Here is a 288,358-nt window from a genome sequence, read left to right as displayed (position 1 = left end):
ATTAATTCCCCTCATCCCGAATGCTTGGCAAGAGCACACAGGATCCAAACAAGTATCCTCAAAACGGAAAAGATATCCTCCACCTGCCGCTGCCATACACTGCTCAGCCGACTCAGCTTCTACATCCCCTACTTCCAGCTGTGACCACCTACACAACTGTTCCCTCACGTCAAGCAGCATCGAGAGAATCATCTTAGTTTGTCCCTGAGGTTTAAATTCGTTTGACTCTTATGCTTTTAGAGAGATGAGTTCTGTATTAGAAATTCTACCAGGAAGGAGGTGGGGTGACAGGAAAATCAAAGAGTGAGCTGTGTCTCTCCTGAAAATGAGTCACTCGCCTTTGAAACTGGAAACTGAGCTATTACTCTGAATGGGAGAAGAATCACTGTGATGTTGACTCCAGATTTAACCTACAAGAACACATGCATGCATTGGATACGTGGCCATTCAGTATCTGCTACATGTCTTCTCCTGGGTAGGAGGTGTTGCCAGGAACAGGACAACAGCATCTTCCCCAGGCTGAGCTGAGTTAGAATAGTGACTCCACTAGGCAAAGATGCAGAGAGACAGTGGCCCAAGCAAAGGGAACTGCAACGGCGAAGGCACTGTGGTAAGAGGGGGCTTGGCAGAGAAGGAGGTCAGTGTGGGAGGGGACCCAGAACAAAGGGAAGATAGATCTGCATGGAATGAGGCCAAGAGGCAGGTGGGAACCAAGATAGAGTTGAGATTCAAGATAGAGTCGAACGATAAGGCCCTGAAGGGTTGAAGCAGGAGGAAAATGATCAGATGTGTCAGTACAGCTATCATGTGGAAAGAGGGTTGTCTTCAGTCAAATGAAACAGTAAGAAAGCCAGGAGCTAGCGGGTGGCTCTGCTTGGGAAGAGCTTACCACAGGCATGAGCACCTGAATTAGGATTCCTAGCACTCATGTAAAAGGGTAGGCATGGCAGCGTGTGTCTGTAATTCCAAAACTAGGGAGGCAGACAGGAGGATTGTGGGACTTACTGGATGAATCAATCAGCTCCAGGTTCACTGAGAGATCCTGTCTAGAAAAGCTAAGGTGCAAAGCAATTGAAAACAGCTCTTGGCAACTTTGGCCTCTACATACATACACAGATATGTGCGTGCATACACACACACACACACACACACACACACATACACACACACAGGTTAATGACACAGTCCAAGGAAAGACACTACTGCTTGTAACATGGCGATGGCATCAGAGATGAAGAGAAGTGAACAGTACAAGGGTGTGTTGCAGAGGAAGTGCTACTAGGGCTGGGTGAATGGGAGGATAGTGAAGAAAAAGGACAGGTCGGTCACAGCTAGCCGAGCAATTGGTGGGAGACTTTCCCAAGAGATGACCTGGACTGTGCATTTTTTGTCAGCCCTAAGAGCCGTGACTAGACCACTCTGAAGGTCTGAAGAGCCATGTTGATAAACATTCAAAAGGCACCCTGCATGTAAAGTCTTCTTCATCCCCTCCCATGATTCTCCAGACCTGATAATAATCAGGTCTTGGAAATATCCCCGTCTTCCAACCATGGCCCCATCTTCCTAGAACATTTGCGGGCAGCACCAGCTCAGGGTGGCTCCTGACCCTCTCTGCCTGCTCTTGTTTATTGGCTGTGCTGCTTGTGAGATCCTGCTGGCTGTGCAGGGAGTGCTCTGAGGAGCTTCCTTTAGCTTTGCGAGCCTTTTTGGAAGATTGCCTGTTTTTGTTAATTACGGCTTAGAAATTACTTTGTCGATTATTTTGGAGCCCAGGAGTCTAAAAACTTACAGGGTGTTATTAAATATTTAAGAGATGCTTAATTTCTCCACGTGATAAGAGATTTTAGTTGAAATCTGATCCTTGGGCTGTTGACCGTCATTTAGACTCACAGACCCAATTTTGCTCATTAAAACAGAAAGTGTGTATAGAGATGCTGTTGTTGGAGAGTAGCAATCTAAGCCAAGAACAGAAGCAGTCAGGGGCTGGGGGTGTAGCTCAATTGGCAGAGTTCTTGCCTGACATGCATGATGCCCCTGGTTTGATCCCCAGCACCATGTAAACCAGGTGTGGTTTACCAACCTGGTTATATTGCCATGCCTGTATACCAACCATTGGGAAACAGAAGCCAGAGGGTCAAATTTCCAGGTTATCATTAAGAACACCATGAACTCAAATCCAGTCTTAACTTTATACTCTGTCACATACACACATGCTCGCACGCATGCACACGTGGAAATAGAAACAATTATCTCAGCCTATGAAAATCTTGTGAAACTCAAACTCCTAAATCAGTGGGGAGATGGTCTTATTGAGCCAGGACAGATATTAGCCAGAAAGGACCATGTCTTGAAACATGGCAACAAGTAGCAAGACTTCTAGGAACCAGTTGAAGATAAAGCTGCGGGACCCAGAGTTCTCGGCCATATTCCAGTGAAAATTGGGAGAAAGAAAGTATAAATCATTTCGCTGAACCAACAAGAGCTATAGATAAGGGGGGAGTGGGGACAAAGTAAAGCAGGAGAAATTGGGAAATGAGGTAGATCATCAGGAGAAGTGACTGATGTCTGGAGTCATTGGGGTAATGAGGACGATGCTGTGGTACCTACACACACCCAGGAATCTAAAAGAGTCTTCATTTGGCCCAGAAGGCTGGGCAATTCCCGCCCTTATGTTTCCTCTCCCATGTTTAGCTCTTTAATTAAATGTAGGACATTAATCTTGATTGTCAACTTGATTGTCTCTAGGATCACCCAGCAGACAAACCTCTGTGCATTGAGAGAATCTAAAAGGGGTTTAGATTAGGTTGAGGTTGGGAGACTCAACCTTACTGTGGGCGGCTCTGTTCTATGGGCTGGAGTCCCATACTGAATAAAAAGGAGCAAGTTAGCTGAGTCCTAGTGTTCTTTGTTCTCTGCTTCCTGAATACAGATGGGAAGTGACCAGATGTTTCATGCCTCTGCCATGATGTCTTCTAGGCTACAGAAGCCCTTCCTTTCTGAAGTTACTTTTCAGGGTTGTTTGGTTAAGGAATATAGATGCCTCTGACATTTTCTCCCAGCAAAAACAATGGGAAATGTTACTTTTAAAATATTTTTTCTCATTAAAAAAAGAGCTAATTTTGGGGAAAAAAATGGAAGGTCAAGAGGAAAAATTAACCATAACTCAATTTCAATGAAATCATGAAATGTTAAGATTTGCATAAAATCTTGGAGGGATATGGACTTTTAGAAAGATTTGTTTCAAAGGTAATTTTTTATAGCAAAATTGAATAATAGTTCTAGTACCCAATGTGAAGGTTTCCCAAAGCGGTCAATTCTCCTGCTCACTAGACACCACCAGGACGGTTCTAGTTCAGCCTTACGCGGCCCATCCCAACACTGTCTCTGCTGCTAAACAGAGCTCCCAGACTAAAGTCTTGGTCCTATCAGACACCAGCCACAAGCCCTGGCCCCTTGGACTGCTGACCAGCGTAACACAAAGTGCAGTTTCTTTATTTACCCTCCTCAGATCTAGCAGTTTGCTAACTGCTCAGCAATTGGCTGCTGCAACACTGTGTTTACTGTTGCCTTTCGTAGCTGACAAAGATGTCAGGCCAGATAAAAATGAACAGTGGTGCAGTCCAGAATCCTAGAACTGTAGTTTCTGTTCCAGGAGTCTGGGACATGTCATTCCCCCTGAAAGAGAGTGTCACATCAACCCAGACGCCCCTCCTTCAACAGCACTGCTTAGAAGTTTTATGGACATTTCATTGGGTAAGCATGACTGAGTAAATCTTGGCCACTGGTGATTGAACTCAAATTCCAGCCCGATTCCTGTCTCTGGAGGTCATAGGGTGTGGCCAGTAGCTCCAACCCTCTAATCACATAGTTGGTTCCTGGGGCATCTGTCCTGAAGCTGGCTATGGGCATCGGCCACCAGTGGTCTCAGGAGAAGCAGCTCAGAAACTATCGAAAGGTGCCAATTTTGAGAAACAGAAGATGATCCTCTCATTCTAGTCCCTGCAAGTTCTAAAACATTTGGACGCTCTGTGCCAGAAACTTAGAAGGAAGACCAAACATAGAATTATGTCACAGCGTCACTTGGCCATGGTTCTCAGTTGACATAAGAAGAAACCAAATCACCGAGTAGCACAGTTCAGACCTAGGTCTCCTCACTGATCACTTTGAGCCTTTCCTGATTTGTTTGTGAACCTTCATAGGTTCTTCAGCTTCCATGGAGGTAGAGGAGTCCTCTTCATCCTTTTCTTGGGCAAAGATGATGTAACAGGCCATGTCACTAAGTAGACATGTAGCCTCATCTATTCCTTCATAACTGGGAGACTGCAAAGTTACAAATGAGGATGGCATTGACTTGCCTTGATTCCAGTGAGTCTGGAATGATGTATAGCAGTCCCTGAAAATTAAGATCCCTGGCACCTCATTAGACATTTGCAGCATCAGAGCCTGTGGGGATGGGACTGACATTCTTCCTTCTTAACAGCTTCACATCTGTGGAAAAATGTACTTTTCCATTAAAATTAGGCTTCTTATATTGAATCATTCAAGTTGTCTAATCTACCAATGGACAGAGAGAAAGAGATATGGGATGGATATGCAGATGTTTATAAAGGGAAAATCATTTCTAGCAATGAAAACTGGATGGAGCTGAAAAGTATTTTATTGAGTGAGGTGGCCCAGGAAAGATAAATACATCATGTTTTCTCTTATACATGGATCTTAGTTTCTGACTTTTACATATGTATATTTATGTGGAAGCAAGCGTAGGTAGAGATCATGCAACTTGACAAGGAGGCCATAAGAGGGGATAGAGGCTCTGAGGAAGGGGAATGGAGAGGCCAATAGGACATGCGACATGAAAATGGTAGAGCAGGACAGAAGAGATGGCTCAGTGGCTAAGAGCACTTGCAGAGGACCTGGGTTCTGTTCCCAGCACCCACAGGATGGCTGCGACCACCTGTCACTTCAGCTTCAGGGCTTCTGATGCCCTCTTCCAGTTTTCTTGGGCATGCATTAGTGTGGTTCGTGTACATACATGCATACACATAAAGTTAAGATAAATAATTCTGTAATAAATAAAGGGAAAAAGAAAAAAGGAAAAAAGGGAGGAGGAGGGAAGGTAGGAAGGATAATTCTAGAAACAGAATGGTACCAGTGGAAAGGGGACAAGGGCATGGGAAATAGCACTGGGAGTGGGGACAATCAACCAAAACATGAAAATGCTATGAGGAGCTCTAGTGCTTTGTATACTAATTAAAATCTCTTTTAATTCTTTTTTTAAGTTTCAAACAAAGAAACTATTAGCTATCTCCCAGGAGTAGACCTAAGTTAGAGTCTAGCTGAACAGTCAGTAGCTAGGCAGCAGAGGGTTAGATGAGGCTGGCAGGCAAAGAGAATAAGCAGGAGAGGAATCTAGACTGTGGAAGAATGAGAGAGAGAAAAAGGGAGACACCAGGGGCCTGCCAGTCAGGCAGCAGACAGACAGACAGACACAGAGGAAGCAGGAAAGTAGGATATACAGAATGAAGGAAAGATAAAAAAAGTCCCAAGTAAAAAATGTAAATGAAGAGAAACAGGTTAAAATATGTTATAAAAACTAATGTAATAAGCTTAAACTAAGGTCGAACACTCATAGCTAACTTTAAATCTCCAAGTAATGATTTAAGGGGTGGCGGCCCAAAAGAACTTGGTACAGAAGATTATATACTCACTTGTCTAACAACCATCTATTGATCAGCCCCCTACTGTGTGCTTCTGTAAGGGCTGCAGACAGTGGAAAGAATAGGACATTCTGGTCCTCAGTCCTGTAGAGTTCTGTCATCACTGTGGGCAAATAGGAATGGTCTGGGGAGATGCTCAGTCACTAAAGTGCTTGCCACAAGCCTGAGGACCCACATAAAAAAACCGGGCATGGTTGGCTGTGCTTGTTATCCCAGCACTTTTAGGATATAGGGGGCAGGGGCAGAAACAAGTGGCTTCCTTGACCAGCCAGACTAGAAGCTTTCAGGTAAAAGTGAGAGACTCTGTTTCCAAAAAACAAAAGAACAACAAAACAAAATAGATGCCACCCTAAAGCAGGACAACTGGAGTTTACCTCTGGCTTCTGCACTCATGTAACTACACACACACTAGCATACATATGTTTACATACAAAAGTTAAAGAAGTGGGGGCTGGAGAGATGGCTCAGTGGTTAAGAGCACTTGACTGCTCTTCCAGAAGTCCTGAGTTCAATTCCCAGCAACCACATGGTGTTTCACAATCATCTGTAATTGATCAGATTCCTTCTGGTTTGCCCAAAAACAGAGTACTCATATACTAAAATACATGAATAAATAAATAAGTTCTTAAGAAGATAATTTTAAAGGGGAAAAAAATAGATGAGGTACACAATTATGGGTGGTTGGGTGGCTCTTGTCTGGTGGTTAGGAATGATTTCTCTGAGAGCAGACATCTGAGCTGAGGGGCACACACCAAGAACCAGAATAGAACTCATTTCTGGAAGAGGAAGCTACCAGGTCTGGAGTTCCAGGGTGAAATTAGCCAGGGATGGTTAGTGTTCCTAAAGAAAACTGGGGTGGTTGGAGCTTCATGAATAACACATGATATGAGATAAAGCACAAGGCTTGGGCAGGGCTAAGCCAGATCATCCTCTCACCTCTACACACATGTCTCACAGACACATAGCACAGGGGAGGGGGGAGATGAACACATGCAAAATTACCAAAACCGCACAGACTATACTGGAAGTCAAAGGGGGGGGGGGGGAATAGACAATAGCAAAAGGAAATGGTGTTACTACAACTGATTCGCCACAGGAAAAACACTGTTGGATTCCTAATTCACACATCATGCAAAACCAAATTATGAGGTGGATCAAGAAGCTGCACATAAGGAAGAAAAAGGTGAGAAAATCGAGGTTATCTTCATGATGTGAGAGTAGGTTTTATAAATTAGGAATGTGTCAACTTAAGATTATATAGATTTCAGTATAATCAAAACATGTAACTTCCACATGATGTGTTAACATAAATTAAAAGCAAATGACAAACTGGTGGAAAACATTGGCACCCCCAAATCTCTAGCATAGCCCTCACCATCAAAGGGGAATTCAAACCACCCAGGGGAATGGATGCTTTACTAGTTGATGTCTTCCTAGCGGGGCACATGAACCACAGACATATGAACCAATTTCCTACATCACTAATACAATCAAATCCCCACAAGCCTAAAGCACAGTGAGACAGCATTTTCTAGCCACCAGAGTAGCAGAAGGCTGAAGGCTGACGGTGGCATTTGGCAAGAAGTAAAGGCAAACAGGCACTTCAGCTGTGGCACTTGGCACTGGAGAGCAAGCTGTCAGCCCCTAATTAGACTCACAGATGCACACCCTCTGCGACACAAAGATCCTACTTCAAATTAGACGCTGTTTGAAGAGGAGCCTCTTGGTGCTTCGTGGGGGACAAGCCTGATTGTTCCAGATACTCCGTGTACTGTACAGAGTTTAGCGTCCCTGTGGTCCCATTCCAGGTCACAAAAACATTAACCCGAATTTCCAAATACTCAGAGGAGCTGGGGACCCTGAGGAGAAATTCCTGCTCATGTCCTCACAGTGTGGCCTTGTGCTCGGACAGTGTGAACTCTACACAACACCCACCGTTGCACAGAGAACAGTCCAAAATGTGCTGTGTCCTCGTCTGCTTTCTGTTGTTGTGATAAACACTACGGCCAAAAGGAACTTGGCTTTACAGACAGTTGTGCTAGTTATGTTTCTATTATTGTGACAAAACACAATGACCAAGGCAACTTATAAAATAAGCATTTAATTGGGCTTACAGTTTCAGAGGGTTAGAACCACTGATGGGCAGAACAAAGGTGTGGAACTCTCACGTGGCTGAGAGTTCACATCTTGATCTGAAAACAGGAAACAGAGAAACCACACTGAGTATGGTCTTTGAAACCTCAGAGCCCTCCCCCACTGACACACCTCCTGCATCAAAACCATGCCTCCTAACCCCTGCCCCAAAAGTTCCACCATCCGGGGACCAAGCAGCAAACACAGGAGTCTATGGGGCCACTTCCCTTCAAACCACCACAGTAATATTCTGTCGTCTGAGCAAGTCAAGGGAGAAACCTGAAGGCTGCTTACTGGCTTGTTTCCTCTGCCTTGCTCAGCTACCTTTCTTTTATAGTCCACACCCACTTTCCTAGGGATGGTGCTGCCCTCCTCGATCTATCAGCAACTAAGAAAAGTTGCTTCAAAGTGCTTTTTTAATTCCTGGAGTCGGGAAACAGAGACAGGTGGATCTCTGAGTTTGAGGGCAGCCTGGCCTACGGAGGGACTTCCAGGACAGCCAGGGCTACACAGAAAAACCCTGACTTGAAATCCACCCCCAAAAAAAGAGAGAGAGAGAGAGAGGAGGGAGGGAGAGATAGAGAGGGAAGGAGGAAGGAAGAAAGGAAGGGTGTTACAGACATGCTGGCAGGCCAGTCTGATGAAGGGGTTTCCTCAGCTGAGGGCTTTCTTATCCCAGATGTGTCAACTTCTCAACTAAAGTTAACTATGACATAGGCGAAGGTTTGAATCTACAATATAATCCACAGGCTCGGGTTGTAAGAGCTAAGTCTCCAGCTCAGGGCATTGTTGGGCTGTTGTGGAGCCTTCAGGGAACGAGGTGTGAGTGGCGGAAGTGGGTAACCGGGGACAGACCTTTGAAGGTTAGGCTTTCCCCTGGCTCCATCCCATAGTGTCTGCTTCCTGTCTGTGCCAGGGGGAGAAGCTTGTGCCGTACACCCCTGCTACCACACGGTGCTGCTCTGTCATGTCTGCTTTGCTGTGATGGCCTGAGACCCTCTGAAACCGTGAGTCATCATACATCCTCCATCCCAGCAGCTACTTTGTTCTAGTATGCTGTCACAGGGACAGAAAAATCACTAATACAGTGTGCACTGTGGTGTCCGTTATTCTGACAAAAATTCTACATGGACAAAGCATGGGCTATACAACAGTGAGGGATCTAGCTTTCTATGGAGCAAAATGAAAATAGCTAAATAAAAATAAGACATTTTACATGAGTAAAATGTATAATATAACATGAAGCACTATTTTAAAAGTTTAAAACCCACAAACCCATAGTAAATACATGCACACATAGATATTTATTTAATTCATGATAGTGAATTATCATATACCTGTGATAGCTAAGGAGAGATTGGAATGGAGAAGTCAATACAAGATGGTTAAATTCTTTGTAGCTCTGTTTTTTTTTTTGTTTGTTTGTTTTTTTGTTTTTTTTTAAGTAAAGACAGGATGCGAAATCAGTGTAAAAGGAACATTTAATTGTTTTCAGTGTGGCTCATGCATGGAGTTTGTTGTTTTACCTTGTCTGTGTTACTGTATTTTACAACCCCCCCTCCCCTGTGGACTGCTACAGAGACAGCAAGTAGGGCCGAGTCAATGAGAGAGGCTGGGCTGGAAATATGGCCCTCAAGTGATGCCTCCCTCTGTGGCTTTAAACTCCCAAGAGCAGGCGATAGCCTTTGTGCCCTGTCTTGCCTGGTTGTGCGTGTCAACTTGACACAAGCTAGAGCCATGACAGACAAAGAAGCCTCAGTTGAGGAAATGCCTCCATGAGATCCAACTATAAGGCATTTTCTCAATTTGTGATCAACAGGGGAGGGCCCAACCCATGGTAGGTGGTGCCATCCCTGGGCTGGCCCTCCTGGGTTCTAAAACAAAAGCTGCTGAGCTAGCCATGGGAAGCAAGTCAAGAAGCCACACCCCTCCATGGCCTCTGCATCAGCTTCAGCCTTCAGATTCCTGCCCTGTTTGACTTCCTGTTCTGGCTTCCTTTGGTAATAAAGCAATGCTGAAGTGTAAGCCCAATAAACCCTTTCCTCCCCAACTTGCTTTTTGGTCATGGTGTTTTTGTTACAGCAATAGAGACCCTAACTAGGACATATTCCGTGTCTTCTTGACCCGGAAGTCCTTCATAGAATAACACTCTCCCTCGGACTCTCCCTACTTTCTGGGCTGTGAAGTTGTCATTTAAACAAACCAGGCATTTGTCAACTGTTAAGTTCTTTAGCAAAATGGCACGTTTTGTTGATTCAAAGGAATGGGTCGTCATCCTCCCATCTACTTTCAATCCTGTGATTTTTTTTTTTTCTGAGCCATTGATCTTCTGGCAGTAAAATATATAAAGCCCTAAAGTTCCTGTTTCAAAATGTACAATAGCATAAGTACCTTTGCACGGTTGTGAGCCTCAACTAGCAGCCGTGTTCAGACCTTCCCATCATCTCAAACTGAACCCCTTCTCTCCTTTAGTGATCACGCCCACCCCTCAGTTCCTCACTTCCTGACTTCCTGGTATCTGCTATTGTTTTGTCTCAGACTCAGCACTGTCTGTCATCTGTGTTTTGATTCCTTTAATTTAGTGCACTATTTTTAAGGTTCATGCCCATTTTACCATGTGTCTACATTTTATTCTTCTCAGGGTTGAATAACCCTCCACTGAACAGTGTGCCTCATTTTGTTTACCCCTCTGTCAATGGAGCTCTGAACTGCCTCTTGCTTTAGCTATTGTGGAAAGTGCAGCTGTGAACATCAGGGCACTAAGATTTGCTCACACCCCTACCCTGAGGCACAGGCCTAGAGGGGTCACTAAAGAACCATGAGGGATGTCTGTGACTCATCTTTTGAGGGGCTGCAAACTCTTTAACGTCCCACAGCATTCCACATTCCCATCAGCAGTTCCTGTTTTCCCACACTGTTGTCAATTCTGGTTGTTTCCTATTTTTGACAGCCACTCAGATGGGTGTGAGGTCATTCTTGACTGTAGTTTACTCAGTTTCCTTAGTAATCTGTGCAAAGCATTGTACATGTTTTTAGACCAATTGATAGCATCTTAACACTTAGCCTGGGTTCAGCATCCTCCCAGATGTTATGCACAGAACATAGGTCTTATTCACGGGTTCACTGGTGGTGGGCAGCTGGGGAGGGAGACTCCCTAGCTACAAAAGCTGCTAAGCACTACTGAAGCCAACGTCAGTGGCTTCTTATCATATGCATGCTTAGTGTCTGCAAATTCAAGAGGTGGGTGTGAGATGGCAACCTTGATTTCCTGTGCTTTGGTCTCTCTGGGAGACCAAAAGCATTTTTTTTGTGTGGAGTGATTCTGTTCATTAATGCCGTGCATCTTTTTATGTCGATGGTTTACCTGTGAAGCTAACTGTTTCAAGCGCTCAAAGAAAACTTATCCCTCGCAACTTTGAAGGCAAAGCTACCTGTGCTTGGGCTGGTGTGGTGTGCTGGGCTCTGCCACCGGACTCTGCTCAAGGGATTTTTTTCAGTGTTACATTTTATTGTATACAGTTTTACTTTACACTTACATAAAAACTATTGTCAATGTAAGGAAAATTTAAAATTTTACCTATGGGGATAACAAGATATTTCAATGGGCAGAGGTGCTTGCTCCCAAGCCTGAAGACTCGAGTTCAATCACTGGAACACACACACACACACACACACACACACACACACACGTGCACAAGCATGCATACACGTTCACATACACACACAGACTTGCATACACACATACAAATGAATCGATAAACAAAATGTAATTTTATTTTAGAGCTAGAGAGATGGTTTAGCAGTTAAGAGCAAGTTTAATTCTCAGAGTTCTGGCGGATATGGTGTCCTCGACTATCTGGCCTCTATAGGCATCTTAGTTTAGATGTTCTAGAAAACACTATAACCAAAAGCAACTTGGGAGAGTGAAAAATTTTTTTCATCCTTCAACTTTCAAGTCATACTTCATCACCAACAGAAGTCATTTCAGACACTAAAGGAAGTAACCTGGAGTCAAGCCACGAAGGAATGCTGCTTAATTGCTTGCTCCTTGTGACTTACTTGCTTAACCTGCCTTCTTATAGATCTAGGACCACTTGCCCAGGGGTGGAACCACCCTCAATGAGTGGGGCCCTCCCACTAATCAAGACAATACCCGACAGACTTGCCTGTTGCCTGATACATGGGAACATTTCCTCAATTAATAATCCAACCAGATGACCCTGGCTTGTGTCAAGTTGACATAAAAATAAGACAGTACAATTAGTCTGTTAAAAAAAAAGTTCTAATATAATTTGATTGATGTGCTTGTAAAAAGAGGAAGAGCAAACACAGAAAGAAGCACCAGGGCCACACACACAGAGGAAAGATCATAGGAAGAAAGTGCAGGGCAGCCATCTGCAAGCCAAGAAAAGAGACCATGTGCAAGTCACCCTGCCATTGCCTTGATCTTGAACTTCCAGCCTTCAGAATCACGAGGAGATAGCTTTTGCTCAATTCAGTGTGCGGCCTGTCTCATATTGTTATGGCAGCCCTAGAAAAATAATGCTGTCGTTGACCCAAAGTCATTCATCCTAACGCATTGAGAGTTTGCATTTCTTGTCTTGTCTCATCCTCAAGGACTTAATATCACAAATATCTTCTGCTGACTTCTAAGAATTAAGTTGTATGTTGTACCACATTTATGTGGTCAGTGTGTCCCCTGATTTTTGACATGCTCCCCTTAAAGAATCATTATAAAATAGATTCCTCTAGTGTTTGTATTGGTTACTTTCATGTCACTGTGACCAGAGTACCCAAAAGAACAATTTAAAGGAAGGGACAGACCCACTGTTGCTTCCTAGTTCTGGAGGGTTCAATCCAAGGTTACTTGGCTCCATCCACTTGGGATAGAATACCATAATGGGAGAGCATGTGGCAGGGGAGGTTCTCACCACATGATGGACAAGAAGCAGAGAAAGGGGAGCACTGGAGGCCTAGAATAACATTCCAAGTTAGACCACTAGTGATCAACTCCCTTCAGCTAGATCCCATCTTCAAAATTTATAGTTTCCCACAAGTGTGCCACCATCTGGGGACCAAGCGCTCAAAGCAGGAGGAGCCTTTATAAACCACAATGATGTTCTACATCCATTTCTTCTCTGTTCTATTTAGCTCATTCTAAATGCTTTCCACGCAGCTTCTATTCCTGGGCTCTGGGGTTTCCAAGAAGATGCCTATTTCCGTGGCTTATTGAGCAGCTCGTCACAGACAGGAAGTTGGTGTGTATACGGGGAGTCATAGTATCTGAGAATTTACTAACTGTGTGCAACCTCAGACAGGGTGTCTCATTTTCCTGGCTTGGTTTCCTTATTTTCAGGCTACATTAATGTATGTGTTATTTTCAGATTTCCTGGAAGCATTAGTGCCATCATAAGTGATGGGTATGGCATGCTGGTTGTCTTATGGTTGGTCTTCAATCAATGTTAGCTATTCTAGGTAACTGGGAAGTCTCTGTTTATTTTCCCTTGTCAAAGTTTATATAAGCTCTGTGATGTTTGCTTACTTAAGATATTTAACAAGTTTCTTATGCTTGATGTATGCAATATAGCTTGGTATATCAGCACTAAATGGCTAGACTGCTTATGGAATTTCTGTCACCTGGTGGATACATCAAAGACATAGCACAAGATGTAACAGAGTAGGAAGTATGTAAGTCTTTGAAGGTGACTGTGTTAGCTCTTACGTGCCTCCTCTTGTTGACCCTCATTTATCTTATCTACAAAGCAGGGGGATTGTTGTTGCGGTTTCTACCCTGCCTGGTTTCCACAGTCCTTAAGTCCCAAAGAAATCACACAGAGGTCTACAATAGTTGTAAACTGATAGGCCTAGTAGCTCAGACTTCTTATTAACTCTTATAACTTATATTAGCCCATTATTTTTGTCTGTGTTAGCCACGTGGCTCAGTACCTTATTCAGTGAGGCAGTCACATCTTGCTTCTTCTGTGGCTGGGGCAGGACTGTGGACTAGGACTGCTTCTTCCCAGAATTCTCCTGTTGTCATTGACCCAGCTCTACTTTCTGTCTGGTTGTTCTGCCTATACTTTCTGCCTGGCTACTGGCCCATCAGCGTTTGTTTAAAATATAAATGACAGAATACAGACCATTGTCCCACACCAGGGGGCTTAGTCTAGAATACATCTCTATGTAATTTTTCTGAAACCAATGGTTTACCCCCCAAATCATGAGAGCCACGGGAAAGAACAGAGTTCTTTCATTCTCATCTTCATATCACCCAATTCCTCCTACCAATAACTACCCTGTCTAAAAATCAGTTCTCACTATTTAAATCAAATTTTATCGACTTTGCTTCTTTGTGGAAGACAAGGTTTCACATGAAAGTCAAACAAGCTTAGAACTTGCAACATAGCCTAGGCTGGCCTTGACCTCCTGACAGTCCTCCTGCCTCAGCTTCCTGAGTATTGGGTTTGCAGGGAGCCACCACGGCCAACTTCTGACATTTTGATGTTTAGTTAAAACAGCTAACACAAAAGCAGCCTTTATCATCTTTGGGATATTAAAGTCAACGAACTTGTGTCTGAAACAACTTGGAGTGTCCTTCTAGAAGGACACTGGAAAATGTTGCATGGAAGTCCCCACCTGCACTATGTTTTATTTGAAACTGATCTAAAATATCAAGTTTCTACCATGGTTTAGACATGAGGGTCTTCCAAATGACTCCTGTGTTAACGCTCTCAGTGGATGGGCCCTGGCTTCATCAGTGGATTTGTACATTAATGAATGATTAAATGTGTTGCTGCTTTAGCAAGGCTGTAGTAGGAAGCCACTTGTTCATTTCCCGGCCATCCAGACTCATGAAATAATTACACAGAAACTGTATTAATTAAATCACTGCTTGGCCCATTAGCTCTAGCTTCTTATTGGCTACCTCTTACATCTTAATTCAACTCATTTCTATTAATCTGTGTATTGCCACATGGCATTGGCTTACTGGGTAAAGTTCTGTCCAGCACCTGTCTCTGGCAGGGGCTACATGGTGCATCTTACTAATCTCCACCTTCCTTTTCCCAGCATTCAGTTTAGTTTTCTCCACCTAGCTCTGTTCTGTCCTGCTATAGGTCCAAAACAGTTTCTTTATTAACCAATGGTATTTCCAGCATACAGAGGGGAATCCCACATCACTTCCCCTTTTCTGTTTAACTAAAAAGGAAGGCTTTAACTTTAACATAGTAAAATTACATATAACAAAACAAGTATCAAATAAGAATTATAGTTACATCTATTTTATTTTTTATCATAATTAAAGAAAACTATAACTATATATTCTTCAACTCTATCAAAGACTCCAGAAGGATATAATATTACCTAAGTAAACAGGAAGTGCATTGTAAACAACTTCCAAAACTCTAGAATTGACAGAGACATCTCGCTGCCTGGACAGTCACCCAAAGTTTATTTGTACCATTCAGGCATCCATATTCAGCCTACTGGACCATAGTAGTTGACAGACTTTTCCATGAGGCAGGACATTTCAAAGGCAGTTCCACCAATATTGGCAGTTTGTAAGTCACTTTCTTCTGTGTCCTGCAGAACATTCAACAGATTCTTTCATGAGGCAGGAACTCTGAATGACCATCTCACCATTAGGCAAGTTCAGCAGTCATTTCTCTGTGGGTCCTGCATGTCCAGTTCATACAGCATAGCATCAAGCAGTTAAGGCAAGAACAGTTTCTTGCCCAGATGGCTAACCAACTCCATAAAGAGCCTCTTCGATGCCTGTCATCCTCTTGAAGTAGATTGGTGCTGCCAGGAACAGACATATCTCATTGTCATGAAAAGTCCTAACTTCCTAAAACATTTTAAATGCCATATTCTGCAGGTCTCTGGAAGATTTGAAGAATACCTAAACAACTGAAATATATCTCTATATATCCATAAAATCTAACTAACATGATTACAAGTTTGGCTATTAGAGATGACTCTCTATTAAGCTATATTCTTAATTATACACTACATTTTTAAATGAGCTGCACCTAAAATACCTTAATCAAGAGGAGAAATATACATATAACAAAAATGTCCTTAAATTTGTATCAATATCAATGCAAATTATTCATATCTATATCATATCCCCCTTTAAATGTAAACAAACATTTATAAACAATCATTTAGGGAACTTGGGCATAGTTCTGCTCCAAACTGCTTCCTGATTTTTGTTGGGTGAAGTAATTTTGGGGGGTATATATGGTGACCTTAGGGGTCTTGGTCCATCAAACCACATTAGTCTGAAAGGATTCCACAGGTTCTCATTCTTTGTGGAAACAAAAGCAGAACCCCTTTTCCAAATCTACATATCCTTAGACCCAAATTTTGAAATAAAGATACCTTCATGTTAGTTTAACTTAGCAGCACATACAATGAAATATCTGTCTGTACTTAACTCCTTCACGGTCAAAAAAAATTCAAAGACAATGCAATAATATACATAATCCAGACTCTCTATGTCTATTTTATCTTTATGTGTCTTATTTTTTTAATGCTAAGTGGGTGTGGTTAGGGACAAGGCTGCCTCTGAGAGCCAAGCACATTGCCCTGTTTTTAGGCCCCATGTTGCTCATCAATTTGTAGTAGGAGGCCGCTTGTTCATTTCCTGGCTGCCCAGATTCCCGAAATAATCACACAGAAACTGTATTAATTAAATCACTGCTTGGCCCATTAGCTCTAGCTTCTTATTGGCTAGCTCTTACATATTATTTTAACCCATTTCTATTCATCTGTGTATCACCACATGGCAGTGGCTTACTGGGTAAAGTTCTGTCTGGCCTCTGTCTCTGGCGGGGCTACATGGCGTGTCTCACTAATCTCCACTTTCCTTTTCCCAGCATTCAGTTTAGTTTTCTCCACCTAGCTCTGTTCTGCCCTGCTATAGGTCCAAAACAGTTTCTCTATTAACCAATGGTATTTTAGGCATTCAGAGGAAAATCCACATCAGAAGGCAGGGAAAATATTTGAAAGTGGGGCCAAGTTGGAGTCATTAGGATGGGTCCCTGATGGTCTCAATCCTCTCTTTCCCCCTTCTCTCCCTCTGCTCTTCCTGTGGTGACAGCCTTCTCTTCATCCATATGCTCCTAACACTATGATGGTCTCTCTACCTCATAGCAATGGGGGAAGCCAAGGTGGAGCCAATCCTCTGAAACCATGAACAAAGATTTCTTCCTTTGAACTCGTTTAAGTTCTTTGTCACAGCAATGAGAAATTGACTGGCACGGTTTCTGCATGGGAAGATGGACTTGTTCTCTGGCATCTATGAGCAAAGTGAGGCAAAGGTGCTTGTAGGAAATCATGTTGAGTTCCTTCTGCCTCCTGCACCACCTTGACCCTCATGCTTGTGTCCAGAGGGGATATAGAAGTTGCCAAGGGGATAGGGAGACAGGCATCTCATTCACCCACACAATGGAACAACAGAAGCCCCATCTGCTGTGTCTGCCCCCCTGGTCCAGTGTTTTTGTGCTGCTGTGTGAAGCAGTTTGACCACACAATTGACAAGGGGGTGGTATGTTTACTGACTGAAGCAGAGTCTCCAGGGGAAAGCCATGTCGTTTATATCGAGTGTGACAGATACATCTAAATGGTCTCAAGGCACAATACCCACACTAACGGTTTATTTGGCAGCAGCTCCAGCCAGCTTCATCTTTATCACAGCCGTTGTCTGTTCCAAACTGGAGTCGAAGCTGCCATGCTGGTTTCAGTAGTCCTGAGACATGAGTCTAAGGTGCTATTATCCTGAGTTCTTGCCCCTGACAGCCCTGATTATACGGTAGGTAGTTTGCTGCATTTCAGAATCTCCTCCTGCAGAGACCAGGCAAGCCTGACACCGGATGCCCACTGACATGTGTCGACATGAAGGTCAAATTGCTGTCACATCTTCAGTTGTTAAGGAGAATGGCCCAGTTTCATGTGTGTCTTGAGAGAGTTTTGTTCTAAAATGTCTAATGATGTGATTTTTTAAAACTGTGTTTAAACAGTAGCCCGGCAAGGGCAGTTAGAAAGAAATGGGAACTGTCATTGACTTGAGACTGATGGTCCTTTCACATGCTGCACAAATGACTGAGTCTCTTTGCTCTGTGTTCCAGGCTTTGAGGAAAAACCCAGAAGAAAAGGATGTGGGGAAGGAAAAGATGACATTGGCACAGGGCCGACAGAACCCGAGGATCCTTCCAGTGAGAACAGTCTGAGGACGCGAGAGAAGCCGCTGGTCAAAGGTGTGTGCTCTCTTCTGTGAATACCAAAGCCTTGGATGTGTCAGTTAGCACACTCTGAGGCATCCAGTGGGGATGGAGTAAAGCTCACACTACCATAACCATGCAAACACCTGTGTTAACATTGATGAGGATGGAAGAATACATATACCCTTCCATGTTGAAATAAAAGCAGATGTCCCAAAGTTGAATGATAGACTTCCATTTTATAGAGGTTCTCTTCTCAAAGGGAAAAACAAATAGAAACTAAAAGAAAAAGGGAAAGATTTAAAGTAGCAACTGTATTGCACTTTAGACAAATTGCCTGTGATATTTTGCTAAAATTCTGTGCAACCATTCTGTTTGTCATTTTTTCCTTTAAAGTGTGTGTGTGTGTGTGTGTGTGTGTGTGTGTGTGTGAAGGGCCTTGTGCCTTCATGTATGTCTATAAATCAAATACATGCCTGCTGCCCACAGAGGCCAGAAGAGAGCATCAGAGTCCCTGGGACTAGAGTCCCCTGAAAGAGTTGTAAGCCGCCATGTGGATGCTGGCAATCAATCCAAGGACTCTGGAATAGCAGTTGGTACTCTGTAGCTCCAAATTATTTCCTTTGCATTCACAGTTAAACACTTAACCAGTTCAGTTCAGGTTTACTGGACAGATGAACAAAGCTAATGATTGATATTTAATAACAATCTCTTCCATGTGTACAACATACACAAGTGGATTTGGTCATAGCAAATACCATTCATTCCTTTTTTCTCTTTATCTGATCCTCACAACACAGCCCCTTCAGCACTAATGTCCTCTTGTTCTTTTTAAATAACTCACTGAACCCAACTAGTGCTGTTTCCCATGTGTGCACAGGCATGGAGTCATCCCCTAGAGCATGGGCACCCTTCCAGGGGCCACACCCCTAAAGACAATTGTCTCTTCCTTCCTCAGTAGCCACCAGCTGCCAATAGTGCTTTAGGTGGGGCTGGGCCTCTGGGTTCTCTCCCCTAGTCATGCTGGGAATTTTGACTGGTTTGTAACTCTGACTCATATTCCTCCTTCCCACCTTTCCATGATTCTGTCCTCTTTCCCTATGTTTAGGGCTAAACATTCAAGAGTCACTTATTCTCAGTTCACTGACCTATTACAGATAGTATATTGGAAAGTTGAAATGGCCATTGAGTCCTAGGTTTTGTATCCAAATACTTCCCACAGAACTGGCTAGAAAGGCATTAAGAACTATGTCCTGCTCAACGTCAGGGGCCACCAGGGAAATGGAAACTGTACTGTGGGCTGCTGAGATAGTTCAGGGGTGAGAGCACTCACTGTACAAACTTGAGGCCTGAGTTCAAATGACCCATACCCATGTAAGAAAGTCAGGCATGGTTCTGTGTGTGTGCTTTTAATCCCAGCACTGTGGAGGCAGAAAAAGGAGACTCCCTGAGATGTGCCAGCTGTTAGCCTAACAGTTTTAGTGAAAGGCCCAGTCTCTAAGGGAATAAGAGGGAGACGACAGAGCAGGGCATCCATAGATGCATAGGTTTGAATGCTGGGTCACCAGGGAGTGGCGCTATTTGTAAGGATTAGCAGGTATGGCCTTGTTGAAGGAAGGGTGTCACTGTGGTGGCTGTGAGGTTTCAAAAATCTTAGCCAGCCCCAGTGTCCCTCTCTTTCTATTGCCAGCTGATCCAGATGTAGAAGTCACAGACACTTCTCTAGTGCCATGTCTGCCTACATGTCATAGACTAAACCTCTGAAAGTGTAAATTGGCCCCAATCAAATGCTTTCTTTTATAAGAGTTACTCTGGTCCTGGTGTCTTCACAGCATAGAATAGTGACTAAGACAGCACCTCGCGTCTTTCTCTGTTTCAGCTTCAGCATGTGCACAAGTGGGGGCACAGGTATGCACACATCTGTACATATACACACGTATACACACACACACATCTGTATACGGACACACACATGCATTTAAAAGACAACAGCACTGAGCAGTTGCTCCACCTCCAATAGAACGGCTGTTTGCAAACAGGGCAGTAGAGAAGTAGTTCATTGTGCTGGTAAGGACTGGGGAAATCAGAATCCTTGCACACCATGGCAAGGATGTGAAATGACGTAGACACTGGGAAACAGTGGAAATAGTACAGCTGCCTCTCGGAATACCTAACAGAATCGCTATATCCATCAGAACCTCACCTCTGACTATCTACTTCAAAACACTTGACAGCAGGGACCGAGACATTCTAGCCCTGCTTATAACATTTCTTCCATTATGTTGTTTTGACACCGTCTAGCTAGGTAGCACACGCTAGCCTTGACCTCACGACTCTCAGTGCTGGGATTACGCTTGTGTGCTTCCACACCTGGCTCTTCAGCAGTCCAGTTACCAATGACCAAAGGTGAAAATCCCCCAAAGGCTCAGCTGTAGCTGAGTAGATACACGAAATCTAGGCACACGGTCCATAGAATACCATTCGGCCTTTGGAAGACATGAAATACTGGCCCATGTTGCGAGGAAGGCAACAAGGCTAAGAGAAAAGCACAGTTAGGAGAACACGGTGAGTCCACCCCCCTGGGTGTCTTATTCAGTCTCAGGCAGGGACAGAGCAGGGGAGGGTTTCCAGGCGCTGTGGAGGAAAGTGGAGAGTGACTGTTGAGGGCCTATAAACTTCAGAGTGCCCATCCTGGAAGGGGAGATTCTAGAGACGGAGTAGCGCTGGCTGCACAGTGCACATGTGCTCAGTATACTGAGCTGCACACTTAAAATTGCCTTCGTGGGCCAGTGAGAGGGGTCAGAGGGCAAAGTCACCTGGCACCAAGTCTAAGGGGCCTGAGTTAAAGCCCCAGGATCCAATTGTTGAGGCCTTGGTTGGAATTTTTACTGCTGGAATGAAATACCATGATCACAAAGCAAGTTGGGGAGGAAAGGGTTTATTTGGCTCCCACTTCTAGATCATAGCCCATCACTGAAGGAAGCCAGGACAGGGACTCAAACAGAGCAGGACCCTGGAAGCAGGAGCTGAGGCAGAGGCCATGGAGGGGAGTCGCTTACTGGTTTGCTCCCTATGACTTGCTCAGCCTTTCTTATAGAACCCAGGACCACCACTCTAAGGGTGGCTTCACTCACAGTGGACTGGGCCCTCCCCGACCGATTATTGATTAAGAAAATGCCTTACAGGCTTGCCTACAGCCGGATCTCATGAAGGCGGTTTCTTAGTTGAGGCTTCCTCCTCCCACTGACCCGAGCTTGTGTCAAGTTGACATAAAACTAGTCAGCACACTTGGAGAGAGGAAACCAACTCCTGAAAGTTGTCCTCTGACCCACGTACATGTTGAAAATAAAATAAAATAGATAGATGTAGGTAAATGCAAGTAAAAAATAAGGGGTTCCAGTGATAATATTTTATTTCTATTGACTATGATTTTTTTAGATGCTGACAAAAAATTCTTTTTCAAAGGAAATACGTCAATAGTTTAAAATGTCACCTTAATACATTTTGTTCATTGCCAAGTTTGCTTAGTAATTTTGTGACCCCAAAATAAAAAATACAATATTTTGGTGTACTTTTTGTGGCAGGGGAGGAGAAAGAGGGTCACGGTCACACATGCATGTGCTGGTACATGTCAAAGCCAGAAGATAGTCTCTGGCGTCATCCATGAGTTTTTTGTTTGTTTGTTTTAGTGTGGAAAGTGGACTTGGCCAAGTATTCTATGCTGGGGAGTCCAAGCACGTACCACTACGTCTGGCTTTTTAAAAAGTGGGTTGAGCTAGCTCATGGGTTGAGTGATGTTTTGCTCTTGCAGAGGACTGAAGTTAGACTTCTAGCAGGCACATCAGGCAGCTCCCAACTGCCTGTCACCCCAGCTCTGGCTTCTTCAGCCACCAGCACTCATGTGCACAAGCCTACGTAGACAACACTCATACACATAGTTTAAAAACAGAAGACAGGCTCAGTGGCTAAGAGCTCTTACAGAAGAACTAGGTTCAGTTCCCAGGACCCCTGTGTCAGCTCAACCAACTATAACTCCAGTTCCAGGGACTTCGATGCCAGCTTGCAACTTCCATGCACACCAGGCACACACATGGTGCCCAGAGATACATGTGAGCATAACACATGTACCCGTAAAATTTAATAATGAAAACAAAGATTCTGGGCTCAGGGGATCACACTGAGATCCTTGTGTCTGTAAAGCAAACACTTTGCCAGTTGAGCTATTTCCTCAAACCCCAGACCTTTTCCTCTGAAGTGATGTTTCATACTCCCAAATTAGAAAAAGTGAAGAAAAGACAAAAAATTGTTCGCTAACTTCCAGTCACTGCACTAATTACTTTACAAATGTTTGCTCATTGAAGCCTTTATAAAACAGAGAGACATTGTCATTTCCATTTCATGGATGACAGCATTGAGAACAGAGAGGTCAGGTAGCACACCCAAAGTCACACAGAGTTTGGGGGCAGAGGCTCCAGAACTGCTGACCTCCGAGTCACTGTGTCTTACCGACTCCCACTCTGAAAGCTCCGGAAGCAGGAAAGCCCTGTAGGCTGTTGTGTGCATTTCCAGCCTTCCTTCTTGGAGACTTTATCTGAAGAGCTAGAAGGCCTTGAAGGCATACGCTTGTCTGCAGTACAGCCTCTCACCTGAGGTCTGCAAATGCTTCGTTTACAGCTAGAAGAAGGCGCTTTAACTTTTAGACTTTTATTAACTCCTGTCAGGATGGAGAACAGAGGAAGGCTCCTTACCAAAACTGCAGTTTTTCTGAGCCCTTGGCAGGGAGATTTGGTAGACGAAATGTCTATGAACTTTCCATACTGAAGGAAAGAACCAGAGCGCACATTGCTCCCTTCCTCTGAAGGTCCACCACTCACAGGAGACAGTTTAAGAAAAACAACCAAGGCTGTGGTCAAACAAACTGAGGTGTTTCAGGGAATTTAAGTTACTTTACTACAAGAATTCTCAGACATTTAGAAAACACGGTGAATCGCCTAGGAAAAGATGGAATTTATAAAGATTATATAATGTAAAGTTTTTCTTAGCTATTTTATCCCGAAGGCCTCTCATGAGGGGGGATGCCACATTTTCTGACAGGCTTTTTTTTTTTTTGGTGGAAATTTTCCAGACCCACCGCTAGGGGTCAGTCGTGACCCACCCAGCGCCACCCCTGCTCGCCTCCCCTACCCTCACTGATCAAGCCACCAAATGCCACTCACACACCTGAGGCAGGCTGGCATGTTAAGACTTTGCTAACGCTCAAGGGAGGTATGGGAGAGGCAAGAAAACGAGGAGTCCTCTAAACAGCCGCACTGTCGGAGACTCTGCCTCGCATCTCTGCTCCCTGGGGCATGCCAGGCTCCATTTCTCCTGGGGACACGGGGCCATTCTGTCATCACAGGAGCCCCTATGGGCCTCAGGTGGTCTCTGAGGAGAAATCCCTCAGATTCTGTGAGAACCGCACCTTCTCATCAGGTTCAAGTTTCTGTTTACTGTCAGGCAGGCATGGCAGCTCTGAGGAAGCAGCTGGGAACCATGGTGGGGCTTGATCAGCACCCCAGGTCTTACTAGGGCTGATACGCCCTAGTGGGAGCTGCACTTCCTTCCCATGTCAGGACAGACATCACCAGTCCCCCACAGCACCCCTTGTTCCCAGAATTCAAACCCCTCTCAGGATCCCTTCCTGACTCTGGCAGGTATTTTTAATCAAAGGCTACAAGTTAACAGGACTAGAAAACTCTCCTTAGAGAAAGCTAGGATGTAGGTTCCTTCCATGTGTGGAGCCTTCTCTGGTGATTTTTATTGACTTTCTCTAAAGTTCTACTGGACCTACACACACACACACACACACACACACACACACAGAGAGAGAGAGAGAGAGAGAGAGAGAGAGAGAGAGAGAGAGAGATTGGCCAAATACGGTGGTACATCTATAGTGGGTGTAATCCCACTCTTGGGGAGGCTGAGGCAGGAAGATCGTAAATTCAAGGTCCTGTTTCAAGAAAATGATATTTTGTTTTGATTTTTCTGTTTCTGGCCTGTGGTAAAGTGTATGTCTATACAGACTCCAGACCCAGATAATCTTTACTGTAGCTTCCCCGCGATGGCCCACTCATGTGCCACCCCTGATGGAGACAGGGATGCTGCATCATCTCAGCATCTGCCACAGGCCCAGACCTGGGCCAACACCTGTGACTTACCTTCTGATTCCAGGTAATGTCACCTGACACATGCCTGTTTTAATTAGTAAGTCCATGGGATTATCGAGTTCTGTGAATGACGTGCTGAGAAAACCGGTGTGTGTGTGTGTGTGTGTGTGTGTGTGTGTGTGTATGTATGTGTGTATGTGTGTGTGTATGTGTGTGTGTATGTGTGTGTATGTGTGTGTGTATGTGTGTGTGTGTCTGTATGTGTGTGTGTGTGTATGTGTGTGTGTGTATGCACGCGAGCACGTGCATGCACGTGCATGGTGTAATTTCAGCAGAACCTGTGTCAGGTACGAGAAGCAGGATCTGTGATGGTGGACTTCAACCTAGTTTAGCATCCGTCAGGCCGGCTCGTTTCTGCTGAGTGCTGAGCACATATTTAGCCTTATGGAATAAGAGGCAGAAGGGCATAGCCACGAAGCATGGCTTCTGCGGTGAGGTGGTGTTCTCTCCTTGGCTTAGTCAGAGCACTGGAGTCTCCGGTGACTTACACTCAACACCTCCATCATGTGGCTCATTTGTGTAGCCAGTGCTGTACATTCACGTGGCCACTGTGAGGATTGAAGGGAGATGGGAATTTGATAGTATAATTAGTAGACGTTTAAAGTACCTGTGGGACCCCACAAAGCCACATTGAAATATGAAGACCAATCAACCCATGTGTGAGCTTGAATTCCAATTCAGTCAGCTGTGAGATCCCACAGCTAGACCCCTAGTCCGTATTTGATTCACAAATGGTGACACTAGGCGTGAACTTTCCCCTTGTGGCCAGTAGGGGGTGCTGCCGGTACATTACACTTCCAGAACTGGCTTCAGGACAGTGTCTCGGCTCACTTAGGCCAGGGAGAAAATAATGAGCAGCCACGTTCAACTTCGCTGTTCATTCTCTAGGAGATTTCCTGGGAAATTTCACACCATCCACATTCTTATGACAGATGAATAGATTGACATTTGCTGAAGAGCTCCCAAGAAGCGCTTGGGGAATTTATAGTGTATGGGGAGGAGAGGGGCATGGGCACATTGCATTTTGGGAAGAAAGCATCATGGAAATACTACAATGAGAGATTAACCACCAATGAGACAGCTTTGTGAGAAACTGTGACAAACAGTGGCTGTCTTTCAGGAGGAATGGTGTGCCTCCCTCCATTTCCCAGCCTGCCTGAGTCTCCATCTGGCCATGTCGCAGATGGTAGGTAGGAGATGCTGGGCACCAAGGTACGAAGAAGGCTGCTACGTTCCAAGTTCTGATTATTTTTTTTTTATTTTTATTTTTTTTTTTTTTGGATTTTCTCTGTAGCTTTTTGGTTCCTGTCCTGGAACTAGCTCTTGTAGACCAGGCTGGCCTCGAACTCACAGAGATCCGCCTGCCTCTGCCTCCCAAGTGCTGGGATTAAAGGCGTGCGCCACCACCGCCCGGCTCCAAGTTCTGATTATTGACAGATAAAGGCAACATCAACTTCATCTATTTTCCTTGGCCTCTGTACAGTTTGAGGTTCAGATTCTTATACTCATTCTTTTAGCTCTGCTTCATGTTAGTAGTTTCGAAAAGTAACTTGTGTTCCTCAGCAAATCTTAAATCTATTTCTTTCCTTTGCAAGAAGTTACTTTGGTTTCATTGTGCGTATCCATATTGGGATTGAAGGTGATTGACAATTGTCTTATCTGTCTTTTTTAAGTTTATGTGTCTTCCAGAAGTCATTTGGTCTATGACAAGAGAAAAAAAAATGTACCTCTGTTGTAAGGAGGCCACTTGGTTGTTCTGGCCGCTCGGCAGCTCAGATCCGAAATAACCACACAGAAACTGTATTAATTAAATCACTGCTTGACCTATTAGTCTAGCTTCTTATTGGCTAGCTCTTACATATCAGGTTAATCCATCTCCATTAATCTGTGTATCACCACGTGGCTTACCGGGTAAAGTTCCAGCACCTGTCTCCCATAAGGCTTCATGGCTTCTCCCTCTCTCTGCATCCTTTATCCTAGCCTTCAGTTTAGTTTTCCCTTTTTACCCATATTCCCTGTGCAGGCCCAAGGCAGTTTCTTTATTAACCATTGGTATTCACAGCATACAGAGGGGAATCCCTCATCAGCCCTCATTTGTTCAGTGTTCATTTTTTTAATAGCAGTGAAATCAAGGGGTTTATCCTCACGTATATTTTCCTCTTATATAGCTCATGAAGGTCACCTGCTGATGAGCCTAGTATAACTAAGCTAAGAAAGAAGTTAATTTGGAAGTGACAGACTGAGGGGCACCAAAAGTGTCTTCATAATCCCATCCAGGTAGTTAAGGACAGGATGAGTGGCTCTTATCTGAACTGCATGAGGACAGTGTGGTTTGGATTATATATATATATATATATATATATATATATATATATATATATATATATATATATACACATACACTTTGGGAAAGCTTCACTAACATAATGAAATCTTTTCAATAAAACCAGTCTTTCTTTAAAACCATAGACTTTATGTTTCTCATGCAGTTATGTGTAGTATGCATACGACCTGGGGGTACAGCTTGGGGGTGATTCCATATGTTAGAGAGTTTTATGCTGTGGAATTTTCCACGGCTGTTGCTTAAGCAGTCTCATATTTTGGAGTATTTTGCGTTTTATGGTTTTGGGAATGTCAGCCTGCAATACCGAATAACCGGATAACATGAACTCTCAGCTTCTGCTTGCTATACTTAGTGGGTTCTGTGACTGATAAACCCTTCTCCAAAGTCTCACTCCCTTGTGGAAGCAAAGGATGGTTTCCTCTTTCAGCCAGCATGGCCATTTTACTGAAGCCTGCAAGAGAGGCTTGTTTTCTGTTGGTGCAGATTCACAACTAGGCGGCAGGTGGCGCTGCTGAGCAACACTGGTGTCTTCAGTAGTGTTTCTCTTGGAGCACAGCTCAGCTTCATAGGTTTAAGATAAAGATCTATAGTTCGTTCCCCCGCCAGTGTGGGCAGCAAGGGCACTCAGCAGACATGCTGCCTTGATAGTTGTGGAAGTGACTCTCCACAATTGCATATTTTCTTTATTTTCTGTCATAATGGACTAAGTTACCAAAAACTCACTTTACCTGTCCATCATTTCTCTCAGGGAACGCTCTGGAAAGCAGACCCCTTTCAGCAAGCTGGCAAAGCTTATGTACCCCTTCTCAGGAAAAAAAAAAAAAAACAGCATGCACTATTTAAATGTAAATTATATTGAAATGTAGTTCTTAAATGTTAAACACGTCTTGATGTAAACACTCTGCTTAGTTTCTACAATGAATATTTCCATCTAACTGATATTTAGTGCCATAAAGAGGGTCTCTGGCGGTGCTTATTCTATTAAGACAAAATACGGGTTCCATGGATGGATGTGCTGGCTGCTGTGATGTCAGGGCTGTGGGGAGGATAGACAATATTTCGCATCTAGGCACCTGCAGTGTGGTATAAGCAGGTCTGTGATTTCTGGGGGTGATGCAGCCAAGAGAACTGTGGCCACCATGCAGTTTGCTACCCACATCAGCAACTGCAGGGGTGCCAGACTTAAGCTGGAGATAGCGATGATAACCGACGTAATTTCCTCTAACTCATGCTCAGTTCCTGAATCTTCTTTAAGGGTCCTTTGTCTGGCTAAAGTCCCACGGTCTCTGAGCTGGGGCAGGGACAGGGTTGATTGCAGAGCAACATGGGACGTCTCTGAGGTGATGAGACTGTTCAGTTTTAACCATGGTGATAGTTATTTTAGTACATATATCTATCAAAAACTTACAATCTATACATTTAAAAGGGTGAATTCTGCTATATGTAAATTAAACATTAATGAAAGAAGGAACAAAAGAAAATGAGAATGAAAGAAAAGGTAATGAGTGGGGTCCTACCACAGCTGGAAGCAACCGCGCTTACAATCCCTCCTACATTAAGGCCCCTATGCGGGGTCATGTAGCAAGGGAGATTAAGTGGGGAGACTCTGAAACAAGTGCTGCTGTTTCTGACTCCAATGCTTGTCTCCTGTGGGACCCAGAACAAACTCACAGACATCTCTGTGCCATACTTTACTAGAAAATGCACATGGCCATGCCTGTATTTACCTCAAACACTCGTTTGAGGGTTAAGTGAATTTAGATGTCTAAAGTGCTTACAACAATGAAACAAGTCTGGCACATTGTAAGAATTATAAAGGTGTGGAATACTTAGAAGTTCTTGGGAAGAAGCTGAGGCCGTGATAGAGAGCGCCAAAGCAGAGATTGCTTCTCTATTGTGCCTGGCCAAGAGGAGTTAATTATTAACCAGAAGAAGAAGAAGAAGAAGAAGAAGAAGAAGAAGAAGAGGAAGAGGAAGAGGAAGAGGAAGAGGAAGAGGAGGAAGAGGAGGAAGAAGAGGAGGAAGAAGAGGAGGAAGAAGAAGAGGAAGAGGAGGAAGAGGAGGAAGAGGAAGAGGAGGAGGAGGAGGAAGAGGAGGAGGAGGAAAAGGAAGAGAAAAAGAAGAAGAAGAGGAGGAGGAGGAGGAAGAGGAGGAGGAGGAGGAAAAGGAAGAGAAAAAGAAGAAGAGGAGGAGGAGGAGGAGAAGGAGGAGGAGGAGGAGGAGGAAGAAGAAGAAAAGAAAGGGATGAGTGTGAGCATCCCAAAGACACTAACTTACTGTGAATACTTTGTTAAATGAACTTGCAACTTTTTTTTGGTTCTGGCTGAGCCCCAGTTCTCAGCTGCGGCTCCTCCTAGCATCCTTTTCCTTTTCCAAATAACTTCCCCTGGACCACCCCACAGGACGAATTCCCAGAGGATATCACCCGTACATTATGCAGTGTTTGCAAATTAAAATCATACTCAGTAGTTACGAAAAGGTCTCCTATCAAACCCTGGGTGGTCTATGAGATGAATATTTACATTTCATTGATGCTCAGTGCCTGCCATTCAGATGCCGCCCCCCGCACCCCCACCCCCCTCTGTGTTAACCATTTGAAGCAAGACGAAATGTTAATCAGCTCAGTTTCCACTGGGATCCTATGTGGATAACAGTGTGTGGATTCAAAAATAAATTAGCTTTAAGTGAAGTTTTGTTTGTTTTTCTGTGCTATATTCTCTGTTTGGCAGCCTCTTTATGTGGGAGATCAGAACCATAGAATGACAGAGACATACCCTCATGAAATCATGCAAAATTTAAAGTAATTTTAACCTTTCTCATTAAACCTGAAGTGCAATTTAAAAGCTAGAGGGCGGAACACACAGTATGTCCAGTGAGTCTTTTTTTTTTTATGTCATTAAAGTCTAATTATTTGAGACAGTTTGCTTTGGTTTGGTTGGGTTTGGGGTTGGAGACAAGTTCTCCCCTTGTAGCCTAGACTGACCTTTACCAGCATAGCCATCTTCCTGCCCTTGAGCATGGCTTTTTTGTTTTGTTTTCTCCTCTTTTCTCCCAAGGACACCATGGCCCTTCTACTCAGAAACTGTTTTAAAACAAAACCATAACTCAGAGGGCTTGTAATCCAAAGAAATTTACATCTTGCAGTCTGAAGGCTGGAAGGTCAAGGTCAAGGCACCAGCTGCCTGGATGTCTGGCAAGGTCCCAGGTGTATATGGCATCTCTAGTGCTGCCCTCTACTGGTGTTCAAGTGACAAGACAGCTCTTACGTTCAGGAGGGGTCTGTGATCAGGACCTAATTGGTAATTAGGCTTCAACAAGAGTCTTTTAAGGGGTGAGGGGCACAAACAGCATAGCTAACTCTGTGCATCAACACTCCGGGAGCCCATATTAAACACCAGCAAAATCACCAATAAAAGAACAGAAGCGTAAACCATGCTTGGACTAGAGGCAGTGCCCAGCCAAGTGTATAAATCATGCGTGGACTAGAGGCAGTGCCCAGCCAAGTGTATAAATCATGCGTGGACTAGAGGCAGTGCCCAGCCTTTTGACATCAAGATGTGATGTTGTTGTCTAGAAATACATTGGATGGATTACTATCTTCTAGGGCCCTTGGACATGCCTACAGACCATGAGCAGGACACAAGCACCATTTAGGCTAGAAGGCGGTGAACTCCTTCTTACACCTCAGCTGGAAACATGCAAGCCAGGAGACTCGCGTTTTTCTCCGATCTCCCTAAGTCACAGAAGGATTCGACGGGAGCCCCAAATGTTGATTTTAGAGTTATAACTGGATTTCAGATAATAGGCCAACCTCTATATTCATAGTCTATGGATAATGAGGACCCCCAATGTTGATGAGTGTCCTCCCAGAAGGGTCTGTGGTGGCCCTTCCCTCCCTCTCTGATCAGTGTTGGCTGAGTGTGGAACTTCATGGATATCGAATTAATGTGCCCCAATTCCCCTCCCCATCTGCAGCCCACCTGTCTCCATCAGAAAGCTTCCAGAGCAAAGTCAGTGACCAGCAGGCCGCTGCCGGTCTGCCCAACCCAGCATCCAGCTGTCTGTTTGGGATTATGTTAGAATGAGACAGGCTCTTTCATTTTTAAACAGGGGCAGGGTGGGGAATTAGGTAGCTATTCCTTTGCCCTATGAAGATCATACAAAATTCACATTTTAGTCCATGACTAAAGTACAGTCCTGCCCATGTTTTTATATTGTCAATGGCTTCCTTTGAGCAGTAAGATGAGTAGTTACCACAGGAAACCTTTGAACCCTAGAAGTTGGATATGTTCGCTATTTAGTGTGAGAATGCCGTGGCTCAGCCATCAAACTCCAGTCACTACTTTCCTGAAGTTTGTTTCATTTTGTCTTGATTTTGACTGTTATCCTGGAGACGATTTAGTCCCTGGTGGGGGAGGGGGGCATTGAGGAGTTGCGATGTGCCAGTGGAACTGAACGTTTAGTGTTCGTCCATTTTTAATTAAATAGAATTAGCCACATGTGATCCTGGCTACCTGTATGGATTCAGATTGCAGACTGGCTGAAGGTGGGACTTGTTTCTAACATTTAAAGATAAGATTATGTAAACATCAGAATTCTGCATTCTTGTGGAAAATAGAACATGTAGAGGCAGCATGTTCTGAGAGAGCAAGCCATGTTTTCCACTCCTGTGCCCAGCTATTGTATATGTGTATAGCCTACTTCCTCACTGTCTTCATCACCATCACCATCATCTAGTTCAACCCTATACTAAAGTGAAGATAACTTTGAACTCCTGATTCGCCTGTCTCCTCCTCCTGAGTGCTGGGATCGTGGGTATGTCTAGTCTGTACCATGCTGGGCACTGAACCCAGAGCTTCCTGCATGCTAGGCAAGCGCTCTGCCAACTAAACTATACCCATAGCCTGACATTCTGGAATTAGCTAGCACATCTTAGGCTGGCACCAGAATCCGGGTCCTTGAAAGCGTGCCTTCTCCTTAGATCCCAGTCTGAAATCTCTGTGGTGGAGTGGGAGTGGCAGGGTACCACATATACCACTTAGTGTCTGAGCGTGTAGAGATGTGTGAGTATGTGGGGCTGGGGGGTGGGTACCTATTTGTGTCTTACCCGGGCTCATGTGTCTGCATCCTCTCCTCCTTCCCCATCCTGGGTAGGGTAGAGGAGTGTGTGGGAGGATGAAGTGTTTTCTTCCTCTCCACGCTGACTCAGTGGGGGCACAATGGGAGTGAGGCCGTGGGAGAGGGAGCGTCCTAAGCCTGTTTCCTTCTCACACTTCCTCTCTCATTGTCTGCTTCTGGCACTGTCATGGCTGTCAATGTCGGGGCTTCTGATGGCCCTCTGCAGACAGATCCTCCCCCACAGCTGTGCTCCCTGCCACGCCTGTGCTCACAGATATTCACTTTCTTTTTCCCAGTGGCCTTTGGGCTTTCTTCTACAGGCCTAGTCAGTGAATTGCTGGGCCCAAATGAAAGTAAGCCACTTATTAAATCCCCATGGGAAGCTAGCTTTGAAGTGGGCGTTCATAGAAGGGAACTACGTTTGATTAGGAGTCACCCTGCCCCCATGTTCTAACCTGGAGGGAACTACGTTTGATTAGGTGTCACCCTGCCACTATGGTCTAACCTGGTGGGGGTTAACTCAGAAAGAGACCATCTAACACCATACTTCGGAAACCCACACACCTCAGTTTGAGTCCTGCTTTGCCAGTTGCTACGTCAGTGGCCTGAAGAAAATCTGAGCCTGAATGTCTTCCAATGTGAGTGTGCCTGCTTCGGAGAGCTGTTGACCAAATGAGTGTGGTAGCGAAGGCAAACGCCACGCCACGTACAGGAGCCTGTGGTTAACACTTACTTCTTGGCTTTCTGACGTGCTCAGTCTTGTCCCTCTTTTACCTGAGCGTGAACATGGCGCCAGATTCACGGGTTTCTAACATCTTTTGTGTAGGGCAATAGGTGACCGTGACCTTTGCCTACTGAGCATCCTTTTGGTCTCAGGTGAGGCTGCCCCCTCCGGCCATGCGGTCAAAGTTGGGCCTGCGAGTCAGGTGTGAGGGGAGGGGGCCAGAGCCAGCGATCTCCTTCCTCGGAGGTTGTTTAACAAGGCAGCTGTCAGCCTTGAGTGAGCATTAGCGACTGCCAGAAGGTTTGCCTAGCATTGCAGTGACGTCAGCAGTGACGAAGGGAGTGAAAGAGGGGAGAGGCATCAGGCTGCTGCACAAAGTGCTGAACTTTTTAGCCGCTAGGCTTTCCTTGTTTCTCGCTGGATTCATTCATGGCTGCTTGGCCTGCCGGAGTTAGGCTTTTATCCTTGCAATTGAAAGGCTTTGCGAAACATCTCTCTTTTCCATTTCTCAATTTCCCTCAAATCTGCCTCTCCTGGCCTATTTTGCAGTTAACAATCTATTTCCTGACTCTAAGCCATCTTACTTTCACAGCCGACATTTTCTTCCCAAAATACTTTGCTGCCAGGGCATTTGTTGTGCTTGACTTTGCGCTTGGGTTGTCTGCCGTCTGCCCATATCTGTTCTCTACCTCAGATCTACAATATAAACCCCCATGCAAAACAAGTGCATCAATTTCCTATTGCTGCATAACCAATGACCACAGATTTAACAGCTTACTCAGGCCACATGGGTGGCTGAGGGTCAGGACTCTCACATAGTTTAGTTGGGCCCTTTGCCCAGGATTTTATCAAGCTGAAACTAAGGCACAGGCTCAGGCTATGATCTTTCAGAGGCCCAGGCTCCTCCTTCACGCTCACTGGATGCTGGGAGAATATGGTTCACTGCAGTCGTGAGACGCAAGCCCTCAGCCACTGATAGCTCTCTCATATACAACTGATCCCACAACAGAGCTGTGTTTTTCTTTAAAAACCAGCAGGACAGCTGAACGGTTGTGGCGTACGCCTTTAATTCCAGCGCTCAGGAGGTAGAGGCAGGTGGATCTCTGTGAGTTTAAGGCCAGCCTGGTCTACAAGAGCTAGTTCCAGGGCAGACTCCAAAGCTACAGAGAAACCCTGTCTCCAAAAAACAAAAAACAAACAAACAAAAACCCAGTAGGGCATCTTTCTCCCCCATCTACCATGATGCTATGATCCTCGAGGTGATACTGCGGTGCCTTTGGCAGATAGCATAAGCTGATCAAGGTCATGGTAGCCCATCCTTGTCATCTTCTTTTGGCTTGAAGAGCTTTGCAGCCCCAGGTGCACACAAAGGCACGGACTACCCAGGAAGTGCACACCTTGGGCCTGGGTTGGAATTCTGCCACCACCTCTCACTGACCTGTCACCTATGGGCTAAGCCCACTTCAGCAGTGATCCTTTTAGTAAAGTTGCCCTGTATAAACAGAAGCGAGAGCAAGGTATGTGAATATATTTGGGGGTTGTAAAGATGACTGTAGGAGGTGCTGAATACTGAATGACCCCAGAGGTGTGGAGTCCCAATGTCTGCAATCTGTAAATGTTGCCATATATAACGTAGACTTGCCTGGGGGTGGGATTAAATGAAGGTTCTTGAAGTGGGGGCGTTTCTCCAAATGATCTGGACGGACACTACATATCATCACACATATTTCTATGGGAGACAGAAGACTGCAGTCATACATACAGGTAGATAGTAAAGGTGATACGAAGGCAGAGACAGAGAGTTGAGGGATGTGGTAGTCAACGACAGCCACCAGAAGCATGGAGATGCAAGGACCAGAGCCTCAGTCCTCCTGGGCTATGACTTCAGCCCAGTGACAGTGATTTGGATCTTCTGATTCCCAGAACCGTGCAATCTGCATTGCTGCTGTCTCAAGCCTCCCATTCTGTGGTGGTTTGTTGTAGAACCCCTAACAAAAGCCCCAAGAACCTTAGACTCCAGCTCAAATGTGAGGTGTTTGAGCTCAAAGACAATTTGATTGGCCAGTTATCAGTCTAATTTAAAACAATGTTTCTCCCAACTATGTCTTTGTAGCATGTGCTCTGCTGCCTAGTAGGTGCTGGCTTAGAAATGACCGACTCAGAGATCCCTGTGGGTCACATCAGTCACTGACAGCAAACCCCAAATGAGGCCCAACGTGGTTTCATGTTAGTAGAAGGATGGGCACTTTACTCAGCCAAGGGGCCTTGTTTTCCTTGTATATAAGCAGCTAATCTATCAGGGGGAACAAGATGAATGTTACCCTGCCCTAATTTTGTCTGTCTCCCGGAGCATCTCAGCCTTTGACCTGCCGACAGCCTTGCTCCCCGCTAGGCAAATGCATGGACTATAGCCCCGTTTTGTTTGCTTGCTTTATTCTGGGACAGGCTCTCACTGTACAGCACAGTCTAGTCTCAAACTTTTGATCTTCCTGACTCATTCTCCCGAGCACGGGAATTGCAGATGTAGGTCACGACTCCTGGCTCATATCACTGCTTTTGTTCAGCTCTCACTGTGTCAAGCAGACACTTTTGAGTATGTTTTCCTTTCGTAAATGTGCACCAATGCCCATCGATGTCCGTGTGAAGTAGAAACACAGAGAGACTAATAGACAGTATTTCCTGCTCTCAGAAGTCTCTACAGATCCAGGGGAAAGACAGAAATCAAATAGACTTATGAATAAACATGAGATTGCAGACCGAGTTAAGTCTGGTGACAAGAAAAAAAAGTCATTCTAGAAAGTTATTTAACACAAGAACTCGATTGAGGCTGAATCATGAACAATTTTCTCCCAGATGTGCCTTTTCAGCTGAGAGCTGATGGTTAGGTCATTCCCAACCGGGAGAGGGAGAGGCCAGGGGTCTTCCACAGAGGTAACAGCACACAGGAAAACCATGCCTTGCTGGTGACTGCATTGGAGGACTGGAAGGATGCCAGGAAGTTGGGACCATAGGGACCAAAGAGTTAGACAGAGCCTGACCATGGACACTGAGAGCCTTGAAGCCAGGAGCACCTGGTTGAGTTGTTAATACCTTATTGAGTTTGGTGGTGGTGCTGGTGGTGGTGGTGATTGTGGTGGGTTTTTGGCTTTTAACAGAGTCACTCTCTGAATCTGCAGCTCATTGTTTTGGCCAGATTGACTAGCTGATGAGCCCCCAGGGTCTGTCTGTCTCTATCCTCCAGTACTGTGGTTACAGATGTGTCTAACCATATACAGCTTTTATTTAGATACTGGGAATCCAAACTCAGGTACTCATGCTTGAGCAGAAAGCATTTTACCCATTGGGCCATCTTTCCAGTCCCTTCAATATTCCCTTCTTCCCATAAGGCAGTACCTTAGAAGACTTGTTTGTTGTGTATCCCATTATAAATAGAAGTGACTATTCAGCCACCAACAGAAGGCTGCTAAACCCAATTCTGCATATGTACTGTCCCTCCAGCAGCACCTGTGATGGCATTGAAGTACCACCCTTTGAAATGTGCCGCGGGCAGGTCCAGCTTCGGCACTCCCTACCGTAGCGATAAGCAGGCCCTATCGATCCAAACCTGCCAGCATTCACTGTCACTACTGACTTTCCCTCCGGGCTTTCATTGAAGAAATACCTTCTAATGACAAGGAAGAAGCATCATTTCCCTGCTGATAGGAAGAGCTAGCTGTGTTCTAAGACTGATGGTTCTTTATCCGCATGGTATCAAAGTGTTAAAGTGTGTGTGTGGGGGGGGGGAGAACCTAGTTTTAGTGTAGACTGGTTTTTATACCTTCACCCCCTAAATATGGCTCAGATGGGCAGTCTTGTTCTTTGGGACTCAGTTAAGGGAGGCATGCGCTGTTCCCATTTGGCGTATTCAGAACAGATATCAAGTGTTTTGCACATATCTAAAGCAAGACATCTCTTCCCTGTGTCCCCCTCGCCCCTGTGAAAGCGATGCATAAGTGAAATGTAACTGTGATGTTTACTCGTCTTGCTCTGGACACGGAAACACACATCTTGAGGTGCACAGTTAAAACCATTCCATATGTATACCTCTGCCCCAGGCCAGTACCACCCTTCTGAGAAGAAACCAAACTTCATAATAAATTCCCCAGCACAGCCCATAACCGACAAATTCCAGAAAGCTTCCAACTGCCCATGAGAGTTTAGCAGCATTCACGTAACCAGAAGTTATTAGGAAACCAGAAAGTTCCCTCCACTTCTTTTCTGGGCAGATCATACATTTTTTTTTTTTTTTGGTTGTTGCTTTCTTATGCAGTTCGCAGCATCTGAGACACAGGCTTAATGTCATCATCCTGCAGCTTCAGGGAAGTCACACATCATCTGGATGCACGGTGGATCCGTCGCATTGTCTTGAGATAAATGAGGCAATCAAGTCCAATTCCACAGCGAGCGAGGAGGAGATGGGACGATGGGAACCCTAGCTATTTCAAGCCCCTTTGCATATTTATTCTGCCTTAGAATATGAAGACATCTGGGGAAGCCTGGTTATGAAGGGGGATGTCAGTGGCACGTGATTGACTATACCAGTGTGGTTCTGGAGAGGGAGGAACGGTGGCAGAGGGTTTGAGCACTAGGCAGAAAGAATGCATCCTTAATTGCCTTCAGTCAGGGGATTTGATGTGAGGCTGGGAGAGGTGACTGGAAAGTCAAATTGCCTTGAGTCAAATCTGGCCTAAGTGACCTTGAGTTGGTTTAACATTCCTGGGCCTCTGTTTCCTTAACTGTGACTTTGAGATGACCATGACAATGTCTACACTATAGAATCAGAGGGAGGGGAGTTGAGATTGTCCTACAAGTAAGTACTTAGTCTATTAGTACTCAGTAAATCATCATTATTCTTATCAACATTACCGATGAGCTTAGTATTGATTAGTCGGGTGTCTTTAATCCATCCTTCAACAAGTGACTATTGCATCTCATGTATGCCAATCACTGTACACGGTATTAAGAGTATAGTAGTTGCCATGGGAACCACTGTGACAGAGATATGAGTAGCAGTGAGGCCAAAGAGGAGACCATGTTGACACTGACCCGCCATTGATGTTGATAACCTGTGAAACTTCCCACTGAAACTGGGGGATCTGGGAAGGATGTGGAACTTGTCACTGGCACCTTCTCAGCCTCTCCCCTGTCACTTTATCCACCCCTTCCAGCATTCAACCACGTTTTAACTCTTTCCTACAATAAACCTTAAGTGGTTGGCAAGACTAATTTCTAGTTCTGCATCTTAGAAAACCAGAGAAAATCAACGCATAGAAAGGTCTGCATCTATACCCCATTCAGCCCACTCTAGTCATTTGTGCTTCCAGAGAAACTCAGCCAAATAGATTCTTTTTAACCCTTAGAAGGAGGGGAGGCCATGGAACCAGGGACTGTCCACTCCAGGCAGTCCACATTCCCCCACCCTTATCTTGTCTCTCTCTGCTTCTGCTTATTCTCACTAACTTTGCGGCTAGCAAGGGAGCAGGGATCCTGAAAGTAGACACCATGTCCTGCGGTGAAATGTCAGCAACAACTTCTCCAAATTCCAGGTGTCCCTTTTTCGTGTTGTCTGGTATCCTCAGTGTGTCTTTCTTTTGTTCTGAGTTGAAAAGGTTGTTTAAATTTGTGTTTCCATCTAGTGAGCCATTTAGCATGGATTATGACCAGAAAGCTTGGACCTAGGGAAATCTTGCCTGGTTCATATTGCTGTCCTCCTTCTCTTCTTCCTCCTCCTCCTCTTCTTTCTCCTCCTTCTCCTCTTCTTCTTCCTCCTCGTCTTCCTTCTCCTCTTCCTCTCCCTCTCTTTGTCTCCTCCCTCTCCCTTCCCACTGTCTACCCATCTAAACAGTGAGGATAATAACAGTGTGTACCTCTCAGGAATGATGAACACATCAGAGACTTAATGGATGAAAAGCAATGAGCATAGTACTTGATACATAGTCAACCTCACTGAACGTCCATTGTCACCATCACCTCATCTAGAGAAAGGCCACCTGATCAACTAGGTCATCAGGCGAATTATCTATCTATCTATCTATCTATCTATCTATCTATCTATCTATCTATGAATACTCTATTACTTATTTATTAAGCTCTGGCTTAAAAAATGAGGAATTTAAAATCCTTGGGTCAGAAGTTTGTTCTGATTTGATTTAGAGAATTGCTGAAAAGCCTGGGGTGGGGAATCTCGCCCTTTAAAACCCGAGTGATGAGACTCGATTGAAAGGCAGCCTGTCCTAAGTAGGAGTCCCAGTGTGGATTTCATTATAGCTGTGTTCCCCGATGGTGAACGGGAATGCTTCAGTGTCTCACCTCTTTACATCCGGACTACTGGAAGTCACCCGGGAAGGTGAGCAGAAGCAGTTTTGGAAGTAGAGACTTTCTGTGCAGCTGCATAGTTTGGGAGAAGTCACAAACCAAAAAATGTCAGATTCCCCTGACAAAGGAGGATCCTGACTGAAGGATCAAGCCTGGGGTGATTCACATCCTGTGGGATGAGAACTCGGCTTCGGAAGTGATGCTGTCTCCTCCTCTTGGCCCCAGGTATCACTGGTATTGCTTAGACATGTTTATAATTACTCAGATGCACCGTGCTGCAGGCGGAGGTCATGTGTGCCTTTCCTGAGTTGAGCCCTCTTTGTCGGGGTGCTGGGCCAGTGAGAAGTTAAACGATCATGAGTTAAACTGTCTCCAAACAAAAGCAGCAAACAGAGAATCCACAACACAGTTGTTCATGGACGATGAGTAGCACAAAGAGACTAAGAATTAGAAGCTGTCAGAGAGGAAACCAGGAAATCTGAATAACTTGTCCGGTGGCTTTGGGTTTAAACTGGCCTTCTGATGGCCCTGAGTTTTCACTGCAGTGTGGCATCACCAAGAAATGAATGACAATGTTCCCTTGTCAATCAAGAGTGCTATCTCCAGCTGTGACTACAGGTTGGTCTGCGGGATTTGTGACTTTAACCTAGGTGATTCCGGGGGACCCTGGCTCCTATTCCAGAAGGCAGGCTACAGGTTTTCAAACATTAGTGTTTTCCATTACTATTTAAAGACAAACAATAACAACCAGTTGCTCTCTGCCCTGCCCCCTTCCGGAACCTTTGAAGCATCACTCAGTCAAAGAGGATGCCTCTGGGGTGGACCCCTGTGCTAGACCTCTTACCCAGCACATGTGATGCCCTGAACACTTCCTTTCTCTCTAGGGCGTGTTTGGCAGCACCCTTAGGGGGAGCACTTCCGGGAAGCTGCTGTCCCACAGGGTGTGTATACTATTCACACTTGGGCTCTCTCTGACCCACATTCCCACTGGCTCCAGTGCTGCACGCCGCGCTCACTTGCATTCACACATGTTCATATTCTCCTAGATGTCACACACACTCACACCACTCTTTGACATAGGAATGACACGGGGGCTGCCTGGCTTCCAGAGCTAGTATCCAAGCTGCTTTGAGTTCAATCTAGTAGACAGTAAGTTGTTGTCAGAGTGGTATCGTGGACAGAGAGGAATGGGCAGCAGTAAATGCTGGGCTCGGAGAGGAAGGTGGGAAGCTGCCAAAACTGGACTTTCACCCTCCTGCTAAAGGGCCCAAGGGCAGCAAGCCAGGCTCTGTGCTGTGTCCTGGGAAATCACATTTGTTTTCAGGAAACACAATCTTTTTTTAAAAAAAAGGTGATGTTTTGCCGGCACTGGGCAGGGGGTTCTCCTGGGGAATCTTGAAAGTGGAAGGACCTACAATTTAAACTGCTTCAATAGTAAGAGATATTTATGAAACCAAGTTGCCTAGTGGGTCCTACTTCAGTCAAGATCTGATCAGGAAGCCTACAATGTCCCCATTTGCTTTGCTCCGCATCGCTTGCAGGTGAGCTGAGGCATCAGCTCTATTCCTTTAGAACTGCAAGAATGCTGTAGCAAAAGGGAGGGTAGATATAGCCTTCTCCCAGAATTCCAAGCAATAGGCCTCACCATCTTTCTGAAAGGCTGGTTTGTATCCCAGGCCCACTCCCATGTTAACTGATTTTTGCTAAACAAGATTCTTTCTGAGGAGAAGGAGTGGAGGGGGTGAGGAGAGTGGAGGCTGGGGGGAGGGACTGGGAAGAGAAGAGGGAGAGAGGGGGCACTGAGATCAGGCTGAAAATAAGTAATTGATTAATTAATTTAAAAGAGGATTCTGTCTGAAGTGGAGTTGAGGAGAGTAGAGATGGAAAATACAACACCGGGGTTTTCACACCAAAAGGGGAGATGGATGCCGCTGGCGACGAAGCTGCCCGGTGAGACCTTTCACCATCTAAAAGGAGAACTCATTGTTCTTCTCATGTTGTGTTATCAAAGGCTGATGACACCGTATAAACGCTCACTCAAGTCCCCATGATGCGCACACACACGCACCTGGGACTGGTCTCATCATCTCCCTGCTTGCGGTGGTTTCCATTTTTGCAGATTTTTGTTGGAAATTTCTGTACAGTAAATTGCCTCTCCAGAATGAGATAAGAAGTTCAGACATATATCTCCAGGGTAAGGATCAAGCCAGAATTCACAATAACCTACTCCATCCTCCTTTTGTGACTTCTGCCTCGAGAAGTACTAAGCTAGCTAGTGGGGTGGAGTGGTAGTGGAGCACGCCTTTAATCCCAGCACTCGGGAGGCAGGGGCCAGCTTGGTCTACAGAGTGGGTTCTAGAACAGCCAGGACTATTACACAGAGAAACCCTGTCTCTTAAAAAGAAAGAAAGGAAGGAAGGAAAGGAGGGAGGGAAGGAAAGAAGAAAGAAGAAAGAAAGAAAGAAAGAAAGAGAAAAAAAGAAAGAAAGAGTGCTGAGCCAAAGCCAGGTCCTTGCAGAGGCAGCTAGAGTGGTGGACTAGTGGTCATCTGGTCCCTTTGCTGGCAGTCCGTCATATCCCAGGGATGTCCCTTTAGACATCACACATTTTCTTCATGAGCAGTCTTAGGGAGGAAGAGTTTTTCTCTCCGTTTTACAGATAGCAAGTCAGAGCCTTAATGGGGTGAAATAACTCCCATGAGGTAATGAGGCAGATAAAGACAGAAGTGGGATTTTCGCCTAGGTTTGCCAGAATCATATATAGAACCTGAGCTTCCCGCGATGCAGTAAGAGGCAGCCTTCCCCTCTCCAGCCTGTCCTTCTCAGAGTCCTCCTCATCTGCGGACCATTTTATTGCCAGAACCCTGCATAGCCACTGATCTTCCTCTCAGGACAGCTACCTCTGTTTATCTACCTTCTCAGACCTGCCTGTCCAGTGCAATAAACCCTGATTCTTTCAGAATTTCATCCCCCCATTTGAAATCATTTTCTTTTTCATCTAAAACATATGCTTCATTCCGTCACAGCCCTGCTCTGCCTAAACTGTTCAAGTCCCCAAGTGCTGTTGATTGTATTGAATGTATTCACAGAGAGGGTTTGCTTTCTAACAAGGGCCTGGTGGTCTTGCTCAATATGGGACCGTACTCACACCACACAAACAAGACAATGCCACCTGGAGCACTTGGCTCTTGAACCACTCTGGGAGGTGTCCAACAGGACCTTAGCTGAAAGAAACATTCTAGGTCCCGATACTGCCTGGTTCTCTGTTACATCGAAAGGAATATTCCAGAGACTTTCCAGAACCCCTGTCTGGGCCGGAACTTTCTCCTCCTTTCGCCTTCTTATTTCTCCCATGTTTTTACCTCCTGCCCATGTTTCTTACAATCATGTTCAGCGTCGGTGTCTACGACAATTGAGTGTTATTGGCACATGGTCACGTCCATCATAGATGCATTCTCTCCAGCTGCCCCCCCCTCCCCCTGCAGCAATAGCCTGGTTACAGCTGAGACCACTTTTTTTCTGCAAAGTCCAAAATATTCTGGCCCTTTAATGAAAAGAAGGGTGACCCCGATCTAGGTTGGTAGCTCCATAGATACTCCCCACATCCTCCTGTGGCCCAGAGTAAATCCTGATATTTGGAAAGGAAAAAAAAACAAAACATTACCTCATCTATGTTCACTTGCAAGGAAAAAAGGTAGGTGGCCATCCTGCCCCCACTTGAGACCTAGGGTAGGCACTGCTTGCCTGCCACACGCTCCAGCCTTTCTTTAGAGCCATGCCCTGGCACCCGCTGTCCAGAAGTTGACTCTAGTACTGGGGTAGAAAAGTGTTCTTCCCTAGACCAGGAGACACTATCAGGTCAGAAAAGTCATGCAAGACAACAATTGCATTTAATGTGATGCATGCATGTCCTCTGGGTTATCCTGCCTCAGACGGCATCCCTTGTGAAGTCAAGTAGATGAAATTTCATTTACTCTCTGCTTCTTGGGTTAAACACCACATACAGGATGAGTCGTGTCATTGGAGACAATGTTTTAAGAAAAATTCCTCCCTTAAAAGGTAGGCTCATTACCAGGCAATACCCACAACAACATGAGAAACACCCGGGAAATAAGCCCCACTGAGAATGTTCTAGAAACTCAGCTAATACTGACTTTATTACATGGCTTCATTGTTAGAGCCCCTGACTGTGTTTATGTTCTTTCTCTCATCCTACCTCTTACAGTTCTTTATAAGCAATGCTCTAATATTGTTGATTTATATAGGGTAAAGGCATATGTGCGCTTTTTCTAGGGCTGGTCATCTTCATGACTCCCATCTGCCACAGACCAGGGTATACTCTGGTATCCTCTTTTACTTCAGAAATACCCCCAAACGACACACTCAGTACAAGTGCAGGTACTCACTCTGTAACCTGCCCTTCTTGGAGATGGATAGGAGCATGTTTGCACGGCCATGACCTGGCTGCTGTGAGGACCTGCCCCAGGCGGCACTTGTTGCCAGTAGCAGCTGAGCAAGCTTCCTCTGAGGAGGCGGTGATAGGAAAGTTGTGAATGAGGAGGCGGCTTCACTTCACAGTTTCTGGTTTCTCTTTTTCTTCTGAAGTAAGTATTTTACCAAGGAGAAGTGGCAAGGCTATTTAAAGGACCGGGAGATTCTCCCCACCCCTCCACCCCCCCCCGCCCACCTGTCCCCCAGCATTCTATGGAGGACAGGGAGGAGCCAGCAGCTCTGGGAAGGTTGGAGCCTTGTGCAGTTTGGCATCCTGACAACCAAGTTGTAAACTGGGCGTATGGGCTACAATCCAGTGTGGGGCTTTCCAAGAACCACTGTTTATCGAACCTGGAGCGGCAGAAGCCAAGACAGAGAGACTGCGTGTGCTGTTGGCCATTTAAAAACAGTAAGCCAGCCTTGGCAAAAGATTTTGACTCTTGGCACCTTTGACTCTTGGCTCCTTATGCCTTTTTCTGTTAAATTTATGGAAAATATGGTGAAAGTGCTCTCCTAGGTGATGGGGCTAAGGGCCTTATAAATAGTGTTTTAAACTTTTGGATTCATGAGATCCAAGTAAGATTAAGAAGGTGATATTATTGACATTCCTTAGGGTCAATAAAGGGAGAGAGGAGAAGAGGGAGGAGAGAGAAAGAGAGAGAGAGAGAGAGAGAGAGAGAGAGAGAGAAAGGAGGAGGAGGAAGAAGAAGAGGAGGAGGAGGAGGGAGGGAGAATCAATACCACTGCTTTGGATCAGACTGAAGACCTTAATAAGTATAATACTCAAGGCACCACAAACAAAGTTATTGAAAATGCCAAAAAAAATATTATTTGAAGTCACATTAATTAAAAGACTGTTCCTATTAATATACTGCGTATGAGACAGCACAATTTCACTAAGAGGGACCAAGTTAAAATTAAATCACTTAAGTACTAGGATGCCTTTCACCCAAGCAAGAGAGCAAGTCACTGTGCGAACGAAGAACAGGGAAACATGGTCCTAGAAGGAACAAACAGCTGGGCTGTATCTCAGAGCAAGGATGCCATGGCTTTGAGAGCTTCCTGACCTAGCTGGGGTATTCATTTGCTTCCGAAGCAATGGCCCTAAAAAAGACATTGGCTGTTCCTGCCACTCAGCACCTCTTTACCTTCTTCTGGAAACAGGAAGTCTTTACTGGAACGAGAATTCCTTCCAGACTACTATCAAGTTGTACCGCAAGAAACTAGCAATCATGGCACCCACACTCCTGGGCTCTGTAACAGCTCTTGTATCTGGATTGGCCAATGACTGCGCACACACGCACATAAGAGCTCTGTTGGAGACACTTCAGCCTCTGTGTCTGGCACCCCACATTCCTCCTGTGTGTGAGTTGCTAGGCCAAGTCCTAGTCCCTCTCTGCCCCACCTGCTTCTGCAAACCTAAAGCTGAGCGTTGCTTCTATGCCAGCATATGATAGGCCCAGGACACAAGAGTCAAGAGCGTGATTGTAGCTCCAGTCCTGTTAGTACCCTGGATATAAAAGGACCTCTTGCACCCTCTTTCCAGCTCTGTGGGATTTGGAGTTTGGCCCAAGGCCCTCCACTCTGTTAGTGTCCTCACTGAAAACTGCACACATGAACTTGGCTCTTTGATTGTTCTTGACCTACCTATTTGTGCCCAGCTCCACCTTGTCCCAGCACTGAGCTTACCTCTCTGCCCAGATTAGTTGCCTTAGTTACTTCTACTGCTGTGATAAGACACAGTGGCCAAGGCAACTTACAGACAAAAGAGTTTATTTGAGGCTTACTGATTCAGAAGGTGAGGCCATGACCCTCTGAGTGGACCCTGTGGTGGGGAGGAGGTCAGCAAGCAGGCATGGCATTGGGGCAGTAACTGAGAACTTGGGTCTTGTTCCATAAGCATGGGGGCAGAAAGAGGTAACTGAGATGGCACAGACTTTTGGAACAGCAAAGTTGGCAAGCAGTGACACATTTCCTCTCACAAGGCCACACCTCCCAAACAGTTCCATTAGTCGGGGACCAGGTACTCAAATATATGAGCTTATGAGAGCCATTCTCATTTAAACCACAGCAGTAGCCTTTTCTTTTCCTCCCAGTAGTTCAAGCTAAGCCATCACTCTCTAAGGTTTTCACTAAGCCTTGGGTTTACATTTGGAAAACAGAGGTAATAATAATAATAATAGTGATAATAATAGTACTAGTAGTAATAATGGTGCCTGTTTTATAGTTCACGGTGATTGATTATTGGCAACATCATAAAAGTAAATCAATATATAGTAGATAAGGATATTTATGATCCATCTATTTTTTTATTTTTATTTTATTTATTTGTTTATTTATTTTTGTTTTTTTGAGACAGGAGCTTTGGAGCCTGTCCTGGAACTAGCTCTTGTAGACCAGGCTGGCCTGAAACTCACAAAGATCCATGTGCCTCTGCCTTCCTGAGTGCTGGGATTAAAGGCGTGCGCCACCACCACCCAGCGATCCTTCTATTTCTAATAGTGAGTCCTCCAAGAGCAGGATTCCTAGCATTTTGTCCTTAATATGAAAGAAAATAAAACTATACAAAGAACCTTCTAGATTAGAAAAACCTCTACTTTCTTGTTTTCATCTTTCTGAATTCTATTACTGGGCAGAAGTATTAAAGAAAAACATTTTTTGGATGCTGGGAAGGTGGCTAAGGCAGTAAAGTGCCTGTGCTCCAAGAATGAGCTCAGGTCCCGGCACCGGTAAAAAGCCAGGCATGGTGACACTCACCTGTCAATACATGCTCTGGCTTTCTTATTTAGACTCTTCAGGAAAGCTCACAGTAGGCTTTCGGGCTCTTTCCTCAGATAGCTAGGAGATTTCTGCTCTTGGAGGCACTCTTTTCTTTCTTAGCATGCTGCCTGCTTCTATTCTTTGCTAACTTCGAAGGCAAGACTTTCCCCTCTCCTCCTGGTAGTTTGGGGGCTTTCACTTAACCGGTACCATGTTTCTTCTTAAACACTTAACAAAATTGTTCTCAAGCTTAGGCCGAGAGGAAGGACGTGAATTATGAAAGCAATCAGAAAGCTGATTGTTTTCCAGTCCTAATTCTGCCATGGATTCTTTGGTTTTGGTGGCGGAGAAATGAATGAACTATTCTCAATGCTAAAAGTGTAACATTGAGTGTGAAACTTCACCTCTTCCATTCCAAATACTAATTCAAGCTGTAATTCCACTGAGTTGGATAGACTTTGAGTCTGGTTAATTCTTGGTGTGTAAAGTTTTTATTTACTTGAACTTTAATTTAATGAAGGTTAAAATTTAAAAAAATACATGAAAGAAAAATATTCTGACTGAAAGACTTGCTTCTGACTCTGGTTAAAGTGAAATTTTCATGGAGAGACACCCAGTCACACAGCAGGAAGAGCGGATGGGCCACGCTCCTTCTCAGGCAGTGCATTTGAACCTGTAGGTCCTTGTGTCTTTTTTTTTTTTTTTTAATAAAAAAGGAGACTTTCTTGGGCACACATTTCTGAAGGTTTCTGCACGAGCAACCCTGCCCTGCCTGCTTCTTGTCTCTGCCAGGATCCAGGGACTGCTTGGCAGTCCAGCCGTGGCAGGAAGGGAGCCTGCTCCTCCACTTACCTGATGGAGAAGGGTTTTCTCTTGCTTATTGAGGTTTCCCTCTCATGAACCCTTTCACTTTGCAAGCAAGGCTCTCTGTTAGAGTCTGTGCTACAAGGACTCCCTTGTGTTTACTGTCCATCGACTTCCTTGGCTAATGAAGTAACTGCCCACTTAAATCAGTTTTTAAATGAAGATGATAATACTTCTGAGTTGTTGAAGGCAGCATGGCGGATTAATGAACGCAGAACTCCTATGCCAATACCTTATAACAAACTAACCTATTTTCCTTTCTGCTTTTTTTTTTCTTTCTTCAAAACAAGTACTCAATACATAGTCAAGGTTCTCCCTGCTTCAGCCTCTGGAGTGCTGGGATTACAGAAGGGTTCACCATACCAGCCTACATATGTTATTTTAATAAGGCGTAATCAAGAAAAGGGACTAAATCTCCATTTGAGAGGAAGCCGATGAGTTTATACTGAATTCCCAAGCACCTCCGGAATCTGAAGTGTTTGTAGAATGAACCAAGGGGTGAGGAACTTGCATAGCCTTTGTGTTTTCTCGGTGTGAGTGTGCACTGCATCACTAGGACGCTCTACACACTCAGTCGGTGTGCTCTTTGGGTGTTCCACTAGCAAGGAGCATGCTCCTCTCCGCCCTGCATTCTGTGTTTGCATGGTCACTGCAATCCAGGACCTCAGTGCTGTGCTTTCTTCACAATCATCCTGGGACCCTTCTCTCCCACCACATGTGTGTGGGTGTGTAGGTGCTTATCTGTATGCAGGGACATGTGGCATGGGCACATGAGCACATGTATCTGCATGCATGTGGAGACCCCAAGACAATATCAGAAATATCAGAAGGCTCTGCCTTCCTTCACGAAATATTTTTATTTTGTGTTTGAGTGTTTTGTCTGCATGTATGTATGTATGTGAACAACTTGCATGCCCAAAGAGATCAGAAGATGGCTTGGATCCCCTGGAGCTGAAATTAGAGGCAGTTGTTAACCACTATGTTGTTGCTGGGAATGGAACACAGGTCCTCTGGATGAGCAGCAAGTACTCTTAACCACTGAGCCATTTCCAGCCCCTCCCCCATTTCACTGTTCATAAGGAGATATTATCTCAGGACGTCCTTAGCTAGAGGAGCTCATGTGCTGTTCTTAAAGCCCCCATGCTGCTTTCTTGGAGACTGTCATGTTTAAGCAATCCCTCTGTATCAGCTCCATTCTCAAACTGGCAGTAAGATATCGCCACCCTGTTCAAGAAAACTTTCCAGAAGCCCTCTTAGTTGATTATTTTCCCCTTGAATTTTAAGATCCCAAATGGGAATCACACTCTTTTCCTAAACCATCCTATGGCAAGGAGGACAGGATTGCTATAACTGTCCTAGGCTCCTGATTGGGGTAGAAGGATAGATCTTGGGTAATCACCAATGGCCACATCAGGGGACAGAGATAAAGAATAGAAAATTCACTGTAGTATGTTTGTGGTATGATAAAACAGAAGATCTTACAAAATCCCAGAAAGCATGGCTATGCACAGGCAGCCATATTGAATCATTTATTTTGAAAGGCACGGTTTTTTGAACTAAGAGTCAAAGCTTTCTGGAACCTGCACAGGCTATGCTGATTGGCTCTCCTGCTGTGGTGGCATTCCCCACCACATCTGTACTTTCCTCCCAAGAGTCCTGAGAGGTGCCACGAAGATTCTGTAAACTAGAAATCAGCACACATCTTCCTAGAACACTAATGCTAGTTATGCATTCAAAGAAAGAAAATCAACGATCTATTACAAAGAAATATTCAAAATGTCATTGGAATCTTTAGAATGAACAACAAGACAAATTTCAAATGTTGATGAAATTGCCTTTAGCTCTCTACCTGGCCCATCACCTTTGCATGTAATTCACTTGGTGGAACAGTTGAAAAGCTGAGATTACTCCGTGCACCCTCTTCACCACATGACCATACTTTAATGACCATGGATTGTGAAAATGCTTCCTCAGCTAACTGGAATCTGATGTCTGCGTGGCTGTGCCTTTTCCTGTACAACAGTGTTTCTATATGGCTGTACTCTGAGTCTTGAAGTCTTTATTTTAATTCTGTTTCCTCTCTAAAACTACAGACTAGTGTGCTTGGGAAATGGCATTCAAAATGGAAGTGAGTGCTGTCAGTAACCCTTGGTGCACTCTGTGCTTTTGGAGCGAATGAGGATCTGGGCTTAGAAGTTCTGTTTTAGAGACATGAGCTGCATCATCATACCCTGCCCCTGGCATAACCTCTCCTAAAACAGAAGTAGCATCTGCATGTACCAGTGCACTCCAGAAAGGCGCTTTGGAGAGCTAAGCCACTTAAAAGGGATAAATATACCTCAGATAATCCTTGTTGCTCCTGTCAAGACCATTCTGAATCAGGTCAAATTAAGGTTACCATGGTTTAGATCTACAATTTGGTTCACCATCTTCTTTCTTTCCTCCGAGTATCCCCATCTTACTAGAACAATCCCACACTGAACTGTGTCTGATCTTTGGGTCTCCACCAATTTGTCCCAGTTAATTTTCTTGTTTTCAGCAGGTAGTTGGGTCCAGTCAGATACAGCCTCAAGTTTTCTCATCCTTGGAAAACGCTTCCAGACTGCAAACTTTGTCACAAGCATTATGAGGGTGCTGAAGGCTTTGTGTGTATTGTAGACATTTGTGCAGTTTCATGTGGGTATATGTGGAGAGGTGTTCATGTATGTGGAGGTCAGAGGGCAAACATAGATGTCTTTCCTCAGGTACTGTCCACCTTCCTTTTGAGACAGGGTCCCTTACTGGCTGCAGGTGAGCCTGGGGGAATCTGCTTAGAATGCCCCCACACTGCTTTTAGGAAAATGTGCATGGGTATTTTGCCTGCATGTAAATCAGTGCACTAAATGCACTACAGAGGCCAGAAGAAGGTGTTGTTATATCCCCTGGAACTAGAGTTACAGGCAGTTGTGAGCCACCATGTGTGTACCGGGAATGGAGGCTGGATCTTTTGGAAGAGCATCCAGTGTGCCTAACTATTGAGCCATCTCTCCAGCCCTCAGATGCTTTTTGATTTTTTAACGTGATTCCCAAGGATGGAACGCAGGTCCTTGAGCTTGGAGAGCAAGCACTTCACTGACTGAGGCGCCACTCCAGTCTAGTCTGTTTTCGTTTTCAATCAATTCTAGGTGCTCTCTTAAATTGCAACCAACTTTACAAGATGAAGACAGTCTCTTTTTGTAGGACCACAGAGAGCTTTTACATTTGCATCCACCGTTCACAGGCTTATTGCAAACTTCCAAGGAGCCGGGTACTGTGCCAGGCACCAGGGTAGTGACAACTACACAGGGCCCCTGTGCTCCTGGAGTTCATACTAGAATCAAGTAATGTCAAACCTGGTAAGTGTTGGAGCACAGAAGATCAAGCTGCTGAGATGGATCAACATGGAATCTGAGGCTTGAGAACAGGTGAGAGTTGTCTGGATGAAAGTTTGGGGTAGAGGAGGTGGTCCAGGTATGAAGTCAGAGCATTAGAACCCCAGGTGCCAACAGTGTCCTCTCTAGTGAGACAGAGCGTGGAATAGAAGCATGGTGGTTTGGATGAGAATGGCCGTCACGGGCTCATATGTTTGAATGTGGCCTTGTTAAAAGGTGTGTCACTTTGGATTTCCAAAAACCCACACCATTCCCAGTTAGTTCTCTCTGACTCTTGCTTATGGGTCATGATGTGAGCTCTCAGCTCTTCCTGCTGTCCTGCCTTTGCTCTGCAATCATGGACTCTAAGCCTCTGAAGTCCTTAGCCCAATTAATCGCTCTCTTATATGAGACTTGTCCATGGTGTCTTGTCACAGTGATAGGAAAGTGATGAGCACTGGAGCAGCTTCAGACATTACTAAGGGGCAGAGCCTTTCTGAAATCCAATGTTACTGCCTGGATTTTCAGACTTAATTCATCATTACCCTCAAAGAAGTGGGAACTTCAGCACAGATTGAATGGATTTAGAGATGTTAGGGTTGGAACCAGTTGAGTGCTCTGGGGTTACCTGTTGGAGGGATTCTTGCTTTGAAGGACACTAGGGTGAAGGAAATAAAAGTGTGAGACTTTACAAGTTATGGCGATGCTCATTCACAGGGATGCTCATTCTCAGAGATGCTCATTCACAGAGATCCTCATTCTCAGGGATGCTCATTCTCAGAAATGCTCATTCTCAGAGATCCCCATTCTCAGGGATGCTTATTCTCAGGGATGCTCGTTCTCAGGGATGCTCGTTCTCAGGGATGCTCGTTCTCAGGGATGCTCATTCTCAGAAATGCTCATTCTCAGAGATCCTCATTCTCAGGGATGCTCGTTCTCAGAGATCCTCATTCTCAGGGATGCTCATTCTCAGAAATGCTCATTCTCAGAGATCCCCATTCTCAGGGATGCTTATTCTCAGGGATGCTCGTTCTCAGGGATGCTCGTTCTCAGGGATGCTCATTCTCAGGGGTGCTCATTCTCAGAAATGCTCATTCTCAGAGATCCCCATTCTCAGGGATGCTCATTTTCAGGGATGCTCGTTCTCAGAGATGCTCATTCACAGAGATCCTCATTCTCAGGGATGCTCATTCTCAGGGATGCTCATTCTCAGGGATGCTCATTCTCAGAGATGCTCATGCTCAGAGATGCTCATTCTCAGGGATGCTCATTCTGAGGGATGCTCATTCTGAGGGATGCTCATTCGCAGGGATGCTCATTCTCTGGGCTCTCAGAAGGTTGAAGTCCTATAATTCCCACAGTGAAAGTTGGATCACCTTTGATTTGACAAACTCAGTATGTGATGTTCACCCATTTGGCAATGGAGAGCATCAGTTTCATTTTCTGTCCAGACAATCTATGTGACTTTTGACACCTTGTGGGGTGGAAACAATTGTAACAGTTTTCCCTTGGGACTTATTTCTTCCGATTCTTTTCTTCCTTTAAATCCAGTTTTACCAGATTGCCTCCAATGGCTTCTTACAACATGTGAGTCTTGAATGTATGGAGTTGTCCTTTTTTCCCATTGCACCACCCTTTATCTACTCTTGTAAAGTAACTCTCCACACCTGTGTCGTGAGGAGTGTGTCTATGTAGCACTGGCTGTATGGAGAGGGTGAGCCAATAAACTAGGAATCGCATACCTTTGGGAGAAAAGAGACACTATCTAAATACTTGGCTATATAATGTTTTTGTGTGTCTGTATGGTCTTTGTTGTTGTTGTTTGCGTTTTAAGACAGGGTTTCACATAGCTCAATGTGACTTCATTATGTAGCTGAGGCTGGTCTTGAACTGCTGATACCTCTGCCTCTATAACTCGAATGCTGAGATTATAAGCAAACACCACCAGACCTAGCTGGAATCTTTTGTCAGAGTTGTGAGTTCTGGCTCATCCACTGGAGCTCCAGATGCAGGACAGCCTTCACATCAGCAGGGCTACTGAGCAGCAAACAGTCTGAGCCATCTCATCCAGCATCCCGTGAAAGGGGGAGCCAGGAACCAAGGATGTGACCGAAGTTTCTTCTGCACTCACTGACTAGCATTCTCTTTGATGGTTTGTGCACTTCAAAATTAGAAAATTTAAAGTATCATGGGCTGTTATAGACAACCAGGGGAGGAAGCCCCTCCACCAAGTACAGGTCATCCAGGAGGCTCAACTCAGAACACACTATTGTTAATAATTCACACTAGGTAGAGTAATGCAGCCTTGACTCAAGTGCTGTGAATACAGAGGATCAGGAATTCAAAGTCATCCTTCGCTACATTATGAGTTCAAAGCCAGCCTGGACTACCAGGCTAACCTGGACTACAAGAGAGTCTACAAGAGAAAAAGCAATAATAACCCGCACAATGGTTCCTTCATCTTTTGAAGTTTCACAGTTATGTTCATGTACAACATTTCTTTCTGGTTTTACTTTTACTTTTTCTTATAAAGTATGTTCCTTATCCACAACTATAGAGAGATGAGCCGCCTGTTTTTCAGTTGCAGGCAGTGCATTCACATACTTCTTGTAGAACACTTGTACATACAGATTAAATTGTGTCCTGTGTTTCTGCCTTTTCTCTATGGCTCACACGTCTACAGCCTAGGATTCTGCAGCTTCCTATGCAGCGTTAGTTCTGCAGACATAACCCAACATCAAGACACTTCGTTGTTCTGAGAAGAAACCCTGTGCCCACACACAGTCAGTTCCTAGTTCCACTTCCTCCCTTCAGCCCTAAGCAAGCACTAATCTACTTTCCATCTATATAGTTGGAGGCCTTCTATAGAAATGGGGCTGTGTGCTGTGACTTTGCAGTCAGCTTCTCTCACTCGGCGGAATGTGTTTGAGATTCATCCATGGCATGGCCTATATTTTGTCCGTTTCTTAAAGTTCCCTGTTTCTGTGGTCCTGGGAATTGAACATAGGACTTTGCAAATGTCCACTCGCCACTCAGGTCTTAACCCTTGGTGTTTGTGTGTTTCTTTGTTTTGTTTTTGAGACAGGGTCTCTCTACATCACCCTGGATGTCTTGGAACTCACTATGTAGTCTGGGCTGGTCTTAAACTCTCTGAAATTGGCCTGCCTTTGCCTCCTGAATGCTGCGGTTAAAGGCATGTGCCACCACACCTGGTAGCCTTTATTTTTTTGAGACAGTACCTTGCTCTATTATTTAGGCCGTCTTTGAACTTGTGATCTTCCCCTCTCCCCTGAGTGCACTCTAATGGCCAGCACCAACTACTTATTTATTATTAATTGTTCAATGTTTAGTCACATGCCAAATAACTCATACTCTGAAGGCTGCACTATATTTTAGTATATCCAGTGTTATGCTGTGATCGCCACTGTGCAATTCCAGGCCAGTTTCATCACCCCCTGAGGAAATCCCTTATCCATTAGGGGTCACTTTTTATCAAGCCTACCTATGTCCACTAACATATTCTCCATTTCTAAGGTATGGGTTAGTTTTTTCTATTTCCTTTTACCTAACAGGATGCTTTCTGTATTAGAAAACAGTAACGTCTGTTGGTACTTTGATTCCTATTTATGGATGAATAACACAGATATACCATATTCTGTATATGTACTCATCAGGTGCTAGACATTTGAGGTCCCTCTTTGGGGCTACTATAAACAACATCACTGTAAAAATGCGTGTCCCAGTTTTCATTGAGCATGTGTTTCCCTTCTCTTATGTATATGTCTTGTTCCTTTTCATGGTTGAAAGGATTCTGTTGAATGGGAGTGTACCATATATTTCTCTGTGTGTGGTGCTGGGGATTGAAACCAAGGCCTTGTGAATACTGAAGCCAGGGGTCTCCTGCTGAGCTTCATCCTCAGCCCTGTATTTTAAAATCTGTTCATTATGTAGTACTTGAGAATTTTTCCCTACCCTTCAACTGATCTAAATACTGTTACTATGAACTCTTCTTGGATATAAGGGGTTTTTTTTATGCCTGCTTTATTTCTTGTGGAGTTCCTGGGTCATATGGACTCTTGAAAAATTCATTTCTTCCACAACAGTGCTATTCCCACCAGCAGTATAGAAAGGATTGCAGTTTCTCCACATCTTTGCTAACATGTGTGTCTTAGAGTTTCTATTGTTGTGATGAAACACTGTGACCAAAAGCAACTTGGAGAGGAAAGGGTTGATTTTGCTTGCACTTCCATATCATAGTTAATCATCAAAGACAGTTGGGGCAGGTACTTAAACAGAGAAAAAACCTGGAGGCAGAAACTCATACAGAGGCTGTGGAGGGGTGCTGCTTACTGGCTTGCTACTTATGGCTTGCTCAGCCTGCTTTTTTTTTTTCTAAAACTCTGGACTGCCAGCCCAGGAATGGACTGCCTACAAAAGGCTGTACCCTCCCACATCACTAGTTAAGTAAATGCCCTACGGACTTGCCTGAAGCCTGATCTAGGGAGGCATTTTCTCCATTGACGTTTCCTCCTCTCAGATGACTCTGGCTTGTGTCACGTTGACATAAATACTTTAGCCAGCATAATTTCTTACTATTCATATTTTGTTATTTATTCTCATGGATTTGAAGCCATATATTATTGTGGTTTTGATTTGCACTTCCCTGTTGACTAGGGATGTTTTATCTCTTTCCGTGTGCTGATAAATTTTTCTTGTGTTCCATCTCTTAAAGAGGGGCATATTTTTTTATTTGATGTCTACTTTATTTTATTTTTTTGAAACAGGATTTCATGTAAACCCAGACCTCAAAGTTGCTATGTAGCCAAGGATGACCTGGAACTTCTGACCTTTTTTCCCCCCTTAAGTGCTGAGATTAAAACACAAATGGACACCTATATACCCAGTTCATACAGTGTCTGGAATGAAGCTCTGAGGTCCATGAAGAGTAGGTAAATGCTCTACTAGCCCAGCTACTTTCCCAGCTGAAGGACATATTTTTAGAAGGCTCCACTTTGCGCCTTATTCTGGGAATCGTATTCTAAATCGACCAGAGTCCATCCTGGCGGGCAGCCCACAGAGTCCACGTCTCTGAAAAAGGGAGAGGCAATGACTAGGCAGCCAATGCCACCAGCCCAGACATACAAGCCACCAAAGGCATGACCCAAGATTACCTGTAACCTTACGAGACTTGAGACAATAACAGCTCATTCCTAGGTGTTTGCGTCTACTTTCAGTGTGTTTGGTCTGCGCCTCCAAAAAGTGAAATCTAACCTTGTTTTTCCTTGTTGACTTGAAGCAGATCATGCCTCCCCTCTGCTTTGCTCTCCACACTGCCCACAGCTCTCTGCTTACTGTTTCTCAGCTGTGCGGAAGACCCCTAGCCTGGAGGCCTGCGCCGTGCTGGCTTTTGGTTCTTCTCACGGAGAATCCATTTCATAGTGAAGTACAGCATGTTGCTACCTTCCATTGTAAAGTTAATTTTAGAACTGCAAGATACGAGAGATACTTTTTTGTGTCTCTTTGGGGGTTTGTTTGTTTTGTTTTTTGTTTTTGATACTCAATTTGGCTTTTCTTTTGCTTGTATTGCCAAGGGCCAGATATTTGAAATTCCTAGCAATAATCATACCAGATTTTCTGTCCTTATGCTGGTGATGGGAAAATGTCTATTTTCAAGACTGATCACTCACGTTTGTTAGAAGACTGAGATAGACTGGCCTTAATTTCTCTGTTTTAGTTTTATGGATTTCCTAGGCTTGACTGGCACTGGCCGATTTCTCCCTTTTCACTTTCCTGTCTGTACCCAGGAGGGTCGGTTACTAGGTCTTTTAAGAACAAGAATTTGCACGACTGTGTTTATTTCCCTTCTACTGTTTGTTGTACAGAAGTGATGGGCCTCTGTGTCTCAACTCACTTGTCCTTCATACTCTTTTCTGTCACTTGTCGTCTTAGGTCTATTTTTTTTTAAATTGTCACCTTTTTCTTATGTAATCCTGGTAAACCCAAGAGATGTGCTTCCTGTCATACTCAGTCCCCAGATTAATAAAGTGCATTCTGTTGGAGCCTCTTGGTATGAGCCTCTTGTCACAGCAGCCCAAGCTAAGACAGTGCCTTAAAATTTCAGTATGAGGCCAAAGAAAAGTATAACTGATAAATACAAAAAGAAACCTTTGTCTCCCAGAGCAAGACTGAAAGTTTAGCAGCTACACTATATAAGAATGACTTTATCCTTTTCCCCACTGATCTTTGGCAGGAATTCTGACCTCTCTATGTATCGGATTCATATCTATCAAGTGGGACGAACATGACCTTTTCCACTTCTTAATCTTGGAAAATACCGTGAAAATCAACGGATGGAGAAGGTGAAGGCCTCTGTCTTTATTTAGGAGAAAAGGATGCTATAGGATTTATTACAGTTTATTTTTGTCATTGTCGATGTGGATGTAAATGAGGTATAAACACAAGGTGACAGATTATGGGGTGGGCAGTCAGTCACAAGCCTGTCACCTTTGCTTCTGTAAATGGGGTCAGGCTTTTCTGTCTGGTCCACACCATCATCCATAGAGCCTGCGTCCCCTTCAAACACTTTCACAGTCAGATCAGTGAGGTCTCAAACTGGACCCAGGAAGACTTTCCAGCATCTGCTCAGTGGGCTAATGAGAAAAGTGGGAACAACCAGAAGCCTAGAACTGTGTTCTAATTTATACAAGAAAGGCAGTGCCCCTCCTCTTGCATTTGAGGAGGGAGAATACAACTTGATACAATGAAGGATGAAAGTTTCGGGAGAATGAGGAATTTTTCCCTACCCTCCTTTTGTGGTGTTGAGTACCTAGTCTAGAGCTGTGCATGTTGTACAAGTACTCTACCAACCTCTATCCATAACCTTCGTTTTACTGTTTATTTTGAGGCCTGGCCTTAGTGTGCTTCCAAGGCTGGCCTTCAACACACTGTGTGGCCAAAGCAGACCTTGAATTCAGGATCCTTGTACCCTAACACCCCCAGAAGCTAGAATGAAAAGCCAGTACTACAAGGCCCAGCTCCTCTTCCTTCATTGTGCAAGTTAAAAGTGTTTTCTGGAACCTACTTCAAACTCTTCCTTTGCACCCTGCGACTCTGAGGGTGTACCCCTACTTGGCTGCCCTGGTCCCCTTTCCTTTTGCCTTTCTCTCTCTTCCCTTCTTTTCCTTCCCTCCCCTCCCTTCCCCTCTCCTCCCCTTCCCTCTCCTCTCCTCCCTTTCCCTCCCCTCCTCTCCCCTTCCCTTCCTTCCCCTTCCTATCCCTTTTCTTCCTGACCTTCTAGGGGTGGAATGATTTTGCCAAAGCAGAAGCTGAATCACTGCCTTCATGTGGGATGTTATTTAATGTGTCATGCTGCCAGCCTTTGGGGATGCCATTGATAGGCACAGAAGTCAGCATCCTTCATCTTTGGCTGCAGGAATAATGGTAGGTTTCCTGTACCCGAGGCCCTACCTGTTCTACTGCTTGTTTCCTTTCTCTCCTGCTCCTTGAGGACGAGGCTGATGAACTAGATACCCCTCGGTGAAAGGAGACAGAGTACAGGAAAGGGTGAAACCCAGAGCCTTTTGCTCTAGTGGGACTGCAAAAGAACATATCCCTGCTGGCCAGGTCCTCCAGCCTTTGGGAGTAAGAGGCAGAGCAGGGAGGTGCACAGGCCTCTACACAGGAAACAGCTACTGCTGTGCAGGATGGGTTCTCAGAGGCCTGGAGCTGACTGCATAGAGGACAACTTCTCCTACCAACCTCTTCCTCCATTCTGTATCAGTTATTTACTTTACTTTTGTGGTGTTGAGTACCTGATCTAGAGCCGTGCATGTTGTACAAGTACTCTACCAACCTCTATCCACAACCTTCATTTCACTGTTTATTTCGAGACCTGGCTTTAGTGTGCCTCCAAGGCTGGCCTTCAACTCACTGTGTGGCCCAAGCAGACCTTGAACTTCGGATCCTCATACCCTAATACCCCCAGTAGCTAGAATGAAAAGCCAGTAACACCAGGCCCAGCTCCTCTTCCTCCACTGTGCAAGTTAGGAGTGTTTTCTGAAACCTACTTCAAACTCTTCCTCTGCACTCCGCTACTTTGTGGGTGCACCCCTACTCGATTGCCCTAGTCCCTTATCCCGAGTGTCTCCTGGATGCTTGTTGTCCTTCTCCCTAAAACTCACAATTACATAAGGTTTCTGACCTCGGGACCTTAGTTATCACAGGTGTCTGAACCTCCAATTTCTAGCCTGTCACCTCCTTGACTGTCACCAGCTCTCCTGTCCCTAGCAGTCAGATCTCATCCTCAATGTTCTTTGCTCCGGGAGACATTCCTGACTCCACCCTGCGTGACACACCTCTTGAAGGTCCCCCTGTGGCACTGCCTGCTCCTTTACCATCCACACTCATGCATCTGACGTTCTCATTCCCCTCAAAGGCCCTCACAGACAGAGATGGTCTCAGTCCTGTCGCTGTGTCCTGAGTGCTTCGCTTGGGTCCCCGGCTGTTACGTGGTACTAATGATTGCTGTTGGCAAAGGCACGTGTGTGTTTGGAGACTGGCTGGACTGCCTTCTGTATTCGCTGCTGAGACAGACATGTGTTGTTCAGTTCGGTTGACAGAGACTGCCTGCACTGTGCCAGCCAGGATCATGGATGGCTGGGAAAGACCCTTCCCCAGTGTCCAAGCAAAGACGCTGCACTTAGGAAACAGAGAATGGCCATGCTCACTTTCTCCTTTTGATTCAGTCTGGGGCCCTCACACATGGAATGATGCAGCCCACATACAGGCTGGATCTTCTCAGTGTAGAAAGTCTCTCAGAGGCCTGCTCAGAGGCTTGTTTCATGGTAATTCTAAATCTCATTTAATTGACGACCAAGATCCATTATCATAGTCATAAACACCTTCCAGAAGCTACGATGATCCTTCCATGGGGAACTATGCCAGGATGCCCTGCTTCTGGGTGGGTGGTGCTGAAGGCTTCCTCACAGAGCAGGGAAAGCAAACTGCAGGTGACCTTCTTCTGCCTTGTCTGCAGTGAGACGCCTTTACAACAGTACACGTCCCTGGAGAAGGATTAATACTCCACGTTGGGGTCAGCCTAGGAGGAAAAAATGTTTTAAATGCCAAAGAACTAGGCCTGGGAACACATGCCTGTAATCCCAGCACTCAGGAGGCTGAGGAAGAAGGATCCCCAGCACGAAGCCAGACTGTGTTACTTGGTATCTTAGTTAATTTCCTATTGCTGTGAATAGATACCACGACCAAGGCAGCTTGTAAAAGAAAGCATTTAACTGGCGGCTTGCTTACAGTTTCAGAGAGTGAGTCTATGACCATCGTGGTCAGGAGTGTGGCATCAGGCAGGCAGGTATGATGGTGAGGAGTAGCTGAGGGCTTGCATTTTATCTGCAAGAAGGAGACAGAGAGAGAGAGAGAGAGAGAGAGAGAGAGAGAGAGAGAGAACCTGCCAGGGGCTTTTGAAACCTCAAAGCCCATCCCAAGTGACACACCTCCTCCAACAAAGCCACACCTTCCAAAAGCCACACCCAATCCTTCCCAAAACAGTTGCACCAACTTGGGACCAACCATTCAAACACATGAGCCCATGGGAACCATTCTCACCCAGACCACACACACAGTGAGCTTCAAGCTAGATGAACTGCACCATGAGATAGTGTCTCAAGAAACAAACAAAACGCCAAAGAAAAGCTGAACATAAATAAAACAATTAAGCCAAAAGTAAAGCAAGAAAATATCAATAGCTTGTGATGAAAATTATGCCTTCTTTTTATGATAAATACTTTTAAATGAGAAAATGAAACAGTGGGAAGCAGAATTCCAGTTCTTTCTTTGAAGGCTCCGAGTTCCTTGTACTTTGTGGGGTGTGGAAGCTGAGATAAAGTGATTGTTGCTTCATCCTTCTCCTGCTGGTCCTTTAGGGAGGATGTTTCTGCATGGTGGACGTCATAGGAGGGAAGAAGTGGGGTGTGGAATCGGTTTCACTAGACCTGGGGTCCTTCAATCCCGGATCTCTGATGTTGGGGTACTGTCGTGCACACTGCAGCATGCTGAGCAGTATCCCAGATCTCTATAACTAGCCACAAAATGTGCAGATTTCAAAGTGGGGTGCAAAATTATTCTTACTCAGAAACCATTGAGCTGGACCTTGCATGCGTCCGCCTTAAGCCTTGGGCCAGATAGCCATAGTTTTTCAGAGCTTGACTTCAGGAAGTAGGAGCACAGCTGAACCCTGTGCTAGGAGGACTCTTGCTTCTTTTCTCATCTTGCTCTTTAGAGATGTGTATCCCAGGTGGGACTGGAACTTATTATGGAGCCTAGGCTGCTCCTAAATTTGAGCTCTGTCTGCCTCAGCCTCTCCAGGGCTAGGATTACATCATCATACCCCACTCAGATGGACTCTTTAATATGCAGCGGGGACAGCTGGAAGCCATGTTAGAGCTGGCTGCCTCTCTGTTTCTAGGGGTGTCGGTTCGTACCATCTTTCTGGAACTCTCTGCTGCTCTCCTTCCTGCTGAGGTTTAAAGAAGCCTCAGGGAAGAGGACAAGTATCTTTGACGTCCACAGCATCACTCCCAGGTGTGTGGGTAATGCTGTCAGCCAAAGCATCCCATCCCTAACCCTCCGGAGAGAGCTCCAGGAAATTACAGTGTATTGCAGGGAGCTCTGATGCTGGGGAGAGGGGAAGTCTGCTTCTTGAGTTAAAAAGGGGAAACAAGACGGTTTTCAAACTAGTGTAATTTAGCTCTCTTCCCATGGAAAATTACAGAGCAGCTTCAAGGTGTGTATCTGGGATCTGGTCCTTCCCTGCCGCTGATCATCCAGGCTGCTCTTTTTCTCTGCTGCTACCCGCCTCTGTTCAACTGCACTCGGGTCAGTTCCTGGAATGGAAGAGGAAGCATCTATACCTGTGTTTGGTGGGAACGGTGGCTTCTGTCTTACAGCCAATTTTGAGTGTACACTGTCTTCCCAAGTCTACAGAAAAGGCAGGCTCTGGTGGGGAAGACTGAGCCTCTAAAAGCATTTTAGGGAATTGGAAGCAGAGCCTCAGAACTGCTCCTAAAAACAAGTCACCTCTGATTCTTACCCTCAGCAAAGAAAACCGATCTACAGAGTCACTTGAAAATTGTTTTCAAAAAGGCATATTTGTGAATGTATGTTTGCATATTGGTGTGGCTCCGTGTGTAGGGTGCAGGCATGCCTACACATATATGTGCATGTGGAGTCTAGAACTCTCTCTTGGTTTTTGTTGTTGTTGTTAGCTCATTTGTTTGCTTGTTATTTTTGCTTTGATTTGTTTTGAGATAGGGTCTGTCACTGACTAGAGCTTCATGATTGGATTAGGCCAGCAAATCCCAAGGTTCTACCCATCCCTGTCTTTGAGATTACAAGCATTGAGATCACAAGCATAGACCAATTTAAAAAAATGCATATTTGGGCACTGGAGAGATGGCTTGGCAGTTAAGAGTACTGGGTACTCTTCAAGAGGACCTGGAATCCAGTCCCAGCACCCACGCGGCAGCTCACCACTGTCTGCAACTCTAGTTTCAGAGGATCTGACGCCCTCTCCTGGCCTCCACAGGCACTGCATGCACATGGTACACAGACATACACGCAGGCAAAGTACTCAGACACATCAAATAAAAACTTTAATGCTTATTTTACTTATTGTTTTATTTAAATCTGAAAAGTTCAGACAATTCCTGCTTTTGGTAGTGAGCGTGGCTAGTTGTCCCGGGTGCTTGCCTTTTGTTGGCCACCATTCAAAACACTTCCTGAAGAGTCTTTTGACTTGAGCTTCCCCAGACCCTGCATAGTGGGTTCTGATAATATCTCCCTGTCATACCTGAGGACATTCAGACTTTGCTTGTTTAAAGGGTGTATTCAAGAAACTCAGGGTTTGAAAGTGGGTTTAGATCCCATTCACCACCCTCTCCTCCACAGGGGGGCATTTTTAATGTGAAGTGGAAGTCACTAACTTCCATACCCATGGCTTCTGGTCCACGAGTAACCTGAAAACTCACAGCCTCAACAAGCCCCCAAGTGCTGCTGACTGGCTGGTCTGGCGAACTCTGTCTCCTTGTCTCCCTTCCTGAAAAGGTGCTCAGGCCTTGGTATGCAGTAGGCATGAGGGTGGTACCTCGGTGGGCCAAGTGCTTATTATGCAAACCTGCATTCAGAGCCTCAGCACCCAAGCAACAACTGCCAGATAGCGTGAGTGCCTGTAACCCCAGAACTGGGAGGCGGACACAGGCAGATCCTGGGGCCACATTAGCCAGCCAGTCTAGCCAAGCGGTGAGCTCCAGGCTCAATGAGAGACCCTGTCTGGAAGAATAAGGTAGAGGGGCTGAGGATATAACTCAGCCAGAAGGATGCCTACCTGTCAAGCATGTACAGGTTCTGAATTTAATCTCCAGTACTACATAAACTGGGTGAAGTATTAGAACCTTCTTGTAATCTCGGCACTTGGGAGGTAGAGACAGGGGATCAGGAGTTTATGACTATCATGGCGACATAGCAAGTTTGAGGGCAGCCTGACTCCATGGGCTCCTTTTGGAAAGAATACTAGTAATGTGGCCAAGTGACTGAAGAAGACACGAACATTGACTTTAGCCTCCATGTGAGCACGCATGGGCACCACAAGCATGTCTACGTGGGCAAGCATGGGCGCACACAAACATGTATGTCCACGTGAGCAAGCATGGGTGCACGCAAGCCTGTCCACATGAGCAGGCATGGACGCACGCAAGCCTGTCCCCGTGAGCAGGCATGGACGCACACAAGCCTGTCCACGTGAGCAAGCATGGGCGCACACAAGCCTGTCCACGTGAGCAAGCATGGGTGCACGCAAGCCTGTCCGCGTGAGCAAGCATGGGCGCACACAAGCATGTCCGCGTGAGAAAGTAAAGGAAGAAGGAGTGCTCTCTTGAGCACTGACTTTGAATTTTGAGTGACAATGTCTCAGGCTGCAGTTGACTGCTGACATGAAACCGGATCGGTACCTACCAATGTGTCTCGAGAGCATCTTTTCTCAGAGGACAGTGTCACGAGACACAGGTAATTGACCTGCTGGGGGTGTTATTGTGGTATTCCCTAGGCAGCCTGGCATTTCCGAGAACTGAGTCAGCCTCATCATTAAAAGAAGATGTGCATACCCAAGGTTTAGTTTACAGGCCGGTTTGTGAAGTTCAGTAATTTCCCATCAGCGAGGTGGCATTTGTTTTCCACAGTACGCATGGTTCATTTTATCCCAATTCAGTAGAACCTCCTGTATCAGATGGTATGTAAACACCATGACTGCTGTCCTGGTGCACTCCAGCAGGAATGTTGATACGAACGGGCAGACAGGTTTATTGCCGAGAAAGATCAGCAGCTCTCAGAGCAGCTGTGTCTATGCGTCCTACGGACCACCAAGCAATTAAAAAAAAAAAAAAGTTTTCCAATCACAGCCACTTTGAAGCCAGCAGGGTTTTTTTGAGGCCAGATTTTGGTGTTGTTTTGAATGCTTGTGTTTCACCTGAATTAAGATGCTAAGGGCACATTTGAAACCTGAAATGAAGCTGACTGACTCACGGATAATCTGTCCTGAGGCCTCCGGAGCTTGTTTGGAAGAAAAGCTTTGGCATCTTACCTCCCTGCCACTCAATAGCAAAGATAATAGCACAGGTGTGAATCCACCAATGAAATGCTCACCATTGTGAATTCAGAGGAAAATACCTGAGAACATCTCCATCCTGGAATCTGGTACAGCGGGGTTTTTTTTTATTTGTTATTGTTATTAGCACATATTAATTCTATATAATAATGGGCTTCACGTGATACTTTCATGCACGTGAATGATGGAATTTGATCATAATCATCCCCATTGCCTCTCCTGATTCCCTCCCCTTTCTGTTGGTCTCCTCTCTCTCCCCAGGTATCCCCACTTATACTCTCTTGTCTTTGTGTGTGTATATGTGATCCAATAGGTTTAATTGGGTTGCTCCCAAGGTGCAGTGATCTCGCTCTGAGAAATGGGATAGGATTCTGGGAGACTGCAATGTATAAACATTCCAAAGGAAAATCCGGACTGAGGATATGTGGGACTCCTTGGATTCCCTTTTCAAATGCCTTAAACGATATTAGTCCCTATGGGAGACTTTTAAAAAGCACGAATAGTCCCATGGCTTCTTGAGCTGAGGAACAGGTTTTATCTTTCTATCTATTTATTTATTTCGTATTTGTTTCTGAATGGCAAGCTCCCCATTCTGGTTCGTGGTGCCAGCTGCAGCTAGGAATATTATACGAATTAACCAGGGATCCTCTTTCGAAGCTTCTGGTTCCCAGCGAGTCACTACTGGATGCTGTTTGCAGAGAACCAAAGACGCCTTGTTTTCCTTCTGAGCCCACAGCTGCCCTGGAACTGGACTCACGGGGTTACCAGGGGACTTGCTTTGCTTGTGGCCACAGCAGGCTGGCATTTACTTGAAAGACCCTCAAGTTAGGAGCAAAGACAGTCTGGAGGCGCCTACACCCTGTTGCAGTTGAGGTTTTTCACTTCTGGCTTCGGTAGAGCCAAGAAAACATGCACAATTCCCCCAGGGGTGAGATCTAAAGGGAGATGTTACTGAATTTTTTTCCTTCCCCTTCCTTCTGCCTCTGTGACTTTCCCAAAGGTGTTTATCAGTGAGGTGCGGACAGAGCAAGATGCGAGGCAGAGAGCTTATAGAATAGAATAAAGGGGTCCCGGGGCTCTGCGTGTGTGTGTGTGTGTGTGTGTGTGTGTGTGTGTGTGTGTGTGTGTGTGGTGTATGCAAGCGCACTGAAATGCAGCTCCCCACTAGGCCTGCAAAGAGTTATTGGGCTCCACCAGTGGCCTGGTGCCCTGGAGCAGCGCCGCGGGGAGTCCTCACCGGCCAGGGCTTCCCGCGCCCAGGGAGCGCCTGGGGCTGGCCTGGCGGAGCTTAGGAAGCTGGCGCTGCGGGCGGGCGGGGTGACACAGCCTCCGTGCCAGCCGCAGCCGTTGGCTGGCTGGCGCCCAATCCCGGGGCATGCCGCCCTAACCTGGCCGGGACATACAGTGAAAAGCGAGTTTGGTGGCAGATCTGACCCCCGGAGGTTGCCAGCTGCAACAGCGTGGCGAGCCCAGTATCGGGGACCCGAGGCTTGGAGGGAAAGCAGCGGCAATGGCTTCGGTGTTCATGTGCGGAGTAGAGGACCTGCTGTTCAGCGGCAGCCGCTTCGTGTGGAACTTGACGGTGTCCACGCTGCGGAGATGGTACACCGAGAGGCTGCGGGCTTGCCACCAGGTGCTGCGGACATGGTGCGGGCTGCGGGACGTGTACCAGGTAAGCCCCGTGAGCCCGCGCCTGGGGCCATTGCGGGATGCGGGCGCTCCGCCGGGAGCCGGTCCACCTGTATGATTTCATAACCTCAGGCTTCCGATACCTTTGTTTTCAACTTCTAACGGGTAGCTTGGTGCTTGGGTCAGATCCTCAGCAGCTCTGTTAACGGTGACCTGACATTTTTTTTCCTCAGTTGGACATGTGGGCACTTGGGAGTTACTCCCCCACACACACCGGCAGCCATGTGTTATAAAGTGGTTGAGGTCCCTACCTGCTGGCACTAGTAAAGGGGACTGTGGCTTTGTGACAGAGCGTTTATGGAAAGCGACTTTGAGGTTGAGAGGATTATTTCTATTCCATTTCATTGGTGGTGGCCATTTCGAAAGCTATGATTTCCCATCATTGCTTGCTGTCAGCATGTCTTAGTGAATTTGCCTTCTTTCTTCTGATTTTACTGCGCTTTTCCACCAGGCAGCCTCGGCTTGCAGAGAGCAGCCAGGAAAAGCTGATTCTGTGCTCTGTCGGCTGGCTTTGGGGAGGAAGGACAGCAAAATCTGAGCACTTTGTGAGAGGCTGACTGGCTAGGGAAGGGAAGGGTGGCTTGGCCAAGCATCAGAATGCTTATGTTTGGATTTAATCTGTCACACAACACAGCCTCTTTATTCCTTTGCTGGCTCCTTCTTGCAGGCAAATTCTGTAGCAACTTTGCCCAATGAGGAGACCATTCATCCTCTCTAGGACTGCAACTTACCTGAATTTTTATGAACAGTAGTATATGGATTTAAAAGTTCTCTATTTTGGTTATTAATATCTTTAAGATAGAGTATAAAAACTACAGAGTTAAATTATGAAGGTTTTACCTGGACTTATTTCCTGAGTATGGGGTAACTTTATAACAGTCTTTGAAACCGCTGACATGTAACTCGACCCTATCCCGAATAGGGCTGAAATGTTTCTGTCATAGTGTCCCCCTCATGTGACCAAGCTTTGATTTTGAAAAGTCATAGTCTTCCATCAACCGGATAGAATAAAGGCCAGCTAAGGACAGACTCTGAGATTTCTGAGGAATGAATGTTCGCTTTCCATCCTTGTTAAAATATAAAGAACATTTTAACCTGTGATTCCATGGCTCCTGGCTTGCCTAACATGTCTGTGATATTATGCATTTTGATATGGAGCCAGCAGGGCACATTGAGAGCCCTGGAAGGCCGCTGGGGCTTGAGAGCATTAGGGAACTGTAGAAAGAGCCCATCTGGCCACAGGAGACTACACCCCTGGCTTTTGGGAACCAGGCAGACCTTTTCTTAGTTGGGAAGTTCCTGTTCAGTTTTGTTTATAGAGTAAGTGCCCACCCCTGTGTCATGCTGCCTTTCCTTTTTAATATCTGAGGAACTTTCAAAAGGCAAGCACAAACATCGTAGCCAACCAGACAGGCTCCGTGCCCCACTGGCCATGGATTCAGAGGATTTGTGGCTTAACGCTAATGCTGTTACTGAGCAATTTAGAAAGAAAGCTTCCGAACACCCGAGAGTCTTTGGCTTCTCTGCAAGATGGATCAGTTGTTACTCTTTTCGATTCTGAAAGTGTTTTGGGGGGGGCTCATGAGTATGTGGGTGCACACATGTAGGCAGGCATGTGGTACATGTGCATGTGTGTGTGGTCAGAAGTATCACTCCTCAGCAATATCATTCACCTTGGTTTTGAGACAGGGTCTTTCATTCACCTGGGGCTTACTATCCAATATCCCAGACTGAGTCGCAGACCTAATGCTTGGTCATTTTTAAAGATGTTTGTTTGTTTGTTTAGTTCTGGGTGTGAAACCAGGACCTTGGTCTTTCTAGGTGAATACTCTACCTCTGAGCTCCAGGCGGGCTTAGAAAGATCATTTTTCCAAAAAAAAACAAACAAACAGACTAAAAAACAAACAAATAAAAACGCTGAGCAATAAAATAGTGGTGCAGATTATAGAGACTGAGAAGTAGTAAAGAAAACGGTTTCTACTCTCAGCCCCCTAGACAGACAAGGGACGAATCCAAGCTCTCCCGGTGTGGGGCCCTGGGGAAATGAACTTTCCTGTGCCTCACTTTCATCCTCTGTAAAGTGGGGGTAGAACAATGCTAATTAAAGAGGCTAATAAGAGTTAATTGACGTGTAGAATATTTAGCACACTGCCTAGAGCTTGGAAAGCATCCAGTAAATATTATCTGTTCTATCTAGGATTTTTTTTTTTTGATGGCGGTAAGAGCTAGGGAGTAAAAAGAAGTAAGAGCAACGCAGCTGACGCTCTACTCAGAGAGCAAATGTGCATGCGGTTTGACGAGGGCGCTGTGCTCGTTTCCCTAGCCTGCTGTGTGCAATTATCGGCCCATCCTCCTCAGACCCCTTTCCTCCTGGCGTCTGATAAATGTGGCCATCCGTCAGGCTTACGTATCAACATAGCCGGAGAACGAGTGGATTGCTCATATCCATCTATCACAAAAATCCCTATGTATCCTCTGGGCTGCTATGTAGGGTCTGCCCACCCAGATGTTATGCACCGCCACAATGCCATGCACTAATTGGCCCAGGGAACAGGATGACTCTCCACACATCCTCAGTGGCATGCTACGGCCCAAAAGGAACAAAAATGGTTTCTGGAGGAGATGCAAAAGGAAAAAGCTTCCTCCTCACTCTGGCATGTAGCTCACTGGTAGAGCCCTTGCCTAGCATATGTGAGGCACTGGGTTCAATTCTCAGGGTGTCAATAATAACAATGATGATAATAATAAATAAGCAAAGATTCGATGTGTGGCACTCAAAGTGAAAAGGGGAGCCCGTGAGCTGGCTCGGCAGGTAATGGCGCTTGCCTCCAAGTCTCATGACCTGATTTCAGTGCCCAGAACCCACAGGGTGGAATGAAAGCAGACTCCTACAAGTTGTCCTCCGACCTCCACTCGTACGCATGGCACCCACCCAACCACATGCAAACCCAAATAAATAATTTTTTTTTTTGTTTTTGTTTTTGTTTTTCGAGACAGGGTTTCTCTGTGGCTTTGGAGCCTGTCCTGGAACTAGCTCTGTAGACCGGGCTGGTCTTGAACTCACAGAGATCCACCTGCCTCTGCCTCCCGAGTGCTGGGATTAAAGGCGTGCGCCACCATCGCCCGGCCTGAAACTGGGAATGAGCTAGGGCCCACTGACCACATGTTTGCCTGGGTTAGTCAGTGTCCGATGCTCTAACAAATACCTGAGAGAAACACTTAGTGGGGAGGATTTATTTTGACTCAAGGTTTCAGTCTGGAATGACTGATTGATTCCACTCTTTTAGGGCTGTTGCAAGGCAAAACCATCATAGTGGAAGACCATGGCTAGAGAAAGATGACTGCCTCATGTTAGTCAGAATACAGAAATAGAGAAGATGGAGCTGTGGAAAAGTTGTGTCCTTCAAAGACATGCTCCCGGTCACCCATTTCCTTTCATCAAGGCCTCCACCTTTCTCAGGCTCCATTCAGGTGTGACTTTATCCATGGCTTAATCCATGGTTTAGATCAGGATCCTCCCCAAGGCTCTACCAATCAAAGGAAGGGAAACTGAGGAAGGGTACAATATTTGATTAAAAGTCAGCCAGGGACTGGGATGATGGCTCAGAGGGTGAGAAAAAAATGTGGTACAAGCACGAGAAGCTGCGTTCAAATACTCAGAACATATGTAAGAGACTGGGCATGGCCATGTGTGCTTTCGGTAACTGAAGCAGGAGGATTGCTGGGACTTGCTGGCCCCAGTCCTACTTCCAGGCTCAATGAGAAACCCTGGGAAGGATGGCAGAAAGTGCTAGGGCAGCACACCCGAAGTCCTCCTCTGGCCTTCAGGCATGCACGTGGGCACACACATCACACGCACAATTTAAATGCAACCATTGGCATCTCTCACATAATGAGAATCTCAAACTCTTTCAATAAAAAGGCTTATTTTTCGAGATACGTTCAAAGATGAAGACACAAATACCTTTTAAAGTATTTTTACTGCAGTTGTTTGAATTGAGTGCGGGGGCTCGGGATGAGAATACCTAGAAGTCTGAGTTCTAAAATGTGCAGAAGACTATGCTGCCATTCTGCCCAGTGTGCTGCCGTATGAACCAGATGCACACCAGAGTACTGTGTGTTACTCAACCTATTTTTTTAACATCTTGTTGATTTTTCTAAGGTGTCAATTTTCTTGCTCCTAGTCTCAATAGTCTTGTTTGTGAAGAAAGGCATTGCTGGATCACTCTAGAGAGCGGGCGAGCAGGGTGGGGCAGGAGATATCCATTACCTGAAATATCTGGCAGGCCTCTAGGGTGTTTTGTTTATTCATATACTACACTTGAAAGATGATCCTTCACCTATTCATAAAGCCTTTGGCAGTGATGTTCTTTGCCAGGCTGGCAAAGCTGGGAAGGCATAATGTCTTTGGAATTGAACACTTCCTCCACTTCTAGATGCTGGAGCAACAAGTGATTTAATTTGCCAACCAACTATGAATAATGACGGTATTTACTATAAGGCATTTTTTGTAGTAATGGGGCTAAGTACACAGCAGAAAGAGCAGTCCCCTGAGACTGTTTGACAAAGGCCCACTGTATAAGCGAAGACTTAAGTTGATTCCGTCAGGTACAAAACTTGATCATTTAGGCAAAATCCTCAAAGCTCATTCTTCAGCTGCTTGCCTGTCCTGCTCATACTCCTCCTGGATGGGATGTATTGTGGTAATTAATTATCTCACTCGTGTGAGTTAGAACATGATGGGGGAATACTGTTGACAAAAGATCCACTCTTGTTGCTTTTTTGTGAAGTGTGGCATGCTCTAACAAAGCTCTCCGTTCGTTACTTGGGGTTAGATTTTCTCCTCGCCAGAGTCGCCAAGGTAGAATTTCCTATAAACTGTGAATGGAGCCATTGCCTCCAAAAAGCCGCAACTTGAACTGAATCTGGGGTATTTATGACTAGAAGTGGCTGGGTCAGCTCCTCTGGGCCAGGCAGCTGGCACAGAAGAGAAGGCACAGCGCTCAGGACTTGAAGAGTCTGCAGGCTTCACTTGACCAAGCCTGACCTTGTACAAATTACTTCCCCTCTCTGAACCTCATTTCCTCTTGGGTAACAAGGAAGCACTATCACTGCTGTGTGGGATCAGGGGGAAATTCAGGAGATATATTCATAAAGCACTTGACACTTCGCAGGCATAAGAAAATACTTCATAAAGGCAGGTTCTTGTTTTTATAAAACCTTAGCACCGAGCTCAGAGTGTCTGGGATAAAAGGTCACTGACAGTATTTGCTATTGGTTTTATACCCGAGACAAGCTATATGGAAATTAAGTTCCCATCCTCAGTGGGTAAATGTTTATTAAGAAAGAAGGCAAGAATTCCTTTGTGTATGGGTTAGATGTAGGGTATCTGAAGTGTTTTCATCGGCAATCCCATGTTCTTTTAACCTCATACATGAATATAGGAAGCCATAGGCATCTTGTAATCAGATTTCTGAGCTCATTTCTCTATGATGATCCAGAGTGCTAACACTTGAGTTTTGTGTCTCCCTGGCTTGATGGAAACAAAAAAAAAAAGCCATGTGTCCCCCGAGACAAATCTGTATCAAGCATTTGGTGGTCTCTGTTATTTTAAAACACATGCACCCTGCTTGCTCTGACCCTTTGTTTTATACTCTGGAAACTTGTCTCCTGTGTTTATGAATAAAGTTTTATTGTCACACAGCTATGCAGTTACCCAATTGTGGCTGCTCTGATACTACTGGAGTAGAATAGCTATCTGTGACCCTGCTGCTTAGAGTTAAATGACTGGTATCAATCTTAAAAAATTTTACCATTTTCCCCTTTAGAGTAAGAAACTACATTTTAAAAAGCAGTGTGGGGTAAAGAATGTTAAGGGGGAAAAAATCCCACAATTCTATCACAGAAAAACAGAATTTGAAATATTTTCTCATCAAAAAACTAAGAGGCTGGGTAGAGCACTTGCTATGCAGGCGTAAGGACCTGGGTTCAAATCACAGCGCTCACTCGAAGAGCTGAGCATAGCAGCACGTGTTTGTAACCCCAGCATCAGAAGTCACAGCTCACTGGTCAGCCAGCCCAGCCAACGTGGTAAGTTTCAGTTCAGTGAGAGACCCTGCCTCCAGGAAGTAAGGAAAAGAAATTGAAGAAGACACCTAATGTCCTGCTCTGGCCATCTTCCTCCTCCCCAGGCACCCCACCGCCAAATGCAAACTCAGTGCAAACATTTAAGATTCTAATTTTAAAAGGCTCAAGTAAGTGATCAGTTTACGTTTGCTTGGTTCTTCATTTATATTTATATTATATATATGTGTGTGTATATATATATACACATATATATATAATGTGATGACTGATATGACCAGTGATTGATCAATATGCTTCTTCATTCGCACCTAAAATAATGAACATTGGCTCACTCTGTTATCAGTTTCAGCCCCAAAGGTTAGCAGCAGGCATCTCCCCGGCCCTCTGTAAACAAGAGGTTAAGGAGGGGGAGAACGCTAAGAAACTAACACTCTAGGAAAGCGACTGACTTTCAGGTGACACTCAGAGAACACACACCAGACAAGAGTAATAGGAAAGGCAGACTGTGGGAGACTTCCGGGAGGAGCTGATCCCTGTGCTGGTTTGTGAAGGACAAGTAGAGTCCTGTAGGTGCAGGGAAACAGAAGGGCATTCAGGCGATAAGGATTTCTTCAAAGCCTGCTGAGCAGAAAGTGTCAGAGACATTTGGACTGAGAACGACACCTGCCCTCAGATGGTCTGGTACTTCTGACATTTTCTTTAGACTCTTAGGAGAGGGAGCTATTGACTTAGAACTATTGCTGGCAGCAGTAAGGGTGGCAGGGTAGTGGGGGTCAGAAGGGAAGGGGATCAGAAGGTGGTGATGGCAATGTTGGTGTATCACTCAGAATAGAGGAGTTTACGGCCCAGCATCCATATGATGTCTCCTAACTGTCAATAACTTCAGTTCCAGGGGATCCGATGTCCTCTTCTGACCTCTGTGGGCCCTGCACACATGTGGCAATGACAACAAACTGCCCAGAGTCATACAAAAGTCAAGATTTGGATTTCCCCATACTATCGAGCCTGTCACATGGTGGCAAGCACCGTTCATTACTATCTTTCAGACTCATAGAATGTTCACAGTAAAGTGCATTGTAGGGTCTGGAAATTAGGGGTGTGGCCTCCAATGGGGCTTATGTTACTTCTCACAGATCATGGGTGAGAACAGGTCCATAACAAACCCAACTCACCTTACACTGGAGCCTGGAACAGCATGCATGCTGGTGCAGATTGTGTTGCTTAGCAATCAGACTAAGGTCAATAAGCAGGAAGGTTATCAGCAAGACCTGTGAGGATTGTTCCCTCTATAGGAAACCAGGAAGAGGGCAGAGTTAAGTGAGCCCAGAGAGGTTTAGTTACAATTCATGACCAGGGATGCCACAACCGACCTCACAGGTAGCTCTGGAGCCAAGAGTTATCCCTAGCTGAAACAAGAGCATTGCCTTCCCCCTCTAGTCCCATTAGCTCCCCTTGAAAGATGGCCCTTGAAAGCTGGGCTACCCTTGGAGGAGGCAGCTCTTTTTAAAGGAGAGCAAATTTCCAGAGGTAGCTGAGAACTGGCAGTTCACAGAGCTCCCAATAGCTGATGTGGATCATGCTGGCAATACATCGTAGCATCTTCTACAAAGCCTCCTAGCAGGTGCTGGCCCCAGACCGGAACTACGTCAGAGCCAGCAGGAAGCAAGTGGAGGGTGAAGGTCACATGAACAGGGAGACACAGAATTCAGCTATTAAAAATTGCACAACCTTCAGAGTGGCCACTTGACAGCCACCTACCCTCTGCTGAAGAGAGTGGGTAGCCATGGGATCAAGTACTAGTTACTACTAACTACCACCACCAACTAACTACCAACTAGCAGCAGGAAACTAAGATCCTCACTCAACCTCACCTTGAAAAGCAAAGTGACCTTTACTTTTTTATCCCATTACATAACATAAATATGTTTTTCAGAGTCATCATTTAAGGTTTAGTCTCCCAGTCTTTAAAATACATTTGTGAACTTTTCGGCACACAGCTCGGCAAACACGAGGTTAAGAATGGACTCTCCTGCCATTTCAAACGAATGTTTGTTTTTCTCTTTCCGTCTTGCAGTATAAAAAAAAGTCCTTGTTCACCCCCTGCTTAGGTTTATTCTGAACGTTATATTTTGGTGTTCTGACTGGTTGTTGTGGAAGAGCTTGCATGTCTCAAATAAAGAATAAGATCAGTGGTTCTAAATCTTATAAGAAAGATCATATGACTTACGGCATGGGAAGAAGGCAAAAGTTAAACCTTTGTTGAAGAAAAAAATTACTGAAGGTTCATGCGCAATTCCATCACCATCGTGTATGCAATTGTGCATGTAGACATCCAGAAATAAAGCCTGCTGTGAAAGAAGCTGGGAAATATTGGCAGGCCTCCGGTCTCGTTCTCTCATAATGTCCCGACTGCTTTTAGTCAGTTGAATTTTGTGTTTGGGTAGGGTTTTTGCCAAATAACTGTTTTCCATTTAATGGGTGCTGTTTTAAATCTTGCTGTCTTGAGTTTATACTAGTAGACATTAAGCTCTGTGTGATATACTTGGCTATCACACAAACAATATTGGCATTCAGGAAACAACAAAAAAAAGAAACAATTTTACGGAGTCAGGTCATTGCACACACCTGGAGGCTGAGGCAGGAGAATCATGGGGTAAATTTTTTTAAAGCAACCTGGGCTACATAATGACTTCCTGTCCAAAAAGAAAAATTGTATAGAAATGCAAAAAACGTAATGATAAATGCTTGCAATTCTCAGTTTTAAGGCAGCTTATTGATATTTTCCCAGGTCTGCCTCAAGCATTTTGTGGTGTGATAAAATCACACAGGGGCAAGTGAAACCTCTTCTGTGCCTCCTCACTTTTCCTAGAAATAGTCCCATCTGGGGCACATCAGTCGCAGAGCATCTACTCAGCATTTCCAGGGTCCTGGGTTCAAGTCCCAGGGAAGAGAAAGCTTGGGTCTATAATCCTAGCACTTAGGAAGCTAAGGCAGGAGGATCACAATGACTTGAAGGTCAGTGGGTTACACACTGACAGTCTATCTCCACAGACAGAGTCTTACCCCGACACTGACAGACAAATTTGAAGAATAATAATTTGTTTTGTCTGCTCTCATCTATAAATGATTTGTACTGTTGATGCCGTGCCATATCTTTATCTGACTTACGTTTGCATATGTATTGTTCTCCTGCCGTTGTCTCCCAGCCTGTGCTTGGAATGCTCTTCTAAGTTCTGCCCACCCTGTACTCTGCTGAGGAACGTTCCCGTCTCTCATGAAGGGACATCACATCCATCCCAGTTTGTCAGTGTCCTAAAGCACTAAAGTAAAGTCAGTGTGCTTGTTTCTTCCTGACACAAGCAGGAGCTTCTCCGTGGTCTGTGTGGAACACAAGTATCATTGTTGGAATGTCCTACATGCTGTGCCTTGTCTTTGGCTCATCAAATGTCCATGTCACTGGCTTTGTGACTGTATTAGTCAGTAGGTGACAGTGCTCTAGACAGCTGAGGACAAGCCCTCTCACCAACTCATAACTTCAGATATTGAAAGGTAAAGAATCTATTATGGTCTAATTGATCTAATCAGACCCGTGAGTCTCTTATGCATCTAAATGAACTGGGAAGAAAAACTTGAAAATGATTATCTAGAGATTTGAAGTTCACGAGTTCAAATTCTGGGCCTGGGGTGATGACTCAGTCAATAAAGTGCAACCTTGAAAGCTCAAAGAACTGGGTTCAATGCCAGAACCCACATATTTGTGAAAACTGTGGGTGCCGTGTCATGTGCTTGTAATCTCAGCGCTGGAAGGCAGAGACAAGTGGTCCCTGGGGTTCCCTGGCAGCCACCCCAGCCACTTGGTGAGATAGAGGCCAGTGAGAAACGTCGCTCAAAGAAACAAGGTGAACACCAGGCAGTGGTGGCACCTGCCTTTCATCCCAGCACTCGGGAGGCAGAGGCAGGCAGAGCTCTGTGAGTTCGAGGCCAGCCTGGTCTACAAGAGCTAGTTCCAGGACAGCTAGGACTGTTACACAGAGAAACCTTGTCTTGAAAAAACAAAGCAAAACAAACAGGCCCAAGGTGAACAACACCTGAGGAAGGACAACTGCTGAGGTTGTCCTCTGGTGTTTACACAGGTGTAGATACACGCGTGCACAGTTGTGATTAGCCATGTTGAATTCTCGGAAGCTCAGTTTTCCTCTGCTGTAAATGTGGGCAACAATAGTCTCTTTTCCCTGGAAGATCTGTGTTTCTGAGATTATTGTAAGAACTGAATGTACTGCCGGTTAGAAATGTTACTTTTATGTGGATGGATAATAGGCAGTAGATGGAGGATAGCTAGAAGGATGGATGAATGGGAATTTGATGGGGGCTGACTCACTGAACAATGGATAGATAGTGGGTGGATGGATAGATGGATGGAAAACAGATGGATGCACGTTGAATAATTGTCTTCCTATACTCATGGCTCTCGATGTATAGTATAAACTTAACAGCTTCTGAAATATACAGAGCCTTGTCCCCTTTCTCCCATCACCTCAAATGAAGCATTACAGTATTTATGAGCATTGTAAAGGGACAGCGGTGTCTTCGGGAGCAGTGTGAACTCCAGAGGCACTTGTGGGATGTGCACATGGGTGTGCTTGCTGTACACATTGGTGGTTCTGGGGAGGAGCTGGTAGGAGGCCATTTGTGATTACCGGTACCAACACACGGTAGGGTGCAGCATTCCTGCAGCTCTGTCCAGGAGACCTGTTTGTATTTTGGAAATCTTTGGAAGTCTCACCCTAGAAGAAGGCCTAGCAGACTGATCTGTGCATGTGTGTTTAGCTTCCTCACTGCTGTCAACAAAGAGCCAATACGAGGTGGAAGAGAGCATATTTGTGTGACTTCTCGGATGATCACTTCTTCATGAGGGATCTATGTTAGGGGCAAAGTAGACAGTGAAGCAGGCAAACTAAGGACCGCTTTGAAACTCACCCACGACCAGAACCCTCTGTGTCTGCCCCAGGGCGGGAGGCTGGCAGCCCTGTAGCCCTCATCAGTTCTGAATGCAAGTGATTGCCATTTCCTGCCAGGGCCTGTGGCTGGGATCTGGAAGGTGTCCTGTTTTTCCTGACGGATGCTGATGTCGTCCCAAACCATTAACTTTCTTTTCTTGGTGTCTTTCACTGGTTGCCAGGCATTGCTTAGCCATTGGCCTCTCTCTCGTTCTCACCCACTAAAGTTAAGTGTAGTAGGGCCTGTTTTTATTTTATTTACTTATTTTTATTTTCATTTCATCTAATTTGCTTGGGTTCTTAGAAGTAAAAAGCAAAAGTGAATCTCTCTTTCTCTGCCTCTGTCTGTCTTTCACTGTCTGTCTGTCTCTCTCTCTGTCTCTCTCTGTCTCTTTCTCTCGGGTTCTTAGGAGTAAAAAGCAAAAATGAGTCTCTCTGTCTCTTGGTCTCATTAGTGTTTGATTAAAAACTTGCTTTGCTTAACTCTTGGCTTCGTGCAGGTGTTTTCCAATTCTGCAAGCACAGGCAGTATAAAGAGACTGGGATCCTGTTTAATCATCAACCTCAAATAATGACAGAATCATAATCTCAGGAAAAAATGAAATGTTAGTTATTTTACAAATATTTATTAAAGAGAGGAATATTTTATTTTTAATAAGTAAGCTAATACCAGTGCTATACTACCGACTCTTAACCATGAGTTCCTGTGATATTCATGGGTACTTTCTTCTGTAGGGTTTGTATATATTAAACTTTCAAGGCATTGATGCCAAACATAGCTCCAGCCAAGCTCATAAGATTTGGCTGTTAAATTTTTTTGAAATATATATATTAGTGAATGCATTTTCCTTTAATAAATTCAGAAGCCAATTTTTGAGAAACAATTTCTTGACTCCAGACAATGTCCTTTGTCCCGTACCCAGTGCTTACAGTGAAACCTTTTCAAGATCAGATGCCACAGTTAGTTGTAAATAATGGCAAAAGTTTGCCATACTATCACCCGAATATTGTGTATTTTTAATAAATCATACTTGTGTGTTGTCTTCCTTTCCCCGTTTTAATATATTTATTGTTTTACTCTCAGCTGATGGGAGATATTTAAATGAATAAATAAGTAAATTATGCATGTCTATCATATGCATATATGTAAAATAAGTATTGATACATGTGTGCATATGCGTGTGTGCCATCTTAGTTTGGTAGTCACTGCAACCCAACGCCCTACATAAACAACTTAAAAAAAGAAAGCTTTGTTTTGACTGATTGTTTCAAGTCTATTACAGTGGACAGAACAGCATGGTTCATGGCAACCAGGAAAGAGAGAGCATGCCTGCAATACCTGGATTTCTCCCTTTTCCTTTTGATTTACCCTGAATCTTGCCTCCAGGATGGTGCCTCCTTTATTCAGGGTTGCTCTTCACGTGTGTGCGCGCGCATGCGCACACACACATACTCAGGATATGCCACACCAATCTCCTCAACTTCTCTCCATGCAGTCAAGCTGTCAATCAAGATCAGCCACCACATACATGTTCATATGTGACTGTCTTGAGTTTTCTCAGGGAGTAAAACCGTGAGCTGATGCCTTCACTAAGCATAGCTGTTGCCTTCTTATCTTTGGTCAACAACACTTCCAAGCCGCCGGCCTGACTGAAACAGTCTGCCACCAATGTGGATGGACTCCATTGGAGGTACATTCTTTAGGAAATGCCTATAAAGTTTACAGAAGTCCAGCAAATGAAAATGCAGTGAGTGCAACCACTCTGGAAAGCAGTGTGGCGGTTTCTCAGGAAATTTGGGATCAACCTACCCCTGGACCCAGCAATACCACTCTTGGGAATATACCCAAGAGAGGCCCTATCATACAACAAAAGTATATGCTCAACTATGTTCATAGCAGCATTGTTTGTAATAGCCAGAACCTGGAAACAACCTAGATGCCCTTCAATGGAAGAATGGATGAAGAAAGTATGGAATATAGACATATTAGAGTACTACTCAGCAGTAAAAAACAAGGACTTTTTGAATTTTGCATACAAATGGATGGAAATAGAAAACACTATCCTGAGTGAGGTAAGCCAGACCCAAAAAGAGGAACATGGGATGTACTCACTCATATTTGATTTCTAGCCATAAATAAAGGACATTGAGCCTATAATTTGCGATCCTAGAGAAGCTAAATAAGAAGGTGAATCCAAAGACAAACATATAGGCATCCTCCTGAATATTAACCTTCATCAGGCAATGAAAGGAGACAGAGACAGAGACCCGCATTGGAGCACCGGACTGAAATCTCAAGGTCCAAATCAGGAGCAGAAGGAGAGACAGCACGAGCAAGGAACTCAGGACCACGAGGGGTGCACCCACACACTGAGACAATGGGGATGTTCTATCGGGAATTCACCAAGGCCAGCTGGCCTGGGTCTGAAAAAGCATGGAATAAAACCGGACTTGCTGAACGTAGCGGATAATGAGGACTACTGAGAACTCAAGAACAATGGCAATGGGTTTTTGATCCTACTGCACGTACTGGCTTTGGGCCTAGGCAGTTTGGATGCTCACCTTACTAGACCTGGATGGAGGTGGGTGGTCCTTGGACTTCCCACAGGTCAGGGAACCCTGATTGCTCTTCGAGCTGATGAGGGAGGGGAACTTGATCGGGGGAGGGGGAGGGAAATGGGAGGCGGTGGCGGGGAGGAGGCAGAAATCTTTAATAAATAAATAAATTTAAAAAAAAAAAAGAAAATGCAGTGAGTGATACCCATGCCCCCTGATAAAGAAGAGCAGAGAGCTTATAGGTGCCGAACCTCTTGCTGGTTCTGCTGATCCACTTCTTTGTGAACATGGACCATAGTGGTGACTGGATATTAGGTACAAAGGCAAAGCACCAGCTATTAAAAACCAAGTATGGCTGTTGCCCTTTGGCCCACGCCTGCCTGAGGTCAAGGTAGGGAGTTGCAGGCCTGGGGGACCTGCAAAGAAAAAGAGGAAGCAGCATGGGGTCCCCAGGTGCCTTCCTGGACCACAACAGCAGGGATTGAATGACATCAGTCTGTTTGAATGACGAAATTTTCTATGAGATGGGTGCTATGTGATTCCTATGAGCAGTGTTCACACATCTTGTGGGAACCAAGGCTGATTGACAGTATGCTTCCAGCCCTGTGCCTCCTTCCTTGCTTCCTGTGGTGCCCAGAGTGCATGTGTAATTCCTTGGGGACTTGTGTGCTCTTCTAATAAGCTGCTATGTGGTATCTGAAAATACTGTTGTCAGATGAGGTGTAGGGTGATAAGACTGTAACCCAGCCAGCAGTTGAGAAGCTTTAATGGGAGGAACATGAGTTTTAGATCAGCCCGGACTACATGGTAAATTCCAGGCCAGCATGCAATACATAGTGAAATAGTACTTCAAATGAAACAAGGGCTGGGGGTTATATCAATAATGCAGTTACTTGCCTAGCCTACACAAGCACCTAGGTTTGACCCCCAGCACTTCCAGACAAACACCATTGTCAAATTTAAATGCAAAGATATATATGGCATGGGCTGGAGAGATGGCTCAGAGGTTAAGAGCATGGCTACTCTTCCAGAGGTCCTGAGTTCAATTCCCAGCAACCACATGGTTGAGAAACATTGAAACATGGCTCACAACCATCTGTAATGAGATCTCTTGCCATCTTCCGGCCTGTAGGTAGAACGCTCTATACATAATAAAAAAATAAAAAATAAGTAAATAGAATTGTTAAAAAAAAGAGATCTATATGGCTGTTTAGAGTACATGGAATAATGACCCAAAAAGAACCCAAAATCTATCTTACTAAAAAAACAAACAAAAGTAAGGGCTTTCTAAAAATGAGATTCTTTCTTCTTCTCTTATATAGGTTAAATTACCTAAAATGATAATTGAAATATTTTGAAGCAGATAAAAATATAGTTACTCTGGTAAATTCTTCCAATCTTTTTAAAGGAAAATTTTGTTGTATGCAATCAAAATGTATAATGTCCCCCTTGACATATTTTAGGGAGGGGGATTTTATTGCTTCATTATTAGCAAACCAGTAAGTTAAGTGACAGTCCTTTTGTGTGACAATTAGTTTAAATGTCAACTTGACACAATGTAGACGTACTTATGTCTTAGTAAGGGGTTGGCTAGATCAGCTCTCTTAATGGACACGCCTATGCAGGGCTATCTTGATTACAGTTATTGAGGTGGAAAGACCTGCCCACTCTGGCCAGCACCACTCCCTAGGCCGGGGATCCTGAGCTGTAGAAGAGTAGAGAAAGTGAGCTGAGCACAAGGAAGCATGTATGAGTTCATTGTAGCTGTTTCAAATCCCTGCCACCTTGTTTTCCATGCTGGGTTGGCCTCTAACCTGTAATCATAGGTTGTAATAAATCCTTTCTTTTCTATGTTATGTGAGTCAGGGTAGTTTATCCCAACAGGAATGAAACTAAGACACTCTGTGACATAAGCTTCCCAGGCCTAGAAAATTATCTGTGCTATCTTTCCAGGTAAAATCAAAGTATAAAACAATATATGGTGTGTGTGTGTGTGTGTGTGTGTGTGTGTGTGTGTTTATATGCATATGGATGTGTATAAATAATTTATGTTTGTGTAGATATAGATAAATGAAAATCGTCTGTATTCATGTATGTGAGTGGCTAGAGTTTGGAATACACAATTCAAATCCAGCAATATTTCATCCCCCAAGTAGAATAAGTGAATGAAGGGAGGAATTTCCATTTTTTTTACTTTCGGAATTCTGAATTTCAGTTTATATTATAAGAGTACGTACACTTTTTGTAAAACTTTTTTTTCAGAATGCTTGATCAAAGCCAGGTGTGAGGGTACACACACCTCTAATTCCTGAACTCAGATGGTACAGGAACAGAGGATTGTGAGTTGAAGGTCAGCCTGAACATTATCAGAGAGTCTGTCTCAACAACATGGAAAAGCAGCCTACTTTCTCTAGACTCGTGTGTAGACCATTTCTGGAACAGCACTGACTTTACCTGGCTCCACTCACACGGAGCCAGATTGCAATAATGCCTCCAGTATTTTCATAGTGTGTCCTCTTAATGATGGGTAGTTATTATTGATTCCATTGCTATAGAGCAGAAGGGAACATTTGTGCTCTTTTGGGAACTATAGAATTATCATTAAAATAACATATATTCACCAATTTGATTGTTACAGGTAGGCATGACTTAGAGGGTCAAAGTTCTTCAATGTTTCTCAATGATATTTTCCAAATATACTACGACTCACATATTACATTATCACAACACGAACTTTTAATTGGTGAGACCATCCTATGCATACTACCCTGACGTCTACCAGCTTGCTTACCGATGGATCTTACAGGTAGTGGTATCTCACTATTCCTCAGACTATCGCGTAATGAGTGTGCCACGTTTTCATCAGTTGTGTGTGCTGTTTTTAGTTTCTGTCAAGGCAGTGCCACGATAAATATTTATATACATGAGATGTTTGTTGTCAGATTTCTATAAAGTTAACAACTTGAAGCAGGTGCTACTTAGTGGTTTCTGGTTTTCCAGAACGACTGGACCAGTTTATACTGACATAGAGTGAACCGAAATCCTAGCCAGCAACTCTGGGTTTACACCATTCTGCTAGCCAAAATATGTATTTCTTGTCTGTCTTCATTTTACCTCATTTATTAATAGAGCTTTTCAACTGCCGTGACTTCCTTAAGGGCCTGTTCCTTGGAACAGTGGCACTGTTCTTGTCCAATAACACCGGGGAAGTGTATTCTGCATTTTACCATGCTGTGTGTTGGTTTACATGTTTTCAGCGCTAACCTGAGAGTGAGTTTTCGTCTCTTAGAAAATGTTTGATTAATGTGGAATCTTGTTGTGTCATAAGTTGATATGGAGTGCTGGTTCTCGTCCGTGTGCACAGTATATAACTGCTCCTCCACCTTGCACATAAATCTTAAGCTTTACAAGGAGCCAAGTATAATTATTTCTTTGAGCCATTGTATTATATGGCTTCATACTCTGGATCCCCCTGCCCACTTATTGTTTAGTACATTTTAGCAACTGGGGTCTATCGCAGCTATAAATGTGCTAAATTTCATTTAGATAAACCTGATGGAAATCACAAAAGCCTTTACTCATTTGTTAGTGTAAAAAGGAGAGAGGTCATGGGCAGGAAAAGAAAATAGCACTGCGTCTTTTCTCTTTTACATATTTATGCTGAGGCCTTTGCTTATCAACTTTTTTAAATCTGTGATTATTAAATTAAATGTGATCACCTGAGCTGTCTTGGTGAGTCTTCTTAGCCACCAGCAACCATGAAACTGCCCCGTATCTCCGAGAGAGACAGCAGAATTGATCACTTGAGGGCTGGCTGAAGCTCCCTGTTTCCCTCCATCAAGTGATTCCATAGGTGACCTCTGAGGTGGGGTGGGGTGTATTTTATGTAGTTTTGATCAGGACTAGACTTACTCAGAAGTCAGCTAGAGTTGCTGCAGGAAACCCATGCCCAAAGGGCTTTGACACTCTTTGCAGCTACTCTCCTGGTAGTGCCCACCAGGTGAGTGGCAGAAAGGCTAGTCTCTGTGTGTATGTCCTATGTGTGCTGCCAAGGGGCCAGGATGGCTCTCTGCCTCCTGAACCTAGTTACCCTGATGCCTATCTGCTTCTAAACCCCCAATTTGAAATAAATGGCTTCAATCTGAGCTGTTCCCCCACCCCCAGCATCCTTCTGTTTTTGAGCATTTGGTCTCCCATTGGTTGTATTGAATTGGGAAGTTATGGAACCTTTGAGTTTCAGGGCCTAGATAACAGATGTTAGCTAATAGGATCAGGCCTTAAGGGTTATATCCATCTTCCAGTCTGCCCACCATGTAAAGAATACCACATGCTCCTGCCACTGCCACCTTGGGTCCCTCTGTCGTGCCTTCCCCTGTGAAACTGTGACCCAGAATAAACCTTTCCTCCCAGGAGCTGCCTCCTTGGGGCATATTGCCACAGTGGTGAGAAAATTACTAACACAGAAAGTTTGTGAGTCAGAACCAGAGGTGTGGGAGGTGAGGCTGGTCAAGGCATGACAGTTGTGTGGCCTACCAGAGTGTCATCGTGGGCTGTTTAGTTCCCTAGCTCTCTCCTTCCTTGCTCATTTTCCAAACCTGATTTTTAGAGCCACTTCTACATCACCTGATGGGTCTGGTTTGGTTCAGAATCTGTGGCCCCTCCCGGGCTTTCTGGGGAAATCCTGATTGGCCTCTGAGCTAGGGTTTCTCTACCACTTCAGGTCTTAGAAATCACAGAAGACGGTAGCCTTTTTACAACCACTGGTACGTGGGTGGGACTACTCAGAGATGGAGTGACCGTTGTAGGTATTGCGGCTACACTCAAGGCTCAGAAGATCCATAGCTCAGGAAGCACAGAGCAGGTGATGCTGTGCTTGAAGCTGATCACGGTGCCCTTACTCCTCCGCCAGTGATGGGATCAGAGTAAACCTATGGCCTAAGGCAGGCAAGGAAAAGCTCTCTGTTCTTCAAAATGGTTAGTGTGGAGATCTTCATGCCTGGAAGGGTGGCAGCCATATTGCAATTATGACTATCAACCTTCAGGAAATATGCTGAAATGGAAAAAATAGGAGGAACTTGGGGCCTTCAGTATATTGGTGATGGTAGAACTCACCAACTTCGAAACTGTCTTAATCCTGTATACTAAGATCAAAGGCCTCTAGTAATCAAGCATTGTATTAGTTACCATTCTCCTGACTGTGACCAAATCCTGGCAAGGAGAAGCAGGGAACATAGTCCATCGTGGTGGGAAGTCACAGAGTCAGGAGTGTGATGGGGCTGGTCACATAGCAATGAATGATTGCTATTGTTCAGCTCACACGCTCCTTTTCCTGCAGTCTAGGACCCACCCATGTTTAGGGTAAATCTTCCCACCTCAATTATTCTACTCTAGCTAACCCTCACAGGAATATCAGAAGTGTGTCTTCTTGGGGTCAAATTCATAACCAATATAAACTATCACAGAGATTTTCCACTTGGTTTCATTCTTGCTTCTGCAGAAAAACTTTATGATAGAATAAAACTTTATGATAGAATAGCCACTCAAGGCTAAGACTTAGCAGAGAGGCATGCAACCACAGCAAGAATACAAGAGGCTCAAAATAGGAACCTCCCGAGAAAAGACATCAAGAACTGGGGATGTGCCGATCAAAGGGAAAGGCTTAAGCTCAAAGGTAGATGGGCTGAAGCAGGAGGGAAATGCTGACCACTTGAAGGCCCTTCATATGAAAGAGTCCAGGGCACTCTGCATGCTTTGTCCATTGCTGCTTCTTGGTTAATGTGAGAGGGAGAGTGGAGATGCTTTGGGACAGTTCTGAGGGGCAGAAGAGCATGGTCCCTGGGAACCCAGAGCCCTGTGGAGGCTCAGATGCTGCAGCCCTTTCCTAGCTGTGTGTGGCTTTTGTAAACAAAAACATCAGCCAGGTAGAGCGGTGCCTCTAATTCTAGCACTTGGGAGGCAGAAGCAGGCAGATCCCTGAGTTTGAGGCCAGCCTGGTCTACAGAGTTCCAAGACAGCCAGGGCTACGCAGAGAAACCCTGTCTCGAGACACTAAAACAAGCAAACAAAAAGCATCTCTTTGCCTCAGTTTTCTCATTTGTAAAATGGAGACAGTAATAAGAATCCCTGTTGAAATAAGAGCGGCAGGGCTGCATCCCCGGCACCCGGCCGCCCACATGGCTAGCTCTAGCTTATGCCCCAAATAATTACACGGAAACTGTATTCTTTTAAACACCACTTGTCCCATTATATCTAGCCTTTTCTCGGCTAACTCTCGCTCCTGGACTAGCCCATTTCTTACAATCTGTGTAGCCCACGAGCTGGCTTACCAGGAAAGATCTTAACCTGTGTCTGCCTGGAGTGGGAGAATCATGGCGACTCCTTGACTCAGCTTCTTTCTCCCAGCATTCTGTTCTTTTTACTCCGCCTACCTAAGGGTTGGCCTATCAAATGGGTCTAGGCAGTTTCTTTATTAATAAGAAATCACTCCCACATCAAATCCCGACCTCAAAGATGTTACACGGTTTATGCTAGGTAATCCCTTGAGGTGGAGACTAGACGGGGCCTGGTGTGCATTAAAGGACTATGTAAGTGTTTGTTTTTCCTAATCTTTAGTTGTCATTTAAACCCATATTCTGAAAACAGTCACTTGGTAGTGTAGTCTCTGCTACTACACAGCCTGACATGACCATATTAAGAAAACCTAGGGCTGATGAGATGATGATAGAAGGAGAGAACTGACCCCTGAAGGTTGTCCTCTGAACTCTACACACACAGAGAGAGAGAGAGAGAGAGAGAGAAGGAGGGAGAGAGAGAGAGACATCTAGCCGAGAGTGGAGTGGAGGCATGTAATCTCAGCACTGAGAGAAAGACTGAGACAGGAGGATAACAAGTTTGAGAGCAGCCTGGGCTATGTAGTGAGTTCCAGGACACCAAGACACTGTGAGTTACAGAGTAAGACTCTTTTCAGAAAACTGCCAAAAAAAGGAGGAAGAAAAAGAGGAGAAAGAGGAGACCCATAATACCATGCACTAGTGAAAACAAAGGATAGCTAGACCTCACCGATTGCTGGTAGGCATGTAAAATGATAGATAAGACAGTTGGAGGGGGGGACTATTGTGCAGTTTCATAAAAAATTAAAGGCATGTCCACCGTTTGCTCTGTTTTCTCATCTCTTGCTTATTTATTAAAGAAAAGTAAATGTATGTGTGTATATATATATATGTATATATATATATGAGTGCACAGCATACATACATACACACACACTTGGTTCAGTGTATGAAGCTCTGCTTAGAAGAATACGTCTCTGTAATTCAATTTATATAAAATTCTAGAATAGAAGAAAATTATCTATATTGCTATAAATCTGAAGAGTGTCTATAAAATTGTCAGTGGTACTTTCTAGAAGTGTTCTCTATCTTGGTGGCTTCTTATACCCTAAATAAATAGGGTATGTATGTCTTGGGTGTAAATTATAATTCAATTTTTTTTTATTTTAGTGTGTGTGTGTGTGTGTGTTGTCTGTGTATCGTGGGCTGCCTGCACATGTATGTACAGATGCACGCATATGTTCAGATCCAGAGGAGGATGTTGGGTGTCCTACTGCATCCATATCTGCCTTATTTTCTTGAAACAGGGTCTCTTACCAGACTCAGAGCCAGGCTGGCATTCAGAAAGTCCCAGCAATCCTCCTGTCCCCAGCTGCAGAGCACTGAAAGTGGTGGTGCGTGTCTGTGCTCACAGCAGTCAACACCAGCTGGCTGCTGCACAGTGAGCTCCTGGGCGAGAAACAAATGGGGGGGATGGTAGAACTCAGTATCTTAAGAACTGGAAAGGAAGGGAAAGCACAAAGCTTTTCTTTCCTGGGCGGGTGACGCTCCTGGGTGACCAGTCATTCAGCGGTACTGAGCAGAGTGGCACCCACTGGCAGATGGAGAAGAAGATCTGGCCTCAGTGAGATACTCCAGGGAGCAGGACCGGCGGGATTAGAAAGTTGAAACAAATGATTTGGGTCTTGAGTTTTCTACCATAACAGGTAGACTGTTTTTCCAGTGCAAGAACACAGGCTGCAGGACCTAGGGGAGAGTCCTCATCCAAAGATCATCCAGAAGGGGAAAGCTTTGGGAAGCACAGTAGATAGATGTGTCTGGAATGATACCTTGAAAGCCCAGTCGGCAAGCCTGGGCCGTAAGAGGCGGATGGGTAAACAGCTCCACCTTCTTCATCAAATAAATAACAAAGAGTGAGAGGTATCTCTAGATCAGCCAAGACCTAAGAGGGATGTGAACCACTGTCAAAATGTGGCACCTGGCTTTGGATCTTGTTTCTGGCAAAGTTGGGGAGAAAATGAGGCCAGGCAAAGTAGTATATATCTTTAATCCCAGCACATTCTATAGGCAAAGGCAGATGGACAGATCTCTGTGAGTTCAAAGGCAGAATATTCTATATAGACAGTTCCAGAACAGCCAGGGATGACATAGTGAGACCCTTACTTGGGATTGGGGGAGAAGAGGAAAAGGAAGGGGGACGGGAAAGAACTGAATGCGGTCTTACATGTGTATAATCCCAGAACTCTGGAGGCTGAGGCAGGAGGATTGTGAGTTTGAGGCCAAGCGTACCACATAATGAGATCTTGACTCAAAAATAAACAAATAAGAAAATTACTAATCATTTAGAAACCTGAACTCTAACACATTTGAGGATATTGAGAATTTTTTCCTTTTCACTCTCTGGGGTTATGTTCCAAAAGACTGTCGTGGTCTTTCATGTCGAAATATTTACAGATTTCTGAAGCTTAGATTTGATTCAGAATGACCCAGAGGACAGAGAGGAGGTGAGGTGATAGATGAAGCAAAAGTGGCCGATTAAAAGGTGTGTGCTGAAACAGGGAGGGCACAGCATGATGCCAGCCTGCTGCTGTGTGTGCCCCTGAAATCTTCCCCCATTAAAGATTTTATTTTATTCAGGAGTAACTCTAACTGAAGGCCAGCCTGGGCTACATAGAGAAGACCTCTGTGTCAGAAGAAATGGAGGTGGAGGAGGATGAAGGAGAGGAAGGGAAAGAGGGGAATGAAGGAGAGGAGGGGGAAGAGGAGGAAATAGTTTTGTTTTCTTTTCAAAGGGCTGCAAATGGGCAGAGAAAGGGGAAAACGAAACAGAACAAAAAATCAAAGTCCACAGAAAGCCAGGAAGGAAGTGAGATGGAAGGCTGTGGTCAGCCCACTTTCTTTGCATGTTGTCTGCAGCGGCCTCTCGGAAAAGTGTGGCTTGGGACTCTGGGCTCTGGGTGTAGATTCTGTTTTCTTACCCCTGATGGGGAGAGGCTCCTTGCACTGACTCCTCTGAGTCTCAATTTCCTGTGTGTAAAATGGACTTCAAACATGTTCTTCAAAGGCATTTTTGTCTTTATTTTTCCAAACAAAAGGAAGTTACTAGGTTTTTACAGAGTTTGTGTCCATAGTCTGGAAAGCTGCAGACACCTCTGGCCTCTCTGTGAGACAGATGTGAGGACCCCTCAATGCCTGCCTCTCTCTCTCTCTCTCTGTGAGACAGATCTGAGGACCCCTCAATGTCTGCCTCTCTCTCTGTGAGACAGACCTCAATGCCTGCCTCTTTCTCTGTGAGACAGACCTGAGAACCCCTCAATGCCTGCCTCTCTGTGAGACAGACCTGAGAACCCCTCAATGCCTGCCTCTCTCTCTCTGTGAGACAGACCTGAGGACCCCTCAATGCCTGTCTCTCTCTCTCTCTGTGAGACAGACCTGAGAACCCTCAGTGCCTGCCTCTCTGTGAGACAGACCTGAGAACCCCTCAATGCCTGCCTCTCTCTCTCTCTGTGAGATAGACCTGAGGACCCCTCAATGCCTGCCTCTCTCTCTCTCTCTGTGAGACAGACCTGAGGACCCCTCAATGCCTGCCTCTCTCTCTCTCTGTGAGACAGACCTGAGGACCCCTCAATGCCTGCCTCTTTCTCTGTGAGACAGACCTGAGAACCCCTCAATGCCTGCCTCTCTGTGAGACAGACCTGAGAACCCCTCAATGCCTGCCTCTCTCTCTCTGTGAGACAGACCTGAGGACCCCTCAATGCCTGTCTCTCTCTCTCTCTCTCTCTCTCTCTCTCTGTGAGACAGACCTGAGAACCCTCAGTGCCTGCCTCTCTGTGAGACAGACCTGAGAACCCCTCAATGCCGGCCTCTCTCTCTCTGTGAGACAGACCTGAGGACCCCTCAATGCCGGCCTCTCTGCCTCAAGCTTTTCACCTCTGCTTTTTCATTTGTGGTTAAGAAAGCAAGAGAATCCGCCCCACACAAGAGACTTCCCTCTTTTTCTGCCTGGAGGAGAACATGAGTAACAGATTTTTCCATCGGGTCTGTTTTTCCTGGACACAGCATGTGATCTCAAGGAGACCTTAAATACACTTTCAGTGTTGCTTATCAGCCCCGGTTTTAGTAACTTTTGAATTCACTTTCTGTAGTTGGTGAGTTTCCTTTTTAAACAGAAGATCTTTTTCATTCGGTAGCTTCTGAGAGCTTTCCAGGTGCCTCCTCATTTAGCCCTGAACATAACAAACAAGCCCTGTCCTGAGCCCAATCCCCGTAGCTGTTGTCTCCCCTGGCCTGCCCATTTTCTCTGGTCAGGGTCATAGGCCCTCTCTACTGTGACTTTTGCCTGTATTCTGTCGATTTTTACCTTCATCTGAAATTATTTTGTGTATTTCTTGTCTTTCTATTCCTTTCCTGTCCTGGACTTCTCCCCCGCTCACTTACTGGTCTCTACAACCCAGCACAATGCCAGGCAGAGGGACGTGGCCCTGTGCAGAAGGAAAATGCTCAACTTCTTATTCGACAAGAGCCAGGCATGGCAGGGCCTGTAATGCCTACCCTTGGGAGGCAGGGGGAGGGCCGCGAGTTCATGACAAGCCTTTTGATACTCTGTCTCAAAAACAAAAACACAAACACAAGGGGCTGGAGATGTAGTTCACGGGGAGAACATTTGTCCAGCATACACTCAGCTCTTAGTTTGACCTCAAGCGATACAAAGTAATGGAAAAGTAGCATTAGACACTTTAATAAAGAAGCCAAGCATTAAATCAAGCGTGAGGTCCTTCTGAGCCTGGAATCCTGTGGGACCTCAATGCCACCCTGAGCACCCATGATACCAGCTCTGGTGCCTACCACCTTATGAACTCCCAAAGTAATAGTCCTTGTAATGAGCGCAAACTTAAGAAGTACCATGAGGCACCCAAGTGCCTTGGTTACAGGCTGATGACAATGAAAAGCAAAAGATAGGGTGTGTGGAAGAGATGCTGGGCCCAGACAGTGAAGTAGCATAGCCAGCGGCCACTGCTCTCCTCCAGGGCCACAAAGTCCAATTGGTTGAGGAACACGCTGTTTTCCTAGCTGGTCTCTCTGTAGCACCAGTATCTGTATTTGGTGTCCCAACATATTTGAACCAAATGGAATTGGGTCTGGAGGCTGAATTGCTTTCTTTATTGCAGATCTCACTACACTTAGAAGTACAGCTCGTCTCATATTTATGGCTGATGGCTTGGTGCTAGGTGAAGATGGTGGTTTTGGAAGATGGCAGCCCATTGCCTGGGTTGGGGTTTACAGTGTGTCTGACATCTACCTGGCACGTGAAGTGTTCAGTGAAGGATGGAAATGATAGTTTAGTAATAATACAAAGATATTCTATACTTTTTATAAAGAAGGGGGAACCCTGCAGACCAGAAACATGGCTCCGCAGTTAAGAGCACTTGCTGCTCTTGCAGAGGACTCAGATTAGGTTCCCAGCACCCACATGGCGGCTCACACCTGTCTGTTACTTCAGTTCTGGGGAATTTGATACCCTCGTCTGGCCTCTGAAAGCACGGCACCCATGTGGTTGGTCATACGTAATGCAAGCAGATCACTCACATGTGTAAAATAAAAAAAAAATTAAATTTTCAGGAAAATAAATGGGACCCTCTATACACATATTTTCCCCTAAACTGTTATGTGTATTTTCCCTTATCTTACTCCCAGGAGCATTGAAAGTGCGCCTGCCCAAGTTTGCCCAGTAGCTGAGCCTATGACTGCAGCACAGTGAGTGACTGGCAGTCTTGGCTTGCAGATGCTCTTCTTCGTTTAGAGCCTCTTCTGGATGTCAGTTCACTTTCACGGGGACTCTGCTGTGGGTGGGACATTGGCCCCCTCAGTCTTCAAGTGTTGGAAGCTTACTTCCCAAAACCCTGTGGTTTTTGTACTCGGAGTGGGGTTTTTGAGTTAGGATTAGGTGAAGTCATAAGGGTGGAGTGCCCATGATAGCAATGAGGACATTATACAAAAAGGAAGAGAAACCCAAGTCAGCAAGCTTGCTCTGTCTTCCCACATGTGATACCCCCATTATGAAGTGGCGAGGAGGCTTTTCACAGATGCCGTGACCATGCCCCAGGACAGCCCAGCCTCCAGGACCATGAGATAAATCTTTATTTTTGTAAATTATCCATCTCTAGTATTTTATTATAACAACAGAAAATGAACTAAGACAGAGTCCTTTGTCAGGAACCCAGGTTAAGTCTGCCCCAGAGGTGGGCACTTGTCAGGAAGCATTGAGAAGAAGAATCAAGTCAGATGGAGTGGGCTTCACCCATCCCTGCTCCTGGTCTCTGAGTGCCACTTGTCTTGGAATACTTCCTAACTGGTCCCAGCATTCCTGTCTGATAACCAAGTGCTGCTGGGATGGAGCACTTCACTCTGAGCCTAGCCGGATCCCTAGGCTTCCCCAATCTTTACATTTAGTGTAGTAACAAGAGCGGCGGGCTGCGTTCCTGGCACCCGGCCAACCGCACACCTAGCTTTACACCCGGAAATAATTACACGGAAACTGTATTCTTTTAAACACTGCCTGGCCCATTAGTTCTAGCCTCTTATTGGCTAGCTCTTACATATTGATCTAACCCATTTCTAATATTCTGTGTAGCACCACGAGCTGGCTTACCAGGAAAGATCTTAACCTGCATCTTTCTGGAGTGGGTGAATCATGGCGACTCCTGACTCGGCTTCTTTCTCCCAGAATTCTGTTCTGTCTATTCCGCCTACCTAATTTTCTGTCCTATCAGAGGCCAAGCAGTTTCTTTATTACTTAACCAATGAAACAACATGACCTCCTCCATCAATTTAGGATCTATCCAACCTTGTATTGATAGCAACAGGATCCAGGGTCACACAGTGCAGTTGGCTAAGGGTATCCGAGTTGCACAACCCTCTCTCTCCCAACTATAGGCTACAGAGAATCTGCCCATCCACAGGCAGAAGCAGAAATTATAGGTTGAATGACTGAAAAGTTCAGTGAGTACCTTTGGATGCAGTCACATCCAGTCATCCTGTCATCCAGAGCGTGTCTGTCTCCTGATGCCCACCAGGATGTGTCTTGGTGGCTCTAGGCTGCCATCCCAGCTACTCTGTCATTCTCAACAGTTATAGAACGCTTCTGGAACACTAAAGCCGGAGATGAGATATTAATCTAATACTTAAGATCATTCATAATCTAATTAATAATCTGAGGACTAGCCATAGCTACTGCTGTTTTTACAAATACAGTGCTCAGAGTAGACCCAGGCTTTGGTGCACAGCCAGAAAAGCTCTGCCACCTAGCCGCACCCCATATTTTCACCCTCTTCCCCACTTCTGCATACAGGTACTGGTGCTGAGAGAAAGTCCCTCTCTGAGTTATCTTTATGGCCCTCCTAATGATGTCATCTTCACTAGGGCCCAGACTGTTGGAGGCTCGCAACTTTCTGAGGGTCCCTCAGAGACATCATTACAGAGCATTCTGTACACTCTCTCATTCATCCTGCTGATGGGTGTAGTGGGCTGCACAGCAGAACCACTGACTGTGCGGCCCCTTGGAGTGCTGAAGCAGCTTGTTTCTTCTAAAGTCCAGCTCTTCCGGTTGTCAGGATACATGCGTACAAATAATTGCTCAGTCCGGTGTCAATGGCACATTTTCCACTGATCAGGATGTGTCACCTCTCTCTGCACGCAGACTTGTTGCTGATTAAGTCGGCCACTGCTTGAGATTTTTCCCGCAGTCTGTTGTCTGTCATTCAGAGTAAGTAAAACCTTTGAAAGGATGTCACATGACTTAAAACCATTCCTGCTTCTTGACAGGTACATTTGCAGTGGCATTGGGGAGGTGGCTCACCCTCCAGCTCCAGCGTTGGGGTATTTGATCCTTTACAGCCATCAGATCCCCAGCACCCGAGCTGCCTGCGCTATCTCCTCTAACCCCTCCCACACACTTGCGAGACAGGGATTTTTGTTCCCAGTCTACAAAGGAGAAAATGGGTTCCCACAAAGATCAAGTAACTTTCTCAAAGACAAACCACTGCAAAACACCAAGGTTTGCTTCACTCGAGAACTTACATTTTCACCCATAATGATAGAAGATCTTCTGTTTCAGACTGAAGAAGCATGGTACCATGAGCTCTTTCTCAACTGCTGTAGGAAAGGAATTCAAAATAATTATATTTCTGTGTATTCTTCTCATTTTAACTTGAAGTAATATGTACTTTGAATATTCCCTACCCTCTGAGTAATTCCATTAGTAAATTATTCTCCAAATGCGAATGATGTAATCCATCCTCAGTGAGCCCACAGTTAGCCTGACAAGATCGACACCGTGTGCCTGGTATTTCTGATGCTGACTGACATTGATGGAGTGGAAAATCCATGGGCATGAGATGTCTGTGAGAAGCAAAGTTTATTAAATACACTATTCCGTGCATTGAATTGCCCAGGCTAACCCAGAATATGTACAGGATGGGGAGCCGGATTAGAATCTGAACGGTACCCAGCATCGATCATCTCTGAGTAATTCTCAACCCCTCTTGGACATTGTAAATGAAGTTGAGAACACAGCGCACAGTATGTCATCATATGTTTTAAGTGTATAATGAAGAGAGGCTTCGGGTGACCAAAAGAAATAGCAGTCTTTTTAGCTGGATTTTCCCCTGTTGCTTTCCTGACTCATGTTGAGAGGCTTTTGTTTCTAATCAAAGCAACAAACAGTAAGGTCACTTCCTTGCGATTATATGGCAGCGGAAGGTGTCAGGGGCACTGGGTCCTCACTTCTACTGGCTCGTAGTTGGAGGACACAAGCACACACACCCCACCGCGCTGAATACATGTGTCCTGCGTCCTGTACCTTCTCACCAGTCCCTTTAAATGAACCTCGATCATGGATTGGAGGTAAGAGTACTCTCTCTGGACAGCCGATTACAGGCAGTGTCGTGGGGGCATCGTGAGCTTTCGCTAATGTGTCTTAGCAAAATATTGGATGGATTTTTAACATTACATGGGGGAGGATTCCTGCAAGCAGAACATTTTGGAGACCAACTGTTAAGCAACAGAACAAACAATGCATGTTTATCTTTCCATTTTTTCAAGGAATTCCTTGCTAACTCCTGTCGGGTATGGGCTGGAACAATACCATAGCAGAGACAGCTCTTAATGTCTGCCTTTTGGAAGGTTTTCCTGTTTTGTGTAAAACACTCTCTTGGCTTCTTCAACAGACTCAAAAGGCAGGTTTTCTGATTTTCTTTAGCACTTCAGTGATTGTCGAAGTGTGTCATTCCAGGTCACCGCCAGCCTCACACACCTACTGCTTTTCTATTCTCTCTCTTTTCTTAATTATTCCGTAATTTGAAAGATTCGAGCTTCTTCGCCTATCCTGGAAAGAACGGTGGAAAGGATCCCCGCGTGCAGCCTCCAAATTCTTTTGATTTGTAATTGTTAATCACCTCATCATCAAGATGGGGTCCTTCCAGTTTTGTCTGGTGCTTGGCAGCAAAGGTCCTAGTGTCCTAGAACTCATTAGTGTCCCGTCTGAAAGAATCCTTTGATATGCGCCCCTGCCCTGCCGAGAGCAGGAGGATCGAATTCTGTCCATTACTCCAGTTCACGGCAAAGGTTCTGTGTGAGCAGAATTCATCAGCTCACAGTAGAGACTTCGGATGTGCCGTTCTCATGGATAGCTACCAGTTAATTAATAAAACTCCTCTGATTTGTCAGAGGAAGTCCTACATCCTTATTAAAGGGAAGCTTTTTGCTCTTTCCCCCTTGTAATGTGGTTATGGTAAACTCATTAAAGGCCAATGTCGTGTGTTCGTTTCTCTTCCCTGGCCGGTTGTTGGTGCTGGGGGAAGGGAGGGAAATCTGGGTAGACTTCAGAAAAGAAAGGAAATTAGCTCATGCAGTGGAGTGCAAAGCTCTAGGGGGAGAGGAGGAAGTCTGTGGAGGAAGTAGGTGGGATTGGGTAAGAGGAGAGAAACCTTAAAGAAATAAATATGTCACAATGGAGACTGCGATGGGACCTCCCACCAAAATAGAACACAATGGCTTGGCCTTACAAGTGAGCCATCTGCCCTACCTAAAGGTGCTTGATGTCGGGAAGAATGTATTATTTTCTGAGATGCAGCCCTGTGGTCTGGATTCTCAGAGTAGCATTGTAGCAGCCCGGAAGGCTCACGTGACACGATTCGCACAAGAGATGCCCCTTGCAAAGTCAAGCCATTCTGCTCTGCAGCCCCTTGAAGAGGTCAAAAACTGTCAGTCTTAAGGTTCCCACGCTTCGACCTTCCAGCCTCTGTGCTGGAGTGCATTCTGGTTTTTCGGGTACTGTTTTCTGGGCTTTCCATCTGGAAGTCGGGGAAGGGGTCACTGTAGAAAAGCAGGATGGCTGAGGGGTGCTGTGCCCCATCCCACAGAGAGACCGTGACCAGCAGAATACTGGAAAGTAGGGAGAGAAACACCACTGGTTGAGGAGAACCGCACCATGAAATGCTTCAGCTGAAGTAAGACCTGTAAATGGCTTTGTCCTGTCTCCACAGTCTGTTACCAGAGATGAAGAAAACTCCCTCTCCTTCTCCCAATGGCTAGCAACTGCCTGTAGCTCCTCGGCTAGCAGTGGGACATTGTGTCGGTCTTCTGTCCTCTGGGCTGGGATTTTTGTCTGTCTATAGCCTGTGCAGCCCTTGTGCATTCTGCCATGGTTGCTATGTGTTCACATGTGCCGCTACCCTGTTCTGTCTGGAAACACTGTCCCCTTGGTGTATGGAATACCTTTGGCTCTTATCTCCCCTCCTCCCAGCTCTTTCCGAAAGATCCCTGAGACACTGAGCAGGCAAGATGGCTCAGCAGGTAAAAATAAACAAAAAAAAATGCATGCTTTCAAACCTGATGAACTCAGTTTGATCCCCAGGACCCACATAGTAGAAGGGCAGAACTAACTCCCACAAGTTTGCTTTCCTTTCTACGCATGCATCATGTCATGTCCATGTCCTTATACGTAGATACAAATACCCATGCTTACATCCAAATAAGTAAATTTCAAAATAAAATAAAATAGAAAGAAGTGGAGATGTTTTTCTCAAAAGTTGGTGCCCTGTCAGGTGCAGAACACAGTCTGGAGACCGTATCTCTGAAAGCCAGCTCTGCCTGATGCTCACCCTGGGTTTCAGGGGCATCTGGTCACTCTGCCCAGTTCCCATTGTCTCTAACATGCAGGAAAAGCAGATTTTCACAGTGGCATCTTGGGGGATAGAAATTCAAATGAGGGTTTTGCCCTAAGAGCAACTGCTGGCAACAAACAGAAAGTTCCCTAGAAACAGTCTCCAGTCACACTGAGAAGTAGCACTAGGTAAAACTTAAAGTGCCAAGAAACATGAGCAGGAGACATAGTTCTGTTGGTAAAGGGTTTACCTAGCATACTCTTTTCGTCTCCACGTCTGAGTCTTCCTTGCTGGGCTCAGAGTTGAGACTAATGCTGAGACTCCCTTGTAGCTCAGAAACTCTCCATCTTGCCCCAAACCATTTGATTTACTTCCTGGCTCCCCTATAAATTGAAGCCATGTATGTCTCTCTGATTGCTTCAATTCCCTTTTCTCCTTTCCTTCCCTCCTTCCCCCTTCTCTCCCATCTCTCTCTTCTTTCTTCTTTTCCACAAGTTCTGCTTTTTACCTAGAAAGGAAATCAAGAGACTAGACTGTCTCAGGTTCCTCAGAGCCAGCGGCAGTGTGTGTGTGGAACAAGCACAGTCGAGCAAAGTTGAGGATGAGGAGTTGCTCCAGCTGTAACTGGAAGCGGACATTGAGGCGCCATCTAGGAAGAAATCAGAGCATGTGGGTTATGAGTGTAACTTTCCTTTTCCAACTAGGCACCATTCCTTACATCACCTGTCTCTAAAAGTCAACACAGTGCGGTGATATGGACTCGTAACCGCAGCTACTTGGGAGGCAGAAGCAAGAGGGAAGGCCCATGAGCCCAGATGTTCACAGCCAGAGTGGATGAGATAGTGAGACTCTGTCCTCCAAACGAAACTGCAAACAAATGCACCCAGCACTTGGCTAGAACTAGTTTAGCAGTTAGGAGCTCTTGCTGTTCTTTCAGAGGACCTAAGCTCGATTTCTAATACCCACGTGGAAGCTCACAATCATCTGTAATCCAGTTCCAGGGGGATCTGACAGCCTTGGTGAGCACTAAGCAAACAAGTGATGCACAGACGTACATGCAGGCAAAACACCATGCACATAAAGTAAAATTAAATAAAAAGATATAAAACCACCCCACACCTATTTCCTCGGTACATTCTACACCAGTACTATGTCAGGCTTGCTTTAATAAAGGTGAGTTAAGTATGACTAGAGAGTCGTGGGAGCCTCCAGCAGTCAGCAAGGACAGACAGACACGCACCCACCTCTCTCTGCCACTCAACATCTTAACTATTAGTTCATTTACCACTCACTCAGTGAGTATCAGGTAGCTGTGCTACGTAGAACTTAATTAATATGATTTTGAAGTTGAAGGGTTAAACTGACTTTTGTGCTAATCACAGTGTACAATAGGTAGAAATCAAATCAGGTCAGTTCAGGCAAGTAGTGACTCTCTGATACGTTTGTTTGATTTTGACATGCTCTGTCCCACAGAAACAGGGAGAAAGGACGTGCTAGGTATGTGCAATTAACATCAGTCTTTTTGTGCAAATCCTGATCTCCTAATCACAGACTGTTGAGGGGGTATAGCTGCCTGCCATCTGGCAATAAAGCTGTGCCTGATAGGTTAGGAGGTTTAATACTGTTGCTTAATAGTATGTTTATTTGCCTACCGCAATGATGTCATAAAAGTACCGAATATTACCAGGATTTTGGGTGTATGACAAATGAGCAATGTGATATAATGTAATGTAATATCTGTGTTTGTATGAATAAGAATCATGGTTCTTTGGAGCTACATGTTGGTATCTTTCCCTCATCCATCAAAGCATCTTTTAGCCTTTGTCACCAATTGACCATGTGAATGTTCGTCTCAGGGGCAGAAATTCACAAATAGAGGCAGGGATATAGAATGTCTTTTGCAAACTTGGTGTTGGCTTGAGGGTAGACAGGGAGGTGTTTGTATTTTAAGGATGTATTTTTCAGCCATATTCAGCATCTGAACTCAAAACAAGTGGGATGAAAGTTCTAGAATGTTTTCCTGAAAAGTCTTTCTCCTCAATGCATTTGCTTCTTTTGGGGGAAATGGGACCTTACGCACGCACCTTACTGCATTAGAATACGGCGAGAGGTCTCAGCCTGGGATCTGCTGTCTTAGACTGAGTGTTCCTGAGAAAGAAAAGGTGCTTGGCTCCCATGTGTGGTGCTGATGAGTCCGCATGCCCTGTTTAACAGAACACCTGAAAGTGGCTAAGTTTTTTTGAGTCAAAATTTTTATTTATTTGTTTCTTATACTTGAAGTGTTCTTCGATGACATCCTTAGCCTGAGATTCGTTTCCATAGTTCTTAACTACCACACAGCTGAAACCAGCCACTCTCCATGGCTTCCCCTCTCAATTAGTTTTACATTTTACCCATTTCCCTAGTTTCTAGTTGTCACCAACCTTAATTAGGTTGATCTGGTGCTCAGCACAAAGTGCCTCCACCAACTGGACATATATACACCTATCACAATCGGATACAAGCACACAGAGATGGGCTTGGCCCTTGTCTAAGGCTTTGATAGCTTCACATATGCCACGTGGCAGGCCATTGTGGGTGTAGGCATCGTGGGCGAGGGTAGTGTTTGACACCTCTTTTCAAATAGTATTCGTGTCTATTACATGGAGGTAGATTACAGGGGAGGCCAAATCTTGAACGCACCCAAGCCTCCACCTCTGTGGCAAGGGATAAAAGGTAATTTATTTTTAAATGCCACAAATGGGGACTGTTTCTCACCATACTGGAGGCTTGGAAGTCCAAATTCAAGGTGTCAGCATTTGACCTTGCTGTTAGCATACAGACTCCCTAGTTGCCTTTCCCCTTCTGCCAGACATCAGGTCATAACCCCTGTAACTCATGGATAGAGAGTTGGTAAGAAAGCAAGCTGTGCTGTGACCTTGCAGCTCACCTCCATGTGATTACGGGACACGTTTACGGTTCCACTCAGTATCTACCTGCGGCCTCCATGCAGAGCATAGGTGAGGCCAGGCTTGGTTGCATGGTGGGGAGTACACCTTACCCGGTGAACCTGTAAGAGTCAGAAACCCCCTTTGTTCTCCAGAAGTGCAGGGTCTGTCTCTGTCCCTTCAGGACCCCCCTCACTCATCATGGCAGTTATCTCCTCTGACATTCTCCCACTTCAAGGCCTGATCATGGCTCTCCACAGTTGTGAAGCTCTCTCTCTTGATAAAGCTCATTCTAGACGGTGACTTCCCACAGCTCTGTTAATAAACCTGTTATTCTTGCCCTCTTTTACCATTGAGGATCTTCTTACATCCTCACATGGGAGAAGGCAGAAAACCAAAGTGTTGAGCTAGCCTGCTAACACTGTGTGCAGCCTCTTTCATAAGGGCCCCTGCCCCATCCAGGGAGGAATGGCCTGAAGCCTCATTACTGTTAAGACCCCTTCTGTTACGTTCTCCCACCGAGTCACACCCAGATGTTGCAGAGGGCACATCCATAGCATCCTAATGGCCTGAAATGCAGTTTTGTGGAATGCTTAGCATCTATCCGTGTTTGAATGTGCTGGAAGTGTGGTATCTTGGCATGGACCAGAGCTCTGTAAAAGATGTTTTGAGTCTGAGAGCAGGCCCTGTCACCTCCCTTCTGCAGCTATTTATACTGCTCCTCGGAGAGGAGGAATCACACCTGTAGTAATACCCAGGTCCAGAGATAACAATGCCCTGTTGGTTCGAGCCTTATGTTGTACTGGGAGTCAGATCACCCTAGGGGACCTGAGAACAATTGTTCTACTCACCATGAGAAGAGCCAGCAGCTTTAAAGGATCCATCTTTAAATCTACAGAGGTTTTGTAATTCTCTTTGTACTGGAGTTGGGGTAATAGAAGGTTGCTCCATAACTATGCCCATGCCAGATGCCTCTTGAGATGGACACACTCAACTTCATCCTACAAATACTGAGGACAAATGTGAATGGTGTCTTGCTTCATCATATTCATTTCCTCCTCCTAATTAATTTTAGATTAATTTATTTTATGTATGTAAATATATACCATATGTCTGTTGTACCCGCAGAGGTCAGAAGAAAGCATTGGATCCCCTGCAACTGGAATTTCAAATGGTTATGAGTCACCATGTGGGAATTGAATCTGAGTCCTCTTCAAAAGCAGCCAGTGCTCTTAAATACAAAGTCATCTCTACAGCCACCCCTCCCCATTTTCTATTTAAAAGAACTAACTGATCATCTTGTGATATGTTTATTTATCTACTTACTTATTTCTGAGTTGAGTCTCACTACGTATCTTAGACTGTTGTATATCCGAGGCTGTTAGCTAACTTGTCATCCTTTAGCCTCCTCAAGTGCTATAATTAAAAACATGGGCCACCAAACCCAACTCTTTCAGTGTATTACATGACAAAATTACCACGTTGCTCTCCTTGTTCTCATAAAATGAGTGGGCAAGTACATGCTCTCCTCCCATGGGTGTTTATTGAGTAGCTCCCTTTGCAAAGAGCATGTGGCATGCTGAGCGTTTGGTGGCTAAGAAAGCTGATCTTGTCCTTAGAAGCAGATAGTCCAGAGTGGCTACTACTGTAAAATGTGCAGCAAACAGTATGGAGAGAACAGAAAGAACAGCCCCACAGAGTGGGAGTTCTGGAACCCTATGCCATCCCAGCACCTGTGTGTTTCAATCTCTTTCGGACCAGAAACCAAGAAACAAAGACATGAGGTTAGCTGTCCATGGTAGTGACATCAGCATGGTGGTTCTCAGTCTATGTATGGGTTGTAACCCTTTAAGGGGGATCACATGACCCTTTCACAGGGGTTGTCTAAGACCATTGGAAAACACAGACATTTACATCGTAATTCATAACAGTAGCAAAATTATAGTTATAAAGTGGCAGTGAAAATAACTGTATACATGGGGGTCACCACAACATGAGGAACTGGACTCAAGGGTCTCAGCATTAGGAAGGATGAGAACCACAGGACTAGCAGAAAGGCTAAGCTGGGCTTGGAACCCCTACTGGTTTATCTTCACCCATAAGCATTCCACAATAGCAACTGTAAAAATGGCATTGTTTGTGGTGTGTCTACTTGTGCACACATGTGCATATATACTCATGGGGGCTAGAGTTTGATGTCAGATGTCGTCTTCAACCTCTCCACCTTTTTCTTTTTATGTATATGTGTGATGTGTATGCATAAGTTTATGTGTGTGGGTGCACACATCTGTGAAGGTGCACATGGATGTCTGTGCATGTGCTTGTGGAGAAGAGAGGTTGACATGATGTCTTCCTCAATCACTGTCTACCTTGTATATTAAAGCAGCATCTCTTAGTTGAACCCAGTCAGTCTAGCTAGCCAGCTTGCCCTGGGACTCTCCTGCCTTTACCTTATGAGTTACAGGTTGACTACCATGCTCCCACAAAATTTATCTGGGTGGTCAGGGTATAAGTTCTGGTCCTCACCCTTGAATGGTGGGTGCTTTAACCTACTGATCCTCTCCTCAGCCTCCTCCAGTTTTTGAGACAGGGTCTCTTACAAAAGCTGGAAACCACCAATTTGGTTAGATTGGTTATCCAGCAAGCCCCAAAAATCTGCCTCTCTTCTTCTCCACGATACTGGGGTTATAGGTACATTGCCACTGTGCCTGACTTTATGTGGGTACAGGGAGTTTAAATTTAGAACCCTATAAACTGTAAGATATTTATTAACTGAAGCATTTTCCAGAAAATAATTTTAATCTATACACTTAAAATATGCTAACTAGACTGTCGCCAGCCCCAATTTCTCAGGATAGAAAGGAGATGGATTGGAGAAAACCTAGAAGAAGATTTGTGTGAATATAGCACAGGGAATGAGGGGAATTGAGATCAAATGAAGGGGAAAACAGATGAGATTGTGTAGGGGTGGATTCTGGCAAAGGTCAGCTCCAAAGCTAACTGTGCCCTTTTCTCAAGAAGAACTTTCTAGACTTGCATGTGATCTGAAGATGTGGAGAGGGGTTCTTCAGCGCTAGATGGGCCATTTCAGATAAACATAATGCATATATTGAGAGCAGTCAGCCTGGAGATGTTTTATTTAATGCACTGTCCTGTCCCACCCATGTCTATCCCAAGACAATTGCATTCATTTATGGAGGGCTACAGAATGGTGTTTCTTTAATGGTTCATGAACCTACATGTTCCTGTGGCCATTTCAGTCAGTAATAATCATCTTGGCTGACAGTTAAGTCTGTGCTGGAGGCTATGTATACCTACTTTGCCTATGTCGTCATCTGTGTTTGTCAGATAAAGAAACCTACTTACAGGAATTAAATGATTTGATCTCAGAATCTGTGTGATAGACCTGGCAGGAATGAAGATATTCTAAATAGAATCATGTGTGCTTCCCTTTGCCTATCAAATTACTGAGACAGTGGAGCCCAAGAAATTGGAATTTCCCCAGGAGTCTCCTGCCGGGAAAAGGAAAGGTCTGGGAGTCTGGTGCCAGCCAGACAGGGAGCTTGTCTCCTGGAAAGAGATTTCATATTGTTTTGACAACTTGTCAGATCCTCTTGCAGGAGCAACTGGAGCTGAGGCAGTGAGAATGGCTGGACCACACCTTGGCCAGGACTGCTTGGCTGTGCATCCCTCTCTCCCCAGTGGTTCTCAGCCTGCCTTTAATACAGTTCTGCAGGTTGTGGTGACCCCCAACAATAAGATTATTCTCATTGCTACATCATAACTGTAATTTTGCTGCTGTTAGGAGCCATAATGTAAACATCTGATATGCAGGATATTGGGTATCTGATATGAAAGGGTTGTTTGACCCTCCCAAAGGGGTCGTGATTTACAGGTTGAGAAATATTCCCTAAACCCCTGTTTAAGCTTAAACTTTGTGTTCAGACCCTAAAGATGAACTTGGCAGTCACTGGCTCTATTTCTCTTCCCATGTGACCACACTGGATAAGTCTCGTCTCTCTGCACTTCGTCATTAAACTTACTTGGCCTATTGAGGACTGGTAGCCATGCCTGGCTTCTTGATTCTCAGGGATGCCAGGATCAGACTGGTTCTAACTAGTCTGGACATGAGTCTTGGACAACTGTGTGCCTGGCGCTACCCCTACACTGTCTTCCCTCCCCACAGAAAACACTTCTTAGTTTACCAGCCTACTTCTCCAGAGTTAATGATGAAACCGACTGGAAAACTTTGATTCCACATTAAATTTCACTCTCTGGGCCTCCGACAGTTAAATTCCACAGCTGGGGTGGTCCGGGACACGAAAATGAAAGGAAGTTGAATAGAACACTAGGTACCCTCCCCTAACCTGAAGTAGCCTTGTAAGCGTGTTACAGAGTTACCAGACGAGGCAGATATTTAACTAGATAGCTGGCTCACTGAATTGGTCATGCTGACCCAAAATAAGGGGACTCTAAAGGAGAAGTGAGCGGTGTGTGTTTAAATTTAATATGTATAAGTTTGGGAGTGAGACTTGAAGACTGGAACCGAATACATTTAACATCTACCGGGTGCTTACTGTGTGCTTTGGTGTCTCTGAATATGTATATGGAGTTAACCAAGAGTGTGCTGAGTCCCTCCCTCCCCTTCATTCTAATTTGCTTAACAGCCTTGCAAAGCTGTGACCACAGCTCCTTCTACTCCTTTTTACCTTTGAAGCCATGCTTTGCATCTACATCCCCACAAGGTGATTCACGGATCTTACACGGCACCTAGTGCAGTCCCGTGGTTCTTAGCGGTTTTGCACTCTGTTCTTCCATTTTGCAGATGAGGCCCATTTGAAAACCTTCCTGGATTCATATTCATTCTCTCTCTCTCTCTCTCTCTCTCTCTCTTCTCTTTCTCTCCCCCCATCACGGCCCCACCCCCAGTCTCATCTCACAGCAGCCAGAGTCATCTTATGTGAATGTCCCCAGATAGCCTCCTCAGAGCATCCGGTGACTTCACCACTCCCTGCCTATGTCCTCCTTGCCTTTATTATAACCCCCACAGTCTTCTGTGGCCTGTTGTGTAGTGCACATTCCAGCCCAGTGGCTTCAAACGTCAGCATGGTGTGGTGTTAGCACAGCCGGGAAGCCTCGTGGAAACACAGGCTGCACGTGCAACATGAGTGTCTCCTTCTGTTTTTGAGACAGGGTCTCATATTGCCCAGGTTGAAGTTTAGCTTAGTATGTAGTCAAGGATGTCCTTGCATGCTACCTACTGAGATCCATCCCCTCCCCGGCTCTCAACTTCTAACCATATGGGTGGTCCAGGATTCCCTTTGAGAATCCCTGGTGATGCTCTTGTTGACTCTTGTGTTTACTCCACTCTTGGCGCCATTCTCCAGCCACACCTTCTGCCATTGTTTTCTGAAGTCATTCATTCTCTGTAGGTGACTTGAGCCCCCACGAAAATGAAGATTGATTCCTGATGGGTAAAGAAAAAGTTGAGACCTTGTAGCAGTCGGTGGCCTTAGAGATAAAGTACTGGGGGCAGGGAAGCAAATTTCTTGATTACAATAATGAGATAAAAAAGATAAAAAATGAGATTTAAAAAAACAACCTTGGACAACAGTGTCTAGAACTAAGCCAGGTTTTGCCTCGTGGCCTTTTACTTCTTAGTTCTCTCTTTCTGGAATATTCTTGTTTTGGCCTTACCAAGGCTGATTCCCCAGCATTTCCACTGCAGATTAAATGTCAGCCTCCTCAAACAGCTCCCTCCTGACTGCCCTGCCAGGAGCAACAGCTCCCCACATCTCCCTGAATGTAAAACCTGAATGAAGATGGCTGGCAGGAGAATGACATCATAGTTTGCTGGGCTTGTAGATGATGAGAGGCATCCCACGGCCATGTAAGGAGCCAGCCTTTCGCAAAGTTTTCTCCTGAATCACTGTATGTGCTTTCCACTGCTTTGTATTCTCCTTTGATTATCACCAGCAGGAACAGGGGGAGGGAGCATGAGACCCTGAGAGCCTGGGATGAGCAGATCTATGCCAAGAGCTAACGCTGACAGAATCCTCTCGTTTTGCAAACTCAGACACTGGGGCTCAAAACCTTAATCAATCTCCCAAGGTCGAGTAGCCAGCAGCTGAAGATAGTATAGGTATAGCCCATCCTATCCTCCTGCCTTCTCTGGAGCCTGACTGTGAGTCTATTACACCTGAGTCTAGTCTGTGAACCACCACATTCTAGATCATTCCCTTCATCTCAGGGCGATCTTTGAGCATGGTTGCAAAAAGCTCTTTTTTGGTCTTGGGGCCTATCCTAGCCTGGAAAGTGGGAGGCTACTTAAAATGGCATATCTCATGATCTGTAAGTCAATTTTAAATAATTCCTGGACCCTTCATCTGTGGCATAAGATTCCGTTGTCTGATGTTCATCTGAACCAAGTATACCACCACTGTATTAGATTCAGGAGAAGGCCTGGCTCAAAGTAGGTCCACCCACTCGAAAAAGAAGAACAAAGCAATGTAGAAGACAGGCAGAATGGGTCATGTTCACACATGCATGGGAACCAAGTATTCTCATAATCAGAAGAAGAAATTATAGAGTCATATCAACTAACGAAGAAAACAGTCCTTTTTGCCCCACATGTAATCTTAATAAGTAACTTACCGATGTGTTTGCTGCAGGAATTTCTGTAGCTGATCTCAAATTGTCTGGAACTAAACAAAACAGAGTTCTACAGATGTCTCTGACTCCCTGTCAGAATGTTTATGGGCTGTGGGGACAGCACCACTCCCTGGTTCTCAGCCCTGGCTTCTGTGCCACCCTTGGCCCAATCCACATGATGAGAACATCTGTTTGTTTAAACAAGTCATTTCAAGGCTGGTGAGGTGGCTTAGTTGGTAAAAGCACTTGCTGCCAAGCCTGGCAACCTGTGTTCTATGCTCAGGACCCATAGAATACAAGGACAGAACCAGGGCTAGAAAGATGCCTTAGCAGTTAAGAGCACTGGCAGCTCTTCCAGAGGATCCAGATTCAGTTCTCAGAACCCACATGGCAGTTCACAACTGTCTGTAATTCCAGTTCTAGGGTATCCAACACTGTCACATAGATATACATCAGGCAAAACACCAATTTAGATAAAATTAAAAATAATTTTTTTTTTGAAAAGGAGAGAGCTGACTTCTAAAAATTGTCCTCTGACTTTTATACATGTGCCATTGCATGGGTACTTATGCACACACACACACACACACACACACACACACACACACACGGATACACGCATGCATAATGCATGTGTACACACACAAATATAATAATAGTAGTAGTAGTGGTGAAAAAAGTAAACAAATCTCTTCTTGTGGTAGAACTCTTCCCTGTTCCAATTTGCTTGCTAGGGATCCTCCTACCTGTCTCTGTTATTAAAATCTCTTTGATGCATTTATTTTTATTGCCTTCGGTGTCATAAAAAGCCAAGCCACAGGCCTAGCCAGATCCACCCTAACAGGCCACTGCTACTTGCTGAAACCCTCCTAGGCAAGATCTATGTTCCTTTATTGGTTATTTTGTCCAGGTTCTCTGTTTTAAACAGGTCTTACTATTAGCCCAACCTGGCTCAAGATGTGACCTCCTCCTGCCTCTGGTTGAATGCTGAGACTACATGTGTGTACAGTCTCATACAACTCTGCATTTGGAGAAAGAGTGAATTTGGGTGTTAGACATGAGTTTATATATGTGTGTGTGCGTGTGTGTGTGTATACACATATAGTGAAAATATATATACATATGTAGATAAAACTTATATACATATATATCTAGAAAACATTTTTATATATTATAATGTGTATAACATAAAATGTTTTATATAATATATAAATATATATAATGTTTTCCTAGTTCTAACTCTATCATGTATTGTTTTGGTTTCAGTCATAGATAGGTACATGAATCATATTCAGTACTGAAAGTGTAGAATTTAATATGAGGCTTCACAACTTTAGTTTTGAATGCTAATTCTAACTGTAGGTAAATTCATTAAGGTGCATAGACTTTGGGTATACTTAATTTTAGTAAGTGATATTTTTATTTATGTCCAAGGTTTTATAGTAATGAGAAATTAGTTTCCACGTGTGGAAGCCTTCCCACTGGAAGGAGACAGAAGGAAGCATTGCACACCAGAGCTGGCTTATATATTCTAGTGTGCTTTAACTTCACTCTTTGGAGAAAAGGAAAGCCATGGAGTCAGGAGTCCCGACACTGCCTAGCTGTGGAACCATAAAGAGAAGTCCTGTCACAGTGACCTTACCTGTGAAGCAGAATTATGACTCAGAAAGTTTGAAAGAGGCAATAGTAATGAAAGTATTTTGACCCAGATGACATCTTGGGATCCTGTCTCTCTAAGGCAAACAAAAACAAAACAAAGAACAGACGAACTAGGTATGGTGGCACATGCCCGTAATACAGCACGTGAGCAGAGGAGACAGGAGAAATCAAAGGCCATGGAGACTACAAGGCCAGCCTGGGCTACCTTAGACCCTGTCTTAAAAAGAAAACAAGGAGCCCGGTACAGCATCCCATGCCTTTAATCGCAGCACTTGGGAGGCAGAGGCAGGCAGATCTCTGAATTAGCGGTCTTCCCCGTCTATTTAGTAAGTTCCAGGCCAGCCAGAGGTACACCTTGAGACCCTATCTCAAGAAGGCGAAGCGGAGGTGCAAGGAAGGGAGAGAGGAGATGTAGCTTTGCAAGCTTATGTCAAGGAGAAATTTCCATCTTTCTTTCCTGGAACTCATGAACCCAGTAGACTCACCAGACTCTCCCCATGGCCTTTGGAAGCATCTATTCTAAGAGTTCATAGCTGGTGGAAAATGCTGTATTAAGGGGAGGGAGGAAAGTCATATTAAGATCACACAGGTAGTATTGAATAAAGCAGGGCCTTAACCCCAAACCGGGTGCTCTTGACCTTCATGCTTTGTTGAGGTTTTGAAACAAAGTCTCAGTGTGTAGCTCTAGCTACCCTGGAAGTCACTGTATAGAAACAGGCTGGTCTAGAACTTACAGCAGCCCTGCCGGGATTACAGGTACATAGCACACCATCTACTTCAGCTGCTGCTTAGGAAATGCTTAGTATGAATTAATCAAGCTTCTACCCATTTTACAGCAGTTCCTCAGAGAGTGGGGTATAGCTTGCTTAACATCACCAGCCAGGTTGCCACGGCCAGAATCAGACATCCCAGACACAATGGCTCCTAAGGAGCTTCTCCTCCCCTTGTTCTGTCCTAAATGGCTAAAGCAAACCCCAGCTTCCTTTTCACCTGTGCAGAATGTGACCAGAACCCTGAATTACAGAACTGACCGACTCCAGAGAGCTTCCATAATATATTGCCTGCCTCCCAGAAGTATGGAAGCCACCTCCTCCTCTGTCCCAGTGCCCCCATCTTTGTGCCCCATCCTCCCCTGACCCCACTTCAGAAAGCCACACCAGGCGAACAAATGTCAGAACAGGGCTCACGTGGGCCACAGGGGGGAAGTATTTGGTTCCCTGGATACAGCCCTATGTGTTGGGTGAGATTTTGTCTCCCGAGCCACAGCCCTTCTGAGGGAGGGAAGTGAAAATGGCACGGAGCAGTAAGAGAAGTAGGGAGAAACTGCCTAACTCAACAGAAAGGCCGGGCTCGTGAGCTGGGCACGTGCTCTGTTGTGCTGGTGAATGGGAAACCCTGACTGGTCTCGCAGCAGGCGGTCAGGCCGCAGCCGCCTTGGTTACTAGGGCAAAGATCCCAAGGGGCAGAGGCAGGCAGCATAGTTGTTTGGCACCTGACCATTCTGCAGCTAAGGAATCACATGAATACATTCAAGGATGCTTTTGGTTGTTTTGTTTCCTTTTCTTTTGTTTTTGAGACAAGGTCTCATGTAGCCAAGGCTGGCTTCAAACTCCCTGGGTAGCCGAGGATGGCCTTAAATTTCTGGTCTGCCTACCTTCACTGTGCTGGGAAAAATGGGCATGTGGGGGCCACACCAGTTTATGCATTGCTGGGACTCGAACCCAGATTTTGTGTATGTTAGGCAACAACTCTACCAACCAAATTACAGCCCCAGACCCGTAAAAAGAAAATTCAAAGCAGCAGGCAAAGGAAGCATTGATGACTTGAACTGTAGAAAGGGGTAAAATCTTAGAAGTAAAGCCCGAGGCAGAAATGAAGCTCATTCATTCATTCACCCATCCTGCACATGTTTTCTGGTGCCTGCAATGAGCTGAGTACCATTTTGAGAGCTCAAAATATGCCAATAAATGTGAGGGACCTTTTCTCCACGGCACTTGTATTCCAGTAACTGAAGGACTGGAAAGGGAATGACCCAGCATTCGACATGGGAGTGGGGACCCTTAGCATTGAGTCCGCCCACAGGCGCCATAAGACGTCGGTCTGCTGTTACGATGGCCTCTGCTTACCAAGCTCTGGGTGTCCAGCGTGCAGCCACCCTGTTGGCAGATATTATGATAGCTGTTTGAAAATTCTCTTTCAATCCTTCAAAAGTTAATTTTAGGAAGCCGTGGCTTGGATATGGCTATGTACATCTGAGGTTTCTGGTATTGAATCTCTACCACATGGTCTCGCCGTGGTCATGACGATCCTGAAGATGGAGGCGAATGTGGGTACGGACTTGTGGCATTTTCCAGTCTTTGTAATTGAGATCTCTCACTGCGCTGAGAAGAGTTGAGCCATCGTCTGTCATTAGAGTGTGTCACTCCTCTCCGAGCGGTGGCTGTGAAATGGAGGGGACAGAGTCGTGGGCCGTTCCAGAAGCTTTGGCCTTGAGCTGGGAATGACGCTGCTTTGAAGAATGCACTGAAAGTACATTAGGTGTGTACTTTCATTTTAAAACATGATTTGTGCCTAACAACCGGCTTCAAAATGGACCCTGCGTTCTCAGGAGCTGCTGTGACTGATTCAGTCAAAAGGTCTTTTGCAACGGATTGGCTCTCCTCATCATTTGCCTACTGATTACTGAAAAAAAAAAAAAGATAGGAAAGGTCTTTCTTCTTCCCGTGGTTTGGTCTTCTCCTAACTGTGGCTGTCCGGTTTGGTTTTTTGAGACACAGTTTCTCTGTGTATCAGTCCTACCTGTCCTGGAACTCCTTCTGTAGACCAGACTGACCTTGGACTCACTCACAGAGATTCACCTGCCTCTGCCTCCCAAATACTGGGATTAAAGGAGTGCGCCACCACTGCCCGGCTGGCCTTCCAGTTTTTGTTTTGTTTCATTTCACTGAAGTTTAGTTCTATGATAACGTCAAAGGACGCCGCGATCACACTTCAAAACCGCCTACAAAACCTTTTCATGCCTGAGGATTGGAAGCTTCCAGCCTGAGAAAGATGTTTCTTCTGTGATGATATAGTAAGTCCTAGATCTTGAAATTCAAGTTTCTCTGGACTGGGGCAGTAGCTCACTGGCAGGACACTTGCCCAGTGAGCAAAAGTCCCTGGATTCCATCCCCCATACAAGCAAGCAAAAAATAAATAAACAAACAAATAAATAAATGGTGAGAGAAAAAAATTTTTTTAATAAAAACCCCAAATAAACTTAACTTTTTCTCCTTTTCCCGCTTGGTAAACTTTTCTAAATCCTTTGCCCAAATATGACATTTCTACCAACTAATTGGAGACAGGCCGGGACTCTGCCTCTCATACAGAGTTTTTACTAATTGTGAGTTCCCTGAGGATTTATTTCTTCAGCCTGTGCTTACACATGGATTGCAAAGAACAGAGAGAGATTGATAAACCCCAGTCAGAGGCTTGAATGGAGTAGATGAGGCATGGAAACGGTAACTGTGAGATGTGTGCTCAAGATGAAGGCGGAGGGAGCTTGGATTCCCTAAGGTTTGTTTGTGTTTAAGTCTGATGTATGTGATCTGTTTGCCCTCCAAGGCTGAGAGTCGGGCTTGGATTACACGTTATACAGTGAACAAGCAGAGCGTCTTTTCATCCCAGGTACAGCCGTTCCTTGGACAAACCCTTTCCCTGAGCAGCACACGTTGTTACTTTTTAAATTTTTGAAAGGTGCTCTACTTCTGCCCCTTCCTATTGGCTGTTTTTCTCAGGAAGAGAGAAAACAGTTGGCAGAACTAAAAATTTCCAGACCACAGGGTGTCTGCTGCTTGTGTAACCCCAAAGCCGAAATTTCCACTTTCTCCGGTTCCACCAGGGACTTCACTGGAAGCTGCCTGTGCGGCAGACCTGCCAGGGCTGGTCTCCATTACACTTTCATGACTTCCTGTTTATTTGTGCCTCCTCATTGTTTCTTATTTCTTTTTTTTCTTTTCTTTCGTTCTTCCTTCCTTCCTTCCTTTCTTTCTTTTTTCCCCCTCATTGATACTATACCACAACTTCTAAAAATACAACCTAACCACTGGTTTTCTAAGAAGAGGAACTGCAGAAATAACCTGAGTGGCTTTGTGGCGATGACCTCTAGACAGTCTCCTCTGGGCCATCTGTTGGGTACCAGCTACAGGAGCACCTTCATTCACACCATAACAATGTGGTGCCCACTGCACTTGCATCTGGGCCATTACAGCCCCAGTGGCTTCCCTTTCTTGCCATCTGATGAGCCCCCTTGACAAGTTTTCTCAGTCCCTCATTACCGTCTGTGACCTCAGGGGGTTGTTCTCAAGCAGCTTTCTCACAGTAAAAGAGAAACTGATTTCACAGGGCACTGGCTCGGGAGCCTACAGTAAACAAATGTGTGTAAGGGCATGGTGGAGGAAGGGCTGGGGAGGGGGATTGAACCTGAGTTTAATCTCTACAACACTTTCTAAAAAGCCATGTAAGAGGCTGAGCATGGTGGCACAGACCTTTCATTCCAGCACTCGGGAGGCAGAGGCAAGTGGATCTCTATGAATTCAAGGCCAGCCTGGTCTACAGAGGGAGTTCCAGGACTCCAGAACAGCCAAGACTACACAGAGAGATGCTGTAAAAACAAACAAACAAACAAACAAACAACAACAACAAAAAAAAAACAGAACAAAACCAAGACATGTATAGCAAACCTATTTATAATACCAGTGCTGGGGAGACAGAGGTGGGTGGAGACTTGGGACTTGCTAGCCAGGCAATTTAAGCTAATCTGGAAACTCTCAGGCAGTGAGAGAGGCTCTCAAAGAACCAAGGTGTACAGCCCCTGAGGAACAACGGTCCAGCTTATCCCATGACCTCCCTACGCATATACCCATGTGCACATGCCCTCACGAATGTGTGAGTGTGCATACACACATGCAAACAAGCAGAGCATAAAATCATGTATGTTTATAGGGCCTGAAAATGGAAGTGAATCCATGTAGGGACCCATGTGAATTAATGAGAGTGAGGGGGTGGGTAGGAGAGGGGATATGGGGAGCGGAGGATATGCTCAGAACACATCATATACTTGTCTGAAAATGCGCCTGTGAAACCCAGTGCCATATTTGAGTTTAAAAATAACTTTATGCGGGGAACCTGGGAGGAGTAAGGGAGAGGTGAAAAATATGCTCAAAATATATTGAATGAGATTTTCAACGAATAAATAGAAACATTTGATACATATACAAATAAATAGGTAAGTGAGCTTACCTGATAAAAAATAATCTATGTGCATGCATCAATTCCTTTTGTTGTTGGTGGACCCGGCGATGGTGGCAAGAATTAAGGAACTCAGTCCCAGGAACAGTCTGGTTGCAAGCATATAAAAACCAAGAGATTGACAACAGCGTTCCCTGGCTTCAGGCACAGGGAAGGCTGTAATGTGTTTGTAGTACTGGTGATGAAGCTCAGTGCCTCACACTTACTAAGCCAACACTTTATCACTGAGCTATGCCCTCATCCCTAAATGGTTGTTATGAGTTAGTTTATTGATCATGAAAGGGATATAAGAAAGGAATTAATCCCAGATATTGGATTGCTGCCCTGTCCATTGTTTGATTAATGGGTTGATTTTTCAATTTGAATGTGACTGTTTGACATCTTAATAGTCCAGAAGAAACATTTTGGGGTGGTATGGGGAGGGGAGGTGGAATAAGCCACGTAAGTAACCTAAGCATTTACAGTTAATAGAATAGTTAACAACCCATATCTACTGTCCACGAGATTCGCTGCACTAGGGTAAAGGCCTGTGATCTCCATTTTTCATGGTTTTCCTCCGTTCCTTTGAGATAGACTTCAGGATCAACTGGCTTGAATACAAGAGAAAAACAGGAAAGGCTGGAAGTCTATGGGTGGAGTATGTGCTTAACACGAGCATTGCCTGGGCTCCAATGCCCAACATCAAAGAACAGCAGAGAATTATAGGAAACCAGGCACGGTGGCGCACACCTGAAATCCTACCACTCAGAACGCCGACGTCTGAGCTACGTAATGAACTCCAGGCAAACCTAAGCTTCAGAATGGGGCCCTGCCTTAGACAACAGCAATTTTTTTAAATTTATTTATTTATTTATTTATTTATTTATTAAAGATTTCTGCCTCCTCCCCTCCACCGCCTCCCATATCCCTCCCCCTCCCCCAATCAAGTCCCTCTCCCTCATCAGCCCGAAGAGCAGTCTAGGTTCCCTGCCCTGTGGGAAGTCCAAGGACCTCCCGCTTCCATCCAGGTCTAGTAAGGTGAGCATCCAAACTGCCTAGGCTCCTACAAAGCCAGTACGTGCAGTAGGATCAAAACCCAGTGTCATTGTTCTTGACTTCTCAGCAGTCCTCATTGTCCACTATGTTCAGCGGGTCCGGTTTTATCCCATGCTTTTTCAGACCCAGGCCAGCTGGCCTTGTTGAGTTCCCAACACTCAACAAGACAACAACAATTTAAAAAAATAAATAAATAAAACAAAAGAAAAATGTTTTTAACCTAGGTGAAATTTATTCGTCAGTGTATGTGGGTGTGGGGAGGGGGTGTAGGAGAGAGAGAGAGAGAGAGAGAGAGAGAGAGAGAGAGAGAGAGAGAGCTGCTGAGGCTGAGTCTTTTTTGCTATTTCTGTCCGTTAGCTGGTTAGCCAGGTACTCAGGCCAGCTAGGCCAAGAGGTTCTAGACTGGTCTATGGTCTCCACCCCTTAGTTCCCTGCTGGGATGTGGGAATTGCAGAGCATTGGTCTCTTATGCACTGAGCTGTATCCTGAGCCTATGAAGTTTTTTAATTTTCTCTTTCCTATTACACAGGGACAGAAACTGAGACTAGGGATTAGCACTTGTGAAAATGCTTTCCCCAGGAACTATCTTCCCCCAAGGTACTGGTGCTGGGAAAAACAAAACAAAACACACAAGAACAGCGGTTCACAGAACCCAGAGTTTAAACTCCCAGCCTGCCTTGCGGACTTTCCCACCAGACACACACACACACACACACACACACACACACACACACACACACACACATATACACCAGGAAGATAGGAGCTCGCAATTAAATGCTAATGCCCAGAAAAAAGGTTAGCCTTTCTGTCCCTGCTGGTGGCCACTTGTCAACAACAATGAACAAGGAAACATTCTCTTCATCCACAGCCTCATTTCCCGTGTCTCCTGGGTAAAGAGAAAGTGAGTTCTAGCAGACCTCTGAGCTCTATTTCAAGTCCCCACCCTCTCCTTTTTCTCTATTGGTTTTTATTTTTATTTATTCGTTTAGGCAGGTAAGTAGGTAGTTACCTGTGTGTACCAGGGCACATCTGTGGAGGGAAGAGGACAACTTAAATCTGTCCTCTCCATCTGCCTTGTGAGTCCAAGGGATCAAACTCAGGCGTGAGACTTGGATAAGGATAAGGATAAGCCCGTTTACCTGCTGAACCTTAAGCGCTTTCCATGATCTGAAATTTTCTTACTGGTTTAATTGCCCGTAGCCTCTCTATTATGTCTAAAGCAGTTTTTCTCCAAAGGGAACATTCTGTCCGGAGCAGACCTTTATCGATGTTTGGAGGTGGATTTAGGGTCACAGCAGTGGGAGATTATTCGCTGGGGTAGACAGTGCTCCGTGGCCCACCCCAGAGGAACACCAAAACTTTCTGCAGTTGCAAAGGACCACAGTGTTGAGGCTGAGAACTCTAGGGCGAGCTCCGTGGGCGGTGCCCGGGTGGCCTCATCAATTGATCCCCATTTGTACTAACAGTGGCGCTTTTTCTCAGAACGCTGCTGCTGGAGAGCCTGAGTGCTTGGCATTATGTACGCAGGAGTCAATCACAAGTCAGGTTAATGTGGACTCCAGCCCAGGATGCTACCCAACTGATAGATATCATCCCAGGGCATCACAGAAGCATGGTAGAGCCGCTGTCTCCGTGTAGATGAATCTCATCTCCACTGCACAATACAACTCAGTAGTAAACATAGGCAGTGATTTCAGGAGGTTCTCGGCCTGGCTTATGCCACATTTTCTAAAGACAGCAATTCAGTGGCTGAATTTCCTCCCTTCCTTTTTTTTTTTTTCTGACAAGATGTCTGATTTAGCCAAGGCTATCCTTGAACTCTCAATTCTTCTGCTTCAGACTTCTGAATTGTTGGGGTCACGGACATGCCCAGCACTCAATTTCATCTTTAGCAAATGAAATTCTCAATTTTTTCCCTTATTCCTCCCTCTCCTATTTTTCCTCTTTTACTTTTTTGCTACCTGCCTTTCCTCCTCATCCTCTGTCTCCTTTACCCTTACCTCTCCCAAGGGGCCTTCCAGGGGCCTGGGACTCCCGCCCCACATTGCAATAGTGTGACCAGCCCTCTGGGACTCTACTTTGGCCTCTGTGTAATCAGAGTAGTAATGCTTCCTACTTCCTGGGCTCGTTAGCAGCGCGCATCAAGAGATCAAGAGAGCACACGCGTTGTATGCCACTAAGTTTGTGTTTAATAGAAAGTACGGTTGCATGGTGGAAAGGCAGGCACTGTCTTGAGAAAACTGAAGGGGAAATCACAGCTGACTTTTCTGGAGACATCTGTGTCAGCGCAGGCTGTTCTTGGGACGGGAGTGTCAATAGCTCACGCTCAGTCACCACCCAGAGATGGTATAAAGGGGCCCTGTTCTGCTGGGGTTGACATCATCCGGGTGAAATCTAAAACTCCCTCCACTCAATAGGTCTCAGAGTAAGACTGGCCTAGATTGCCCTCTCTCTCGCCCCAGAGACTCATCCGAGGAGGAGTTTAATAGCTCACCTTGCTCTCGGGGTGGAAAGTTTGTTTCCTGGTGTGTCAGGTTTTCTGGGCCATGGTTTGGGAGTTGCTCGGTACAGTCTCTCTTTAGATCATGCTCTATCCATGGAAATCAGCAGTTTTTAACTTGTGGGTTGAACAACTTTCACAGAGGTCACTTAAGACCATCAAAAACCACAGGTATTTACATTGCAATTCATAACAGTAACAAAATTACAGTTATGAAGTAACAACAAAAATAATTTTATGGTTGGGGGTCACCACAGCATGAGGAACTGTATTGAAGGGTCACAGCATTAGGAAGGTTGAGAACCAGGGATGTACATGTTAATGAATGTGTTTTAGCATCCAAATTCCATCAACTCACTAGGAAGATTTGTGCAGGCACTCGCATGGAGGTCAAAGAACAACCTTACCTCGCTCTTGTTCAGAAGCAGGAACTCCTTTTGTTCGCTTCTTTTGTTAAAACCTAATTAATTCTTTATTAGTTCTTTGGAAACTTCATGTCATGCACCCCAGTCCCACTCACCTCCCTCCATATCTGCCCCACAATACTGAATTGTGCCCCCCATGCATAAATTAATTAAAAACAAAACCAAAGAAACAAACCAAAACCTCCTCCATCTTGCGAACACCTCTTCATTCACCCAAGTGGCATCAGGAGCTGTGGTGTGTCCTTCTGACCAGTCACTCCTCTCAAAGAATGTTCTCTGCAGTGAGTCATTGGTCTGGTTCATGCGACTGGATAGACGGCTCAGATCAGGAGCACTGGCTGCTATTTCAGAGATCCTGAGTTCAATTCTCAGCAATCACAGGGTGGCTCACAACCATCTGTAATGAGATCTGGTGCCCTCTTCTGGCCTGCAGGCAGAACACTGTATACATAAAGTTCACTGCTTCTTATGCTAAAGCTAGTTGGCCAGTGAGTTACCAGGGATTCTTCTGTGTCCACCTTCCACCTCTCCATAGGAATACTAGGATTACAGGTGTGCATTCTGCTGCATCCAGATTTACATGTGGTCTGGGGTTCCTTCAGGCTTGCATGCATTACTCAGAAGCATGTTGCTCCCAGCCTTCACTAGGAAGATTTTGGAGACCCTGTTTTGATTGAAGCCCTAGGGGAATAGTTCACAACATCGTTAAGGTCTCCCATCCTGTGAAACTTAAGATCTAGTGGGAGAAGACAGGCAGACAGACAGACAGACAGACGGACGGACAGATGGACAGACAGGTGGACAGACAGACAGACAACTAGCTGAATGAGAAACTGTAGGTCTTAGGGACACAACACCAGGATAAAGTGGAGGAGGCTCCACCTTCAATGAGACAAGGAAGGCATTTCTGAGAAGGTGGCGGACCTCTGATCTCAGATCTGAAGGAGGTGAAGAAACAAGAGGATGGATTGAATTGGGCGCAGGGCACTCTAGGCAGATGGAACAGCGTATGTGAAGCCTTAACATAGGACCAAGGGTTTGATTTGAAGTAAAGAAGGCCAATGCAGCTGTGCTGAGTCAGAGGCAATCGTGAGACAGAAATAAAAGTAGAAGGGATGAGCCCGGTGTTCGTTGTTCTCCTTAGCATCATGACAAAACACCTGACAAGCATGGCTCAAGGTAGGAAGGGCTTATCTGGCTCACAGTTCTGTCCATCATAGCAGCAAGACAAGGCAGCGAGAGAATGAGGCTGCTGGTCATGTTGAATCGATAGTCAGAAACGAGAGAGAGATAGGAGGGGAGAAAAGAGAAAGGAAAGAGAGAGAGGGGGAGATGGGGAGAAAAAAGGAGGGGAGGAGAGAGGGGGAGAAGGAGAGAGAGAAAGACAGAGGAGGAAAGGTTGGTACTCAGCTCACTCTTTTTTTAAAAAAAAACTTTTTATTGATTCTTTATAGATTTTACATCATGTATCCTGATCCCTCTTATTCCCCTACCCCCTTTCATCCATCCTCTAGCCTTGTAACCCCCCCCCAATCAAACCAAATTTAAATGAAAAACCAAAAATCAAATAAAACAATAGATCAAAACTAAAACAAAAGGTGGGGGAGATGAACCTTGTCGTGGAAGCTGTAGTGAGGTCCATTGAGTCACACAGTTTACCTTTTAGTCATTCATCTATACTTGCAAGTGTTCATTGCCATGAGTCGTATTGGTTTGGCTTGGGGCCTCTGTCGTCTGCTACTCCACTGGTGATGGACTCTTACCCAGGCTCCTCCGGGATATCCTGTTGTTGTCCTGTGTCATGGATACCCCGCTGTTTTGGATCTGTAGATTCCTCCTCTTCATAGTCCTGCTCCAACAGTTCATGGATGAGGTGGACGTTGGGGTGGGTCAACTCATAGCTCTGGTTCTGAGTCTGGGTGGTAACTGGGTTGGTCAGCCTGCCAGCTTTCCCTCATCATCACGCTCTGGCACAGCTGGCTCTCCAGCACTGCCTCCGCTAGCTTACCTGGTGGAGCCTGCAGCAAGGAGCTGGGCCATTTCTCCTGCTCTCAGACCCTAGATCCCTGTCACCCACACTCACACCATCAGGGCCAATTCTGCTGTTTTGCTTAAGGAAGGCTCAGGACCCCTCTCCTGATTGCTGTAAGGGACATAAGGGGAGGTGGGGTCAGTTCTGCTCCTTGCCCTCAGGACTGGATCACCTATACCCTTGACAACAGGGGTAGTTTTACTGCTGCCCTGCCAGGGTACAGGGCCTGCTCTCTTGTGTCCTGCAGCTGGTGAGGGGGCAGGACTAGTTCTCTCTTGTGACCCAAGGGCCAGCTCTCTCATCTGCCGCAGGTAGGGTGAGTGTGTAGGTGGGTGGGAGGGCATCTTTCTTTTACCCGTGCCTCCAGATGGCAGAAGAAAGAGGCAGAGTCAGCTTGGCTGCTCTCAAACTCTAAGGGTCAGCTCACCTGCATCCCCACTGCAGGATCAGCTCAGGTGCTTGCCTGTGGTGAAGGGTGGGACCATCTTTTCTGAGTGCAGGGGTCCAGCTCTCCCCTGAGGGGCAGGACCAGCTCTTCTGCTGCAGTATCCAGCAAGGGGCAGAGCCTACTCTCCCGGAGCCAATGAATGGCAGGGCTGACTCAATGGCTCCAATGACCCCCTGTGCTAACATAGGCCTCAGACATCATCACAGACCCTTAGGTCACTTTCTTTTTATTCAGTCCAAGACCTCAGCCTATGGGATGTTACCACCAACATTTAAGATGCGCCTTCTAAGCCTTGGTAACCCATCTGGGTTCCTTCACAAGCATGCCTAGGGGTCTGTGTCCTAGGTGTTTTCAAAGCCTGTTGACAATATTAACTATCATAGGCCTTTTCTTGTCAGCACAAGTGAGGAGTTAGTTTCTAGGTATTTTCTGTGGGAAGAGATTGGCCATCTCTAAATAGAAAAGCAGAGAGGTCTAATCTTCATTTAGAAGGTGTCACTCCTACGACCATGTCCTCGCAGTGACAGGACCATTGATTTCCCAGTTGCGTGGGAGCTAAGGACCTGGCCTGAGAGCTGACCGGGCACTCATCCAGATAACCCGTCAGACTTCAGCTGGGTCACACCACCCAAAGCCCTGCGAAGTCATTTTCAGGAGGCCAGGTCTCTTCTGCTGAGTCTCAGGAAGTCAATAGGGAACCAGAAGAAAAAGGGGGAAACAAGAAGCTTCCTGCTTCCTTATCAAGTGTTCGCGTTTCTGTGTTCCAAACATCAGCTAAAGCAAAACCAAAGGCAGCTAGGAGTTGGCTTTTTTCATAGTTGTTATTTCCTGTTACTTGTTAGTCTGACCCCAGACCTCCTAAGTGGGTCTCTTCTGGCCTGTGTGGCATTGTCACCCCATGGCTCCCCACCTCTCACATCTCCTCAGTCAGGTAGAGAGACTGGGGCTCGGTCCAGGTGGTGAGTGCTCCCTCATAGACCAGGACCCCACCAAGTGCTGCCACATCTGGGCTCTGGAAGCAGAGGTCAAGCCCGTAGCAGATTCTCACTTCCCTGTAGCTCTTCCCCACATGACAGCTGAGCCACTGGACAAAGCATTTGCACCAGCTATCAGCGCTTGCAGGCTGAGGACCCGCTCTTATCAGCTGGGAAGCAAACACAGTCCGAGGTGGGAGTTCTAACCCAGCATGCACTGTCTAACCTCTAGATGCCTGGAGTCGGGTGGGGAAGAGGTGGGAGAAGGTGAATCGTCTGGGTGGCTGCTACACAAAGGTCTCCAAAGCGATCACGTTTGAATATATATATTTAATTTACTCGAGAAGTCGCTGCTCTTAGCTGTCGTTGACAGCTAGAGGCAAATTCTGAAACTATTCCCACGGTCTCTGTGGATCTCAAAGGTGATTCTGGGTTTAGATAATTAAGGATCCCACATACTTGTCTCTTAAACAGAGTTCTGATTGAAACTTAAAAATTAAGCATTTTTGAGAGTCGTGCTTTAAAATAAGTGAGACATGCCTGCGTTGGAGTTTTTTGTTGTTGTTGTTATGGTATATGTATATATACCGTATATATGTGTGTATTTATAACTGGCCTATTGACCTAATGTTCATTTGAATTAGATGGCTTTTATTTTTAAAGAAGCTGAGTAACTTATATGCATCAGTTATGCTCTGACTCAGGAGGCAGAGTTCAGCTCTCATTCCCAGGTCTAGCATTAATAACTCGTGTGGCTTTGGGTGAATCTGACCTCACTTTCCTCCTATCTCAAGCAAGTGGCCATTAATAGACGCTCTCCCTATTCTATTTATAAATTCCCTAGTTCAGAGTGTTTTCCCATGCATGTATTTTTATCTAGAAGTGAATGAGTTTCCATGACTGCTTCGTGGTCCTGTCTTTCCATTTCTACCTGTTCTCGTGGTCCTTTACCATGGTCCTCACAGGAAGGCTTTCCCATGTTTGTCAGTGTATGCCAGATACAGGGCCGCATGCAGAGTCGGGGTCTTCGGCTGAGCTCCAGTTCTGTTGTTTATCTTGTGGGTCATAGGGCTTTGCCTTTGGTTTCCCTCATGATGTTGGAGCGATGAGCGTTCCTGCCCCAGGGATGTCTCGGGGTTAACTGTGTGGCAGCACCTGGGTCACGGAAGGGCCCCGTGAGCCATGCTGGAGGCCGGCAGGAACCCGTGGTCCTTTCTCTTCCTCTATTTCTTCCTATCGGCTCTGCACAGTTTTTCCTGTCACGTGCTTTTTAACTGGCTTGCTAATTTGCCCTGCCGTTGATCTTCCCTAAAATGAGTATGTATAAGGCTGAGAAAAGGTTACCTGTTTCCCAGTTTTCAGAGAAGTAGGGTGTGTCCTGGCATTAACTGTCACCTTGCCACAGCCTAGAGGAATCTGTGAGAAAAGTCTCAATTGAGCAATTGTCTTGACCTGGTGGTCTGTGGGAACGCTTGTGAGGATGTGTTGATCTGTGGACACGTCTGTGAGGATGTGTTGATCTGTGCACACGTCTGTGAGGATGTGTTGATCTGTGCACACGTCTGTGAGGATGTGTTGATCTGTGCACACGTCTGTGAGGATGTGTTGATCTGTGCACACGTCTGTGAGGATGTGTTGATCTGTGCACACGTATGTGAGGATGTGTTGATCTGTGCACACGTATGTGAGGACATGTTTTTTGGAGTTCTGATTACTCTAGGAGAATCCAGCCCACTGTGGCTCCCCTGGTCTGACCTTTGGACAGAACATTATGGGAATGGGAGGCTGTGCTAGAGAGAAGCTTCTTCGCCTCACTGCAGCTGGGGGGCAGAACAATGAGCACATGCAGGAAGGGGACAAGACAAGGCACAGCCTCCAACTAGCAACACTCCACTAGCAATCTCCCTTCTCCAAACAGGCTGCCTCTCGCCTCTTAGCACCTCCTAACACAACGATCAATTCATCCAAGGATTATTCCATTCATTGGGTTGGAGCCCTTGTGATCTAATGTCTCTGGAAGCACCCCCACAGACTTTCTAGAAGCAGACAACACTAATAGACGCTTACTGATCTGTCTGAATTGACACTCGAGGTTAATTCCTGAGAGCAGTTCCTCTGTGCTGAGCAGGCCCTTCATCAGTATTGCTATATCTTTCCTGGTGCCATGAAACTTTACTGAGTCAAGGTTTGCTCACTCATCTGGCATGACTCCCTGCAGGTCCTACTCTGGGGTGAACCTCAAACCACAATACCGGGCCCCGTGCTGCCAATACCGCCATGGAGGAAATCAAACCCCGTGTTCCCAAATCTTTTTCTTGTCAAAGAAGCTCTCCCTTGAAGTTTGAATTTCATGACTTCTCTTAGTTTCTGTTGTCAGCTAAAATCTCTTCCTAAGCATTGTTTTGATGAACAAAATACATGCCTCCCTTTTCAAGCTCTGGTGTAAGTCAATGACAAGGGCAGGCCTTTCTGTTCCTAGTGTCAGTCAAATCAACCCTTTGATGTCCTCTCAGAAGCTCCTTCCTGCAGGGGAAAGGATTCAGGGAATATTGAACAGGATACTCGGGGTATAGACAAACACTGCTGTGGGCTCTTGCCCTGCCCTCCTGCCCTAGGCCTCACCATCTCTTACCGTTCCATGCAGGGAGGTGTCAGAGACTCTCCTTTCCATGGATTAGTCTCTCTGAGGCAAGACTGTGTGGGCCATCATTTTGGAGTCTGACCTTTGGACACAATTTGTTTGGGTTAATTACGGAAACCCGTGATGTGTGGCCTGGAAAGAAGGCTTACCTGGTAAAGTACTTGCTCAGGAAGGATGAGGACCTGAGCTGAGATTCACCAGAACCTCTGGAAAGAGCTGGACACAGAAGCCTGCTCCTATAATTTTAGGAATGGTAAGATGGGAGGCGGAAATGGGCAGATCCTCCAAAGATACACCCACCCTTACCCATCCCCCACGCAATCTGTGTGTCTTACTTGAAGAAGTAAAATTCAGTGCAAGTCAGTGTCACAGAGCAAGGAAGCAGATCCTTCTGATCTCAGCAGTTTTGTAGACTGCAAAGACATGGGTTTAGGCAGACCAGAAGCCTGAATACTGTCTGGAAAGACATGAGAGAGCAACAGTCATTCCCAAGCTTTCCCCTGAGCCCACCTGGCTTCTCATGCCTCCTTCAGCTACTTGTCCTCTGAATTCTTCCTGCATGATTTTATCCATAGCAGTCAAGGTTTCATATCCAACTCCAGACTTCTTGGATTGAAGTTCTGATTGAGGCAAGTGACCATGTCTGGTTCTTTCAACTAGGATCAAGTTGTATGTCACTGCAAAGATTGTCACATCAAAAATACATTCATTGTTTAATAGTCTAGAGTAATCCAGGTCTTGGGAATTGGAGGCAAAACATCATGAAGTCTTTCTTGGCTACATAGGAACCAGAGGCCAAGGTAGGCTACAGGAGACTCTATCTCATAATATTCATAATACTACCAAAAATAATAATAAAATAAAATTACGTGTTGAGAAAAGAAATGTTGATTGATTAGAGGAAGGCTCAAAACAAAATTTTGATTGTTTGTTCTGTTTTTGACACAGGGCATAGCACTAGCTGTCCTTGAATTCATTCTGTAGTCTAGGTTGGCCTTGAACTCAACAGAGATCTGCCTGCTGAGGACTGGGATTAAAGGTGTGTGCCAAGGGATACATTTTTAGAGAAGAGAAAAAAATGTATTTGGATTATGGGTAATTTAGTAACTTGAACCACTGTGTGAGTTGTAGCATTTTCCTCAATGGCATGTCTCCAGCTCCTTTGGAGGAGCTCTGATGAGACCGGATAATAACATTGCCCAGCTCTGTGACCAGAACTAACATCTCCATCCATTTAGCCACTCTAGGTGTGTATTTGACCTGGGAATTGCCTAGTTAAGAGAGTAATCAGTGGCCATGAACTAAGCGAAGCTTGTCCACTAAACTCTTATCACCTGTTTTGTGGTTTCTTTGAGTCTTGTGTCTATCACTCCCCGCTAAGCTTGGTCACAGGTGCTTAAAACAGAGTTCAATCAAAACTGAGTGCAGAAATTTGCATTGAAGATGGGTTACTTGTACTCACCCCAAGCCTCTGTTTCTTCATCTATTGAATGTGAATAATAAAGGGAATTGCAGAATGTACTATTATAACTCAAAGGTGATGTATATAAGACACCTCGGACAATGCGTGTACACAGCTGGTATTCAGTAATGGTGTCTATCTTGTTCTTCAGATAGTGTCTCACTATGTTGCTCAGGCTGGTCTCAAACTCCTGTATTCCAGTGATCTGCTCATTCATATCTAGGGATAGCTAGAACCACAATCATGTACCACTAAGGTCATTTTTATTCATTTATTCATTTTGAATTTTTGAAGTAATCTTTCATGCAGCTCAGGCTGGACTTGAATTCATTATGTAGCCAGTACTGATCTTGAACCCCTGATCTTCCTGCCTCCACTTCCCCACTGCAAGTGTGCACCATCACACCCCACTCAATTTTTCTTTTCATGTTGGGTTAAAAAAAAATGTCTGAATTTTGTACAATACCTGAAAGGAAAAGAATGTTTTCCAAGCTTTTCAAATGTAACCCAACAATCTCACATTTGTGGCCAAAAAATAGACATGAAGATTGCACTGAGCTTTTCTCATATCAGGGAGATGCTGAGGACAGCCTGGGTATCTCTCGGAAGGAGACTTAGCTTAATCACACTTGAATTGAAAGTTTATGTGAGTGTACATACATGTACATACATATGTTTACATGGATGATGGTTTCATTTGGGTGTGTAGCATAACTATATAATATATATACATATATGTATCACATGGGGGTTCGGGTTTTTGGTTTTGGGTTTTTTTTGTTTGTTTGTCTGTTTGTTTTTGTCTTTTTGAGACAGGGTTCTCTGTCTTTCCCTGGCTATCCTAGAACTTGCTCTGTAGACCAGGCTGGCCTCAAACTTAGAGAGATCCACCTGCCTCTGCCTCATGAGTGCTGGGATTAAAGGCGTGTGCCACTACTGCCACCCAGCAGGAACATAACAATATTACATATATCTAATATGGATATATATTTAATAAAAATGTAAATATAGAAGCATAAGCCAGGGGCTAGGAATGTTGTTCAGTGGTAGAGCATTTGCCTAACCTGTGTGAGGTTCTGAGTTCAGTCTCAGCACTGCACAAGGGGAGGGGAAAGAGCACAGACAAAATGGGAGCAATGGCTTCCATCTGTTACCCCACTGCCCAGCATGCTCAGGCCATGAGGTTACAAGTTTAGGGCCAGCCTAGACTATACAGCACCCTGTCTTAGAAAGGAAATATTTGCACATGCTCACATCACAAGTGTACATAGAGGTGGTCTCCAGGTTGTCCTCAAAGGGACAGGGTGGTGGCATCTACAGATGGGATGGTTTGGAGTGTCAGTTTATTAAGGGAAGGGTAGAAATTACAACAGCTCATCCCCAGCACTGCAGTTTTCAATAAAAAAAATGGCACATTGAAAACTGATATGTCAAACTGTCAACCGTACACCTTCACTGCTAACTATAGATGGCGACCGCAGAGAGTTCAAAAGTTGAGGCCTTTGCATTTGAACTTCAGTCTCGTCTTTTTCTCTTTGTACTATGCAAGTATTGCATTTACCAGAGCGCAGCCATGATGAAAGGAGTTTCCTCATCTCTCCGCATGATCTTGTGCCCTGTGTGAACTTGGTTGCCTATATGGGCATTCGTTTTGTTACTGTTGGTGGTGTTCCCCCCAAACATTAAGTAGTCATTGCTTTGCATCTTTTCCTTACTTTAAATCCACGTGAATGCTCCTAGGCATATCCAGCCTTTTGACAGTGTGGCACAGCATTGTCGGCTCCAAAGTGTATTCAAGAACTGTACCATCTAGTTTTTGGTTTTTTTTTTTTTTTTTTTGAATTTTTGTTTTTAAGTCTCGTAATGTCTTAAGTAAGCATGGTTTTGTATTGGGCCCCTGTCATAGCTGTCCTTGGCCTCATGCAGCTTGCAGACTGCAGTTCGGTCACACCGCAAGTCTGTTGTGCATCTGCTTCCTGGGGACCCACTAATGCGTTCCCTGGAATGCGACACATGTACGATTAAGTGAGTCAGCATTTTACTGACAGACCAGGCTCTGACAGATCTCCCCATGTTTTTGTCCCCACAGATGACAGAAGGCAGGCACTGCCAGGTTCACCTGCTGGATGACAGGAGACTGGAGCTGCTGGTCCAGGTAGGTATTGGATGCTCACGTAGGTATTAGATGCTCAGGGGTAGCCCCTTTCTGCCCTCTCTGGAACGTGGTGGCCTGTGTCGAGGCTGCTCACCTAGCTGTGCCTAGAACTCAAAGCTTTAGTGACTGAGGGAGAGAGGTAGCTCTGGGGTCAGCAAACTTGGTCTTCTCATGACTTATCGTAGCTCATTGTTCCTGAAAGAATGCTGACGAGTCAAGCTGCTTTCTATGTATGAGCAGAAGCTCTTTGCAAAACCTATGATGCTAGAATGAGTTGTATGTATTTTACTTGTTTGTGATTTTCCTTCTATTTACCCAATCCTGGCCCAAAGATTTTTTTAAAGCAACAATAACAACAACAACAACAGAAACAAACAAACAGACAAAAAAGGCTGAATTCCTGTGGGTAGACTATACCTATGGCTAGCCTTGATGCCTTGTCAAAACCAACTCAGCTCAGCTTTCTCATTGAGCCTTGTCCCTCACCTACTGCACCCACATTGCAATTAAAATAGACAGAAGAAGAGTTGGAGAGATGACTCAGTAGGTCAGAGTGCCTATTCCAGGTTCGATTCCCAGCACCCACATGGTGGCTCACAGCCATCCAAAACTCCCATTCTGACCTGTGCAGGCACCAAGCATGCACAAACATACATGTAAAAAGAACACACCACACATAAAATAAAATGAGTAAGTCTTTAAAAAGAATTAGAGAATTAGGACCCACACAGTAGTTTGACCAGCTTTTAATCCAGATTTCTGCCTGCTTCTCTCCTTCCTCCCTGACCCCTTCTTTTCTTCCGCGTCCCTTCTCTCCCCTCTTGTTGTCTTTCTCCTCCCTTTTTTCCTGACTTCCTTTCCTTACTACCCCCACCATTCCATCTCCTCGAACAGGAGCAGTCAGTCTTCAGACCATCACTATGTACCCCTGACTGTTAGGCTCAGGGCTCAGAAGGGAGACCCTGCTTCCCTGGTTCCTGCACGACCAACATCAGTCATCAGTTGGACATCCTGGCAAATTCCAAGCCATACTTCTTCCCACCAGGCCCGTAGTATCCCCAAAGCTCACAGGCAGTTCCTTCTTAAACTGGGTTCTCAGAGCTTAGTGGTGACAATGGCATGAAGAATGATATTTTAAAAACCACACAAGCAAGCAAAAGCTTCTTTTGATGATTTAGGGCAGGTGAGAGGTGACAGCAGCGGGAGAGATGGGCAAGCAAATCGCTGCTAATCAGATTTGTGTTTTGACAGCCCAAGCTTTTATCAAGAGAGCTGCTGGACCTGGTGGCGTCGCATTTCAACCTCAAAGAGAAGGAGTACTTTGGAATCACGTTTATCGATGACACGTAAGTACTCTGGGTTTTCACGCCTTTGCCTCAGGCCTGAGTTAACACGCTTGCTGATTCTCACGGTTGGCGACAAGGGAGAAAGTATTTGTGTCCTGCTTAGCTATAAGTGTCTCAGTATGGAAATTTTCCCCTACAAACGTCATAAAGGAGGAAGAAAGGAACATGGAGCCTTTAAAAGTCTTGCAAATATCACCAGGTGTGGTGGCAAATGCCTGTCATCTCAGCCCTCGAGAAGTGGAGGCCAGGTGAAGGATGAAGGTTCTAGGCCACCTGGCCTGCATAAAGAGCTCCAGGCCTGCCAGGGTTGTGAAGCAGGATAGCGAAACAACAAATGAAGAAACAAGAAAACCTCAAAATGTGTGCTAATGAGTTTGAGTCTTTGAATGTGTGGTAATGCCCCCAATTCACTCATGTCGGTGATGGAAACACTAGGTTGTTCTTCATATGTATCATGAAGCTAACTTAATGTTTTGGCATTAATGGTTAGAACGTTTAAAGCCCAATTAAAAATATATACAGTTGAATATGGAATTCACTTTACCGCACCACAATCTAAGTCTCCATGCTGCCCTGGAAGTTGTTCACCTGTTTTCCGTCTATTTCCATTCTTTACGTTGACATGTTGGAGTGTGTGTGTGTCCCTGTCTGTCTGTTTTATAGCAACCTAATTTGTCTATATTATATATGGCCTGATATGTTATGAGAGGAATCCTTCCCTTTTCTGAAGATATTTTCCAAAGAGTTCTTTAAATACAAGAAAATATGTTCCAGACACAAAATATGCTGGCCAGCCACCACGTTCTTTCCGTGACTCTCACGATGGAAGTGGTTTTCAGTTGTTCAGTGGAACCAGGAGGAAAATAACCTCAGGAATGATTTAGTTTGTTTTTAACACTTTTGTACAGGCTAAGGATTTCTCACCCAGGGCCTCCACGAAATCTAAACAAACCCCTCAGCTCAGGCTGTAAAACCCAGATATTTGTTTAGAGGTGTACAACCCCCCCCCAAAAAAAACTTATAGTAGACTCAGAATGCTTCCTGAAGATGATTTACCCGAAGCCAGTGTGGGGTAGGGTGGGGGGATGGAGGAGGAGCGCTGTGCCATCACCCTCATCCTCTGAATCACTGGTGGAGAGGGACTTGATTGTCTGCCCTCTGCTGGATAAAATAGGAAATGGATGTGTCCGTTTTCCACAATACTAGCCAGAAAGCCATAGCAGTTCACATGAATCAGTGTTTAAGCAGTCACACACATGTAGGCAGAATCTGCATGTGAAAAAAAGGATATAAGACCTATGGGCATAAATACATCACAGCTGAATGATATGCTATGAACTGTAATTGCTACGAACACTATCATTTAGAAGGAGATCATATCAAGGTGAAGCTAAAAGCCCGGAGACTAGAACAATGCATTTATTTGTTTAGCAAATGTTCCCTGAGTGTCCACAAGCTACCAGATGGTATTCTAGGTACCGGGGATTTAGATTTGAGGAATGCAGTTATGATTCCCTGCTTACAAGAGTTCATATTGTAGTGCTTGTGGTCTGGTTTAACAAGCAAAGAGATGATAAGAAGATACCAGAAACTCTAAGTTCCCTGAGATCAGATGGAAAGCCGTATGAAGGAAAGCTGGGGAGGGGCAGTTTTAGATAGAGTGGGCCAGGATGGTGGCTGGAAGACAGAGTGCATCAAACACCAGGAACCAGCTCTGCAAACAAAAGCCTGATTGTCCAAAGATGGAACCCAGTGTTTTGTTTTAATATGATGTTTGTTTGAGACGGGACCTCAGGTAGTCCAGGCTGGCCTTGAACTCCTGATCCTGCTACCTCTGCCTCTGGGATTGTAGATATATGCCATCATGCTTGACTTGGTTTAGTTTTTAAGAAAAGTAGGGAAAGCCATTGTGGCAGAGTGCAGAAAGCAGGAAGAAAAGAGGTCCAAGATTAGCGCTAAGAGTGAGGTGGGAACGACCCAGAATCCTGTAGCTGTGTGATCAGACAGCAGTGTTTGACATTGCTGACACTCATGTTTCATATCTATAACCTGCATATAAGAATAGTCCTTTTATGGCAAATGCCCTATAAGGGGCCCAGAATAGAGTGCTAGCATTCTGTATTTCAGGCCTGTTAAGTAAGACACATAGAGTCCAGCACACAGGCACACATGCAAGAGAGGCTTTTCAGGGCACTGGAGTGCTCTCCCAGTTCTCTAGAATTGGGCCAGGTCCACAGGTTCCACAGGGGTGAAAAGGAGGTAGCATCCCAGGCAAGCATCACTTGAAACAAAACCCAATGCTGTGCGCTTGCTCAGTGGAAAGACACCAGCTCGAAGAGGGACTAAGGAGTGAGCAAAGGACAAAACCACCCATGGGTGAGCCCCATGGATCACGGAGATGGCAATGCACCTGCAGCCACTGAAGGACTACCTATGGTGGAGGAGCAAGCCTTAGAGCTACAGTGTCAGTACTGGGAAGAAGGGTCCAGACCATGCGACAGGCTGCTGGGGAAGCCCCAAGCACAGTGCTTTGTCCAGACGTTCTAACTTGCTTCAGAGAGAAAAAGAGAAAGATCTGAGCATGGTGCTGCCTAGCTGCGATCCCAGCCTGGAAGCTGTACTTCAAATTCTGGCCAGCCTAGGTTGTGTATAAAACTCTAGCCAGAAAGAAAGGGGCTGTAGAGAGGGTTCACTGGTAAGAGCGCTTGCTGCACAATCATGAGTACCTGAATTCTAAGTCCTAGGACCCAGGTGGAAACTGGGTGTGGTCACATGCATCCGTAATGTGGCACTGTGTAAGGAAGAGGAGGGCACATGGCTGGAACCTACTGGCTGCTAGCCTAACTCCTGGTGCAATCACAAACCATGCCACAGGGAGTATGACAGAGAGTGATAGAACAAGATGCCCAGCGCGCTCTTCTGGATTCCGCAAATCCACGTACGAGCACACCACACCCGTGCACATCACACACACCAAAAAGCGAGGCAGGACAGTATGAATGATTTCCTTGCATGACTTGGGCCACCATCTTCCTTGTCTACCCTGGGATTTGTGGGCTCCCTTCCAATACATTCTTGGGCCACAAAAGTCAAACCTTCCAGCCTTCCCAGGAACCTTGTGTGCCCCAACTCCCCTACAGGTAACAGACAACACCTCATGTCTGAATTACAGACAGCTGGGGAAGGTGTCCCCTGGCTCCACCTGTGTTTGTTTTCAGGAGTATGAGTTGGTCTTTTCTGGGAGAAAGAAGGTCTTGGATATTTCCACCTTTCCAAAAGAGCCTGGAAACATGTTTGTTACGTCTAAGGGTGTCTCTTCGGAAAGTCTTGGTCACAAACCTGGTTCTTTGTTTGGTAAATATTTTTGGAAGGTTTTTTTCCCCCATCGCTCCCTTTCTGTCCACCCCCGTGAAACCACTATCCCTCCCAGGGCACTGGCTGAGTTGCATTTTCCAGCTCCAGTGCCACATCAGCCTTGAGACGGTGGCAAGCTCAACGGAGGAAGGAAAGCGGGAAGGGACCCAGTCAATGACTCTTTACCCCAGCTCAGGGAGCCAGAAGAGAGATGGGGAAACAGACCACAGTTATGTAACAAAGGCAGCAATGCCGACCAAGTAAAGCAAATTCCTGACAGAGGGGGGATGGAATTCCTGAGGCTGCCCTTACCTAGGCTCCCCAGCTCTGTATGCAGGATGGTCGGCCACCCCTAGAGGGCAGTCTCAGCCCTCCTTCCTCACAAGGCGCCCTTCTGTCACCTCCCCCCCCCGCCCCCGCCCCCTTCACCCATTCGGAAAAGCTTTGCCCAGTGACCTTTGCTGATGAAGAAATAACAAATAGGCTTTACAATACAACAATAGCTTTGGATCCCTGTCCTTTCTGGTGGACCTGAGACAATGGGGCTTCCACGGCATAGACTCTGAACCAAAGAGAACACGAGGCTTATGGTTATAAGTGCTTGTCTTTGGTGTTTTTCTTTGTTTTGTTGTCGTTTGATTGATTGGTTAATTTTTTAATTAATTATATCTCATCATTATTGAGGAAAATACTTAAAAACGGCAAAATAAAAACATAAAATGGGCAATATTATATCCTAGTATTTAGACATAGGTAATTTTCTTTCTCAATTTTTAGAACTTTCATTCTGTTGATAAGACTATAAACAGACTTAGAACTATAAAAATCCTAATTTTAAAATCCAATTTATGTATTAGTAGTGGTCCATGCCTATAATCTCAAGATTCAAAGTTGGCCTGGTCTGCCATATGAAACTTGGAAAGCCTTGAACCTGACATGCCACAGATTTTAACCTTTAACCTAAACCTTAACCTTTAACTTTAATCTTTAACCTTAAACCTAACCATTCCACATATTTTAACCTTTATCTTTAGCAACTTTGAAGTGTCTTTAAATAAGTGTCACATTAAATATGACAAAATATAATGTAGGAGTCCTTTAACTTCAGCCTTCTGGTTTTTGTTTTTGTTTTTTTCCTTACACACGAAATCATGAATTCTAAGAAGTTCCCCAATGTTCCACCAAGGAAATCTTGGGGCAGTTCCCAGCATCCTTGTCTCGTAATTATGAAAACAGATGCACATAAACTGAGCCCAATGTTGTTACAGGAGTTAGGAAATCCCTTGATATCATGGACCCAATATTGAAAGCCCTGGATTCAAACCGCAGCCCTGCCATTTTCCTCGCACATATACTATAAGACACAACCTTAAGAGATAAAGATTTCCAACTTGGTTGATGTGTGAGGGACACAGTGAAGGAATCACTGAAAGGGCTGCTCCATGCTATGGTTAGGGAGATGGGTTTTATTAATAATGAATAAGAGAAAGAAAATATCCAGAGGCAGCTGGGAGAGGCCAGAGCAGAGAGAAGTAGTAGCAGACTGGACATGGCCAGGGTTGTCTATTAGAGAAGCGAGAGAGTGGGGGAGAGCAAGGACAAATCGCCTTGATTATAAGGGCAGTAGCTGTGGGGAGGGAAAGGCCAGGAAGCTAGCATGGACTTTGAAATGTATATCAAGGACTTTTGAGTAGGAACTGGGGGACATGAAGGCCAGCATGGGCTTGGATGTGCCACCACAATTGCATCAGTGGAGAGCCTTGTCCCTTCTGCTGGAAACCAGGAGAATGACTACCTTGGGGGTGGGAGGGGCTTTTTTTCACACATTCCCAAATAATGCTGGCTTTTATCAGACCTGACTGCCAGAAATCCTTCTATGGTCCAGCTTGAGCTCACTTCTAGACACATGGACTACCTGAGACCTAAGAGCTGATAGAAAGCATTTGCTCACTGAAGAGTAGCTGTTATTTATACCGTTACTATTTGGACCCATTTTTCCTACCGCTTTGTTTCTAATACTTAAAGGATATTATGTGTAGGTGTGTTTGGCCTGCATGTATGTGTGTGTGCCATGTACAGAGGGCCCATGGAGGACAGAAGGCGGCACTGGAATCCCCAGAACTGGAGTTACAGGTGATTGGTTATGAGCCACCATGTGGGTGCTGTAAACTGAACCCCAGATCCCCTGCAAGAGCAGCCAGTGTATTTCTCTGCCGGAGCATCTCTACAGTCCCTTTTCTATCTACTTATATTGAAGGGCAGCTTGGAATTTCCTGAGTTTGTCTTTTAATTATTTATTCAAGGACAAAAATAGACTAGAAAATGTTTTCTAGCTCGTAACAGATTTTGCTGGAATTCAACACTCCTTTCCCACTCCCCAGAAGTGGGTTCTGAAACTGGATTTAGTGTAAGAACATTTAAGCAGGCTCTAAGATGGATGGGCCAGTTGAGCAGCTTTGGAAATCACGTAAACAATCCACAGAGCGTGGAACCATAGAGGTCAAGGTCTTGAGAGAACTGTTTATACCTGCGAACTGGGGAGGCTCTGAGGAAAATAAATACTTAAACATCTGTAAGTCATGTGTCCACAGAAATAATTCCAGAAGGGGCTGACCCAAGCATGCATTGAAAACTGCAGTGTTGGACTTGATGGAAAACTTCCTTTTTCATAACTAAAACATGTTGCATTTAACCTTTCATATACAGTTAAAGATTAATTTAATTTTGTTCAGTGTCTTAATCTCCCAAAGCACTATTCATTTCTTATTTATTCTCTAAGTTTTTCTTTAAATATGTGCATGCTATGTATATGGATTTTCACTGGTTAAAAATGGGCAAGCACAACCTGACTGGTGTAAGATGAAATCTCAAAGCAGTTATAATGTTCATTTCCCTTATGACTAAGGATATTGAATATTTCTTTAAATGTTTCTCAGTCATTTGCGTTCTATCTTTTGAGAGCCCTCTGCTTATTCTATAAACCATTTTTAAATTGGGTTATATGTTTTCTTGATGTTCAGTCTCTTCATTCTTTTTAATTTTAGATATTAACCATCTATCTGTTGTGTTTATAATTGGTTTAAATCTTTCCCTGTTTTCTAGGCTGTCATTTTGCCCAGATGATGGTGTCCTTTGAAATATAGAAAACTTTTTACCTTCAAAAAAAAAAAAATGGGCAAGCAAGGGATGGTAGAGCAAACCTGGGCTACACCAAGGCTTTGTTTCCATAAATAAAAAGCACTATGGGTGATATGTTATACTTACTGTTATTCACTTTATTAAAATTTTAAATTTATTTTACTGATTTTGTTTGAAACAAGATTTCACTGAATATTCCCAGTTGGCCCAGACTTCTTGTATCGATCAAGGTAGTTTTGAACTCACAGAGATCCATTTGCCTCCACCCACCCCATGCCCAAGTGCTAGTATTGAAGGCATGCATCACCATCACCATGCCCAGGGAATCTTGCTGTTTTAATTTAAGGTTTTTGTTTGTTTGTTTGTTTGGTTGGTTGGTTGGTTGGTTGGTTTTCAAAGACAGGGTTTCTCTGTGTAGCCCTGGCTTCCTAGAACTTGATTTGTAGATTGGACGGGCCTCGAACTCAGAGATCTCCCTGCCTCTGCCTCTCAAGTGCTAATTTCAGATCTATATCAGGGAAATTGTTCCAAACAATTTTGTAAGCAGTCTCTCCAGCTTGTTTTATGACTGCATTGCACTTCTCTGCATACATTTAGATCGTTACTGAAACAATACCCTATAGATATTCATGTTATTTCCAGACTTTTAGCTATCAAAGTGAGTGTTTTCAATGTATAGGTTATTCTTCAAATGTGTAAGTTCTTCTTGGCAAACTCCTCCCATTGCAAACACTAGTTTAGAAGTAGACAGGTTCAAAAGGTTTGAGAGAAATGGTGGCGGTGGCCTCACAGCCCGTGGTATCCCTGCCTGGCATGCAAGCACGCTCTTTCCAGGCAGCTTTGCCAGCACTGTGTGTTGCTGAAATTACCATGCCATCCTTTGCTTTTGCTTCTGCTCACAGGGGTCAAGAGAACTGGCTGCAGCTAGACCACAGAGTTCTGGAGCACGATTTGCCTAAGAAGCCTGGCCCAGCTATTCTACACTTTGCTGTCAGGTACGTGTGGGCGCATCCAGCATTCACCTCCTTCTTTGGTTTTTAACTTCTATTTTTCAACATTTCTAGTCACCAGAGACAGTGAATAAAAAGAGAGTAGACCCCTTGAGAACAGGACCACGTGAAAGAGATTGTCTACTGTCTCGGTTACCATAGATACTGCGTAGATTTGTTTTCTTTAAAGATAAAGGAGGGAAGCATCTTGCTTTATCCCTCAAAGATTCTTAGATTAAATGTAATACTGAGAAACCTGAGAGATGTATTTTATTTCTTAATTCTGAAGAAAAATTTTATTCAGTAAACTTAGGATTCTTCGACTCTGAAATCTGAAACATGTACTGTTATATTTTATGTTGGAATAATGTGGGCTAGAGATGTGGAAACAATTGAGTTTGATACGATTCCATGTCTTAATTGACGTGGAAGATACAATGCAAACAAATCCCCAGAGAAATTCTCCTAACGCCTCAGAGACCCGAATTGTTTCAGGCAGAGTCAGACAAGGGTAACTCTCACAGCCCTTGCATGCTCTATGAGCTCTGTTTGGGAAAGTCCCTTAACGAGGTCCTGAAACGGATGCATTTAACTGAATCAGGGACTTCTCAGAGCTGGCCCAGGAAAATATTTTAGCATTAACTACTACCAATCTAAGAGAAATGGAATGCTTGAAGACTGGCCTTCCTGCCCCTTCTATAGCTTAAGATACCAAACATTACCAGTGGAGCCCACAGCTCCTTCTGTGGTAACCCTGCCCCTGCCTGAAACCTAAGAAACAGCTCTACAACCAATTTGTACGGCTGGGAGATTTTATTTTCATAAAACTGGTTCAGATGCGACAGATGGGAAAGGCACCATCTGCCAAGTGTGGCAGCCTGGGTTTGATACCTAGAACCTCCCCGGGGGACAAAGAAAACCTACTCCAACAGTTTACCTGACATCCTCGTGCATGCAGCCACACACAAAATAATAAGTGTAAAATCATTTTAAGCTAATTCCATCAGAAGACTAGTCTAAGATTAAGTTTAATTTTAGTGAGGAAGATACATCTCGTTTTATACTATGATGTTGGGAACCCCATCTTCTTTTCCCTCCTCCTCCTTTCTTTTCCTCTTCCTACTCCCCCTTCTCTCCCTCCCTTCTTTCCCTCCTTTTCCTCCTCCTTCCTATGATGTTGAGGCAAAGTAAGTGATGATACCATTTTACAAATACTATTGTAATTCATCTGCTCCATGGAATTCAGAAGCACAAAAATACTGTATCTCACCCTTTTTTAAAACTGTGGTTCTTATGCAAACTAACTACTGAGAGTTGCTGAGTCTTAGCTTGCCTGTGGTGTGTTCATAGCCCTGGGGTGGGGGAGGGGAGCCTTGTTCTTGTTGGTGTTCATTTTCTCAATATTTGATTTTGGGGTCTGGAGAGATGACTCAGTAGTTAAGAGCACTGGCTGCTCTTCCAGAGGATCTGAGTTTGATTCCCAGCACCCACATGATGGCTTCAAACCTTCCATAACTCCAGTCCCAGAGGATCTGGTACCCTCTTCTAGCTTCCATGACACATGTCACATAAAATTAAATTTTATGAGCTCTGCATGAGATTTTTTTTCTTGCCCTTAACCCTATTTGTTGTTGGTTGGCGTTTAATGGTGCTGGGGATTGAATCCAGGGTGTTGCCTGTACTAAGTCTATGCTCCACCACTAAGCTGCGTCCCCAAACCCCTAAGAATTTTATTAATGCCCAAGAAGGGGGGCACATAGAGATGACTTGTTTAAGTGTAAGTCATGGCTGGAGAAGTGCCCAAAGATCCTAAAGAAAACCTGGAGTTTACTGAAACACAGTGAGTGAGACCTGTGTGCCCAGGACAAGAGAAAAGGAGGAACAGCCAGAAGCAAGGAGAAAGCTGCCTGCTGGCATTGAACAGGAGTCAGAATGCAAAGGGAAAGTGGCTCCATGCCAATGAGGTGCCTGTCCATGAGGAAGTTATCACTGTGGACAGTTCAAACTCAGATAAAGAGAAGTTCCTCTCCACCAGCTTCAGCCTCTGCCTCTCCTTTCAGTTTCCTGGCTTGTGGTTTATATCCTACTAAGGAGAAAGAAAGTTCTGTTTCTTTGCTCTTGCATTCCGCAGCTGTCCAGCCTCCTGTAAGCACATGGGCTGCTCCTGGCTATGCTAAAGTCTGGGCACCCTCAGCATTCCTCCGCATTAATCCTTGTGTGCACAGGCCTTGTTTCTGCTCAGCAAAGGCATTGTGTCTTCGGACAATCTTAACAAGTGTCATTTGTTTAGTGACCACATTTGTGTGCCTGTTTTTGACAGCTGCTGTGGTCAAGCGTGTGTCTGAAAATTCCACAGCGCAAACCCTGCCTTCCCTTCCTGGCTGTCGTCCTTCACAAGGCCACGCTATCTTTTCCAACAGGTTCCTGGGATTCCACAGCAGTTGCTGGCTTGTTCCTGGGGCTTCAGCCCCTACTTAGCGCGTTATCTCAATTGTCCTGTAACCACTTGGTGTTAACTTTCTCCTCTCTGCTAGCGTATTTGAAACCCTTATCAAGGTTTTAATGATTCATGTAATTCATCCTCCCAACAAGACAGTGATATCATCATAGCCTTTATTATTCCAATTAAGCAGCTGTTGTTACTCTGGCTAAAGAAATGGTGAGGCAGGATAGAACTCTCTGGACTCTGAATGGACTTCACTGAGATCACGGATCAGAGGATCCAGTGCAGGGACAGCTAGAGAATGACTTTTGTCACACACACTTGTTTGTCTGAAGGTCTCACACCTCCAATGAAAGAATACAGAATTGTTGGTGACATTTCTATCTGAGGAAAGAACCCGTTAGGTTACCTGCGTTGACTAGAGAATAGAAGCAGGGAATTCCAACAAAAATTAAAAAATAAAAATTTATAAAAAAGCCTAGGTATGATGATACTCATTTGTAATACTAGCTTCAATGAAGCCTAAACAGGTGGATCCCTGGGGCTTGTTGGTCAGCCAGCCTGCTTAGGGAACTCCAGGTAGTGAGAGAGACTGTCTGGGTGCTGGTAGAGATGGGGAATATTATGTACACACGCACGCACGCGCGCACACACACACACAACGTGGGCAGCCCCCTAAGGAACAACACCTGAGTGCATACTCACTCACTCACACACACACACAGACACACACACACACACACACACACTGACAGTCACACAAACGCAACCAAAGGTATTACGTGACTGATTTGATCTTTGGACACTGTAAAGGTATCTGAAAGTCCAGAGGTCTTTTATGCATGGATGGCAGGTAATGTGCTGTGGTACAGGTCCAGGGATATCCTCATGCATAGACAGCAGGTGATGTATGGAGGAGACACACAGCACAGGACCCCTCCTGCATGGGTGTCAGTGACATACTGGGATACAGAACACGGGGCCCCTTATGGGTAGACATCGGGTGATGTTCTAGTGCACAGAGTACAAGGGCCCTTCATACGTGGCCATCTAGATGATGAGTTAGCACACAGTCAGAAAAGATCTCTTCCAGTGTCCATGCACGTCACTGTAATTCTTAATGCAAACAATTGGAAATACCCAAATGCTGACACTAGAGATAGGATAAGCGAGTCTGGCGTCTCGCAGCCAGCTGTAAGAAAGGGATATGAGCATGCATATGCTGTGTTTCATTTCCTCCGGAGGGAGGGCTGGGGACCAGTATCATCATTTTTGGAAAAATTGTCAAGCTATACACTCACTCTCCCCTTTAGAACCAAAGCCTCCACCTCACCCTCAGTCCTGGTCCCAGTTCTGCTGGTGTGCCCTGGACAGGGTTCTGTGGCTGAACCCCTCTATCCTTGTCCTCCCCCAACCCCGGTGAATCACAACTTCATTAAGTCAATGTTCTTAGGATTGTCCTCGTCTGCCTTGTCTTCCGGGCGCCTACATGATAAGGCAGGTTGTGTCTGAACAAATAAGAATCAGCATGTATTTATGACAGATATGAATAGAGTATCGAGAGGACCTCAGGATTCCTCTGTTACGTTGGTATGTTTTAGAAATATTCCAGGGGCAGGAAACCATGTGAAAGGAGCTACACTGAACCTCAAATAAGCATTTCTCCTTTCCTTCTTTTTCTTCATTATTTATTGCTTCTGCTCAGGAGATACAACCATGCATGAGGAAGCAGCTCTGCCACCCTCATCTGAAGGTGGACAGCCATTCCTACGTTAATTGCTGTGCCCATTCATCTGGTAGTTACCAGGTTCCTACCCTGGGTCTGGTCTTGTGCTGGTGCTGGCATTGCCGTAAGTGGTAGTGACAGTGTCCTGCTCTCCCAGCCACACTGGGAGGACACTGGCACTAAAGAAATGAATGTGTAGAGTCTCTTCTGGAAGAGATTCTGGAAAAAGAACATGCTTTCAGGATGGAGAACAGAAGTGTCAGTGCAGCCAGGCTGCTGGGTGAAGGAGAGTGGCCCAAGGCATCCTATCGCAGAAGCTGTTAGCAGCAAAGAACAGGAGATGAGGCAAGGAAGTATCAGATCTTGGGGGGAGGTTCATGCCAGGCCAGGAGAATAAGCAGGCTGGGCAGTGGGAGCATGCCTGGCAGGGAGCTGTGTGGCTGGAGAGAACCCAGAGGCCAGAGTGGCCTCCACGGCAGCTTGGAGTTCAGGGGCAAAGCACTGGTTGCAGAAGGCTTAAGAGAGTAATTGCACCACAGTTTCTGCAGCAGACTTGCTGGGCCTCTGGTGCTGAGTGGAATGGGGTGAGAGTGAGAGGTGGGGGTGCTGGGAGAAACCAAAGTAGGAAGGAGTCACAAAGGTCCAGGAAAGAAGTGAGAGACGGGAGGAGACTATGCTGTAGTAACTTGGGGATGACGAATGAGACCTTCAGGAAGGACTTATGAGAATGCAAGAGGAAGCAGACAAAGTAAACTGACTTTACAAGACCATCTGCAAATATAAAAATTCGTGTCTTTTTTTCTAATTTTAGGGTTTATGCAAATAAAGAAAGAAAGAGAGAGAGAGAGAAAGAAAGAAAAAAGAAAGAAAGAAAGAAAGAAAATTATGCTTATGACCCATTTGTGAATGGGCGGCCATAATTTATAAAGGCGAGCCATCTCCATGTGAGCGAAAACTCCCTCAGACTTCTGGGGATTTCTCCTCCGAGACTGGGGGTTGCTATCTCACAGCTGTAAATTATCTTTGGCAAACATATGCCTTTTTGGTAATAGAGCCCAGATGTGAGCATGTGTAAAGCTGATAGTGAGTGAGCCATTACAAGCTTGATTTAAACAGAAGTGCAGGGCCTGGCCTGACCTCACTGGGAAGGCTCCCAATCCCTCAGGGGAGGGCAGCAGGGCTGGTACAGTTTGGTACCACACTGATCCACCCGCTGGGACCTCAGTAACTTTCCCAAGCCTTAGCCCCTGAATAGCTCTTAGGTTCTCCATTCTGTGTGTGTGTGTGTTTCTCCTCCTTTCTTTTCCTCCTCATAGTTGCTTTGTCCCATACTATGCAAGTTCTCCCTGTGGCACCCTAAAGCATTGTTAGGGACACTCAGGACTGAACACTCTTCAGCTTGAAGGAGAATTCTGTTAGGAAATATGAGAGGAAAATATTACCTTTTTTTTTTCTGAATGGCTGGGAGCAAGGAGCCTTTGAAAGCCTCCTGAACACTTTGTGCTTTGCCATCTCATCCTCTGGCCTGCCTTTAGAAGTTAGGCCTCTGCAATGAGATGGACCAGCTATGGTTGTATATATCCTCCAATACCAGCACTCGGGAGGCCAAAGAAAGAGAATCCTGAGTCCAAGGCCAGCCTAGGCTGCACAGCAAGATCTTGTCTCCAAATATTGAAGAACAAGGAATGAGTTCTACTTTAAGGAGCACCATGACCACAGCGGTGGTGGCTGACAACTGTCTGAACTCCAGCTCCAGGGCAGCTGGCAGCCCTACACAGACATACATGCAGTCACAACACCAATGCACATGAAATAAAAATAAGCAAATCATTCAAGAAGAAAAGGGAGTTTCAGATGTGAGCAGGGGTTAAATTTCAGAGTGGAATGACGTTGGTGATGAATCGTTGACATCTCTTTAAATTCTCCCTGCAATGGACAGCAGTAAATTATTGAACAAACCTTGTTTTTTTTTATTCAAATACAAAGAGAAATAAAAAGAAACTCTACCGTGGCTATGACAGGATCCCGTGAATTATCTCACAGCCATTGAGGAGGTGGGTGACAGTAACAGGGCAATAGGAATTGTTAAAGAGGAATGTGATTTAAAAGTCCAGAGGAGGATCAGACTTCTCCCTCATGGCTTAGCAGAGGGTGGGCGGGGATGTGAGTCTTTCTTTAGCCCTGAAGTCAATCCCTTCTGGATTTGGAGCATCCCAGAACCTGGGAGTAACTGTGAGTCATTTACTATCTACCATGACCCTGTCAGTGGCCAGACCAATTCGGAACCTCCAGGTGGTGTGTGTTGGTTTCCATTTGTGAAGTTACACCATCCTAATTCAAGTTCAAGAAAGACACAGAAACTCAACTCATTTCCAGTCTCAAGTTTCTTAAGTTTCTTACAGATTTACATTTATGCTTCTTGATCAAATAAGCAGGCTGTTTCTGACTACTGTAGCCAGCTTTTAAAAAACAGGCCAGAGATGAATACCTGTGCTCTCCCCCACCCCCTCTCTGTGTGTGTGTGTCAGGCCAATGAAGAAAGAAGCCTTAGGATGCCATAAAATAAAATAACTAGTGTTGTGAAGGGTAGAAGAAACCATAAAATAAAAAGTTAAAATGTTAGGGCCAGTGACATGGCTGAGCAAGCAAATGCCCTAAAAGCCTGGTGACCTGAGTTTAACCCCCAGAACCCATGTAAAAGTGGAAGAAGAGAGCCAAGTCTACAAAATTGTCCACTGACTACCACATGCACACTGTGGTGGCCCGAACACCTCACATACACACAGACACACACACAGATACACACACACACAGACACACACACAGATACACACACACACAAATACACGCACACACAGACACACACACAGACACACACACAAATACACACACACACAGACACACACACACACAGACACACACACACAGACACACATACACAGATACACACACACACAGACACACAGACACACACGCACAGATACACACACCGGAATAGCAAAGATAATAAACTTTTCAAATTAAATGTGTGCTCCTTTGTTTAGGGTTTCCCAAGAGCTGGTATTTGGGCCCAGGTTGTCTATGGCTGGCTGTAAAGTGCTGAAAGGAATTCCTGGCCTCACCCACTGCTGCCAACCTTCTCCCCAAACCCCAAGTTCTGATAACCGAAACTCCCCATCCACGTCTCTCAGTCCCCCACCATGGACAGCAGGCTTTCCCTCACTCCTTACTCCTGTCCCAGCTTTTTTACTTCTCAGCCGTGTAGCCCTTGGTAGAAACAAAACACGTCCTGCTAATCTGGCGTGAGGGTCTGTTGAATCATCACATGTTAACGGCGAGGGAGGCTTGCAACGCACGTTAGGTGTTTGTGGGTTTTAAGTCACAGACTCTGCCTCCATGTGCTGAGTAGGTAAAACAGTCATTAGGTGAAATACAGCCTTTCACTGTGGAAGATTTGAGGCTGTCTGGCTTGGGTCTGACCCAGGCCTCTCTGCTTGGGGTGGTGGGCCTTAGCATTTGTCTTAATTAGTCACCAAACCCAGCTGGCCTCTTTCCGTCAGACGTGCCTCCCCTGCTTCGCTTCCCAGACAGATCCTTGCAAAACCATAGCCTTTGCTTGCCCTCCGGAGGTTGAGAGCACCCTGCTTTGAAGACACAAGCACTTAATAAACAGACCCTGGGGATGCTCACTCCTGTCCCCTCTCAGGTCACAGCAAGGTCCTTACACTCCTCACACAAGCCCTTCTAGAGAGTTTGGAAAACTCAGTTTCCTTTGAGAAGAAGAGCAAGAGGGCAGGCTCCTACAGGCTCAGCTGATGTCCTGTCTGGCTCCCCTCGCCTGTCTGGAAATGCAGGAAGGAGGAAGAGGAAGAGTGTACTTTTGGCCCTAAGCACATAGGAGAAGCAGAAAAAGCTTCTCTTGGGACTTTTCCAAGACTGCTGCCCTCACAGAGATGAAAGGGGGCACACTGGACTCCCTTCTGTACTAGGGCTGTGCGGCAATTGCGAGAAAGAGATGGATGCGCTTGGAGACCAAGATATGTGTTTACATTTCAGCCCAGCCTCATTGCATGGTGAAGGTGCCCTGACTGCACTGAAGGGTGGTTACCATCAGTAAACAGGGATCGATTGCCCTGTTCAGAGTGGAGATCAGGAGCTGATGAGATGCTTCTGAGGCATGTGCCCACATTGAATTCTGTCTCTGTGTGTGTGTGTCTGTCTTTGGTGTGTATGTGTGTCTATCTGTCTTTCTCTCTGCTGTGTGGGTGTGTGTCTCTGTCAGTCTCTCTCTGGTGTGTGTGTGTGTGTGTGTGTGTGTGTGTGTGTGTGTGTGGTGTGTGTGGTGTGTGTGTGTGTGTGTGCATGTGTCCCTCTTTCTCTCTCTCTCTGGCATGTGTGTGTGCGTGTGTGTGTTTACATATGTAGGAGCCTCTGGGTAGGCAGATATACCTAAAGTGCTTGGCAATGGAGTCTAGAAGACAGAAGTACTCTGCTGAGTGGGCTATCTCCCCAGCCAGAAGGAAGTTCTTAAAATTATCCACAGCAGCGTGGAGAAACTCAAGCGAGGCATGCTGGTCTGGCTCCACCTCTTGCCAGTCACCCACTTGGTATTGTTCAGAGTACAAAGTGATTGAGTAATTCTTGCCCACTTTACCCCTTTAGAAGATTGCCACTCAAGCACAGCCAAGATTTTAGTAAAGCGAGAGAGTATACTCACCCGAGGTGAGCATAAGTCATGACTGGCCAGGCAGCCATTGTTGGCATATTTTCCCATCCTGTTTCACATGGAGATCAGCTTTAAGATGGTAAGCAATTTAGAATCAGTCTAGGCCACATGAGAAGGTCACTGCAGCCTGGCTACATGTTTTATGCACCCCTGCCATGCAATTCTATGCCATATAGCATATGTCACCAACTGTGCTTTGCCCATGTCAGATGTCATGGAGTTCTGAAAGGGCAGATGGACACTGAGAGCCAGAGTGAGGTCCTGAACTCTGGAGACAGACCTAGGTAGGCCTTGAGATATAGACAAGAATACACCTGGCCCCACAGCATTGCTTTGACCTCTATAGATAGATACCATGATGTAAAAATGGTGGTTGCCCAAACATCACTAACTCTCCAAAGGAGAGCCCACCCAGACAGCTCCGATGTGTGTGTGTGTGTGTGTGTGTACACGTATGTGCATTTGGCGGTTAGAAGTCTACCACAGAAGTCGTTCTTCAAGTGATGTCCATCTCAGTTTTTGAGACAGGGAGTCAAAGATCTGGATCTTGCTTCATAAGCAAGGCTGTCTGTCTAGCAAGCCCCAGGAATCCTCCTGTCTTAAATGAGTGCCACCACATCTGGTTTTTTTTTTTATGAGCGTACCAGGGTTTGAACTCAGGTCCTCCTGCCTGCAGGGCAAGCACTTTACCTACTGAGCCATCTTCCCACTTGTCCTTTTCCATATGCCATCTTGCTATCTGACTGGCAGGCCGTCTCCCTCTGACTGCTGGCTGTATTCCCATGGCGTTGAGATGTCACGTTCTAGAATCCCTTATGAGGGATTATATAAACCATGAGGAAGTGAGAACATGTTGGGGGAGGGGCAGGAAAAGTAAGGACTGGAACTCCCCCAAGCAAATGTTCTTCCCAAGAAATTATCTTATGTCATGCTTGTGGTTTGTCTCCAGAGAGACACCACTTCCAAGAGCCTGGCTTGGTTCTAGAGCTGAACATTTAGCCTGGCAATCAGATTCACAGAATCCTGGGGAAATCCTGGGGAAATACTAAACCCACAGAAAAGAAACACTATAGTTTATGAAAAGGCCTGAATCAATAGGTGTAATATTTATTAGTCTAAAGAGTCATTGTCCCTGAAGACCGTCTATATTTTTCATACACCCCTTAGACCTGAAGTTGTCACAGGGATCCCTTTGACAGAATGGCGGGATTCAGAGAGCCAGTAACTGGATGCGGGACTAACCAGGGAAGAATGTCAGAGGCTAGTGAGAAATCGGATAGGGAGTTGTTCTCTGGAAGTAGGATTCGGTCAGGGGCCCAGGCATCAGAGATGAGTCCGGTATCTAGTATGACAGGATCTGTTTACAGCTGGAAAAACTACAGATCGATTTGGTGCTGGGCCACCAACAAGGTGGGGCCTTTAGTTCTCAAAGCCTGGGACCAGAACTGTTCAGGTTGATATGTCTTCTGCCTGGAATGGTCTTCCTGCCACTGTCACCTGCTGACCTCATACATTCTTTAAGACTCAGCTCAAATGCCCCTCTCCTGTGGTGCTTAGGAGATGGATTTCATTTTGGCAGCACGCTCCCTCTTATTTATCCGCTGAGTTAATTGCGTCCCTCTTGTCAGCCCCCATGACAGCGCGTTCACAGTGGGTTTCATTGAGAAGGTTCCTATAGGAAAGAATGACATTAACTTGGTTTATCATGGCTCCACTGCTTCCTAGCTCTGGCTGAGAGATGAGAGCATTACATCTCTGTCCTTCAGCCTTCTCCTTTGCAGGATGGGTTCAGAATTTGCTTCCTACTGAATCTAGTTTTACTGATGTGGGGGAAGAAATGATGTCTGTAGAAGAACACTGTATATTGCTGCTAGCGCTTAATTCGATTCTTTGGCAGCCAACAAACAGCTTCCAATTGCAGCTAACATAGAAAGAAAAATCATTGCAGGAAAATGACCCTAATGAAGCCTCAGAGGAGACAGGGGTTTGGTGGGACTCTGGAGAGCAGGAATCAGGACAGTGGCATTCTTTAGGATGCTGCCAATAGGACAAGTAAGATCCAGGTGCCTTTATCTGTAGGTCATTCCAGTGTTAAATTCGACCATGAAAGGATTGTCCTGGTCTAGCCTTGGTCACATGCCTATACACTGCACTCCCCTGTCCTCAGTCTCACCCATTCCTATCCAGCCAGCAGCCTTCTGGTTTTGCATATGTGATTCCCACTGCCAATCAATGCGGTGTCATTGACTCAGACACAGAATTTAAGGAGAAAGTGGTAGAGGTAGAGGGAAAATCTGAATGAGAATTGGATTTTAAAGAGACTGAAGGAATTACTATGAACTCGTTAGTGTGAAAATCCATTGCACTTGTGATCTTAGTACAATGCTGTTCTCTGAGAGGTGCTGGCTCCCTGAAACAATTCAGAGTGCCCATCTCCCTGGATAATAATAATCAGCACACTGTGTTGTGTCCATGCCTGCTGCCTTTCCCTTATGATGTATGATCTTTGAAGGAAAGGCTGAGTCCTTCTACGAGAATGGTGTGATACAGTTAAATAGTCTTTGAGCAAAATGGGTTGTCACTCAGTCATCGATTCTATAAACAGATTTGAACATTTGTATTTGGCATTTGCTTTCTCTAATTCTCTTCAACCTAAAAATGGAGATAAAACAATATGGAGAATTCTTGCATAGTGACCGGCTCATAGAGAGCTCTAGATAAATGGTTACTATTGTCATTACCAATACTGTCATTATTGTCCCTAATTCCCCCATCATCTTTCTCCATGTCTGGTGCCAGTCAAGTATTCAATGTTTGATAAATGAATAATTTCTAGTTATATGTTATATGTACACCCTTGATTAGTTTGATTGACTGAGGGTCTGTTGACAATGCATGATCCGTGTTCATTGCTGTACTCTCAACAATTTGAAAAAATAATTTTTTGTATAGCAGATATCTATTGAATACAGAATGAGGGCTTAAAGGAGGAATGAAAAACAGACTTAGGGCTCTATTGGTGTGACTTGGGGACTCTGAGCTAAGAGATCCCTGCCCTGGAAGAGCTTCTCCCTTCTCGACAACTCCAACATTCTACCTTAATCTAAGGTCTATCACCTGCTAACTGTTGCCCACGGGTGCTGACTTTGCTCTTTTGAAGACATAGAGAAAACATGTGTCCAAGCATGTTAATGCACTAATGATTACGTGTCTTGTTTTTCTTCGTTTGTATTAACATAACTGATAGCCACCGTTGCTGAGGGCTTAGCTTTCAGTACACATGCCGACTCAGCGCCTTGGAGAGATGGCCAGAAAGAGGAGCTGGTTAATAGCCTTCTTATCAGAGTCTAAGGATCCCAAGTCAGACCTAGCCTGTTCTGCAAGCAGAGCTCTGAAGTTCCACAGCTGCATCTGTGAAAAGACGAAAGCAACCGTGAGATTGTGACCGTTAAATAGAAGAGTGCATGGTAACCCCGGGCACACCTCAGCACACAGTAGGAGCCCAGTCAACAGCCAGGATCCTGATGCTGCCCCTTAGGCTCTTACTGGAAACCGCCTTGGGTTATATTCATAGATAGAGATTTAAAAGAAATGCAAAACAGCCTGGTGTGGTGGCACAAGCAAGCCTTTGCTCCACTTCTCCAGAGGCAGAGGCAGAGGCAGGCAGATCTCTGTGAGTTCCAGGCCATCCTGGTCTACATAGTAAGTTGCATGCCAACCAGGGATACAGAGTGTTTCAAAAGAAAACAAACAAACATAAAAAAGGAAAGCGACGGAAACAAAGGACCCCCACCGCCTGGTAGGATGAGATAGAGACAGCTAGCAGCAGCCAGCCTCTGGCTTCCCTCTCCTTGATAGCCACCACCACAAAGACTGGGCCCCTCTCTTCAAGTCCTGCAGTTTCCTCTCCACTCTGTGTCCCTTCCCACTTCCTGTGGTTCTCTTTTCTGCCTCTCTCTGCCTCCTAGGAGACCTTCTTATCCTGCCTCTCCCACACTCCAGGAGATTGTGTGATTAGTATGACCATTTCCATACAATGAGAAGGCTCTGTTGGGTAGTACTCCCTCTCTTCTAGGCCTCTTCACTGCCTGAGTCCTCTGAGCTGTGATCAGGGTAAAACCAACTTAAGCAATGAGAGGACCCAAAATATCACGAATGTTGTCTTGGTAAAGGTCAAATTCCGAGACTGTTTATCACACTGGCCTTAGAAGGCTCTGTTTAACTGGGGCGTTTGTATCTCCTGGATTTATTCTTTTGCTCAGCAGAATCTTGTGTCCTCTTGATCTTCCGATACAGTTCAAATTTCATCACACCCTTCAAGCCTGTTTAACAAAGTAAGGTTTGGCTGAGCCTCAACAGCTAGAATTTACTGTATGTGGACCTTGTACCAGGCATCTCATTTGCTGTGTCTCAGTCCCAGGGGAGCCCTTTCAGGGAATTGTCAGCGGCTTCACCTTATGCACAGGGTCTAGTTTAGACAGCTCACATCACATGAACCCGTGGGTCATGACCCTTTCACAGGGGTCATCTAAGACTATCTGCATATCCAATATTCATGTGACGATTTATAGCCAAGTTACAGTTATGAAGTAGAAACAAAAATAATGTTATGGCTAGGGATCTCCACAACATGTGGAAATGAGGAACTATATTAAAGGGTCTCAGAACCAGGAAGGCTGAGAACCACTGCTGTATAGGAATTCAGTGAGGACAGGGGAGAGATTTTCTTAGCAATCGCAGATTTTTATTTTAACGTTTTCCACTTAGTATCTAATTCCAACTCTCCAAGATTCTAAGAGCACTCATGACACACATGTTGATAAACACATCAGTAATTTGACAGAGACCATATACCTAACAAACAACAGAGGTGACAGACGTTCTAGATTTTTCGTACTCAAAAACCTATTTTCATGGGACCCCTTATTTCCTTTCCTGCCTTCATACTTCTCAAAACCCAAGCTTCCCAGCCTTCATTAATCTCACTTAGCAGAGCGCTAAACCCTTTAAAGTAAAACTATCACAGGTTTATTCTCCCACCGGAGCCTTCCTTGACAAGCCAACACACAGAGGGGGCACCCTCCAAACAGTCTTAACACTTCTGTGATGGCCTCTTTGACAGTCTTTTCAGCTGCGTTCGTGGTTCACATAGTTCATGAATGATGAAGAAAACCAGGAACGAAGGCCAAGCCCCATCATGACTTTGCAGACCTGCAGATACTCATCCCCCTACCATGGCCCTCTTGTGTTTTGATTCTCACTGGGTTGAGAGCAAGTTCTTTTTGAGGGCCCAAGCTGTGCGAGTTGTCCTAGGAGAGGGGACCTCTTGTGTACTATCCAACAACAATGTTCAAGAACTCAAAAACGCAGAGACTTGGGTTTCCAGGGACTCAGCACAGAGCTCCGGTCCTCACAGGCCAGCTTCGGCACCATGTGCTGGTGAAAACAAGCTTACACCCTCAGCTTCCCCCACTTCCCACTTCAGAGCTGTCAGAGCTCTTCTGATAAAAAAAGGAACTCGGGATCTGTAGGCTCACAAACTGCACAAGGAAAATCTTAGAGAGGGTGTGAGGAGTGAGGCCCAGAAACCCCTCCTGGTTTGCATGAGAAAAGACCAACACTAAGAGCTAGGGGGAGCTTGGCTTCTAGCCAAGGGAAACTCCAGCTCCTCATAGAAGGAGGAGGAACAGGGCCTAACTGAGACAGCGGGGTGAGGTGGGCCTGGAACCCCCCATCTACCCCAAATGTGAGAACCACTGTGTCAGCATCATGCCTTCAGGGTCAGTATGTCCCGCTTGCTCAGCCAGTCCCTGACTCACTTGGCTCTGGGCTCTGTGCTGAAAATGTCTGAGGTTTTCTGAGCTCCCAGCGCTTCAGAGGAGTCACAAAAAGTGTTTGCGGGTGGACCCATGTGGATCTCCCTTTAACTCACATCCTGCACACAGTTACCTTCTGTAGGCAATGCCACGCCCAGGTAGGTGTGCGAGCACTGAGGTGATAGCAACGTAGAAACAAAAGCAGAGCCATAGGGCTCCTTAGCATTCACTTTGAGAAAATGCAACCATACCCAGAGGAGGAAGTTAGGTCTGAAGGAACTAAGTCCTGTGCTGTCTTTCAGGTTCTACATCGAGAGCATATCCTTTCTGAAGGATAAGAACACGGTGGAACTGTTTTTCCTGAACGCAAAGGCCTGTGTACACAAGGTAAGGCGCTTGTTTGTGTTCGCGGAATATTTTCCCAGTGACTTCCACACGGTCTTGTCGGCCTTTTTACATCCAAACTAAAGAAAGAATGTAGTCTCTCTCTGTGATCCACTTTCCAGCTTCCCCTCCCGGGCCCTCTGCTCCCCAGCCTACCCCTTCCCAGATCACCCCTTCCTAAGCCCTTTTCACCTGCTGAAGGGTGAACTGATGGTCACACCTCCGCTTAGTCACTGCTTCAAAGGTAGCCGAAGCTCCACATGGAATGACCGAGAAAGAAAGAACAATGGGTTGATCGTGGGCAGCCTCTTCATTTTAACATTTACCATAATTCAAAACAAACACAATCCCAGTTCCTGCTCCACCTGCCAGTCCCTAGTGCCTCTCCCACCTTAGTTCCAAGGAAACGGAACTGGCGGCTCAGCACCAGAGGGCTTTCAGCAGACCGGTTCTTTTTACGCATGGGTCAGTGGGGATTGCTCTTGTTCTTTTTATTCCTATCCATCAAGGACAGGTTGCTTTTATAAAATTCAGTAGACATGCATTTTAGGGGGAAAAACGACCCAGATTGAGGTGATGCAGTCAAGTTAAACTGCCTGCCCAAAGTTGGGTTTGTTTGGCTCCGCTTTTGAATGGTATGGGTATGGGGGCCTGGGTGCTTGCTTGGGTTTTTGAGGCAGCCTTGCAAAGCACAGGCTCTTTGTTTACATTTCTTTGTTTGTATTGTGTGCGTTGAGGTGTAGGGTTGTACACACCACCGCACAGCACACATATGGAGGTCAGAGGGCAACTTTCAGGTGTGGAGTCTGTTCTCGCCCTTTTTACATGAATCAGGGATAAAACTCAAGGTCCTCAGACTATCCTGAGCCCTCTCCCTGGCCCTCATAAACTGGGGCATATGTTTTGTTTACATATGCTGTGTTTAATTACAGGGCTGGGTATAAGTCTGTCACCTTCTTATTTATTTTGACTTTTTTGCTGTCTTCTTTTGAATGTGTGAGAGAGAGAGAGAGAAAGAGAGAGGGAGAGAGAGAGAGAGAGAGAGAGAGAGAGAGAGATTTGTCTATACATGTGTGAGTGATGGCTGATGCCTGTCACAGCACATGTGCTAACATCAGAGGACAACCTTGGGTACCGATGCTTCCCTTTCGCCTTGCTTGAGACCATGTTCACTGTCCTGTGTCTGCCAGGCATTCTCATCCTTCAGTCTCCAGGTACTCTCTTCCGTCTTATAGGAGAGCTGGGATTACACACATGACTGTGCCTGACTTTCTGTGAGTTCTGAGGCTCAGCGCTTGCATGGCAAGGGATTTACAGTCTCCCCAGACTTTGATTGAGTGTTTTATTATTTCATTTTTACCTCCTTAATTGAATTGACTCTAAGTCTTGGTTTTGCTGTTTTCATAATTGCTTTAGTTCACAGTATATATTTCACACAATGTAAGACCCTCCTATCTCCCAGTGTAGGGGTTTTTATCATGCCTCACTTTTGGCTGCTGTGGACACGCTAGGGACAACACTACTTTTTGTGAACTTTTGATCACCTTTAAAAGACATAAACATGCTATTATAAAAACATACTTGCCAAGTGGTGGTGGCATAACCTTTAATCCCAGCACCCTGAAGGCAGAGGCAGGCAGATCTCTGTGAGTTCAAGGCCAGCCTGGTCTACAAGAGCTAGTTCCAGGATAGGTTCCAAAGCTACAGGGAAACCCTATCTTGAAAAAACAAAACAAAACAAAACAAAACAAAAAAAACATACTTATCAGTGCAGCCCCATTTCTGTCTTCATTCTTTTCTGCCTGACTTAGTTTTTCCTCTTCCTGAAATACACTGGGTAACTTTCCCTTCAGTGTGAGAATCTGCTGGCTATTCATTTCCTAAGCTACTTTCTGAAAACGCTGTTTTTTGTCTTCAGGGCTTTTTGTTTGCTTTCTTGGTTGGTTGGTTTTTGGTTTTTTGGACAGGGTTTCTCTGTGTAACCCTGGCTGTCCTGGAACTCACTCTATAGATCAGGCTGGCCTCGAATTCTGAGATCTGCCTACCTTCACCTCCCGAGCGCAGGGATGAAAGGCGTGTGCCACCACCTCCGTGTGTCTTCAGTTTCCGAAAGCTAGTTCATAGGATCTAAAGGTGTGTGTTGGCAGTTTCTCACTTCTATGATGGCAGAGATTTGTTTGGATTTCGCTTGTGTCGCTGCTGAGGAGCCACTGTCACGCCTTTCTCTTGGTTCAGGGTGCAACGTGTCTGTTTTCTCTTGCTGGTTCTCCATGCTTCCAGTTCGGGCAGTTTGACTGTGACATACCTTATACAACTCTTAGTGTTTCTTGTGACTTAAAGTGTGTTGGGCTTTTAGGTTTATGGTTTGTATTAAATTTAGAAAGAGGTGTATATGGGGGGGCAGAATATTTGTGTGTGTTTAGGTGTGTCTTGATCATATATGTGCTGGTGCTAGTGTGTGTGTGTGTATACACGCTCATGTGGAGATCAGAGGTCAACTTTGGATCTTTCTTTGGGAACCATCTCCCTTGTATTTTGAGACACAGTTCCTCATTAGGACCTAGAACTCACCAATTTGGTTGAGGTGGGTGACCAATAATCTCATTGTGACCTCTTTTTTTATGTGACTCCAGATATCTAGGTATATAAAATAGGTATAGAGATTATTAATAACAAATCATATGGAATTTTATTTTAAAACATTTTTTGGTATACACATTTTTTAAAGATTAAAGTGAATTTGCATATTAATGAGATGGATATGTTTGTTTATTTCTACATACAGATCTCTTGGCTGAATATTAGACACTGCAGGACATAGGGAGTCTCAACATTTTTCATAGTCGATTAATATTATGATTTTATAAGTGTCAGGATTGAGAGCACTGTTTCACACAGCTATAAAATGCAAACGGCAGAAGTGTGCTTCAGGGCCATTGGGGAAATTGTCGGAAATTGGTCTTAATCCCAAGTACAGATCCACTGAACTACTTTTGATGAAACTCAAGCCAGCAACTCATATAGCAGCTTTTAAAATCAAGTGTCTAACACAATGCAAAGACGTACTAATTTGATATTTCCATACTGAGGAATCATGATAGGGAAATATTAGAAGGCTTTGTTCTTCATAATGAAATTATTCTATTTCAGTAAGAGGAGACAAGTTTGCACACAGTAAAAACTCTGCAGTTCCCAGTGCTCCCTTGTTAACTGTGGGTTATCAACTTTGAGGCATTGTTAGCTGGCGTGTTGTTATGTAGGGTGTGCACAGCACAAAGTGTGCTTGTCGTGTGTCCAGAACGGAGCCTGCAGTGATGCGGGGTGACATCACACAGGCGAGAGCCTCCTGAAACATCAGCTTTCTTACGGATGCGATTCTGAACCAGGCTTTGGTTGTGGCGCATTTAGAAAACTCTTACTGTTGACAGATTTTTTTTTTCAGACCACATATTCAGTCATGTTACCCCACACGGTGTTGGGGTTACAACCTCAGGAACAGGTTTAGGCCATCAGAAGTGATTCTGAGGCTTAAGTTGTTTGGGGTATTTTGTTTAGTTTTGTTTGAGTATTTTGTTGTTGTCTGTTTTGGCGGTGTGTGCATGTGTGTGTCCATGTAGGGTGGTGGTGGGGGCTGTGTGTGTGTGCGTGTGTGTGTGTGTATGTGTATGTGTGTGTGTATGTGTGTGTATGTGTGTGTGCGTGTGTGTGTGTATGTGTGTGTATGTGTGTGTGTGCGTGTGTGTGTGTATGTGTGTGTATGTGTGTATGTGTGTGTGTATGTGTGTGTATGTGTGTGTGCGTGTGTGTGTATGTGTGTGTATGTGTGTGTGTATGTGTGTGTATGTGTGTGTGTGCGTGTGTGTGTATGTGTGTGTATGTGTGTGTATGTGTGTGTATGTGTGTGTGTATGTGTGTGTATGTGTGTGTATGTGTGTGTGTATGTGTGTGTATGTGTGTATGTGTGTGTATGTGTGTGCGTGTGTGTGTGTATGTATGTGTGTGTGTGGTGTGCTCTTACGTAGTTTCTGTTGCTGCATCTTCAGTTCCACCCTTCTTTTGCAACCTAACCTCCATTAAGCACACCTGGTGTGTTCGAGTGTTTGTTGTTAAAAGGATTTTTTAGAAACATGTTTTACAGGTCATATGTGACTACTTAACTTTATACTGTATAAACTGTAATTGTAATAACTGTTTTCATATCCTTGACTGCTTAGTCTCATAGATGCCTCAGTTCTGGGCGGCTTTAATTGATTTCATTTTCTGACCATGTTTGCCAGCTTGCTAATGAATGGTTGCATATTAAATGTTCATAGCTTTAAAGAAATTTAAATTTTTTTGAGTTTTATTGAGCTCTACATTTCTCTCTATTCCCCTCCCTGTCTCTCCCCTCCAGCCCTCTCCAAGGTCTCCATGCTCCCAATTTACTCAGGAGATCTTGTCTTTTTCTACTTCTCATGTAGATTAGACCTATGTATGTCTCTCTTAAGATCCTCATTGTTGTCTAGGTTCTCTGGGATTGTGATTTGTGGGCTAGTGTTCTTTGCTTTATGTTTAAAAACCATTTATGAGTGAGTACATGTGATAATTGTCTTTCTGGGTCTGGATTACCTCACTCAAAATGATGTTTTCTAGCTCCATCCATTTGCCTGCAAAATTCAAGATGTTATTTTTTTCTGCTGTGTAGTACTCCATTGTGTAAATGTACCACATTTTCCTTATCCATTCTTCAGTCGAGGAACATTTAGGTTGTTTCCAGGTTCTGGCTATGACAAACAAAGCTGCTATGAACATAGTTGAGCATACGTCCTTGTGGCACAATTGAGCATCCTTTGGATATATACCCAAAAGTGGTAGTACTGGGTCTTGAAGAAGGTTGTTTCCTAATTTTCTGAGAAATCACCATACTGACATCCAAAGGGGCTGTACAAGCTTGCACTCCCACCAGCAATGCAGGAGTGTTCCCTTTTCCCCACAACCTCTCCAGCATAAGTTATCATCAGTGTTTTTAATCTTGGCCATTCTTATAGGTGTAAGATGGAATCTCAGAGTTTTCAGAGAGGCTAGAATACATGCTGTAAGTTTAGAAACAGGATCTTGCTCTATATAGCCCAGACTCATCTCAAAGGCACAGCAATCTACCTTCCTCGGTCTCCCAAATGCTGAAATCACAAACACGTGTCACCATGCCCAGGTAGAATTTTACTGTTTTTACAAAACATTATACTGACTGTTATATATGTATGTATGTGTTGACTGAGTTTTCTGTCCTGCCCGGTTCCACAATCATTAAGTCCCAAAGAAATCACACAGAGGTCTATATTAGTTATAAACTGATTGGCCCATTAGCTCAGGCTTCTTATTAACTCTTATAACTTATATTAGCCCATTATTCTTATCTGTGTTAGCCACATGGCTCAGTACCTTTTACAGCGAGGCGGTCACATCTTGCTTCTTCTGTGGTTGGGTCAGGACTGCAAAGGAATGGGCTTCCTCCTTCCCAGAATTCTCCTGTTCTCATTGACCCACCTCTACTTCCTGTCTGGTTGTCCCACATATACTTCCTGCCTTGCTACTGGCCAATCAACATTTACTTAAAATATAATTGACAGAATACAGACCATGGTCCCACACTATGTATGTGAGGCTATTGTCCAGATAATTGTTTTTTAAATCAAGTGATAGAAATTTAGAGTGGATATTGTCTATTTTATTAGCATGCAGGCCCCTACCAGTCAAAAGGGAAGTTACAGAATAAAGTGAATGTTCACAGAATGGAGCAGCTGTCTGTCAGTCCAGCTTGAAGTAATTTCTTAAAGTGTCTGATTATTTAAGGACATTCGACATAAAGAACATCAACCAAACCATGGCGATAGAAGTAAGTGAGTTAAGTGAGTGTTATGAGCACCTAGCCCCAGCTGTGGGTCACGTGTAGGTGGCTTTAGTGAGTGGCAAAGGTGAGTCAGTGATGTTGACAGCTCTTGTGAATCGGGGCTGGCTGCTAAATCTAAGCGCAAGCCGGCTCCCCTCCACAGTGTATAGGAAGGAATGTGCTCAGCCACTCTCCCACCCCTACACAGACATCGTGGCCAAAGAGCTTCCATTAGCTAGTTGTTTTCCTTCCACAGAGGACACAATGAGCCAGAAGAGAGAGTTCTGATTTGCAAATACAAAGTCACACTGTTGACATACATCATTAGAAAAAATATGACTCTAAGATTTAATACAGTAGCTGGAGCTCTGCATGCTGATATAAAAATCTGTTTAGAGTCACAAGATTCAGCTTCAGTAATATGTCATTTGAAATGCTGGGTAGCTCACGGTGGTTTTGTAAATATCATTGCCTGTATGCATTGTGAATATGCCATCGGTGACCTTTAACTGTGTTGAATGAAATACCTCATTTCTGGAGTATCCAGGAGAGTCTGGGAACGAGATAAGGATTTTTCATTCTTGTTTACCGGGAAGCATTGTCACGTATGCACAATTGAACACAGCTTGGGCACTCAGTAACTAAATACAAAGAGTTAGTGGTAAACAGTTCTTACTTCCTTAGCAGTCAAGAAAGGACAAAGGTGGCCGGGCAGTGGTGGCTCATGCCTTTAATCCTAGCACTCAGGAGGCAGAAGCACATGGATCTTTGTGAAGTTGAGGCCAGCCTGGTCGACAGTGCTAGTTCTAGGACAGCTAGGGCTGATGAACAGAGAAACTTTGTCATGAAAAAAGAAAAAAAGAAGAAAGGAAGGAAGGAAGGAAGGAAGGACGAACAAAGGTGACCAGATATGTTGGTATGTGCCTGTTACCATAATACTTGGGACAAGGAAGCTTGAGGCTCAAGAGTTTAAAACTAGCCTCTGATCTATCCTGAGTTCAAGGCCAGACTGGGCTACATGAAACTCTATCTCAGAAAAGATATAAACAAAAACATAGAATTTTCCAGAGGGTAAAAGATACATGACAGTATCTAGCCATGTACTTTTACCATAACCTACACTTTGTAGGGATTATTGATAACAGTTATCTATGCTATAATCAGTGTTAATTATAGTCATCTTGAAAGGATGAATGAGATAGATTCATTCTGCTCTCACACTCTTTGGAGAAGTTTGTTTGTGTCGTAGGCAGTCGTTAATTGCCAAGCCACACAGCTAACTGATCAAAGTGCTGAGATTAAGTGACTATTGATGTTCAGCCCTAAATGAGACATCTGTATCAGCTACAAAAAAGAGGAGGGAACAGCACAGCGGAAGGACAGAAAGAGTGCAGGAGCTGGAGGATGGGGGGGAGTGTCGTGAAATGCCACCTTCTGGACAGGACATGGCCATGGCCATCGTACTCACAAACTCCTGAAGCTATGGTCCCTTAAGTAAGGTGAGGAGGTCAGTGGATCAGCCAGCAGCCTCGTAGGAAGCACTAATTGGGTTTAGTGGATTTCAGAAAGAAAGGGAACGGGCCTGAAGATGGAAGAGAGATGTGTTGAAGAGTGTCTGGGGAAATGAAAGGGGTAGTTGAGTATGGAATGATCTAGATACATTATATACATATGTACAATTGCCAAAAAATAAAAGTCGTCTGCTTTTTCTCCTCCTCCTCTTTTTTCGGACTTTTGAGACAGCATTTTCCTATATAGCCCTGGCTGGCCTGGAATTTGCAATGTACACCAGGCTGGCCCTAAATTCACCACTCCCAGCCCTCAAAATTATTCCTGTTAAAAAAATTAATGACAATAGTTTTGTAGAGAGAACATTTTATGTCCAGCCTATTTTTTTAATCAACTGCCCTTGGAATTTTCTCTAATATTTTAGGTATCAATTAATTAAAGATCAGTTGTCACCTTATAGAAACCTAGCTGTGAGCTTAGGATAAGTAGCTCAGTTGATTGACTGCTTGCCTAACATGCACAGAGCCTTAGGTTCAACACTCTGCACTGCAGAAAAACCAGGCCTGGGAGCACAGGAATCTGAATGCTTCCCTGGGGAAGTAGAGGCAGGAGGACTGGAAATTCAAGGCCATGCTCAGCTATATCATAAATTTAAGATTAATTTAGGATACCTGAGACCCTATCACAAAACAAAAGGACATGAGAACTATTGGTTGTTTATTTGAGACAAGGTCTAATTATGTAGCCCAGGCTGGCCTCCCGTTTATAATCCTGCCTCAGTTTCCCAAGTGCTAGGATTATGTGTGTGCCAGCACAGTCAGAAGCAAGAAAGTTCTTTAGACTTCCGTTTTGAAGCGCTGGTGTGCAAACCAAACTCAGCCATGGCTGGTCCTGAGAGCATAGGGGAGCATGTTCCAGGCAGGCATTTATTTGGAGCCTGAGGCACTGTATTGGTTCATGGCTGGTTATCTCTAGAGATACCCAGAAGACTTCTTCATTTTTCTTCTGGTATTCTAAAGTTCAGTTTAAACGTTTAGGAAAATTAAATATCTTTCCACTGGAAAAGAAAAAGAAAGAAAATCTACCCTAGTAGTAGTTTTGACGAAGGCCCACTCCCTGTGTGGCTGTCTCATGGAATAATGCAGAAGATGGGACACCTCTGTTTGCCGTCTATCCTCCCCACCTGCAGTTTGTGGTGTGAGAAAATATGCAAACCCTAGAGTGCTTTGTCCTTGATGTTGGCCTGTTGTCTAAGGTGAGGTTTCAGTGTGAGGGCTACCTTGGGCTAGCTGTGTGGTTTAAAATGGTGTCTGACCTGCCCACAGAGAGCTCTCGCACAACAGCACAGTGAGGCAAGGGTAGCAGCTCTCATCATGTGACCTGCGAATACTTCAATCCGATTTATGTCAAATAGTCATTATTACTTAAACATGGGGTGGGAGGAGAGCATTTCGATGTGTGCCTTTAATTCCTATTCTTGGGTGGCAGAGTCAGGCATAGCTCTGTGAGTTCAAGGCTAACCCGGTCCATACAGCAAGTTCCAGGCCAACCAGGGCTACATGGTGAGACCCTGCCCCAACCCCACCCTAAAAAGAAAAGGTTATTTTTGTTTACGTGTGTTCATATGATGTGTGTATGCATGCGTTCATGTGTGAAGGCATACATGAGTGTTAGTCCTCACTATCCATCTTGATTGAAACAAGGGCTCATGTTGTTTATGACTTCATACATGTTGTTTATGCCCAGTCTGTCGAGCCTGGGACCTCCAGGGAATGCTGCTGTCTGTCTCCCATCTCACCCTAGGAGTGTTGTGATTACAGACACTCTCCACCATGTCTGGTTTAGATGTGTCCTGTGGCCATCGGGCTCTCAGTGCAAGTTCTGTTAGCTGCTGAGTCATCTTCTCTCTGGCTCCCCAAAGTTCTCATTATTAACAAGTAGGCTCATGCCTTCCTGCCCCTCTCCAGCCACAGACTCAGGATGTGGAAGGCGTGAAAATTCAGCCCTGTGAGCAAGATTTTCAGTGGATCGTGTTTGTACACGTAAGTGTAAAGGCCCTTGGACTTTGGGTGTGTTCAACCTGTAGAATGTACAATGTGTTAAAACTGTTTCTGAGAAACGTGAGTCCAAAACAGACACCAGAGTCTAAGAGCAATCCTTTTCGAGTCTGCTCTTCAGTTTGACTTGGCAGAGTTGCTTTGAGATTTTACTTTTAAGAATGAGTCATCTCCTTAAGGTAGATATGGTGGCTCAGGCCTACACTCGCAGCTCTTTGGGAGGCTGAGATGCTGGGTAGAGGATCAGCATGGGTTGATGCAGGGCTGAGTCTGGGCTACGGAGTGAGTTCCAGGTCAGCTTGGGATAGCGTGAGACCTTGACTTGAACATCAACAAATAAGAATGTCTGAAGTTCATTCCCTTCCCATGAGCAAAGAGCCCCTTCAGTGCTCAGGCCGTCAGGTGCTCAGAGCATGTCCTTGGATTAGATCCACACAGGAGCTCCTGAAGGAACCTTTGGATGCTGTCTGAGACACAGACCAGACTTTAATGTCATGGGACTAGTAAGCAAGAAGTGTCCTTGGACTCAGGCCAGGGGCAGACCTGGCCCTTAAAAGTGTCTTCAATCACTGATCTTGAGAAATCAAGCTGTCCTTAGTAGCTTGGGACTCAGAGGTATTGTCCCCATTGCTTACAGAGTAGATTATAGCACAGTAGCCACTAAGCAGGGAACAGGTGTGATTCGAGCCGCACTTTCGATGTGAATTCATTTTTCTAGTTCTCACGCTGCCCCCATTAGGTAAGATCTCTTATCGTTCCCAGAAAACGTGAGGGGATACCGAAGTACAGAAGTTACATAATGTACACAATGTCATGTGGTTAGTGGTTGAGCAGTAAGAAGACAGAATTTGTGCTTTTAGCTACTCTATGTTTGCTTCTTTGTTTCATTTAATATTTGTGCGTGTGTGTGTGTGTGTGTGTGTGTGTGTAGTGGGTGTGCCAATAGTGTATGTGTGGAAATCAGAGTTCCTTTTCTCCTTCCACTGTGGGTTCCAGGAATTGTACTCAGGTCACAAGATTTGCACAGCAAGTGCCTTTGCCTGATGAACCATCTTGCCAGCCCATATCCTGCCTCTCGATGGAGAATCACCTACCCCACGAGAGTCACGTGACATCTTTATTTTGGGCTTTCTCTTTCCCTTAATTCCAAACTTTGTATATGCTCATGTTCTTAGCCCAGGGAGGTTCATAAGATACTTCTGTTCATTATGTACAAGATGGTTTCCATGGACAGGGCTTGGGGAGAAAGTTCCCTCCCCCGAGAAGAACCTTCAGAAGTGCCTTAGCCCTTGTGTTGAACAGAGCCTCCAAGGCAGTGAGAAACTGCCCTTACTGATCAACCAACCCTAGGAGAGCCGGGCATCTGTCTGAGTCATCATTCAAGTGGGATCCCTTGAACCTGTTTAGCTCCCCTGGTGAGAACTCGGCCAGCACACCTCAGCTTCGAAAAACAGCCACCTGTGCCAGCTGGGGATGGTGTGGAAATGCTGAAACTGACAGGGAAGGACTGTGGGAGTTGCCAGTGTGCCAGCTGTGGGCCACAGGGAGAAACCAAAGGTAACAGGACTGCACATCCTCCCAGGCTATGGTGCCTGCAGGCTTTCTTGACAATGTTTGAAATGCAGTGATCAGCCAGACTTTTTCTCAAGTACCCCTTTGTAATCATCAATGACCTGAACTCAGGCTTGGCAAACTATGATAGCATTGGCTGTCCTCTCTCTTTCTGTGTGAATAAAATGCACTGAGCCAAGGTCCTTCTCTCTCTGTAAATAACAAAAACAGACCAAAAATAAGAATGAGCAAGTCCATGGGTTGTTCTCTGGCAGTAACCAGATACGACAATGTCTTCACTCCAAAGATTCGGGAGAACAGGAATTTGCTATTGTTTGTGTGTTGAGTGCCACCTGAAAATCCAGGCCTTAAAGCTTTGTCCCCAGAATGCTACAACTCTGAGAAGTGGTGGAAGCCTTAAGTGGTGGCATCTAGTAGGAACCCCTTAGGTCATCGGAGGCACGTTTTTGATTGGGATGCAAGACCCCAGTAACCTCATCTCTTACTTTACTTCTTGGCCAAAAAGTGAATGATTTTGATCCATCTCGCTATTTTCCTGTACTGTGCAGCTTCATCAGTGGTTCAACCATTTGTGGCCTGAAACCTTCAAAACCATGAGTCAAAATGAACCTTTTCTATCTATATACCTATGTATGTATGTATGTATGTATGTTTATATGTATGTATGTATGTATGTATGTATGTATCTGTCTGTATACCTGTCTACCTACTTGTCCATCCATCTATATGTGTGTGTGTGCTTATAGAGCCCAGAAGTCAAATGTGGGTGTTGTTTCTCTGCTATCCATCTTCCTTGTTTGTTGAGACAGGGTTTCTTAGAGGTCTTGGGTTCACCAAGTAGACTAGGCTGGCTGATTAGTGAGCCTCAGGAATCTCTCTCTGACTCCCCAGTGCTGTAGGTGCATGCCATCACACTCAGTTCTTTTTATGTGAATGCTGGGGTTTGAACTTGAATCTCTATGCTTGCCCTTTTGGTCAGCAAACGTCCTTTCGACTGAGTGATCTCCTAGCCCCTTTCCTCATTGTAAGCTGAATTTTAGTTTGGGGATGGAAAGCTGGCCAACACCCAGCTCTGTTCTCCCAAGAGCTTATCACACATCAGGCACTGATAGAGCGCAGTCAATGATGGTGTATTTATTACTGCTTTAACAAACGAGGAAGTGGAGGCATGAACAGATGAGATAATTTGATAAATAGTAAATAGCCCATTAAAAGTGTGAGACTGGTTCCAGGAATCATATTGTTTATCTTTCAGTTTTCTTTCTAATAAAACAATTACTGGACTCTATTAAGGACTAGGGCCTCTGACGAGCATTACCTTATCATTATCGTATCTATTATTTATATACTTCCTACAGCCTAAAAATGCTGTCTTCAGTGGCTTTTGTTCACTTGTATGTCTTATGTAGTATTTCTTTACAGTTTCAAGGATCTTGCAGAAACTGGACTTGTCTGTGACCCACCCCCGCCCCAATAGTACTTGTTACTCTTTCCTTGAATAACATTAAAAAGAAACTGAAGACATTTTCTTAGTTCTGAAATATAGAATTAGGATTTTGTAATTAACACAAATACATATACACACAAATATTGTATTTCAAGTAAACAGTTAAAAAAAAAACAAGCAAAACTTTGTCTGGGGCAGTCAGAAGAAAACAACAAATAAAAGCTTGCTGTGCAAGCCTGGTGACCTGAGTTCAGTCTCCGGAGCCCACATAAAGGTGAAACAAAAGAATCAAATCCATGGGCCGGGCGGTGGTGGCGCACGCCTTTTATCCCAGCACTCGGGAGGCAGAGGCAGGCGGATCTCTGTGAGTTCGAGGCCAGCCTGGTCTACAAGAGCTAGTTCCAGGACAGGAACCAAAAAGCTACGGAGAGACCCTGTCTCGAAATAAAAAAAAAAAAAAAAAAAGAATCAAATCTATAATTATCCTCTGGCCTCTCAAATGTACAGATGCATACACACCAGTTTTTAGAGTTGATTTCATGAGGGATTGGGAGGTAGTTCAATGGTAGAATACTTACATAGCATACCTAAGAACGTGAGGTCAGATTCCCAACACAGTTTTTTTTTTTTCCAGGCCCATATGAGTTTAAGACTGAGTGTTGGTCTTGGTGGCACACAGTAATGACCCTAGCACTTGGGAGATAGCGACAGGAGAATCACAGGAAATTGCAGCCAATCTTACTAGCACAGTGAGACCATTTCTCACAAAAGACACTGGGACTTGGGAGATGGCTGGCGGGATAAAGGCACCTGCTACTAAACCTGAGGACCTCAGTTCCGTCCCCTGCACCCACATGGTGAAAGGAGAAATTCCTGTTAGATGCCCTCTGACATGATCCATGCTTCCACACATACAACACACATGTAAATAAATGTAGTTAAAAAAAAAAGGTACTCTTTGTTGGAAGGCAGAGGGAGGACGATCTCCGTGAGTTCAAGGCCAGCCTGGTCTACAAAATGAGTTCCAGGAGAGCCAGAACTACAGAGAGAAACCCTGTCTGAAAAAAGTAAAAATAAAGGGGCTGGAGAGATGGCTCAGAGGTTTACTGACTGCTCTTCCAGAGGTCCTGAGTTCAATTCCCAGCAACCACATGGTGGCTCACAGCCACCTATAATGAGATCTGGTGCCCTCTTCTGGCATGCAAGCATACATGGAAAAAATGTTGTATACACAATAAATAAATAAATCTTAAAAAAATAAATAAAATGAAAATAAAACAAAACAAAAACAGAAGCACTCAATGTTATACCATTTTCATGGAAATGCCATAGATCCAACCTAGGTGTGTTTCTATTTCTTTTCAGACTGTTTTTACTTATTTTTAATTGACATACACAGTACTGGCTTTACTATGGCATTTTCATACACATTTGTCATTATCCCCTGTTTCTATTTGTCTCCTTCCCTCACCTCTGGGTCTTACCCCCATTATTTTCTATAAATGAAGCATTTTTGAATTCAGTAAGAGATGCTGAGCTACGTGTCTTGGCAGTCAGTACCTCGTGCCCCATGGACTTGGTAGGAAGAGACTGTCTGTCAACACAGAGGACACAGAGGCCCAGCCGGTCAGGCCTCCTGGATACCACTGCACGCTCTTTGCTTTCCTAATAACTACTCACCTCTCTGTACTTTAAATAAATGTGGAAATGCAGGTGAGCCAAGCGTTAGTAACCTAATTAAATAAGTAAGTTCCTGCAAGAACAAGCAGTGCTGTTTCTTTTTGTCTTTCCTCTTACCCCGTTTCCCAGCCCAGGCTTCACATGGCGTGCTCTTTCATTCACAGACATGAGGAGCCTGAGCCCGGCATCCCAACCCTCGCTTTCACTACTCTCAGGGCAATGGTGTGTTGCACAATGTCCCCAGAATCTCAATGCCATTTGCATTGAAGCGTGTGAATCTGGAGGCCTCTGCGCTCGCTTAAAAAGCCTGGCTGGTTATGAAGTTCATCTGGCCGCTTGCAGTGAGATGAGGAACCCATTCTTCCAGGGCCCACTGAGTCTGCGCAACAACGAGCTCTATTGAAAAATAAGTAAGCTGAGCATGGAGGTGCATGCCTTTAATCCCTACACTCAGGAAGCAGAGTCAGACAGATCTTTGAGTTTGAGACAAACCTGATCTAAAGAGCAAGTTCCAGGACAGCCGAGACCGCACTGAGAAACCTTGTTTTGAAAGACAAAAACCACCACCACAACAAAACTTGAAGCAAACAAAATGCCTTCTCAAAAAGATGTGAGGTCTCACTGTGTAGCCCGGGCTGGTCTTCAGCTTCTGATCCTCCTGCCTCAGCACGATGGCCTTGAAATCCCTGTGTAGCCTGACCTTGAAGCCCTGATCCTCTGGGTCTCCACCTTCCAAGAGCTAATGTTATAGGAGTGGGCCACCAGGCCTGGTTTAGTGTCCTTCCTTCCTTCCTTCTTTCTTTCCTGGGTTATGTGACACTCTGTCACAAACAAACAACAAACAAAAGCTGTGGAGGGGTTAGCTTCCACATTAACATGACACAAAGCACATTCCTCTCTACCCAGCCCACGACTGTCAGCCGCACACTTGCGGTTCTTGTTGTGGGTCATTCCCCAGAACTCAACAGCCAACACTCCCAGTTAGGACAAAGACCTCGCTGAGTTTAGCATTTGACATTTGAGAATGTTTACGAATTTGAATTTGTATACGTGTGCTTCATTCTCAACTCATTTTAAGATTAAGAAGCAATTTGAAGGCTCAGGAGCAAAAACCGAATTGGCAGGCAGGACAATTGGGTGTGTTTTCCTAACACCCAGCCACCTAAACACCAATGTTTACCAAGCAAAGTCCTAAACCAAACATCAGGGCTGGTTTGAAGACCAGCCAGTCTACGAGGAACAAAGAAATCTAATGCTGTATTTTAAAGGACTGTGGGAAGGTCTGTAATAAATACTTCACCTTTCCCTGTTTCATGTGGGTTTGTGGGTTTTTCCACTCTGTTTGTCTAACATTGAAGCTGTGCTTGTTTTAAACAATGTGTTCAGGTGCGTGTTCCCTTCTGAAGCCGCAAGTGTGGGAATCAGAGTTCTCATAATAGGAGCTTGTGTGACACCTGCCATTTGGACCATAGCCCTTGAGGCTGTTCCTCTGCGCTGTCATTTGTCTTTGCCACCTCCCTGAACTGGTGGAAGGAAATGTAATTGTTCCCTCTTTTCAAAGATAAAATCCTAAAGCCTAGTCATGTGAAGGGGTGTGGCTATAAAGCAGAAGACAAATAGCCCCCAGCAATGAGCCAGCAGGTTTTTTTTTTAAACAAATATTGAATTATTTCTTTACTGGTATATTGCTGGCCCAAATAGGAACTCAAATATTTGCTGAATAAATTGGGAAGAGATTCTCAAAATCCAGTTCGAGGACCTGTGTTTCATAGTAGTGTGATCTGATATGAACTGTTGTAAAACATTTATACTCCATACTGATACTTTGGGGATACCATCATCTCAGAAATGGGCTATAATAATTTTATTCCAACCCGGTATGGTGGCGCCTGCCTTCAATCCCAGCACACGGAAGGCAGGGGCAGGCAGATCACTGTGAGTCCGAGCCATCCTCGTCTGCACAGAGTTCTAGGCTCTCTTTCTTTGTCCATCTACCCTGTCAATCCATCCATCCATCTTGCCTCTCTGTGTCATGTTTTTGTCTGATGGTTTGCTTTGGGAGTTTTTTATTTTATTTTGGTTTTGGATTTTTTAGACTCTGTCGTTTCTGGCTGGCCCAGAATTATTGAAGCTCTCCCGCCTCAGTCTCCCAAGGACTGGAATTACTGGGAAGGGCCACCATGCCTACCTCTGTCCTCTGTTGTTTGAAGGCATCCAGGAAACTGATCATAGTAACCATTTTGCAACACTTCAGAAGCTTAGAAACCCTGGTAGGGGGCTGCGCTCCTATTCTGTTCTTCAGAAACTAAGTGAGAGACACCCATGTCATATTAAAGTAGGCAAAGTGAAGACTGTCTCATGGGGGCAGATTACAATGTAGCTTCATTAATAAAGCAAAATATTCTTGTCAGAAAAACACGTCTAATTGGCTACATATGGCATAACTAAATTTGCAAAGAGCATGTAACAATTCCCGCCTTAGAAAAGTAGGGTTTTCTCCAGAAGTCAGTAATTCCTGGGCGGGCACCAGGAAAGATGGTTTTTCGCTCCTTGAAAAAATGGAGCACACTTAGGCTTCAGTCATGACATGGCGGCGGGGAGGCAGAGGGGGGCTTGGACTATGCAATCCTGGATCCCAGCTTCACCATTGGCAGGTGGAGGACTAAGCCACAGTGTTCCTCTTCATCATTCTGAGCCTACTTCCTCATCTGTGAAGCAGGGCTGAGATATACTTGTCCTGGGGAGTCAGTGGATCAGCATGTAGGAAAAGCTCGCAGCGTGGGCAAGAAGTACCATGTCATGGTTTCTTTCTTTTTTTCCTTATTTTTTTAAAATATTTATTTATTTGTTATGTATGCAATGTTCTGTCCGTGTGAATTCCTGAAGGCCAGAAGAGGGCACCAGACCTCATTACAGATGGTTGTGAGCCACCATGTGGTTGCTGGGAATTGAACTCAGGACCTTTGGAAGAGCAGGCAATGCTCTTAACCACTGAGCCATCTCTCCAGCCCCCTCCTTATTTTTTTTTTAATGTGTGTGAGTGTTTGTCTGCATGTATGCTTATGCGCCATGTGCATGCAGCACCCATGGAGGGCAGAAGAGGCAATCTGAGCCCCTGGAACTAAAAAGGGTGTGGACAACCATGTGGATGCTGGGAATTGAACTTGGGTCCTCCAGAAGAGTAGCCTTAACCACCCCTGACCACTGAGTCATCTCTCCAGCCCCAAGCCAAGGTGTATTGTTTCTGTTGTCAACAGCATTCTTCAGCACCTAAGAGGACCATATTGTAATACGTTCTCATGGACTTAGCAGTACCTGAGCATATACAACCACAATTAAGACACTGTTAGTTATATTTTTTGATAAAATGGCTGACAAAAGCAATTTAAGGGAGGAACAGATTGTTGTGGTTCACAGTTTGAAGATAAAATCAGTCAATCATGGGAGGAAAACATGGTGACAGAAGCAGGCCTCACTTTCTCCTTTTCATTTCAACATCTCATGGAATGTTGTATGTGCTGTTCAGATAGATGGGTGGGTGGATGGATGGTTGGATGGGTAGATAGGTGGGTGGATGCATGGGTGGGTGGATGTATGAGTGGATGGATGGGTGGGTGAGTGGATGGATGGATGTGTGGATGAACGGATGGTGGATAGATGGATTGATGAATAGATGAAGGATGGATGGATGGATGGATGGATGAGTGGATAGGTGTGTGGGTAGAGGATGGATGGATGGGTGGGTGGGTGGGTGGGTAGAGAATGGATGGAATGCCTAATCTGAGGTAGGCACAGTAGTCCTGAAACAAAAAAAAAAAAGTTATCTTTGTGTATTTACTTTTGTAAAATCATCCAGATAATTAGGGCAGGAACTTTAGCAGGGAACATTTTCACTCAAAGGCTTAGTTTTAACATCAGGACCATAACTTTCTCCTGATTCATCCCTTCCTCCCTCTCATCATCTCCGATTATCTTGTAAGCACCTTGCACTTTTTTTTATTTAAATGACTAGTTTTCTATCAGAATGCTCTCCTACTACAAATTCAAATTGTCGTTGTAAATTGGTGCCAGGCTGTGTTTAAGCAATTAGAAGGCGGTAATTAAAGCCTGCTGTGTATGTAATCTTACATGTCTATGGGTGAGGACAGAAGCTAGGCACCTGGTTCTCACTGCTTGTTTCGTAATGATTATTCGTTCGTCTCTTCCCCAGTTGTCTCCGCCTGGGTATCAGATGTGGGTGCCTTAGAAGCTGCATGCTTATTAGCAGTACCTGACCTATTTAGGCTCCCGGTCTTTCTTGCATGCATAACTATTTGGCCGGGCTCACCACACCTCCAATTTCCAGGGCAGGCTCATAAACATTCACTCCCTTGCTTTGAAAATGTGTTGACGGAGGAGGCTATAAAGAAGGTTCGGATTTGGTGGGATGGTGGAGCCAGTCTAACCTTAGACTGGGTGATAGTTTCCTCTCTCTGGAAATACAGTGAGTAGGGGCTGTACCCTCAGGTTGGGGAGACAGGCACCCTCGTGAGAATGAAAACTGCAGGAAAGGGAACATATGGTCTGTTGACTATGCGTTTGGCAGGACACTGCCATCAAAAGTTTAGCTTTGTGCTGGAGAGATGGCTCGAAGGTTACCAATGTGCACTGCTCTTGCAGAGGACTTGTTTACCGCATCAAACAGCTCACGGCTGCCTGCAATGGCAGCTCCAGAGGATCTCATGCCTGCAGCCTGCAGTGGCAGCTGCAGAGGATCTCATGCCTGCAGCCTGCAGTGGCAGCTGCAGAGGATCTCATGCCTGCAGCCTGCAGTGGCAGCTCCAGAGGATCTCATGCCTGCAGCCTGCAGTGGTAGCTGCAGAGGATCTCATGCCTGCAGCCTGCAGTGGCAGCTCCAGAGGATCTCATGCCTGCAGCCTGCAATGGCAGCTCCAGAGGATCTCATGCCTGCAGCCTGCAATGGCAGCTCCAGAGGATCTCATGCCTGCAGCCTGCAATGGCAGCTCCAGAGGATCTCATGCCTGCAGCCTGCAATGGCAGCTCCAGAGGATCTCATGCCTGCAGCCTCCTCCAGCAGTTGCACTCACATACACACAGCTGCACACAGACACACATATGCACACAGAATTCAAATAAAATAAAATCTTTTTTAAAAAGTTAAAAAAATGAGGGAAATGATTAGCTATGTTGTACTTGAAAAGTAAAACAATAATAATAAAGTAAAAGAAAAAATACAAGGGGGTCTGGGGAGGTGACTCAGTTGGTAAATTGCTTGATATGGAAACATAAAGACCTGAGTTCCATTCCTAGAACATAGATAGGCAGATAGATAGATAGATAGATAGATAGATAGATAGATAGATAGATGGATGTTCTGGTGGTACACATGTATAATCTGTGCTGGGGAAGAGGAGACTGGAGGATCCTTGGGGAGTTCTCATCAGTCAACCTAGTAATTGGCTAGCCTTGGTTTCCCCTTAAGAAGCAAGGTGGTAGCATTCCTGAGAAAGAAAATTCCTGAGGTTGAAGTCTGGATTCCACAGACATGTGCACACACACACACACACACACACACACCATGAATATAAATGTACACACACACAAAAGTACAGAGGAATTCATTCAAAAATACTTTGGCAGTATCTCTCAGGTGCTGGGATTACCGAGTGGCTGTGCAGTATTGAGCGAGTGCAGCAAACGTCTCTTATACAGTGACCCACAGTTCACAAGTTGTGTGTGTGATCCACAGTCCTGGCTCAGATCTCTTTGGTTCCAATGTTTTGTTTCTTGTTATAGTGGCTTTTCATCTTCTGTTTTCTGACCCAAGGTCGCATCCAGGGTCACACACTGCCCCTGCTCTGCAGTCCCTTCTACACTCAAGCACTGGAGTCCCGTCTTCTGGGGCTTCGACTACACCAGTACATCTGAAGAGCACAGGCAGACGGCCTTGGAAAATGTCTCCCCACTGTTTGTTTAATTCTGGAGTTCCAAACATGGACCAGGTGGGGTACAACTCCCCATCATCTGAAACAGAAACCCACACCCTGTCCTGCTTCGGTGAACCTGGCCCCTGCAACCTTTCCCAGATCCCCAAGTCTTCTGCCACATCCCCAAGATTGAGGCCCACTGCTCTGGTAATGGCCCCCTGTAGGGATGTCAAAATGCTGTGGTGTCTTCAGAGTGCCTCACAGGAGGTGAACAGTACCAGCACAGCTCACTTTGAATGACACTGATGTCTGCTAGGTTTCTCCACAGGGAGGCCTCCTTCTTCCTTTGTAATAAACAATTGCCTGGAGTTGATACTTGGAGCCTGTTTGCCATCTTTCCCCACAGTCCTGGCAGTGCCAAGGTGGCCTTTCCCAAGGCAACTGATAATGTGGTCACCTTCAATGGTAATTTTGAATTCTGACACCTTCCACCTTCATCTAAAGAACAACTTTCATTCTTCTCCGTCTTTACCCTTTTAAAATACTGTTAGGCAATCTACATGGGCTCATGGGCACTCTTTATTCAACCTATTGCTATCTGGTCCTGCCGTTCTTTCTAATGCTCACGTCCCTCCCACTGGGGTTCATGGAATCCCCTCTACGTTGGATCCTCTGTCCCTTTGGTGTGTGCCATGACTTGCTCGCTACTTGTTTGGCTTTAGTTTGTGAGAAAGGATTTTCCTGCATAGACCAGGCTGAATGCTGACTCCTGATTCTCTTGCCTCCATTCTCCCAAGAGCTGGGATGACAGACCTGACCACCACCTGCCAGTCTCCACCCTTTGCATGCTTCCTTACTTTCTGGCACAGTGGGACAAGTCCAGGCTGTCCTTGTGTTGTTGTCATGGCTTTGGGATCTGGTTTCTTTTAAGTGAATTGGAATCTCATTCCAAGAACAAACATTCAAGTCCACTGTCTGCCTTCAACTGAACGTAGATTTTACTCACTAGCCAGGGCTGCACCTGCAGAAACATGGTCCAGTTTACCTTCCTTTCTGTTATCTATTGCCACAAGTTCATCTGCATCATTCTCCTAGAGCTGACAGCAGGACACTAATTCACATCTCTCCTCTCCTCTTTTCCTCTCCTCACTTCTCCTCTCTCTCCCCTCCCTCATCCCTATCTTCACCGTGATCAAGTTTCTGAGACGCTGTCTGCAGATACTTCGGTCATGATGCTTGTGTCTTTGCAATTAGGGCACACACCCATAAAAGCTCCACACTTGTTTTACTGTGATACATTTTGATTCTTCAGATTATCTCTCTGCCATTTTTCTTTTCATTCTCCAAAGTCCATAAAGTGCGAAGACCAGTTGTTCTTGTGTTCTTACTGTATAGGAAGCCAGAGAGGCCAGAAGAATAAACATCTTGAAATCTGACACTTCTCTGTATCTTGTCTCCAGTCTGTGTGACTAGAACCCCTGCTCACACACTCCACCTACAGTGTTCATAGGTGTAGCCTGCTTAATATCATCACAGTTCAAAAAGAGGAGTTCTTTACTCTAAATTAAAGAGTAAGCAAACCAAGCGTACAGTGAATCCACAGGCACAAGAAGCACTCTATTAAAGGCATACTCTAGACCCTCATCACCTCAGCATCCTTCTGCACACTTTCTACAAATATTACTGAATACGTGCTTTATACTATGGGGGATCCTGGGTCCTGAAGAACATGCTGGGACCAAAATGGTTAAATTCCGTGTTCTTAATGATTCTATCTAGCAGGCAGTAAAGAAGGTGCATAATGTATATAATGTATCAGACAGGGTAAATAGTCACCACATACAGTGTTCAGGTTAGGATGGAGGATGGAGTTACTGTTGGGGAAGACAGAGTTGTGATAAGACTTGGAGTTCTGCTTGTTTTGTGACTTCATATCTAAGTACCGGTACAAATAGCAAAGTGCATAGAACCTCAGTACACAGCTTGGTGGAAATTCACAGGTAAGACATGAGAGTGTAACCAGTGCCAATATCAAAACAGAAGAACACTCCAGCCCCTGGTGTGTTTCTTCCCAGTTATGACTCTCCGATCAACTCAATCTGTTAATCAAAGTTACCAGGTTCAGCTACCCACGTCCTCAGCAGAGCAGGAGCTACTCATGTGTGTTCTCAGAATGTCTGGCTCATGGGGTTCTGTTGCTGACACTCATCAGATCCTTGCGTGTAGTTGCCGCCCACAGAAAGTGCCCACAGCCCACTTTCACTCTGCCCAAGAGTCCACAGAATCACTATGCCGTAGTTTATCCTCTAATGGGTGTCTGGGAGCTTGACCCTGGCTGTTATCAACAGCACTTCCATGAAGATGCTAATGACTGTTTTGTAGTGGGCACACGTACATATGTCTGTGACATGTGTACCTAGGATTGTTATGTATTATATACCTGGACAACGAGGCATATAATGTATGTTAAGTTTTAGTAGGCCTTGCCCAAAAGTTGGCCTAAGCCTAACTTATAATCAGCCAGTGACAACAGAGGAGTGTGTGTATTCTCAGCACACGGTGAACTCAGTTACATCCTGTCTGATGCACAGAATGGCACTGAAGTCTTCCTGGAGATGATATTGCCTGAAAACAGAAATAAAGTGGCAAAAGGTTATTGACATCATTAACTTTCGTGAAGAATCCTATGCAGCGATGGTCACCAGACAAGTAAAAGGATGGAAAAGATAGGGGATGAAAACTGATAAAGGAAAACATCAAATATAAAGTGTTGATTCTGATACAGTTCAATGACCTTTACAGCCCAGACTCTGTTACAGTCATTGTGGAACAGTTTCTGGAGAAGCATGCTGTGGTTTCAAACAGGAAGGCAAATAGGCTACTTTTTTTTTTATTAACTTGACAAGATTATTTTCAAATTTAAAAAAAAAAGTGGAGAATAATGCCAAGGATTAATAGAAAAAATAATGCATTTATCCTATCAGATATATAATGAAGACTGAGTCAATTTTATGAAATAGTGGAATTTGACAAAGTGTACTAGAACAAAGCAGGAACAGAAGGAGATATAATTTCATGTGAAACTTGAAGTGATATTTGGTGCATGACTATAATCCCAGCACTTGGGATCTCTACATCCCAGGTGAGGATCAGGAGTTCAGGATCACTTGGCTGTGTAGGTATCATATGGGTCCCAAAGATAAGACTTGGATCTTCAGACCTGGGAGCAAGTTCTATATATAGGGTGCTGTACCATCTCATAGCCCTCATTGGGTTTTGAGTTTCTGTTTGTTTTGTTTCTTTTCTTCCTATTTCTTTTTCTTTTTCCAAGACAGGTTCTCTGTGTAGACCTGGCTCTCCTGAAACTTACTATGGAACCAGGATGATGGTACCTCACAGATCCACCTGTCTCTGCCTCCTGGGTGCTGGGATTAAAGGTGTGCCCCACCAAAGCCTTACTTTCTTTGGGTTTCTTGATCAATTTTCTACATTCATTTTTCACTTAACAGTCTAGAAAAAACTTCATGAAATTGATGGCAGTTTGAATGTTATTGGACCCCAAAAGCCCATAGGCAATGGCACTATTTGAAGGTATGGCTTTGTTGGAGTAGTTATGGCCTTATTGGAGGAAGAGTGTCACTGTCAGGGTGGACTTTGAGGTCTCAAGCTCAAACTATGCCCAGTGACAGAATTCACTTCCTCTTTGTTACCTGTGGATCAAGATCTAGAACTCTCAGCTCCTCCTCCAGCTCCATGTCTGCCTCTACACTGCCATGTCCCACCATGATGACAATAAACAAAAAGTCTGAAACTGTAAGCCCAGTTAAATGTCTTCCTTTGTCACGGTCATGGTGTCTCTTCAAATCAACAGAAGCCCTAACTAAGACTTCCCCATTTTCAGATGAGGAACTGAGTTTTAGAAAGAGTAAGTCATCCAAAGCCTTCACACTTCTCTGTGTGATAGAGGAGGAGATAGGTTCTAGTACAATCTGACATCACAGGCCAGAGGAGGAGCAGGGCCAAGGAGAAGAGAGAGTTTGAAGGACACAGTGCATACCCAACTGAATGCTGGGGTGTCTACAGAGCTGGAACTACACAGGGGGATCACAAATTAAGACCCTGTCTCCACAAAATAAGATCTAAAACAGAAATATGCAAAAGCACCAGCCTGTGCTCTGGGGTCTGTTCATGTTGGATCTGTCTCAATTGTCCAAACTCACATAGAGTAAGTGATGAAATTGGAGTTGACTTTAAGTAAGACAATAAGTAGAAATAGTTAGATGCTTCGAGAAACACTGGTAGTGTAAAACTAAATTTAGTTTGGTCAATATAAAGCAGTCAGTTCACAAATATGAATTTAGCCATTTTTTTTTTCTTTTTGGTTTTTCGAGACAGGGTTTCTCTGTGGCTTTGGAGCCTGTCCTGGAACTAGCTCTGTAGACCAGGCTGGTCTCAAACTCACAGAGTTCCGCCTGCCTCTGCCTCCCTAGTGCTGGGATTAAAGGCGTGCACCACCATCACCCGGCTAGCCTTTTTTTTTAAAAAAGCCAAAGGCAGATAGTATTCCAGCCGGTGTGCAGCTCACTGATTTAAGTTAAGCAGGGAGAAACATAGTCAACCTGGGTACTAAGGCTCAGAAACTTCTCCCATGGGTCCTCATAAAGGGCTATTATATGATGTAATTCACGATGTCCTCAATAACCACCTGGGGTTATTAAAATAATGACTTCTGAGTGTTCCTGCATCGTATTTCAGCTGAAGCCAGTGCAGTAATGCCAAAACGTGGTTCCCCTAGAAGCTGTTTCATCTAGGATAACCCTCGGGGCTCAATTATGTAGTTTTCTGGTGACTCTGGATTAGCTGAAGAATAAAACACTGGAAACTTGGAGCAACAGTCCTTCACTAGGGCCAGTCTTGTCCCCTAGGGGTCATCTGGCATTGTCTAGCGACAACGTTAGTTGTCACAACCAGGGAAAAGGATGTTGCCATGTCCAGTAAGTAGACTTAGCGTCAGTTGCTCCATGTTTACAATCTAGAGCAGAGCTCCTAAAGTTTTTCTATCATGACAGCTTTTAGCCCCCAAAATTTATACTTGACTCAGGGTATATAAAATAACTGCACACATTAACATACATTTATTTTAAAGTAATTCTTTGGTATTACAAGTAATTTTTACCGTTTATTAAGGATGAAAGCAAATTTTCATGCTAATGAGATGGATATATTTGTTCATTTTACCTGAAAAAAATTAAATCTTGGCTGAATATTTGGCCCTGATGACTGATACTTTGATTTTATGACCCCAAGCGCTAAGAATGGGGCTTTGTATGAATTTGCTGGACAAAATGACAGAAATATGCTTAGGGTCACTTTGGAAACTGTTGGACTTTCTTGCCTAATCCTAAACCCAAATTCACTGAATGATTTTTTTTTTAAATAAATGCAACTCAGATCAGCACTCAAGCAGCAATTTTTACAGTGTTTCTTCTCTCTTTTAAAAAATTGTGTGTGTTGTAGTATGTGTGTTGCACACGTCCAGTGAGTGTGGTGTTCTCTCCTTCCACCATGTTGTTCTCACAGAAGAAACTTGGGTGTCAGGCTTGGTGGCAGGTGCCGCTTACAGCCAGCTTGCCTGCCCTTTTTTCTCCTTTCCTTTTCTGTTTCCAGATGAGGCCTTTAGCCCAGGCTAGCAGACCAGTCCCAAACTTGCTATGTAGCCTAGGATGCTCTTGAATTCCTGAGTCTCTTGCTTCCACTTCCATTGTTGGGATTACAGCTTTGACATGGTGCTTGGTTCTCAAAAGTCAGGTTTTAAAATAGCTTTTAGTGATTCTTTGAAAATTTCTTAATGTATATAATGTCTCTTAATCCTGTCTCCCCCCAATTTCTCCCCTCAATTTTTCTGAATGTTCCCCCAACAGGACCCTTTCCTACAGTCATATCTATTTTAGTCACTGTTCTCTTGCTGTGAAGAAACACCATGACCCAGGCAACTTATAAAATAAAGCATTTAGTAGGAAGCTTGCTCACAGTTTCAGAGGGTTAGGCAATGACCATCATGAGAGGTTGTATGGCAGAAGGCAAGCAGGCACGGTTCTGGAGCAGTAGCTGAGAACTTACATGTTATTCACAAGCAGGAGGCAGAGAGAGACTGGTCCTGGGTAAGACTTTTGAAACCTGAAAGCCCACCACCAGTGATACACATCTTCAACAAGGCTGCACCTCCTAATCCTTCCTAAACATTCCACCAATGGGAACCGGAACATTCATATACTAACCTATGGGACTATTCTCATGCAAACCACCACAACATCCTCTCCTTTTCTGCTGTTGTTCTTGTGTTTGTTTTAATCTTTGCTTTTGTAAGTCACGACTCTAATTAGTGCTGCCTGCTGGGATGTGGACTGATCCTGTTGACTTGATCTTGTGTAAGTCTTCTGCAGGTACCCACACCTTTGTTGACCTCATGACTGCAATGATCATGCTGGTAGAGGAAAGCAGACAAGGCCAATTTTCAGATACTGATTCATTGATTTATTTAGAGATTTACTTAAAGCACTGCTTGTACTGCCTAGTTGCCAAGTGCGACTCCACTTGCTACATGGAGCAGAGTGACCTGGAGGAATAGCTGAAACAATGGGTTATGCCCTTGACCACCTGCTGACTGCCATGTACCCTTCTGTAAGATCTTGCCTGCTTTCCCAGTCGGCGTTGTGGTTTTAGAATACAAAATGAGAATGCAAACTGCACCTGGCACTGAAGCTTTTCAAGAGTTGCCCTAACTCCACATGTGACATTTCTTCTCTTCCACTGTCATTTGTAGATAGAGACTGCTTGTTCGTTTTCTACTGCTCAGATCTGAATAATCACATGGAAACCAAATTAATTACAACACTGCTTAGCCAATAGCTTAGGCACGTTTATAGCTAGCTCTTATATCTTAAATTAACTCATTTCTATTATTTTATCATGAGGCTTGTGGTTTGTTACCTTTTGCTTCTTGGGCAGCTACATAGCATCTGCCTCATTCAGCAGTTACATGGTGTCTTTCTGACTCCACCTACTCTCTTTATATGTCTTTTCCAGTCTGGTTATATTCTACCCTGCATTGGCCAGAGCAGCTTCTTTATTAACCAATGGTAATAAAACATATTCACAGCATACAGAGGCGACTCCCACATCAATCCTTGGTGTCAGAGCATTTAATTCAGAAAGATTCCCACAACAATGTCATGTCGAGAACACAGAATTCACAGCACTCCTCCCCATCCTCTGGCTCATTCCATCTCTCATCCATGATAAATTTTTAAAACAATATTTCATAGACAATGTAATTCATACATATACCTATTTGGTAATTACACCCTCAAGAATGATGCTAGAGAAATATTAGAAGTCTTTGCTTTCAAGCAATTTGCATTTGTATAAGAATGGAAAAATTTGGCATACTTAATAAATACACTGTAGTTTATACTATCCAGTCATCTCTGTTCTCAGTTGCGGTGTTTCAGTGTTCATTGGTGTCATGTGGTTTGTGTTGTGTAGACCACAAGGCTTCAGTCAAATCCTATGGTCCTGTGACTCAGTGCAGGCCAGCACTGACATAAATATCTCAAATTCATTACACATTTGAGTTTGGATGATGTTTTGGTCACTGTGCATTCAGAAACGTTCCACCGTTGCCAAATTTTTCACCACCCCCATTTTCAATTACACATCCCCATATACCAGTGAACTGCTGACAGTTTAGGATGCTGTGGTCTAGAAGAGCGAATGGGTGATTTATCACAAGGAGAAAAGTTGACTCATACGCAGAGGATGTAGGCAGATGTGGTAGGAGATGGCCTGACCTGCTATAAGCATAGTCATCTCTAGAAAGTTAAACTAGCCCATTGCCTAGAGAGAATCATCCTGAAAAGACATAGAGCATGGCTATCCCACCAGCCTTCCTTTGTGGATAGCGGCATGCTCATCTCTGGGTTGACAGATTTTTCTGTGTTCATGTGTTTTCAGGGGAAACTGGGAAATCTTTCAGGGAGCAGCGTGTGTCTTTGTCACATCTGTTCACTGCAGTTTGCTGTCTTAGGGACAAAGCACACTGAGAGCATCTACCCGGCATCTGCGTCATCATTGCTAGCGATGTCTGAGCTCCAACTAGACTGGGAAGTCAGCCCACTCAGCAGTGGAAACATCTGAGTGCCCCTATTAAGAAGACTCTTTCTGTGTGTGGTCATTCATCACATCTGGGTTATATCTTCCCAGCTGTGTCTTTGTCTAGTAACAGAAAGCTTTCTTCCCTTGGTTTTAATTTGGAAAAGCCCTGAAAATGTATCTGGACTGACTTCCATCACTTGTCCCTAATAATAATGACTGCATTTCCAGTACAGCAAAAAGAGAGAGAAGTAATTTCCAAAGGAAAATTACTTGTCAGGCAGGACAGAAGAATGTCTATAGTCCAGGAAAATGGGATATTCTTGTTCTTTTAAACAAACTTTTCAAACTTTACTATGAGATAATTTCAAATTTATAAAGGAACTAGAAGAACAGTACAAAGCAAAAGATATATGTTTACCAAACTAGATCAGTTTTTAATGGTGTACAACATCCATGTTTACATTTTCTCTGTGCCCTGTGTATAGTTTTAGTTGAGCCACTCACGAGTGAGCTACAAATAATAGCATTTAACCTCTCAGAATGCCACTGTGTATTTCTAAAGGTCAGGGACAATAGTTATGTTACTGTAATCCAACTTAGTACATTTAACACTGGACCCATACAGTTGCCTAGTTTATAGTTCATCGTTCCACCTTCCTCACCTTCCCCCTTGATCCAGGATAACACACTTCATTCAGTTGTTGTGACCCTGTGGCTTCCATCATTCAGACATTCAGTGTAGGGGCATAAATGTAGGCAGGATGTTTTCTAGGTTTCATGAATGATTTCTCAGTATTAAATCTAGTGATTTGTGTTTGTTTGTTTGTCTTTTGAGACAGAGTCTCTCTCTACATAGCCCTGGCTGTCTGGGAACTCACTATGTAGATTAAGCTGGCCTCAAATTCACAAAGATCTGCCCTCCTCTGCCTCCTGAGTGCTGGGATAAAGGTGTGATTTATTTGGAACCACCTGGATAAGCTCTTGAGAGCCAGTTCTCACATAGCTTTTTAACTCCAAATTCTGTGAGGCTATATTGGTCACTTGCAGTAGGCCATGATAGGAATGGGTTACCTCCGAGAAATCAGCTATTACTATTGCTGGGAACTTCTAACCCTTGGGTTGCTGGTGTAAGATGCTTACACTTACTGGCACAGTGTGTGTGTGTGTGTGTGTGTGTGTGTGTGTGTCACAGCATCAGAAAGCACGTGCTGTCTTTCTGTTCTGATGTTGGCTTCCTTGTCATTAAGGTGAGATATGATCTATCTGGTTCTCTATGAAAGCGACTCTCCATTTCCCCTTTTGTAACTGATGAGTGATATATGAAGAGATAATATTCACATCATTCCTGAAAGGCTGTACTTATCCTCTTTTGAAGATTTTTGTGTAGGTCATGTAGTTCACTGGTAAAGCACTCTCCTAGTGTGAGTAAGGCTCAAGTCTCATACCCAGAACCATAGATACAAGATCAACAACAACAAAATATATTACTTCCCACATCTGTTAGTATTGTAATAATTTAAAACAGTAATCTTCTCCCTCACTTTGGTATTTATTTTCTTATTCATTTGACAGCACTAAAGTTAAAACCCAGGCCTCGTGCGTGCTAGGCAAAAGCTTGCCACTAGCTGCAGCCTCAGCTTCGTGCACACATTCTGATTTTTTTTAAATATTTATTTATTTAGGATACAATATTCTGTTTTGCATATATGCCTGCAGGCTAGATGAGGACACCAGACCTCATTACAGATGGTTGTGAGCCACCATGTGGTTGCTGGGAATCGAACTCGGGTCCTTTGGAAGAGTACGTAATGCTCTTAACCGCTGAGCCATCTCTCCAGCCCCACATTTTGATTTAAAAAAATAAAAAATAAAAAAAACATAAACATTCTTAAAACATAATTAGCAAAAGCTTGGGAAGCAGAATGACCTCTCCCCCAGTTTGTCAGTTCACAACAGAATGTGATAGTGTAGAATATGTTTCCATGAAATGCAACAGCCCTCTAGGATGAGCAGAATGAGTTCTCAGAACTGATTTCCTATTCTGCTATAGAAAGACTGCTTGCTGTTAGCATAGTCCATTGTCAACGGAGGTGACACTCGGAGTCATCTTCCGGTCTTGCCTGAACCCACGTTTTACCCAAAGCATACCTTTAGAAGATTGCTGGGTGAGATTTGGTCATGAAATGATAGGCTAGTTGTGCCGAGTAGAATGGGAAGAACACAGGACAGGAAGTTCGGAGCCACAACACACAAGGAGATTGGCTGCTACAAGCCATCTCCGCCATCCTCGGTGCTGACTGGGGTCCAGTTTCACTCAGTTCCCTTTCTGGTTTGAGGACTTTTTATTTCTCCAGTCCCCTTAATTGGAGACCTAGAATTCACCTCATTGACATGGTGAGAGGTGCAGGGTGGACAGTAACCTGGGGGTTGAACTGCTACTGCAGGTCCAGGAAGCAGCCGGACACCGTCTCTGCTTACCACCCCATGTTCAGCCCCATCATCGGGCTCCCGTTGCTGGCAGTCATGGAAACCCACTGAAGGATGATGTCCTCATCTTCTCTGTAAGGAGCTCCCTCTCTCAAGTGTTAGCTTGCCCTGTATCCGATTACCTCTGTTGCCATGGTTGGAAATAAAAAAAACCTCTTCTGCCCTGGGCAGTCTACAGTTTTAAAACAGTGCTGATGCTTCAGTCTTAATTGACTTTTGTCAAATAAAAGTGCTGAGAACCGGACAAATGGGTTGCTCTTGATGGATGCGTTGTTTAATGAACTCCATGAAATTGTCAAGTGACAGTGATTGGTATTAGGGCTCAGAACGGTTTGCCTCGGATACCTAGAACAAGTATATGGACATGTTATATGTAGAGCCTATACATAAGGTGAGAATGAGAATTATACAACCAAGTGGGGCTCTTGCCAAAGTGTGTGTTTTCTTCCCTGTCTGGAACCGTGTTTGAGACAGTTCTTCACCCCTCTTTCCCGTTCCGCACCAAAATCGGGTTTGGGCTACTTCAGCTAAGAGAGGCCACGGGTGAGCTGGTGTCTGCACCAGTGCATGGTGCCGTCTGAGCCTGGTACTCTCCCTGCTTTCGTTCCTCCTTTTAGAGTTATTAATATTTAACGACCCTTCCGAGGCGGGGGATTATTTGGCAGCTCCCTGAGGGATATCTGCTCCAGGTATCTATCTTTTTTTATCTGTCTGCTGAACTTCCATTTGCTAAATAGAAAAGGTGGTGTCTAGAATGTTTCTCAGATGACTCATCTAAGGTTTTGGTGAGGCAAACGGAGTCCATGGGAATCCAGGGAGCCGGCAGGACTTTTCAATTTATTTTATTCACCTTTGGTTTTTGTACTCCAGGCAATACACCTTTTCTCCTCCCTAGGATGGGAGTTCTGGCCTATTTTCAAGCTTAGGGGTTCTTGTTGTCCTCTCAACACCTCTGCTCCTACTCCAGGGGATTCTTTGTGTCTAAATGTAAGGAATTTGACCTTCCTAAAGGTCAAAGGTAATCTAATCAACACCCACCTCACCTGCTGGAGCAACCACTCAGCATCTCGCAGATTAGAAAAGCCAGAATCTTGCTGGGAAGACAGAGAGCCATTGATTCCTGAGCTCAGCCTGGCTTCCCTTTGATTTTATAATCAGTCCTAGAGATTGTAGGCGAGCTTTGAATTCCAAGGCTTGGGGTCCACGAGCTCCTGAAACACACTTTTGAAGCAGATCTTCTGCCTTGGGTTCTCCAAGGGAGGGTCCGACTGGGTGGATTAAGTTGTTTTCATTTTCTAATATAAGGAAAACAATAATTATCACTGCTAGTTTAACACCCTGGGGTTTTTCCTTTTTCTCTTCTTTGCTTTAGTGTTTTAATGGGGGGAGGGGTGCTGTCACCACTTAACCTCACTAGTTTCCAGGACGGATCTCACCTCACCAGTCTTGCTCACTTACCTGATCCATCTCATCGGTTCTGCTTTCCCTTGCCGATTCATTGTTTAAGAATTTAGTTTGTGTTTTGTTTGAGAACTCTAAGCAAGTTCATGCTAAGAGACACTCTTAATCTTTCCAGAAACCCTTGCCAAGTACAGTGTCCCCTGTAAACCTCCTATTGCTTCAAACCTATTTGGTGACTCCCGGTGATGGACGTGGAATAATAACAAATGTTACAGTTCAGGTTCAACAGATAAAAGGGAGGAAGAAGGGGCATCAGGCAATTGCTAGGCCTTTAAAGACTGCACTTTGGAGTGCTCAGGACTCTGTGGCTAACAGGGAAGGAGGGGCTTGGGTGCATCATTTCTGTATGTGCTAATCCTTACAAGCTCATAGAACCACAACTTTAAATCTGAAGTTACATCTTACTACTGCAAGATTACATGGTCCAGTATTGCCACTTACACGTGTGTGGACTATTTGTTCATGCACACTTAAACATGACTCCTAACAAAAAATTTCTTGTTAATCAAGCCCCAGAACCCCAGTTTTCCCTGGGATCTTGAAGGACGAAGAAATAAAAGGATTTTAGACTTCTCCACATCGACTGCAGTTTAAGATTTCTCGTTTGAGCAAGGGTGGAACAAATACTGACTCAGTCGTAGGTAACAGACAGTGAAGTGAGACTATGCCTTCATCATGTTTGCATCGTGTGTATGCTGAAGTAACCATGCTGTGACATGAAGAGGGGGCGTCAGCTCAGGGAAACCCACCAATAATAATACTGTTAATACAGAAACATCTGTTGAGCCTAAAAATGAATTTGCAGAGATAAAAAAATTATTCAAATGTTTCCACTTAAAGATTGTCTAAATGTTTGACCTGCAAGTTATTTGTGTTTTCTAAGCAAAATTTCCCTACTCAGTGAACACACACACACACACAGAGAGAGAGAGAGAGAGAGAGAGAGAGAGAGAGAGAGAGAGAGAGAGAGGGGCAGGCTCACACACATAGGTTCTCCCTAGCCCTCCTTGAGGTCTCTCTGCTCACCCCCCTCCCTCGCAATGGTATGCTCTGCTTTTGATCGTAAACTGGAGGTGCCAAGCTGTGACAGCTTCTTCGGCTCCAAGGCCATTTGTTCCAGCCCAGACTAGACAGTTGTATTCAGTGACCTTCTCCTCTTCCACCCGCAGGGGCAAATTGAAGTAGACAGCGAGACCATCTTCAAGTTGGCAGCCCTGGTTTTGCAGGTAAGAATTCGCTCCCTGCTTCTAACCAGCTCCCTTTGGTTTCTTGCTAACTGCCTGCAACTCTGAAACTTCTGCCAGGTGAACCCGATGGACTTTCAAACCAGTCAGTGGTTTGTCAGTGAAAACTGGGACCTGCTGAATTCTGTTTTCATGTCTTTTGCGTGAGCTAGCGTACGACAGTGTTTCTGGAAGACATGACGAAGTTTAGACTGCACCCAGGGAAGAGAGTTCAGCCCGTATTCCTGAAAGAGGATTCAGTTACTAGAACTCGGGAGGCAGCAGTTGTTAGAACAGCTGTAATTTTCATTTAAATTTAGCAACTTTTGTACACGTTTTCCTGAGGTTGTGTAAAGGGCCCTTTAATTCTTAAAGGCGCTGGTGGCTGAAGAGCAAAGTCAGTTCCTGTTCTTGTTTAAAAAGTAAGGAGAAAGCAAATAATGTGTGTTGATTTACCTGGGTCATAGTCTAAAAAGTGCATCCCATCTGAAAAGCATGGCTCTGCAATGCAGATATATCTGTCCTGTGATCTTAGCAACGCAGCAGAGAAATGACATCCAAGTCTCTTCATATATATACATATGGAGAATATATGTACATGTTAGTCACTTCTGTTGATGGTAAGACACAGCTCACGTATCCTTGTATTTTCTTCTCAATAGTGACCGTGTGGGTAGTGTTCCTTAGGTACCCTGCTTAACAGGAAGCCCTGGAGTCTGTGAGAGGGAAAATAACCAAGAATAAACCATTCATGGAGCTTAGCATAAATGCATATTGATCATGTCTTTATTTTTATTTCAGGAAAGCAAGGGAGATTATACCAGGTAATGATTCCTTTTCTGATGTTCCTATGTAGAATGAGGTTTCCCAGTTGTGGAAGGAGCTGCTTTAGATAATAATGGATGCAAAATCAAAAGAAAGCGCATTGAGGCTGGCGGTTCAGACGGCCTCGTCCTTCACATAGAGGCGTGTTCTCTGGGTGAATGGCTCTAAGAATGAAACTTTCTCACAGTGTTTAAGGGCAGAGTGACAGGAAATTATAATCAGAAGCCCTCCAAAGTTCTAGTATTGGACCACATTGGTTATTGAGATGAAGAAATCTATGAAAAGCTTTTACTAACTTGTGCTGTTTTTTTTATTATTATTATTTTAGTCATATAATGACGTTGTGTGTAAGGGGTCCTAATGTATGCAGAAACAGATTAAGTCTGTCAGCTGCTTAGTTAAGGGATTAATAGGGGCTCTTTTGCAGCTGCCCTGAAGGGGCCTCACGCTGAAACCAGTTGACCCAGCAGTTGTATTGTTGTTGCACAGACACCGGGGCTAAGTTCCTCGCTGGCCACATCACCAGAGAGTAGTGTGTGTGTGTGTGTGTGTGTGTGTGTGTGTGTGTGGTGAATTCACCCTCACCCATGCTTCCCCTCCAACGCTGGGGTCCTAGGTGGAAAAGGGGGAATTGTCAAAGCTGGAGGAGAGGCCTCTGATGGGAAGCAGTGCCCGGGTCAGTGACCCACTAAAGGCCTGGCCTCTGCCACGCTAGCGTTCCACTTCTGTAAACTTCACCCAGGGATTATTTACAGATCGCCTAGTGCTCGTTCCCAGCCAAGTCTCTGAATGATGTGCTCAGTGACGGACTAATAAAATAATGCCTGCCAAGCTTAACGGCTTCCTGTCCTTGAGGAATAATCCACTCTCCTCACCCTGCCCATCCAGAGGGACAGAGGAGGGGTGTCCACCTAACACCCTGTCTTTCAGTTACTCACCACTGCGTCTCCTCGAGAGCATTTGGTGCGTGTGTACGCATGTGTATATGTGAGAGTATGTTTGCGAGTGTGATGTTGTATAGTCATTATACATCAGGACTGAGCCCATGGCGTCTCACAGCAGGAAATCAGGCTTTGCCGTTGTCCCCCCATCCTTTCATAAATACATATACACATACATGCATATGATTTGGGGTGTCCATAAGATCTGTGGTTGGGTAGGGCAGTTATGAAGTCAGTTTATGATGGCTTCAGGCTCTGTCATGTGGATCGCTTTCTGTCCCTCCCTCACTCTTGACTCTGTGAGGTCTGTGCAGGTGTCAGACAGCCTAAGCTCAGTTTTATCACCAGTGGAAGGCAGCCTAGCCTATGGGACTACTAGAATTAACGCATGAAGGTAGCTGGGGTAGTGTCCACAGCACTCAGCTCTGGCTACACCTCAGCTGGTCGAGTGGTTACTGGCCCCTTAATCTCCATCAAAATTCTATGTGGTCTCGTGGGTACGTCTGAGAAGAGTTGTGGAATAAAGGTGGGTCCATGAAAGCTGTAATAACGTGTTCAGGGACCAAGAAAGGGAAAGATTGGTTTCACCAACTTTCCTTTGGGAGAGCCCGGAACCTGACAGAGAGGGAGGCTGCTAGGGACTTGCCTGGAGGACTGTAGCCATTTCAGCTCTAGATGACACAGGTTGCTCTTGCTGACTTAGCTCCATTCAAGTCTTACCCAGTCCTTCTTTATGTCCAACTGGTTTCTAGCAGTTTCCTTGAGGAGCTGTAGGCTGAAAATATGTCACACACTGTCCTAAAATTGTCCACCTCTGCCAGGTAGTAGAGACAACACGGAACTGAGTCTTCCACAAACTCAGTGTTGCCCAAATGAGCCATTTATTCCTTCCAAGCCTCAGTTTCCTCATCCATAAGTTGGGATCTGGAGGAAGTCAGTGGTGTGGAAGAACTGTAAGTTACAAAGGCACTAATTATCAATAACAAGGATGAGTAGCTGTCACTGAAGATGACAATAGAACAGAATTCATTGCCACCCACCCCTGCCCTGTCTAATCTCCTCCCCAATGGGCAGTACATGTTCTTCTGCCAAACCTTTTGTTTTGTTTTGTCTTGTTTTTCAAGACAGGGTTTCTCTGTAGCTTTGGGGCTTGTCCTAGAACTAGCTCTTGTAGACCAGACTGGCCTCGAATTCACAGAGATCTGCCTGCCTCTGCCTCCCGAAAGAATGCTGGGATTAAAGACGTGAGCCACCACTGCTCAGTTCTGCCAAACATTTTTTATAGAACTAATAATGTAATATGTAATATTGCCTGATAATAAAATATTGGCCAATGCCATCATAGTTAGAGCAAAGACTATAGGCAAACGGATTCTGCCATGGACAGTCTGTATAATCTAGAAAAATTACTTACCTCTCTAAGTCTGATTAAGGCTGGTGTGTAAAATGGGACTTCTAATCATTGTAAGTACACCATAGGTGGTAGCAGGACTGAATTTGTATTTATGAGATGCCTAGAACCGTTCCTGTAGTCATTGCTTTAATATCCCATTGGAATTTGGCTGCTGCTTATTGGTTATATTTTGTTTTTAGGTAGTGTCTCATGTGGCCTAAGCTTGCCTGAAACTCACTGTATAGTCATAGATGACCTTGACCTTCTGATCCAACTGCCCCTGCTTCCCCATTGCTGGGCTTGTAGGCATTGCCATCATATCTGCCTAGTCCATCCATCAAACTGATGGCATATGGCATATGTACTGTTCCCCTGTTACAATCTTGAGCTGTTGCCTAGGTTTCAGCTGCTGTAAATAATGCCATGGTGAACATCTGTGTATACCTGAAACTGAAATGATTTGTGTTTGGTATTTTTTTAGACTAAAAATTTTATTTCTTTTTACTTTTTTTGCATTTTTTATGAGGAGATATCACAACTCACACACTGTCATCAAACTTGGTGGCATTCATGCTTGCGCCATTTTCCCCACCTGGTTAATTGCTCCCAGGCATCCAGAGAAGTTCCTTTCCCATGGGAGATAGGTGCATGTTTATAACACCACCATAAATTGGGTCGTTCCCTTCCCATTTAGAAGTAGGTGTTAACCATACCCTTATTCTGAAGTCGCCCATATTCCACTTACAAACTGAAGCATCCTAACACTTAGTTACTTGGTAACTCAGCTTTCAGGATCTTAAAAACAAAACCAAACAAAATCCCTTTGCCTTTGCAAACTCACTGAGGCAGGCTCAGTGATAAAACCTGGCTGGCTCAGCTTTCAGGAATTCTCTATTGGCCTGTGTTGTGTTACCAAAGCACTTGTTATCTTTGCAGTGGACCCTCAGAAATTCAGGCTGTCAGCTATTTAAAGCAAATGGAAGTCGCCACTCCACTCCCAGTGAACATTGTGAGAGCAGGGTTTCCTACTGGTTATGATAAGGAACTTAAGTACTTACTCGGAAGGATCCCTGACAGGAAGCAAAATAAGAAGAGTAGGGCTTGTTATTTTTAAAGGCATTCTGAAGTAAGAGTTTGAGCAAAGCCTGTTTGGAGGCAGAATAATGTGGGGAACAGGAGGGAAAAGAAGAGAGAGCAGCAAGCTGAGGTGTGTGATGCAGAGAAGCAGTGGGGATGCCAGGTTAAGGCGTTTGTATGCAGTGAGAAACTAAGGTTTCAGAGGTAAACAGCAGTGACCACAGGCTCTTGCTGAAGAAAGCAGAGGCAACCAGACAGCTCCCAGAGGTCAGGAGCCAAACTGAGGGCTCAAATTAGTCAAAAGGTATTAGTGGTGCTCAGGAACTTTGGAATTTAACCGCTTAGTTTGAAATCACTTGATAGATATGGCAGCTTCCCTGTCTGAAACTAAGTTTATTTCAGTATTAAGCAGGTAATACTCAATATTAGTAGGCTGCTGAGGGTGCCTTATTGTTCCCTCCCCCCTCCTTGCAGCCCTGTGAAAATGACATTATTGCTGCCCCACTTACTGAGCTTTGGAGTCCTGGATGAGTCAACTGTGTTACAGGTTTTTCTTGAGTCTCAAAGAAAACACAAGCTTGTAACACAAATTTCCTTGCAGAGTCAAGATGGAAATTGACATTAAAACTGACAGAATTGTACACGTCTGTCTTATCTAGGACTGGGCTTTAATGAATCAATAAGACTTATGGTGGCTGGAGAGAGGGTTCAGTGGTTACAAGCACTTGCTGCTCTTCCAGAGGACCTGGGTACGAGTTTCAGCACCCAAATGCCAGCTAACAACAGTCTGTATGTAACTCAGGTCCCAGAGAATCCAACACCCTCTCTGACTTCCATGGACATTGCCATCATGTGGTACACAGACGTCCGTGCAGGCAAAACACTCATACGTGCAAAGTAAATATTCGCCCCAAACTCTTATAAATAAGACATTATGGTGTATAAAAAGAAATTCAGCATATCCACACAGATAGGAGTGTATTTCTTCACATGTGTTCTTCATGATCTTTGGTTTAAAGTTAAACAAAGTGGCTGGAGATGTTGCCCTTTAGTAACACGTGCAAAACCCTGTGTTCACCCCAACTCCCTACCCCTTCCCCTCACCCCCGGCACAGAATAAAACTGGGCCTGCTGGTGCATTCCTGGGAGATAGAATTAGGAAGATGAGAGGTTCAATATCATCCTGGGCTACATGACGAATGTGAGGCCAGCACGGGCTACATGAGACCCTGGCTTAAGCAACCAAAAGTTAAACCAAGTTTCCCGTATTTTCTCCAAGTTTTCAGTCTGCTCAGAGACACTGGGTTCCCCAGGAAGGGCCACATCTGCAGTGTTGAACGGCTGAGCAATACGCTCAGCTGTAGGCTTCATGTCACTCACCACAGTCTTGTGAGGACATCGGGGCTTTCTGTTTTACAGTTTATGTATTCTGTACCTGAAAGGATAAATAAAAAATAAGGCGATAGTGGGTACCTTTTGGCGGGCTCTGCCAAGGTATACCACTCAGCGAACATGCCACGCACAACAGAGTTAGTGCAAGAGGTTTGTTGGGCGAGGAGGAGAGCAGAAGAGCAAAAGGCCATGTCAGAGTGGGGACTTGGGAGAGGCAGTCAGATAAGAGGAGGAAGAGATGCAAGAGAGGAAAGAAGAGAAAAGAAGAGCAAGAGAGATGAGAGACGAAAGGGCAAACTGTGCCCGGCAGGCACTTTTAAAGGGTGCACTTGGCGCGTAGCTGATGGCAGAAAGGCAACTGGTGATGCTATAACTGCTTTGGAGACAGGCAGGCTGCTGCAGCAGCAGAAACTAACAGTACCTCATACCTTAAAGATCTGAAGGATGAGACGCAACTAAGCCAACAGAAGGCCCGAATAGATCAATCCTGTTCTCTTGACCTATTGAGATTCTCTCCAGGAGAGTGGACCAGGCCAGGGCACTCATGACAGCTATGTGATCCTGGAGTGAAGCTCGGTATGGTGTTGACAGTAGCTGTCACAGACATGGACCAGTCAGTCTTCCATACCAGTAAAGAGTGGTGGACACGAACTACTTATACCCCTCAGAGGCAAGCCGTCCCTGGAGCTGAGGGTGACCTGGCAAGGAAAGCATCTTGCGTTCCTGCCGGGACGTGTTTGCATGTCTTTTGGTGTGGTCCTGGAAGCATGGAGTCATAGCAGGAGCTGTAAAGTAACCCTGTGCAGCTAGCTGTGCTGCTGTGCAGCTAATCCACCTGTGCATGCGCTCTGGATGGGCGGAGTCACCTGAGGCAGGAAGAAGTGGCAGGGCCTCCAGGCCTCAAGCTAACTTCTCTAGTAGGAAGGGTCCAGATTTCGACTTTCTATGCTTTTGGAGAAAACAGCACTTGTGTAGATTCTTCTTCCCCTGCCTACCCGCTTTCTAGCTCTGGATTTTAAGCATATAGGTCAGCCCTGTTAACAGCATTCTCCATGTGCAGCCAATCTCTGAAACTTCCTCATTTACAAACTGAAGTTTTGTAACTACTAAGTAAATAGCTCTCCAAAGACCCTGTCGACTATGGTTCCTCCTGCTTCTATCAATATAATGAGAGCTAAAATATTTTTTTCTTCCTTTTTTTTTTTGTTTTTTGAGACAGTGTTTGCTTGAACTCAGAGAGATCCTCCTGCCTCTGTTTCCTGAGTTCTGGGATTAAAGGTATGAACTACCACTGCCCGGCTCTAAAATACTTTTATTTAAAATATTTACAGATTTTTATGCTAACCTGCTTTTCAACCTAAATAATCCTTACAGATTTTATTTTTCCTACCAGCTATTAAGAGTTGACAGTTCAAAGCAGACATGCCAAGAGTCCTCAGCAAGCTGGATAACGGTTAGAAAAATCTCTCATCACCTTTTCATTCTTAATCAAAATTCTTTAGACTTAAAAAAAAAAGTTGAGAGTTGATCCTAGTCAAGCCTGCAACCTTACAGGTTTGGCCACAGAAGGAACTGTCATGACAAAAGAGGTCTAGCTGACTGACAGAGCTTTCTAGAACAGAAGCAGATGTCCTATGTTGGGACAAGTCTTTGATAGAGGGTTGAGAAAGGAAAAGCATGACACCAACAGAAGTATGTGACTGTGAGATGTTGAAAGACGAATGTCCAGGTCACACTTTCATCTGCCACCAGTTCTCAGGCTGCTTCCAACACAGAAGTGCCAAGTCACTTTCCCCTTGTGGTTTATTCCAGACCCTTAGAGTTACAGATTCAGCAAATAGAAACCTGGAAGGCCAAGTTCAATTGGAATGCCATCAAACTAACAAATAATATTTTAGTATGACTGTCCTAAGTATCTATTCTGGCAACTCTAACTCGATTGTTTACTGAACATTCTCCTCGATGACAATAATAATCCCCAGGTGAATGACACAGCGGTAAAGGCACTCGCCATAAAACAGGTAACCCGAGCTTAATCCCTGGGACCCAAGTAGTGGAAGGAGAGACCCGATTCCTGCAAGTTGTCCTCTGACCTCCACACCCTTGCCATGGTAGGTGTGCCCACACCCCCAAAGACACAAAATAACTCCATGAATGTAAAATAAGAACAAATATAATGATACTGGTTCCCCTCCCAGCCTGCTCTGAATGTAATAATAGAATGAAGTGTTGGGTAGAGTCTTATTTGGAGCACTATGACAGGAAATGAAGGCAGACATTTTCTGAGCACAAGCTGGTGCTGTCCTAACATCTATTACAATCCTCTCAAGAACAGTATGAACATGTTACCATGCCTCTTTTTAAAATGAATTTGGAAGCTGAGGCATGGTGGCACATGTCTTAATCCCAGGACTCAAAGGGCAGAGACAGGAGGATTACTATCAGTTAAAGGCCAGCCTGATCTACATAGTGAATTCCCAGGTAGCCAGGACTACAAAGTGAGACTTTTGTCTCAAAAAAAATAAAAATAGTAATAATTTGGGAACTTTTACTTATAAAGGTTGATTCATCTAAGATCACAAAACTAGGAACAAGGAACTTGGAACCAAATCCAATCCAATATTTTGTTTTGTTTTGTATTTTCTAATTAAAACTTTTATTTTATGCGTAGGAATATTTTACCTACACATATGTGTGTGTACCAGGAGTGTGCCTAGACTGGTGCCTTCAGAGGCCGGAAAGACAGCATGTGTGCCTAGTGCCTCCAACCCCCGAAACTGGAATTACAGACAACTGTGAGCCTCCATGTGGGTGCTGGGAAGGGAGCCCAGGTCCACTGGAAGAACAGTCAGCACTCTTAACTTTAGAGCCCAGATGTTTTGTTTTCCAGACAGGGTCCATGGCGCCCAAGCTAGCCTGGAACTTTCTATGTAGCTAAGAGCCATGACTTCTTCCCTCCTCCTCAAGAGTCCTTTGATATAGACCTGTATCACTAGACCAGGTTTATGAAGTACAGGGGATCCAAGCCAGGACTTGGTGTATGCTAGGTGCAATGGTTTGAATAAGAATAGCCCCCATAGGCCCGTAGGGAGTGGCACTCTTAGGACAGATGGCCTTCTTGGAGAAGGTATTAGAGGAAGTGTGTCACTGGGGGTGGACTTTGAGGTTTTAGAAGCTCAAGCCAGGCCCCATGTTGCTCTTTCTTCCTGTTGCCTGCCCATGTAGAACTCCCAGCTTCCTCTCCAGCACCATGACTGTCTTCCTGCCACCATGCTTCCTGCCTTGATGAGAATGGACTAAGTTTCTAACTGTAAGCTAGCCCTAATGAAATGTTTTTCCTTTATAAGAGTTGCCAAGATTATGATGTCTCTTCATAGCAGCAGAAACCCCAATTAAGTTACGAGGCAAGCTCTCCACCACCTGAGCCTCAGCCCCAGTCCCAAAGCCAGTTCTAAATCCCAAACCTTGCTGATGCAAACAACAGGTGTAAGGCTGACTGCTTCGTCTTTTGGTCTTTTCTCAAGTTCTCCTTTATTTGCATTTGAGTCTGAACTGGTAGAACATGGGGACACAGGAGTGCACCTCGAGCCTCTGTTTATTACCAGCAAATTAGAAACAACACCTACCTGCACCTTGAGTTGACATGAAGACAACAGAAATTCATAGAAACACAATGCTGAGCATTCCTCAAGGAAGCGAGTACCCAGGGCTGGAATTCTTGGAAGTCAGTCGTTGGATTTTCCCTCTTAATTGTTCTGTGGAGGCAGGGATGAGAGATTCTAGGAAGCTGGAGACCAGAGGCAGCCTAAGAAAGAATGCTCCCACCTGAAACCCCAGGAAGCAGTTTTTCTCATGGAGATGAAAGGGGGCCTAACTTCAGCAGAGGTGCACACATCCTGCTAAATTCTTTCTTGCTTTGTACTCTGAAGATAGCTACAAGCTGAGCTGGCTTCACACATGGCCCAGAAGTTATTAGATGGGGTGGGGGAACTCCAAGGACAGTAAGATTCTATGGCTTAGGATGGTAGGTGGAACTCCATCTGTCCTGTCACTGGACTTTCCCCAGCCCCTCCCTGCCTCATTTTCCCCTCCTTGGAACTCCCTACTCCTCTTCTCCCCTGGTGGCTGAGCTCCAAGTCTCCAAGATCAAACTCTAAGGTCTCTTGAACCTGTTGCTAGTTCCCACCCGGCCTTGGTAAACCTTCAAACTGGCTGGGCCTCTTCCCATCTGTCAGCTCAGGACATGTAACCAGTGAGTTCACTTACCTGCCTGATTGGGCTCTTGACATCTAGGGCCCATACAGGTAGAAGATGAAGGCAGTGTGTTATTTTAGCTGTTACAAAATCTACTCAAATCTATAAGCACTTTTTCTAAATTGGTTACCATAAATAATCTAAATGGTGCCAGGTGCGGTGGCACATACCTTTGATCCTAGCACTAGGAAGGCAGAGGCAGACAGATCTCTGAGTTCAAGGCTGGCCTAGTCTATATAGTGAGTTCCAGGACAGCCAGGGCTATGTGGAGAGATCCTGTCTGAAAGACCAAATGAACAAAATGGCCTTAGGATCTGGGAATGTAGCTTAGTGTTATAGTTGAGCCTACCGTGCACAGCTTCCTGGGTTCTGCCCCTGGTTGGGGTGAGGGGAACGGAATGGTCCTATAATTTTAGGCTGGGGATATAGCTTAGTTGGTGGAATGATGGCCTAGCATCCTTGAGGCTCTGGGTTCTCTCCCCCCCCCCCATAAACTGGGTGGCATAAGCCTATAATCCCAGTACCTGGGAGGTAGAGACAAGAAGTTGAGAAGTTCAAGGTCATCCTTGGCTACACAGACAGTTGTCTGTCCTTGTACAGAACTGACCTCGAACAAACTTGCTTCTTACAGTTTTCATCCTATCCCAGGCTTAGTTTCCAGATGGAAACGGAGATAGGTCATGCGTGTAGGACCGCTACCACGAGCACTTTTGGTGTGTGTCAGCGTGAAAACTGGACATCAGGGATTCCTTGTGTGGTCTGATGAGCTTCGGGGAGAAGTCGGGCTTCCTGGCTGAGTGTCCACTCTGTTCTAAGATTGCATTGAAAATAGCTGTGACCTGACTTTGTCACATATTTAAAACATTAAAAAAAAACTGAATTTGAAGCTGGACATAAATATACACGCACATAATCCTGGAGTTTGGGAGCTGGAGGCAGGAGGATCAAGGCCAGCCTCAGCCACGTAGCAGGTTCAAGGCTAGCCTGTGTTTCATGAGATCCTGCCCCTTCCCCTAGAAAAAGGGCAAAATTTGACTGGATTTGGTGTATCTTGATACTAAAAGACATGCAGTCTGTAGTTTAGTTTGAGTCGGTTCAAGAAATACTGAGAGATAGAAGGTAGCGCATTAAGTCTTATTATCTATACGCAAATGTTTCATGCAGTTAATCCAGTTTAAATTAATCCTATATAATCTAGTTTTAAAAGTGGGTCGCACCACCCAAGGAGCACACATTCTGAGGGAATTAATCTAAGACCACCAGAATAAGGAAATTCAAAGCATCTTGCTAAAAAAGGTCCATCTTCTCCTTGCCCATCTGTCCCTTCCTTATTTTCCTTGCCCTCCTTGAGGACCCTGGGAGAGGTGACCCCAAGTGGCTAAAGCACATGCGTGGAATTACGGCTGCATTATCCTTATTGTCAGTTTAGGTTACTTCACCTCTTAAGTTTCAGTTTTCCTATCTGTGAAATGAGGATGATAATGTTTACGTCATGACTGCAGAGCAAGGGTTTGATCTGAGCTTTGGCACCCCAGACTATGGGCTGTTGTCCTCTAGGACTACCTGAGGAGATTGAGTGATGCCTCATCCTGTGTCCCTGCTAGGTCACCCAGAGCTTCTGAAACTGCCCTCCTGTGGTGGGCACCCAAAAGGCTGGGTCAACCCTCCTGACCATTCCTCTCCCTTCAGATAGATGTTCCCTGCCACTGCCCATATCTGTTTTGTGTTGTGTTTATAATGTTGCACTGGCCCCTAATCCACTTGATAGGTACAGATTGCCTTCCTTTGTGATTGAGCGGGTCTTGAATGGAACCTGAGAACCTGAATTTATTTTTTTGTTTGAGACAGGGACTCATGTAGTCCAACTTGGGCTCTGACTTGTCAGGTAGCCAAAACATCTTTGAACTTTTGATTATCCTGTCTCTGTCGCCAAAGTGTTGTGATTACAGGTGTGTACCACACCTGATTCACGCAGTGTTGGGGATGGAACCCAGGGCTTCGTGCATGCGCGGCAAGCATTCTACGAACTAAGCCGTATCTACATACCTAGAACCTGAAAATATGACAGGTCAGAGATGCTTTTTGGCTGACCACAGAGTTATGTCGTGAGAAAGCTAGTTTGAGTTAAAAATACAAATCTGGGCGGGTCAAGGCCACTTTCTGTTCTTGCAGAGGGGCAAGTTTGGCAACCATGAAGTTTGGCAACCCCAGCAACCATGAAGTAGTTTACAACCATCTATAACTCTAATACCAGGGGATCCAAAACCCTTTCATAAATTTCTCAGTCATCAAGCAAGCACATAGTGCAGACAGACAAAATACTCATGCATGCAAAATAAAAATATCAAAATCTAAAAATAAATAAAAAATACTTCTAAAAATGTTTGTTTGTTTTTATTTTTCTGAGACAGGATCTCACTACCTAGCTCAGGTTGGTCTTGATATCACAATCCTCCTGCCTCAGGCTTTAGAATACTGGTATTACAGGCGCCTGCCACTATGGCTATTTGTAATTGCATTTAGTACACCCACCCTTCTGCATATCATAGGCTAGCAACCCAGTACAGGTTGTTTACTATGCAGGCTTTATAGCTGAGTAGGACGCACAACATGTCACTGCTGCCCGGGAGCATGAGAGAGAATCAGACGTAGCCATGTAGGTCAACACTGAACATCGAAATTACATTTCCGCATTGTGCCAAAACAAAAACTTGTGAGTTTGCCTTGTGTCAGAGATCATGTGTGCTGTGTGCTTGGCACCTTTACTACCGTTTTCTCTAGGAATTAGTAAATGGATATACCTGGGTAGGTCATGATTCAGTTGGTAGAGAGCTTGCCTAGCATCTGTGATATCCGGGGCTTGATTCCTGTCACGCTAGGAATGGGAGGGTGTCAGGGGAGACTTTCAGGTCAGAAGTTCAAGGTCATCCTAGCCAATCAGTGCCAGCCTGAGATATATGACACCTTAGCTATGAAAGAGAAGGAGAGGGAGAGAGGAAAAGGGACAGAGACAGAGAGAGACAGAGGAGAGAGAAACAGAGGGAGAGAGAGGAGAAGTGAAGCGGGATACTAAGCTAAATTTACTACTGAAGGCCAAATTCCACAGATAACTGAAAGAATTTATTTATTTACTTATCTTGCAGGGTTGGGAATCAAGCCCAAGGCCCCATACATGCTAACAAGCCACTGACACTGAGCTGCATCCTCACCCAGGAAACAAGATTTTATACGAGGGGCAGCATTCTGTCTGCCCAATAGGAAACAGGAGTGTACCCTTTGGTGCTTAACCGCCAGGTGGTCACGCACGCCTGCCAACCAGTTGAGGGAGCTGTGTTTCTAAGTAGTAATCGAGGTCCTTGTAATAATCTCATCACTCAGGTGAGGTGCTATCCTTGAACACTGGAGCCAGCTTGGACAGGGTATGGATTGACCCCTGCTGCACCTGTTTGCCGGACTTGAAAGTATATTTTGCTGACTTTCAGGCTTACTAAACCTCTCCCGTTCCTTCATGAGTGGTGGAACCTGGAGGGGTTGCATAGGGTTTTGGCGCATACAGAGAAGAAGGGGACCCCTTACCAGATCATCTTCAAGGCCATGCCAAGACCTGGCAGGCATTCATTCCCCAATGGTATGTCTTTGTGTGGAACACAGAATTAACTAAAATTCCCAGGATGCTCCATTCTTGGAGGCCTGCTTGCAACCCTTTGGTTCATGTCTGATATTTAGGATACATGGTACATGTACAGATAACAGGCCTCGGACTAGAGTGTTTGCATACTGTGTGTGTGTTTGTGTGTGTGTGTGAGTGTGTGTGTGTGTGTGTGTGTGGTCTTTTCCTTTAGTCTACCTCATGCTTGCTTAGAATTTCAGCTCCTGTCTCAGGCTCCCAAGTTCTGGGATTCTAGGCATATGTCCTCATATCAAGCTCAATCTGTTAATTTAACTGTAGATTTTTTGTTTTGAGTCTTTTTTTTGTATCTACACATATATTTTGAATTATGTTTAGGTATCAGTGTCAAGAGAAGTTAATTCTCAAGTTAATTTTTTAAAGGATTCGTTGTTTTTATTTATGTGTATTTGTCCTAGTGTATTTTCATATGTGTGTGGGGGTGTGTGCACAGGATCCAGAAGAAGGGGCTGAATCCCCTCGAGCTTCAATTACAAGTGGTCATGAACCACTCAGCGTGGATGCTGGGAACTGAACTCTGGTCCTCTAGAAGAGCAGGAATCCTCCAAAACCCCAGAGCCATCTCACTAGCCCCTCAGATTAACTTTGAAAGAGTTATTGCTTTGTTACATGAAGTTTCTGCAGACATTTCTACCCGGTCCTTGAATTTAAACTTGGACCTTTTCATGCACCTTGCCTTTGAGTTTCAAGTGCTGATATGGATAAACAAAGTAAAATGTGGGTCCTGGACTTTCCTTTGTTTTCTATTTGATTTTATCTGTGGAGCACAGGGTCTCATGTGTCCTGGGATGGCTTCTTTGACTACACCACTTAGGATGACCTTGAACTTCAGCCCCTCCTGTTTCCACTGTGGGCTTCCACGCCTGGTTTGTACCAAGCTAGAGACTGAACCTTGGACTTCACGCGTGTTAGGCAAGCACTCTACCAAATGAGCTGCATGCCCAGCCCTGTTTTGTTTTCTTTCAACTGCCCTAGAAACCCAGGGTTTCCCCCACACCGAGCACAAACAGCAAGGATTGTTGTGTGCTATCAAGTGCAGTTTGTTAATTGCTGGCACTCCCTTCCTCGCCAGCATCTGCTGGCAGGTGGCTGATCGTCACTGCCAGTGAGCTTACAGTTTGCCACAAGCAGGTGCTCACAGTTGCTGGGGTGGCTTTCCCACACACCACACGCATACTTCAGTGCATACAAGAGGGTGGCTTTGGTTTTCCCAGTCATGTAGCTTCCTCGACAAAGATTGGGGTTGTCACATTTCAACGGGGCTTTCTGGGTCAATAAGGAAAAACATACAACTCAGGGAAAGAAGCTGGGACTTTGCAGAGAAATCATTACATGAGGAATGTCTTCAGTGGAGAGTCAGGATAGCTCCCTCAGGAGACAGGAAGAGAATGCTGGAATGCCCAAGGGTAGGGCTCAGACTGGGCAACCAGATAAAATGCAAGCCTGTCCTTTTAAAAAAAATTAAATCACATTTTATTAATTTTATGGATATGGGTGCATAGTACACATGTGCCATGTTACAACTGTGGCGGTCAGAGGACAACTTCTGGGAGGTCTCCACCATATAGGTCCAGGCATCTGACTCAGATCATCAGACTCAGCAGCATGCCCCTTTGCTGCTGAGCCATCTTGTTGATCTACAAGCCCGTTCTTCCAACTCCCCTGAAACAACAGAGAAAAGCCTGTTGGTGTGGTCACTGAGAAGCAAGAAGTGTAGCTCATTGGGCTTTCTGTCTGCCTGGCACCTTGAGAAAGCAGTGCCCCATGACAGTCTGGTCAAGTGTATCTTTGTAATCACATATCCATCGCCATCGGGGTCAGGAATGTCGAGCCAGGGTGAGTGGATTTATTGCCAGGGAAAGGCAGAGACATCCCCAGGAGGTCTCCGCACCTCCCCAGCTGCTCTCAAGCCCTCTGTCTGCACTCAGAGGTTGATCCAGGTTCATATAAACAGTGCTGCCCGGACAGCCATAGGGAGGGGCCTTCTGCTCCGAAGCCAGCCCTAGCTGTCTCTGCAAGCACCAGGACTTCACTGGGTTCCAGGCTCCCAGGCAAAGTCCTCAGGAGGGTGAGCAAACAGTCACCCAGCTACTGTGGTGCACTCAAATGTGAAATCCTGTTTGGCCCTAAATTCTGAACACGATTGGAATTAACCCTCTGGAGTAAGGTTCCATCGCCAGATTCACTTCTTGTTCTGTGGGGTCCCCCCTCAGACTTTAGTATCACGGCACTCGGCACTCCTGTTATAATTGGTAGCTCATCCATTTGCATCCCTTTATCCATTTCCCGGTCATGTGTGATAGGTTTTGTTGTGAGTTGTTACACTGAAAAGCATGTAAAATGCACAGGCTGTATATAGAACAAATTAGAAATTGCACAGCTACAAAAGCACAGCCCCTGGGACTCTCTCCTGTACCACCATTGTGCCTCATACCCTCCCCCACCCCACGCCAATACAATGCCGTGTCTGTTCTCAAAGTCATTCACAGTCTGTCTGATTTCATTTTGCTTGCTTTGGACCCTCTATATATGGAATTGTAACTTGTTTTGAGACAAGTTCTCAGCATATAGTCCAGGCTGGCCTTGAACTTGGACCTCCTGTGACAACCTCCCAAGTGCCAGGATTACAGGAATTCACTGCAGTTCCAGGCTGGGATGTTTGTTTGGCCACTATCAGTCAGATTCATCCATGTTGTATGTGGCTAAAGTCTATTTTCTTTGCTGTGTGCAATCCAACTACATGAATAAACAGCAACTTCCTCATGTCTGCTATCAGGAGATGTTGGGGAAGGGGCTGTTCATTTTGTTTCGTTTGTTTTTCTTTTGTTGCTGTTGTTGTTTTTTGAGACAGGGTCTTATATTTCCTGGCTGGCTGGGAACTTGTTGTATAAGTGGGGTGACTTTGAACTTTTGACACTCCTTGCTTCTGCCACTAGCATGCTAGAACTAGGGCTATAGGCATGTGCTGTCACCCCCATTTTATGCAGTGTCAACAATCAAACCAAGGGTTCACGTGCTAGGCAAGCACTGTACTGAACTACATTCTCAGCCATATTATTGGATATTTGTATTGATTTCTTCCTTTTCTTTCGTTCTTCCTTTCTTTTGTCTTACTGTAAGCAGTGCTGTTATAAACTCACTCAAGTGTGTACGTATCTAGGTATACAAATTTCCAAGCAGTCTTACTGATTGACCTTCCCAGTAGCCTGAATTAGACCTCTCATTGACTTTTATCTAGGGATAATTTAGATAGAATCAGAGTTTCAAAAGTCTGATTGTCTGGTGTCTATCAGGAGCTCACTGAAGATGCTTTCTCCCAGAATTCTGAAGTTGTTGAATATTTTTCTTCTACCCACAGGCCATTTGGATTTCTCCTTTGCTGCCATTTGTTGGAGGGCTGACCTCATGTATCCGCCAGGCTGTCTGCCTTGGTCCTCCTTTGATTCTTCCATGGGCTTTGTTGTTGTTGTTAATGTTAAATGTCTAAGCTCCGTGTGCCTCTGTATCAGTGATGACTCTCTGGAAGTGTCCTGCATTAAGGAAGTTTGTGTAGGAAAGTGAGGTCACTTGGTTACAGAGTGTTCTGCACAGCACCCCAGATCTGAACCTGGTAAAGGGAGGCCTTTTGGGTGCACTACTAACAATTTACACTGGTGACTAATTATCTGAAAGTGGAAGCCAAATTAAGCAGAGATCACACACACACACACACACACACACACACACACACGCACGCACACAGAGTTCCAGTGAGAGAATGCAGATTAACAATAAGAGTCTGCTGGTGTGTTTGATATGAAGAATAGTTGTTGAGTTAAATTCAGATATTTTGCATAAAACTTTGCAGAGTTGGACTTTTTTGTTTGTTTGCTTACCTGTTTGTTTTTAAACACAATTGTCAGGCAACATCCAATACCTAACTCCTTAACCCATTTGTTCCTAAGATCTCCAGTGTTTATAGTTGGAAGGGACGTGAGAAAATAAAGCCTTTGTTAAAGATACGCTTCAAAATGCAGTAAGATAGAAGGCTCAGAATCTTTTTCCTTCCTGTGTTTTATTATTTACGATTAGGCTGGCCCAACCTGGAAATTGCTATGTAATTTAGGCTTGTCTCAAACGTGGGCACCTCCTCAGTTTCAGCCTTCCTAGTGCCAGGATTACCGGCATGTGTCACCAAGCCTGAAACCTGTGGTGGCAGCCTCTTCCTCCTCTTTCTTTTCCTCCTCCTCCTCTTCCTCCTCCTCTTTGCTTCATTTCTTGTTTTCTTTTGCTGTTGCTGCTTGTTTTGTTTCATGTTGTTTTGAGGCAGCATCTTATATATAGCCCAGACTGGCCTTGAACTCACTCTATACCAAACTGTGGATCCTCGTATCACTAGCTCCCAAGTGTTCAGACTGAAGGCATGGCCACACACTCAGACTGTTGGGAGGAGGGTTGTTTTTTAGGGATCCCAGTGACCTCATACACACTAGGTAGGTACTCTGTCCCTGAGCTATGCACCAAGCAACCTCAGATTCTTTGTAATGTTCTAATTCAGGCTTTAAGCCTGGCTCTATCAACAATGGAAGGAGGCAGTTCTTTGCAGTTGGGGGCTATATTGTGCCCTATAGGAAAGTATTCTGGCCTCTGTCCAGACATGCCAAGAACAATTCCTTCCTTAATTGTGACCATTAAGAAGGCTGCTATGTGCTCATCTCCTCAAGGGCAAAATCACCCAAGTTGAAAACCACTGATCTAGCCAGGTATGATGGCTCAGGCCTTATAACCCAGAACCTGAGAGGCAGAGGTAGGCGGATCTCTAAGTCCATGGCCAGCCTGGTCTACAGAGCGAGTTTCAGGACAGCCAGAGCTGCATAGATAAACCCTATCTTGAAAAAAATTTATGTGTGGGGGGCGGGGGAGACAAATGAAAAGAAAAGAAAACCACTAATCTAAGGAAATCTTGTAGATTTCCTTCTTCTTTTTAAACTTAAAGGAAGTTTGAACAATACATGCAGAGTTCCTACATAGCTCATCTCCTTCCCACCCATGACTTCTCCTAACAGTAATATCTTGCAGTAGCATGGTGCCTTTGTTATAAAGTCCATAGACAGGTGTAATATAGTTCTACAGGTCCTGACAAATGCATAGTGTCACCTATGCTCTTTTACAGCAGCACCATAGAAATAAAGTCACCGCCTTGATCGCCTCTGCCCTCCACCCCCATCATCCATCTCTGCTTTGCTGCTGAAGCAGAGTAGTGTATGGCTGTCCACGAGGTGCTAAGACCTCCCCTCCCTTTTGACTAAAGTGGAGATACTCAAGTCTCTCGTATAAAGTAATCTAGTATTTGCATGTAACACACACATTTTTTTTGATCATGTCTCAATGAATTGTGATTCCTATAATGAAAATGCTATGTAGGTCATGGTTGTTGTATTGTTCATACCATAATGACAGGTAAAAGTCAGTCTGTGTTTGGCACAGACTCAGTTTTTAATATTTTCAATCTGTAATTGGTGGAGTCCATGGATACAAAGCCTCTGTTTGTGGACAACTCCTCTCTTTAGAGAAAAAGTTACATTATATTTTTACTTACGTGTTTATCTGTGTGTCTGTGTGGGCTATGCACATGTGAGTGCATGAGCTCTGGTGTTTGTGGAGTTCAGAAGAGGGTGTTGGGTCCCCTGGAGTTGGAGTTATAGACGGTTGTGAGCTACCCAAGAGGGATGCTGGGATGCAAACTCGGGCCCTCTGTCAGAGGGGTGTGTGTTCCTAATGGACGGACCATCTTTCCAGCTCCTGCTGACTTCTCGTTAAACTAGCTGGACCTTCTTGAAGTAATCCCCATGAGGCTTTCCTGTTCATGTATCTGTATTGGTTGTTCCTCAGTGGTTGATTAATACAGAAGAAGGCTCTTCATGGGCAAATAGTCATTGTTTAGAATAATGGCTCGCAATTAACCTTTAGAAATGTATTGATTTATTCCGTCAGCATTTCTAGACAAATAACACCCACGTTTTACAATGAAGGAGGATAGTATAAATATCACATCTTATGACTGGGATAGGTCCTGGCTATCTAGAATGAAAAATTGTTCTTGAGAAATCATAGCAGAATCACATCTTCAAGACCAAAATTCATCTTTGAAAATTCTAACACAAGGCAGTATTTGTCATTTGAACATATAGCTGTTTCTCTGTGTAGGTGCTAGATACAGAGTGGACTTGTGTTTGGCAGTCATTCATTGATGGCTTAAGTGCTAGAAAAATCTCACGTTTAAAATGCTTGCCTTTAGCAGGGGACATGGGATCAAAACCATCTTAAAGAGTCAGCGCTTTGAGCGTCCATTAGCACTTACTCATTAGTAAACTTGTTGGACAGAATAGTGGCTACAATGGCCCCTTTGCTTTCCCCCCTCTCTTTCCTCTTTTGTCTTGAGTGCATTTTTATAATGTTTTTGAAATCATTTGTTTATTTTACGTGTATAGTGCTTTCCCTCGTTGCACGCATGTGCATCACGTGCGTGCAGTGCCCGCTGTCTTCAAAATTCAGAAAACGGTGTCAGGCTTCCTGTAACTAAAACTAATGGATATCTATGAGCCTCCCCGCCATGTGGGTGCTGCAAACCCAACCCAGGTCCTCTACAGGAACAAGTGCTCTTATCCACTGAGCTGCCTCTCCAGCCCCACGCATTTTCACAACTTTGAAGTCAATGCATCATGTGAAAGTCTCCGTGTTAGGCATGCATCTTATGCTTATTGTCAAATGAATAAGCAAATATATGAGAAATAATAACTTTCAATCTACTGAAGTCTCATTGCCACAGAATTAACTGTAAAACAAAGCTATCCTAGATGCCTACCTTGGAACATGGGTCCTTGGAACATGCCTTCTGCTTCACTTGGGTCTGGAATTCGGCAGTATACATGGGTTGCTGGCAATGAGGAACAGCAGAAAGCACTGTTTTATCCCGGTGTGATGGCTCCCACCTGATATCACAGTATTTGAGTCAGAGACTGGAGGATCATGGACTTGAGGCCCACCTAGGTTATAGAGCAATACCCTAGTCTCCAAAATCACCAGAGAGAGAGAGAGAGAGAGAGAGAGAGAGAGAGAGAGAGAGAGACAGAAAGATTATGTGTGTTAAAGGGCTTTGAAGGACAGAGCCTGAAATTATTTTTTAAAAAAAAGTTAGTCTTTGGAGTTGACAGTTGGCCTTTAATATGAATAAGTTGGACTATAGTATATTTTGATTTTTCTGGAAGCACAAACCAGTTTCCCAAGGTTGTCAGTCTGATCAAGTCCTGCCGCTCAGATTCCAAGTGAGTGGAGAGAACCATTTTTGCTTAAGAATAGGAGCCAAGTGACTTTTTGTTTCCTGTTGTGATTAAGAAAGCTGAATCTTTTACCTGCAGGTAGGCCGCAACCCTCTTCTTAGTACAACACACACAAAGGGTGTGTGGAGCCTTCTTCGTTCTTCAGCATAGACATCTGCAAAAAAAAGGCTGCATAGGCATTGCTGTCACTCTTCTCTTATTTCCTTATCACCCTCAGAAATGCAATGGGCCAAGTCAGCCATCTTTAGAAAATTCATTATCTCTGTAGAAATCTCCAGAACAGATAAAACCAGAACAAAGGGGAAGCGTTTAGACTAAGTAATCGAGCTAGCGAGGTATATCTAATACTGACTGGTAGGTGTAGGCCACACAGACTGAAATGGAGGCCATGCTGTGATCCCCAGTTTTCCTCTTCTCTGTGTCTTTTGGATTCCTACCATAATATGGTGTGCACTTGGCCTGTGAGGGCCGGATGACTGTTTTAGGATCTTCACCCTATGTCCAGTCTGGGTCCAATGCATGGTCCTCCATGAGGAGGTTCCCGTGCTTCATTATTATGGGAATGTGGTGGTTTTGATGGGATGTCCCCCATAGTCCAGGCATTTGCATACTGGGTCCCCAGTTGGCTGTTTGAAGAGACTTAGGAGGTGTGGCTCAGGACGTACTGGAGGAAGTATGTCACTGAGGAAGAGTGTCGACGTTTTAAAAGACTCTCACCATTTTGCCTTCGCTCTCTGCTTCCTGCATTCAGTTCCAGATGTGAGCACTCTGTTTCTGCTTCAGTGGCCACATCTGCTGCTTGCTACCGTGCTTCCCTGGCATCCTGGTGGTGGACTTTTATGCCTCTGGAACCATGAGCTCAAAGTAAACCCTCGCTTCTATAGGTTGCCTTGGCCATGATGTTTATCACAGCTACAGAGAAGTTACCAATACAGAAGCTAATGTGAAAATGCCTAAGTGACAAGTTTTAAAACTTGCTAGTGTTTTCCTGTGTACCTGTGTGCATGTGTGTGGATGTGTGTGTGGATGTGTGTGTGTATGTGTGTGTGTGACCAGTGTTTTCCTTTGCACCTGTGTATGTGTGTGTGCCCAGTGTTTTCCTTTGCATCTATGTGTGTGTGTATTCAGTGTTTACCTCTGCACCTGTGTATGTGACCAGTGTTTTCCTTTGCACCTGTGTATGTGTGTGTGTGAGTGTGTTAGTTATCTATTTCATCGCTGTGACCAAATACCAGACAAGAAATAACTTAAGGGAGGAAAGGTTAATTTTGCCTTGCAATTTGAGGATGCAGTCCATCAGGGCGGGAGGTCATGGGCAGCGAAGCCATTACGGTATGAGACAGCTGGCTGCGTTGTATCCATAGTCAGGAAGCAAAGAGAGTTAAAGATGGTGATCAGTTGGCTTTTCCCCCTTTACCAGTTCAGGACCTCAGCCCGTGGGATGGTGCCACCCACATTCAGAACTTTGGCTTTGGCTCCTTGGTTAAACCTTCCTGGAAATCTCCTGATAAACACACCCAGATGTGTGTGTCCCAAGTTAACAAACAAGACCAGCCTCACAGGGTGTGAGGGGTTGTGCCCTTGAGGGATTGAGAATACTCACTCAGCAGTCTAGGACAGTGCCTTGGGAATCAGGGTTAGAACACAGCGTTTAAGAACCTGGTCTTCAGAGCCAAACGGACTGGCTTCTAAGGCATGTCTCCTCTACACAGTAGGCATGAACATTTAGCAAGTGAGTCAGTGTCCCTAAGCCTCACAGCTTTACCAGGAAACCATGCAGAATAATAGTGTCTTTTGCATGAGAAAATTGACATCCAGCCTAACATGAGAAAAATAATATCCCTAAATGTCCTGCATGGTGCCCAGTTAAATTTAGTCTTTCAGCAAAGTCTGGCTGGTAGGAAGAGAGGAAGATATGAGAGTTGGGGAGAGGAAGCATTAGTGTGATTCTGGGTGGGGAACACTGAGGTTCTCGGGGTTGTGAGCCAGCTTTTCATGAATGTTTCCAAGGAGCTAATAGACCTTCTAGAACCATCTTTGCTCCTTCCTTGAGTACTCAATGGCAGCTACAGAATCTGTTCTCTCGTATAGCACGTGACCAGCTCTCACTAGCTCATATTCCACATTCTCCACAAAGACCACACCTTTCTCTTGACCACTCAGATGTGCCCATTTTATATAGACTTTGTCAACTTTATAGACTGTTTAGTTCACTGTGGGTGATGGGAGGGGTCCCTCTGGGTTTGTCAGAACCATGTTTCCCCATCCTCTTAGAGCCCCGAGATTTCTGCAGAAACTAATTTTCTTAAGTTGCTTGGCTTGGTTCACTGTACTTCAAGGTGGTGGGGAAATAGCAGAAAAGTGACCTCATGTTTTGTAAACCTTTTGGTTGTGGGATGCCCATAGTGAAGAGCCTGTAGACATTCTGTGAGTGGGTCAATGGTGATTGGCATTCCAACACACTGAATATTAGGAGCTTCTAGAGTTGATTAGGGTGATGATACCAGAACATGGAAAGTATGCAATGGAATATGAAGAGTACTGTGCAAAAGTAGAATATGAAATATGTACAATCCCGGTCATCCTATATAATGAAATTGATGCTCACAGAAAGTATTAGAGGCTTGAAAGTAGATGTGGTTGTCTCATTTGGGGGCGGCCTCTAGTGAGTGACAGAGACCAAGGTCCTATAGTAACTATTTGGGTGTCTTCATCGGGAGAGCCTGACGGGATGTCTTTTCAGGTGACTCTCTGATATTACTGTACTGTGTTTCTTCCTAGTGATGAGAATGCCAGGAAAGACTTGAAGACATTGCCAGTCTTCCCAACTAAAACCCTTCAGGAACATCCATCACTCGCTTACTGGTAAGCCAGGACAGCCCTGGGCTGTGGTCATGGCCCCCATTGAGCACTGGTAAAGCAAGGACAGTCCTGAGCTGTGGTCGTGGCCTCCACTGAGCACTGGGTACTTGGCAGATAATTGAAGAGAATCACTGTTTTCTTCCAAATTACTTGTATTCCTTGTAAATGTAGTCTCCGTGGTTTCAGTCCCCAAACTGTGAAGGTGCCCTTCCTTTGCACACACACAAATATAAAGATAATAAAACATTCTGTTTTGATAACTTCAGATACGAAAGTTGGAATACATTTTCCAACCATACATGAAATTAGATACAGAGTCTACATTGCATTCTGACTCTGGAAACTTCTGAACAAATAACTATTGAATGAAAGTTTCTTTAAAAAAAAAAAGAAGTGTGGGGGAAGAGGGGGTGATGATTTGTTTCAGAGAGAGATGCTTCTAGTCTCACAAGTTACACCTGGGGATGACTGGAAGAGCCCTGAGCTGTTGAGTAAAGTCAGGTCTGAGGAAGTCTGCAACTTCAGCGTGGTCTCTCTTACAGGATGCAACTAGAGACTTCTCTTTACAGCCCTGTGCCCAAAGGTGGTGATAAGAAGACTATTTCAGATCGTGTTTAGACTCAAAGCAGGTTTAATTTTCTTAAGATACTTTTTTTTGCTTTTAAGAAAGAACAAGCAAGTCTCATATGGCCCAGGCTGCCTGGTACTCTTTAAGTAACTAAGGATGACCTTGAACTTCTGGTTTTCTCAGCCTCCACCTCCCAAGGGCTGGAATTACAGGCCTGGGCCACCACATCTGGTTTATATGGTCCTGGGGATCGAACCCAGAGTTTGTGCACGCAAGTCAAGCACTCTACCAGCGGAATTTCATCTCTTTTTTAAATCAACAACAAGAAAATGGGTCTTAGGCTCAAAATTACCTCAACAATGTTCTCTAACTAGTATTTAATATTTGTACTTTATATCTAGTATGATGCATCTAGAATATTAGTTGTTTATTTGAGAAATTCATCTTGTTTCCTTTCCCAGTAAATGACATTTTAAAGATATGAATTACACAATTATATTAAAAGTTAAAGATTCTAATGGAAGTAGTCACAAGCTGAGCTCAGGAACAAGAGTCCTAGAGAAACGTCACAGGATGCCACTCCGGAGCTCAGATTTTCAGTGGCTGCCTGAGAACGCGGAAATGGAAACCGAATGTCAGAACATCACATGTCATCAGGCTTATTTCTCTGTTTTGCAGTGAGGACAGAGCGATTGAGCATTATTTGAAAATCAAAGGTCTGACTCGGGGTCAAGCTGTGGTCCAGTAAGTATTGTTCCTCTTCTTGCCTGAACATAGTTTTATAGAAAACATCTTAGTGATTCCATACATGGGTGTTACCAGTTCCAATGCTTCCCAGTGTGGGGCAGGCAACAGAGAGGGAAGTGTTGGCCACCTAGGGAATGGTGACAATGGTGGTGGCAAGAGCTGTTACCCTGGGAACAGGTAAGGTGGCTTAGCTTTAGAATTCAGGCACAATGACACCAAATGTTCCAACACTTTTCAAAGAGAAGATGGAAATTCAGTTTGTGACTCTACTTTTGATGGAACTTGGGATACATTTGCTGTGTTGGAATTCTGTTTCTTCTTACTACCAAAAGTAAACCATAGTTATTACTTAGATAGAAGATAGATAGATAGATAGATAGATAATAGATAGATAGATAGATAGATGATAGATGAGATAGATAGATAGATAGATAGATAGATAGATGATAGATAGATAGATAGACGATACATAGATAGATACATAGATACATAGATAGATGTCAGTCTCCTGTAGACAGGCTGACCCTGAACTCAGTAGCTAAGGATAGTGGTTTTGAATCCTGGCTCCACTTGCCTCCAGATTGCTAGGACTCTAAGTGCCACCACACCCAGCTTCTGTCATACTCTTTGACTGTATAGAAGTACCACTGATTTATTAAGAACTCTTCACTGGATAAAATAAACTTCTATGATTATGAAAAGCAATCTGCTTTAGTTCTAATTGCTCCAGCAACTGGAGAGAAACTCTTAGGGCCATAGCTTTAAGAGAAAGAATAAGAACTACTGAGGGTGGCACAGGTCATGTGAGAAGTGAAATGACCCAGGTGGCCTGTCCCTTGGAGAGGACACGGCCTTCTTCATGCTCTCACTTCTTCACTGGAATCAGTATCCACTCTGCACCTGTGCACACCTGTGATGCTCCAGGCAGAAGGCAGAAGTCACCAGTTCTAAGGTTGAACCCTTGATGTTCCAATCCATTGTACCCGTTTCCTGAGCTAGGTGCAGGTGGTGGAGGGTGCTCCAGGGAAGGAGCAAGTATAGAAAGATAATATCTCTGATGGATTTTAGTCAGGTTGGTGTCTACATTAGGAGGTGTACTTACTTTTCACCTCTCTTGATAGCTGTTGTGTGATTACAAACGTAGTCTGTTTAACTTGGTTAACACTTACCTGTGGAGTTCGAATCCCTGCTCTGAGTTTGTCCACTGCTTGATCTTGGCACACTCACCTAACTCCTGTACCCTTTATATTCATTTACACGTAAGGCAGTTACTTAAGAAATACCAAGTTAGTGATTACAATGTCCAAAGAAATTGATCTTCACTATGTCATTAAAAAAAAAACTTCAAAATTGAATAAATGTGATCAAAGTATATTGCATTAAAGTCTCAAATACTAAATAAAAATGTTATTTTTTAAGAAGTACCCTCAAATTAAGTGGGGACTTCAGTTTCTTGGGGATGGAGAATTTTTTTTTCTTTCTTTTTTTTTTTATTGCGAAAAGAAGAAAAAAAAACATAAACAAAAAAACAAGTTTCCACCTCCTCCCAGCCTCCCATTTCCCTTCCCCTTCTCCCACCCTTCTCCCCCTCCTCCCACCCTTCTCCCCCTCCCCCCACTCCTCTCCCCCTCCCTCTCCAGTCCACAGAGCAGTCCGGGTTCCCTGCCCTGTGTTAAGTCCTAGGTCCTCCCCCCTCCGTCCATATCTAGGAAGGTGAACATCCAAACTGGCTAGGCTCCCACAAAGCCAGCACATTAAGTAGGATCAAAACCCCCTGCCATTGTCCTTGGTGTCTCATCAGCCCGGGATGGAGAATTTTTATAGAGTTCATCCCACTCCTTAAAAGTCCTCGATACCTTCTTGAACATAAATGGAAGCGGTGACATGATTGCCATAAGTTTTATTTGTGTGCCTGATGTCTGTTTGAGAGAGTAGCTCATGTATTCCAGGGTACCATTGAACTCACGGTATAGCTCAGGATGACCTTGAATTTACGAACTTCCTGTCTTCACTTCCCAGTACTACTGACATACAATACCTTACTGAGTTTATACAGTGTTGGGGGTCATACCCAGGGCTCTGGGAAAGCTAGGCAAGCAGCCTACCAACTGAGCCACACCCCAGGCCAGAATACTGATTTACAACCGTAATGTTCACCCCTTTAAAGTATGTATTTCTAAAAACTGCTATGTTATATTTACAGTTAGGTAAACTTGACTACAATCAATATATTTCCATATGTTGAGGGGACTTTTGTTGTTATTTTTTGGTTTTGTTCTTTTTTATTTTTTTCAAGGCAGGGTTCCTTTGTGTTGCAGCTCTGGCTGTCCTGGAACTTGCTTCAAAGACCAGCCTGGCCTCAAAATCACAGAGATCCACCTGTCTCTGCCTTCTGAGTGTTGGGATTAAAGGTGTGCACCAACACTGCCTTCCTTGAGGGGACTTTTTGTTTGTTTTTATTTTGGGGTTTTGTTTTGTTTTTGTTTTTCAAAACAGAGTGTTGGAGGAGGCCGCCTGCTTCATTCTCGACCACTTAACCCTGAAATAATCACACAGAAACCATATTATTTAAATCATTGCTTGGCCCGTTAGCTCTAACTTCTTTTTTTTTTTAAATATTTATTTATTTATTTATTTATTTATTTATTTATTATGTATGCAATGTTCTGTCTGTGTGAATTCCTGAAGGCCAGAAGAGGGCACCAGACCCCATTACAGATGGTTGTGAGCCACCATGCGGTTGCTGGGAATTGAACTCAGGACCTTTGGAAGAGCAGGCAATGCTCTTAACCACTGAGCCATCTCTCCAGCCCTAGCTCTAACTTCTTATTGGCTAACTTTTATATCTTAATCATCTTAATTTAACACATTTCTATAAATCTGTGCATCACCACATGGCAGTGGCTTACCGGGTAAAGTTCCCAGTGTCTGTCTCTGGCAGTGGCTCCTATGGCTTCTCTTTGACTCTGCCTTTCTTTCTCCCAGTATTCCGTTTAGTTTTCCCCACCTAGCCCTATTCCCTTGTAACTCTGCTATAGGCCCAAAGCAGTTTCTTTATTAACCATTGGTAATCACAGCATACAGAGGGGAATCCCACATCAACAGGGTTTCTCTATAGCTTTGGAGCCTGTCTTGGAACAAGCTCTTGTAGACCAGGCTGGCCTTGAACTCACATAGATCCACCACCCTCTGTCTCCCAAAAGGCATATGCCACCACTGCCCGGCTTTGAGAGGACTTTTTAATGACATTGGAAAGATCAATTTTCTGGACATTGTAATTACTACCTCAATAATCTATCATGAGGATGACACTAAGATGCATATTTATACTCTCCCTCTCTCTCCTCTCCCCCAGACCTGGTTTCTGAGGATTTGGGGTACTTTGAGTCAGGGTCTCATGGCTGGTCTAGAACCTCCCGAGTGCTGAGGCTACAGTCATGGGCCACCATACCTGGTCTAAAAGTTGATTCTTACTGTTTGTGTGTTAAGTATTCACCTTAAAAAAGAATTGCTATGTGGGGCTGGAGTAATGGCTCAACAGTTAAGAGCACTGGCTGCTCTTCCAGGGGTCCTGAATTCAGCGTCCTGCATCCACACGGTGCTTACAACCCTCTGCAACTATAGTCCTGTGGATCCTGATGGCCTCTTCTTGTGTGCAGATGTGCACAAAACAAAAATAGCATATGCAGAGTGTGCACACATGGGCCAGGTGTGGTGTCACGTGACTTTATCACATCACCCGGAGTTTGGGGCCAGTTTGGTCTACAGAACAAAGTTCAGGACAGCCAGGGCCACACAAAGAAACTCTGCCTTGGAAAAAAAAAAAAAAAAAAACAGAAAAAAATGCATAAATAAATAAGTCTTTTTTAAATTTTACAGTTTGGGTTTCCAACGCAATCCATTTGTAAGCCGCATAAGCCTTCACTGTGTTTGCTTTGTTAGAAAGCCCCTGGCATTTAGATAAGATACAAACCATATTATGCCCTACAATGGTTTATTACTCTATTTCTATGTAAGTCAACGAGCTTAGTCATGGCTAAAGGAGGGAAGTAGAAGAAAACTGTGTTCCCTGAAATCAGTTTCCCTCGAAGTCCCCTTGGTTGTTTCAATTATCTGATGACATGTCTTCACTTTCTTTAGGTATATGAAAATAGTAGAAGCCCTAGCAACCTATGGAGTCCATTATTACGCAGTGAAGGTAAGTGCTTCTCGTATTCCAGAATTTTCCACAATGGTCACCAGGCTGTGCAAGTCACAGGCTGTCTAAAACAGCATCTAGTGTGTGCGTGAACTGTGTCTAGGATTTGAAGTATTTTTAATTGTTTCTCAAGACAGTTTCTCTGTGTAGCCTTGGCTATCCTAAAACTCACTCTGTAGACCAGGCTGACCTGGAACTCACATAAATCCGCCTGCCTCTGCCTTCTAAGTGCTGCGATTAAAGGCATGCACCACTACCACCTGGCCTTCATTATCTTTTAAAAGATTTATTTGTTTTATTTGTATGTGTTTAAGTGTTTGCTTCCATGTATATCTGTGTGCTGCATGTATGCAGTGCCCATAGAGGCCAGAAGAGCACGTTAGATTCCCTGGAACCTGAGAAACAGATAGTTGTAGACTATGTGGGTGCCCAGAACTAAACCATGGTCCTTTGGAAGACCAGCCAGTGCTCTTAACTACTGAGCATTCTCTCATTCAGCCCCCAAATTTCAACATTTTAAGTAGAATCATTTCCATCCATGTTTTAAGTTTATTCATATTTTTAGCAAATTATAAAGCACATTATCTTTGCAAAATACTACACTCAGGTGCTTTCCCAGGTGTATTAGTTTCTCTCTCTCTCTCTCTCTCTCTCTCTCTCTCTCCCCCTCCCTCCCTCCCTCCTTCTCCCCCTCCCCCTTTCTCCCTCTCTCCCCTCCCCCTGCCTTCCTGCCTCTCTCACTCTCCTTGCATGCTGGGTATTGAGCCTGGGACCCATGGCATGATAAATTTCTCCTGTAGCAGCGAGCTTCACCTGCAGTTCTAGGTCATTCTCACGTCTACCCACAGCGATTTTTGCCTTCCGGTTATTTGCCTCTCGAATGCTCCCAGCTCTTTATGTCCTCCGTGTGACTGTCATGCCAGTCCTCAGTGTTTATGCAAACCTCCATAGGAAATGCTGAAAATTTTGCACAATTTGCAGTATCACACCCTCATCAGTGTGCTTTGCCTTCTTGTGCTGATAAGCAGGAAGAAGCTGGCTAAGAAATACTTTGATGATACAAGATGAAGCAGAGATGAGGGAGGTTTTGTTTGAGAGAAGCATAATTTTATAACTGATTAGTCCTTCCATGACTTTTGATGTCATGATAGTGTTGACATCTATCCCAGTGCATATGGAGGAAAATCAGATAATACTCACTTTCATATTGAGAATGCCTGTGCTAAAAATGTATATTAATTTCATCTTAATTTTCACTGATTCTGCTTTGCATATCCACACATGCCTAAGCCTATATTTTTCTTTCTTTCTATTAATATCTTTTTATTGGAAAATCCCAATAAACAGGTTTAGGAACACAGTGTATTTATAATAGAATATCGTCTATATCCACTCCTCACATGTATCTCAGACTGATTATTCATGCTGGGAGTTGTCCAATTCCCCAAAAGGTGTTCTTGCTTCTCCTTCTTCATTGTTAATTGTGCTTTGAGCACTGGGCCCTGGAACCTCTGCCTTTCCCCGGGTAATCCCTGGAAACTTCCCAGCCTTTATAGCTGCCTGTTAACTAAGAGAACAAGGAGTCTTTTTGAAATCATAAATAACTTTGTGTGGATTAGTTCTTGGTTGAATTACATTTTTTTATTCTCTCCAACAATTTAATCAAAGTACTAAATGCTTCATTATTTTGGACGCTAACAGTATTGGCTTTTGTGTGTATGTATTATTTGAAGAGATTATTTCAACAAGTAAAGGTTCTCAGCAAGGTTCTATTTATGAAGGCACAGTTATTTTGGCTTGTTGGCACTTGTTAAAGGAAAGAAATTGACAGTGCTTCCCCTCTAGAAGACTTACCAGATCTTGCGTCTCATGTTTTTGTTTTTGTTTTGCTTCCTACTTTTTAGGATAAGCAAGGACTTCCATGGTGGCTTGGGATCAGCTACAAAGGAATCGGCCAGTATGATTTACAAGACAAGGTGAAGCCTCGGAAAGTAAGTGTGAGCCACTGCAGACACTGAGAGGAACCTTGAATGTTCTAGAGCCTACACTATCACTTTCAGGGGCGCCTTGAACAATCTCAGGTAGTAAACATCGCTAAGTGAAATTTAACATATAGAATGGAAATTTTAAAAATAACTCACTTATGCCCCACCAGCACATCTTCATAATGGGATAGCCATCTTTTCATTTGCTTGTTGAGACAGTTTCTCACGTGGCATTAATTGATCCTCTGCCTCCACTTCCCAAGTACTAGGATTGCATGCTGTCTGTTCCGAGGCAATCACTTAAACTGCACACAAAGGTTCATCTACAAAACTAACCACAACATGGTTCAAAGCCCATACACTTGGGTTTAAATCCAAAGTTTCATGGTGATTACTTCTCAATCGAATGGTTGAAAGCAATCTTTCCACAATTGCAGCGGTTTCTGCCGATCTTCATTTTCACAGTCTTCTATAGCAACATGGTCTGCTTTCTGCAGAGAAAAGAACTCATGAGCTGAAGGGCCAGAATCTATCAGGCTTGGGTTTTCTGAAGCTAAGTGAGTCACTATTTATCATTATCTGCCTGGAATCCTAGTATTTGAAGGCAGAGATAAGAGAAACAGAAGCTGTGAAGGTCATGCTCTTCTAGATTGTGAGTTGGAAGCCATCTTGGGCTACATGAAACTCTGTCTCCAAAAAAAATTAAAAATAGGGGGAAAGAAACCTTGATTATGAAGTTACTACTGTTACCTCAAGTATAAGTGCACAACATGTACATTGTCACCATTGATGAAACCGTATAGATCACCATGCCATCACTGTTGGTCTCCTTATGTGCAGAGAGATAAAACCACTCACACTTCTCGCTCTGAGAGAGATTGTTACCCTCCCTGCACTCTGCTGCCATCCCTGCAGGCTGTAGGAGTGAAACAGTGATCTCTCAGTAACAACAAGTCATGTTCAGCTTACCTGTCTTATCTCAACCCAGCATCACGGTCTAAAATAACTCCTACATGGCCACCTGTCTGCTGCTGTGTTCTTCCTAGAGCAACCCTGGAGACAGATCATGCAGTGTGTCTCCTGAGACTCCTCTCATGGATCATGCTTGCAATCTCCTTAGGTTATGAAAATGGAGCACCCTTCTTGACCCCATTGCTTGGCTGGGACATTAACAGAGATAGCGTGATGGGTGGTGCTAGGCAGACCATGGCTCCCCTTTCCATGCTCATCCAGCTCTGCTGGACCAGACTCGCTGGGCGCCAAGGCTGCTTATTAGGGAACCATTAACAAAAGCAATAAAGCAGCATTCAACCACCGTGTCCTCCTGTGCTAGTCAAATAACCAGCTTGTAGTTTCTGTCAGCCCTGGGAGCCACAGCCAATGGGATAAGGAATACTGTGTTTTATTTTCTGTTCTGTAATGCGGGGATCAAATCCAGGGCCTTGCAAAAGCTAGGCAATCACGACACTACCACCACCACCACCAGCACCACCCTGGCCCTCTTGCTACATTTGAAAACTACCTAGCATTCCATTGTGTGGATATACATAATCTTTTTAACAGATTCTCTCTTGTGATCCTCCTGGCCACCCTCCACCCAATTCTGGGATTACAGGTGTGAGCCACCACACCTAACTAACTACCGATTCTCTTTTGATGGACTTTATAGTTTCCGTTGTGGGCGGGCAGAGAGGTCAGGGTACAGAGCATAATAATGAGTCCCAACCAAGTCACTGCCTGTCGTGTTTTCTTAAGGCAGAGCTCACCCCGTATTACTGCTTTTGCTCCTTAAGGAGACTGTCCTGAATTTTACCTTCTTAATCAAGAACACACAGGACTCTTGTTGGGTTTTTACTAAACTTGTGTACGTAATAGAACTTAAGCCAACAATCAGGTCAACTTATAATCAACTAGCATGGCTTGGTAAGTGTGACATCCTCACAACATGGAAGAGTTTCTTTAAAAATAAAAATAAAAAAACAAGCAACCTCAGCACTCATCCCTTGCAGAACCTCCTGCTCTCGGAGTTCTTTCTCCTTTTCCATAATAAATCCATGATCGCACTGCATAAAGAAAGAGACACAGCAATCAGATTTCCTGCCCGAGTCATGGTGAGTCAGAGCTACACAGCAAATGCAAGCCCTAGCTCCTCTGCAGGGCTCCTGACTCACCGGGCCTTTCTTTACATTCACAGCTTCATAAAAATCGGTACACACTGTTTCACACGGATCCCCATCAGGCCTTCTTGTTCATCCCCGCGTCTAGACGAGGCTCGGCAGCCACCTCCTCTTTTCCATGTGCAGTTTCCCTCTTTCACTTTCAGGCTCCGTGGCTGATACCTGACAGCTCTTGTGCTGTCGCTTCCTTGCCCTTGCTTCTCCACCACTTCCGGTGTCCACGTGGCACCCGTGGTTTGTTCCCTGCTATCTTTTGTTAATCTGGTGGTGGATCTTGCCTCTGCGGATTTACCGCTCTCTGGAACCTACTGATTCGCACTGGGGGCAGCAGTGTGCTCTGCCAGGCCCTATCCTGGCCAGCTTGCCCATGTTAAAAGAATGCATGATTTAAAGGGTTGTGAGCACCAACACAAAAGAAGGCTCTCGCTTCAGCATCTGGGCGTGCAGCAAGTTCTCTGATGGCCAGGAAAGAATTGGGGTCCTGCTGACAAATGAATGGAGCCCAGGCTGCTGGACCAGCCTCAAGGTGCTGGACCTCCGGAGCCACATGCCTGCCTTGTTGGTGTAAAAGCAAACCAGGAGGGAGATGTACCAAGAATCAGAGACTGATGCCAAAGGCCCGTCTTAAAAGGGGTTGTTTAAGGTCTGCTGGCACAGGCCTCCTGCCAGTCTGTCTGGATAATGTCTGTTAATCGTTGTCTCTAAATGGCGGGGACTGTGTTTCTTTACTGCCAGTCTATAGACTGAGGGGTCGCAAGTGGCTTCCATCAGTGAAGCACCATGATGTAGGCCAAGAGTTGGAGAGGCATTCCAGACCCTGACCCTGATGTCTATTTGCTGTGTGATCTTGGTTCAACGTATGAATGTGTGTGTGTGTGTGTGTGTGTGTATTTTTCCATGCTGGGGATGCAAGCTAGAGCCTCAGGCAAGCTAAGCAAGCACTCTACCACTAAACTATATGTCCAAGCCTTATTTGCTGTGTGATCTTGGGCACAGCTTTCATCTCTTTGGAAGAATCTTCCTTATCTGCATAGCTCTAATCCCACTAGCTGCATGAGGCGGCTGTGAGAACTAAGTGAGGGTATATTCTGCCCCATGCCTGATAAACATACTGCTCACCACTCCTTGGGAATGAGGGAGACAGACAATTAAAGAGACTAATTGGGAAACATTTTTGGGTTACTGACAGAGAAGGACCCAACACTGCTGCAAAGCAGCCCTGGTATAGTAAGAATGCCTATATTTAGTTACTTATAAACCCTTTTCTCCCTGGTTCCTTACCCATAATGCATGGAGATGTGCCATATGGGAAAAGAAAAATAACGAATTAACGACTTTACCACAGAGCCTCCTGTATCCCAGACCGGCCTTGAACTTGCCGTGTAGTCAAGAAATCTTGAATTTTTGATCCTCCTGCCTCCGACTTCCCAGTGCTGAGTTTGCAAGTGTGCACCACCATCCCGGTTTCTGTGGTACTGGGGTTCAAACCCAGGACTTCATGTATATTAGGCAAGCACCCTACCAACTGAGCTACACCCCCATCCTCTCTTACTAGGTTTTTAGTGCCAGTTTAGTACTTCGAGGGGCAAAAATGTCTGTCCCAAGGAACTAGACAGTGGGTGAGTAAGGTGATCGTGTGTATGTCATGATTGAACTCTGACCCTACCTGGGAAAGCAGGGCCTCTAGGGGAGCAGCGATGGGAGACTGATATGGCTCCCCAGTCAGGCATCATCTAGGCCATCCTGATGAAGTTCCTTTCGAGATTAGCATCTTTTTTACAGTGTAGCGTGATAAAGGAGCCTTGTAGTGAATACCATCACTGACCTTTGGTTAACTGATTTTTTTTTAACTGTTGGAAGTCCCTTGTGCCTGGAGGCAGATGGGTTGAGTAATAAGCACAAAAGCCTTCTGTTTACTTGTCGTAGCAGTCCCTGGCTCCTTCCTTTACTTCCAGGCAGCACCTTGCTTGTTTCTCTGATCACAGGCATCTTGACCACCCCAACTCCTCCTTGCTCTCTCCGCCACCAGCGTGTCACCATGTACCACACATGGTCCTCCTGTCCGCAGAGCAGATTAATGCTAGCAGAACGGGAGAGTGGGAGCTGTCCACTCCCACGTTCTCCATCAATACAACACACTGTCTGGTGTGGACGAGAAACACTGGATTACAAAATGTGGTCAGGAGACCAGTCCATCCTGTTTGGAAAGTGTGTGATTAAGCTTCAGCTCCACCAATAATCAATCTGATTGTTAGAACCTGCAGAGCCAGTGGGAGAAGACTGCCAATCCTATAACATGGGTTTGGAATAAGAACCAGTTCTGCATACCCACTGACCAGCTGGCTGACTTGGAACTGCCACTTAACCTCCCTGTGCCCCCATTTTCTCATCTATCAAGTTCAAAGAATTCTGTCTACACTCTTACCCCACAGTGCTGTGGGCACCCAGTGGGCTGAAGGGATTTGCTCAGAGTGAACGCAACCCCCTCCACACCATACTTTGCTGTATAATATGACATCTCTCTTTACCTCTATGTCTAAGTGCAGTTGGGATCTGTAGTTCTAGGAGGAGTACCTTCCAAGATTCCGCTGAGTATTGTCGAAGGTGAAGGGCATTCTGGAGCAAGCTCTAGGAAGTCCGCATCTCATTACAAGGGAGGCTGGGAGGTATTGTCTTGATGCCCGCAGGCCATGGCCAAAGCTATAACTTAAGTTGTTTTGTGACCAAAAAGAAATGTCAAAATATACTCTGGAGGAGGCAAGCAGTGGCTGATGACCTATTCTAGAGAGATGGTGCTGAGAAACAAGTATGCAAAGAAATCAGATACTTGTAAACTTTGGATTGCCTCTGATAGGAACTGATGAGCTAGAGAGACAATCATGGCATGGGGAGAGACATTTGGTGTTCTCAGGGAAGGCCTGACTGAGGGAAGTGACATTTAAGCTAAGACCTGGATGGTGAGATGCGTGCAGAGTACCTAGTGGCTGCTGGGAAGGAGGGAGGGTAAACATTTAACCCTCCCTCTAACCACTAGCCGCACCTTCCAGAATAAGGATTCTGTGTAGGAATGGTGGGTGATCCCTGCAGAAGAGGAAGTGGCTCTACATAGGAGAACCATCACAAACCGCATGGCTACTCTGTTACTAGCTACACCTGGGCCTTAACCAGTGGTAGAATTGTTCACACACAAAGACAAATGACACGGAGAGTTAGTGTTGAAGTTCAGTTGGAAGAAAGATTGCCCAGCATGCTTGAGAGCCTAAGTTTGATCCCCAGCCCCTCATAAGCCAGGTATTGTGGGACACACCTCAGATCTGAGCACTCAGGGTGTAGAGGTATGAAGGTCAGAAATTCAAAGACATCCTCAACTTCAGAGTAAGTTTGAAGTCAGATGGAGAAGCAATGAGTCCCTGTCAGAGAGGCGGGGTGAGGGGAGAGGAAGAAGCAGAGAGAGAGAGAGAGAGAGAGAGAGAGAGAGAGAGAGAGAGAGACATCCTTGGTCATCTGTGCCAGGCCTGGTTGTCGGGCACACATGCGCACGTGCCCCCATACAAGCTCTTAGAAGGAGGAAGTCAGTACCTCAGCCATGGGAGGTTAGAGACTTGGCCACAGGGGAGACTGGGTGAGGTGATCCCATTTTAGACATTCGGTTTTCATATGACACGTTTTTTTTAATACTGAGAACTTTTTCATCTAAACGTATTTGCAAATAGCAAACGTGTTTACTTGATTGCATGTAAGGTGTGACATTTTATGTATATATATAGCTATATGAGATCACACCTAAAGGAAATGATATTCAGATTCTGAGCATCTTCTGTTGGGATCTCCCCCAGTTCCTAACCCACCTTTCCATCCCACCCCTCCTCACCCCACCCCCACCCCCGCTTAGTTTTTCAAGACAGGGTTTTGCTGTGTAACAGTCCTGGCAGTTCTGGAACTTGCTTTCTAGAGCTCACAGAGATCCCCTTGCCTCTGCCTCTAGAGTGCTGGAATTAGAGGCATGCACCCCCACTGCCCAGCCTGCTGGGATCTCTTATGAAAGTGTTTTTACCACAGCAGATACTCTTAGCAGGACCTCTTTCGTCTGATCAAGTATCGTAAGTCCCTCCATCAGGTTATGTTTAGACTTTGAAATGTGACGGAATCCTAAAAGTATTATCCAACTGAAAGAAACAGAACTCTGAAACTTACTGTTTTTAGAGAAAAAAAATCTAAAGCCTCTTATTTACATAGCTCTCAGAACCTAGATGTTACTCCCCAACTCAGCGTTTCTTGACTCCAGCTGGATTACGATTTCCTTTGGGGTGTGGGACTGTCCTGTGCATAGTGGGATAGGACATGGCGTCTATGCTGTGTTCTGGCAGCCTCCCCCCTTCCCATATGATCACTAGCCAGCTCTCCTCCCATGGCCAGATGGCCTGGAGGTGGTGTGGGAGTGGGGAACAGTGCAGTTATCATGGACTGCAAAACCACTGGTGAGTGAGGCTGAGGGAGATGCCCTCACGGGGGCATTTGCAATCCCAGCACTTGGGAAGCTGAGGCAGGAGGATCAACATGCACCTAAGACTAGCCTTGTAGGTGAAATCAAACCCCATTTCAAGAAGGGACTTGGTCCTATTCCACAAATGGCTGCCATAGTTGCCACCTCTGTTCTTTTTAATCTGAAGTATAAATATTGCTGTTCTCCTCCTGTTTAAAATACAAATGTCCCCATAGAGTCCTCCCTAACTATAGAAGTGGCGTGCTCTGGTGCTATGCTGGACTCTTGAGCCTGACTCTGGTTGTGTGTAAATCCCAGATCCATCCCGGTTGACTGGGTGACTTGGCCGGGTGGTCACGCCTCTGTGAGCCATCATTTTCTCCTGGATGGGATCCAGCTTAAGATGCTGCTTCTGCGTCTGGTTGTGGAGAAGACTCAGTGCACCTGGTTTGCGGTACTCCAAACGGCTTCCGCGGCACCTTTATTCACCAGGGGTCACCTGTAGCATGAAACCGACTAAGCCAATGACGCCTGGTTTGCTTTCCTTCCCATCACAAGGGGATCACCCTATCGGAGTGACTCATTGTTTGATGTACCTTGGCTGCGACTATCCCGAATTTAGTCATTTCCATGTGAATTTGCAGTTAAATGATTAACCTGTAGTACAATGAGCCAGTAAACGTCCCAACTCCTAGGACATCTTTTCCTACCCTACCTTATTGTCATACCTAGGTGTGTTTACTTGCAGCTTGTCACGATTTAAAAGAGAACTGGACACTTTCTATCCAAGTCCCCCTCCCCCCCTCCGCCACCAGGGGTGTCTCAAGGAAACCCCCTACCCTAGGCAGCAGGCTCTCCAGCATTCCTCTGCATGCTGGGGCACATTTCTCCTCCCTGGCTTCTCCAGACAGAAGGGAGCTTGCTGCCCCGTTTGGTTGTGGGGCAAGCTGACACCCCGCCCTCTGTTCCTCTACTCCTCGGTGACCACCAGGTACAGGATAGAAGAACAGATTTCCGCCCTGCAGGATGCATCAGGGAACCACCCAAGAGATCCACACGGCCAGGCCAGTGTGGTCATAGACATCGAGGTCTGATGACACAGCGATGCCAGCAGAACCACTGACTGAGCTGTGGAGAGGCAGATGTGGAGCCAGATAGCAATTGCTAGCTCTGTTTCTGCTCTGAAGAGACTGTCATCTATTTAGTAACAATTACCAAGTGTAGAGTAAGCCCTTCACAACCTATTAGCTCAACCCTTTCCCAGATGTATACTGCAAGCCAGGCTCTGGGTCAAGTACCCTATAAACATAAAAATGTCTTTGGTTAGCCTTTGGAGGCAGGCATCATTGGGCCACTTAACAGAAGAGCAAACTGAGACTTTGGAAAGTTAAGGACCTCACTGATCAGCACAGCTCTGAGTAGTGGATCCAATTGCAAACCTAGACAGGCTAGTGTGGCTCTTGTGTGTGCATGCCATGAGGGATGGGACCTGTTCAGTGTTCATCAATAAGTGAAGAGTCTCACCCAAGGAGGTGTTCAAGACATACTGTTGAGCTGGGCTTGGTACTGAAGGCCTTTAATCCCAGCTTGTGGGGGACAAAGACAAGCAGATCTCTATGAGTTCAAAACTAGCCTGGTCTACATAGTGAGTTCCAGGACAGCCAGGGTTGTGACTAACAATAAGAGCCATAAAATGCTGTCATTGAAGCCGGGCGATGGTGGCGCACGCCTTTAATCCCAGCACTCGGGAGGCAGAGGCAGGCGGCTCTCTGTGAGTTCGAGACCAGCCTGGTCTACAGAGCTAGTTCCAGGACAGGCTCCAAAGCCACAGAGAAACCCTGTCTCGAAAAACCAAAAAAAAAAAAAAAAAATGCTGTCATTGAGAAGGAATGAGTTGAAATCTCCTGGTATACATTAGACCTGTTTCCTAAAAGTCCTTCAGGACCCCACCCTCTCAAAACACCAATCTGTTTTGTTTTGTCTTTTCTATTTTATTTATTTATTTGTGTGTGAATATTTAGTAAGTTGTGTTTGCATGCATGTGTAGCACGTGTGTGCCTAGTGCCCATGGAGGTGAGAAGAAGGTATAGGACCACCTGGAACTGGAGTTACAGGCAGTTGTGAGCTGTCCTCTGGGTGCTGGGAACTGAACTTGAGTCCTCTGGAAGAGCAGCCAGGAACATAGTTGAACATATACTTTTGTTGTATGATAGGGCCTCTCTTGGGTATATTCCCAAGAGTGGTATTGCTGGATCCAGGGGTAGGTTGATCCCGAATTTCCTGAGAAACCGAAACACTGCTTTCCAGAGTGGTTGCACAAGTTTGCATTCCCACCAGCAATGGATGAGTGTACCCCTTTCTCCACAACCTCTCCAGCAAAGGCTATCATTGGTGTTTTTTATTTTAGCCATTCTGACAGGTGTAAGGTGGTATCTTAAAGTTGTCTTGATTTGCATTTCCCTGATCGCTAAGGAAGTTGAGCATGACCTTAAGTGTCTTTTGGCCATTTGAAGTTCTTCTGTTGAGAATTCTCTGTTCAGATCAGTGCCCCATTTTATAATTGGGTTGATTAGCCTTTTGCGGTCTAGTTTCTTGAGTTCTTTATATATTTTGGAGATCAAACCTTTGTCAGTTGCAGGGTTGGTGAAGATCTTCTCCCAGTCAGTGGGTTGCCTTTTTGTCTTAGTGACAGTGTCCTTTGCTTTACAGAAGCTTCTCAGCCTCAGGAAGTCCCATTTATTCAATGATGCCCTTAGTGTCTGTGCTGCTGGGGTTATACATAGGAAGTGATCTCCTGTGCCCATGTGCTGTAGAGTACTTCCCACTTTCTCTTCTATCAGGTTCAGTGTGTTCGGGATCTCACCAAGGCCAGCTGGCCTAGGTCTGAAAAAGCATGGGATAAATCCGGACTAGCTGAACATAGCGGACAATGAGGAATACTGAGAATTCAAGAACAATCGCAGTGGGTTTTTGATCCTACTGCACGTACTGGCTTTGTGGGAGCCTAGGCAGTTTGGATGCTCACCTTACGAGACCTGGATAGAGGTGGGCAGTCCTTGGGCTTCCCACAGGTCAGGGAACCCTGATTGCTCTTCGAGCAGATGAGGGAGGGGAACTTGATCGGGGGAGGGGGAGGGAAATGGGAAGCGGTTGCGGGGACGAGGCAGAAATCCTTAATAAATAAATAAATTTAAATAAAAAAAAAAAGAGCAGCCAGTGCATAGCCGTCTCTCCAGCCCCATCCAGGAATCTCTGTAGTAGGTGGAGATGTGGCAGAATTGATTTTATCTTTTCAAGTGTGTATAAACCAGTGGGACCTAACTATTGATTTCAACAAAGTGCCTTAAATATTTAAGATACTTATTTCTTTGAGTAACACATCATAATGGGGCATTTCCCACCCCCTAAAGCCTTCAGCTTCCTTTGTGTCTGAACAGGAAGAGAACTTCGTGTGTATACAGTATTTTACACAAGTTCAATTTCAAAACTGTATTTGATGCCACCGTGCTATTCAACCTCAGTGTTTAAATTCACTTGAGTGATAATTTATGACTTTGAGCCATGTCTTCCTATTGTGATTTCTTGATTATATCATCATTGATATTATTTATACTCCCCTTCTTTCCCTGTTCTATCTGTAAACTTTTTCAGTATCAAAGCAACCCAGGATTGCCGTCTGCTATCTGTTAGTATCTGCTTCCTTGTGTGGACTCCAAAGGGGACGGCTAATCATTGTAAATGAGTCTGTAGTAGAGAGGCATCTGGAAGACCTAATTAATCGTCTTATTTTCCTCCTTCAGCTATTTCCCTTTTGCAGCTGGCGGCATCAGTTCTATAAACAACAGATTCTCAAGTGCATGGCTTCTGCTAAGCGCACGTTGACAATGAACACTGACTGAAGACAAACATGTCCTTTCCATGTTCTGAACCCCATTGAAAGCAAACTTCGTCCCCTTTCTTCCTGTCTTTCTCCTTCTTGAAAGTCTTCAAGATTAGGATTTTGAATTGGGCAATTTCTTTTCTGTTTTAGTAGAAAACTTCCAAGGAGGTCTGTGTACACACGTGCATGCATAGTGCCTCACCATCTCAACTCATAGGACACCATACCATGCCTGACAGACAGCTCTCCAAGCAGTAGCATATCTGAGTGTACAACTGCTTCTGTTTAGCCTCCTTGGAGCCTGAACCTTCCCCTCAGATTCAGAAGTCCCTTGGTGCCTTCTTCCTTTCTCAGAGATAAAAAGTCTTCCTGTGTTTCAGAGGCTACTTCTCTGAGGAAGTTTCGCACCACTCAGGTTGCCTTGGATATTTCCCTAACCAGTGCTCCTCTCCCTTTTCCATTGGTCTGAAGTGTCCACATGGATCTGGCTGGAGGGAGCCTCTGGCTTCTTCTTTACGCTCTGCACTGGACCAGGAGAAGAGCCCGTGAGCCCTGGTTAAAATCCACAATTGGTAGTCAGTCTGTTAGATCCAGCACGCTTGAACCCCTTTAAAGGGCATCCGCCAGGGTATTTCCTTCCTCTCACTCCACTGGCTCCTTCACAGCCTCTCCCTACCCCTTTGAAAGCAGGCAGACAATTGAAAAGTGCAGTGGAAGAATAGTTACATAAGTTTCAAGAAAAGAAAAAAAAAAGATCTATCAAGCAAACTATCTTACATCTAACCACCAGCTAGACGGAGTGCAGCCACAGTGAAAAGTGTCTGTAGCAACTGTAAACATTGCTAAGACATCCCTGCCAGTCACAGGAGGTTTCTAAAGAACCCCCCAGATGACCGAGGTCTGAAGTCTGGGCTCTGAACAGACGCACTGGCGTTTGTTCCGTCAACTTTTTCATAGTTTTGAGAAATGAGTATTACTTTAGTGCGAGAATAAATTGTGAGGACTGATTTCCAAAACTTATGAGAACTCGGGCAAAACCATGCATGTGGCCACTGATTAATTCTGTCAGTTTAACTTCACCTCAGCTTTTCTCGAGCTGAGGTTTCCTGTCCCACTTACTCCCGGGACATTAGTCTACCTGGAGTCCACCACTGTGAGCTCAGTGTGCGTCCTTCCAGGCCACTTTTACAGGGTTCCAGGCATGTTCCCAAAGGCACCTTTTACACAAACTTTCAAGATTTCCAGGGAGAAAGGAGCTTCCCCTTCTCCCCCCAAATCTTGCCTGGTTCCCATAACTTTTGCAAATATGGTTGCAATGTAATCATTTCTGATTCTCTATAAGTCGAAGCCCTCCACTTTTTAAGGAGGATTTTTCTCCTTGCTGGGCGCCAGCTTGCTCTCTGCTCTGGGCAGGCTGAATGGAGTCAGCCTAGCATTTCCCATTTGTAAGTGATAAGAGGGGGAGGTGGCGGCTCTCAGAGATCAGGTTTCAAGTGGAGCCCTGGTTTTATGTGTGTGGGAATGGACAGCAAAGGAAAACACAGCCCGGCTGCCTTCTGACTCTTCCTGTTGAACCTGTTCCTGCGCCAGTGAGTAGACCTGGGTAAAAAGGTTTTCCTCAAACAGCCCTGGGTGAAATTCGTGCCTGGATTCAAAGTCGGCTCACCTCCCAGGAAGTATCGTGGGAGTCCAGGCTGCCCCATTTTAGAAGTCTTTTCTGAGAAAATCTACCAGAGAGAACCTGGCTCCCCTCTCCCTGACGGGAAAGAGTGTGCTGGGGAGGTGTCCCTGGGCAGAGTGCTTGATGTCAGTGGTGTGTCAACCGTGGGAGGCTCGGTCTGTGAAACCGAGTTACACCTAAGTGTCTTATGAAACTCGACTCAGAAGGCACCGGAGCTGCCATCGGGGTAGGGAGGCAGACCAGGATCCTGGGGCTTTCTCTCAACGTTTCTGCCCCATTTGGGGGAACTTCTGGATGGAAAGGAAATGACTATCTCACCTTTACAGACACTTTAGGACACTGGTATGTTGCTTTCTGTGTTTACTAATTCTTTGAAACGGGCGAGTGGGCAGTTGCAGACAGCTGCGTGTCCTTGGTGCACGCTGGTCTGTCGTGCTGTTGGGGGTCGAAGGTCCGGTCTGAACACGGTGCCCTCAGACAACCCTACAGCTCAGCCCATCCTTCCTGTGGGCCGACATTTGTGAAAAGCTTCCGTTCTCCGGGAAATGTGTTCGCTGACTGTGTCCTGCAAAACAATGTTTCTTAATTAGACAACTAATTGTGTGCTAAGAGACTCTGGGCATCATGTTTCTGTGGAGGCAGACCCTAGTGGATGAAGGCTGGGTGAGAGGACCACCCTGTAAAGCCTGCATCAGTCGGAGACTTAATGAAGGGGTTGGAAAATACAGCCAGGCATGCTCACTCCTGTCAATATGTTTTATCAAATTATTTAGTTTTTGAGTACACGTTTCCAACAAGATTTCTTTCTCTACGCGAATGGCAAATCACTCCCGAGTCCAGCGTCAGAAAGGCAGCCGGACCCACGGCAAAGGCAGAGTTTGGGAGCTCTGGCCATACCTGGAGGCTCTAACTTAAGAAAGCTACCAGAGCCAGCCCTCCCCGCCCCCCCCCCCCCCCCCCCACTCCAGCCCTGGCTGGATTCCTACACTCAGCCTGAGTCACTTAGGGGGACTTAGGGCTAGGTGAGAAGCTGCTGGGCAGACTCACCTCAACCTGGGGATCTCTTTTACTTTCACTTTGAATGCCTTTGAAATGTTATCTCTGATCTTTATTGACCTCCCACCCCCACCCCCAGTAGCTTTCCACTGAAGTTTGAAGTCTCCGTCTTTAAGCAGAGGGTCCGTGCTTACAGTAATCAATACAGGTTTCCTGTCACACGGTTGAATCAGGGGAAAAACTGAATGCGTGTTCTGCAGACGCTCGGTTTTATTGTTCAAGGAAGATTTACCGGTGAGGTGACGTGACGTTTACTAGGAAAACATTGCTGTCAGAAGAAAGAAGAAAATGGTTTCGGGTTATAGCTGATTTGTAGAAAGTTGATAAATCACCAGTTTGTGCTTGACCTCGTCAGTGTCCCTCCGGGGAACCTGCAATCATTTGGCTAAGATACTTGGTTAAAAAAAAATAATAATAAGAGTAATACAAGCGACATGGCTTTCTTCATTTCTTTTAGCTATTTCAATGGAAGCAGCTGGAAAATTTGTATTTCCGTGAGAAGAAATTTGCTGTGGAGGTGCACGACCCCCGAAGGTAAAGAGAGGAGTTTTGTGGAGGGCATTGGGAATGTGTGGGCATAGGTTTTTGTATTTACTTTTTATTTCTCTTGGAAATTGACCCTCTAGTGGAGTCACTGGGGACAAAGAGTAACTATGTTTAACCTTTAGGGCAACTGTCAGGCATTTCCAAAGCACTGGTTGCTTTACCAGTGACATATGGGATTCCAGTTTCTGCAAGTTCTCTCCAGCACCTGTGTGTGGGGGTGTATGATTTTTAAATATAATATTTATTAATTTTTGAGAACTTTATATACATATAAATGTTTTGATCCCAATTTCATATGCTTTTTTTAAAAAAAATATCTATTTTTAGTTTATGTGCATAGGTGTTTTGCCACAGGTGTTGGGTCCCCTGGAACTGGAATTACAGACAGTTGTGAGCTGCCATGTGGGTGCTGGTAATTGAACCAGGGTCCTTTGGAAGAGCAGTCAGTGCTCTTAACCACGGAGCATCTCTCCAGCCCCTTTCATGTGCTTTTTTTTTTCAAACCTCCTGAGTCCAATTTATGCTGCCCATAGATACTCGTGGATGTGGGCCATCCACTGGAGCTGGTCAGTGTTCCAGGCTCTGTGGTGTGCGTTTTAACGCTGCCTTGGTAGTATGAACTAGCTGTGGTTGTTTGAGCTGCCTTTTCCTTCAGGACTAACCATGGCCAGAGCCTCTTCTCAGGGCCTTATTGACTGTTTAACTTCTTAGGAGCATTATCTATTCTGGTGCTTTGCTTGTTTTTATTTTGAGTGTTCCTGGGTCCTGAAAAAGGAAAACAAGACAGTTGTCAAAAGTCCACATGAATGGAGGTCAGGATGTAGGCTCTCTGAGCTACCAAGAGGCACATTCAGGAGTTACTCTTATACCCTAGACAGTGTTCTGAGGTCAGAGGGATGGGAGGAAACTGTGGTGACAAAAGATGACCTAGGAGATTAACCAGTTCCTACAAAGAACTTTAGTGCACACCCCCACCATGCCCTTTCGCCCTCTGCCCTCTGCCTTCTCCATTCGCTCCCTCCTCCCTATGGTTCTTTCTTTCTCTCTCCCGCCTATTCCTGCACTGACTCTCCTCCTCGCCTGCCTTTCCTCTTTTTGCTTGGTACACAAGCAACAGCCCGGACCATTGTGGGGCTTGCACATCTTCAGCCAGTATCATCAAGTTCATTTCCTGCAGACTGTGGCTGCCTAGGTCTGAGGTGCTCCCTCTTTGCTTTGGGCAGGTGCTGTTTCTGCAAGCCTCGTGGCTGTCTTTAAACGTCTGCTTTTATCTTTCACCCCTGTGGTCATCCTGCTTCTCTGTGGTTTCTAACTAGATGCGTCTGTACAGCTTCTCATTGGACGAACTCCTTATCCAGCTCTGAGTGCCTGAGAGTTTAGACAGAGACTGCTTGGGGCTGACTGACTGGTTTTGTTGTAAAAGGACAGCGTGAGAACCTCGGCCCCTGTCAGGCTAAGTCTGTGCTGCTAAGGGACAGAGAAGGAAGGTGCTGTCTGGCGACACTGCCTGCTAGGAACATGCCTTGTGCAGCTGGTCCCGGGGATGGAAAACTCATGGTTTTCTTCATGTTTTAGGATTTCGGTGTCTAGAAGAACCTTTGGACAGAGTGGCCTGTTTGTACAAACCTGGTATGCAAACTCTGCTCTCATCAAGTCCATCTGGGTAATGGCCATTAGCCAGCACCAGTTCTACCTGGACCGGAAGCAGAGCAAAGTGAGTAACTGGAGGGGTTCCTTTGGGGACAAACTCTAGGCCTTTTCCTCTCTGTTCTGAAAGGAATTTTCCCAGAAAACATATTAGAAGAAAAATCTTTTAAGCTTTGTTACACTCTGTTTTCTTTTTCATGTATTTAAAAGATGGGCAGAGTATACAAAGCTGATTTGAAAGTTGTGAGGTTTGGCATGCGTGCTTGTACAGTGGTGACATTGCTGGTGACATTTTAACGTTAGTGATTGAAGTCTGCATACTTACTAAAATCCTCCATGTACAAAAATAAAGTCTTCTGTTGCTTCTAAGTGCCACTTTAAATGTTTAAATTGCCCCGTGTTGACATTTTTGATTATATAGTAACTTAACCATTGTATTGATTTAAAATGTGATAGTGCTAATTTTATTGCAATGTTATTTACTTCACAGGCAAAAATTCCTTCAGCCAGGAGTTTAGATGATATCGCAATGGATTTGACAGAGACTGGAGCACAGAGGGCCTCCAAACTGGTGACTCTGGAGGCAAAAAGTCAGTTCATCATGGCAAGCAATGGTAGCCTGATATCCTCAGGTATTTCCTTGTTCAAGAAAATATGTCATCTTTTTCTCCTTTTATTCTTCTCTTCTCTCTCTCTCTCTCTCTCTCTCTCCTTGTCTTTTTTTCCTTTTGTGTTTGCTACAAATCATTTCCAAACGCATCTTGTTGAGGCAAATTTTTTTAATCAAAATGTAACAGTATGCAACAGCTTCAAATAACGTTTTAAACTTATTTATTCATATTTTTATCTTGAGTGAAAGGCTCACTTTATAGGCTGGCCTCAAACTCACAGAAATCCTCCTTCCTCTGCCTCCTGATGTACCACTGTCCCCAGTCTTTGACTATTTTTAAAGACTATGAAGTTAGATTGTAATAGGCAGGCTATATAAATAACTTTTGATGCAAAGATATTAAGTACCGAAGACTATCTTGTATCCTGCTAGGTTTTTTTTTTTTTTTTTTTTTTTTTTTGGTTTTTCGAGACAGGGTTTCTCTGTGGCTTTGGAGCCTGTCCTGGAACTAGCTCTTGTAAACCAGGCTGGTCTTGAACTCACAGAGATCCGCCTGCCTCTGCCTCCCGAGTGCTGGGATTAAAGGCGTGCGCCACCACCGCCCGGCTCCTGCTAGGTTTTGATGCCACTAATTCTCCACAGAATGTATAATTCTAGACAAACACTATTACAAGTGCCTAGTTCATAAACTGTAATCATTGGGCCCAGGCCTTTCCTTTATGGAAATTCTGGAGTCTCTTATCACTATGTCTGTGTAACTAAGTTAACTTGTCTCATCTAAGTCCCTCTCAGCTTGTGGGTCTGAAGCAGCAGGCATGTGGGCCAGGGAGGGTGTTCCTTTGCATTGGACAGTCCGTTGCCTTGCTTGCTTACCTCCTAAAGAAACAATGAGTGGGACCATCTCAGGGATCACCTTTCCTTCACTTTTTTTTTTGCTTTTTTTTATTTATTTTTATTTATTTATTAAAGATTTCTGCCTCCTCCCTGCCACCGCCTCCCATTTCCGTCCCCCTCCCCAACCAAGTCCCCCTCCCTTGTCAGCCCGAAGAGCAATCAGGGTTCCTTGCCCTGTGGGAAGTTCAAGGACCACCCACCTCCATCCAGGTCTAGTAAGGTGAGCATCCAAACTGCCTAGGCTCCCACAAAGCCAGTTTTCCTTGTGTGTGCCTGAACCACAAAACACTTAGTGGGGCCTTCCAAAATGACTGAGTCACCAAGTGCAAAAGTCATTTTCTTACCAGGCTCTGATGCCCAGAAGCAAATGCTTCCTGGTTTCCTTCCATTATGTTCAGAAACAAGGAGAAAAGAAATAGACGCAGTATTTGGGAACAGCTTTGCCTTCACAGCCCTTTGTCCCTTGGCGAGGAAGGAAACAGGGCCTGTGTGAACCTCCCTGCCCCTCTCCCTCCCCAGGTTCTCAGGACTCAGAAGGCATGGAGGAGCAAAAACGAGAGAAAATACTCGAACTCAAGAAGAAGGAGAAACTGTTGCAAGAAAAACTCCTGAAGAAAGTTGAGGAGCTGAAGAAGATCTGTCTTCGTGAGGCTGTGAGTGGCCTTGGCCTTTCTGAGTACTTGTGTTGGGTGGCTAGGGCCTGTGTCCATTATGAACTCTTGACCCTGTCCTGTTTTACAGGAGCTCACGGGCAGAATGCCAAAGGAGTATCCACTGAGCATTGGCGAGAAGGCCCCTCAGGTCAGGAGGCGAGTGGGCACCACGTTCAAGCTAGATGACAACTTACTGCCCACTGAGGAGGTAGGAGCCTTCCTGTGCCCAGACAGGAGAACGGTCTATTCAGTGCCCTCCATCCGCACCTTCAGCTCCGAGTCAATGCTGCCGACTTTTCTCCAAATCATGGAAACTCAGTAGATCAAAGTGCACTGTTTCTTTCACGCACACTCTGGGCAAAACTGCTTTTACTTCTTCCTATTTCATTCCCCGTGTCGAAGAGAGCGTTAAGTGAACAAACCCTGTGTATAAGTTATAAATAGTATTAGAGAAACTAAGACTGAATTTTAACTTCAGAACCTTTTCCTTAAAGCCAGGTAGCCTCCACAGAGTGGTTTCATCCACCTAAAGTTTTAGCCCATCCTTAGAGTGCGAACAGTGGCGGAACGCCCCTCTGAAGGCTGTAGGAAGGATTAAATGAGATAACACATATATAGCATTCAGTGTAATTAAGTGAAAAGATTTGGTGGCCAACACACTGTGTGCTTTCTCAATTACATATCACATGCAATTATGCCATTATGACCCACCCCGTGGTTCTTACAAGGATTTAACTATCTCAGCTTCCATTCCTAATGGAGTCGAGTTTTGATATCTGTTGAGTGTGCTCAGCTCTGACCTCAGCAGCACAGGTGTGCCATTTAATCTTCAGCGCACTTTTGTAAAGTACTTTCTTCCTTTTACCAGTTCAGAAAACTAAAGTATTAAAAGCTTATTTATGAGAAGCATATTCAGTCACGCTACCGGGGACAACCAGAAAGAGCAGTCAGACCCAAATGCCTTGTCTCTGAAGCTCCACGTGTAGATATGACATTCTGCATGCATGAGTCACAGCTAGAATCTCTCTTTGAAGACTGCTCTTAACCCAGCCAAGTGCATAAATGCAAAGTCATTTTCCTCCTTAAAAAGGAAAAGAGGTTGGGCTATGAGAAGGTGAAGTTAGGGTGTGTGAGAGATGTCGTCTTGGAAGGTGACTAAGAATGCCTGTGTTATTAAAACTTGGATGATTTCATTTCCTAAGGGTGTATTAGTCAAGAACATACAAGAATCTTTCATTGATATCAAGAAACAGTGTGAGAGAGTGACTGTGTGTGTCCGTGAAAATCAAGCAGTGTCGTTGTCTAAATGCAGGATCCAGCTTTGCAAGAACTAGAGAGCAATTTCCTAATCCAGCAAAAGCTAGTTGAAGCTGCAAAGAAACTTGCCAGTGAGCCAGACCTGTGCAAAACCGTGAAGAAAAAACGGAAGCAGGACTACACAGATGCCGTGAAAAGGCTGCAGGAGATTGAAAACTCCATAAACGAATACCGAATCCGGTGTGGGAAGAAACCCAGCCAGAAGGCTGCAGCTATCCTACCAGGTTAGTACGTGGAAGCTGTGCGGGCCTGTGCCCAGCTCTCCTTCACTGGTCTGCTTGGTGGAAGGCAGAAGAACAGCTTCAAAAACAGCTGTCCCAGGGTAAGAATGGTTGGCTCTTCAGTGTCAAAGGCATGTGAACTCCATGTCCGGAGCCAGGCTCCTCCTTGTAGTTCAGTAGGATAGGGCTTGAACTTTGAGGATGAAGACTCACAGAGATGATGCTGGTCCATGAGAAAACAGACTCCTCTATAGCTGGACTGGTGTTACTGCCCCAGAGACTTTTCATGATGCAGGTTGTGAAGAATGCCAAGCTTTAGACAGTAGTTCTGGATTGTGCGAGAATGTGGAAGGTGTCTGAATGTGGTACACCCTGCATTTTCTTAGAGAGCACACTTGCACGTGTGTAGAGAGAGAAGAGGTCTTATGATCATCCCATTTCAGGAGAGTATTTACAAGTAGGCAAATGGTAAATGATAGTATGGAATGTGGCAAGGTGAGATATAAAATTATAACCACAAGGTAACCCCAACTTTGTATAAACCAGCACGCAGGATGGCTGATTGGGAACTATTTCGAAATACTAATAGCCATAGAGTTTTGAGCCTGCTGATTCTCTTCTGCTTCCAATATTCTCAACATCATTTATCTATGATGCTCATGTTCAGGAAAAAATGGAGACGTCTTTATTACATTAATTTAAAGTCTAGCTGACTTTATGCAATACTAATGTGGTTTTTAGACATAATCATGATTGAAATGTGATGGCATTTCTCTAAACTCAAGCCTTTCCCCAACTTTATGTGTTAACACCTGGGACACTGAGGTCATTCCTCCTCTGAATGAGTGCTATATAATAACTGATGGGACCTTAAATTTCACTGGAGTATGAAATGATTCCACATTTTCTGTTTGATAAGCTGTGGTTACTGGGTTTATAATAGACCAGGCTTAAAGCCTGATTCATAAACCTGAGATATGACTTCCGGAAGGTGAATATACAGACATTAACACACAAATGTCCATCCACTACAGCTGGATAATTTAAATGTGCAATCCAGTTGGTGTGGTGGTGGTTCCATTCTTTGCCTCCAGACATGATTAACAGTGTGCTTAATGTTCACGGCCATTTGTCACAGCCAATTCACCCTCAAGCTGTGCTAGACCCACATGTTCTTTTTGGTGGCTGACATTTGGGCAGCAGATGGTGCCATTGCTTGAGCATATATTGGATAGATTTTTTTTCTAAGTGTACCCAACAGCTGACGATACTGGTACCTCGCCTTCAAGTTTCTCTGTGTGTCTAATTAAAAGAGAGGCCACGTGGCTCTGATAGGATTAACATTCGAGTCCGAACGAAGACAGTCTCTCCATAATGGCTTTAAAACTTACATCGAGGTGCTGTATTTGGTAAGAACCTCCCACCGAAACAGTCGACGCAGACTATGGAATGATTTACAAAATCATACCAACATATCTGGTGTCTTTTCACCAAATGGGTACCAGAAATACCCAAAGCACTATGGCTGTCATTTTCAGACAGCCAAGTATGGATAATAAAACTAAAAAAGGGTAGTTGGTATGCCTTTTTAAGATTTATTTATATATTTTATGTATATGAGTGCTTTATCTGCATGTACGATTTTATGACACAAGAGGGCATCAAATCCCACTCTGGATGGCTGTGAGCCACCATGTGATGGCTAGAAATTGAACACAGGACCCGTAGAAGAGAAGCCAGTATTCTTAGCCACTGAGCCATCTCTCATGTCCATGTAGTTGGTATTTATCTAGCATTTGTCGTGTGCCTGGAGCTGGCTACAGTCTTCGCGTCTTTAGTTAATCAAATGGCTCATTTCAGCACCATGCAATAGGCCCTGCTGTTGTCCCCACTACAGAGCAGAGGCAAATGACCCTAACTGAGATGAAGCAACTTGCCCAAGCGCCCACAAATGGTAAATGACCAAAAACAAGATTTAAACTTAAGTCTTGCGATTCAGTGCTTCTTAAGTAGGAAAATTTTTGCCCTCCAAACCCCCACCCTAGAAATATTTAATGATATTTGCAGGTATTTTGGATTGTCAAAATTGAGGGTAAGAGTCCTGCCTGAGGTCTGTAAATAGACGTGGTTTCTATAACACACAAGGCAGTTCCCTAGAACAAATACAGAATGCAGTTTCCTTTCAAGGTATTAACAAAATAAAACATGGCAAATCAGTTTAAGATGCAAACTCTGTGGATATTAATCCTATTCTAAGTGATGCAGGCAGATGCTGAAGATGCAGCTCAGTTGGTATTGCCCAGCAGACATGAATATTGGGTTCAGTCCAGCATGACATGCAAACAGGCACGGTGATGTATGCCTCTTATCCTAGCACTTGGGACATAGAAGTATCCTAGAAGTTATTATTATTATGTAGAGAGTTCAGGAGCAGCCTGGACTTCTATATAAGACCGTGTCTCCAGAGAGAAAGAGAAAGAGAGAGAGAGAGAGGAAAAGAAGGAGGAGGAAGAGGAAATGAAGGAAGAAAGGGAAAAGAAAAAAAGAAATGTAATTTGCCCTTCTCTCCTCAGACTCCACATCTATAGACACAGTCAGCCTCAGGTCAAAGTGTTTGAGGGAAAGTTGTCTTTGAACTAAGACATTATTTGATAAGCACTACAACATAACAACTATTTATATAGCACACCATAGTAGGAATTGTGAGTGCTGAAGACAGTATTCACAGTGTCCAAGAGAACTTGGGACACCCTCAGATTTATTGGGGGGGAGGGGAGACCAGAAACCATTCTCCTCTGGATACCGAGGACTAATTAATCCATTATAACATCTGTACTATAGGCCAGATGATTTTATCTCCAGTAGAACGTAAGTGATTCCAACAACAGCTAATTATTCTTAATGCACTGTAATTGCTTACATTTAGCTAAATGAAAATAAAATGCACTTCATTGAAAATTGCCTTGCTGAACTCATTCTAATTGTATAAGTGCACAATTATACTAAAGACGGCTATTTTTTCTTTCACAGAAGACATAATTCCATCAGAAAGTAGTTCTTTGTCCGACACCACCACCTATGATGATCGTAAGTGGCTCCTTTTTTTCATTTAAAAATATTAGGTACTCTGAAGTGTGAAGATCATTTTTAAAATGATTTATTTTTATTTATTTGTGTGTATATGTGAGTGAGTGAGTGAGTAAGTACGTGTGTGTGTGTGTGTGTGTGTGTGTGTGTGTGTGTGTGTAGAGCATATGCTTGAGGGTACCCAAGGAGGCAGGATGCCCTGTGAGATTTTCTGACATGGGGGTGCTAGAAAGTGAGCTTAGGTCATCTGCAAGAGCAGGGCCTTGTCTCTTGTACTTAAGATAATTTTTTAATTTAAATAAACGTGGATATAGGATGCAGCTTAGTTGGTAGAATACCTCACATGCATGATGCTCTGGATTTGATTCTGGACACCAAATAATCCAGGTGTGATACTGCCTACTTATGGTACCAGTCCTTGGAAGGCAGAGGCAAGTCAGGAGTTCTAACCATAAGACCCTGTCTAACAAGGAGTAACAAAAAGAACCAACTTGTTTCTCTTTGTGGAAACATAGAATAAACTAACTTTATTTTTACAAATGATTGAAGAGAGAGGTCTATAATTGTCATCTACACAGGCTAACACATTAAAACAGGTCATGTGACCTTTGTGAGCAGAACTTTGCATGTATAATCTGTGTTTACTTGTAACTCTCTGGTTATATACTGCTTATATCTCTGGATTCAAGTTATTGAAGTGAGTACCAATAAAAAACAAACCAAAAAAAAAAAAAAAGGATCACCCAGTCAGAAATCCATAGTTTGAGTAAGTCTGTCTGTGAAGATGTTAAAGTCTTTTTTTTTCAACTTTGTAAACAAATAAATAAATAAAATAAAGACTCAGAAGTATGTAAGTCACATGGTCCTTCACCTATCAATTTCCAGTGGTGACGTTTTGCTTATCTGGAATCCAGCATCAAACCAGGAATTGATGGTGTACCCTTTGCATGCCACTGTTTTCTGGAGACGTGGGGATTGCTTTTGTTATATTTGGGAAGAAAGACATATTTTATGAGTTAGATTTCAAGTAACTTTTGTCCTTTTTATAAGTAAGCAATATATGTGACTGTGGCCAATATTAGTTCGGAGTATTTGGGGATGGAATGCTTTCATACCAAGGGGCTGAGTACTTCCTTGTAAGTCTTTACACACAGTCAGCTGATTGGCTATCTGATGTGATCTGAAGAATTCCAGAAAGCCACTGCCCTGCCCCTGTCCCCCACTGCTTTTTCACTGTGTTTAATGGTCAATAAAATATAATCTCACTTCAGGATCCTTCCTTTGAGCTGCAATCCAATACACTTCCCACTGTACAGGTTGTACAGCTGGCTGGTGAACACACCACGTCTGCATCAGCATAGCCCATCCCTCAAAGGATAAACCCGGGCCTCAGAGCCCTGCAGTCTTTAAGGGGGAACAAAATCCTCTCTCTTTTTTTTTTTTCCTTTTGTTCTTTATAGACAGGGTTTCACTATATAACTCTGGCTAGTCTGGAATTCACTGTGTAGACTAGGCTAGCTTCAAACTCATAGAAATCTGCCTGTCCCTACCTCCCAAGTGCTGGGCTTACAGGTGTGCACTACCAGACCTGGAAAATAGCAGACTTCCTTTAATAAAAGCTTTTGAAAGTGACATTGTCACCCATTGTGGTTTTCTTACTCAGAGTGGTCCCTGTGAATTGAGAAAACTTGGTTTGGACTGCGGTATTTCTATTTTTCTAACTCACCATTATAAAAACTTTGCAAGATGTGTGCATGCCTACTATACATTCCTACAAATATGGTCTTGAGAAGGACTGTTGTTCATCTGGTTTGCCAATTTCATTGTGAAAGATTGACAAGCTGTTCATTTACTGATTTGATCATCTTTATTATTTTCTTTTCAACTCACTTTAGCCAATGACTCCTTTACTCTGGCTGGGCAGCGACCAAGTTCAGTACCTCATTCTCCAAGAATTCTACCCCCCAAGTCTCTCGGTATTGAGCGAATCCACTTCAGAAAATCCTCCATCAATGACCAGTTGGTGGACACCAGGCAGTCCAGGTGAGCGGTTCTCATTGTAAGATCGATGCCTTGAAACCAAGAAGTCTCTTCTCTGAAACAGTGACACATTTTCCTTTCTCTTTAATTATCCTTCTGGAAGACGTTCTATTAGGTAACTGAGGCAGGGCCACTACCCCAGAGGTTTGTTGTTGAAAGTGAGCGGGAGTCTTCTGAAGAGGGCTTTTGAAAAGGCCCTTGGCTCTTTCCTTGGTATTAAAGTCTGTGTGATTTAGATCTAGTTAAAAGGGCTTTAATGATCTAGATTAGGGAGTGATATTAAAATGAAATAAGCAACTTATGAAAAAGCTGTGGCTTCAAGAGGCTGAGGTCATGATCACCTGGCCCCTTCCTTTTGGGTCTGTGGTTAGGGGAGCACCGTGGTGGGGAGCATGTGGTAGAACAAACAAAGTACTCTCCTTGGGGTAACTGAGAATCAGAGAGAGACAGGAGTTAGCTGACTTCAATTTCCCCTTCCAGGGGCTGCCCCTGATGGCCTAACTTCATCCCGCTTGTCCTGCCCCTCAAAGTTTCCATCACTTTATAGTAACCTCAAAAGTTCCAAGCCAAGTTTTCAATCCATGAACTTTTGTGAGACTTTCAGGTCACATTCTATCAGGCCTAGGATTCTATAGTTTAATTGTATAACTTTGACTCTAAGGATGCCCCTTAGGCAGCTATGTTCCTAGCATTCTGGGAAATAGAAAAACATGATTTAAAGATGATATGCTTTAGTCAAGTACCTATAGCTAACAGCCATGGGCCACATCAACTCAGCCACTATGAGCTGACTGTTTAAGAAATTATTCCCAAGAAATTGGAGGTAACAGGTCGAAAGCAATAATATTTGGTGGTGTCTGAAAATGACATTAAGTTTTGTTGGAGCACAGTTGTGCCTACTCTCTTCTATACTGTGTGTGTGTGTGTGTGTGTTTGTCAAACCCCAAATATTTCTGAGCAGACTTGAGGGAAGGGCTGCTGAGTCTCACGGCAGTTGCTTTCAGTCTATCCTACTTCTTATTGCCTGTGTGTGTGATTCAAGACAGTCAAGCCACACACGTGCTTCTGCTAAGTCATCCAGGACCCCTCAGGATGCTCACCTCCAGAGATTCCCCTCAGGATGCTCACCTCCAGAGACCCCCCTCAGGATGCTCACCTTCAGAGATTCTCCTCAGGATGCTCACCTCCAGAGACCCCCCTCAGGATGCTCACCTTCAGAGATTCCCCCCCCCAGGATGCTCACCTCCAGAGATCCCCCCTCAGGATGCTCACCTCCGGAGACCCCCTCAGGATGCTCACCTCCAGAGATTCCCCTCAGGATGCTCACCTCCAGAGATTCCCCCCCTCAGGATGCTCACCTCCAGAGATTCCCCCCCTCAGGATGCTCACCTCCAAAGACCCCCCTCAGGATGCTCACCTCCAGAGATTCTCCTCAGGATGCTCACCTCCAGAGACCCCCTCAGGATGCTCACCTCCAGAGATTCCCCCCCTCAGGATGCTCACCTCCAGAGATTCCCCCCCCTCAGGATGCTCACCTCCAGAGATTCCCCCCCCTCAGGATGCTCACCTCCAGAGATTCTCCTCAGGATGCTCACCTCCAAAGACCCCCCTCAGGATGCTCACCTCCAGAGATTCTCCTCAGGGTGCTCACCTCCAGAGACCCCCTCAGGATGCTCACCTTCAGAGATCCTCCTCAGGATGCTCACCTCCAAAGACCCCCCTCAGGATGCTCACCTCCAGAGATTCCCCCCCCAGGATGCTCACCTCCAGAGACTCGCCCACCTCAGGATGCTCACCTCCAGAGACCCCCCCCCCAGGATGCTCACCTCCAGAGACTCGCCCCCCCTCAGGATGCTCACCTCCAGAGATTCCTCCCCTCAGGATGCTCACCTCCAGAGATTCCCCCCCTCAGGATGCTCACCTCCAGAGACTCGCCCACCTCAGGATGCTCACCTCCAGAGACTCCCCCGCCCAGGATGCTCACCTCCAGAGATTCCCTCCCCCAGGATGCTCACCTCCAGAGACTCTCACCCCCATCCTTCTCTCATGCTCTCTTTCCATTACTTCCCAGTAAGTTTCACATCAATGTGTAACAAGTTTGCCAGGAACACCAGGAGGTTCACCATTTCTTCAATTCCTTTTCATTGCAGAGAAATGCTGTCCACCCACAGCAGCCCTTACAAAACACTGGAGCGGCGGCCCCAAGGAGGACGGAGCATGCCCACCACGCCCGTCCTGACTCGGAATGCCTACAGCAGCAGCCACCTGGAGTAAGAACCTCATTTCTACTGCCTCAGCTCCGCCACTGTTGGCCTGAGTGCTTGCCTGGCTTTGGCTGCACTTTTCAATCTTTTAAAGTGACTTTCCACTCGTTGGTAGCCCTGGCGCACACTAGCCCATTTCCCGCTAACTTATAATTTCTAATTTGTGAGTCAACACCATGTACTTGGTTTCTTCAGGCATATATTGGATTTTTAGTACTTTAATTTCCTCAACTAGGTATTACAATTCATAATTCATTGACAAGGGTGAGAATAACTGCGGGGAAGCTTTGAAGTATTTGCAGAGTTCTATGATAAATGTTTTATCTTTCTTTATTTTTTTAAAGATCCTATTTGTTTAGCAACACCATTTTCTATAGTCCAAGTTGACTCACTATGTAGCCAAGAATGAGCTTCAAGTCCTCACCTTCCTGCTTCCACCACCTACCTCAGACTAAACTACAGACATACACACTACACCTGGCTTCTGTGACACCAAGATCCAAAACCGGGGCTTGATACATGCTAGGCCAGCACTGCCAGCTGAGCTATAGCCTCAGCCCCATAAAGGCTTTACCCTTGCTATTTTAGTTAGTACTCAAAGCAAGCAAATATATGAAGAGGATATTAGGTACCATTTTCATCTCATTTTACAAACCCAGAAGCAAAACTGAGAGAAGTTAAGTATCTTGCCCTAACTCTTAGAGCTGGTGAATAGCCAGCCAAACCGTGACTCACCAGTATCTCTGGTTTAGGCCTAAACTCCACTCCACCTTGCTTCTCTTTTATTCTTATGTAAACTAATGTTATGTGAGAAGAGAGGAGCCTCCAAACACCTATTGGAGAACAGCCTTAATTCAGAGTGCATATCATTATATACAGACATATGCATACATACCTACATATACGTATATATGTGTGTATACACGTATATGTGTATGTATATAAAATGTATATATACGCATATACACACACATATATACATATGTGTGTACATATATCTTCAAGGAAGGATTTGGCTTGCACAATACCAGAACCTATTCTACCTATTCTTCCCATAGAAAAGACCATGATAAGAACTTATTAAAGAACCAGTGTGTGATGTGAGCAGGTGGACTCTGTTGTGTGGTCACGCTTGGAATCCTGAAAGTTCAATTGGATTTAGAAGTTACAAATCCATTCAGCGTGTTCTTTTCTCTGTGCCGCATGTGTTCCTATATGTGCACATGTGTGGGTGCTCACACACGTGATTGTACATGTATATAGAGACCAGAGGTCAACGCGGGCCACTTTCCTCAATCATTCTCCACCTCTCCCCGCCCCACCCCAGACAGGGTTTCCCTTTGGTACATCTCTGGCTGTCCTACAACTCACTTTGTAGACCGGGTCAGCCTCAAACTCACAGAGATCTGCCTGGCTCTGCCTCTCGGGTGCTGGGATTAGAGGTGTGAGCCACCACTGTTCCACCACCTTATTTTTTGAGATCAGCTCTCCAGTTAAACCTTAAACTCACCTATTTGTCTAGACTCAAGCTTCAGGGACCTGCCTGGCAGCCCCTCCCCTAGCATGGAGATTGCAGGAACCATGTGTGTCTTTTCTACATGGGTTCTGCAGCATTAAACTCAAGTTTTCATGCTCACACAGCAAGCGCTGTGCTACAGAGCCTTCTCACAGCCCTCAGCCTAATGTTCTTTTTGCTTCCTTGGGTCCTGTTTTTCTCATTTCCTCTCCTCTTCCTTCAGACCCGACTCTTCGTCTCAGCACTGCCGCCAGCGGAGCGGAAGCCTGGAGTCCCAGTCCCACCTGCTCTGTGAGATGGACAATGACAAGCCATTTTTCACCCTCTCCAAATCCCAAAGAAGCAGTAGCACCGAGATCCTCGATGACGGGTCTTCCTACACAAGCCAGTCAAGCTCCGAGTATTACTGTGTGACGCCTGCTTCTGGCCCTTACTACACCACCCAGACGCTGGACACCCGTGCCAGGGGTAGGAGAAGGTCCAAGAAGCAGCATGTGTCTACTTCCAATTCAGGAAGCATGCCCAACCTAGCACAAAAGGAGACCTTGAGGAACGGTGTCTACTCAAAGGGTCAGGACCCACCTTCTGGTTACTACATCACCGGATATGCACCGTATGCGGAGTGTGACCTGTATTATAGCGGTGGCTATGTCTATGAGAATGACACTGAGGGACAGTACAGTGTCAACCCTTCTTACCGGTCCTCAGCTCACTATGGATACGACCGCCAGCGGGACTACAACAGCAGGTCTTTCCATGAAGACGAGGTGGACCGCGTGCCCCATAACCCTTATGCAACTCTCCGGCTGCCGAGGAAGGCTGCCGTGAAATCTGAGCACATCACCAAAAACATCCACAAGGCCTTAGTTGCTGAGCATCTGCGTGGCTGGTACCAGAGGGCTTCTGGGCAAAAGGATCAGGGACACAGCCCACAGTCTAGCTTTGACTCAGACAGGGGCTCACAGAGGTGCTTGGGATTTCCGGGACTGCAGGTGCCCTGTTCTCCGAGCAGTCGAGCGTCTTCCTATTCTTCAGGTAAGATGGCTGGGAAGCACATCACCCTTGGGGTCACCATCTACCATACTCCCACAACACGCCTGTCTGGGGTCATGAAATTGGTCCCCAAGGTCATTAAGAGTGACAGTCATTCAGCGGACCCATAGTTTGAACTGCTAACTTGGACAGCGCTCTGCAGTCCTTCACAGAGCGAAAGAGCCTGGCGGAGCCTTTTGTAGATTCAGGCCTGCTGAGTACCTAGTCTGTGCTGTCCTGTGGTGGTGCTTTCACCAGCCTTCTGTTGTCTGGGTCTTAGGCTGATAGCCACATCTCTCCAATGTGGTCTCATCGTTGGGGGTTGACATTTTGAAAGAAACACACGAGCTGAGCAGAAGGCATTAAGGATCATGCCTCCCTTCTCGTTGGCCACCAAGATGTGATCAGTTCCAAGACTGATTGATTATTCACGTACCTGCCTGCCTGCATAAGGTTTACAGTAATTCTGATAGACTCTGGTATTTGTGAAGTATTTTTCTACATGCTTTCTTTATCTTATCTCAGTCTGTATTAAGCGCTACTGAATTGCTAATGTGAGGAATTTGAGGGACCGGGCACTTGCCTGGAGTGCTTGAAAATCTGATTCGACGTCCACCATCATTACCAAACAACTCCAGGAATTGTTGTAGATAATTTTCGATCATCAGAAGTGTCCCCTTTCTAACCTTTATGTAGGGTCTGGCGGCTCCCTCTGCTCACGTTCCTGCAGCACACCCTAACCTGGACTAGGTAACAGCAGAGAAGTAGGAGCCGAGGGGAGGTCTGCCTGCCTCAGTGAGAGCGCAGGACTGAAACCATGTCTGGCCGCCATGAGCTCAGGGTCTCGTCAGCAGACGGAGGGATGTATGAAAATTAAGTCAGCTTCAGATCTGAAGAAATGAATTGATTCACAGAAACCTGGGCCCTGGGTTTTGCTGCCTCCCTTAAACACACGTGGGGATTTCCGAGCCTGTGGAGAGCAGTTAGGGTGAATTGTACCTTTGAGATTCCTGAATTTGCTGACAAAAACATTGCCATGGAGACTTTGTTTGGGTTCCATTTTGTTCCTATCTCTAGGACTTTGGACTTCGGCTAGGACTATATGAACACCTCTAACACCCGAAAGAGGCCCCTATCATTATTTCTTGTGGTTTATAGCCCTGACCTAGAAGATGTCTGGCTTATTCTTAAGGTTCAGGGTGCAGCATGAAAGGCTTTCCCAGTTCACACCTGGACAGAGTTCCACAAGAATAAAGGCAAACAAGGGGTCTGGAAATTCTTGAGGATGGCTTTTGGTGCACAAGGCTGAGGGAACACCCAGGGGAAACAGGTGTGATTCAGAACCCTGTCTCGGCTCTTGGCTTTGTATCTAGGGCAAGGGTGAAAATGGAGTTACTACTTCCTGGGTCTGACCTGGTGTCAGCTCTGCTGACTGTCCCACCAGGAGCATTCCTCCTCCCCTTAAGCTCCCCTTGGTGGTTTCAGATAGGATCTTACAGTGTGTCCTGGGCTGGCCTCAAACTCGCAGGGCCTCTCCCAATCCTGCCCCACCACACCTGGCTGAGCAGCGCATCCTTGGTAAATGGATGAAACCAAGGCTCCCTGAAATCCTTTCTGGAATGTTCCTCATTCCTCCCCCACTTTACAGCTTTAGAGATGGAGTTCTACAGGCACACCTCATTCACACGGAGAGCTGCACTTCCTGTTTCTGGTTAGTCAGATTTCGTACCACCCGAAGGCTTCGTGTGACTCAGCTTCAGGAGTGACGGTAGCCACCTTGACCTGGCAGCTCTCTGTGCCTGGGTGCTCTCCCCTTTAGTATGAGTAGCAGTGACTGCTGTAGCTGGGTTTGTTATTATTCTTATCTTACAGTTGCCATGACTCTGGTTTAGCGTTTGAATGACCCTGCCAATCCTCTTGGCTGGCAGGTAACAAAGTAGGGGCTTCTGTTCCAGCTCGAACAGTATGACCCCAAGGCCTCAGTCTTGGAAACCCACCACAAGAATCCTACATCTGTTAGTGAAAATTACATGGTACTATAAGTAGCTGTATTCCGAAGTGCGTCTGTCTGTGGTGACTGCCGAGTGGCTGGTGGGTGTGGAAAGAGGTCAGTAGCCAGGAAGAGAACATGGCGAACAGGAAGAACCATGACCGGGCCTGTGTGTGAGAGACTTGGATGTGCACAGGAATGTAGAGCCACCCGCGTAGACCAGGTGTGATGCAGGACTGGTTTTACAGAGAGGGCAGCAGAAACCAGTGGCAGGCCTTCAATCTGGCTCGGCTTCAGAATGATGCCCATGTCCTCCCCTGGTTCCCAACTAGTCTCTTTTACAAACTGGCCTCTTCCTCCTTTTGCTAGCTTCTGTCCCCACCCCCATTGTTTTTGATTCAACAACAGAAAATGTCCTGTCTTGCCAGTGACCTTGTGTTGCCTTTGGCAGTCAAGTCTCAACAAGTCACCGGGCTGGATGTTTTTCCTCCACAGACTCTAGGTACTCTCGGGTACCATCTCAGAGCTGAAGGCCCCAGGGCGAGCTTCTCTCCCTTCATGAGACTCCTCTCCCTTTTCTTCTGGGCTACTTAGAAATATGCGTAATTGAAAATGTTTCGTCCTTCCTTCAGAATGCTATTAATAATAAATGATCAGGTTGTGAGTCTGTCTTCTTCACTAGGTTGAAGATGTTCATAGTTACCTTTAGTCCTGGTGCTGTGGCCACACAGAACATATTTATGTTATTATCCTCTCCACAGGGACGGAAACTGAACCTTGAAAAGAATAAACTATCAGCCCAGGGTCGCTCAGTCACTAAGCCAACAAATTGACTGCAAATTCTGGCTCAAATATGGGGTTCTATCTTGGTGGTAGATGGCCTGTACCCATCCCCAGCACTGGCAAATCCAAAACCAAACCCAGGCCTTTCATTTCTCTGCTCTACACACACTTGACTGTGAGGCAACCTGAAGAGATTGGCTTGAAGTATTTCAACTAATGTGCTCCCCCTTCCCATTCTTTTTCCTAGTGTCTTCTACAAATGCTTCCGGGAACTGGAGGACCCAGGTAACCGTGGGGCTGTCGGAATACGAAAATCCAGTGCATTCTCCCTACACCAGCTACTACGGCAGCATCTACAATCCCTTGCCCTCTCCAAGCAGGTGAGAAAGTCCTGAGTAGATTCTAGAAGCTTGGCCTTCTCCTAAGGTTACCTGGCTCCTACAATGAAGTCTCGGTGTGACAAGATGTAACACGGGGTTTGTGGCTGAACCCAACTGCCACCTCATTCCGTAAATAATGTCTGATTAGAAAATGGCCATGCTCGTTAGTTTACTGGTAGCTGTGTCTGTGCTCGCACTCTGAGAACAAAGCTAAGTGCCTTTGACACACAGCACATGGCCAGCAAAGCCGGAAAATGCAACCGGACTTTTGAAGCTTTCTGAGCTCCCTCGAGCTCATCCAAAGTCAGCCTTGTCTTACAGCTGTGCACATGAAAGCCTCAGTCCACAGCTGGGCTGTTTTCTTTCTTCCATTGTAAGGGTGTATTTAAAACTGTAATTGTGGATAAGTCTCCTTTGGAAGAGAGAAAAACTGCAGGGAAAATTCCTCTCCCCCAGTAAAGCTCTTTGTACTAGAGTCCAGTCAGCAGTTGGTCGGTTAGATGTCCCCACTTGCTATCTTTTTGTGTTCGCTAAGACGCGTTGGACACAGCCATCTGTCCTGCTTGTCTGCTCCAGTAGGTCTCCGTAAACAGTAAAGGGAGTGCACACATGCAAGGCGGCACAGTGCGACTCTAAAGATTCACCAGCTTCTTCCAGAATGAGCGAGTAACTCCCCTGGCCCAGACTGATAGGCAAGTGGATGGAGCAAATGATTAGCATATCGTCTCAGGCCCACTAAAATGCATCAAAGAGATTAGCCTAAAACTTAACAAGGGCCCTCCCCAAAATCACAGACTTGGAACTCTCACGGTTTTTAATTCTTCTGCGGAGGAGGAACTAGTTTCATTCCTTCCTTTTACACCAACAGTGCCGTGAAGACAAGCACTTTCTCGGTACTTTTTGGTTGTTGTCGAGAATTTGATCTTGTTGTTTAAGTCCCATTGCCACTTCCAGTGAAGGAAACTTAGAAAGACCACAGCTTGCACAGTGTCTGTGCTAGCGAACTGGGCAGGTTAGCTGCAGAGCCAGTTGGCGGTCCAGGCTAACTGGAAGTATTTGGTCCCCCAATCTTTGTTTTTCTTCCCCACATTCCACCAGAGTTTTTCTTGGCTTGAAATATTAAGCCAATTGTCTCAGCTCAACAAAGGGTGTGCTCAAAATAGATTTGGTGGAACTGTACTTCGCAGGATGTCAGAGGGCTGGGACTTGTCTAAATCATGCTTGAGAATGAGTTTGCAGCAGGAACCATAATGAACAGACCCAAGTTTGAGCATAACTCTTTCAACACAGCTCTCAGCATCTTGGCTAGATTTGCTGATGCTTTTCGTGTTTGAACGGTGATTCTTTTCTTTTCGCTGAGTCAGTGCGCAAAACGGTTCTCTTATCATTATCTCTGCCTTCATTGATTCCAGAAGCTGCTAAACCCTCTGAGAAGAAAATCTATTTTCTCCAAGTCTGCCTATATATTTCAGTCAGAGCAGGCTAGGGTCAGAGGGGACACAGTGTGCAGGAAATTGGAAGTTATTTAAAGTTCCACTATGCAAACTCACGTCACTCACTGTGGAGAAAACATGGAGAGTTACAAAGGACTAGCAAAGATAACAATGGAGCCTTAATTCTACCAACCAGAGACAGTGTTATCAACATTTGACACATTTCTTTATGACCCTCTGTCCTTTCAAACATGACCATAATGATACGGTAAATACAGTTTTGCATCTTATACTGTGTATTAAATTATACATCTCATTTAAAAATTTAATATCTTAAAAATTCAGTCCTATGTTGTTAAACTTTTTGTTGGTTTGTTTGTTTTGATTTTTCAAGAAAGGGTTTCTCTGTGTAGCCCTGGTTGTCCTGGAACTTACTATGTAGACCAGGCTGGCCTCAAACTCAGAGATCTACCTGTCTCTGCCTCCTTAGTTCTGGGATTAAAGGTGTGCACCACCTTTTATGTGACTATAGTTAAACATTTTTAAATGATTTATTTATTTTTATTTAATGTGCACTGGTGTTTTGCTCATATATACTCTGTATGAGGGTGCTGGATCCCCTGAAACAGACAGTTGTAAGCCACCATGTGGGTGCTGGGAATTGAACCCAGGTCCTCTGGAAGAGCAGCCAGTTCTTTTAGCCACTGAGCCATCTCTCCAACATTTTAAACCTTACATATATAACTAAGTATTAAATACATGATGCTTTATATAGAAGCTCCATAGTTGAACATTATGATCCTTCGTATTAGTAGTGATATTAATGTATCCTGTGTGCTGTGTTTGCCTGCATTTCAGATCACATCCTCAGCCTTCGTCCCCAAACTAGGGTTAATACTTAAAACTGACAAGTGTGGTCTTTAAAAATGGGGAACACTGATGCCCCAAAGATCACAGAAGTACATACCTGTCTTGTGTAGGATTTTTAAAACTATGATACAATCTGATCACTTTAATTTAATTTACTAACAAGCCAAATACAGCAATAACCACTGATAAAACTTCAGAAATTTGCCTTAAGAATGCATGATGCATTTTTATGGAAACGTGTTTTTAAAGCTGCCATGGTGATTCATGTTCTTGGGAGGCGAAGGCAAGAGGATTGCTGTAAACTTGTGGGCAGCTGGGACTACATAATGACCTTAAGGTCCATCTGAGCTATAATGTGAGCCCCAGTCTCAAAAAACAAAGCAAGCCAACCAACAGAAAGCACCATTTTTAAAATCAGAGAGAGAACACATACACATGTGAAAATGTTATAGTGAACCTTATTTTGTTCAATTAGCACATTAGTTATGCTAATAAAAGTAAGAGATGAAATAAATTTCATGATGCAGAAGAAAAACTCTAGATTGTCCACACTAAAGTCTTAAAAGGCTCAGCAACATATGAGCGGGTTTATATATATTTTTTTTAATAAGCTGTATGTTATTTATAGAAAGCTAGGAGTTTTTACTGGCGACTTTTCCCTAGTATGGTTTGGCAAACCTGGCACTGGTGAACTCCCCAAGCAGACAGGCAGGAGTCTCTGTGCTAGGAGTGTCTCAGAGGGGGCAGGTTTGTGCTCTCCTGCCGGGTTTCAGATGAACTTGTTTCCTTTCCCTTCCTGTTTCCTCGTCCTTTCCTCGTCCTGACTTTCCCCTCACTAGGCACAAGCGAGGCCCTCTGTCGCAGAGGACGGTTGTGACTCCAGAGGCGAGCTCAGTAGTAAGCTCTGTCTTGCTCAGTGTAGCCAGCGGGAGTAAGTACAGCGCTCCACTCTGCCTGCTGCTTCTGGACAGCAGGACTTTTGCCCTTCCTGGCTGCCGTGTGAGCTTGTGAAGTCTGACTTTGCTTTGACGTTCCCTGAAAACACTAAAACCCTGAATTTATATAGTATCTCTGCCCAAAGCTCTCTTTCCAAAGGTTTTTTTTTTCTCAACTTTACTAAAAGACTTTGGAATTGCAAACACAAGTCTACTAACTATCTAACCTCTTTTAACCTACTGTTGAAGAACATGGTTTGCTTAACTGAACCGTTTGTATAACAGGCTGTGTTTGTTTGAATACACTATCCAAATATGTCTGTTTCTACTATTTTTTTTTCTGGCAGTGTTGAGACCACAGTGCCTATATGATGTCATTTCCTGGGTCCCTGACAATTTATATTTGGCCCATAAACCCTTGGGATATGACGTAGATCTCAAGGTATCCCTGCTAACTTTAAGTATTTTTCTTGTCCCTGAGAAAAACATGAAATTTATTCTCTTAATTTAAAGAGTTGTCAAAACATGCCTTTTTAAAAAATTAAAATATGATTTGTTAACAAATTAAGAAGCAAGCATGCATCAAAGATTCACTTTTGTATCATTATTAATAAGGGAACTAGTTATACTGTTTCAAAGGGAATTCAAAACAATATATGAGAATGAGCGCTGGGATGATATTATCAAATTACACACCAAACCAGGCAGTGTCAAATGGGGCAATAAACTGTAGCCCATAATACTCTTTGCTGCAAAGAATACATTTGTATTTCTTCCCAACAAACGCCTTTAAGTTAACATGTAACTTGATACCTTCTGGGCCCTAATCATTAGTAAATGAAAAGTAAACAAAGGTAGAACTCTCCCCAGAGTTCAGCAATCTGTCCTGTGCCTGTCAGACAATGCTCCACTGTTTGGTGAAGAGAGTGTATGCTCTTTGCCTCCTGCGCTAGGTTCTGGAAACTTTTGTCCTAACAGTGCTTCCCTCTAACCCGTTGGAGTCTTTGTACTGAGCGAGGAAAACAGATTCAGGTAGTAACTTTCCCGGTTCTCTTTACCAGGCAGTATGCAGAGACCACTCCGCTGGACGGTACAGATGGAAACCAGCTGGAGGACAACCTGGAGAGTAGCGAGCAGAGACTCTTTTGGCACGAAGACTCCAAGCCTGGAACATTAGTCTGAATGCAGCTGGACCTCCTGACCAAGCACTGCACGTTCTCACACTAGTGTGCCTTGCAAAATGTGTTCGTCTCCTAGAAGGCTTTAGAAATGAAAGGCGTCAAAGGGCAAAGAGAAGACTTTCGTGGTTTGGAAGTGAATCACCCATTTGGCCCCACAAAGCCCTGGAGGAAGACCTGCCTTTCAAACTCTAGGCACTAACCTCTCACTAAGTCTGGTCCCGTTGTGGGTTTGCTGTCACGAGAATTGGCATGAAGCCGTGTCCCACAGCGAGCTCTTAGGAAGGGAATAACAATTGTCAGAGGCAAGCCTTGAAACTGGGGACATGTTCAGGGAGTTTGTCCCATTGGAAAGGAGGATGGGAGATTTCAGAGCACAGTTCAGAATGCTGAGAGAGGGAACCCTGAAGCTCCTAAGTCATGGCTCACCACTACAAGGCTTGAACTCGTGAGCTGACAGAAAACACACTGTTTCTACAAACAGATGACGATTTAGACAGTATTGGAAACTTACTTGAAGAGAAGCTAGATTTTCATGAAGTTCTGAATGAGTGTAAATGGTTTAAGATATTACAAAGTGACGTTCTTCGTAAGCACCATAGTATGGACTAGTCATTCTGGTCGCTGTAGCATCCTGTCCCATAGAGGAAGTGACTGGCCAGCCCTGCTTGGAGAACGTTCTTAAGGTACATATCACCAGTCCCTGGTGGGCTTCCCAACGTGGACTGTGCAGACTGGTGACTCTCCACCTCGCCTGTCATTTGAAGTGGCGGCCTTGAGGTGGAAAGTTCATGAAACCAGAGTCTGGAAAGGGCTTTCAAGATGATAACGGAAAGGACCCCAGAGGACAAAGCCAACCCACGTCCTCATAGACGAATTGTGTGCCTTAAAGTGCTGAGCAGGAGAAAGCTGAACCTACGATCTGAACTCCAAAAGTAGATCTGAGTCACCCAGTGACGAAACAAGATGGGCAGAAAGGATTTTACTCCAAGCTGCAGGAGATTGAATCACGAGGCTTCAGCTACCTCCTAGGCCTTCTGGAGGAACTCATTAGCTGCATTTGTTCTTCATAGGAATTTGCTTGCTTGTAGGGCAGCCTTGATCTTTGTCTCTTTATTCGGCTCTGAAATCCCATGAAAGGTGCTTCCTTTTCCCTCCTTTTTATACGAGTTTCTTGTTCATATTGTGAATAGAGACGTTTCTCAACAACTTTTCTGGAACCTTTTTCTACTTGTATTCCAAAGCATGTAATATATACATAAAAATGATTTGTTAAACCAGTCCTTAGTCATTTGTATCATTAGAAATGAAATTCAGGAAAATTTTTGGAAAAAAAAGACACTAGTTAAAAAAATAATAACTTATTCCTTTTTGCATATTTGTATAGCCTTCTGGAATTGGAAATAGCCTTTTGCATCTACTTTCACTGTTTTGACTTTTGGAGACCTATTATTTTTCTACATAGGTCAATAAACTGAAAGTGTGCTACTGAACACGCGTTCGAGTGCTTGAGTTTATGTTTGGGGTACACAAGAGACAGTCTGAGGTGCTCCATTTCAAGAAGAAAATCAGACAAGACACAAACTCATTTACCATTACAATGTTTTGTGATTCCAAGATACACTTTTTTATATGCATACATCTGAAAATAGGGCTCATATAATCATCATGTCCTAGTCGCATTGACTGTGGTTGGGTATTTGTTTTTGGTTTGGTTCAGTTTGGTTTTTCTGTCTTTCTTAGTGACACATAAAATATTGTTTTGTTCTGTTGTTTCAGTGTGAGGCGGGACCTAGGTCCTTGCATACCCTGGGCAGATTCTCTACCACTGCAGTGCCTCTCGATACAGGGCCTTAGAATTGATCAAGCTTGGTAGATAATCACTTCACTGAGAATGATTGATGAGAATTTTTAGGTTTTTGGGTTTGAAAACACTAACTGATTGATAGTGAGTAATTTATCTTTATTTTAAAACCAAATCTTTTAAATGGAAGAAAGCATTTCTGTCTCTATCATCTTATCTTGTTTATTGGAAAGAGCAGGGGTGGAAGTGAAATACAGGGAGACTCAGATGAACATTCTGTGCATGTAGCCTACACGAAGATCCCCCTTTGCCACTCCAAAAGCCGTGTGCTCAGAATCACAAGTATAACCTTCAAAGAGAAAACGGGGCTGGGCTTCTGCAACGGAGGAGACTTTGGAGAGAAGTGTCATGGCTCTGCCACAGGGTCGCATCTGCCCTTTGCAGAAACTGCTCACTCGAAAGCAAACACTAACCAAGGCAAATTTTCAACATGTAAACATTGTCTTTTTAGTATAAAAATATTCCGTACTCACAGAAAGCATTTGAAACACAGGTAGCATAGGTAATCACGTCCTGCAAGTGTTGTTCCCCAGAATGCAATTGTTAGTCTGTTACATTAGTTTCGAGTTCTTTCTTTCTTTCTTTCTTCCTTCCTTTCTTTCTTTCTTTCTTTCTTCTGTTTTTTTTATTCTTGTTGTTTTGTTATTTCATTTTGTTTCATTTTTCCAGACAGGGCTTTTCTATGCAACAGCTTTGGCTGTCTTGGAACTACCTTTGTAGACCAGGCTGGCCTCAAACTTGCCAAGATCTGCCTGCCTCTGCCTCCCCAGTGCTGGGATTAGAAGTGTGCACCACCACCATCTGGTGCAAAAAAAAAAAACTTTAAATTTTGCGTATGCGTGCCTCTGCAAACATGTATTGCACAAGTGTGCAGATGCCCACAGAAGGTGTCAGATCCCCAGGAGCTGAAGTCACGAGTGGTGGTGAGTCCTCCCAGTGTGTGTGTGTTGGACGTGAACTCAGGTCCTGTGGAAGAGGAGCAAAGCACTCTGTGGTGGTTCCGATGAAAAATGTCCCCTATAGGTGCATTTATTTGAACACTTGCTTCTCTGTTGGTAGTACTGTATGGGGAAATTATGGAACCTTTAGGGGGTGAAGCCTAGCTGGAAGAAGGAAGTCACTGGAGGAAGGATTTACCTCCTTCCTCCCTACTTATCTCCCTATCTCCTCTTCTTCCTCTCTTTGCTTCCTGTGTGTGGATGAAAATGTCACCAGCGCACTTCCTGCTTCTGATGGTGTGCCTTGTCTCCCCACCACATGGACTCCAGATCTGAAACTGCAGGCTGAAATAACCCCTCCTGAAGTTTCTTTTGTTCATGATGCTTCATCACAGCCACAGAGTGTAACCAACACACTCTTCAGTTGCTGAGATCTCTCTAGCAGTTCCCTTAGTTTGGAACTTTTTTCTATGCCTACATTTTCTTTTTAAATCTAGCATTGTATTACAAGTATCCCGTTCTATATTATTATGTGTGTATAACGTCCTAACTTATCTTGAGCCTCACTCCATATCAGTACATATTGATCTGCCCCACAAATGTGCATATTTTGAGTTGGAGAGATGACGTAGTGGTTAAGAGCACTGTCTGCTCTTTTAAAGGCCTCGGTTCGCTTCCCAGCATCCACATAGCAGCTCACAACCATCTGTAATTCCAGTCCCAGGAGATCCAGCACCTTCTTCTGGCTTGTATATGCACAAGGCACAGACATACATACAGTCCTATATACATAAAAAATAAGCAGATATACATATTTTATACAGTGGATTTAAAGAGTACACTTGCCTCCCTTGATGTTAGTATTTTGTTCTATACTTGAGAAAAATTTAAAATTCACCTTTTTATTCATGAACTAACAAGTATATAAGCAATAAAAATTCCAGGATCATTTTAAGCTATTAATTTGGCCTCTTCTAAGGACCAGGGTTTAGACTAAGACATTTCCTAATATTGGACCTTAGAGAATCTTCAGTATTAGAATAATGATTTTTGGATTCACCTTCTTATTTAGCTTCTCTAGGAACATGAATTATAAGCTCAATGTCCTTTATTTATCTGAATATTAACCTTCATCAGGCGATGAAAGGAGACAGAGACAGAGACCCACATGGGAGCACCAGACAGAAATCTCAAGGTCCAAATCAGGAGCAGAAGGAGACAGAGCACGAGCAAGGAACTCAGGACCACGAGGGGTGCACCCACACACTAAGACAATGGGGATGTTCTATTGGGAACTCACCAAGGCCAGCTGGCCTAGGTCTGAAAAAGCATGGGATAAATCCGGACTAGCTGAACATAGCGGACAATGAGGAATACTGAGAATTCAAGAACAATCGCAGTGGGTTTTTGATCCTACTGCACGTACTGGCTTTGTGGGAGCCTAGGCAGTTTGGATGCTCACCTTACGAGACCTGGATAGAGGTGGGCAGTCCTTGGGCTTCCCACAGGTCAGGGAACCCTGATTGCTCTTCGAGCAGATGAGGGAGTGGGACTTGATCGGGGGAGGGGGAGGGAAATAGGAAGCAGTTGCAGGGACGAGGCAGAAATCCTTAATAAATAAATAAATTTAAAAAAAAAGAACAATGATTTTTGATTAAGTTTCCATTATGTTGTGCTGTAGTATATTTCAAACTGTCAATGATAAAATACTGATTTTTAAATTTTCTAATGTATTGTGAAACTATAAATTTTTAAGATAAAATCAATTGAATTGTTATGAGAAAATTAATTCAAGAAAGTAAATTACTGGTTGATTAATAGAGATCCAGACATACACTGGTGTTTATTGTTAGCATTGATGGATGGAAAGTTACTCCATCACCCAGCACCCCGGTGCCATGCCTACAGTTCCTGCAGCTGCAGCGACTTTGGCAGAGGACTCCTTTAGCCTAGGAGGCCGGCCTTGGAAAAATGATGAGACTTTGTCTCAGAAAAAAAACACGTCCTCAGTTAAGTCATTGTCTGAATATTGACTTGCCCCAAGTTCCTGCACTGAAGCTTTCAGACTCTGCCCTGAGCAGCCCTGAGACTGGAGCTCAACATCCAAGAGGCTACTTCTCCCAGGCTCCTTAACAAGGTAAGTCACTCAATGTCCTTTACCATCTTAAAGTGTGTGGAGATGCAGGTCATTTCCGGAGAGAGAAAACACCTTCGGACACAGGCAAGCCCTGTAGGTCATGATACACTTACTTCCCCTTCCAGCTCAGTGTGCCAGACAGGGCTGGGCATGGACGCACCTCAGTTGGCAGAGTACTTGCCTAGTGTGAACAGGGTCTTAGATTCCATCCCCAGCAGGGTATAAACTGGGCAAGGTGGAGGATATACCCATAATCCCTGCACTTGGGAAGTAGAGGCAGGAGGAACAGGAAGGAATTCATAGTCATCAACTCCACAGTGAGTTAGCTTGAGGCCAACTGGATTGAGAACCTGTCTCAAAAGTTAAATAAGTAAAAATAAAATTTGGAGGTTCCCCACCTTCTCTGTTTTAACCCTATTGTCCCTCCTCTGACTTCTGCTAGGTCTTTTCTTCTCCCTTCCTTCCAGCCCAGTCACCCGCCACCCTAAGCACGTGACAGATTGGATGTGGAAAGGGGCTTGGACCTTCTCACTGCTAGAGGGACACAAGCCAGCCTGGCATGCATAAGAGCTTGGTGTGTATTTCCTCGTTTAGCCCTCTCAACAGGCTGGTGAGGTGCCCTGGGCATCCCCATGTTGTAATAAAGGACCCAAGCACTGGAGAAAGTTATGATACACATCCTGCTCACTCAAGCTTCATGTCCTAAGCTACTGAAAGTTAAGTGTTTCTAATGCAAGAAGCCAAAATGGACCAAAACCTGAAATGTTTTAGAAAAGACTTATTGTTTTATTTTATGTGTATGCATGTATGTCTGAGTATATGGATGTATACCACAAGCATGCAAGTGCCTTTGGAGGCCAGAAGAGGGCTTCAAGGGGCTGGAATTTTAGTTGTGATTGTTGGGAACTAAAACCATGTCTCTATAAGAGCGGCAGGTGCTCTTAACCACTGAGCCATCTCCAGCTCCCATTTCCTAGAACCTGAAGCTTTTTGAGCACCAACCTGATTTACACTATATGAAATCTCATTTAGGTGTCTAGCATAGTGGCTTGTGCCTACAGTTCCAGTCTCCAGGGCACTAAAGCAAGAAGATTGCAATTTGAAGGCCAGCCTAGGCTACATAGTGAGACCCTGCTTTCAAAAAAAGGGACAGAAAAGAAAACTACAACATACTTGGACTAGAAAGAGATTTTCAATGGATTGGTGAAAATTGTATGATACAATATAAACCCAGCTCTCACAATCGATACACCTAATTTGCATTTACCAATGACAGAAAAGCAAACACAGGTCATGATAACCTGCAACCAGAGTGTCACCAAATCTCAGCTGGCCTCTCATGAGACTTAATTATAAATGGCCGAATGAGTTCACCCATGGACCACATCCACTTCTTAAACGGCTCCAGTTAATAAAGCCTCTCACTGCAGTGCATCATACTTGTTACAAGCACCGATAAGCAGAACGAACTAAGTATTGATTAGTAGCCCTGAGACTGCGTATTGATCCTTCCCGGGTTGATGAGTCAGGGTCAGTACAGTGACATGAAACATGGCGTGCTCTTTATGGAGTTGCCGAGAAGCCACCTCCGAAGTCGGCCCTGTGTGTCTGGGCACTCACAAAGAAGGAGTTATCTGAGATTAGACTCCAAGCAGACTCTTAGGCCACCACGAAAACGTCCTGAAAACACCTTCACCCTCTTCCTGGAGTCAGTGAAAGAGTCTGACTTGGGGCAGGAGAAAGTGGGAGACAAGCGGGAGAGCTGCTTCGGGGGTGCTTAACGTGCAAACACAGAGCGTCACTCCATTCCTCTTGCTTCCAAGTACCAGCAGCTTTGGTGAGACCAGTGACCTGGGATGGGGAGGAGAGTAGGAGTTGACCCAATGGGGATGTTCCCATTCTAATCATTGACAAAGTCTCCAAGGCTGAAGAGGTGTGCCAGTATCAACATGACTGCACTGGTCCCTGTGGAGTGCTGGGAAAGTATGTGGGTATGCTTTGGATTCACCCAGTGAACATGGGGAACCAGGCAAAGATGTGTTCCACTTGTTTAGCCTGCATTTGTTGAATTATAAGATAACGTGTTGCATTTGTTTCCCCTTGCCTGCCTAAGGCACCCGATTGGTGTAATAAAAAGTTGAGCAGCCAATAACTACTCAGGAGAAGGATAGGTGGGGTTGGCATATAGAGAGAGTAAACAGGAGGAGAAATCCAGGCTCAAGAGAAAAAATAGGAGAAGGGGGAGGAGAGAATGAGGGAGACTCCCTGGGGCCAGAAGCCATAAAAAAAAAAACAGTGAAAGTAAGATATACAGAAGTAGGAAAAGTAAAAAGTCCAATACAAAAGGTAGATAAAGAGAACTAGGTTAGTTTAAGTTAAAAGAGCTAATCAGAAAAGAGCTAAGCTAAGCTGAGCATTCAAAAGTAATAATGAGTCTCTGTATTGTGATCTGGGAGCTGCTTATTAGCCCAAAATAAAAAGCCTAGTGCAGACTGATGTTTAGGGGCCCGGAAACAATAAGTAAACACAAGTTATCCCACCATGACTGTGCAGGGTGATCCTTTGAGAAACCATAGGCTGTGTACCTAGGAGCAGATGTTACATCTGGACACTGTGGTACACAGCCTAAAACAGAGAGGAAAGGAAGCAAAGAAAATGATTGTTAGTGAGAGTCAGGGAAAATTATATGTGATTCAGAGGGGAAAAAGCACCAGCAATTAACTAGTGGGCCCATTGCATATCCGTAAGTCACAGACCCAGGCAACTGAATAGAATGGGCTGTTTCCCCAAGTCTTCAGTCCCATGAGGGAGAATAACTATATGAATAACTTGATATGACTGTTAATTCTGTAAATACCAAGGGTGATGAGAGACAATAAAGCAGGGCACAGATGCTAAAATTGGTGGGACACATGGGGTCCCTTTGAGGAGATGCTGCTGTGTGGGTCATTCCCCAAAGTTCGGAGGTCAACATCTTAGAAACTAAAGGAATGTGAGGCCAGCCTAGGCTAAAATTGAAGAAATCTGGGTAATGGGTAGATAAGACCATGAAGAGAGTGGCTCATTAAGGTAGGTAGCCTAGCCTTTTGGTTCCATGACCACACAACAAGTTGTAAAGCTAGAATTTCAGAGCCTCATGCATTTGATGCCTCGATCCCGTGCTCTGGGATGACCATAGTGTTATTTGGATAACAGCCAGTGACAGAGAAACTGCTTTAAATGGAAAGTAATGAAAAGGGGAAAGAAGGAAGAAAGAGAGGAAAGGGTCAGGGGAAAGGAAGAGAAAGGACTGGAAGGCAGCTCAGCAAGGTGATGATCACAAGCAATGGTCAGGACGGAAAGTACGGTCCTGGCTGCCCACAGGGTGTGGTTTACAAGATGGCCATTCAGATGTCCTCCACCAGGGTGTGGTTTGAGAGGCTCTTGATGAAGGGTCAGGTAACAGCCAGTGCACTGGAATTATCTTCGCAAATAATGGGGAGGAAAATGAGCTGCTGCGGCTTTTACAACCTTACCCCACAGATTTCTCTTTCCGGAAAGGAGCCTCACGTCATCCCATGCCTGTTCTTCCCGATACACACACACACACACACACACACACACACACACACACACGTACGCACGCATGCATGTGCACACACATATACACACACACACAAACACATATGCACCCCTTGTCCGGGAACCCATTCTCTAGCTTGCCCTTTTCTCATTTTCAGATGACAGTGGCATCCTTAAAAGATCAAAAGCTGGGAAACAGCAAAGATCTCATCAGGAATCCCAGGAGCTCCAGGCTGGGAGAGGCAGCCCAGTCACCCTTCAATTACTGGAGAAGCCTTTCAGGGAGTTGGTGGTGGTGTCTGGGCAGACAGCAGCATCTTCATAAACTAGTGGTTAGCGATGTGGGCTTTGAAGTCTTGGAGACAGACTATCAGGCTTGGAGTCTATCCCAGCCTCACTGCTTGTCGGTCTCTGGAGCTGGCATTCGTCTCCTGGGCCTCAGTTTCCTCCTGGGTACAGGACTCACAAGGGCACTGCATGCGTTGTACCGTGTAATGCATGCAACTAGCACAGCACAGCATGTGCCCAGCAGGGTATTCTGAAAATACACTGTGGGGAAGCAGTAGGAGATGTTCCATAGTAAACATGATCTAGAAAGCTGAGAGTTTTTTAATCTTTGTGTGTTTACACATGCACGCTTGTGCATGTGTGGGCTTGTTCCTATGTGTGAACGGGGCCATGCACATGCCATAGTACGCTTGCCACAGTGCCCATGGGGTGCCAGAGGACAGCCTCAGGTCTTATTTGAGAATTAAGCTCTTGTTTGCCCAGCACTGTTTGTTTATGCTGTGTTAGCCACCCGTAAACTTCTGGGGAATCTCCACCTCTGCCTTCCAGCTCACTGTGGGACCACTGGGTTACAGATGTGCAGCTCACTGTAGGACCACTGCATTACAGATGTGCAGCCCACTGTTGGACCCCTGCATTACAGATGTGCAGCTCACTGTGGGACCACTGCGTTACAGATGTGCAGCTCACTGTGGGACCACTGTGTTACAGATGTGCAGCTCACTCTAGACCCCTGCATTACAGATGTGCTGCTCACTGTGGGACCACTGGATTCCAGATGAGCTGCTCCATCACTCAGCTCTATGTGTGTTTTCAGGGTGCAGTCTGAGTTCCTCATTGTTAGGGGGTGATTGCTTTACTCAGTGGGTCATCTCCTCAGCCCTAAAGCTGAGGTTTTCAAGGATTTAGGGTACATTAATTTAGTCACTAAAATTGGCGACACTGAAATAATCATTACAGTCAAGGGTTGATTCATGTCCCCAGCTCCTAGAACTTTTTTTTTTTCTTATTTAACCATCGCAGCAAAGCCACCACTCTTAATCCCAAACCAAAAGTCGGGGAAGTTAAGTCGTTTGTCCCAGTGTGTGGTAAGAAAGCGCTCAAGGGTGGATTCCAGTTACCACAGCAGAAGAGAGAGTCTGTGAAGCTGTGAGCTCCTGCAGCTCAGTGGGGGGGGGGGGGGGGGGGGGATAGGAAGGCTGGACTAGAGGAAGGTGTTTTCCACCTCTTGCTGCCTCAACTGTCCGGAGAGGCCAGGGCAAAGTACACCTGTGAGAGCTCAAGAGTGAATGCCACCTTAAATCAGGCGCCCAGGCACCGCCCCGACACCTTCCTAGCTCATGCTGGGTCAGGTCGTGCGGTTGGCCCATGACAAGTTCCTGCCCTTTCTATGCGCTTAAGAAAGCAAACAAGCGGGACAGTGGGGCGGCAGGACTTAGCAAAAGCTACGAGAGGCCAGTTAAATTTGGAAAAGAGTTCTAAGTGCCAATTTTTTAGAATCTATTTTTCAGAGCTTTTGAAGGCATCCTGGATTAAAAAAAAAAAAATCAACCAGAGCTTAGGACAAAACCATTCAGTACCAGTAGAGGAAGGGTCTTGTAGATCTGGGTGAGATTACAGGTGATTGAAAAAGGAGGACATGCCCCCTCCTAGGTATGATTGAGGAGGAGCCGGTTTTACTGTAGACGCGAGGGAGAGAACAGCTAGAGGCATCTGGAAGGGTCCAGTCTGAACGGGGGAAGGACAAACGGACCAGGAAAGGAACCAAAGGGACCGAGAGCCAAGAGACCAAGAGGGCGTGTTTTTCAATGATCAGAGACTGGGGGGAGGGAAGCCCCGCCCCTGGGCTGGGGAGGCTTAGGGTAAGGAGCGGGATGGGAGGAGCCACAGGTATTGAGTGCAGGCTGAAAAAGCTAGCCAGCATCTGCTTTCACTTGTTAATAAGCACCTCAGTTTGATTAGTAAGTGTCCCGGGTTTCTTTGAGACCTAACACCGGGCAAGCCTGAGTGCCTAAGCCTCAGCCCAGGGGCAGCTGGAACAGCACCACACAGGACTGAGACGTCTCCGGTGACGAGGCACACACGGGTGGTGTCCTGGCTTTCCCACCCACGGAGAGGTGGCCGGCTCAGTGTGAGCACTTCGTCTGAACAGACCCTCTTAGGCCAAGTATCTTTCTTAGTTCGGGTGTGCCTTGACTTTCCGAGCTTACAATATTGGTTAAGAAGGACACCTAGAGGCCTTCCTGGTTTACTGCAGGCAGGAGTTCCTAGCTGCCCCGACCTGAATTCAGACTTTTTAATAATGTATGAGCAAGGTGCTATAGGCTACAAGCGGAAGGAAACAAAACGAAAAACCTAGTTTCTACTTTCTAATTCCCACCACTCGTGATTACTAGCTGTGCTTGTGGGGAAGGTGTTTCTGTGTTTAAAAGCATCGCATTTATAAGGTAGAAGTAATGATAACAAAATTGTAAGGCTTCAATAGTGCTTAAGACCTCAGAAGGCAGCAATTGCCAGTTCCTGACACAAAGTAAGCCAGGTTATGTTATTGATTCTAGTGGGACTCTGAAAGGAAGAGGGTTGATAACATTTAACAGTGTTAAATTTAAGTATCAATAAGATAAAGCTTAAATATTAACAATATTTAATAGTTACTAAATTCCAAGGCAAAGATATCTTCTCAGGTGAAAAGAAGATCAAACAAGCCCAGCTGTCAAAATTTTTTTGAACACAGTCTTTTATAAAAAAACAAAATTCATAATTCATATATATACACACACACATACATACATACATACATACACACACGCACAAATTCTACGACTCAAAAAAGATTTTAAATAAAGACGGGATTGATATGACTGATGACTGGTTACTCTGGTTACTCCTTTGCCTCAGACGCCAAATGGCGTGACCCTGTCTGGGGCTGTGCCAACACTGAACGAGCGGGCCAAGTGTCATCTGCGCACATTTTAGATATAAGAATGAGAGCCCAGGCTACGTGTTCAAACTCGCTGACAAAAACCAGGTCACATCATCAAGTGCCGTCTGGAAATCACCCACACTGGAGAATCCTGGCGCAGGTGATTTTTTTTTTTTTATTGAAAAAAAAAATTTCTGCCTCCTCCCAGCCTCCCATTTCCCTCCCCCTCCTCCCGCCCCTCTCCCCTTCCCCCCACTCCTCTCCCCCTCCCTCTCCAGTCCAAAGAGCAGTCAGGGTTCCCCGCCCTGTGGAAAGTCCAAGGTCCTCCCCGCTCCATCAAGGTCTAGGAAGGTGAACATCCAAACTGGCTAGGCTCCCACAAAGCCAGAACATGAAGTAGGAACAAAACCCCATGCCATTGTCCTTGGCTTCTCATCAGCCCTCATTGTCCGCCATGTTCAGAGAGTCCGGTTTTATCCCATGCTTTTTCAGACCCAGTCCAGCTGGCCTTGGTGAGCTCCCAATAGATCAGCCCCACTGTCTCAGTGGGTGGGTGCACCTCTCGTGGTCCTGACTTCCATGCCCATCTTCTCCCTCCTTCTGCTCCTCATTGGGACTTTGGGAGTTTAAAGGAGTATATAAAGGAGGACCACAGTGCTGGGCGGAACCCAGGGCCTCACGCATGCGGGCTAGTGCTGCAGCGCTGAACCACATGATAACAGGTTATGTTTTAACTCTTTTTTCCATTAACATATGGGAGGTGAGAACAGAGAGAGCGAGAGGGAGAGAGAGGAGAGGGAAACAGTCTTACATGGCCCAAACTGGCCTCCAACTTAATATGTAGCAGAGAACGACCTCGAATTTGTAATCTCCCTGCTTCTACCTCCTATCTGAGTGATGGCATTATAAGTATGTACCTCCAGATTTGGCTTATTTGCTTTTACTGGGAGACACACGGGGTAGGCACTCCACGCGCTGAGCTACAGCTTCCCCCCTTCCCCTGCCCTCAAGCTATCACTTGTTGACCAAATGATTTGGGGTCAGTGTTTTCTACCCTAGGCTGTAATTTTACTGTTCATGTGGTAGAGTTTGCTGGTGCCATGTTTGACAGACAAAAACAAAGAATACCCAGGTAAGTTTGAGTCTGAGGCAAACAAGGATGAGCCCATAGAGTGTGTCCATGTCTCATGCGTATCTTCTGTTTTGTTGAGCAATGTCATCCTTTGCCCTATCACCCGGGCAACCTGGCAGTTTAGTAAACAGAGCTTCAATTTCAAAGGATCTCCTGGGTTGGGACTCTCATTTTTGTGGTCTTCACAGATCAGGAAATGGCTTTAATAGAGTAACAGATAGCAAAGGGTATTGAAAACTGGCTCGGTATTTTAGGTTTCAAGGCAGAGGCACAGGCTGAGTTTGCACTGGCTTCACCAAAGCTTAAGTGTAGGAAATGCTCTGAGCGCTTTGTGCTGCCTGCCCACCCGGCAAATATTACTTGTTATGTTTAGATCTCCATCTACCAGCAACAAAAACTACTTCCTCGGGAGAACAACAACCCAACCTCCAGCAATCTACCTCCATTTGCGGTGCAATGCAAATGATGGCGAGCGTGTGAACTGGGGCCTTCAAAAATACCTGTAATCATGCTGCCCGCCCGGTGCGGAAACATCCGTCCTTCCCACTCCTCGGAGCTCAGGAAATTGAATGTGTTGTGAGCGGTTATTTCTTCTAATAACGTGGCTGTGTGCAGATGCAGACAGATGTCACTAGGTTCACCTCGTTTCGTTAGCCACCTTGGAGGGTTTGAGACATTCATTTTTAAATTATAGAGCAGTGAGGCATTAGGACCTAATTCAGAGCCTTCTGACCTCGGGAGGTTTTCCGGGTTCCTCCCAAATAAACAAATCCTTCCCCAAGCACTAACTGCCTCTTCATACAACTGCCAACCTCAGAATTATTGTAGGGTGGGTGTGTGTTAGAGAGAGAGGGAGGGAGAGAGAGAGAGAGAGAGAGAGAGAGAGAGAGAGAATGAATCCCTCACTAGATTTTTCCTCCATTAGGCTGTGTACTTTAGATTTTAAGTGTAACCTACTGGGCATAGTGGTACATACCTGTCACCCTGTTTTTCTTTTTTTTGGGGGGGGGGGTTCGAGACAGGGTTTCTCTGTGGCTTTGGAGCCTGTCCTGGCACTAGCTCTGTAGAACAGGCTGCCTGTTTTTCAAAAGGCTGGTTGCTACAATACAAGGTTTCAAAAGGGGCTGGGGAGGAGGTAGGAAGGGAATTCAGTCAGTGAAGTTCTTGACATGCAAACACAAGAAGACATGATTTAGATCCCCAGCATCTAGGCATGTGGCATGTACTTTTAATCCCAGCACTGGGGAGGCAGAGGCATCTAGATGTCTAGTGCCTAGTGGTCAGTCAACCTAGCCTACCTGGTGAGACCTGGGGAATGATAACTCAGGATATTCTCTGATTTATACACACACATACACAAACACACACACACACACACAAACACACACACACACACACACACAGAGAGAGAGAGAGAGAGAGAGAGAGAGAGAGAGAGAGAGAGAGGCATCCATGCACAAAGAAAAGAAATCAAGGACCACATGTTTTAGTTCTTTTTAAAAAATGATTTATTTATTCTTGTTTTACAGACAACGGTGCTTTCCCTGCATGTATGTCTGTGTGAGGGGGTCAAATCTCCTAGAACTAGAATTATAGACAGTTGTGAACTGCCATATGAGTGTTGGGAATTGAACCCAGGTCCTCTAGAAAAACAGCCAGTACTCTTAACTGCTGAGCCATCTCTTCACCCCTCCATGTTTTATTTCAATATATGTTTCACTTTAACTCTGAAGCTACATCATTGTCCAGTATGCCTTAATGCCTGAGGCTTCAATGGGAGAGATACAGATAGATACAACATGAAAGATAAGCCATGCAGAGAGAGTTTGGGTATAGAGGTTAGTGGGTTATGGAAGGGAAGGGGAAAGGGAAAAGGAAGAAGGGGGAGAAGAGAGAGAGAGAGGCAGAAGCTGCCTCTCCAGAAGAAGGGCAGAGAGAGAGACAGAGAGAGAGAGGTGGGATGGTGGAAGGGGGAAGGTGGAAGTAGGTAGGGCCCATCTCCTAAAGGGACAGAGTACCCAGGTGACAGACCAGGCCAGCAGATTACAGTAATGAAGCTGAATTTCTAAAATTTTAATGTCCAAATGAGGCCACATATTGAGATTCGAGGGGACAGGTGTTCAAAAGAACTTTTCTTCTTGGGGACACATTTCAAGGAAGAAGAAACATCATCCAAATCCAATGATCAACTTTCTGAGATTCTGAAATGATGTGGGAGTGATTTCTTATTAATAAAGAAACTGCCTAGACCCATTTGATAGGCCAACCCTTAGGTAGGCGGAGTAAACAGAACGGAATGCTGGGAGAAAGAAGCTGAGTCAGGGAGTCGCCATGGTTCTCCCACTCCAGACAGAGGCAGGTTAAGATCATTCCTGGTAAGCCAGCTCGTGGGCTACACAGATTAATAGAAATGGGTTAGATCAATATGTAAAAGCTAGCCAATAAGAAACTGAAACTAATGGGTCAGACAGTGTTTAAAACAATACAGTTTCTGTGTAATTATTTCGAGTAAGGCTAGCCGTGGGGGCGGCCGGGTGCCGGGGACGCAGCCCGCCGCTCCTATTTCAACACTGAAATGGAATAAAACTGTAAGTTAACAGAGGCAAACACAAGAGGGAAGACGGCCATGTGAGGAGGGATACAGGTCACCAAGCCTGTGTGCCAAGGATCATGGGAAGTGCTCAGAAACCAGGAGAGTGACACAAAGTAGGGATTTCCTTTGAGCGTCTAGAAAGTACCAATTCTAACAAACCCCAGACTTCAGATTTCCGGTCTACCGAATTCTGAGACAATCAAGTTCTATTCTATTTTGGTTTCATTTAAACAAACAAATAAACAACAACAACAACAAACAGAAACTATTGACTAGCAGGATCTGATTTTAAAACAACACTGGCAGCAGCTCCTTAGCATACATTCTTGCAGGAATGTTTCTTGAGGTAAATTCTCATTCAGAATTCCCTGACTCTTGATACTAAAGTCAAGGGAGCCGAATCACATCTGCACGCTGAGTTCTGGAAAAGGAGCAGTTGTTGCTTTGTTTTGTGGCCGTCCTCTCCACACAGATGTCAGATTTCCCAGCTCACAGAAGCTCTCAGAGGGACAGACACCAGCACAATTTAAAGGCTTGAGTTTGATTTATTTGTTATTTTTTTTCTTTTACTCCCATCTAGTGCACTTACTCCTCTCTCTCTCTCTCTCTCTCTCTCTCTCTCTCTCTTTTTCAAATGACAGCATGTTATAATGCTAGAGGATCTCAAATATCTATTTTTCTTTGAGACACAGGGTCTCACTATGTAGTCCTGGCTAGCCTGGAACACACTATATAGACCAGGTCAGAGGTATCTGCCCGATTATGCTTCCTGAGTGGAACTAAAGAAGAGCACCACCACACCTGGTTCGGATATCCTGCATCTGTAGCACACACTCCAGCTCTAGCCTCTTTGATGAACATGAAAAAGTACTATAGGCTCTATGAGGTAACAGTTAAGCCCTCTCTCTCTCTCTCTCTCTCTCTCTCTCTCCCTCTCTCTCTCTCTCTCTCTGCCCTTCTTTTGGAGAGGCAGCTTCTGCCTCTCTCTCGCTTCTCCCCCTTCCTCCTTTTCCCTTTCCCTTTCCCTTCCATAACCCACTAAACTCTATATCCAAACTGTCTCTGCATGAATTATCTTTCATGTTGTATCATTTTGTAACAGTTAAGCCAGCAGGGCTGGAGCTTGGTGATAGGAGAGCACTTGCTACACTTTCAGAGGACCCAATTTCCATTCCCAGCACGGGCCCTCTTCTGGACTCTTGGGGCAATGCACACATAAGATACATGTGCATAGATGCCTGCAAAAACTTGTACACACAAAATAAAAGTAAATTATCCCCAAATACCTATAATGTGTTGGTAATGGGAATACCATAGTCACCAGCTCAGGGTCTATCTACCCTATGGGAGTTTGCAGTCCGATACTAGGACTAGGTCAGGTTGATAGGTAACTATAAAACAGGACAAGATAATGTGCCCTGGACCTAATTCATATGATAGTTAATAGTGATTGTTAACTTGGCAAGACATACAGTAACCTCGAGACAAATTTCTAGGATTGTCTATGAAGGGTTTCTTGACTGGATTATCTGAGGTAGGACAATCTGTCCTAAGCATGCACAGCATCATTCTATGAGCTACGACAGGATAAAAAGGAGAAAGGAAGCTGAGCATCAGCATTCATCCCTCCCTGCTCCCCATCTGAATGTAAAGGCCCCACTGGCTGACACCCTTGTTCCTGCACTTTCCGTGGTGGTTTGGATGAGAATGACCCCCCCCCCCCACACACACACACACTCATATGTTGGAGTGTTTGTTCTATAATGGTTGGAATTGTTTGGGAAGCATTTGGAGGGTGGCCCTGTTGGAAGAGGTGTGTCGCTGGGGGCAGACTACACCATTCCCAATTAGCTCGCTCTCCCTCTATCTGCCTCCAATTTTCCAATAATATGCTAGCTCAGCTACTGCTCCAGTATTGTGCCTGCCTTCCTGCTGCCTGCCTGCCTGCCTCCACACTCCCTGCTATGATGGTTATGGAATCACTCTCTGAAACCGAAAAGAAGCCCCCCAATTAAAGGCTTTTTTTTTATAAGTTGCCTTGGTCATGGGTGTCGTTTCACAGCAATAGAAAAGTGAGACACGTTCCTCCACGATGCACTGTGCCCTTGAATTTGGAGCCAAACTAAACCTGTCCTTAAGATGCTTTTATCATAGCAACAAGAAGTGTATTTAAAGCCGTAGGGACTGGGTGTGGGCTACCAACTAAGCTCCTGAGCAGGTTGGAGTACAGGTGGACTTTCTGGAAGAAGTAACTTCTGTGTACATTTTCATGCAAATTCAATGTTGCTACATCTTCCCAAAGAAAGAATGTTGTATTTGAGATGATATACAAGTTGGCGACCCTAGCTACTAGAGAATCTAAAGCAGGAAGGTCCCATGTTCTCAGCCTTCCTGGCTACACAGTGAATTCAAGGTGTTTCTGGGTAAATTATTCAGTGATGTTGCAGGGCCAGTACAAGCATGACATCCTGAGTTTGATCCCAGAGTCCCACGTGGAATGAGAGCTGACTCCCTGAAAGCTATTCTTTGACCTACACACATGTAAAAGTATGCCCATTACTCCACAACATATCACACACACATGTGTGCACACACACATGAATACACACATAATAATAATTAAAATTAAAAAACTATTTATATCTCAATATGAAAAAATTGTAGAGACAGAGTTGAGAATACAGCTCAGTGGTGGATGCTTGTCTGGGATATAGAGAGCTGAGGTCCAATCTTTTATACTGAAATAAACAACAACAAAAGACAATTGCTTTTGTTAGCCACTTCCTTTTGCCAAGCGTCAGGGAATACTGGTGTGTTGTGGGAGCTATGGGGCTGTATTCCACCACCCAGCTCTCGCCACCGGCTAGCTTTACCCAAAATAACAACACACAAATTGTATTCATTTAAATACTGCTTGGCCCATTATATCTAGCCTCTTCTCAGCTAATTTTCGCACCTGGACTAGCCCATTTCTAATAATGTGTGTAGCACCCCAAGGTGCGCTTACCGGGAAGATTCTAGCCTACGTCCATCCTGGGTCGGAGTTCATTGCGTCTGCCCCGGAGAGGGGAGCATGGCCTCTGAGCTCACTTCCTCTTCCTCCCAGCATTCTGTTCTGTTTACTCCTCCCACCTATGTTTTAACCTATGAGGGCCAAGCAGTTTCTTTATTATAATTAACCAATGACCTTCCTCCATCACTGGTGGTATCTGTCCAGGATCAGTCAGCAGAGAGCAGTTAACACTATTAACATGGTAGTCTACTTGCCAATTACAGGGTTTTCCCCCACCCAGCCTGATGGTTACAGGCTGGTCTTTCTCTAATGGGTTCTTTATCTTCTTCTATCAAGTGTATCACATTAAAATAATTATAACTTTCCTGAAATCCCAAACAAAGAAAGCCTTACAGGGGGAGATATGTACAAATTGCTTGTTTATCTTTCTTAATTTTAGGGGGAACTGAAGGAAGAAAGTTATTGCAATGAGACAATAAATTAAAGTTGAGAAATAGAAAAAAATCCATGTGTATGCCAAAGTGCATTAGTGCCGCCCCTAAGATTGCATGCTAGTAATTGAAAACATGGTGGCTCCTGCTATTGGCAGGTCACATGCTATCCTGGGGGGTATAGTGATTTGGGAGTCATTTTGCTACTAAATATAATGATGGTAAGAAGCGCTAGTGATGTGGGAGTCATTTTACTAATAAACACAACAAAGGTAAGAGCTTCCTTAGGTATGCCTGAGGTCAGCTTCAGTTTGCCGTGCTCCCTTTCATCCTTGTGGTTTGTGGTGAGGTAGGTACCATCACGACTTCTGTTTTGCAGATCAACAAGCAGATCCTCATTGGGTTTCACACTGGAGGTCATTTTTCAACTGGGAATAGGGACGAAGATTTGCGACTGTGAAAGGGAGACAGTGAATGTGTAAGTCCGTAGTGCCCAACAGCCGTGATCTCGGCTGACTGGTTCTTTTCTTTGGGAACAATGCCATGGGGCCACTTTAGAAATGAGCCCAATCACTAATGAGCCCCCTTTGGTAACTAATATCCCTTTGGCTAATGTCCCGTTTGGAAGAGCTTCGTGGAATTCACGTTGTTGATAAATTTAAATTTCTGGTTTCAGTTAATACAAGCAACTTGATAACCACATGGTAATTTGTAGAGTTCAGTGCGTAAATTAGATGCAGGAAGACTGTCGGAGTAACCATAACGGTCCAATGGAAGACTCAGAAACTGCTGGCTCGACATTGACAACGGCCTGGCATAGTCTCAAGGGGAATAAGGTTTGTGCTGGACGTGTACCAGGAGTCTCAGAAGAGATGCACATCTTTAGCCCAGTGTCTCTGTTGGGGCGGTATCACAAGTTACCATGGAGCAGACTAGCAAGGTAATCAGACTCTGGGGGAGAAAGAAAATAGCTTCAAACTCCGAGGCCCCAGATTCTGAACAACGATATGTTTTTAACAGCTAGAACCACAGCTCCTAGCAGGATCTCTGCCTTTCCTCATGTATTAGTCATTTATTCATAGATAGGGCAACTGTTGTTTCTTAGTTTTATGTGATCTGTGAAAAAGATTACTGTGTATATCAATCTCAAACATGAACCAATAAGCCTTCTCTGACATAGGCTGTTCTTGAATTAAAAATAAACCCAAATTTGTATGTGTCTCAACCTTATGGGGGTGGGGCAGGGATAATATGGCTGATACAAAATAACACAAAGAGAATTTCTATATGACTTTATGCAATAAATTTCTTTAAGTGCATTACTTCAACTTATATTTAACTTTATTAGGCAGTTAAATGTTAAGTTCTTTGGTACATAGTTCCATAATGATTCTGTAGTAAGCACTGCTTTCATAAGCACAGATTCTAAAGTCCCTTGTGAGGGCCCAGGTCTCTGTGGCTCTTAATCACTTTCTCCTGGCATTCTTCATTTCCGCTCCTAACTGAAGAAAAAGTTCAGTGTAGAATTCTAAGAGGGAATACCATGTGGTAGGTTCTGCTCTAAGACATGTGGCAAAGGTGAGTCCTATACACACATACACACTCACACACACACACACACACACACACACACACACAGAGAGAGAGAGAGAGAGAGAGAGAGAGAGAGAGAGAGAGTCAGACTCAGTCCTACTCTTTCTGTATCTGGGTGCCTACTCGAGAAATTCTCACTACCTCTCAGCATTTCCTCCAGAAGTCTTTTCTTTGCTATAAAGGATGATCTATATTGAAGAATATTTTGCCCCACCTCCAGCATCAACCTCTAGATACCAACAATACTCCTCCATTTTTAATAACCAGAAATACATAATCATTACCAATGTCTTCTGAAGGGGCAAAATCTCCCAGACCTTCTTTCAAGTGGAGAACCACTAGGCTAATGGAAAGCATTGCTGGTCAAACTAGGGACATGTGACCTTCATGGTGACAGTCTGACCTCCTTTTGGCCCTTTCATTCATGGTGTGGGCACTGTGTTAAAGAACTCTTAACCTGGGCTCTTGGGTGTCTAACACCTCTTAGGTCACATGGGCCAAGAATGTACTGGTCAGAAGGCACCGTTTAGCCTTCTGGAATCCAATCCCGTGTTTATTCTTATTAGCTGTGTAAAGTAGTTAAATCTCTCTCTTTCTCTAGGCCCCAGCTTCTGAATCTAGAAAATGGCAATAAACATAGCATTCACTGTTGGAGCTGTCGTTCCTCCCGTACCCAATATTTGTGTCCCCTTCCTTCTCTTCTAAAACCTCTCAGTTTTGAATTGCAACACACCCAGGTTAGAATTGCCAGAGTTAGAAAGAAAAATCCATGATGCCCAGATAAATCTTACTTTATTTTATTTTATTTTTTATTTTTATTTTATTTTATTTTTGGTTTTTCGAGACAGGGTTTCTCTGTGGCTTTGGAGCCTGTCCTGGAACTAGCTCTGTAGACCAGGCTGGTCTCGAACTCACAGAGATCCGCCTGCCTCTGCCTCCCGAGTGTTGGGATTAAAGGCATGCGCTACCACGCCCGGCAATCTTATTTTAAATAAGAGCTAACTGCTTTTTAAAAGTTAAAGCATAGCTCAGTTTCTGTAGATTATGTGAAAGTCAAGCTTATTCACTGACCCAGTTCAGTTAACACCTTTCCATCAACAGGCCCTATTTGCCTCTAAAGCAGGGCTCATGACCCTGTCTGGATGACGTAAACAAGTGTCCTAGGAGTATGGATGCTTTCCTGATTAAGCAACAGTGGAACTTGGGTATTGCTCTCTGCCTGCCCTTCTTCCTGCTGGCAGGAGAGGGTTGGGTATGCTGAGTTAGAGAGGCTGTCTCCTCTGCCTGAGGGAAGACCAAGAGTGAGCATCCAGACAGGAATGAAGATAATCTTCCCAGGGAGAAATGTGCACCCTCCCTTTAACTTATCAAACTATTAAAAGAAAGGACCCCAAGACATGGGAATTTCACAACTAGGGAAGGGCAGCCAGAGGGGGGCTCATCTCTGGAAAGAGCTGCCACACAGTTCTGACACATTCTCAGACTGCCTTCTGGGAGAAACTGGAAGTCAGGCAATGATTCCACCAGGACCTCATCTTGACAAGGTTGCTTGGTTATGCATGCCTCTTGCTTTCTCTTTAACCCTAAATCTCACTGAGGACCCTGAGCACAGACATGAGGGCTCACTGAATCTTCCTCTTCCCATCCTGGCCACATTATACGCTTTCTTTCTCTGCTTACCGTTCTTGTTGTTGGCTTAATTGGTCTACTGTGGGGCAGGTGGCAGAATTCAGGCTCTGACTGCAAGGACGCTGGTTAGAGATCAGGGATCGATTAGAGATGTCTGCCATCCACACGACAAAGGAGAATGCTGTTTGTCATCCTGGATCTGTAACTTAATCCCCACTAGTAGTTGTCATTTTCTGCTGGGTCATGCCCTGGCATGGCCTTGGCAGGCTGTTCGGCTACCTTGGTAGCAACCGAGTAGTTTAGCTATTTGTTTATCTTGCCTAATGTGCAAGAATTAATTTTGCACGATTAACATTTGTATCTTACTTTAAATCACTAAATAAGTAAACAGATTTAATGCCCATCTCCAAGCTCTTACAAAAAGTGTAAGCTTTAACATTTAATCTGATGCCAAGAAAGATGGAAAATCCATCAGGATAAACTCAAGGGCTATATCTACTCCCAAAATATGCTCCTGATTTTCTTGTTTTTATTTTTTTCCCATGAAGCTTTGGGATGACATTTCACTTCATCTTAAGGACACCCAGTTAGGAAGACATAAGAAGATCATGGTCACTGAAATCATTCACACCACAACGGATGGAAGTACCCCAAGAACTGCTTAGTAACATAAGTAATGGAATAATTTGCCTTCCAAGTATCAACTACACCCAGGGCCCCTCCCAGATATCCTTCTTGTTGCTGGTGGGTATTATTGTAAAGATGCCACCCGACTCTCTATAATCCTTAGAGGGCATTTCAGTGGGCTGCATTTGGACAGAGATCTTTTTTTTTTTCAATTTTAGAAACCTCCCTCATACCTATAAGTATTTTTTCTCAAATGATGATAGTTTGTATTACACAGAAGTACTTAGTTAAGCAAAGACCAGGAATGCTGGCAACTTACTGCAGTAAGCAATGGTTAAATCGACCACCTAAAACTTTAGAGAATAACATATTAGAAATAAAACCAACAGGGTGAAATTTTGTTGGAAGCACTTAGTGTATGATACTTTCATTCACTTAAAAATAGAACCCAGGAGCTATGTGAAGTACTTAAGGAATGACATTTGTCACTGGGTCAGACAGTGACTTAAAATAAGAGTGGTTGTGGCATAAGTTCGTATTCATTTCTAGTCGTAAGCTGCTTAGGAGTTTTGTGGTTGCTTGCCCTTTCTGGATGGGTTAAACATCCAAATTCTGAGGATGGGGTATTCAAATAGGAAATTCTGAAGACAGCTGAAGCTCTCCTGCTGAAAAGCTTGGAGTTAATGCTGCTCATTGACTATGCCTTCAGGACTAGGGAGGATCACTCTTCTTTTCTACTTGGTTGTAGCATTTTTTTTCACCCCAGTCCACAGCTTTATCTAAATTGGTAAGAGCAAACAAGGTGAATTGATTGTGACTTCTGCAGGACAAGGACCAGCTACAGTATGGTTGGCTATTTTGGACTTTGATTTGTTATTTTTGATTCAGGTTGTTCCAAAGATGTCACACAACCTCCAACAGCCTTACTGTGTAAGCCGACACGCTGGTGGCTGCATACAATAGCAAGGTGATGCTATCCATGTCCTGACCGAGTGGGAGGTGAACTCCCTCTGTGTACACACTGCTCTCCAGAAACCAACCAGAAGGCCAATTCCAGATTTCAGTGCAGAAGCAGACAACGTAGGTTGTGGCTTTCTTAGGGTTTCTGATGACTGCAAATTCATCCAATGAGTCTATCATATACATCTTATACTTCTTCCCAGCCCCTTAAGCAATGCATCTTTCACATATGTGGTTATGTTTTGCATATACTAAACCTTGAAAATGTTTAATGAACAGATCTGGCCCTGGTCTGTATAAAGCTTCTTGGTTCTTGGAATATTGAGAAATCGTTCAATGTAAAGAATATAACAACCATGTACATTTTATTAATAGTTACCACTTATCTATTTGAATTTCACCTCTTTTTTAGTCAGTGAAAGTGTGGGGAGCATATTTAAAAAATAAAAACTACCATTCAAAAAAACATTGGCATATTCTCTCCAGTAGCCTTCCCAGCCCTTTTGTATTATCATTGTGGTTAGGCTGTAAGGAGGAAACAATTAGGAGTCACAGCAAATTCTTAGTTAACATCATACATAAAACATGAGCATGCACAAGAATCCCCAGCAGCTGACAGAAGTGACAGTATGGGAGAAAATAACAGAATCCCGAAACAGAACTAGCACCCGATGAAATGGAGTTAATTAGAAAATTCCTTGCACCTATGACGCAGTACATGAAATCGTGCTCCATTACAAGTAGCACAGGCTGTTGATAGATCATAAATAAAACACTGATTCAGGGGAAGAGCAGATGGGCTTCCTGAAGGGCTGATAATGAAGTTGGAAAAACAGGACACAGACAATGTGGTCCTGTCCAAAAGCAAGGAGGTCAGGGCAGGCACAGGAACCAATTAGAATCCCTGACTTTGAAACACTACAGGTTGAGGAGCAGAGATGCATTTGAATAGCACTCCATCTTCTAAGCACTTGCACAGACATTCTCAGCAATGTCATCTAAGTCTGTGACCCTTTGTTGACTCCCCAGATGGGAAAGTGCAATTGAAGCGTTAGAGTCACCCAGAAGAATGTAGTTTATTGGGGTGTTTGTTAGGGAGGTTGTTTTGTTTTTGTGATAGACAGATTGAGAATGGTTCTCATAGGCTCATATGTTTGAATACTTGGTCCCCAGGTGGTGAAAATGATCTGAAAGATTAGGAGGTATGGCCTTGTTAGAGGAAGTGTGTCTCTGGCGGCAGACTTGAAGTTTCAAAAGACTTATGCCACTCCCAGTATGATGTCTCTGCCCTGCTTTTGGACCCAAATATGAGCTCTTAACTCATATTTCTGCTGCCATGCCTTTGTAACATGAGGGCCTACTTGTTGGGGTTTCTGTCCTGCCCAGTTCCCACAGCCGGTAAGTCCCAAAGAAAATCACACAGAAGTCTACATATGTTATAAACTGATTGGCCCATTATCTCAGGCTTCGTATTAGCTCTTATAACTTATATTAACCCATTATTTTTATCTGTTAGCCACATGGCTCAGTACCTTTTTCAGTGGGGCAGGTCACATCCTGCTTCTTCGGTGGATGGGCCAGGACTGGGGAGAAATGGGCTTCCTCCTTTCCAGAATCCTCCTGTTCTCCTTGACTGGCCTCTACTTTCTGTCTGGTTGTCCCGCCTATACTTCCTGCCTGGCTATTGGCCAATCAGCATTTATTTAAAGCATAATTGACAGATTGTCTCACACTGTGCCTTTGCTCTGTCATCATGGACTCTAACACTCTGAAACCATTAGCCCAATTAAATGCTTTCTCTTTTAAGTTTCTTTAGTCATGGTGTTTTTGTTTTTTGAGTTTTTTTTTCTTTGAAAGAGGGTCTTGCTAAGCTACTGAAGTAATCCTTTTTCCTCAGCTTCCCAAGTGAAATGAGACGACTATGATATGAAATCAGCCCCTGCTGAGAACATAGCTTATGAGATACCCCCACCCATTTTCTTTTCTTTGTCTTTCAGACTCATTTAATGTATATTGATTAGTATTTTGCCTGCATATATATCTGTGTACCACATACATGCCTGGTACCCACTGAGGCCAGAAGAGAGCATCACACTGCCTGGAACTGGAGTTACAGATGGTTGTGAGCTACCGTATGAGTGCTGGGAACCACACCAGGGTCCTTCACAGGAGCAACCAATGGTCTTAACCACTGAGTCATCTCTCCCTTCAGTCCAAAAAGACTGGCTCTAGACTTTCAATATTGACTTATTTTTCTGCTACCCATTGAGTGCCTCTGCTTTGTATTAGCCGACAAAAACTAAGCATACATCTGACTGGATCACCACCCTGGCAACCACCAAGTAGATGTCCAAATGGACTACCATCCTAGCATCCGTGAGTAGGTAGAAAACAGAAAAAAAAAATGAGATGGAAATGAGCGACTCTAGGCAATCTGAAGAAAATGTGATTTTTATCATTCAACTGAGCTTTTCACCATAGTACTACAAACATATTAAAATACTTAAACACCATGGCAAAGTGTCAGTTTTAACTTGAATTGGAAGGAAAACATTAGGTGTTAATTTTGTTTGCTTTTGAGATGAGGTCTCACTAGGTAGCCCTGGCTGACCTGAAGCTTGAAGAGCTCAACCTGCCTCTGCCTCCCAAGTGCTGGGGGTGCAGGTGCTAGCATCACCATTATTGTACTTGGGTATGACTTTATCATCTTATTAGCTACCGCTGATGTCTTCAACCGCTTAATATGCCATAAAACCTTTTCTTCTGCAAAGAATCAATAATGTGACTGTAGCTTAGCACACGTGCAGAACACATGACATTGAATAAGAGTTTTCAGCCCAACACACACACAAAGCAACATCAGGACACCAGATTTTTACAACCAGAAAATGATTGATTATGTATGGTCGGCAGACAAGGAGGCCAGCTCTCCAAGCTCATATCTGCTCCCCCGACATTGGCATCAGGGAATTAATGGCAAGAAGACAGAGAGCCACCCCTGCTTTCTGAAGGGTACAAGGGGAGTTTGGCACTCTTTCGTGCAGATAGTGAACCTCTGTGTATGTCACGTGCTTCTTCTATGTGGAGGACTTGGATATTGTAGCTTCTAACATTATCAGCTGGATGAGCAGGCTTCCTTTGTGCGCGTTCATTTCTTGGACCTTTGAAGCTTTTTCCTGAAAGATATCCTAAACCCTTTGTTATATAATAGCATACTTTAACAGTTGTCTTTCTTTTATTGTCTCCCTCTCATTCCCCTAACAACAGAACCCACCCCCATATCCTCAAAGCACCATCCTTTGCCCCACTGGGGAGAAGCATTTATGAGCAGACAGCCATTCACCAAAATTTGAATTAAAAACTGTACATTTTAAACATGTGTCCCCGCTTTTGTGTGTGTGAGAGTCAGGGTCTGGTGTAGCCCATGCTGGCGCTGAACTCACAGTGTAACCAGGGATGACCTTGAACTTTGGATCCTCCTGTTCCCACTTCCTGTGCTAGGATTACAGGCAAATACTGGGTGCTGGGATTCAGCTCACCGCTTCCTGCATGCCACGCAAGCATCTACCAATTGAACTACCTCCTCGGCCCAAGGGCGCTACAAAGCACAGGTCACTCTGAGTCCTTCTAAGCCCTTTGGAATGGCTTCCAGTTACAGTTAGAATAAATGTCCAACAAAGTTTTGCACTATCTGCTTTCTACCCTGTCCCCTCCACCTCTGTTTATTATCCACCTCACCCTTCTTCATGATTTTTCCCCAATCCCTACTCACACACCTGGGAAGAGCAGCAAGATGTGGAAAAGAGGGACATGAATGGTTATCACAGGAAACTACCAATTATTCCAGCAATCCACGGATCGTCCATAAATAGACTGCTAGTACCACTCATTTGTTCATAATTTACTTATTCAACTCTTTTGGGCTTTTCCTTCTCTGTCTTAGGGATAACACGGTGAACAAGGCAGCCACTGTCTCTGAGTTAATGTACCTTGCAGTTTGAGGGAGTGTGGCAGAATCCACCGGAGATAAAAAGGCAGATCTCAAAAAAGCATTGCTAAATTTGACAAAAGGCAGAGCTACCAGCTAAGTGGCTCTCTGAAGGCGCAGAAGGGAACAGGCTCATGTGTGTGCATGAACCTGGAATATACTTTAAAAACTGCGCTGTCTGAGACCAGCCTGGTCTACAGAGCTAGTTCCAGGACAGGCTCCAAAGCCACAGAGAAACCCTGTCTCGAAAAACTAAAAAAAATAAAAATAAAAAAAAAAAAACCTGCGCTGTCCAGTCACTGGAGTGTACGTTTCATACATGAGTTTACGGAATAGTCCTGTATATTCATAAAAACCCATTTCTACACAAGTGCTTTCCCTCAGAATCATAGAACTCATTCCCAGTCATCTAAGAACGTTAAATTATGAAAGACTTTCTTTTTTCCTTTGGTTAACAATTGATCCAGTTTGGAAAGCAAGACCCTGACAAATTTGGAAGAACGGGCCTGAAATGAAGCGCTGGGGAGGCTGGGGTAGGAGGATCTCTGCAGGTCTGAAACCAGCACAGTAGCCATTTCTTGGGCAGTTGGGGCTACATCCTGAGATACTACCTCAGAAAACAAAAAGGAAAGGAAAGGAAAAGGAAGAAGAGGAGAAGAGAAAATCCTTTGACTTCCAGATGACACCATGGGAGGACTGAGGAAGGGAGATTAACTATATCATCAAAAGTTGGATCGTCCCCAACAAAGACAGTCATAGATTCTGCACAGTGAGAATGAACCGCATCTTCGAAGGAAATGACTGGAAACAATCTTAAAAGAAAAAAGTCGAGGTTGGGGATTTAGCTCAGTGGTAGGCAAGTGCTAGGCCCTGGGTTCGGGCTTCAGCTCCTGAGAAGAAACAAAGAAAGAAAGGAAGGAAGGAAGGAAGGAAGGAAGGAAGGAAGAAAACAAACCTCAAATAGCCTTTAAAAGCCTGGAGGAATCCCAGCCCACATTGAGGGAAATCATCTGGGAACTTGTTAGTTCAAGTTTTTTCCTGTTCACATATTTCATCTTTTGTTTTTTAATAATGAATATGCATGGCTATACTTAAAACAAAGTTATCTTAAAGACAAAGAGCAAACAGGCTTGTTTCTAGTGATCATATTTTTCAGCCACATCTTTGGAAAAGGACCAAAAGAGAGGCCTGTGTTACTTAGCAAAATTTGATAAAATTCTCAAGACATCGCACACAGTTCCAGGTTGCTCTTCTGAGGTTTCTGGTTACTCTGGCCTTTTCTCCAATGTCACTATTGCTTCTTGAGTAACGACCTGTGCGATCTAAATTCTCCTTGCATTTCAATTAACTGAAGTGCTCATAGCTTGTATAGGTATACACATAGCCTGCTTTTTTTAACCTTCATATTTTATTTAAAACTTCACTGACATACTGGTATGAATTTTGCACTGAGCAAAATACCCATGTCTTAAGCACCCTCACAGATCAGTTTTGGCAAATACATTCATTTAAGCAACCAACACCCCAACTGAGATATAGCAGTCTCCCCAGAACTTTCCTGCTGCCTGCTTTCCCGTCAATCCCACTCCCTGTAAACAGGTACTCTTGGTTCAATCTCTGCAGGTGACCTTGCACTTGACCCTCATATAAACAGAATCCTTCTACATGTGCTCTTCCTGTCTGGCTTTTTCCATTCAACGTGATGCTCTTGGAATATGGAGGTGTTGCTGTGAACATTGGACAAGTTTGCATTATTGAACAGTCTTCCTTCATATTCCTAGAGCAAAATGTCTTTATGCATATTTCTGTTGGTGTTGTAAGGTTTCATGAATCCCAGGCTGGTCTCAAATATCAGATGTAGAGAAGGAAGACCTTGAACTTGGGATCCTCCTGTTTCTGTCTTCCAGGAGATTGATCCTTAAGGCTCTGGCATGCTAGGCAAATACTCTACCAACAAAGCTACATCCATAGTCCTTTTTGCTGCAGTCTTTCTGGAATAAGCATTCTGACGCCCATCAGAGTGGAAGGGAAGAGATGTCACTGGTGGACAATAGCCAGGACAGCTCCTGAAAGGCTTCCATGCCAGGTCCAATTTGTATTCTCATTTTAATGAAGAGCAAGCAGAAACTGTGTGCAGTGTCTCAAGAATTTTATCAAACTTTACTAAGTACCACAGGCCTCTAAAACTGCTAGGTGGGACAGGCAAGGAAGTGAGACTTCACAGGAGGGTCCTTGGCAGTCAGCTGGTTGTTAAGGGCAATGGCCCATTGTCTCAGCAATTCCTCAAGGTCATTCTGTTTCAACTAGCCAGTGAGGTCTGGCAAATAGAAAGCACAAGCAGTGCTTTGTGTGAACGACTAAATAAATCAACACACTATTATCTAATAGTTGGTCTTTGCTACCTTATTCTACTTCACCCAATTTGGACTTCATACAATGAATTGTCTTCATTTTTTTTAAAAAAGTGCTTTTCCCCCTCAAGCCATTCTCCTAATTCCTGTGTTTTTAATGAGTTTTTATTTTGTCACATGATCCAGAAAAAAGGAGTTCACACGATAAACACAGGTAGACAGAATGTTATGCGGCAGACATTAATGAATAGCAAATCTACGCATTTGCCAGCCTGCTTGCTTGCTTCCTTTTTCTTAGACAGGCCCCACTATGTGTAGTGGTTAGAAAGAAATGGCCTCCAAAGGAAGTGGCACTGTTAGGTGTGGCTTTGTTGAAGTAGGGGTGTCCTTATAAGAGGGAGTGATCCTCTTTGATCAAGCTACACTCAATGTGGCAGACAGTTCACTTCCTGTTGCCTGTGGATCAAGATGTAAAACTCTCAGCTCCTTCTCCATGTTTCCCACCATGATGATAATGGACTAACCCTCTGACACTGGAAGCCAGCCCCTGTTAAGGGTTTCCTTTCTAAGAGTTGCTATGGTCATGTTTACATGTTTACATGTCTGTTTACAGCAATAGAAACCCTAACTAAGACACTATGAGACGAACTGATCTGGGACTCACATAGACCAGGCTAGCCTCAAACTCACAGAGAACCACTTGCTTCTGCCTGCTGAGTACTGGGATTACTGGGTACTGTCATCATACCAGTTTCTTCAAATACATTTTATTCCACTGTATGTGTGTGTGGTGTGTGTATGTGTATATAGGTGTATGTATATGTATTCTTTCTCTGAGACAGGGTTTTTTTAGGTAGCCTTGGCTGTAATGGAACTCACTTTCTAGACCAGGTGGGTTGACCTCAAACTCACAGGCAACAACTCAGGTGGCTCCAATATTTTTAATTTAAAAAATTAGTCAGGGGGGCTGGAGAGATAGCTCAGTGGTTAAGAGCACTGAATAGATTGGATCAAAAAAAAAAAGCATCCCCTCGCCATATAATAATCAAAACACAAAACATACAGAATAAAGAACAAAAGCTGCAAAGGAAAAAAGTCAAGTAACATATAAAGGAAAACCTATCAGAATTACACTTGACATCTCAATGGAAACCATGAAAGCCAGAAGGTCTTGGAAGGTGTGCTGCAGACACGAAGAGACCATGGATGCAAGCCCAGACTATTATATCCAGCAAAGCTTGCATTCACCATCAATGGAGAAAACAAGATATTCCAGGACAAAAACAGATTTAAACAATACATAGCCACAAACCCAGCCTTACAGAAAATACTAGAAGGAAAACCACTAACCAAGGAAGGAAGCCAACAACACCCATAATAACACAAGCATCTAACATCCCTCCACCAGCACAACTCAAAGAAGGGAAGCACAAAAACACTACCACCAGAAAAAAATAACTGGAGTTAGCAACCACTGGTCATTAGTATCACTTAACATCAATGGACTCAATTCACCTATAAAAAGGCACAGGTTAAGAGAATGGATATGAAAGCAGGATCTAACATTCTGCTGTTTACAAGAAACACACCTCAACCTCAAAGACAAACACTACCTCAGAGTAAAGGGTTGGGAAAAGGTTTTCCAATCAAATGGACCAAAGAAACAAGCAGGCGTGGCTATACTAATATCTAACAAAATTGATTTCAAACTAAAATCAATCAGAAGAGATGGAGAAGGACACTTTATTCTCATAACAGGACCAATTCATCAGGGGGAATATAAATATAATATAAAAGCACCTACATATGTAAAAGAAACATTACTAGAACTTAAAGCATACATCAAATCCCACACTCTAATAGTAGGAGATTTCAACACTCCTTTCTCACCAATGGACAGGTCAACCAGACAGAAACTTAACAGAGAAATAAGAGAACTAACAGATGTAATGAACCAAATGGACTTAACAGACATCTATAGAACATTCCACCCAAACAGAAAAGAATATACCTTCTTCTCAGCATCCCATGGAACCTTCTCAAAAACTGATCATATAATTGGTAACAAAGCAAACAAAGAAATTGTAGTAAACACCTGTGTACTATCAGATCACCATGGAATAAAGTTGGAATTCAACAACAATTCTAACCCCCAGAAAGCCTGCAAACTCATGGAAACTAAACAGTCAACTACTGAACCACCCCTGGGTGAAGGAAGAAATAAATTCAAGTCTTCCTTGAATTCAATGAAAATAAAGACACAACACACCCAAACCTATGGGACACTATGAAAGCAGTGCTAAGAGGATAGTTCATAGCACTAAGTGCTCACATAAAGAAAACAGAGAAAGCACACATTAGAGACTTAACAGCATACCTAAAAGCTCTAGAAAAAAAAAAAAGAAAGCAGACTCACTCCAGGAGGAGTAGAAGACTGGAAATAATCAAACTGAGAGCTGAAATCAATAAAATAGAAACACAGAAAACAATCCAATATAAGAAAATCTGTCAGTGTAACCCACCATATAAACAAACTGAAAAGAAAAAAAAAGCACAGGATCATCTCATTAGATGCTGAAAAAGCCTTTGACAAAATGTAACATCCCTTCATGATAAAGGTCTTGGAGAGAGCAGGAATACAAGGAACATACCAAAACATACTAAAGGCAATATAGAGCAAGCCAAAAGCCAACATCAAACTAAATGGAGAGAAACTCAAGGCAATCCCAATGAAATCAGGACGAGGTTGTCCACTCTCTCCATATCTATTTAATATAGTACTTGAGGATCTAGCTAGAGCAATAAGACAACAAAAGGAGATCAAGGGGATACAAATCAGAAAAGAAGAAGTCAAACTCTCACAATGTGTTGATGATATGATAGTTTACATAAGTGACCCCAAAAATTCTACCAAGGAACTTCTAAAACTCATAAACACTTTCAGTAATGATGCAGGATATGAGATTAATTCAAAAAATCAGTAGCCCTCCTTTACACACATGATAAATGGGCTGAGAAAAAAATCAGAGAAACATCACCCTTCACAGTAGCCACAAATGGCATAAAATATCTCGGAGTAACTCTAACCAAACAAGTGGAAGATCTGTATGACAAGGACTTTTAATCTTTGAAGAAAGAAATTGAAGAAGACATCAGAAAATGGAAAGATCTCCCATGCTCTTGGGTAGGTAGAATTAATATAGTAAAATTGGCAATCTTACCAAAAGCAATGCTCATCAAAATCCCGTCAAAATTTTTCACTATAGGTGGGACAACCATACAGGAAGTAGAGGCAGGTCAATGAGAACAGGAGTATTCTGGGAAGAGGGAAGCATGCTCTGCAATCCTGTCCAGGTACAGAAGAAGGAAGATGTGACCTGCCCAGCTGAAAAAGGTACCGAGCCACGTGGCTAACATATACTAGAATAATGGGCTAATATAAGTTGTAAGAGTTAATAAGAAGCCTGAGCTAATGGGCCAATCAGTTTATAACTAATGTAGACCTCTGTGTGATTTTCTTTGGGACTTAATGAATGCGGGAACAGGCAGGACAGAAACCCCTGACAATATTTCACAGACCTCGAAAGAACAATACTCAACTTCATATGAAAAAATAAGAAACCCAGGATAGCCAAAACAATGCTGTTCAATAAAGGAACTTTTGGAAGCATCACAATCCCTGTCTTCAAACTCTACTACAGAGATACAGTACTGAAAAAAGACTGGTATTGGCATAAAATTAGACAGGAGGACTAATGAAGACCTGGATATCAATCCACATATATATGAAAACCTGATTTTTTACAAAGAAACAAAAAATATAAAATGGAAAAAAAGAAAGCATATGCAACAAATGGTGCTGGCATAACTGGATATCAACATGCAGAAGAATGAAAATAGACCCATATCTATCACCATGCACAAAACTCAAGTCCAAATGGATCAAAGACCTCAACATAAAACCAACCACACTGAACCTCATAGAAGAGAAAGTGAGAAATACACTTGAACGAATTGGCACAAAAGACTACTTCTTAAATTTAACCCCAATAGCAGTCACTGATAGAAACAATTAATAAACGGGACCTCCTGAAACTGAGAAGCTTTTGTAAAGCAGAGGACATACACAAAATGACAGCCTACAGAATGGGAAAAGATCTTCACCAATCCCACATCAGACAGAGAACTGATCTCCAAAATATACATAAAACTTAAGAAATTGGTTATCAAAAGAACAAATAATCCAATAAGAAATGGGGTACAGACCTAAACAGAACTCTCAACAGAGACTGAAAGATACTTAAGGAAATGTTCAACATCCTTAGCCATCAGAGAAATGCAAATCAAAACAACTCTGAGATTCCATCTTACACCTGTAAGAATGGCCAAGATCAAAAACACTGATGACAACTTATGCTGGAGAGGGTGTGGGGTAAAGGGAACACTCCTCCATTGCTGGTGGGAATGCAAAGTGGTACAGCTGCTTTAGATATCAGTATGGTGATTTCTTAGAAAATTAGGAAACAACCTACCTCCAGATCCAGCTATACCACTTTTGGGTATATACCCAAAGGATGCTCAATCATACCACAAGAACATGTGCTCAACTAAGTTCATAGCAGTATTATTTGTCATAGCCAGAGCCTGGAAACAACCTAATACCCTTCGACCAAAGAATGGATAAGGAAAATGTGGTATATTTACACAATGGACTACTACACTGCAGAAAAAAAAACATCTTGAAATTTGCAGCCAAACGAATAGATCTAGAAAACATCATATTGAGTGAGGTAACCCAGAGCCAGAAAGACAAGTATAATATGTACTCACTCATAAGTGGCTTTTAGACATAAAGCAAAGAGCAACCAGCCTACAATTCATAATCCCAGAGAACCTAGACAACAAAGAGGACCCTAAGAGAGACATGCATGGATCTAATCTATGTGAGAAATAGAAAAAGACAAGATCTCCTGAGTAAATTGGGAGTACGAGATCAAAACAAAAATAAAAACACCCCAAGGTGGATGGTATCTGAGGAATGACGGCAAGCCTTTACGTCTTTCCTCAGTACACATGGCACACACATGCTCAGGCACACATGTAATAGCAGAGTTGCCAGTTTGGTGCTGTGTAATTTCAGCACTGAATACTAAACACGTTTGAACTGGACAAATGATAAGCAACAGAAGACTAGGAGTCATGACTTCTGACACATACCTATAATCCCAGCACTCTAATGACTGAAGGATTACAAACTAGAGGGCAATACAGGCTACATAATGAGATTCCCTCCCCCATTTTTTCCCTCCAGTCCAATACCCAATATTTGTGTCGGTTCTGACAAATGTCTATGGTTCTTTCAAGGTTGTGTGGGGGACACATATAAAAAGCCCCTGTCATGTCCTTCATAGTGGTAAGTACTTGATACGTTTAACAGAATAGCAAGATCAGTAGCAGCCACAGCAGCAGGACCTTTTCCAATAATAGTGACAACGGTATTGACAGAAACAGAAGCTGTGCAGTCATAGCTACAGCAGAGATCACAATGGCTGGGCTGCGCAGTCAGTCTATATTAGCTGCCTTAATAGAATTGCCATAGCACCCTCATTCACCTTTGAAATAAAACTAAATCAATTTAATAAAAATCAATTTAATACAAGCCTTTTAATTTTCTATTTATTTTTTTTTTCTATATGTAAGAGCGTTTTGCCTGTCTGTCTGGATGTGTACGATGTGCATAGCTGGTGAAAGAGACAGTCAGGATAGGCCATGGGATCCCCTGGAACTGGAATATGAATGGTTGTAAAGCCACCATGTAGGTGCCAAGAATGAAGTCTGAGTCCTCTGCAAAAACAATAAATTCTCTTTATCATTGAGCCATCCCTCCAGCTCCAACTTAATTTTTAAAAAGTTAACTTGTTTATAAAACAATTAAGGTAAAAAGATGAGTGTGCCCCCTTGTAGCTGAGTTGGATTTAGTGAAGGAAAGGCAGACTGGGTGTTGGGTCTTAGAGAAACGTTTGCCTCGTCCATTTCTGAGCCCATTCTGAGGAATTGCACCATGAGTCAGGGACATTTGAGCAGAGAT

At 44.7% G+C, this 288,358-nt stretch overlaps 1 protein-coding gene across 5 annotated transcripts; it reads left to right on the top strand.

The window, feature by feature from the left end:
• The first annotated feature begins 65,324 nt into the window (after nucleotides 1-65,324).
• On the top strand, nucleotides 65,325-253,735 carry Frmd4b (FERM domain containing 4B). Of its 5 annotated transcripts, none has more exons than XM_041640414.1 (24): nucleotides 65,325-65,663; nucleotides 126,947-127,012; nucleotides 128,264-128,358; nucleotides 135,753-135,845; nucleotides 150,853-150,937; nucleotides 184,267-184,323; nucleotides 185,122-185,144; nucleotides 207,991-208,074; nucleotides 209,318-209,383; nucleotides 213,527-213,584; nucleotides 215,489-215,575; nucleotides 229,304-229,380; nucleotides 230,968-231,106; nucleotides 231,530-231,671; nucleotides 233,063-233,196; nucleotides 233,285-233,404; nucleotides 234,509-234,737; nucleotides 237,765-237,821; nucleotides 239,717-239,864; nucleotides 242,012-242,131; nucleotides 243,865-244,676; nucleotides 247,694-247,826; nucleotides 250,969-251,060; nucleotides 252,130-253,735. In XM_041640414.1, exons 1-24 carry the CDS (start codon nucleotides 65,502-65,504, stop codon nucleotides 252,192-252,194), a joined length of 3,144 nt encoding a protein of 1,047 aa, XP_041496348.1. In that variant the 5' UTR covers nucleotides 65,325-65,501; the 3' UTR covers nucleotides 252,195-253,735. The 5 variants fall into 5 exon arrangements, with proteins under 5 accessions (XP_041496348.1, XP_041496346.1, XP_041496364.1 ...); XM_041640412.1 differs by having other exon boundaries at nucleotides 252,126-253,735; XM_041640435.1 differs by lacking the exon at nucleotides 65,325-65,663 and adding an exon at nucleotides 120,929-120,947 and having other exon boundaries at nucleotides 252,126-253,735.
• The last annotated feature ends 34,623 nt before the right edge of the window (nucleotides 253,736-288,358 follow it).

This window comes from Microtus oregoni, unplaced genomic scaffold, assembly GCF_018167655.1.
Source record: "Microtus oregoni isolate MIOR12 unplaced genomic scaffold, Mior012 000002F_ref0000024, whole genome shotgun sequence".
Lineage (NCBI taxonomy): Eukaryota > Metazoa > Chordata > Mammalia > Rodentia > Cricetidae > Microtus > Microtus oregoni.
Note: the sequence above shows the minus strand (reverse complement) of the source record. Positions and strands in the feature narration are given on the sequence as shown.

Excerpts from the sequence above, each read along its gene's own strand:
- Frmd4b (XM_041640412.1), top strand. The coding sequence starts at position 65,502 with ATGGCTTCGGTGTTCATGTGCGGAGTAGAGGACCTGCTGTTCAGCGGC. Across the intron at positions 233,197-233,284 it reads AGATCTGTCTTCGTGAGGCT|GAGCTCACGGGCAGAATGCC; the intron begins GTGAGTGGCCTT and ends CCTGTTTTACAG. Across the intron at positions 244,677-247,693 it reads AGCGTCTTCCTATTCTTCAG|TGTCTTCTACAAATGCTTCC; the intron begins GTAAGATGGCTG and ends TCTTTTTCCTAG.